This window comes from Ranitomeya variabilis, chromosome 4, assembly GCF_051348905.1.
Source record: "Ranitomeya variabilis isolate aRanVar5 chromosome 4, aRanVar5.hap1, whole genome shotgun sequence".
Lineage (NCBI taxonomy): Eukaryota > Metazoa > Chordata > Amphibia > Anura > Dendrobatidae > Ranitomeya > Ranitomeya variabilis.
Window position 1 is genome coordinate 103,269,248 of NC_135235.1, and position 288,358 is coordinate 103,557,605.

Consider the following 288,358-nt stretch of genomic DNA (forward strand, 5'->3'; position numbering starts at 1 on the left):
GAGTCGGTTCACTCATGCTGCAGAGCCGGCTCCCGGAACGCTGGCAGATAGAAATTTTAGTAAACGGCTGCCCCGTACCGGGTCGTACCGGCTGAATCCCACCCCTGGATACAGGAGATAAAGCAAAGGTTCGTGGCCTCAGCATCTTCACCTTCAGAAGTAACCCGGGGAATAGTGTGAGCTAGGGCGCCCCCTAGCGTTAGGGACAGGGAAGGAGCCCTGGTCCCGGTTCACCCGACAACTGAGTCGTGCCAACAGCGCCAACTTCACTCTCTCCTCCTTTGGGCAAATCAGGCATCAAGAGGAAGTCACAGCTGCTGCTGGGCAATCACTTCATCTTGAGGTCTGATAGGGGAGAGTGAAGCCAGTGTTGATTGGGTGCAGGGATCATGTGACAATGTAACAATCTCAGGGAGAGTCAGTGCAGACACTGCTGGAACACCATCTTATGGGAGTATAAAAGTGTTGTTGTTATTTTGCTGGGTGCAAACAGGCTGATTGAGAAGGGGCCGTGAGTATTGGACAACCCCCTTAGGGTTAAAGGGAACCTGTCACCTCCCTCAGGTGTTTGTAACTAAAAGAGCCACCTTGTGCAGCACAAATGCTGCATTCTGACAAGGTGGCTCTTTTAGTTATGCTCCCTGCACACTCTGAAATAAATGCTTATAAAATGCGCCCCCTCATACCCTGAAATCGCCAGGGAGGCAGGTTTTTCCTTCCTAAGCCAGACGTCACCCTGGGCCTGTGCGCACCGGGCGCTGCCTCCTCTTCCTTCATTATCGTCCCCGGCGCCTGCGTTGTATGTACGAAGGGCAGCGCAACTGCGCATGCCCAAAAAAAAAAAACAATGCGCCGGGGACGATAATGAAGCAAGAGGAGGCGGCACCCGGCGCACACAGGCCCAGGGTGACGTCTGGGAGGCGTCTGGCTTAGGAAGAAAAACCTGCCTCCCTGGCGATTTCAGGGTATGAGGGGGCACATTTTATAAACGTTTATTTCAGCATGTGCAGGGAGCATAACTAAGAGAGCCACCTTGTCAGAATGCAGCATTTGTGCTGCACAAGGTGGCTCTCTGAGGGGGGGGGGGGTGACAGGTTCCCTTTAAGTTCCCATGACCAGTTTTTGATGCTGCATATTTTTTCTGTGCAAAAAACACAGCCTCTTACAATTCCAGTAAAGGGTATGGGACTTAAAAAAAAAAAAAAAAAATCATCAGGTTTTTATTTTTTTTTTACAGTGTAAACTGCGGTGAGTTCCAGAAATTCTCATCAAGTCAGTTTCTCTTGTGGGTATGCAAAGTTTTATGTGCAATTTTTCCCCATAGACTTGCATTAGATGTGAAAAATTTACAGGTTAAAAAAAAACGCATGGAATCCACACATGACTTTATCAAAGTTTTGTCAAAGACAAAAACACCTGCGACTGAAAATCATTGGTATTCATCTGAAGAGACAATTGCAAAACTTTACTTTCCACAAGAAAATGCAGGGCGTGAAAATTCAACCTAAGTCATTCCAAATGGCTAAAGGGGTGCACTAAAATACAAAATTATTTTTCATGCTTAATGCCTATTTAGTGTATATTTACTATTTAAAAGAATGCACAAGAAACAGCAAGTACTATAAAGGGAGTTTAATATTAGAGGGAACAGGACAGTGCAATATCAGTATCATTTCATCAAAAATCAGTCAAGATATAACCACAAACTCAAGATTAGAAGCAAATTCTATCACAAAACAGTCTATGTGTAAAGAAGTTTATTTAATAGAAGTTTCGATCACCTTCAGCAGTATCAAAAAAAGTAGTTTACAACATTAGTAGTCCTACTGCTACTAAAGAACTGAGACCCCACATCTCATGAGAAGAACACACTAGAAATAACAGTACTGCTACTCCGCAGAATTCTGATCGACAGACCCTTCATGACCACAGATCCTTCTCGTCATAGAATTTATTTTTCCTTATGCAGCAGGTCATCATAGCATTTATTGCCGATTCATTGCGTTTCTCATAGGTCTAGATCAGTGTTTCCCAAACTCCAGTCCTCCCGACCCCAACAGACCATGTTTTCAGGATTTCCCTAGTATTGCACAGGTGATGGACTTAGAAAGGCAGCAGATACAAGGGATACTAAGGAACCCAGAAACCATGATCTGTTAGGACTGGAATTTGGGAGACACTGGTCTATATTATTTCAGGCTCCAAAATCTCCAAACAATACTTGAAACTGGCCAAATAAAATGGAGAGCAGAAGGCAAAGTTTCTTCCTCAGGTCATGATCACACTATCTGTATTTGTAAGCCAAAACCAAAAGTGGAACAAGCAGAGGAAAAGTATAATAGAAACATATGCACCACTTCTGCATTTATCATCCACTCCTTGTTTTGGCTTACAAACACTGATGTGAAATACTGACCAAATACTGATAGTGTGACCGTAGCCTTACAGAGATCCTGACATTTATTTGTTCATGTGCAGCAGCCATATTGGTTGTCGCCTTTAAATTAGCTTCACAGAAACTGGAAATTTGCCAGCATGTTCAATAACCAGCCAGGGTTATCGCGAGTTGCCAAGAAGATTCAACAGTGGAAGACTAAAGTCTGTACTTCTCATTTTTTGCAGAAATTACTCTGCAGTAAAACGTACGTCGTCGCTAAGGCCTTAATTTTCTAATTTGCTATTGAGCCTTTAATGTGAATATGGATTCAATCAATTCTATCAAAGGCTCAAGAAGAATTAGTGAAATGTAGATTAAGAATCAGAAGTCACAATGACTTTACAAAACCAATAATTTTTAGGAAAGGGAAAAGTGCTCTCCAACAACTCCAAAGTCTGGCCAGCCTCCATCGGTACAAACAGTAAAAGACAGAAGTAAAGAGATTGTACACTCACGCCAATCAGAAGCAACTGCAGTCTGGGCGGAAGAGTTACACATGCACCCAGCGAGTATCGTGGACATGTCCTCGTCTAGGCAGCAGGACTTCTACACGATACACACTGGGGGACTGCAACATTCCCACCCAAGAGACCGTTCTGTCTTTCATCACCTGATATCAGATTGGTCAAGAAAACAGAACCCCCCGGTCAATAAAACCAATGAAAGGCGGAAAACATTGCAACTCTAAAGACTACTGCATATGAATGGCATCATTAAGAGGGAGACTCCGGTATAGGACAACCTGTTTCCCAGCTAGTTTAACAAAAAGAAAAACCATAGTCTGCTTTACTCCCCGTGTCCATGTCCAGTGCGGAGTCTCTGCCGCTGCTCCTGGTGGCAATTATTGTTTGTAGCGCTGACATCAAGTTGACACTACTGCAGCCAATATGGGAGCTCAGCAGCTATGCCAGAGTTGTGGGCAACGACCACTCAGAGCCGCTGAACCCAGGAATTGACTGTAGCACAACATGATGTTAGCGCTGCAGACAATAACAGAAACCAGGAGCAGCAGCAGAGACTCACGCTGGACCTGGGGAGTTGGAGTAAAGCATAAAACAAACTGCAGCTGGGAGAGAGGAGTTTTCTCTCAGAAAAATCTCAGAAATCAGAAAACTCCTTTAAGATCACCAGTGCAGATAATCTTTGGCACTCAGCAACCAGACATATTCCCAGCACAAGTTAGAGGCTATGCGCAACTCTTGCTTGTTGTCCATACTAGTTTTTAATTAATGAAAACTAATGGAGAAAGGAAGATTGTGACCCATGCCTTCTTTTCCTTTAAAAATCAAAAAGAAATGAAATATAAAATCTGAAACAAGCCCCACGTATGTCAGCAGAAAACCTGCCCTGGATACTTTGTGCTCTTTACAAATTAGGTTCCAGAAGTCTAACTCACAAACTAAATCTCGATCGACCTTTGATCTGACGTAGATTTTGGCAAGGAATTTCACAGTGAAATCTATGTCAAATCCTACTCATGTGAATGCCGCCAAACAGTACAGCACCGTTTCTAAAAATACGGGAAAGGGGAGAAATCTAAATCAGCAAATTGAGTGGTATGCCGCTTTCAGGTTCATATCCTTTGCCCTGAACATTGTATACTACAGACCTCCCCAGACTGCTATTTGTTCTCTGCAAACAGTTGTGCTCAATTACACAATGCAATTGTGATAATATCAAGCTGGGGGATGACAAGTCGGGGAAGGGTGCAGAGACTTTATCCATGCTGTGTGCCTATAGAATTAAGCTGGCCTCGCAAACAGAAATCTTAAAACAATGCTAAGTTTTCTATGTAGGACTGCCGAAATAATAGGACATAATACACCTTTTTGGATAGTTTTCTTACACATTGGTTTAGCGGTGAGTAAACCTGGCTATATGGATTTAAAGGGAATCTGTCAGGAGTTCACTCCTCAATCTATTTATATGTACTTGTAGTTCTTTCAAAGACAAGTCCACCAATAGCATTACATGGCCAGTCCATTCCTCCATTACAGAGAAGTCAGTGTTTGAACTGATATGTAAATGGAGCTGAAGCCTCTGTCACTCCAGCTTTGTTCTCCACCCAGCGCTGCCTTCTTTCTCTGGACTGACAGCCGCTCTGCTGTGTGACTTCAGGCAGGAGGAGGCGATGCTGGGAGGGTAATAGAACTGGAGTGACAGAGGCTTCAGACCTACCATAGCTCTTCAGCCTTATTTACATATCAATTCAAACAACGATTTCCCAATAAATGCGGAACAGAATGGCCACGTAATATTGTTGGACTTGTTTTTGAAAAAGTTACATGCGCATATCAACAGTTTGGGGAATGAAATTCTGCTGCCAGATTCCCTACAAGGCCTCATTCTGAAGTCAGCATTTCACATATGCTTTATTCATATTTTTTTCACAGGCAGAACACATACCCAATTTCAGTTTATGGCGATTTAGTTTGTGCACAGTATGACCACAAATAATAGAAAAAAAAACAACAACACATGTCTGATTTTGATCCAATGGGCAGATGAAAACGACCCTTTGAAATCAGTGGGTCACAAGAGAAGCTTGGAAATGTTCAGAGGGTTTGTTTTTTTTGCACACACACAAAAAAAAAAAAAAAAACTTATCCAACACTGATGGCAAAAAAAAAAAAATTAAACAGACAAAAACAAAAAAATAAATATGAATATTGGATCTAGAACACTTGTGAAAAACAGATACATTTTTCACTTGTACAAAAAAAAAAAAATAATTAACATCTGAATGAAGCATAAGCCAAGAACTTTGCAGAAATAGCACCCGATTGTTATTCTAAGGCGGGGTACAGATGAGCGCACGCCAAAAAAAAAAACAAAAAACATTTTTGCTCCTGAAACAAGACTGATGAATTTTCATCCATACATCTGTCTTTTAAAATCATATAACATCAGAGTTTTACATTAGCAATGTGAGAAGTGATAAAAAAAAAAGCCAAGTATAGTCTCCTATGATAATAATTGCATTAAATCCATAAAATAAAATTAAAAAAATGATAACGTGTATGTGCTCCGCTTCAGGCATAGTCATTGGCTTATAATAGGGGAGACCAATCCAAAATGCAGATAATAGTAGTCCATGTTGTGATTTTTTATTTTTACATGCAGACCATCAGTCCATGTGTGAAAATGTTCACGTGAGCTACCACTTTGATTTGCATCGATTCTTGTCCTGTCACTATGCCATATGTTTTGGCTATGGAAAGAACAGACTGATTATACATTTGTTGGGATGAGCCCCAAGTCCACCAGGTATTATTAACAGGTAATACTTCTCCCAAATATCCTGTTCAGCTATATATCAGGTGCAGCTGATTTTGGCAGCTCTTTTTAGCATCCACCAATTTAAATGTGATTATAACAAGGCTCTTAAAATTTGCGCAGAAGGTCGACATGTTTAATGGACTGTTCTTCGACCATAATGCTTGGACTGGCTTCGGATCTCAAATAACCTTTTATAAAGTGTGTATCTTTAAACACAGAAAATAAAAACCTAATGAAATGTAGGTGCACCTGTACTGTACCTATTAAAATCATATTGCTGTCTCGATCTTGCAGAAAAAAAATAAAATCAGTAATAAATCAGCAGAATTGTTTTCCCACACTGATGGTGATATTAATATTCCTAATTTGAACTATTCAAAAAAACAAAAATATATAAAATATTGATTTAAAACTAAGCAAAGAAAATTGCAGACAAACTCGTATAATGTGTGTGATGGCATTGGTGCCAAATTCATTGTGATGTTACACAGGTATATAAATATTTTCTGCAAAACTAATCAGTCAGCTGGATTTCTCTTTACTGATATTACATTATTATTATTATTATTCTTGGAAGATGCAGCATAAATAGAGTTAGGACATCTTTATAAAATCACTCTAAAAAGATTGTATGTTACAAAACAAAAGTCATCTTATTTACATGTAAAATCCGCAATATCCTAGAAAACGGCTAAACCAACGCAGCGGATGGAAGCTGGCTCAGTTCACTACATGGAGCTATGTACACTGTACACACCACGGTGTTGTAGTAGATCAGACAGTCTTGTTTAAATGCAGGACCTGCCGCATAAACTCATACGTAGTGAACGCTACAGCTTGAGACGGGATACAGCGGATGTAGTTGAGGGATAAGCCTCGGTATAATCCTCTGCTTACTCCATGCTCCTTGTACACGTATTTAAGAGTCTGCAACATGGTTCTGTGAAGGATACATAAAAATAAAGTACTTCTTAGACACAGGGAATAGTTACAGTCTGGGTTACAGGCATATTTCATCCTACTGCCATCAGTGGTGACTATTATTGGGTATCAGACGTGGCGATTCTGTACTAACATTTGTATTTTTATTGATTCCAGATAATATATGGTGCACGTGTATCATGTAACAGTTGTGTAATAAGTCACATACGGTAATTACTTACCGGCATTTTTCAGAGTCTGGGAGAATGGCGGCCAACTGCATCCTACGCCGTGTAACATCCAAAGGATAACTGCAGGAGATGAAGGTGATAAAAATATTAATGCCATGACTTCACCCAAAGACATTGCAACAAAACCTCACAATATTTAGCACAGTGCTGGTCGACCTCACATGTAGCTCAGGATGAAGCAGAGGTGAGGTCTAATTCAGCGAGAGCAAGGAAATCAGATTTCCTGGTACCGGTGAAACGGCTGCAAAGCCACCCACAGTTTTTTTACAACAATACATCCCATAAATATGAGTGACAAGGGCTGGTCTCAGATGACACATCACTAGGAAATGTAGCCAAAAGTCTTCTACCAATTGCTAGAACAGAGTGATGGCGACACTCAGAAGATGTCACATTCTCCAGCTGTGAAGAAGTGGAGCAGACAGGAGGAGGCACAAAGTCATGGTAAGTTCTAAAGGCCACCTTATCAGTGGGATTAACAACAGTAAAGGTACAGTCACACTCAGCGACGCTGCAGTGATATAGACAACGAGCCGATCACTGCAGCGTCGCTGTTTAGGTCGCTGTAGAGACGTCAAACACAGCAGCTCCAGAACGATGCAGGAGCGATCCTGTGACGTAGCGGTGACTCACTTATCGTTCTCACAGGTCGTTAGCTCCATGTTTAACATTGCTGGCATCGTTGCTTTTGCTGTCAAACACGCCGATCTGACGACCAAATAAAGTTCTGAACTTCTAGCTCCAACCAGCGCTATCACAGTGGGATCCAGATCGCTGCTGCGTGTCAAACACAACGAGATCGCTATCCAGGACGCTGCAACGTCACGGATCGTTGTCGTTCTAGTTGGAAAGTTGTTTAGTGTGAAGGTACTTGACCTCCAGAGATCAAACAGGAAGCATATCTTAATGATGTGCCATGTAAGCATAGTCCAGGCTGCGCGCTGAATTACATTACTCCACAGGTAGAAATTATAGACTTACGAAATAGTCTGGGCAATCGCTCCTGCTATCCCACCACATAATAGGCTAGCGGGAGTTTTTAAAACCATGACATCTGGGTTGTCTGAAGATGGTTTTCCCAGAACTTCTGGAAAGTGTCGGAGTCCATTCGTCTTCAGTGTTTCAAAAGTAAAAAATGAAAATCCTGTGAAATAAAAAAGATACTTCTACAGTCAAAATGCAAGCACCAACTTATACTATTTTTTAAAGCCTTTTTTTAATTGATCTCCTTTTGTTTCATGTCCTGCAGAGCAGTGGTTGTTTGGGGCCTGGGACATCCGCCAATTGCGTGAAAAAAAAAAAAAAATTCTGGAGTGCTGAGTTCCTGCATGATACTGTGCACAGCGAGGTTTACAAGCTCAACAACGGCGCCTGATGAGCAGCACCCTGCAGAGCAATAGCTGGGGGTCTCAGGTTCATGAGAAAATTCTAAAGAGGAATTCTAGATTTCTAATAATACTGTTATATGTAATTAAAGCTTCAGAATATCATACCTGCATAAGGCGCCATCCCTACAACTGTTGGAAAAAGTCCTCTGTAATAACCACGAAAGCCCCCTTCCTACAATAAGCAAAAAAAATAAAAAAATAGTGTCATCCAATCACTGCAGTCAAAGTGTGGTAACATTAAAAGGCTCCACAAGTTCTAAAGTTATGTGCTATGGTATGATCACTTTATATCCAGTGAACAGCATGGATCACTAAACCACAACTGCATCACATTCATTGTCAGTATTTGGGTAGGTCCAAGAATTCAGGCCCCATTGATCATAAAGTGATAGAATATCCTAGTAAGATATTAACATTTAAACGGCGAAAAAAAGAAGTATTTATAAATGATGATCTAAATAAAAACATCTGGAAAATAGAATGATGTCGCTGTGAGTGGATATTAAGTCTAAGACCGACCCCATGATAAAAGGTATAAGCCATAGCTGCGTGTCATCCTCTTGAGGAACAGCTGGGCACATTAGCATCTAAGAAAGCTGATCACTGCTCATGGCTATGACTGTTACATTTATAACGTGCAGTTAGAGAGAAAAATTGAGTTTTGGAAAGAAAAAAGGGGGGGGAAAAAAAACAAAAAAACACAAACATACATAAATGGAACTAAAATGCTCACCAATATAAATGGATATGGCTAAGCTAAAACGCATAAAAAAAAAAAAGTAAAAAAATAAAAAATACAAAACATGTCACATACCTTTGTGTAAATCGTTTTGAATGTGTGTATGATGCCATTGTAGCCCAACTCTCCTTTCACTTGAAATGCTAGACGGGCTCGGACCATATCGAGAGGATATGTACAAATGACAGCGGTGATACCTGGAACGTCAATGATGGCGACTTACACAATGTACCAGAACACACTGGACAACTACTAGACAATCCCAGCAACTATTCAGTGTTCTCTACAAATCAACCCTCCTACATGTGAGCTCTGCCATGGGATATGGAGGCCGAGACCTGTACTTGGGTCCCTCTGTAGTTACATATCCTAACGGGACAGTAATGAAAAAGTGTCAGCAATTACATACGGCCATAAGGACGCTGAGGTTCCAGAGTCAGTATTCGTTCCTAACTATGAACAACCTGATACACAGACAGGATACATCAGTGCAACATTTCAAAGAAAACAGTAGGGAAAAAAGCAAACAGGAGAATTGTCCGCTGGGCAGCCCTCCTCAGGCAGCTCCATGCCCAGCCATCCTCCTTGGCTTCACTCTATGCAAAGTCAGGAAAAAAAAAACCTGGGGTGGGTGGGAAGCGCCCAGTGGACACTTGTTTGAGAGTAAAGTACAGGTAACTGTAGTATGGCGGGCTGGTCACCATTTTATGCTGCTTCTGGTTCTAGCACTTTCAAACTGCAGATAGGTTCTGTTTGAAGGGACTCGGTCAGCACAGTCTGACTGTGCTGACCAAGTACAGGCACTTGGTGCACCATGTCATGGCCAAACATTTACATGCACCTTCTCACCTACCGTACTTGTTTTCCATCTTACTCTATCTCTATGAAGCCAGAGCTGTCAAAGAAGACGGACTGTGGAGATAGAGGGAAAACTAGCAGGTGGGAAGGTGTATATAAATGACTGGCAGCCATGATGCACCCAGCGCCTGTACTTGGTTTGAACAGTCATTCTCTGCTGACAGAAACAAATTTAAGCGATCAAAAGGGGTTTTCCCCAGGAACAAAGTTAATTTTAAAGGGAATCTGTCACCTCATTCTGCCGCTATAAACTGCGGCCACTGCCATCAGGGGCTTTATCTACAGCATTCTGTAATACTATAAGCCTCCGATGTAACCTGAAAGATAAGAAAAACAAGTTAGATTATGCTTCTGTTGCGGCTCCTGCGCAGGCGTACTGATTTGCCCGGGTAAAGTACTGCAGTGCGCAGGGCCTCTCTGACCTTTCCCGGCGCACTGCAGTACTTTATGCTGCAGTCAACAGGGCAGAGAATTACGCCTGCGCAGGAGCCATGACAGAAGCAAGGAAGAGGATGTTATCGAATGAAGATGGGAGGCCCCGGACCTGCGACGCCCATCGGATCCGCGATGCCCATCGGACCCAGACCGCACCGGGACCGCCCCTGGGTGAGTATAATCTAACTTGTTTTTCTTATCTTTCAGGTTACATCGGGGGCTTATAGAATGCTGCAGATAAGCCCCTAATGGCGGTGGCCGCAGTCTATAGCGGCAAAACGAGGTGACAGATTCCCTTTAATCAATACATCTTGGAATAATAAATGATTTCCACAATTGGATGTTTTTACAAAAAAAAATAATATCCCTGTGCTGACATAATCTTATAAATGTGCCCCTGCTGTGTACTGTGTAATGGTTGTGTCTGACCGTGCAGGAACATGGTCTGATCATACCACATCTCCTGGGGAGGGGGGAAGCAAAAGAGAATATACAGACAGGACAGCATGGGATCACAGCTGATTCTATCTGTGAGGTTAAACATTTACCTGCTTGGTTTTTTTTTTAAATGTTTAACCTCACAGAAAAAATCAGCTGTGATCCCATGCTGTCCTGTCTGTATATTCTCTTTTGCTTCCCCCCTCTCCAGGAGTTGTGGTATGATCAGACCATGTTTCTGTACGGTCAGACACAGCCATTACACAGTACACAGCAGGGACACATTTATTAGATTATCTCAGCATAGGGACATGGTTTTTTTTAACAAATCCAGCTGTGGAAAATATCATTATTCCAAGATCTCTTGATTAAAATTTACTTTGTTCATGGGAAAACCCCTTTAAGTTATATTGGTCACTTCATTGTCAGGTGTATATTCCTGCCTACACCTCCTGTGGTCAGACTATGCTGTGGACAAATGCTCTCTGCTATTAGATAAACCGGCACAATAGGCCAGTCTCTGGCCCTTACACAGGGCAGCATAGTGTGATGACAGATATGCTCTAAACTAACAACCAAAAATGTCAGGCCTACAGTTTTTACCCTAAATTACCATCATAACTGCACACATTCAGCTCAGCTGAACACGTCTGAAATCCTTATTGGAGATGACGTGGGGTGTCTGATGTGCTCCACCTCAGGTTCAGAATGGCAGACAAGACACAGCACACACACATTTGTTTTTATGCCACAACAAAACACGGTGAGTGGAATTTTACAGCATTTATTAACAGATCTATAGTGCCATCCCAGAGTAAACACGTCTATAGGCAGCAATAACAATGACAAGGTCAGCTTGCCAAAAGCGTTAAACTGGCCATCCTCTTCATGCCATGATTGGCAACACTATAATAAATAATCGTACGTAGTAAATAATCACAAGAATGATGTGACCAGCGACATGCAAGTTTGAACATGGGACGTAATTTAACATTTTACAGAATAAACTTATGCAAAGTACTGACCATCCCATAAATGCAGAATTTCAAGAGACACTGGCATAACATTTTAAATCTATGTCTGTCCAAAGTAATAAAAATCATCTTTTTTCGCAGACTTTGACGGTATGTGCACACGTCAGGATTTCTTCGGGATTTTTTGCGGGTTTTTTTTGCGGATTTCCCCAATAAAAACGCATACATTATGCATCCTATCATTTAGAATGCATTCCGCATTTTTTGTGCAAATGTTGCGTTTTTTTTCCCGCAAAAAAAACGCATTCCGGAAAAAGCAGCAACATGTTCATTATTTTTGCAGATTTCCCATGAAATTGGAGTGTCAGGGAAAAAAACGCATACATTTCGCAAAAAAAACGCATGCGGATTTCTGGCAGAAATGTCCGGATTTTGTCAGGAAAATTTCTGCAAGAAATCCTGACGTGTGCACATACCCTTATACACTGTATATAGCCATTGTGCAAGTGGCAATGTCTCCTGTGGAAGACACATTTCTGACTCCTATGTGCCAAGTACAATATGAGGGTTATTTATGTCACCTTATATGACTATTAGAAGAAATGACTACAGCACCACCAGCGCAGGAGTCGTGTCACCAATATAAGGTTCCTGCACTTAGTCTCATACTTACCAGCAGCCATCTTCACCTGTTATCGGCACTGCTCCGCGTTTCAGGTTGTCACCTGCCAGATCGCTCCAGTGTTTGCACTTCTCAATAGAAGTCTGAGAGCCAGAACAAGGGTCTCATAGACTTACACTGAGAGCCTGTGACCGTTACCTCTGATTTCCGGCCAGTCAGGAGCTGCGGTTACAAGATGGTGGAAGGGACCAGACTGGTGGTGCCAGGAAGAGCTGAGTGCAGAGACCTTAGATTAGAAGCACCACTCCAGCGGTGAAATCAGAAGAAACGCTGCAGTGGTGCTTTAAGGATGCAAGACAGTTGAAATGCCATATACTATGTTTTTTATTGTAGGCGTCCTATACAACAGTGATACTGTACCTGCCATAGATCCAGCCATTAATCTGTGCACGTGTTCTGATTTCCCAAGTTTTACACGCAGTATCTAGAATTAAACATTGGGGAGTTACTTTTGCATTCAAAAACACAATAACATTATGGTTTAAGGAAAATTTGTGAAGTAGGATGTGGTCTAGTCTCAGATCATTCAATCCAGGGTACAGCCACACATGATAATACGAGGAGATAAAGTCATTGTACCATGGTTACATCAGCTGTTGGGGTCCTGCAGTCAGCAAGTAATATGTCATGATGGGCTACAATCTTGCCAAAAACCCACCACTCAATAACAGCTGTGTTATTCACTCTAGATTGCAGGGACCGATTAGGAGGATGAAATGGGCGTCGTAACGCTCACCTGAAGATTAAGTGGCAGGTTTTATAGTGACAAAGTTCAGCGCATATCTTAGGCTTACATTGGAAAACAAGTCAAACATGCAACCTTTAGTCAGCTTCTGTTTTCTTTTTCTATGAATAAAATGCCTTCACTGAGAAGAAATACATTTTCACATAACCTAAAAAGTTTAAACGTCTGTTCCATAGAATCAAAAAAATATTGCAAAAAATCCTCAGAAAAAGTAAAAAAAAAAAAAAAAAAAAAAAAAAGAAAAGAAAAGAAAAGAATCTATACATGCACTCCCCGATCTCCTGCAGGACTCATCCAGGCACTCACCTCGTCGGCCTCCCCTGTTGGTCTCTGCTTCTGGTCTTGACTCAAAAAAATGCCCATTCACCCAGTAATTGACTGAGGGGGACCATTGTGGCCAGCAACTGGCTGAGTGGAAATTTATGGTGTGTGGAGGTCGAAAACCGGGTGAAGGCCAGAACAGAACTCACAGGCATCAGGGAGGGTGAAGAGTCATTTTTTTTAACCAGTACGAGAATATCAAGTATTGAAGTTTTGATTGAACAAGCACATATATACCGTAACTCTTTGTTTTTACTAGTACATTTTTTTCTTTAGTTAAAATTGTAAAAGGGTAAAAATGACTTTTGACAAGGAACATAAATAGCATGTTTGTAGTAAAGCTATGGCTAACCCATCGCTCCTGATTTATTAAGTTTCTGGTCACTATCCCCATACCAGGGAGATCAGCGGGAATATAGTCATCTGCAGGCTTGATCTTCTAGTGGTCATACATCTTAGGTGCTTGGTTGTTTGGCTGACAGCCATTACTCCAAAACAAACCCTAACCCGCCCACCATTACACATACCACGCTCAATTTGGCAACATGGAGCAAGCCACTGTCGAACCCCTCCGACGGTGGCTAATCTACCTTCAGGAGAAAAGATCGGTCATGTTGAAATTCAAGACACCAATCCTTCCCCAACTGGCCATCTATCCCCAGGGAAGAATCGGTATGTCACCATATACATTACATGGTAGGACACTCATGATGTTAATCTATTGTGTATGGGCACCATTATTATACAGAGGGGCAAACAGCATCAGGATGTAAAAAAAAAAAAAACATGCAACAGATTAAGTCAGAACTCCATACATACCCAATGTAACCTGCATTATAGTAGGCGAAGGTGAGATTCTTACACAGTTTGTATCACCTTTCTGGCCTTCACTGTGCTAAACGGACACAGTTGCCTTGTAAAACGTCACCACAAAAACGAGTTAATACCTTTTTATATTTGTCAAATGCCATAAACTGTATGGCACCATAAGGAAAGATCCGAACCATCATGGCCCCATTTCCTTTGTACAACCCCAAGAAACCTTCGTTCTTTTTGACAGCGAATACAGTGGACAGAACTCCTACGGAAAAAGGAAAATTGGGAGATGCAGAACCTTAAGTATAGCATTTCTCTGTGATAAACCAGCCATACATTCTGTAAATTATTATTTTTCCTTTAAAATCACCAATTAAAAAAAAAAAAAAAGTGAAAACCACTGAATCCATTATGAAGTTTTTCTTACCCAAGTGCCTGTAATGGACATTTTGTGCCTGCAATAAAATCTTGATCCTGTCCAGAGGTGCAATGGTCGTTTTTGCACAGCAGCTTGCAACGCCTATGTAAAAATGATCACAGGGTACATTACCATTATTTTATACAACATTTATAGACCAAACGTTTACTAAAATGCTGCAAAGGGCAACAATATGGACGACACATTAGCGCCACCAGCAGTAATTATCTGCTGGGGTCACAACAATGATAACAGGGTATGTTAGAACCTGTATTAGGGTAGATTAAAATTGTCCATAAACAATGCATATCCCACAAAAGTGCATGTGCAAAACATCTTATAGTCTAAAGTGCATGTGCAAATGTAGTGATAACACTGAAAAACACCAATAAGGCTAAGTTCACACTAGCGTTGTGCGCCGCTGCGTCGGCGACGCAACGCACAACGCACGCAAAAACGCGGCAAAACGCACGCAAAAACGCTGCGTTTTGCGACGCATGCGTCGGTTTTTGCCGAAAATCGGACGCAAGAAAAATGCAACTTGTTGCGTTTTCTTGGTCCGACGCTTGCGGCAAAAAAGACGCATGTGTGGCACAACGCAACAAAAAAAAACGCATGCGTCCCCCATGTTAAGTATAGGGGGCGCATGACGCATGCGTCGCCGCTGCGTCGCCGACGCAAACCCGACGCACATTAGCTTAACGCTAATGTGAACGTAGCCTAAGTGCATGATGAATTGAATGATGAATTGAAGAGTACAATAATTAGTAGGGGACTATTCTCTTCCTAATATGTTGTCAGATAAGCACCACTGTACATAGGGGTTTCATGACATTCCTTGATAGCATGCTTAGAAGGAGTGATCCAGATCACATATGGTCCATTCCTCAAGATAGATGTTTTATACATAGACTTATAAGCTAACAGATCCAGGAAAAGGTCAAAGGGATTAATCTCATCCTATTATCCCCTAGGATGACCCTTCCTGACAGCTGGGGTTGGCACTCTAAAATAGTAAGGGTATGTTTCCACGTTCAGGAAACGCTGCGTTTTTGACGCTGCGTTTTTCCGCAGCGTCAAAAACACAGCATCCAGATGTTACAGCATAGTGGAGGGGATTTCATGAAATCCCAACTCCACTATGCGTTAAAAAACGCATGCGTTTTTGCCGCGAAAACGCATGTGCGGTGCGTTTTTTCAAAACGCAGCATGTTGCTACAATGAGCAAAACACGCAGGAACACCGCAGGTGACCTGCCAGTGACCTCAGGTGCAGTTTTGGTCAGGATTTTACCTGCATAAAATCCTGACCAAAGCCTGAAGCAAACCTGAACGTGGACACATACCCTAAAACAGCGGCGCCCCCACTTCCAAGTTGTCTGTCCCTATAATTCACATTTCTAAAAATAAAGGTATTTATTTTTACGATAAGAGACAGCGGTTTACCTCCTGCCACAAAAGACCGAAGCCAATAGAAATCTTTGTATCCGGGGTTCTGCAGTCGGCCTTTAGATGGCGTGATAGCTGCCTCAGAAGTCATTATGATCAATAATGCATGTTTTCTATATAGAAAATATATAGAAGAATACTGGGAGGAAGGGGAGAAAAGAATTGTAAGATATTTACATTGCAAAATTAAAACTTTTCATATTCAATAATCAGATTTAAAAAAAATTTTTTTTACTTGTTTTATTCCTTGTATGCAAAAATTACAAAGTTCTGAAAGAATGAACATATTAACTCTTACAAATTATCGCCACATGTTCAATACAAACTCCTGAATAATAAGGAACCACATTAGGCTACGTTCAGACGATGCATTTATGGTCTGTGTGGAGGCAGCACAGGAGACCAATGCTAACCTACGGGCTAGTGTATTCAGCTGATTTTCCTCAGACTCTCAGGTCCGCACGGAGCCACTCATTTCTGCATTTTGTGGATGTAATGGGTCCGATCCATTCAGTGGCTCATGTGAACGTAACCTAACACAGCCATAAACAACAACATATACACTTTTCAGCCAGAACATTAAAACTACTGACAGATGAAGTGAATGACATTGATTGTTATGTTACGATGGATATATTGAGAGGGAACAGTCAGTTCTTGACATTTGTGTGTTGGAAGCAGAAAACATGGACAAGCGTGAGGATCTGAGTGACTTTTTCTAGGACTAAATTGTAATGACTAGGTCAAAGTGTCTCAAAAATGGTATGCAAATTGCCTCTTCAGAGAAAAAGAGGACTTAAACTCTATAGCGCCACCTGTTGGAAGTAGCGATTCTACAAGTCACAATCAACCCTTTAACGAGTCGTGCAATATGACTTAGGATAAAAGCAAAATCAGTATCTCAACTTGCAGACACGGTGTTTCAGGCTGTTGGCCCTCGTCAGTGCGAAGCATGAGAACTAAGGGTACGTGTCCACGATCAGGATGGCCGGTGGTATCGTCGGAGCGGCAAAGCCCCGCCCCCTTCTGGGACGCGATGATGCCGGATGTGTTCATTGTACACATCCGGGATCATCGCACCCCTCGCATAGGGCCCTGTGTTATTCCTTGTGGCAGCGCAGCGTCGCCGCAAGGAACACGGACATGCTGCGATCTGAAAAGACGCGCAGCATGTCCGGAGTCGCAGGGCCGCCGCGTGCGTGTTTCCACGCATAGTGGACACGGGATTTCAAAAAATCCCCTCCACTATGCTGGAACATCTGGACGCTGCATGTTTGACGCTGCGGCCCCACGCGTTTCCTGACCGTGGACACGTACCCTAATTTGGCTAGGTGAGAGGCTCTGGACTGGGGTCTAAGGCGTTTTGGGGTGTTCCTGGTATGCACTGGATAGTATCTACCAAAAGTGGTCCAAGGAAGGAAAATGGTAAGCTGAGGGCAGAGTCATGGGTGTCAAAAACACATGGATGAGCATGAGAAGCAAGGCTAGCTCCTATGCTCAGGTCCTACAGATCACCTACTATTACAAATTGTTCCTTCGGATAGGCGATAGCTTGTTGATCGGTGGGTGTCTGACGGCTGGGACCTGCAACGATCAGCAGAACGGGGCACTTTTATACCTGTAGAAGATGAAGAAACCGCATCTTGGTGTCCGCCTCAGTAGGTATATACACCCGAAAATGATGCACAACAGAGCGCACATTCAAACCAGCAGCAACATTATAGTCTATGGTCCCGTCGGCGCATATGTCCAAATCCCATTTTGTGGGGGATTTGGACGCAAGACCGTACGGGGCCACTGAACGGGTGTGAAAATGTAACGTGAAAGGTCCCTTAGAACGGAGTGTAAGTAAGATGGCCGCTCCATTCATTCCCTGTGGGGCTGCTGGATACAGCAGAGTGCAGCGCTCGGCAGTCCCACAGGGAATGAATGGAGCAGTTGTTGCACATGACCACTGCCACACCATTCTAACGGGGATAATAGTGCTGTGTTATGCTCATCAGTGCAGGTCACAAAAGACATACCGTATATCCCCAAAGTCATATTTAATGCTGGCCCTGATACACAGCATTACAGATGAAGGTGCCCATGCTATCTCAGGTCACCTCTGCAAACGCCTGCACCGGGCAAGAGATCTGTCATCAGTTTAGGATTAGTCAGGGATAAGGGACCTTCTCCAGCACTCCGTCTCTCTCAGTACACATCACAAAACTTTGCAAACAAAGCAAAGAGAGAATGAAGCAGAGTTGTCTGATCACAGAAATGGTAATGCCCTGTACATAACAAGGTTAGTCAGGCAAAGTCACGAGAAAACCAGTGCCACCATCCACAGCAGAACCCACAGTTATAGAAGCCAGTATGCAGGAACGAGACGCACAAATCGAAGCAACAAGCAGACGGAAATACAGCAAGATAACGGCGAGTGAGCCCGACATGTGAACAAATGCCAACATTTAGGCCATGTGCACACGTTTCGGATTCCACTGCGGATTTTGCAGCACGGATTGGTAAAACTCCACTGTGGATTTAGTGCAGTTTTTGTGCGGATTTCACCTGCGCTTGTAGGGTATGTGCACACATTGTGGATTCTCTGCGAATCCGCAGCGGTTTTTGCAGTGCAGAAACGCTGCAGATCCGCAATTGATTTACAGTACAATGTAAGTCAATGAGAAAAAAGAAATGCTGTGAACACTTTGCGGAAACGCTGTGGTTTAAAAGAAGTAGCATGTCACTTCTTTTTTTTGTAGCCATTCAATTATAGAAAACCGCAGGGGTAAAAAACACAGCAAATCCGCAAGAAAACCGCAGCAAAAACGCACAAAAAAACCACAGGTGCGTTTTCTGCCAGGAGAGACAGAATCCGCACCAGAAATTCCTAAGCCTAATCCGCAACGTGTGCACATAGCCTTATACTTGCAGATTCCTATTAAGGAATAGGTGTAAAACGCTGCGGAATCCGCACAAAGAACTGACATACTGCGGAAAATAAACTGCAGCGTTTCTGTGCTGAATTTTCTGCAGCATGTGCACTGCGGATTTGGTTTTCCATAGGTTTACATGGTACTGTACACCGCATGGAAAACTGCTGCAGATCCGCAGGACCAAATCCACAACGTGTGCACATACCCTTAAGGGTATGTTCCCACGGTGAGGAAATGCTGCGGGTTGGAAGCTGTATACAGATGTTACAGTAGTGGACGGGATTTCAAGAAATCCCATCTTCACTATGCATGTGGGACATCTTTCCAGACTGCAGCATGCCTATTCATCTTGAGGAGATGCTCAGTCTCCGCAAGATAAATATCACGGTACAATGTATTGCGCACGGTTCAATGAACACTGAGGAATCACCTGTGGTCAATAGCCGGCAGCGCTTTGGATGGAGCGGACGTGATGCCGATTACTGACCGTGGGGACGTAGCCTAAGGCTGGGTTCACATTGCACTAATGGCAATGCGCTGACGGCATCCGTTACATAGCGGCACTAACGCTATGTAACGGATGTGTTAGCGCACCCATTAACTGCCATTATGTAGCGCATCGCTAATGCATGTCATAATCGGCATGCGTTCGCAATGTGCCGCCATTCTGTGACGGACCCTCTGACGCGGTCTGCAGCGTTTTCGGGTCCGTCACCGCTAGCACAGATGGAGCATCTGCGCTAGCGCGATCGCATAACGCGATCTTTAACCCCTTAATGACCGCCAATACGTCTTTTAAGGCTAGTTTCACACTTGCGTTTTGATCTGCAGCGTTTTTTTAAAAAACGCATGTGGTGAAAAAACGCATGTAAACGCGGCAAAACGCCGCGTTTTTTAGACACATGCGTTTTTGCATGCAGAAAAAATACGCTGCGTTTTGCCGCGTTTACATGCGTTTTTTTCCTGCGTTTGCGTTTTTTAAACGCATGCTGAGAAGTGTGTGACAGCTGCAAATCATCAAAATCAACTAGAAAACCCACTATAAACAGAAATAGATAGGGTTAGGGATAGGGTTAGGATCCCTAGGGTTAGGGGTTTTTATTAGAAGAATGTCCTGGTCACCAGGTCACTGATAAGCCACCCCCCACCATCAAGGTGATAAAGGGATCCAAACCCTAACCCTAACCCTAACCCTACCCCTAACCCTGACAAGCCACCCACCCACCATCAAGGTGATAAAGGGATCCAAACCCTAATCCTAACCCTAACCCTGACAAGCCACCCCCCACCATCAAGATGATAAAGGGATCCTAACCCTACCGCTAACCCTAACCCTACCCCTAACCCTAGGGATCCTAGGGATCTATAGGAATTGGCTATTATGTTGACCTGGTGACCAGGACATTCTTCTAATAAAAAGCTTTGTTCAATGTGGACACCCCAAGATATACGGTATTGCTATAGAGCAGTGATTTTCAACCTTTTTTGAGCCGCGGCACACTTTTTATACTTAAAAAATCCAGGGGCACACCACCAACCAAAATGGCACAAAATGACACTAAAACAGTACATATTCTACATATAGTTAATAATATAGATTCTAAATGTATTTATACTCACTCAGTGTGAAACCTGGGCCTGTTTCGATAAACACAAAAGGGATATCCTGGCAGGAATGGTGGAAAGACACACATGAAGCTCTTCCTCAGCAGTTCTCAGTCTCTCCTTGTTTTTAGTTTTTTTTTGTGCACATGCCCTACCCCTAACCCTAGTTCTAACCCTAACCCTAGTGGAAAAAGAAAAAAAAATATTTTCTTTTTTTTTTTTATTATTGTCCCTACCTATGGGGGTGATAAGGGGGGGGGTCATTTACTATTTTTTTTATTTTGATCACTGTGATAGGTTATATCTCAGTGATCAAAATATACCTGGAACGAATCTGCCAGCAGGCGCCCATGGAGAAGACGGACGGACACCGGGAGGCCCGGTAAGTATGAGGGGGGGGGGGGGATCTAAGCATGGGGGGTGGATCGGAGGACGGGGGGGTGGCATCAGAGCACGGGGGGAGCGGGCAGGAGGACGGGGGAGCGGACAGGACGACGGAGCGGAGCACCGGACGGAGGACCGGAGAGGAGATCGGTGGTGGTGGTGGGGGGGTACATAAGTGTTTCCAGCCATGGCCGATGATATTGCAGCATCGGCCATGGCTGGATTGTAATATTTCACCAGTTTTTTAGGTGAAATATTACAAATCGCTCTGATTGGTAGTTTCACTTTCAACAGCCAATCAGAGCGATCGTAGCCACGAGGGGGTGAAGCCACCCCCCCTTGGGTGAAGTACCACTCCCCCTGTCCCTGCAGATCGGGAGAAATTGGAGTTAACCCTTTCACCCGATCTGCAGGGACGCGATCATTCCATGACGCCACATAGGCGTCATGGGTCAGATTGGCACCGACTTTCATGACGCCTACGTGGCGTCAAAGGTCGGGAAGGGGTTAATGAGCTGTTGCTGACTTAATGATTATACACAGCATTATTGGCGGGCATTTCCTTGGCGGCGGGCAAATGCGAGAGTCTCTCCGCTCTCAGGATGACGCGCCGGCCTCGGTGACGTCATTAAGTCGCGCGAGCGTTCAAAGCTCGCGCATGTGTTATTCCGTCGTTGCGCATTGCCGGGGAACAAAACAAAGGGGGCACCATAGTTTGGGGAACTTTCCCCGTGGCACACCCGACCATGTGGAACACTGGTTGAAAATCACTGCTATAGAGTACTAAAAATATAAACTCGTAGAGTATTGACTGTCATTTAGGGTTAGGGGTAGGGTTAGGGTTTGAATCCCTTTATCACCTTGATGGTGGGGGTGGCTTGTCAGGGTTAGGGTTAGGGTTTTCTTGTTTTTTCTATAAAAACACATGCGTTTTTAACACAAGCAAACGCATGTGCTTAAAAACGCATGCGTTTACATAGACAGCAATACATTTTTTTGCCGCGAATAAACGCATGCGTTTTTTTTGTGGCAAAAAAACGCCGCTAGAAATTAGTACAGGTTCCATTTCTGCAACTAAACGCACGCGTCAAAAAACGCATGCGTTGCCGAAAACGCATGCGTTTTTAATGTTAAGTATAGAAAAAACACGCATGCGTTTTTTAGCGCAAAAACGCAGCGGACAAAAACGCAAGTGTGAAACCAGCCTAACTGACCTGAGATATAAGAGAATAGCCAGCCTCCCCATACAGGTGACAATCCAGCAGCTTTCGGCTGTACACTATAGGTGACAACTTGCTTCATCAGCCACGATCAGTGTTTGCACCATCCAAATCTGTTTAACCCCTTAGATGCTGCTGCTAATAGTGACTACTTCATATAAATGGTTAACAGAGTGTGGGGGCTTCCTCTTTGTCCCAATTGCTGCCCTCAGATCATGATTGTGTGGTCCTGATGTTTGCGATGGCAATTCATGGCCAAATAGTGGCCCTAGAGTCTGACGGCTGTAGTAATCTGTTCAGAAGTTAGAGGCATTTAGGTGGTAAAAATACACATTTTCATTTCTGTCATGTCACTTTGCAATAATTCCTGAAAATCACCTGAAGGGTTTATAAACGACCTGACTGCAGTTTTCAATATGTCAGGGGGTGCTGTTTTTAAAATGGTATAACTTTGGGGGGTTTTCCAATATATGGGACCCCTAAAGGCACTTTAAACATGGATAGGTCCCTAAAAAATAAAATGTTGTAAATTTCCTTGAAAAAATGAAAAATTGCTGCTACATTTTTAAGCCTCCTAAAATGCTAACAAAATAAAAGAACATTTTACAAATGATGCTGATGTAAAGCCGACATGTGGGAAATGTTATTTATTAAGTGTTTTTCTGTGGAATGACTATCTGGATTAAAGGGATAATCATTCAAAGTTAGAAAATTGCTAATTTTTTAACATTTTTCTCAAATTTCAAATATTTTTTATAAATAAACACAAAATATATCGACCTAAATTTACCATTATCGTAAAGTATAATGTGTCACGAAAAAACACATTCTCAAAATCACTGGGATATGTTGAAGTGTTCCAGAATTATTACCACATAAAGCGATACTGGTCAGATTTTAAAAATGTGGCTCCGTCACTAAGGGGTTAAAAGGCACTTGCGTTGCGCAGTCCGTTTAACGCATGCGATGAACGGACTGCACTAACGCAATGTGAACCTAGCCTAATTCTACCAAATAATGAAGGTCACAGGTAACACAACAGCCCCACAGAGGGGTCACACAGGGGCGTGTGCGGGGTACTGCTATAAGGGATGTCAGACCCCAGGACAGGGGCGCTATTAGCTGGTCCTGCACATTGCACCAGGTGTGGGCACAATAACACGCACACAGTGACTACCCCTCCCAGACACAGGCAGCACTGCACACGGGTCTTACCAGCAAGTGAGGGCTCAGGAAGTGACCTCACACCTCGGGCACCGCACAGGCGCTATATTGGGCAAGATCCGCTCCCGCTGCCCCATGCTGCGCTCCATTACCTCGGCTGGCAGCTCCCAGCTGTGTGACTGTCCTCTGACCAATGCGTTAGCCACAACGTGTGCGCAGCCGCAGTGCACTGGCGGAGTTCAGGAATAACTATTTACTCCAGCAGACATCTTGTTGGAGCCTGAATATTGCGGCTTATAATGAAAGCGAGCGCAGCCAATATGGCGCCGGAGCGCGGACACAGCGCCAGACTGCAGTCTGCTCCCTCACATCCGAGGACGGAAGACGCGTGACGGGATGTAAACACGGAAGTAGCGCTGCTCCCCGGCCGCCAGTAGGTGAGAGTGATGTGTGAGTACTGACCGTGTGTACTGCGCCCTGTAACCGTGAGCTGGGCACGCGGTGCTGGCCGGAGATATATGCTTATGAGCCCGGGTGGCGACCAGTTCTATTGGTACCTGGCTGTGTCTCTCCCCTCCGGTGAGGCTGCTGCTCCAGCGACGTCCTGGAGATAATGACGCCGTAGTGCGGACAGAAGTGACCTGCGTCCTCCATCAGGGTGTGTGCAGACGGTCAGTAACCCCTGCGGGTTGGACGCTGCGTATATCTGCAGCGTCCACATGTTGCAGCATACTGGATGGGATTTCTAGAAACCTCATGGCCAGAGATGCCGGCGGCTCACCTGTGGAGACTGACATGCTGCTCGTCTCTCCAGACTGCAGCATGTCTATTTATCTCGTGGAGACGCTCAGTCTTCACAAGATAAATGTCACCTGTACAATGTATGGGACAGGGTGATTCCACACGGTTCAGTGATCACAAGCCGGCAGCGGACATGTGCTGCATCCAAAGCGCTGCCTATTACTGACCGTCTGCACATACCCTTAAAGTTGAGCTCATACATGCGGAAATGGCAAATCCAACTTCGGGCAGTAATTCATAAAAATAGAACATTTATTTGAACATAAATGAATACATGAAATTCCCAGCATTTTGCTTGGAGCAGGAAACAACATGGTGACGCGTTTCGAACACTGACTTGGTTCTTCCTCAATGCCTGGGCCTTGGGGAACAATGCAGACAGCATTCGAAACACGTTGTCATGTTGTTTCCTGCTCCAAGCAAAATGCTGTGACTTTAATGTATGTTCTGTTTTTATTCATTACTGCCAGAAGCTGGATTTTCCTTTGCTTCTCCACGTTTGGTCAGAGCGTTACTCCATACATACTGTATATGGTGCGCTGACAAACTCCCTTTCTGTGCTCATACATGACATTGCCAGGTGCACAGATCCTGTAGAGAGACCTACTATGGCTCCACTACCCACAGATGTAACGTTCACACCAAGTCTACACGGCGCCATCAAAGCTCGCGGCCACGTTGCTCCATAATGAAAGTGAACTGGTTCTGTTGCGACTGACAAACCTCTACTATTGCAGCACGCGGGCCTGGAGTCCAGCAGCTTAGATCTCTGGTGGGTCCAGGCATCTGCAGGTTGCTGCTCGGCCACATCCACTTTTATTATAGAGCATTGTGCTGTGAGGTCTCTCCCTGATGAGTGAAGGGCTCGTCTCAGGATAGACATCGATGGCACATTGTAAGGAAAAGCAATCATTTCTTATAGGGGTTTTCCCACAAACAAAGTATATTTTAATCAATAGATCTTGGAATAATAATTTTCCCTTCCCCATGACAGCACCTACACATGAGATGGCTCCCACCCCTAGGAACAGGAAACCTGCAGCGGAGATAAAAGATGGGGGCGGCACCTCTCTCCTCAGTTTGGTTTCCTGTTCCTGCGACGCTGAATCTGGCAGCGCTGGTCCGGAGACCAAGGTCCGCGGCAGGAGCAGCTGGTCGGCGCGTGCGCATTACTTACGAACCGTGGCTGTGTGGTGGCGTCCTTCCCGCTGCAGGCTCCCTGGCGTCCGCTCCTGGCTGGAGTAGGAGCATGCCCATCACTAGGCTGGCGCTGAGGTGAATGGGACGACTTCCGGTTTAAACCGGAGGTGATTTCGCACGTCGGGGGGAGCTGTGTGCTGACACTCCCGGGAGGGAGAAAGTTCAGGTGCGCTCTCGCCCTACACTATTTAAAGAGGCAGATCACAAATAACGGTGGCATTAGCCTCTCTGACAAAGGCGGACCCAACTGCGGAATCGCCGGCTCCGGTGGACATCCCACAGACTTCCGTGGTACTGAGGTTCTGGTGGGTGAGTGCCTTTGTAAGGCAAAAACACATCAGTAACAGTATCTTTCTGTATCGTATTATGCAAGGAAAGAAAGCTACGGCCAAACAGAAAAATAAAGTGTGTGCACTCTGTGATAAAGCTCTCCCTAGAACTTATGAGAAGCGGATTTGCCGGTTATGTATAGCTAAAACTGTGGCCGAGGAGTCCTCATCATTACTCCAAAACATAAAGGCTATCGTTAGGGATGAAGTCAAAATCACAGTAAAAGAGCAGATGAAGCAGCATGGGTTGCATAGCTCTGAAAATCCACCTCCTAGACCTACCCAAACCTCTGACGTGGAATCAGAAGGTGAATCGGGGGAATTACCACCCGGTGATGACTCAGACTTAGGCTATGTTCACACTTTGCGGTTTTTGCTGCGGATCCGCAGCGGATTTGCCGCTGCGGATCCGCAGCAGTTTTCCATGCAGGGTACAGTACAATGTTACCCTATGGAAAACAAAAACCGCTGTGCCCACATTGCGGAAAATCCCTTTAAAAACCGCACGGTTTTCAACATGCACCAATAGGAAAGTGCTGTTGAAAACCCGCAGAGGAATCCGCAGATGAAAACGCAGGAAAATCCGCAGTGAAAACCGCAGCGGTTTTTGCACTGCGGTTTTTCCAAATCCGCTGCGGAAAAATCCGCAGCAAAATCTGCAAAGTGTGAACAAGCCCTTAGACTCTTCAGATGAAGACTGTGATTGGCCGTGTGTATTATCTGAAGATGTGGGGAAACTACTTAAGTTAGTCAGATCTACTTTGGGGGTCGAAACACCAAAAGAAAATAAATCAACCCAGGATGCTATATTGAGCAACAAAGAGGGGAAAAAACGGAGGGTTTTTCCTTTCCACGATAATGTATTAAATTTAATTAAAAGAGAGTGGAAAAAAACAAATAAAAAAAAAATCTCAGGCCCTTAAGCGTAAATATCCGTTTGATGAAGAAATCTGTGACAAATGGGGAAAGAGCACCTAAACTAGACTCTGTAATTGCGAGTACCTCCAGGGGCATAGCACTTCCCTTCGAGGACATGGGAGCTTTAAAAGATCCTCTTGACAAAAAGGCGGATGCCTTCTTAAAATCGGCATGGGAAGCATCGACATGGCCATTTAAGCCCGGGGTGGCCGCCACTTGTACGGCTCAGGCCATGGTAAAATGGTTAGAAGAACTGAGCGAGCAAATAAGAGACAAATGTCCAAGAGAGAGACTCTTAGAAGTAATACCCTCTTTACAAAATGCGGCAGGTTTCCTGGCGGATGCTGCCATTGACTACGGTTTTCTGCCCGTGCATGTGCTCTCTCCAACTCTGGTAGAAGAGCATTGTGGTTAAAAAATTGGACTGCTGACTTTCAATCAAAAGTCAAACTATGTGCAGTCCCTTGTGAAGGGCAATATTTGTTAGAAAAAGCGGCTGATAAGAAAAAACTTCCCGCCTCCCCCCTTCTCAAGACGCCGTTGGAATGATACTCGACGATCCTTTCGGGGTTCAGGGAAAGCAGGCCGGGGTCGGCCAGGGGACAGATCCATTCGAGGGAAGCCCTGGAATGAGAGGAGAGAAAGAGGATACCTCTTTAATAAGCCCCCTCAAAAACCAGACCCCAAACAACAATGACGCTGACCTCCCGGTGGGGGGAAGGTTTCGGTTCTTTGTCAACCAGTGGGAAAAGTTACAAACCTCACAATGGATAATCATCCTATTATCCGAAGGCCTACGGTTGAACATCACCTCCCTCCCTCCTCATCGAGTAAAAATTACGCATGTGGCCAAAAGAAACCAGGTGATATTAGAAAGGGAAGTTCATCTCCTCATGGCAAAACAAGTCCTCATGAAAGTACCTGCACAACAGATAGGGAAGGGGTTTTACAGTACCCTGTTCCTCACACCAAAACCGGATGGTTCACTAAGAACTATTTTCTACTTAAAATCCCTGAACCAATATGTCCTGGTAGAAAAATCCAAAATGGAGACCTTAAAAACCACAATTAAACTGATATATCCAGGCTGTTACATGGCAGTGATAGACCTCACAGATGCCTACTATCATGTTCCAATTTGCGTAGAACATCAACAATTTTTAAGGCTGGTAGTAGAAATAAATCAAACCCCCACTCGTTTATAGTACCATTGTCTCCCCTTTAGGGTATCGGTGGCCCCCCGAATTTTTACAAAAATAGCATCGTTTGTGAGGAAGGAAAACATCTTATTAGTACCCTATCTAGACGATTTTCTCCTTATCCTTATAGCAGACAACCAGGAAGACTGCATAGAGGCAGTCACAAAAGTACGGAACCTGCTGTCCAAACTAGGATGGTTAATAAACTTAAAAAAAAAAAAAATGCTTCCAGTCCAGATACAAGAATTCCTGGGAATTCAGCTGGACTCGATCAAACAAGTTTATGTCCTTCCGGACAGGAAAATCGAAGCCATAAAACAAAATATAAAACAAACACAATCGGGCCGGTCCATCTCAGTAAGAGAAGCCATGTCCCTTCTAGGGATGTTAACAGCCACAATTCCGGCAGTTCAATGGGCACAAATACATTCGAGGGAGTTACAGTGGCAGATCCTGACTGAACAGGCAAAAAATCCCTACAATTTAAATCGGAAAATCACCCTATGGCCACAAGTTCGTGACTCTTTAAATTGGTGGCTAAAATTAGAAAATTTAAAAAAGGGGGTGTCATGGTCGGTCCAGAATCCACTGGTACTAACCACGGATGCGAGCCCTCTAGGCTGGGGGGCCCACCTAAAAGATCAGATTCTGCAAGGCAGATGGGATCCTCAAATGGAATTAGCATCCTCCAACATAAAGGAACTAACAGCAGTAAGGCAAGGAGTTCTACAAATAGAAGGAAATATAAAAGGAAGACACCTAGTGGTATTGTCCGACAACAGTACAGCAGTCTGTTAAATAAATCGACAAGGGGGGAACAAGATCGAGACCTCTGTTAGAGGAAGCCAAAAGACTGTTTTCTTGGGCAGAAAACCACCTCTTATCCTTGACAAGCACACACCTAAAAGGGACAGACAACCTTGTTGCAGACTTCTTAAGCAGGCACGTGCTGCACCAAAACGAATGGTCCCTAAATCAGGAAATATTTGGGGAAATCTGCGCCATTTGGGGTATTCCACAGGTGGATCTCTTTGCCACAAACCAAAACCGGAAGGTAGAAAGATTCTATTCCCTAAACCCAGGGGAGAACCCAGAAGGAGTGGATGCGCTGTTGCGCCAATGGAAGTTCCAACTTGCCTATGCATTTCCCCTGATTCTGCTAATCCCAACAGTTTTGAAAAAAATCCGAGAAGAGGGGACACGAATAATACTGCTCGCACCCTTCTGGCCGAAAAGAGCATGGTTCACCTGGCTCAGGCGTATGTCCATATCGGACTTATGGATCCTTCTGGACGTGCCAAATCTACTACACCAGGGTCCAGTATCCCATCCTCAAGTACACAGCCTACATCTCACTGCCTGGAACTTGAGAGGGGGCTTCTGCTAGCAAAGGGATTCTCAGCTCCGATAATTGCTACTCTGCTATCCAGCAGGAAAAAAATTACAACCGATAAATATCAGAAAATATGGGAAAAATTTCTAGAGTTTTCAGGACGACGCCTGTCAAATACCACCCAAAAAGTCCCAATAAGTGAGGTCCGGCAGTTCCTCCAAAAAGGGTTGGAACGGGGTCTATCTACCCGCACCCTAAAGGTGCAAGTTTCGGCGCTTTATTTGATCAAAAATTGGCTGATCACCCCTGGGTGTATAGGTTCATCCGAGCCTCCTTCACAGCCAGACCATTTAAACCTCGGCCAAAGGTAGCTCCCTGGGATCTAAATTTAGTGCTACAGGCCTTAACCTCTCCTCTTTTTGAGCCTCTTAACTCCATCTCTGTGAAAGCACTAACCTTAAAAACAGTTCTCCTTGTTGCCCTCACGTCAGCCCGACGAATTAGTGAAATCCAAGCTATCTCTGTAGATCCCCCATACACTACCTTTTTGGAGGACAGAGTAATAATTAGAACCGACCCGGCCTTCTTACCAAAGGTCAATTCAAAATTCCACAGGGACCAGGATATAATTTTACCCTCATATTGTGCCAACCCAAAATCCCAGGGAGAACAAACATTTCATTGCCTTGATGTTAGACGTTGCCTAATTCAATACCTAGAAGTGTCAAAACCATGGCAACAGTCTTCAGCCCTTTTTGTCTCCTTCCAGGGAGCAAACGGGTAAAAAGGCCACAAAATCTACTATCGCACCGTGGCTCCGCATGGACATTGCACTCTCCTATTCCTCTTCAGGGCAATGCCCTCCACTAGGTGTAACGGCACACTCCACAAGAGCTATCGCCACATCCTGGGCAGAAAGGGCAAATGCGCCGATAGGGCAAATTTGCAATGCGGCAGTATGGTCTTCACCCTCTATCTTCTTTCGCCACTATAGACTGAATCTGGGGCTTTCAAGTCTTGCCTTGATGGGCACCCCCCATCTTTTATCTCTGCTGCAGGTTTCCTGTTCCTGGGGGCGTGAGCCATCTCTCATATATAGGTGCTGTCATGGATCTGGAAAATCAAATTACCGGTAAGTAATTATAATTTTTCCACAATTAGATGTGTTTAAATAAAATGTTCCTGTGCTGAGATAATCTTATAAATGTGCCCCTGCTGTGTACTGTGTAATGGCTGTGTCTGACCGTACAGGGACATGGTCTGATCATGCCACAGCTCCTGGGGAGGAAGGAAAAGAGTATACGGACATTACAGCATGGGATCACAGCTTCACATTTATCTCAGCACAGGAACATTTTATATAAACACATCCAATTGTGGAAATTATTTATTATTATTCCAAGAAGTATTGATTAAAATATTGATTGAAATTAACTATGTTTGTAGGAAAACACCTTTATGGGACGTTCAACTGAACCCAGGGCTACAAGATATTAAAATGGTTACTTTTCTTTGGTAAGTCTAATGGGGTCCTCTGTGCTGGATCCTCATCTCTTGGCCAGAATGGAGAGACGTTACAGAATGTCACTCACCCTGGAAGACGTGTCCTGTATCATGCAGACGACTTTTTAATGTGTCATTTTTACTTTGTGGTATTACCTGAATGAACATCGAACATTGGCAACCAATGGCTGCACAGTTGTTAAACAGAGTCCTGGCAATTGGTCATCGCTGAGGTGGACATTCAGCCACACGTGCTCTCATTGTTAGGCCATGTTCACATTTTCTTGGTCAGTTTTTTACCTCCGTATATGTAAGTCAAAACCAGGAGCGGAACAATCAGAGAAAAAGTATAATAAAAATATGTCACCATTTCTGCATTTTTGAGCCTCTCCTGGTTTTGGCTTACAAATACTGAGGTAAAATATTGACCAAATACTGAGTACAGTGGGGAAAAGAGGTATTTAGTCAGCCACCAATTGTGCAAGTGCTCCCAGTTAAAAAGATGAGAGGCCTGTAATTGACATAGGTAGACCACAACTATGTCAAATTGAGAAAACAAATCCAGAAAATCACCTTGTCTGTTTTGGCAAGATTTATTTTGCAAATTATGGTGGTAAATAAGTATTTGGTCACCTAAAAACATGTAAGATTTCTGACTCTCACAAACCTGTAACTTCTTCTTTAAGAGGCTTCTCTGTCCTCCACTCATTACCTGTAGTAATGGCACCTGTTTAAACTTGTTATCAGTATAAACAACACCTGTCCACAACCTCAGTCACACTCCATACTCCACTATGGGGAAGACCAAAGAGCTGTCGAAGGACACCAGAAACAAAATTGTAGCCCTGCACGAGGCTGGGAAGACTGAATCTGCAATAGGCAAGGAGCTTAGTGTGAAGAAATCAACTGTGGGAGCAATAATAAGAAAATGGAAGACCTACAAGACCACTGACAATCTCCCTCGATCTGGGGCTCCACATAAGATCTCACCCCGTGGGGTCAAAATGATCACAAGAACGGTGAGCAACAATTCCAGAAACACACGGGGGGGCCTTGACATGCTGCGGTCTGGAGAAACGTGACACATGTCTGTCTCCACAGGTGATCTGCAGGCCTCTGTGGACGCATAGTGGTTATGAGATTTCTTGAAATCCCACTATTCTTTATCATCTGGCACTGCAGGATGGACACTGCACAAGTATGCAGCGTCCAACCCGCACCGTTTACTGATAGTGTGCTCATATCCTTAGTTGTTTCTGGTCAACGCTTTAAAGAGTATGTCCAGGACTTTTAAAAATAAAAAGTAACGTGTGTAAGCACTAACAATAACACCACCTGATGGAAACATTGGGCATAGTTTACCAAATTAGCTCTAAACTTACTATAAGCTATTGTAGTCCTGCCAAATAATGGACGCGTAACAGACCAGTCATTAAATTCAAATTGACAAGAAGGAGAAAACCAAAACTATCACCTATTCTAAGTAAAATATAAATTTTTATTGAATATCAAAAATAGATAAAATACAAGTGGATACAGAAAAGGGAAGGGTAGGGGCCACAGTACAGGCAATATAACACAAGGCGCACAGGAAGCAGTGGATCAATAGTGGTGGTTAGATATCATAGCAAAATCCACAAAACTGTATAACAAACACAGTGCCATCATTGACCTGATCAGTATCAACCTACAGTAGGTCCTAGTGTCTAGACAATGTGGTCAAAAAATGTGCATAACACAAGGAAAGCAAAACTGCTGACAATGCAGCAAAAAAAGGTAGTTGTTTCTGGTCAACGCTTTAAGGACTTTGATCAATAAAAAGTAATGTGCCTAAGCACTAACAAGCAGGTAGTTGCTGCCTGTTGTACCCAATGTCGTTTGTTGCCAACACAGAGCGCTCACAGACATCACCTGCCGGCGATTCTAATGCTTTTACAGCTTTTCCATCCTCTGTTGACATGGTGAGACTGCCGATGTAATGCTGATTGAAAGCCAGATTTCCGCTGCCTAACCAGGGGAGCCAGCTGTCAATCAGAATGATGTCAAAGAACAGCGTCTGCACAACAGGCAGGTAGGTAGCAACTACCTGCCTGTTAGTACTTAGGCACTTTATTTTTAATACAAAGTCCCGGATTACCCCTTTTAAGCATAACTCTAGCAATTTTTTTTTTACATTTTACTTCTGGAGTGGTGCCACTAATTTAAGTTCCGTGCCCCAAGTAATGTACTCAGCAGCCGCCATCTTTATCTGTTAACAGAGCCGCTCCGGTCATTTTCTGCAGGTTATGACCTGCCAGATGGCTCCAGTGTTTGCTGGACGATCCAGAAGTCACTTTTCAATGTAAGTCTGAGAGCCAGAATTAGGCTCTTAAAGACTTACATTGAGAGCTTGTGCCTTTACCCCTGACTTTCCGTCAGCCAGAAATTGCGATCACAAGATGGCGGATTGGGACCGGAGCAGCGCCAGGAAGAGCTGAAGACGGCGGCTAGTGCGTATAATACTAGGATCAGGCAACTTGCAGTAGTAGCACCACTCCAGCGCTGAAATAAAAAAACATTGGAGTGGTGCTTTTATTGAAATAATTATCAAAATTTAAGTAAAGTGCACGAAGCAATCCACCGCTACGGTATTTACCACAACTCTATTTTTTGTGTGTCAAGGGAAATATATGTTCATACATGTCCATTGTAAGCAGAGAAAATAAATACAAATGATTTTTTCTTATGCAAACCAAGAGCAGATGGTAGTGCTAGAGCACCAGGAGGTCAGGAAGCTGCGCCATGGAGGTCAGGAAGCTGCGCCATGGAGGTCAGGAAGCTGCGCCATGGAGGTCAGGAAGCTGGGCCATGGAGGTCAGGAAGCTGGGCCATGGAGGTCAGGAAGCTGCGCCATGGAGGTCAGGAAGCTGGGCCATGGAGGTCAGGAAGCTGGGCCATGGAGGTCAGGAAGCTGGGCCATGGAGGTCAGGAAGCTGGGCCATGGAGGTCAGGAAGCTGGGCCATGGAGGTCAGGAAGCTGGGCCATGGAGGTCAGGAAGCTGCGTCATGGAGGTCAGGAAGCTGCGTCATGGAGGTCAGGAAGCTGGGCCATGGAGGTCAGGCAGCTGGGCCATGGAGGTCAGGAAGCTGGGCCATGGAGGTCAGGAAGCTGGGCCATGGAGGTTTGCTCCTTGCTAGTGATCAGGTCTCAACTAGTGCTATTTTTGTGCTGCTTTATTTCCTAGGCGGCATGGGATATATGCAGGGTAGGCGCAAAGCATTTTTAGCTCTGCATCCAGAGTCAGAAATGCTGTACTGTCCCTTTCTGATCATTAGAATTATTTCGATAATTTTTTTTTTTTTGCCAAGAAAGAGAGATTGGTAGGATAGAGGGCTGATAACATCGAAGGGCAAACTAAGGGCCTGATTCACCACCACTTTCACACGAAGAAAGCTTTGAAAATGCGCAACATTTTGGCACAACTCAAAGTTGTGCTGAAATTTTGCAACTGTTGGCATTCTCACACCATTTTAGCCCAGATCTGACAGTGGACAGAGCTACGGCCAGATGGGAGCGTTACAAATTCCCCCACATAGAGTTCTCGATGAGTGGTGACTTCCTTTATGCCACAATCGTACTTCCCGATCTACAGATTTGTGGCGAGACACACACCACTTTTCAGATGCTACTAATTCATTAAGAGGCATACACCTCTCAATGAATCTGTAGCGTCTAACTCCAGCACGTCTCCACTTTAAGACTGACAAAATTTACATTTTTTTTTTTTTTTAGTTTTTGGGGCAGAGTGTGGGAGGAAACGCTCCAAATTTTCCTCAAAGACTCTGCATGCACATACCTTCATATGGCTTTAGTATTTCCGATTTGTTGATCCTTTTTATCTTTGCATATGTAGCTCATTCATATGGCAATGGCCATTGTGTGCCTCCATTTTAAATATTGGCGTTTTGCAGTCTATTGGCCATGTTTGCAGTGCGTATGTGATTTTTAGTATTCTGATGTGTAATATGGCTTTGTGCCTTAATGGGGTTTTCTAGCAAATAACATTTAATAATACAGGTATATACATGTTTTTATAGGGCACTCCTGTGCCATCACATCCAATCCCTCGTGACTTTGCCCTGATGGCACTGCTCATCTACAGATGCAGCTAAGCCCTCCATGAAAGATGTGATTACAGGGTACAGTCACATGAACCCTTAGATGTGATGTGGCCCCAGAAATTTCACTCTTAGTAGAGTTTGTAAATGTAATATTTTTCTAGAAAAAGGCACATTTTGATAAAAGAATCAAAACCTCCAAAAATGTGACCCAACCTTTATTCTGTGCTTTAGAAATGATTTTGCTTTTCTCATATTACTGATCATTACTTTTTTTGGCACAGAAAATTGTTGTTTACCGGGACTCGTCGGGAGCAGTTATCAGTATGGCAGAACAAGAGGGAGCAGAGAAGGTCTCCTCAGATGAGCCATCACTAGCACCTTCTGCATCGCAGCCAACGTCACAAGGTGAAGTACAGGCATTACGTTGTATTCGTTTCTTTAAAGTGTAAACTATTGTGGACCTAGTTTGGATAAGTTGTGAGTGAATCTGCACACATGCCTTTCAGTGCAAAAGTTTTTGGCAGGTGTGAAAAAGAAATGTCTCTCCGTAAGAATGCTTTCAAAAATAGAAGTTTTAATAGTTTATTTTTATCAATTAATAAAATTCAAAGTGAATGAACAAGAGACATCTAAATCAAATTAATATTTTCTGTGATCACCCTTTACCTTAAAAACAGCATCAAAGCTTCACTTCTAGGTAATTGTTCAGTTTTTGAATGAATTCTGCAGGGAGGTTGTGACAAACATCTTGGAGAACTAACCGCAGATCTTCTGTGGATGTCGCTTGTTCAAATCCTTCTGTCTCTTCATGTAATCCCAGACAGACTCGATTATGTAGAGATCGGGGCTCTGTGGGGTCCCAATCATCACTACCAGGATCTTCTTTACACTTTTGAGTGTTTTTTTATGATAGATATATGCAAAAAACCTATGTCAAATAGTTACCAACATGGCAGACGTTTTAGAGGTGTTCCCATATTGGGGAAGAAAAATAGCATTGTAAGTAGACCACTAATATCCTGTTTTAGGCTTCTTTTACACTTGCCGTGATTTTGTGGCCCCAATAGATTTCTATGGGGCCGCAACAATTTGTCGGAGCGCCATATGCTGTGCAAATGGTGCGGAAAATTCTTCATGGAATTCGCAGCGGATTAAAAAAAAAAAAAAAGGACCACGTCAATTCTTTGTGCGTTTCTGCACCCATTCCATTATAGGAAAACGCAGGGGTAAAAACACATGAAATCTGCACAGAATCTGCAGGAAAAACACACAAAATCCACTTAAAAAAAAGCCCAGATTTTGGCCTGCGTTTTTGCCAAGAGATGCAGAATCCGCACAGAAAATTTCACATTCAAATCCGCAACGTGTGCACATAGCCTAAGAAATAATCTAATATACTAAAGATGGCTAAACCCTAGAAACTATAAATGGCTGCAGAGGTCACTTCAGACTAACTATAGGCACATTACAGGGACACAGCGGACTGTGACACGTCTTCGACCTGCCAAGTTTGATTATTTTTTCCCTGTTGCCACGTAATTGGCATACAGATGTACCCCTAGGGCCAAGCTGAAATAGATGGCATCACAACTTCCATCAGGCTCAGAGGCCAGATCAATATATGCATATTCTGAATGCAGATTTCCTTTGGGTGGGCTACAACTGATTATTAATTCTCCCATCTCTGTTCTAGTTTCTGAAGGGATCCTGTGTTGCACATTTTAAATAATTAAATAAATATATATATATATATATATATATATATATATATATATATATATATATATATATATATATATATATATATATATATATACATACATACATACAGTACAGACCAAAAGTTTGGACACACCTTTTCATTTAATGATTTTTTTTGTGTTTTCATGACTATGAAAATTGTAAATTCACACTGAAGGCATCAAAACTGAATTAACACATGTGGAATTATATACTTAACAAGAAAGTGTGAAACAACTGAAAATATGTCTTACATTCTAGGTTCTTCAAAGTAGCCACCTTTTGCTTTGATGACTGCTTTGCACACTCTTGGCATTCTCTTGATGAGCTTCAAGAGGTAGTCACCGGAAATGGTTTTCACTTCACAGGTGTGCCCTGTCAGGTTTAATAAGTGGGATTTCTTGCCTTATAAATGGGGTTGGGACCATCAGTTGTGTTGAGCAGAAGTCTGGTGGATACACAGCTGATAGTCCTACTGAATAGACTGTTAGCTGCTTTTTTCTTGCCATAATACAAATTCTAAGTTATGAAAAATGAGTGGCCATCATTACTTTAAGAAATGAAGGTCAGTCAGTCCGAAAAATTGGGAAAACTTTGAAAGTGTCCCCAAGTGCAGTTGCAAAAACCATCAAGCGCTACAAAGAAACTGGCTCACATGAGGACTACCCCAGGAAAGGAAGACCAAGAGTCACCTCTGCTTCTGAGGATAAGTTTATCTGAGTCACCAGCCTCAGAAATCACATGTTAACAACAGCTCAGATTAGAGACCAGGTCAATGCCACACAGAGTTCTAGCAGCAGACACATATCTACAACAACTGTTAAGAGGAGACTTTGTGCAGCAGGCCTTCATGGTAAAATAGCTGCAAGGAAACCACTGCTAAGGACAGGCAACAAGCAGAAGAGACTTGTTTGGACTAAAGAACACAAGGAATGGACATTAGACCAGTGGAAATCTGTGCTTTGGTCTGATGAGTCCAAATTTGGTATCTTTGGTTCCAACCACCGTGTTTTTGTGCGACACAGAAAAGGTGAACAGATGGACTCTACATGCCTGGTTCCCACCGTGAAGCATGGAGGAGGAGGTGTGATGGTTTGTGGGTGCTTTGCTGTTGGGGATTTATTTAAAATTGAAGGCATACTTGAACCAGCATGGCTACCACAGCACCTTGCAGCAGCATGCTATTCCATCCGGTTTGCGTTTAGTTGGACCATCATTTATTTGTCAACAGCACAATGACCCCAAACACACCTCCAGGCTGTGTAAGGGCTATTTGACCAAGAAGGAGAGTGATGGGGTGCTACACCAGATGACCTGGCCTCCACAGTCACCAGACCTGAACCCAATCGAGATGGTTTGGGGTGAGCTGGACCGCAGGGTGAAGGCAAAAGGGCTAACAAGTGCTAAGCATCTCTGGGAACTCCTTCAAGATTGTTGGAAGACCATTCCCGGTGACTACCTCCTGAAGCTCATCAAGTGAATGCAAAGAGTGTGCAAAGCAGTCATAAAAGCAAAATGTGGCTACTTTGAAGAACCTAGAATATAAGACATATTTTCAGTTGTTTCACACTTTTTTGTTAAGTATATAATTCCACATGTGTTAATTCATAGTTTTGATGCCTTCAGTGTGAATGTACAATTTTCATAGTCATGAAAATACTGAAAATCATTAAATGAGATGGTGTGTCCAAACTTTTATGTATATATATATATTTATATACATATATATATATATATATATATATATATATATATATATATATATATATATATATATATATATATATATATATATATATATATATATATATATATATATATATATTATAACCAACCAATTTTTTGCACCTTGGTAAAATAAACTCATGTACTGTAGCATATCAATACTTATACGGCTATGTTCACACATTGCTTTTTGCAGCTGAGCTGTTTTTTCTGCATCCAAATCCTGCTCACTGGGCAGTAAAAACAAAGTAAAAAAAGCTGATATTGATGTGTTTTTGGTGCATGGTTGAATTTTTTTCAGCATTTTTGCATTTGCTCGTTGCTTTCTATGGTGGAAAAAAATAAACAGTGAAGGAAGTGACTTGCTCCCGTTTTCAAAAAAGCAACAATTTTACAAATCGGTCCTCAAAAAAAAGCAGTTGTGTGCATGAGATTTCTGAACTCTCTCAGCTTTTGCCGATACTGTAAAAATCAGCTTTAAATTTGTATTAAGAAAAAATGCTGCAAAAACTGTGTTACCATAGCCTTAACCCCTTAATGATGACCTTGCCAATTTTTTTTTTTTTAATCTATGTCACTTTATGTAGTAATAACTCTGGCTTCAACATATCCTATTGATACTGAGAGTTTTTTCTTGACACATTATACTTTATGATAATGGTAAATTTAAGTTGATATGTTTTACATTTTGCTATGAAAATATCAGAAATTTAACAAATTTTTTAAAAATTATCAATTTTCAAAATTTGTATGATTATCCCTTTAATCCAGTCGTATCATACTAAAACATTAATAAATAACATTTCCCTCTTGTATGCTTTTACTTCAGCACCATTTTTTTAAATGTTATTTTATTTTGTTAGCATTTTAGAAGGTTTAATAATGTAGCAGTAATTTTGTCAAGGAAATTTACAAAACTTTATTTTTTTAAGGGACCTGCTCAGTTTTGAAGTGACTCTGTGTGTCCTATATATTGGAAACCCCCAAAAGTGATACCATTTTAAAAACCGCACCACTCAATGTATTCAAAATTGCTTTCAGGTAGTTTATTGACCCTTCCGGTGCTTTTCAGGAATTAATGCCATGTGGCATAACAGGAATTAAAAAGTAGATTTTTTTCCACCTAAATGTTGCTGCTATAGCCGGCAGACTTTATGACCGTTATTTGGCCATGAATGGCCATGGCAAACAGGACCACACAATCAAGATCTCAGGGTGCCAATGAGGTTGAAGAGGAAGCCCTCACACTCTGTTAACTATTTTGATGCTGTAGTCACTATTGACAGCAGCATCAAAGGAGTTAAACGGCCATGGTCGCTGCCAACACTGATTGTGGCTGATGCATCAATACGCCAGCTATAGTGCACAGCTGCTGGATTGTCACCTGTCGGAGGATGCTATTCTCTTATATAACAGGTCTGTAAAAAGACGTGTTGGCGGTCATTGAGGGGTTAATGTGTTTTTTTGTTTTGTTTTTTAACCTTAGATGATTCTACAGTTGAAACAGCAGAAGAGGCAGTGGAGCCGCCAGAAGCCGACATTAATGAGCTTTGCAGGGATATGTTTAGTAAAATGTCATGTTACCTCACTGGTGAGCTGATCGGTAAGTGGCATTCTGTTTTGTTCTCCATTTTTAAAATATAGGCTCCTAAATAAATGATAAAAGAGAGACAAGTACATGAGTGGACACCTCCCCATTATTTTGCAAGCTGGATATAGTATCCATCCTCCTGGGCATGACAGGGCTCCAGGGACCCCCATTTTGAGATGGGTAGGAGTATCAAAGGTCGGATGTGGGCTTTATTTCAATGGGATAGTGGGAGAAGATCTTAGACGCTGTTCCTAGATTGTCACCTTGTGAGGCCCAGAGACACTCTCAGACACACTTGATTCACAGAGTTTACAGGACCCCTAGTGTCTTGTATGCAAGATGTCCTAGATGTGGATTTGTAGAAGCACCCTTGTTACACAGGATATAGGAGGGTACAAAGGAGGGTTCTCTCTCTGGTGGAAAAAGTAGATGGGTAAAGCTCCTAGCAGATCCTGGTATCCACGTCCTGAGGTTACTGGAAGACAGAACAGATCTGGATTCCCCTTATCCTTGGGCATTGGCCGTATTTAATTTCAGGCACAAAAACTCTTGGCATTCCTTTAGCTATATTCACCACCACCAAATATTGGGGAATTAAGACATAGAATAGATAACATTATTTGGTTAGAAAAGGGAGTATACTTAGAAAGTAATTTGATCATTAAATCTGAAAGGATATGGGACCCCTGGCTATATACTCCAGGGTTACCCTGGTCTCGCTTCCTCAGGGGCAGATTCTTTTCAATGTTATCTCCTTAGTACTGTACTATAGCACCGCAGGCCTAAGTATATGGTTTTGTGACAATGGGGGGAGGTTTTCTCTGGTTGGTGTCCTGTATGGAGGTGAGGGGGGGGGGTGTTTAGAGGGGTTACAAGGAGGGAGGAATTGGGTGTGAAGGCCTTAAAGGGAACCTGTCACCAGGATTGGCCGATATGAGTTACGGTCACCCCTTTTCAGGGCTTATCTACAGCATTCTATAATGCTGTAGATAAGCCCCAGATCCGACCTGTAAGAGAAGAAAAATAACATTGCTCTACCCTCATCATGTCAGATAAGTACGCCTGCGCAGGAGCCTGTGTGGATGACTCGGGGATGCGTCATCCACAAGAAGCAAGCAGAAGGGCGGCATCACAAGAAGATGGGAGGTGCTGGACAATGACCTGCGACCCCCCCCCCCCCCCCCCCCCCCATCGGACCAGACCGCTCCCCGGGTGAGTATAATAAGTTATCTTTCTTCTCTTACAGGTCGGATCTGGGGCTTATCTACAGCATTATAGAATGATGTATATGATGTATATAAGCCCTGAAAGGCGGTGGCCGTAACTCGTATCTGCCAAACCTGGTGACAGGTTCCCTTTAGTAATGATTTAATGAGAATATACAATTTATCCTTTATTCTTGTACAGCTTTGTCTGATAACTGTAAATGGAAATGTTTGTTTTTGTTCAATAAAAAAATTATCTGATTTTGCAAAAAAGTAGTATCAAAGGTGGCACTTAAATCTGTCAGACATTTTGGGCAGCACAGTGGCTCAGTGGTTAGCACTGCAGCCTTGCAGCACTGGGGTCCTAGATTCATATCCCACCAAGGTCAGCATCTGCAAGGAGTTTGTATGTCCTCCCCGTGTCTGTGTGGGCCTCCTCCGGTTTCCTCCCACACTCCAAAGACATATTGATAGGGAATCTAGATTGTGAGCCCCAATTTGAACAGCGATGGTGATGTCTGTAAAGCTCTGTGGAATATGATAGCGTTATATAAGCAAAGCATAATATGTAATAATTTTTGGCATACCTTGTGATTATGCCTTTTTGTATCTGTGATCAGAAAAGGGTTGTTTCATATGCGTATCAGGCAACATGGTATTTAATCCAAACTTTTTAGACTTTTTAGTTTGTAGCAGGACGGATCCTCAAGATCTAGTGCAGACAGACGTTTACAGTGGTGTTTTTCACCGCAGACATTTGAATAGTCACCATATAATTTTACATCTTGATATTCATTTGGCCTAATTTAGGGGGTGCAATCATGACAAATTATAATGCTTAAAGGGAACCCGTCACCAGGTTTGGCCGATACAAGTTATGGCCACCCCCTTTCAGGGGTAATATACAGAATTCTATAATGCTGTATATAAGCGCCTGATCCAACCTGTAAGAGAAGAATAATAACTTTTCTTATACTCACCTGCGGGGCGGTCCAGTCCGATTGGCGTTGCTGGTCTTGGTCCGTCGTCTTGCGATCCCCGCCTTCCTGCTTGCTTCATGTGGATGATGCGTCCATGTGTCATCCACACAGGCTCCCCGGAATCGCGCTCCTGCGCAGGCGTACTTCTCTGCACTGCTGAGGGCAAAGCAAAGTCCTGCAGTGCGCAGGCTTCGGGAAAGGTCAGAGAGGCCCAAGGCCTGTGCACTGCAGGACTTTGCTCTGCCCTCAACAGGGCAGATAAGTACACCTGCAAAGGAGCGCGATTCCTGGGAGCCTGTGTGGATGACGCATCATCCACATGAAGCAAGTAGGAGGGCAGGGATCGCAAGAAGATGGGAAGTGTCGGACCAAGACCAGCAACACCCATCGGACCGGACCGCCCCCCAGGTGAGTATAATAAAAGTTATTTTTTCTTCTCTTACAGATCGGATCGGGGGCTTATCTACCGCAATATAGAATGCTTTATATCAGCCCTGAAAGGGGATGGCCGTAACTCGTATCGGCCAAACCTGGTGACAGGTTCACTTTAAAGTCCCCATGTATTGTATTATCCTCTGCAAAGCAAGCATATGATTATAGTAAACGTAACTAGTGGCTTTTGGTACTTATTAGTGTCTTGTTAAATAATTTTTTGGGATAATGGCATCAGCATAAATAGACATGTGTCCATGATTTCATCGGGTTTGAAAATGGTTCTCTGAGATATATGCTCCGTGAAAGATCAGAAACAGGCTTTCCAACCACGGCTGTGGAATCAGTAAGCCAAAACTCCGACTCCTCAATTTCCCTGACTCCAACTCCACAGCACTGGCCACTACTGAGCATGTAAATAAAGTGCAGCACAGATTCATCTCAACTAAAAGCCGAGATCCTCAGATCGGGAATAGAACAGATATTTATAGCACATTTCAAAACTTTCCCAAATTCATATGAAAAAAAATTAACATCACATCCTGCATTGTCCTATGGTACCCAATTTATTATAAATTTTAAGAGTTGGTAGGCGGTATATTTTATACCGACTACACAAAAAAGGAAACCGACTTCAAAGCCCTGTTCCCAAGTTTTCCTTGTCCCTCATCCCCATCCTGGTATACAGGTCCTTCTCAAAAAATTAGCATATAGTGTTAAATTTCATTATTTACCATAATGTAATGATTACAATTAAACTTTCATATATTATAGATTCATTATCCACCAACTGAAATTTGTCAGGTCTTTTATTGTTTTAATACTGATGATTTTGGCATACAACTCCTGATAACCCAAAAAACCTGTCTCAATAAATTAGCATATCAAGAAAAGGTTCTCTAAATGACCTATTACCCTAATCTTCTGAATCAACTAATTAACTCTAAACACATGCAAAAGATACCTGAGGCTTTTAAAAACTCCCTGCCTGGTTCATTACTCAAAACCCCCATCATGGGTAAGACTAGCGACCTGACAGATGTCAAGAAGGCCATCATTGACACCCTCAAGCAAGAGGGTAAGACTCAGAAAGAAATTTCTCAACAAATAGGCTGTTCCCAGAGTGCTGTATCAAGGCACCTCAATGGTAAGTCTGTTGGAAGGAAACAATGTGGCAGAAAACGCTGTACAACGAGAAGAGGTGACCGGACCCTGAGGAAGATTGTGGAGAAGGACCGATTCCAGACCTTGGGGAACCTGAGGAAGCAGTGGACTGAGTCTGGTGTGGAAACATCCAGAGCCACCGTGCACAGGCGTGTGCAGGAAATGGGCTACAGGTGCCGCATTCCCCAGGTAAAGCCACTTTTGAACCATAAACAGCGGCAGAAGCGCCTGACCTGGGCTACAGAGAAGCAGCACTGGACTGTTGCTAAGTGGTCCCAAGTACTTTTTTCTGATGAAAGCAAATTTTGCATGTCATTCGGAAATCAAGGTGCCAGAGTCTGGAGGAAGACTGGGGAGAAGGAAATGGCAAAATGCCTGAAGTCCAGTGTCAAGTACCCACAGTCAGTGATGGTGTGGGGTGCCATGTCAGCTGCTGGTGTTGGTCCACTGTGTTTCATCAAGGGCAGGGTCAATGCAGCTAGCTATCAGGAGATTTTGGAGCACTTCATGCTTCCATCGGCTGAAATGCTTTATGGAGATGAAGATTTCATTTTTCAGCACGACCTGGCACCTGCTCACAGTGCCAAAACCACTGGTAAATGGTTTACTGACCATGGTATTACTGTGCTCAATTGGCCTGCCAACTCTCCTGACCTGAACCCCATAGAGAATCTGTGGGATATTGTGAAGAGAAAGTTGAGAGACGCAAGACCCAACACTCTGGATGAGCTTAAGGCCGCTATTGAAGCATCCTGGGCCTCCATAACATCTCAGCAGTGTCACAGGCTGATTGCCTCCATGCCACGCCGCATTGAAGCAGTCATTTCTGCCAAAGGATTCCCGACCAAGTATTGAGTGCATAACTGAACATTATTACTTGATGGTTTTTTTGTTTGTTATTAAAAAACACTTTTATTTGATTGGACGGGTGAAATATGCTAATTTATTGAGACAGGTTTTTTGGGTTATCAGGAGTTGTATGCCAAAATCATCAGTATTAAAACAATAAAAGACCTGACAAATTTCAGTTGGTGGATAATTAATCTATAATATATGAAAGTTTAATTGTAATCATTACATTATGGTAAATAATGAAATTTAACACTATATGCTAATTTTTTGAGAAGGACCTGTATATGGTCCCTTAGTCCCTATCCTAGTGTGCATGGCCCCATCCTTATCCTGGTATGATTGGCCCCCATGCCAGCAGCTGATTTATGCTTGTAAGCATCGCTTGGCAGGGACATCATGCACTGCTTACAAGCAGAGGAGAGCTGCTGGAATACTCACTGCTCTCCACGCCGGGACTATGTGCATGGAGCGCAGTGAGTATTCATTGCTCTTTAATAGCGAGCACAGTGTTATCCGCAGCCGCCGGCTTCCTGCAGCTGACGGGCATTCACGTGTGCCACTACTAAAGGGAATGAATATTCACTGCATTCCATGCCTCTTTAGCAGCGGGCACAGGAGTTGGCCTCAGCAGCCGTCTCCTGCCTCCTGTGACCCGCTGCTCTGCCACTGCATGTCCCCCACCACAGCCAGAACAGGTATATCCAGACTGTAAGATGCAACCCCCCATTTTCCTCCACATTTTTGGAGGAAAAAAGTGTGTCTTATAGTCCGAAAAATACGGTAGGTAGCAGAATCTGGTGCTTAAAAGTATTTTTCTAGTATACTAAGTTATCCCTTATCCATAAAATAGGGTATAACTTGCTAAACCCTGGGATTCCTAATATTGGGACCCTCATTAATTCGGGTATAAGGGCTCTGGGGCATCCCACCTTGAATGCAGCAAAGGTGCTCATGCTCTGTCTGCTCCTTTCATTGTCTATTTAAGTGCCACAAAAGGCGGAGTACAGGCTGTTTTCTGCAGTCCCATTGACAATGAATGGAGCGGTTGCAGAGTGTGCACACCTTTGCCGCTTTCAAGACTGGGATTGAAAGGGCCCTGTTCTCGGTCAGACCCCCAGCAATTGGCAAGTTATTCCCTATACTATGTACAGGAGATATGTGCGATTTTGGCAAAACCTCTTTAAGTAGTTAAGAACTTATCGAATACTATTATTGAAAGCAATTTATAAACGTTTGCATTAAGCTCCCTCTTTATCAACCTTGTCTATGTAAGTAATTTGAAATAATGTATCAAAAAAATAAGAGCTCTGACCTCTATAAAGATATTCGGGTAGTCTCCGGGTTATGAACTACATAAGTTCTGTAGGTTCGTTTGTAAGGCTGGGTTCACATTACGCTTACAGCAGCCCGTTCAACACATACAGTAACGGGCTGCTGTAAACGCAAGTGCCGGTATGGCAGCACACTAGCGCAGATAGAGCATCTGCTAGCTCTATTTGCGCTAGCAGTGACGGGCCCGGAAACGCTGCAGCCCGCGTCTCAGGGTCCGTCACTCAATGACGGCACATCCCTAGCGCACACCCATTGTGGGCGGGCGCCAGTGATGCGTCCAACATTGGAGTCAATGGCGGCGTTAAACAGACTACGTTACACCGCGTTATGCCGCTGTGTAACGTAGTCCGTCTAACGGACGCCCATAACGTAGTGTGAACCCAGCTTAACACGATTTTATGTCAGTTGCATAAAAAAAACAAATTCTCACCTTATCGCCGACCTCTCCGGCCGCCACGCTGCCTGACAGGTCCTCTTCTTTCTGCTGTAGAACTCCACATCTCCAACCTCATCACTATAGGTCAGGACTTCTGATCGAGCTTAGGCCCCAGCGCTCTCTACATGTTGTAAGGTCCTGATATTAAAACATGCGCTGCGATCTTATGATGCGCAGTGACTTCTGAGGCTTGAAGTCTTGGCTTAATTAAAAAGGCCAGAGATTTGGTACATTATGGCCGAAAGGAGAGGAGCGGACAGCAGGAGAGGTGAGTAATGTTTTGTTTTGTGTTTAAACCTACACTCTCACCTCTCCGGTCACTTCGCCATGCGGTCCTCTTCTTTCCACTCGCAGTAGCAGGCCAGCCAGAGCAGTTATTAGTTGTTGTTTTTTTTTTACCAAACCTCACCTTGTCGGTCACCTCTACGGCTGCCTGGTGTCCAGTTCTCTTCTTTCCACTGTGAAGCACCGCCTCTCCGGCTTCTTGATGAGGTCTGGAATTCTGTTGGGGTCCACACCTGGGAGGTCCCTGTTTGTCATAAGGTCACAACGCACATCTTGATGTTGCGACCTTACAATACACAGTGACTTCTGAGGCCTGGACACGGCAGCAAGTCCTGGCCTATAGTAAAAAGGCTGGAGAAGTGGCGCACGATGGCAGAAATAAGAGGACTGGCCAGCGAGCAATGTGGCGGCCGCATATATGAGCGATTAGGTGAGTATTAAGTTTTTTGTTTTAACATTTTGCGTTCATAGCTATCAGTCATATGTAAGTCGGATGTTTGTATCCCGGTCACTTCTTGTGTTAGAAATAATAAGATTTGCATTAAAAGTTTTCTTTTTATATAAAATTCTGTACTGAATAAAGTAGGAATATGAGGATCGGTGCGGTCCCACTACTGACCCAGTACAATGTGCTTACCGGTGCTTTAATTTTCTCGGCTTCTGCTGCTAATTTTCATTTTTTTTTCTAAATTGCTATTTCAGCCACAAGTGAAGACTACAAACTTCTAGAAAATATGAATAAGCTCACATGTTTGAAATATATGGAGATGAAAGACATTGCCGGAAATATTAGTCGTAATCTCAAGGACCTAAACAAGAAGTGTAAGTACAACATTAAGCATTCATACATAAGCCATTACATTTTCTGGTAGCCACATCCTTCTGGAATTCTCAAGATTTATGACATCTGTCTATTCTAAGCATTTCTCTATAGCTACCGGTTTCTTTGCTTTTCTGTGAGGGAAATCCATGATTGCAAATGCTGGACTTCATTCTCATCCTGATTGTATTGATCCCAAAAATGCTGTCTTCATTCCTTGCACGCTGAAATGAAAAGTTACATATACGATACAGTTGGGCGAGAAGTATTTGGTCATTGACAACAATTTTCATAATTTGTCCTCTGTTCACCAGTACAACACAGACATCAAGATGTCATCAAATTGTAGATTTTCAACTGAAATTTAAGTTTTAGAAAATATTCCATAAATTGTTTAGAAATTACTGAAATTTTTACATAGCCCTTTCATTTTCACAGTTTTCAAAATTGGAAAGTTGATCAATAATCTGTTTAACCCCTTCCCGACCTGTGACACAGCGTATGCGTCATGAAAGTCGGTGCCAATCCGACCTGTGACGCATATGCTGTGTCACAGAATGATCGCGTCCCTGCAGATCGGGTGAAAGGGTTAACTCCCATTTTACCCGATCTGCAGAGACAGGGGGAGTGGTACTTCAGCCCAGGGGGGGTGGCTTCACCCCCCCGTGGCTACGATCGCTCTGATTGGCAGTTTCACTTTCAACAGCCAATCAGAGCGATTTGTAATATTTCACCTATGAAAATGGTGAAATATTACAATCCAGCCATGGCCGATGCTGCAATAGCATCTGCCATGGCTGGAGACCCCGATCTGCCCCCACCCCACCCCACCGATCGCCTCCCCAGTCGTCATTTTTGCCCCGATCTCCGTTCCGCTCCCCTCCTGTCGGCTCCCCCGGTCCTCCTGTCCGCTCCCCAGGTCCTCTGATCCCCCCCCCGTGTTCCGGTCCCACCCCCCCATACTTACCTAGCTCCGATGTCCCTCCCGGTGTCCGGACGTCTTCTTCATGGGCGCCGCCATCTTGGAAAATGGCGGGCGCATGCGCAGTGCGCCCGCCGAATCTGCCAGCCGGCAGATTCGTTCCTGCACATTTTGGTCGCTGTGATAAGTTCTATCACAGCGATCAAAATAAAAAAATAGTAAATAAATCCCCCCCTTTATCACCCCCATAGATAGGGACAATAATAAAATACAGAAAATATAATTATTTTTGTTTTTACATTAGGGTTAGGGGTACGGTTAGGGGTAGGGTTGCACTTAGGGCTAGGGTTGCACTTAGGGTTGCACTTAGGGTTGCACTTAGGGCTAGGGTTGCACTTAGGGTTGCACTTAGGGCTAGGGTTGCACTTAGGGCTAGGGTTGCACTTAGGGCTAGGGTTGCACTTAGGGCTAGGGTTGCACTTAGGGCTAGGGTTGCACTTAGGGCTAGGGTTGCACTTAGGGCTAGGGTTGCACTTAGGGCTAGGGTTGCACTTAGGGCTAGGGTTGCACTTAGGGCTAGGGTTGCACTTAGGGCTAGGGTTGCACTTAGGGCTAGGGTTGCACTTAGGGCTAGGGTTGCACTTAGGGCTAGGGTTGCACTTAGGGCTAGGGTTGCACTTAGGGCTAGGGTTGCACTTAGGGCTAGGGTTGCACTTAGGGCTAGGGTTGCACTTAGGGCTAGGGTTAGAATTAGGGCTAGGGTTGGAATTAGGGTTAGACTTAGGCTATGTGCACACGGTGCGGATTTGGCTGCGGATCCGCAGCGGATTGGTCGCTGCGGATTCGTATCAGTTTTCCATCACGTTTACAGTACCACGTAAACCTATGGAAAACCAAATCCGCTGTGCCCATGGTGCGGAAAATACAGCGCGGAAACGCAGCATGTCAATTCTTTGTGCAATTCCGCAGCGTTTTACACCTGCTCCATAATAGGAATCCGCAAGTGAAATCCACACAAAAAACACTGGAAATGCGCGGTAAATCCGCAGGTAAAGCGCAGTGCGTTTTACCTGCAGATTTTTCAAAAACTGCGGAAAAATCCACACAAATCCGCAACGTGAGCACATAGCCTTAGGGTTAGGGTTGGAATTAGGGGTAAGACTAGGGTTAGGGGTGTGTTGGGGTTAGGGTTGTGGTTAGGGTTGGGATTAGAGTTAGGGGTGTGTTGGGGTTAGTGTTGGAGTTAGAATTGAGGGGTTTCCACTTTTTAGGCACATCAGGGGGTCTCCAAACGCGACACGGCGCCACCATTGATTCCAGCCAATCTTGCGTTGAAAAAGTAAAATGGTGCTCTCTCCCTTCCGAGCCCCGACGTGTGCCCAAACAGTGGTTTACCCCCACATATGGGGTACCAGCGTACTCAGGAGAAACTGATCAACAACTTTTGGGGTCCAATTTCTCCTGTAACCCTTGGGAAAATAAAAAATTGCGGGCTAAAAAATTATTTTTGAGGAAAGAAAAATGATTTTTTTATTTTCACGGCTCTGCGTTATAAACTTCTGTGAAGCACTTGGGGGTTCAAAGTGCTCACCACACATCTAGATAAGTTCCCTTGGGGGTTTAGTTTCCAAAATGGGGTCACTTGTGGGGAGTTTCTACTGTTTAGGCACATCAGGGGCTCTGCAAACGCAACGTGATGCCCGCAGAGCATTCCATCAAAGTCTGCATTTCAAAGCGTCACTACTTCCCTTCCGAACCCCGACGTGTGCCCAAACAGTGGTTTACCCCCACATATGGGGTATCAGCATACTCAGGAGAAACTGGACAACAACTATTGGGGTCAAATTTCCCCTGTTACCCTTGGGAAAATAAAAAATTCAGGGCTAAAAAAAAATTTTTGAGAAAAGAAAAATTATTTTTTATTTTCATGGCTCTGCGTTATAAACTTCTGTGAAGCACTTGGGGGTTCAAAGTGCTCACCACACATCTAGATTAGTTCCTTGGGAGGTCTAGTTTCCAAAATGGGGTCACTTATGGGGAAACTCCAATGTTTAGGCACACAGGGGCTCTCCAAACGCGACATGGTGTCCGCTAATGATTGGAGCTAATTTTCCATTCAAAAAGCCAAATGGCGTGCCTTCCCTTCCAAGCCCTGCCGTGCACCCAAAGTGGTTTACCCCCACATATGGGGTATCATCGTACTCAGGACAAACTGGACAACAACATTTGGGGTCCAATTTCTCCTGTTACCTTTGGGAAAATAAAAAATTCTGGGCTAAAAATCATTTTTGAGGAAAGAAAAATTATTTTTTATTTTCACGGCTCTGCGTTATAAACTTCTGTGAAGCACCTGGGGGTTATAAGTGCTCACTATGCATCTAGATAAGTTCCTTGGGGGGTCTAGTTTCCAAAATGGGATCACTTGTGGGGGAGCTCCAATGTTTAGGCACACAGGGGCTCTCCAAACGCGACATGGTGTCCGCTAAAGATTGGAGCCAATTTTTCATTCAAAAAGTCAAATGGCGCTCCTTCCCTTCCGAGTTCTGCCGTGCGCCCAAACAGTGGTTTACCCCCACATATGAGGTATCAGCGTACTCAGAACAAATTGGACAACAACTTTTGTGGTCCAGTTTCTTCTTTTACCCTTGGGAAAATAAAAAAATTGTTGCTAAAAGATCATTTTTGTGACTAAAAAGTTAAATGTTCATTTTTTCCTTCCATGTTGCTTCTGCTGCTGTGAAACACCTGAAGGGTTAATACACTTCTTGAATGTGATTTTGAGCACCTTGAGGGGTGCAGTTTTAAGAATGGTGTCACTTTTTGGGTATTTTCAGCCATATAGAACCCTCAAATTGACTTCAAATGTGAGGTGGTCCCTAAAAAAAATGGTTTTGTAAATTTTGTTGTAAAAATGAGAAATCACTGGTCAAATTTTAACCCTTATAACTTCCTAGCAAAAAAAAAATGTTGTTTCCAAAATTGTGCTGATGTAAAGTAGACATGTGGGAAATGTTATTTATTAACTATTTTGTGTCACATACAGTTAGGTCCATATATATTTGGACAGAGACGACATTTTTCTAATTTTGGTTAGAGACATTACCACAATGAATTTTAAACAAAACAATTCAGATGCAGTTGAAGTTCAGACTTTCAGCTTTCATTTGAGGGTATCCACATTAAAATTGGATGAAGGGTTTAGGAGTTTCAGCTCCTTAACATGTGCGACCCTGTTTTTAAAGGGACCAAAAGTAATTGGACAATTGACTCCAAGGCTATTTCATGAACAGGTGTGGGCAATCCCTTCGTTATGTCATTCTCAATTAAGCAGATAAAAGGCCTGGAGTTGATTTGAGATGTGGTGCTTGCATTTGGAAGGTTTTGCTGTGAAGTAAACATGCGGTCAAAGGAGCTCTCCATGCAGGTGAAACAAGCCATCCTTAAACTGCGAAAACAGAAAAAAACAAGCCGAGAAATTGCTACAATATTAGGAGTGGCATTATCTACAGTTTGTTACATCCTGAGAAAGAAAGAAAGCACTGGTGAACTCATCAATGCAAAAAGACCTGGGCGTCCACGGAAGACAACAGTGGTGGATGATCGCAGAATAATCTCCATGGTGAAGAGAAACCTCTTCACAACAGCCAACCAAGTGACCAACACTCTCCAGGAGGTAGGCGTATCAATATCCAAATCTACCATAAAGAGAAGACTGCATGAAAGTAAATACAGAGGGTTCACTGCACGGTGCAAGCCACTCATAAGCATCAAGAATAAAAAGGCTAGACTGGACTTTGCTATAAAACATCTAAAAAAGCCAGCACAGTTCTGGAAGAACATTCTTTGGACAGATGAAACCATGATCAACCTCTACCAGAATGATGGAAAGAGAAAAGTATGGCGAAGGCTTGGTACAGCTCATGATCCAAAGCATACTACATCATCTGTAAAACACGGCGGAGGCAGTGTGATGGCTTGGGCATGCATGGCTGCCAGTGGCACTGGGTCACTAGTGTTTATTGATGATGTGACACAGGACAGAAGCAGCAGAATGAATTCTGAGGTATTCAGAGCCGTACTGTGTGCTCAGATCCAGCCAAATGCAGCAAAACTGATTGGTCGTCGTTTCATACTACAGATGGACAATGACCCAAAACATAAAGCCAAAGCAACCCAGGAGTCTATTAAAGCAAAGAAGTGGAATATTCTTGAATGGCCAAGTCAGTCACCTGATCTCAACCAAATTGAGCAGCATTTCACTTGTTAAAGACTAAACTTCAGACAGAAAGGCCCACAAACAAACAGCAACTGAAAACCACCGCAGTGAAGGCCTGGCAGAGCATCAAAAAGGAGGAAACACAGCGTCTGGTGATGTCCATGAGTTCAAGACTTCAGGCAGTCATTGCCAACAAAGGGTTTTCAACCAAGTACTAAAAATTAACATTTTATTTAAAATTATTGAATCTGTCCAATTAGTTTTGGTCCTTTTAAAAACAGGGTGGCACATGTTAAGGAGCTGAAACTCTTAAACCCTTCATCCGATTTTAATGTGGATACCCTCAAATGAAAGCTGAAAGTCTGAACTTCAACTGCATCTGAATTGTTTTGTTTAAAATTCATTGTGGTATTGTCTATAACCAAAACTAGAAAAATGTTGTCTCTGTCCAAATATATATGGACCTAACTGTAACTCTCTGGTTTAACAGAATAAAAATTAAAAATGTGAAAATTGCAAAATTTTCAAAATTTTCGCCAAATTTCCATTTTTTCACAAATATAACGCCGAAATTATCGACCTAAATTTACCACTAACATGAAGCCCAATATGTCACAAAAAAACAATCTCAGAATCGCTACGATCCGTTGAAGCGTTCCTGAGTTATTACCTCATAAAGGGACACTGGTCAGAATTGCAAAAAACGGCAAGGTCATTAAGGCCAAAATAGGCTGGGTCATGAAGGGGTTAATAGCCACGGTGGCCTGTTACCAAATTAATGTGATCAAATGTTAAAGTAATTTTCCCCATCCCCTCGACAGCACCAGATGGGGAGGGAATCCAGCCCCAAGGACAGGAAACCTACACATTCAGGGTATGTGCACATGTTCAGGCTTTTTCCGCGTTTTTTCGTGATAAAAACGCTATAAAAACTCATTAAAAACGCATACATTATGCATCCTATCATTTAGAATGCATTCTGCATGTTTTGTGCACATGGTGCGTTTTTTTCCGCGAAAAAAAAGCATCGCGGTAAAAAAAAGCAGCATGTTTATTAATTTTGTGGATTTTCCGTGTTTTTCCTGCAATTCTATGCATTTGGAAAAAAACGCACAAAATACGCGTCAAAAACGCAAAGAAAACGCATGCGGATTTCTGGCAGAAATGTCCGGGTTTTGTTAGGAAAATTTCTGCAAGAAATCCTGACGTGTGCACATAGCCTCAAAGGCAAGCCTCTCTAAAAGCTTGTTATTTAACCCCTTTGCAGCTATGGGTATAACCGTACTTCTTGCACTGGGGTGATCACATGTGGATAGCACTCAGGAGCTAGACGACATCTGTCTCTACATCAGTGGTCAGGGCTGAGCTCCAATCACTGCTTTTAACCATGTAAATACCGCTATTGATCACAGACAGCGGCATCTGAAGAGTAACTAAAATTTTCTAAAATTTAGACACTTTGCAAATTACTTTATTAGTGAATTTCTTAAAAAAAAAAAAAAAAACTATGCAAGTTTGGCATCGGCATAATCATCACATCAACATCATTGTTCCCTCGTAGTGGTTTAACCCCTTAGTGACAGAGCCAATTTGGTACTTAATGACCGAGCCAATTTTTACAATTCTGACCAGTGTCACTTTATGAGGTTATAACTCTGGAACGCTTTATCGGATCCCGCTGATTCTGAGATTGTTTTTTCGTGACATGTTGTACTTCAAGTTAGTGGTAACATTTCTTCGATATTACTTGCGATTATTTATGAAAAAAATGGAAATATGGCGAAAATTTTTAAAATTTTGCAATTTTCAAACTTTGTATTTTTATGCCCTTAAATCAGAGAGATATGTCACAAAAAATAGTTAATAAATAACATTTCTCACGTGTCTACTTTACATCAGCACAATTTTGGAAACAATTTTTTTTTTGTTAGGGAGTTATAAGGGTTAAAAGTTGACCAGCAATTTCTCATTTTTACAACACCATGTTTTTTTTAGGGACCACATCACCTTTGAAGTGATTTTGAGGGGTCTATATGATAGAAAATAACCAAGTGTGACACCATTCTAAAAACTGCACCCCTCAAGCTGCTCAAAACCACATTCAAGAAGTTTATTAACCCTTTACGTACTTCACAGGAACTAAAACAATGTGGAAGAAAAAAATGAACATTTAACTTTTTTTTGCAAACATTTTACTTCAGAACCATTTTTTTTAATTTTCACAAGTGTAAAAACAGAAATTTAACCACAAATTTTGTTGTGCAATTTTTCCTGAGTACGCCGATACCCCATATGTGGAGGTAAACCACTGTTTGGGCGCACCGCAGAGCTTGGAAGTGAAGGAGCACCGTTTGACTGTTTCAATGCAGAATTGGCTGGAATTGAGATCGGACGCCATGTCGCGTTTGGAGAGCCCCTAATGTGCCTAAACAGTGGAAACCGCCCACAAGTGACACCATTTTGGAAACTAGACCCCCCAAGGAACTTATCTAGATGTGTGGTGAGCACTTTGAACCCCCAAGTGCTTCACAGAAGTTTATAACGTAGAGCCGTGAAAATAAAAAATCGCATTTGTTTTCACAAAAATGATTTTTTCGCCCACAAATTCTTATTTTCACAAGGGTAACAGGAGAAATTAGACCACAAAAGTTGTTGTGCAATTTCTCCTGAGTACGTCGATACCCCATATGTGGAGGTAAACCACTGTTTGGGCGCACCGCAGAGCTTGGAATTGAAGGAGCACCGTTTGACTTTTTCAATGCAGAATTGGCTGGAATTGAGATCGGATGCCATGTCGCGTTTGGAGAGTCCCTGATGTGCCTAAACAGTGGAAACCCCCCACAAGTGATACCATTTTGGAAACTAGACCCCTTAAGGAACTTATCTAGATGTGTGGTGAGCACTTTGAACCCCCAAGTGCTTCACAGAAGTTTATAACGTAGAGCCGTGAAAATAAAAAATCTCATTTTTTCTACAAAAATGATCTTTTTGCCCCCAAATTTTTATTTTCACAAGGGTAACAGGAGAAATTAGACCACAAAAGTTGTTGTGCAATTTCTCCTGAGTACGTCGATACCCCATATATGGGGGTAAACCACTGTTTGGGCGCACCGCAGAGCTTGGAAGAGAAGGAGTGTCGTTTTACTTTTTCAATGTAGAATTGGCTGGAATTGAGATCGGACGCCATGTCACGTTTGGAGAGCCGCTGATGTGCCTAAACAGTAGAGACCCCCCACATATGACACCATTTTGGAAACTAGACCCCTTAAGGAACTTATCTAGATGTGTGGTGAGCACTTTAAACCCCCAGGTGCTTCACAGAAGTTTATAACGTAGAGCCGTGAAAATAAAAAAATCGCATTTTTTCTACAAAAATGATCTTTTTGCCTCCAAATTTTTATTTTACCAAGGGTAACAGGAGAAAATGGACCCCAGAAGCTGTTGTACAATTTGTCTTGAGTACGCCGACACCCTATATGTGGGGGTAAACCACTGTTTGGGCGCATGGCTGAGCTCGGAAGCAAAGGAGCGCCATTTGACTTTTCAATGCAAAATTGACTGGAATTGAGATCGGACGCCATGTCGCGTTTGGAGAGCCCCTGATGTGCCTAAACAGCAGAAACCCCCCAAAAGTGACCCCATTTTGGAAACTAGACCCCCCCATGGAACTTATCTAGATGTGTAGTGAGAACTTTGAATGCCCAAGTGCATCACAGAAGTTTATAATGCAGAGTCGTGAAAATAAAAAATATATATTTTTTAACAATAAAGATTTTTTAGCCCCCAAGTTTTTATTTTCACAAGGGTAACAAGAGAAATTGGACCCCAAAAGTTGTTGTCCAATTTGTCCTGAGTATGCTGGTACCCCATATGTGGGGGTAAACCACTGTTTGGGCGCACGGCAGAGCTCGGAAGGGAAGGAGTGCCATTTTGGAATGCAGACTTTGATAGAATTGTCTGCGGGCGTTATGTTGCGTTTGCAGACCCCTAATGTACCTAAACAGTAGAAACCCCCAACAAGTGACCCCATTTTGGAAAATAGACCCCCCATGGAACTTATCTAGATATGTGGTGAGAACTTTGAATGCCCAAGTGCTTCACAGAAGTTTATAATGCAGAGTAGTGAAAATAAAAAATATTTTTTTTCCCACAAAAAAGATTTTTTTAGCCCCAAAATTTTTATTTTCACAAGGGTAACAAGAGAAATTGGACCCCAAAAGTTGTTGTCCAATTTGTCCTGAGTATGCTGGTACCCCATATGTGGGGGTAAACCACTGTTTGGGCGCACGGCAGAGCTCGGAAGGGAAGGAGTGCCATTTTGGAATGCAGACTTTGATAGAATTGTCTGCGGGCGTTATGTTGCGTTTGCAGACCCCTAATGTACCTAAACAGTAGAAACCCCCAACAAGTGACCCCATTTTGGAAAATAGACCCCCCAAGGAACTTATCTAGATATGTGGTGAGAACTTTGAATGCCCAAGTGCTTCACAGAAGTTTATAATGCAGAGTAGTGAAAATAAAAAATATTTTTTTTCCCACAAAAAAGATTTTTTTAGCCCCCAAATTTTTATTTTCACAAGGGTAACAAGAGAAATTGGACCCCAAAAGTTGTTGTCCAATTTGTCCTGAGTATGCTGGTACCCCATATGTGGGGGTAAACCACTGTTTGGGCGCACGGCAGAGCTCGGAAGGGAAGGAGCGCCATTTTGGAATGCAGACTTTGATAGAATTGTCTGCGGGCGTTATGTTGCGTTTGCAGACCCCTAATGTACCTAAACAGTAGAAACCCCCACAAGTGACCAAATTTTGGAAACTAGACCCCCTAAGGAACTTATCTAGATATGTGGTGAGAACTTTGAAAGCTCAAGTGCTTCACAGAAATTTATAATGCAGAGTAGTGAAAATAAAAAAATATATTTTTTTCCAACAAAAAAGATTTTTAGCCCCCAAGTTTTTATTTTCACAAGGGTAACAGGAGAAATTGGACCCCAAAAGTTGTTGTCCAATTTATCCCGAGTACGCTGATGCCCCATATGTGGGGGTAAACCACTGTTTGGGCGCACGGCAGAGCTCAGAAGGGAGGGAGTACCATTTGACTTTTTTAGCGCAAAATTGGCTGTCGTGTTTGGAGACCCCCTGATGTACCTAAACAGTGGAAACCCCCCAATTCTAACTCCAACCCTAACCCCAACACAGCCCTAACCCTAATCTCAACCCGATCCATAATCCTAATCACAACCCTAACGATAATCACAACCCTAACCCCAAAACAGCCCTAATCTCAACCCTAACCATAACCCTAATCAAAACCCTAAATCCAACACACCCCTAACCCTAATCCCAACCCTAACCCTAATCCCAACCCTAATCCCAAACGTAACACTAATCCCAACCCTAATCCAAACGCTAACCCTAATCCCAACTCTAACCCTAACTTTAGCCCCAACCCTAACTTTAGCCCCAACCCTAACCATAACTTTAGCCCCCGTCGTCACAAAAAAAGTTCAATGTAACCTTTTTTTTTGTACGTCGCGTCCGCCATTTCCGCGGATGCGTGGCCGTAACTCTGCCCCCTCCTCCCCAGGACATAGACTGGGCAGCGGATGCGTTGAAAAACTGCATCCGCTGCCCACGTTGTGCACAATTTTCACAACGTGCGTCGGTACATCGGGCCGACGCATTGCGACCGCCCCGTACCGACGCAAGTGTGAAAGAAGCCTAAGGCTACTTTCACACTAGCGTCGTACTCGGCCCATCGCAGTGTGTCGGGCCGACGTACCGACGCTAGCGTTGTAAGCGCCGCACAACGGGTGCAGCGGATGCTGTTTTTTCAACGCATCCGCTGCCCCATTGTGAGGTGCGGGGAGGCGGGGGCGGAGTTCCGGCCATGCATGCGCGGGCGGAAATGGCGGACACGTCGCACAAAAAAGTTACATGTAGTTTTTTTTGTGTCGACGGTCCGCCGAAGCACGACGCATCCATCGCACGACGGATGCGACATGTGGCAATCCGTCGCAATGCGTCGCTAATGCAAGCCAATGGAGAAAAAACGCATCCTGCAAGCACTTTTGCAGGATGCGTTTTTTCTCCAACGACGCATTGCGACGGAAGCCAAAAAACGCTAGTGTGAAAGTAGCCTAACTCTAACCCTAACCCTAACCCTAACTCTAACCCTAACTCTAACCCTAACTCTAACCCTAACTCTAACCCTAACTCTAACCCTAACTCTAACCCTAACTCTAACCCTAACTCTAACCCTAACTCTAACCCTAACTCTAACCCTAACTCTAACCCTAACTCTAACCCTAACTCTAACCCTAACTCTAACCCTAACTCTAACCCTAACTCTAACCCTAACTCTAACCCTAACTCTAACCCTAACTCTAACCCTAACTCTAACCCTAACTCTAACCCTAACTCTAACCCTAACTCTAACCCTAACTCTAACCCTAACTCTAACCCTAACTCTAACCCTAACTCTAACCCTAACTCTAACCCTAACTCTAACCCTAACTCTAACCCTAACTCTAACCCTAACTCTAACCCTAACTCTAACCCTAACTCTAACCCTAACTCTAACCCTAACTCTAACCCTAACCCTAACTCTAACCCTAACTCTAACCCTAACTCTAACCCTAACTCTAACCCTAACTCTAACCCTAACTCTAACCCTAACTCTAACCCTAACTCTAACCCTAACTCTAACCCTAACTCTAACCCTAACTCTAACCCTAACTCTAACCCTAACTCTAACCCTAACTCTAACCCTAACTCTAACCCTAACTCTAACCCTAACTCTAACCCTAACTCTAACCCTAACTCTAACCCTAACTCTAACCCTAACTCTAACCCTAACTCTAACCCTAACTCTAACCCTAACTCTAACCCTAACTCTAACCCTAACTCTAACCCTAACTCTAACCCTAACTCTAACCCTAACTCTAACCCTAACTCTAACCCTAACTCTAACCCTAACTCTAACCCTAACTCTAACCCTAACTCTAACCCTAACTCTAACCCTAACTCTAACCCTAACTCTAACCCTAACTCTAACCCTAACTCTAACCCTAACTCTAACCCTAACTCTAACCCTAACTCTAACCCTAACTCTAACCCTAACTCTAACCCTAACTCTAACCCTAACTCTAACCCTAACTCTAACCCTAACTCTAACCCTAACTCTAACCCTAACTCTAACCCTAACTCTAACCCTAACTCTAACCCTAACTCTAACCCTAACTCTAACCCTAACTCTAACCCTAACTCTAACCCTAACTCTAACCCTAACTCTAACCCTAACTCTAACCCTAACTCTAACCCTAACTCTAACCCTAACTCTAACCCTAACTCTAACCCTAACTCTAACCCTAACCCTAACTCTAACCCTAACTCTAACCCTAACTCTAACCCTAACTCTAACTCTAACCCTAACTCTAACCCTAACTCTAACCCTAACTCTAACCCTAACTCTAACCCTAACTCTAACCCTAACTCTAACCCTAACTCTAACCCTAACTCTAACCCTAACTCTAACCCTAACTCTAACCCTAACCCTAACCCTAACCCTAACCCTAACTCTAACCCTAACTCTAACCCTAACTCTAACCCTAACTCTAACCCTAACTCTAACCCTAACTCTAACCCTAACTCTAACCCTAACTCTAACCCTAACTCTAACCCTAACTCTAACCCTAACTCTAACCCTAACTCTAACCCTAACTCTAACCCTAACTCTAACCCTAACTCTAACCCTAACTCTAACCCTAACTCTAACCCTAACTCTAACCCTAACTCTAACCCTAACCCTAACCCTAACCCTAACCCTAACTCTAACCCTAACTCTAACCCTAACTCTAACCCTAACCCTAACCCTAACCCTAACCCTAACCCTAACCCTAACTCTAACCCTAACCCTAACTCTAACCCTAACTCTAACCCTAACTCTAACCCTAACTCTAACCCTAACTCTAACCCTAGCCCCAACTTGTCTTCTCCGGCCGGCAGATGGCAGCAGATGGCGGGCGCACTGCGCATGCGCCCGCCATGATGAAAAAGCCGGCTGGCAGGAGAAGACAGAAGAGGACCCAGGGACCCCGGGTGAGTATGATAGGGTCCCCGAATCCCCCTATTTCTCTGTCCTCTGATGTGCGATCACATCAGAGGACAGAGAAATAACTGATCGCTTTTTTTTTTTTTTTTTTTTGCGGTCGCCGGTAAACTGTTAATTACCGGCGATCGCAAAGCAGGGGTCGGTGCAAACCGACCCCGATCATGTTCTTTGGGGTCTCGGCTACCCCCGGCAGCCGAGACCCCAAAGAACATCCGGGTGCCGGGCGGCGGGCGCACTGCGCGTGCGCCCGCCATTTTTTCCCGGAAAAAAGATGGCGGCGCCCATGGGGAGACACGAGGAGCACCGGGGGAGGTAGGTAAGTATTGGGGGGCTATTGGGGGCCATCGGGGACCACATTTCTCTGTCCTCCAATGTGCGATCACATCGGAGGACAGAGAAATTAAACGGCAAATCGCGTTTTTTTTTTTTTTTGTTGCGACCGCCGGTAAACGGTTAATTACCGGCGATCGCAACTCGGGGGTCGGTAAAAACCCCCCGAATCATGTTCTCTGGGGTCTCGGCTACCCTCGGCAACCGAGACCCCAGAGAAAATCCGACTCTGGGGGGCGCTATTCACTTTTTCCACAGCGCCGTTAATTAACGGCGCTGTGGATTAAGTACCCTTAGCGGCCGCCGTTAAAAGGCGTATCGGCGGTCGTTAAGGGGTTAAAGGATATTTTGTTTATACCCTGCCTTAAAGCTTTTTTGGAAGGACTGAGCTATCCTGCAGTAGAGGAAGTGTCCGCCATTCTTGCTTCGCCCTATTTTCTAAATCTAAAAAAATGTGAAAACCAATTACAGAGAGAAAAAACAAGTCTTCCTGGGTGTCCTCCTAGACTCTGGCAGGCAGAAATGTTTTCTTCCAGAGGAAAAATAGTGAGTGTCATCAGCATTGTGGTGGATTTAATCAGAGATGAAATTGTCTCCGTGAGGGGGACAGGTCTGTTTTGGGATCCTGACATCCTGTATTCCGGTGCTCGCATGGCCACTGCACCATTCTAGAGACATTGGGAAGTCTTGTAGATGGGAGAAAAATATTGGTCATCTTGAAAATAAGATTCTACAGTCCAGTTGCGCACTGAAGTCCTGAGATAGGTGGCTTCACAGGAAGAACCTCTCTCAAGGAGTTCCCTGGGAAATGCTTATTCCATCAGTCATTGCTACGGATGCCAACCCCTTCGTTTCAGGAACAGGAAATTCTGAAAATTATGTCGCTGTCCAAATACTTCAGGACCCAACTGTATGTACAGCTAAATAGCTCTTTAATATTTTGTAAAATAATTCAGTTTTAACCCCTTAATGACAGCCAATACGTCTTTTAACTGACCTGAGATATAAGAGAATAGCCTCCCCATACAGGAGACAATCCAGCAGCTGCCGGCTGTACACTATAGCTGACAACTTGCTGTATCAGCCACATCAGTGTTTGCATCGTCCAAATGTTTAACCCCTTAGATGCTGCTGTCAATAGTGACTACATCATTATATATGGTTAACAGAGTGTGGGGCTTCCTCTTTATCCTAATTGGTGCCCTCAGATCATGATTTTGTGGTCCTGATGTTTGCCGTGGCAATTCATGACCAAATAGCGGCCTTAGAGTCTGATGGCTGTAGTAATCTGTTCAGAAGTTTGAGACATTTAGGTGGTAAAAATACACATTTTCATTTCTGTCATGTCACTTTGCATTAATTCCTGTAAAGCACCTGAAGGGTTAATAAACTACCTGACTGCAGTTTTCAATATATCAGGGGGTGCTGTTTTTAAAATGGTATCACTTTGGGGGTTTTCCAATATATGGGACCCATAAAGGCACTTCAAACATGGATAAGTCCTCAAAAAAAAGAAATTTTGTAAATTTCCTTGAAAATATGAAAATCGATGCTACATTTTTAAACCTCATAAAATGCTAACAAAATAAAATAACTTTTCCCACATGTCGGCTTTATATCAGCACCATTTGTAAAATGTTATTTATTAATGGTTTGCTGTGGTATGACCATCTGGATTAAAGAGATAATCATTCAAATATAGAAAAGTGCAAATTTTTTAACATTTTTCTAAAATTTATGATACTTTTTATAAATAAACACAAAACATATTGACCTACATTTACCATTATCATAAAGTATAATGTGTCATGAAAAAACCATCTCAAAATCACTTGGATTTGTTGAAGCGTTGCAGAGTTATCACCACATAAAGTGACACTGGTCAGATTTAAAAAATTTGGCTCCGTCATTAAGGGGTTAATCTGGAAATTAGCACATAAAAAATAGAACTATATTGTATTAAAGAAGCATTAAATGTGTTGATATGTGCATGTAGTGTGTGTATTAATATACTCACCGCCGTTCTGTTTTTCTCGGTGACTTCATCCATCTGCAGTTTCTCTGTCACCCTGCTCCCTGCCTGACCCAGACGTGGCTTTTACAATGTAAGATTATGGAGCGTCAGAGCGTGCCACCCTAGGCTTTCATTGTAAGAGACTCCTGGTTCACACACAGGGCTTAGAGGGAGCAGGATAATCGCAATTGCGGTGACTTCACTCAGAAGAGGAGCAGAATAGTTCTGGATACCAGAGAGAACAGCAGTTGAGTATATTAATACATTCACACTACATTAAATGCACATATACACACATTTAATTAAAAATAAATATGGTTGGGAGTTCTTCTTTAAAGGGAATCTGTCAGCAGGATTTTGCTCAGTAAACTGCAGACAGTGGCAGGTTAGCGCCGTTATACTGACTAGTATGATACCTGATACAGATGAAATCTGTCTTGTGGTTGTTGTTTAATCTTTATTTGTAGTTTTCAGTTAATCAAATTCTCGTGCTCCGGGGCGGCCTGTGGGCGGGGGTCTTTATGTGGGGTTTCTGCTTAATATATGCATGTCTATGGGCTTTTGACAGGTCACAAATCCTTCAGTGACTTGTCTCCTATTTCACATACTGCATAGAATATTGTGGGGTTAGAAAAATAAATTTACATTAAGCAAAATGGGGTTGGTGCATGTGCAGTAGCCCTTTCCGATATATGCTACTGTGCATGTGTAAGAAAGTGGTGCTGTTATGGACAGTAAGAACACACTGTCACTTTAAGAGGCTGCACCCCTTTGCCTGGGGAATGGAATGTTCTGCTTCTCCCCTGCTCGATTCCTTGTTATGAACTGGTCGGGGCTGTGTGCAGGAGTGAAGCTTGAGCAGCGTGTGTGATCTGCAGCTGCTGGAGAGAACTGTGAGTTGTTTTGCTGCAAGAAATGTTACACAGCTTGAGACTGACTGCGTTTGTGAAATAGACTTTTCCAGTTACAGCACAGGTGGCTGTTCTGTGCTAGTTTGTGAAGCCACGAAGATACTGAGAAGGGGACTTACAGTTTCCAGGAGCATCCCTAGTATTCAGAAGCAAGGAGAAGTCCACGCTTCACAGAGCTGACAGGAATCCGTGCGCACCACCGTGTTGGACTTGAAGCGATGGCTGGGGGACCACCACTGTGCAGGAAGACTACTGTACACAAGATGAGGTGCAAACAACAAAGGGTAGATTTATTGGGAGGCAAGGAATGAAGAGAATGAGGAAGATGCAAACAGGGGTTAACAATAGCAAAAGACAATATAAATGAGTAATCTTGTCCGTAAAATAGCACGGTGCTCCAACAATTACAGACTCAGAGTTTGTCTCACAAGCACCTTTAAACAATAAGACAAATAACGATGCTACTCTATGTATAACCTCCCTGGCCTTTACTACGCAGGCCACACGGCTACTGTGTTCTGACTACTGAAGCCTACACTAGGCCCTAACTGGTGCACCATACAGGAACAGACTCACGGTGATGTTGGGGACACAGGTCCAGTCCCAGGGGGCCCCCAGAAGTCCAACACGGTGGTGCGCACGGATTCCTGTCAGCTCTGTGAAGCGTGGTCTCCTCCTTGCTTCCGGATACTAGGGATGCTCCTGGAAACTGTAAGTCCCCTTCTCAGTATCTTCGTGGCTTCACAAACTAGCACAGAACAGCCACCTTTGCTGTAACTGGAAAAGTCTATTTCACAAACGCAGTCAGTCTCAAGCTGTGTAACATTTCTTGCAGCAAAACAGCTCACAGTTCTCTCCAGCAGCTGCAGATCACACACGCTGCTCAAGCTTCACTCCTGCACACTGCACCGACCAGTTCATAACAAGGAATCGAGCAGGGGAGAAGCAGAACATTCCATTCCCCAGGCAAAGGGGTGCAGCCTCTTAAAGTGACAGCGTGTTCTTACTGTCCATAACAGCACCACTCTCTTACACATGCACTGTCATTTTGTTGGAGAAAAAAAACATGCTTGAAGCAAAATGACGCCGTCGCTTGTGCAGTAGCATCTATCGGATCAAATGACACATGCGCCGCCAGCGCCAAATTGGTGCAGCAACTTTTTTTTTTTTTTTTTTACCCAACCACATTATATGAATAATACGATACATAAGCAATACATGTACATTTTTTGTAAGCCCACAATATTATATGCAGTATGTAAAATAATGGGCAGGTCAGTGAGGAATCAGTGACCTGTCATAAGCCCAGAAGGATAAATCTGTAATCAGAGCACCACATGAAGACCCCCAACAGGCCACCACGAGCACGTGCATATCATTAACTCAAAACTGAAAATAAAGATTAACCAACACCCACAGACGGATTTCATCACCCAAGGTATCATTGTAATCAGTATAGCAGAGCCGATTTGACACTATAGGTTACTGTGCACAATCCTGCCGACAGGTTCCCTTTAATTACTTGTATTGCTCATAATTTTTCTTATAGATTCAAGTCTCCAGCCATATCTTGAACAAATAAATCAGATAGAAGAACAAGTGGCATCTTTGGAAAATGCAGCGTATAAACTGGATGCCTATTCAAAGCGATTAGGTAAGATCCAATCACTTGTGGTTGTCCATAGTGGTGTCCAATATGTCATGGTAGTACTGCTACAACTCCACTCCTGCATCTGTATTGAAACAGTAACTACACTTTTTTCATAAATCAGTAGTAAATGCAAAGATTAAAAAAAAAAAAAAAAAAACTGTCTTAGTTAAAAATGGCTATTTTCAGGTTATTAGTCTCTTTATATCTTCCTGCGCTGATCATTCACTCTCAAAAACTGCTTAAATTTGTTTCCAATCTGTCTGCAGTGAGGTGTCAAATTACAATTTCTGCTTATGGAGAGTGGAGGGAGGAGAAGCTGGAAGGAGAAAAAGGCAGAAACACTAAACGTGTGATACTTCTAATGCAAAGGGGGTAAAGCTACTAAAAGTGAAGGGTATAAGTCATATGATGGAATCAAATAGTGGTGTTCCTCATGTACTCACACAGGACAGCTTAGGCTGGGGTTACACATCACGATGGGGGCCAATAATCGCAATGTGTCACTGCGCAATGTAACTGAATGGACTCACATTGTAATCCCAAAGGTGCCACAACCAGCAAGTTGCAAAAAACTGGGCCCATTCAAAGAGCTGTAAGCTGGTAAAGCCAACAAAATCTGCACTTGCATATAAAAAGTGTCAGTCACAGAAGCACCCAGTGTTTAACTGAAACAAAAATAAGCTTAAATACCCCTAGGTGGGCTCACACACCATGTTATCTGCTGCAATGTTACCAAACATGCCCACACCAAAAGCTGGGACCTACACTTTACTGTAACACTACCAGTAGTTGGCATGGCACAGTGTGGGCTTGTTCACATGCTGCATGTTTTCTACTTGTTTTTGCTCTTCAGTTTACAGTATCAGCAAAGTGAATGAGATTTCTGTAATCTCACACGCTGCTCATTTTTTCTGTGCCGATTTCAATCATCAGAGTCTTTTCAAATCTGCAGCATGTTGATTCTTTCAGAGTTTTTGCAGCATTTTTCACCCATTTAAATGAGCAATAAATAAATGCAATTTAAAACGTGAATATTTTACTCAGCGGTTTTCATGCCGACAGCTTTTTTTGCTGCAGAAAAATCTCCTGCAAATACTAAACGTGTGCACAATACGCAAGTTCCAGTGATCCCAGTCTCCTGCTACTCTTCATCATAGAGAAATAAATCTAGACCTCAGCCTGCTAGTGATAAAGTTACCGAACAGCATCGTATTTTACTTCTAAATTATAAACTTATATTTACACATTGAATTACAAAATCTAGCAGGTTATAAAGTGGGTTACTGGAAACCTTCCCGTCATCAATTCTTTGGCCATATTTTATGGTATTTACAATGTAGTGCAGTATCTGCAGAAGATGTTATCGCTTATAAACCTGTTTTGGTGAAAATACTGTATTGGCAGATTTGTGTCTGAAATAAAGTACTCTTGTCGCCAAGATGTGTAATAGGGGAGTTGAACGTCCTTGTCTGGACCAATTACTAGACTCCAGGTGATTGCGCAAACTCCCAGACGCGGTAGATGGGGACACTTATACGGTACCTGTCAGGCTCAGAGTAGGTAACATGGAATTTACTTGTTGATGTAAGTATCGCTTCAGATGACTTTCCAGGACAGTTGTCTGTGTGCTTGAGGAATAATCCTATTTCTATGACTTGTTTTATCCAACATTTTTAGCAGTGTTCTCTGTGTTTATCTCTCTGCCTGTGTCTTTAGCTCTCATTTCCTCCCGTCTAACTTCTCTGTAGACTTCTATGCAATAGCTGTAATCTGATCCCTCAGTGAGCTGAAAGCCAGTCTTGGTAAATTTAGAGAAGAGTTTGAAGTGGGGGGAAAAGAGGCATTTTTCTTTATATTAAAAGTTTATTTTCTTCACGTTTCCTCTTCGTAAAAAAAAAAAAAAAAAATTAAAATCTTAGGCACATCTATGAAACATGGACAGTTCCCACATCAGAAGACAGACCAAGCTGTACTGAAGGATTAGTTAGCTCAGGCCAGAAGAGGTGCTCTAAAACTACGGTTTCAATCTATCAGGGTAGGGGGGAAATGTATGCTGTTAGAGGGAACCTATAATGTGATTCATGCTGTCCAAACCACAGGCAAGAATCGCAGTGCGGCAGCAAGACTGCAACCAGGTATATTCTCTGAAACGCTTCAACATTTCCGATAGTTTATACTTTGATGATCCAGCAGAAGGCCATAGCTGGAGATGAGACTAGTCTAGCCCTGCCCTTGGCCAGACTCTCTCAGCACTGCTGGAAGTGATTGACTTGTCTCTTACTTGCATGTACATAGAAAGAGACCTGTCAATCACCTGCCGCAGCATCGGGAAAAGTATATTTTCTCTGAATTGGCAGAGAATAATATACCTGGCAGCAAGCGTGCAGCCCGGCTACGGTACATGCTGCCCGTGGTGTGTGTATCATGAATTATGAAGATTCCGTTTAATTGGTGGATTCTCGATGCAACTGAAGTGAATTCTTAGCTGTTAAAAGTATTAGTGTATTTTGCAGTTTCAGATGATCATTCTGAACAAACTATAACGTGTGCGTATGAAAAATAACACAATTTATGGCCAATATAAGACTTGTATTCTGCATTTTTAATTAAAGAACATTTTACAAATGGTGCTGATGTAAAGCAGACATGAATAAAATGTTATTTATTAATGCTCTTTTATGGTATGACTATCTGGATTAAAGGGATAATCATTCAAAGTTTGAAAATTGCAATTTTTTTTTACATTTTTCTCAAATTGGATATGTTTTGTGCTTACCGTATATACTCGAGTATAAGCTGAAATTTTCAGCCTATTTTTTTTTAGGCTGAAAGTGCCCCTCACGGCTTATCCTGTCCCAGGGGGTTCGGCGGGAAAAGGGAGTGGTGGCTCTGACATACTCGCCTGCTGGTCTCCGGGCTCTGACAGCTTCTTCCAGCGTTGAGCGGTCACATGGTACCACTCATTACAGTAATGAATATGGACGCGACTCCACTCCCATAGGGGTGGAGCTTCATATTCATTACTGTAATGAGCGGTACCAGTGACCGCTCAACGCTGGAAGAAGCTGTCAGCGCCTGGAGAAGACCATCAGGGAAGCTGCCAGGGAGCGCGCCAGGAGCAGGTGAGTATAATGGGGAGGGTGAGCAGCATTGCGCGATATTCACCTCTCCTCGTTCCACCGCCAGGCTCCGTCTTCCGCATCCACTGCTGTGACACTCAGGTCAGAGGGCGCGAAGACATGGTTAGGGCGCGCCCTCTGCCTGAACGTCGGAGCAGAGGACGCGGAAGACACAGCGGCGCCCGGCGGTGGAACGTGGGCAGGTGAATATTGCAGGTGCCGGGGGCCTGAGCGACGAGAGGTGAGTAGGCCATTTTTTTTTTTTTTTAAATCACAGCAACAGCATATGGGGCAAATATCTCTATGGAGCATCTTATGGGGCCATAATCAGCATTTGTGCAGCATTATATGGGGCATATTTTGATATGGAGCATCTTATGGGGCCCATCATGAACTGTATGGAGCATTATATGGGGCTCCTGATTCAATATGGATATTCAAAAACAACCTACTGATATCTCAATTAATTTTACTTTTATTGGTATCTATTTTTATTTTTGAAATTTACCGGTAGCTGCTGCATTTTCCACCCTAGACTTATATTCGAGTCATTAAGTTTTCCCAGTTTTTTGTGGCAAAGTTAGGGGTCTCGGCTTATACTCAAGTATATACGGAATTTATAAAAAAAATATCATCCTAAATTTACCATTATCATAAAGTTTGGTTTTTTTTTTAACCAAATATTTTTATTGTTAGTATGCATAAGAAAGACAATAAAATCCATTCAAATAACAGGATACATTTGTGTTTTTGATTTAAAAGAAACAACCCCTCCCTCCCCCCCCACCCCTCTGGAAGACAAACTCCCACCATACAATACACCTAAAAAGAAGGGAATAAATATCACATACAAATTCCACTATTAGCATAATTTTACCACAATTTCTCAGTCGTTCCCATCTAGCCATGGCTGCCATAACTTTTGAAAAAAAACCATCTTATTCCTCTTATTATATATGCTTTTTTCAAGATGGACAATATGATTCGCCTGCGCAATAAATTCTCGTCTAGTAGGAGGTTCCTCCCTTATCCAATACCTTGCAATCACCTTTCGTGCAATGAATAATAATCTGGCAATTGCCATTTTAGTAGTTTCATAGGTCATGATTTCCTCCACATACCCAAGTACACAAACCACCGGATCCCGTGGAATCGAGCACCCATATATCACCCCAATCTGGTTCAGCACCACAACCCAGTATGCAAATAGTCTGGGACAAAGCCACAGCTTGTGCAGTATACCTGCCTGAGTCTGTGAGCACCTAGGGCACCCAGAATCACCTCTCAACCCGGCTTTAAACAGCATATCGGGTGTCCTATAAGCCCTATTTACCACAATTATCATAAAGTATAATGTGTCACGAAAAAACATTCTCAAAATCACTGGGATTTGTTGGTGTTCCAGAGTTATTACCACATAAAGTGACACTGGCCAGATTTAAAAAATTTGGGTCCGTCACTAAGGGGTTAAGTTGGCATTCTGTCTAGCTTTGACTAAGGCCTCCTTCACACGTCCTGGTGAATCCTGTACTGTAAAAACCAGTACTGGTGAGATCCATGTCCGTGTGACATTCGTATGTATGTATGTGAGATCCGTGTATCCGTTTGCTGTCTGTGTGTCACATTCATGTGATGTCTGTATTCATGTGTCCATGTGCTGTCAGTGGGACACTTACGGAATGAAATGCAGAATAGAAATTAAAGAGTGGAAGGTATTTAAAAAGTCCTTTAATTGAAATAAACACACCACCCTCATTTTCCCATTTATTACTATAAAAATAATAAACCATATTCTTCACCTTTCCGACAATAATCCATTTGTCCCGTGTCAAAATCCATCTCTGCTTCATCTGAATTTCAAGCTGAATGGTCGCATGATGCGACCGTTCAGCCTGAACTCTAGGTTACACTAAACTGAGCGTCTTAGCGCAACTTCAGTGACCTGCGGTGACGTTATTGAGGTTACCGCAGATCACTGAAGCTACAGTTTCCACAGGCTGCTCATTGTGAGCGGCCCAATAAACTGTGGTGATCTCAACAAGATCATGTCGTGAAGATCACCACAGTTTCTCAGCCAGCTCACACTGAAGTGAGCGTGGGACAGCTGCCAGTGACCGGCGGTATCCTCTGTGACGTTACCGCTCGTCACTGAAGCTACGCTCCAACACGCAGCTTGATTTTGGGTACCTACCATAAAATCTTTCTTGGAGCCTTCATTGGGGACAAAGGAAACCATGAGTGAATTACTGCCACTAGGAGGCTGACACTATATGCAAAAAAAAGTTTGCGTCTCCCAAGCAGTATATCCCCACCAACTGGCACAAAGCTAATCGGTTAGTGAGAAAGCCGTAGGAGAAGCAACATGAAATATCACAACTATAACAGAAACCAACACAACAGTAAACAAGGGCGGGTGTGGTGTCCCCCAATGAAGGCTCCCAAGAAAAAGATTTTACGGTAAGTTTCCAAAATCTTCATTTCTCTATTGCCTTTTTGGGGGACACAGGAAATCATGGAATGTCCAAAATCCGTCCCAAGTGTGGGTAAAAGAGTAGTACCCTCTATAGTTTCGGGCACTGTGGGCTCCTGGGGGTGTAGCATATTATATGGGTTGCAATTCAGGCAAACGGACGAGGTCTGACCACAAGGGAACTTTTCATTACGGGTGGAAAAAGCAAAATGCAGGAGAATGGGAGTAGTAATGCTCCCTGGGTTTATGCATAGATAGAGAGAAAATATGCCAAAATGAGCTATGTTGGGGATAAGAGCTGCCCCCGGTGGCAGCGCTTACTCAGACCTTGGATCCTGACTTTTGTGATGCTGAAGTCTGCTTTGGATCCTGACTCTTGGAGTGCTGAAGTCGGTGGTGATGTGGAGGTGGATGCTGCACTGCAGAGAACTGCTGCTGCGGACCACGAACCAGCAACTGAAAATGGCGCCCGGCAGGAGGGGTGGTGCCAGAAAAAATTCCCAGGATTCCCACGCGCCAAGACAAGAGGAAGAGGCGGTGCCTGGATAGTAGATCTAGTATCTACTATATCTATATCTAGTAGATATAAGCTGGTTATTTATTACATGATTACCCATTTATCTGACATGTAATACCACATGTTGCTGTACCTTGCTTGTAATGACTGCCCCACCCTACAGAAGACATGGTTAGGAGAGCACCGTATCCCACAGTATGTGTAGCTAAATCCGTACCCAATAAATTCATGATCCTGTTTTTGTTTTTTTAAATGTTAATTTTTGCTAGTCATATTCAATTTTTCTAACGAGAAGTATAAATAAGATGGACTACAAAGCCTAGACATTAGTACATGTTAAAGAATAAAAATAAAAAAGAGATTTACCTCCTAATCACCATCAGACATACATACATGGTTCTGCAACAATTGGTTACAGGTTACAGGCAGGGCTGTGGAGTCGGTAAGCCACAGTTGCGACTCCGACTCCTGGATTTTATCAGGTTCCGGCTCCGACTCCTTCATAAATGGCCAATTCGTAACAATAAATTTACTGTTGTAAAATATTAACATCGTGCTTATTCAGTTTCTCACCATCATATAAGTAATCAGACCACTTAGAGCAAAAACTATATTTATTAGAATACAATTAGAATATAGCAAATAACTTTTATAAACTTTTATAAACTCTTGTAAGTAAATATGCAATAAACACTGTTATGCAGTTAATAAGAAGAAATCTATAAATTTGTCCTCAGAAAAAGTATTGCCTCTGTCAGATCCTTCTTCATGGATGCCCTCAAATCTGATCTAATTATTTTGAGAGCAGAGAACAACCTCTCTACACTAACTTGGGTTGGTGGCAAAGCAGTAACCACTCGGGCAACATCTCTGACAATGTCAGGGTACAGAGGAATCGGTTGTTGCACTGTTATTTTTGATGAACGGTCAAATTTCTCAATTTCTTTTAGTGCACATGAAAAATTCTACTGAAATGTACTGGCTGTGTTCTTTGATGGGGATGACTCTTCTTCTATGCGGGAACGCTTTGCACAGTCCTTGTGATCCAAGTATTTTTTGAAATTTAAATTCTTCATCAGTTGATGAGGGTGAAGATGTGGCAGGACGACCAAATTCTTCTTGTTCCTCCTGACTGTTCTGCAACTCTTTCATTCTTACTGCTATTTCAAACAGAGCTTTTTTTCCTTTAGTTAGCTGTTGATCATCTAGAAGAATCCGATGCATTGGGTCTACATAAACAGCTACCAAAAGAATGTTATTTTGTAATAGTAGCTCCTCTCTCCGTTTCATTGATATAGCAATGCCACTTGCAATTAACCCTCCTCTTTGGGACAGGCGAAACATCAGGTTCTTCCACTCCTTTAAGAAAATACCTGGAGTTAAGTCCTCTGCTTGTAATTTTTTAGTCACTGTAAATGGGTGCTCTAGCAATTTTTCCAGCTCAGTCACCTGATTCCACTGACTTTCATTTAGCGTCAGTTGAGGGTTAGCCATGTCTACAAGAAAGGTTTTCAGTTCAACCAAGCGCTGAATCATTAAGTAAGTACTGCCCCATCGTGTGGCTTGATCAATAATTGCCCCTTTTCCAGCACGTCTCTTCAAAATTGAGTCAACTTTAGGGGTTCTGGCAACAGTAGCCAATTTTCTCACCTTGCCAATCAGTGCAGCAGCATGTCCTTCTTGCAGACTGTCTCTTATAGCCAGCTGTAGCGTATGCACAACACAGCGCATGTGATCAATGAAAGAACGTATTGACACAGTTTCAACAAGATCATCTAAAGTATCATGTTGCTGTTCATCTGACTTCAGTTTGCTCCTCAGTTACAATACTGTGTTCCTCTATTTCAAACATTTCTGTGTCTGTGGACCCAGAATGTTCTTCTAGCTGCTGGTCACAATCATTACTCTCATTCATTAGCTTAATAGTACTAGTTATCATATTTGAAGCATTGTCAGTTACGACAGAAAGAACTTGCTCTTTTTTTAAGTTCATAGTCTTGCAGAACCTTTTCCACCAAGACCTGGAGAAACTCACTGGTGTGATGAGCTTTGGTGTCTTTTACTGCCAATGTCTTGGTAACTATTTCATTTTTGTCACAAACAAATCGGACACTGATGGCAAAATAGTTCACTCTGTGATGTGTGCAGGCATCCATTTTAAGAAACAGAAAGCGTCCCTTGAGAGTTTTTTTTAAGTTCTTCCTTTTGTTTAAAAGCTTCTTCGATTACTAATTTTCTAATACTCTCTCTCCAGAGAAACACCAAGCTTGCGGGCCATTTCCCCATTCAGACACATAAAAGCTGGTCGTGAAAATAATGAAATAGGCACACTATCCTTTACAACAAGCTCTATGATCTGTTTTTTAAATGTATCTACTGTCATTGTCACAGTAACTTTGTCACTGACAAAATATCTTGCAACTAATGGCTGCAAAGTTCTCTGCTCCTTTGTTTGGCTGGAAGAGCTGGGCACTGGTTCATTGGTTTGGATGCAGTCTTTCTCATCCACTGCTTTCAGTACTTCTGGATGAAAGCGCTGTAAATGTCTCTTTAGATTAGAAGCTCTGGTAGGAGCATTTTTATCTTTGCCTGAATATGCACTGATCTTGGCTTCACAGCATTTGTTTTTGTCTGGATCATTTGTCATACACTGACAGACATAATGTTTTCTATCTTGAGTGATGGTGAAATGTTCAAATACAGCTGATTTAATGTGACGCTTCTTTGACATTCTCAGGTTTTCAATTCTGCGTTCACAATTCAAATGACAATTGTTTTTCCTAAAAACAATTGTACAAAATTATTGCCAGGTCGTACAACTGATATAGTGGTCAGTAATACTGTTATTCCTCATGTACTCACAGTTAACTGATGCAAAGTTTGTTGAAAGGATAATACTTCTTACAGTCTTCCTCTTCTGAGTAGCAGCTGTGAGATGCTTGGAAGACGCACACCTAGTAAACATCTAGTCTAGAGGAGGAGCTTTACTACTAAGAATTTGCAACACATTTTTACTTTCAGTTTCATACATTGTAAGTAGGGGGGTTGGGGCAGGATGAGTTTAACCAAGTATAAGATTAGATAAGGGCAGTGGAGAACAGTGACACACAAGAAGTAAGAAATGTCTCTATCTCCAGCAGAACTGCTTATCACTGTTGTTCATAGTTTGATAGAACATATATATTTGAGTAACATTTATAAAATTCATATGAAAGTTCAATTATGAAATATTAATACATTTTTACCGACTGACTCCAACCAAAACTAACGCCGACTCCACGACTCCGACTCCACAGCCCTTACAGGTTTAAGAAAAAAAATAAAAATCCCCCATGTCTACCAATGTTATACTTCTTTTATGACTGTGTGTTAAATACATAATGAATATTGAACACAATGTTTGTAGTTTATAATGTTAAGAAGTAGTTTTTATTGTGCAAAAGTAGTAAGATATAGGAAAAAGCATATAAATTTAGTTTGTGAAATAGAGGGAAAAAAAATAAAACCTAAAATGGTGTCATCACAAAAAATACACCTCTTACTCCAAAAATCAAGCCTTCATGTAGCTATATCGACAGAAATAAAAAGTTATCGTTTTCAGAAAAGAAAGTTGGGGGAGAAGATGTCGTCCAAAATTCTTGTGTCTTTAGAAGGGTTATAGTCGTCTAACAGTGAAATATAAGATCATTTACTGAAGGATCCTTGCGCTATTGCCTGTAATGCTGTGATACTGTGCTTGTGTCATATTCCTCAGTAGGTTAATATTTAGTATTTTCTTTTTCTTACAGAAGCAAAGTTCAAGAAACTGGAGAAACGATAGAGACATTTCCACAAAACGATATTGCAAAAGTCCTAATGCCAAAGGAGGATTCTTATGTCACAAAAGCCACCGACAAAGATTTTTACTACAAATCTATTAAAAATAAGCTGAACAAATACTTAGTTTTATTATATGGTTTATATTAAAGTTTGACAAGACAGAGCAGGGTACAACATACCTGGCATGTTCATATACAGTACATATTACTGAACGAAATGCAAATGTGCCTGTAAGAAAACATGGAGCATAACGGGTAAAGCAAGAGCATGAGACGCAGGAGAATAGAGGAAAGGTTTGGATCAACAGTAGGCTAATATCCACGAGGAGTGGCACTTACATAAAGCCAAGGTACATTGGAAGAGAATTATGGCACTTTGTACTTGGGCCAAATGCTAGGAAAGATATTACTAAAAATAATTATATGTAAATCCGAAGAGATTACTTAAAACACGAAAACAGCAATGTAAAGTATATTATAAAGGAAGTCTGCACAAGATAATTCACTGTCACAAAGTGGCTCTGGGTCTAATGATAGGCTTGGCCCTTGGTCACAGGACAGCAGTGTCTGGATCTGTCTCGAGCACCATTGAAGGTTAAAGGGAAAAAAAATAAGGTCAAGCAGATGTTTAAGAACAGCATAGTATGAGGACTTTGCTCACGTATTAGCCCAAAACAAATTAAAGTTTGAGACGCGTATAATCGAAGTAGTTGATTTCACAGTATCCTTGTTGGGAGCTGTACCCTCAGGGAGGTGTACCCTTGAAGATATACCTATGGGGAGCTGTACCCTTGGGAAGATGTACCCTATGGGGAGGTGTACCCTTGTATCGGTCACAAGTGAGTAAAAGGCAGCTGGGTATGTGCATAATATGATAGGGCTGATGTTTGGCTGGGACAGGAGAGGGGGATCTCTCACCTTATGGGTATAGCACACGCAGAACTATAAATTCTATATGCTTTAGTATTATTTGTGCTGGTTGAGCTAAGGAAAGCGAACGTGTCCCAATAATATGCCAGCCAGTGTTATTCTCACTCTTGCGCCACTTTTCTGGATTGAAAAAAGCAAAAATAACGAATACTGATGGAGGATGGTTTACGTTTGGATCTCTTAGACTTGTCCACTCTTCTGTCATCTGTTAATGTAAATACTTAATTCTTCATAGAGTAACACCTCCTAGGCATAAGTTCTTTGAAATTTGAGTTATTCATAATTTAAATCTAGAAATTGACAACTAAGTGTTACCAGTTGGGTTCAACAATTTGTAGGAAATAGTAAGGCTGTGTGCACACTGCGTTTTTGACGCGTTTTTGCGGCGATTGTTCCAAGCGGAAATGGGCTAAAAACGCTATGGAATCCTTATGCAAGCTAATTCAATGACAGTCCTGAAGTGTTGTGCACATGATCAGTAAATTTCCTTTGAGTATTTGCAGTGCGTTTTTTTTTTTTTCTACAGCATGTCGGTTCTTTTTGCGTTTCTGCAGCGTTTTTCACTCATTGACTTCAATTGAGTCAGTCAAATCCGCAGCAAAAACGCAGGTATAAAAATGTTTGCGAATTTGCAGCGTATTTCCTGCGTTTTTGTTTGCGTTTTTACTGGCTTCTTACGGTGTTTCCCAAGCTGTCATCTGTGTGACAGCATGGGAAACACTGGAGCGGAGGTTCTTATTTTCGGTATCACTACCGCCGATAAGATATTCAGTCAGCACTGTAGGGTCATGCTGTCAGTCTGACCCCACAGCTGTGACTGACCTGCGGTAATGCTACCGCCGGTAAGACTGTCGGTCAGAGCTCTGCGGGATCATGCATCTGCTGTCAGATGTCAGCATGACGCCGCGGCTGTGACTGAGACCCGCGCCAGTAACCTGTGATAAAAAGCTTACCACAGATCACCAGGCGTGGGCTGATCTGACTACTGCTTCCATTGGGCTACATCTGCTGTCACTAATGACAGTGACAGTCGATGCTGCTGATGGGAGACGTAGTCTCATCAGCCGGCGTCTGTGCTCACAGTTGAAAAAAAAAACCCTAAAACTAAAATAATTACATAGATATTCAAATAAAAATTTTAAAAAACATTATATTCCCCTAACACCCAATCCCCGATGCCCTCGACTCCTAGAAAAAATGTTAAATAATAAACCACCATATACCCACTTGTCCTCCTTAGTCCGCGTAATCCCGAGTTTCCATGGCGATCTCACGTGTACAACAGTCGCATGGGGAGATGTGACCGCTCTACCCAGCCTCCGGCGATACACTGACAGGAGGTAATTGCTCCCACAGTGTATCACTAATCTGCCGTGCGAGAGGTCACTGGAGTTCATCAGCTGATCAGCTCCACTGCTCTCATGGCACCGCTGCGGGGGAAGTTCTCACGGCAGTTGAGTGATACACTGCGGGAGCGATTACCTCTTGTCAGTGTATCACCGGCTGTCTTTGAGAGCAGTCACATCAGTGACTGCTCTAAAAGCCATCATGATCTTTGTGGGACATTGTGGATTATCTTCTCTGCGGAAAGGAGAAGAATATTGTGGTTTATTTTATTTTTGTTGCAGGAGACGTGTTTTTATACAATATCACTATGGGTTTACTAATGGATAGGTGCCTTATAGATGCCTCTCCATTACTAACCTGTGGGCTTGATGTCATCTGAAAATACAAAAGTGACATCAACCACACAAATATGAACCCATCTTAACACCGCTGCAGGGCAAGTGGAAAGAGCGAGGCTAAGCGCCAGATTTGAGAGCGCTAGATGAGAGCTGATATTTTTAGTCTGGGATGGGGCCAATATCCATGGCCCCTTCCTAGGTTATAAATGGCCCGTATCTGCCTAGCCTTTGCTTGTTAGATTTTATAGGGGGACCCTATGTAAAAAGAAAAAAATTCTGGGGTCCCCCTGTAAACTATCCAGTAAAAGCTAAGCAAACAGCTGTGAGCTGATATTAATAGCCTGTGAACCTTTATGGCTATTATTATTATACATTTTTATAGTGCCATTTACTCCGTGGTGCTTTACATGTGAAAAGGGGGCAAATATAGACAAATACAATAAGCATGAGTAAAAAAAATAAACAAACAAGGCTCTAACAGGTACAGAAGGAGGGAGGACCCCGCCTGCGAGGGCTCACAGTCTGCAGGGGATGGGTGAGGATACACTAGGAAAGGGTGGAGTTGGTCGTGCAGCGGTTCATTTGGTTGAGGATCACTGCAGGTTTTAGGCTTGTCAGAAGAGGTGAGTCTTCAGGTTCTTTTTGAAGGTTTCTATGGTAAGCGAGAGTCTGATGTATTGGGGTAGAGAATTCCAGAGTATGGGGAAAGCACGGGAGAAATCTTGGATGCGGTTGTGGAAATAGATAAGAGGGGAGTAGAGAAGGAGATCTTGTGAGGATCGAAGGTTGCATGTAGGTAAGTACTGGGAGACCATTTCGCAGATGTGTGGAGGAAACTGGTTGTGGATGGCTTTGTATGTCATAATAAGGGTTATGACCGGTAGCCTCTGGATGATAGGAAGCTAGTGAAGGGCTTGACATAGGGGAGAGGCTGGGGAATAGCGGGGAAACAGGTAGATTAGTGGGACAGCAGAGTGTAGGATGGATTGGAGTGGTGCCAGAGTGCTAGAGGGGAGGCGGGAGATAAGGGCACTAGTGTTTTTGTGGTTTTGTTTTCGAGGAAATATCCAGGAAATATTTTTGATTTTGAGACAGCAGGAGGAGGTAAGGGCTTGGATATCTGGCTTGAAAGAGGGCAGAGTCGAGGATCACCCCGAGGCACCGAGCATGCGGGACTGGGGAAAGTGAGCAGCCATTGACATTGATGGATAGGTCTGGTGGAGGGGTAGAGTGATATGGGGGAAAGATGATGAATTCTGTTTTGTCCATGTTCTATTTTAGAAAACGAGCAGAAAAGAAGGCCGAGATAGCAGACTGTGGAATTTTGGTGAGTAAGGTGGTGAGGTCAGGTCCGGATAGGTGGATCTGCGTGTCATCGGCATAGAGATGATACTGCAAACCGTGGGATTCTATGAGCTGTCCCAGGCCAAAGGTGTAGATGGAGAAGAGTAGGGGGTCCCAGAAATGAGCCTTGAGGGACACCGACAGACAAGGGGCGAGGTGAGGAGGTGGTGTGGGAGAGGGAGACACTGAAAGTTTGGTCTGTTAGATATGACGAGATCCAAGATAGGGCCAAGTCTGTGATGCCAAGAGATGATAGAATCTATAGCAGGAGGGAATGGTCCACAGTGTCAAAGGCAGAAGACAGGTCTAGGAGAAGGAGGACAGAGAAGTGTTGCTTGCTCTTGGCGGTTAGTAGATCATTGGTGACTTTAGTTAGGGCAGTTTCAGTTGAGTGATGGGGTCAGAAGCCAGATTGTAACTGGTCAAAGAGGGAGGAGAGGTGGGAGGACAGTTCAAGATGCACATGCTGTTCCAGTAGTTTTGAGACATAAGGGAGAAGAGATATCTGGCGATAGCTAGACACAGAGGATGGATCGAGGGAGGGCTTTTTGAGGATGGGTGTGATCTTGGCATGTTTGAAGGATGAGGGGAAGACACCAGTTGTGAGTGAGGTTGAAGAGGTGTGTTAGGGTTGGGATGAAGACTGTGGTGAGGTTAGGCTATTGGCTCCTTCCCAAAATATTAACATCAGCCGTCGGCTTTCCCTCTGCTGGTTCTGAAAATTACGTAGGAGCCCACCCAATACTTTTTTTTTTTTTTTAAATTAACAGTTGCTGTTTGGTTACAGCCTATGTACTTTCATTCTGTTAAGACTCCTACATAGGCTGGTGATAATGTGTGTGTAGGTTTGTGTTTACTTATTAACTTAGTAATGAGGGTGTCAGGCTGACACCTTTTCATTACTTAACCCTAGGGTTAGGTGTCAATGACAGCTGCTGACACCAAGCCCAAATCCCATTACCCTCATGCCACTGCATCAACATGAAAAATGTGGTGTTGAACCAAGATATTACATCACAAAGCTTTTTTTTTTTTTAAGTATCTTTAGCTCAAAAAAGCCTTCATTGCTGTAAAAAAAAAATTGCATGCAAAAACTGTGGGTTTTTACCACAACTTTGTTCCTGTCAAAATCAGAAATTTCTGCAAACAAATTCTCAACGTGCACACACAGCCTAACTCCAATTTGTCAATTTATTCAAAATTTCTAGTAGGAGCAAAAAATACAATGCATATTTATATAAAAAAAAATATTAATTTGTGGCGCATACAGTAGATACTAAGACTGACCTGTCAGAAGAGCTGAGTAATTTGTACATGTAAAAGAATGGGATATTTGTTGTTTTTTTTACTAAGCAGAATAAGAAAAAAAAAAAGCTGGTGGAAATATTGTGTAGGTTTTCTACTGAGGGGTTCTAATAGCTTCAAAACAAACAAACACTAGTCTAGTGCTGTCTCTGCTAATGCGATCTATATCGGCAGAGCTGAGAAGCTCATTGACTGGCTGCAGCGCTGTCCATGTGAAATCACCAATGCAGCTAAACACAGATCAGGACAGCGGCAGACCCAGAACTAGACTCGGAGAGGGTAAATAAAGCACAATTTTTAATTAATTTTAGGGGTAAGGTTTCTCCTTGTGGAGAGTGACATACCAGCTCTGGCTTGCCAAGGTAAGGAGGCTTATTCGCCGTGCAATGCACCTCTGGGAAATTTAATATGCAAATTGCCTCTTCAGAGAAAAAGAGGACTTGAACTCTATAGCGCCACCTTAATTTTATATATTGTTTTTGAGGTATTGGGGTTTTTAAGTTATTGTTTATTTTTTTCTGGTGCTCAAAAATGTCTATTTTTCAAGCAGAAGATGCTTCACGGAACTCTCCTTTCCTTTTTGAGTTTTCTAATCCTGAAACTTGTTTATTCTGTTTCTTTTGGTCATTTCTTGAAAGCATTTTTTAAGGTTATTTTTTTAACATTTGTTCCATACTTTTTAGGGTGTTTTTTTTTTTACTGAAATTTACCAGGCAATATCTGAAATCCATAAATAAATGCATTTAAAGCTTGAACATCTGAACAGAAAGTCTTTTTTGCTTACAAATCAATAGCAACATTCTGTTGAGCATTTTAACAATTTTTCCAGTTTTTATTATCGGACCCACTTAAAAAAAAAAAAAAAAAAAGTGTTAAAATACCCTAAGATTGTGTGCCATAGTTTTTTTTCTCCTTCGCCTCATTGAAGGACACTGACCGTGGGTGTATGCTGCTGCCATTAGGAGGCTGACACTAATGCTACTTTCACAACGGCGTCGGCACGGGGCCATCGCCATGCGTCGGCCCAACGTGCCGACGGACAGTGTGATTATTGTACACAACGGGGGGCAAGCGGATGCATTATTACAACGCATCCGCTGCCCCATTGTGATGTGCGGGGAGGCGGTGGCGGAGTTCCGGCCGCGCATGCCAGGTCGGAAAAGACGGTATCGACGCTGCAAAAAACGTTACATGCAACGTTTTTTGCTGGCGACGGACCGTCGCACGACGGTTGCGACGTGTGGCAATGCGTCGCACTGCTTCGCTAATGTAAAGTCTATGGAGAAAAAACGCATCCTGCAAGCACTTTAGCAGGATGCGTTTTTTGTCCAAAACGTGTGAAAGTAGCGTTAGTTATAAAAAAAAAAAGTGATCTCCCCTGCAGTATACACCCACCTGCTGGCTCTCAGCTAACCAGTTCTTGCTTAGTGTCCGTAGGAGGCACACGGACGGGTCTGCTATTCAGACCCAAAACTCTTTATTATTTTATTTTTACCTTTTACATTTTTGATTTTCCTTTCTACAACGACGGATCCCTTCAAGGCTCCGATCTCCCCAAATCATCAACAGGCGAGCACGGAGAGTGTCGCCTCTCCGTATCCTCTCCTGCGATGTGCCACGCCTGGGTTGATTCTTAGGGGCGACGGGTCCCTTCAAGGGCACGATCTCCCCGCACCATGAATGGACGAGCACATGGAGTGTCGCCTTCACGTATCCTCTTCCCCAGCCAGGCCTAATGCTGGACAACTAGCCCTGTCCACCCGGGGGCTGAACTCTGTGGATGTACAGAGGCCCCTCTCTATGGCGTCCGAAGAGCCCCCACTGTCCCACCTCTGTTAAAACGGATGGCACAAGGAAGCGGACGGTTCCTCTCCACCTCCCTAACAAAGGGATGGTGGAATGAGGTTTATCCCTCTATCCCTGCACCGTACACGCTGCAATACCTGACCTGCAGCAGAACAGTAGAGTGCGCGTGCCTTCCTCGGCGCTGAATCCCAGTCATCTGCGGCGGCTCAATGCCGGGACGTGCACCGATGGTGAGTGGATCCAGTCAGCGGTGGGCCTCTGCAGCGGGATATTCACATGCTGACAGGCAGCCTCAGCCACTTCCCTGTGGCCCACCTCCCTGCGGTAATTCTCTGGCCGGCTGCAAAAATTTAACCCCCGACTTCGGCCGATGTGTAGGCCGCATCCCGGAAGCTGCGCCTGCACTATGGCGCGCTAAGGCGGCTCCGCCCACCTTTTCTGGCGCTTCTCACCTAGCACGGGAATGCTCGCTTCTCTCGACCAACCACCTCTATTCTACCCCTGGTATTGCTTCCGCCGACTGCAGAAAATTAGGCCCTGGCTTGGGCCTATTCATGGAAGTCACAGGGGTGATGGTTTTGCATTGAAGGGGCACATGCAACTGGATAAGAAAGTACTGCTCCCCCCGCATCTTCCCCCTGTGCTTAAAGGCACATGACCAGTATTTCCTGGTCTTAAAGGAACATGACCAGTATTTCCTGGTCTTAAAGGCACATGACCAGTATTACCTGGTCTTAAAGACACAGAACCAGTATCCCCTGGTCTTAAAGGCTCATGACCAGTCCGAAACCGGTCACCCTAAATGAGCTCAGGAGCCCTCTGCCGCTGACCCCAGCTTATCTCAGAGTACCTAGTTCCCTGAGTGGGCTTTGTCACTGCCACAACCCATGACTTCTCTGACCAAGAGATTGAATCCCTCCGTGAACCCTCTGTGGCTCGGGTGCTCGCAGGACCAATATAGATGGTCCCTCTCCTACATGGGAGCCGTCGGCTAGCAGGGGCCGCAAGTATTCTAGGAACGTACAGGCGTCTAGAAAACAGAGTTTCATTTCCTGATCCCTCACCAATGATTTGCTGAGAACAAGACTCTGAATATGGATTGGATATTGCCTTGGTTCTGGAATCGCCAGAACTTCAGAAAAGGATGGATTTGCCTGTTTATATCATCAACCAATCTCTGTAGACTGACGAGGACTTCGGTTCTACTCTAGATCACGCAGTGTCCCTCATAAGGAGACTAAACTCCCAACAGAGCATTTGCCATTTTCCAGGGCAGGGAGCGTCCGGATAAGCGATTCACTGGACAGAAGCCTCTGCAAGTGCGGTATCCTTTTTCAGCCAATATGCAAACATGTGGGGTGTCACAGCCACGTATACATCCCCTAGGACATGGGATGCCATGCCTGGTCTAATGCTTAGGGGTGACAGGTCCTTTTAAAGGGCACCGATCTCCCCACACCATCAATAGATGAGCACATGGAGTGTCGCCTCCATGTATCCTCTTCTGCAGCCAGGCCTAACACCAGACAACCAGCCCTGTCCACCCGGAGACCTGAACTCTGTGGATATACAGAGGCACCCTTTTTGGTATACAAACATCCCCCTCTTCATCACCACTATTTAGCAGATGATGCAAGATGGCAGACGATCCCTCTCCACTTCCCTGTTAAGAGGATGGTGGCTTGAGGGTTCATCATTTTAACTCCGCACCGTCAAGAGAGCGGTGATTGCAAGAGATGGCTTTTCCTGACCTTCCGGATGCAGCCACGCATTGTGCCACTTGGCAGATTAACCAGGTAGAATCTCATGTGGTATACTTTCCAGTATCCCTGCCCGATGGGTCATCAATTAAAAATACAACGGACTGTCAGATAGCAAATCTGGTTCGTTCCGTCTTGCGGCCTCTGGTTCAGCGCTCTACCCTTCCTTAGCCGCTGCTTGGTTCGCTACAGCAAGGGTCTTTTGGTCAGAGAGCTTAACTTCCTTGATTCACAACAGTAACCTTTTCCCGAAGACAGTACAGCTGGTCAATCAAACTTCTTGAGTGGGAGACTAGCTGCTTCATGCCTCTCGAATGCGGCTACTTGCGCAGCGCTGTCAGCAGCAAATGCCATTACACTCAGAAGGACGTTATAGCTCAAATAATGGAAGCGTACTCTGCTTTCAAAAAGCCTCTGACATCACTCCCATACCAGGGTTTTCGGTTACTCGGTGAGAAGTTGGGAGCATTCCCCACGAAGGAATAAAGGATCGCATGTTTCCTATAGACCCAACCAGCAGTGGATGAGTTGACCAGACTGTCTAGATCTAAGGGATCTTGGTTCCAAAAAGGAGACCGAAAAGTAAGACCGATCCTGGACCTCAAACTTCTACCAAGCTTGACAAGGTCCCCCTTCTTCGGATGGAGTTCCTCCACTCAGCCACTACTTCAATGGAAAAAGGTGGAGTTTCTGGCATCCACTGACATTCGGGATGCTTATCTTCAGATTCCTTTTTTTCCCCCTCTTCAAAAATTCCTTCGCTTTTCCATTCGCGAACTGTATTTTCAAATCACGACCTTGTCCTTCGGCCTTCCTACCGCACCCAGAGTGTTCGCAGGGGTTATGGCGGCTGTCATGTTCCTCTTGCACCCTAGAGGCATGGTTGACCTGCCCTATCTGGTCGACTATTTAGCTGCTCTTCCAGGACTGCGCTGAGTCGTCTATATTTCTTGCGATACTCTTTCTCACCTGGGCTGGCAGCTAATCTTAGACAAGTTTTTCCTCATTTCCAGCCCAGCAGATAGCCTTTTTGAGGATGATCCTGGACACTTCCAGAAGGTTGGTAATTCTCCCTTGAGACAAGGCCGTGGCCCTTCAACAGGGAGCTTGCGCACTTGTTCACTCATCCCTTCATTCCATTCGATTTGCTAGAAGGGTTCCGAGGGGAAAATGGTGACGACAATGGAAGCGGTTTCCTTCGCTCCTCTTGTTTTCTGCAGGTCAAACAGGCTTTCAGAGGGTAGTCTCTGAGCTCCTTCCTCATCCAGGGGAGATCCTTTCTCCCGGTTCAATGGTTATTAGTGACTACCGATGCCAGGCCTCTTCTCCTGATCATTGTTCTGGGGATCCGAACAGTACGGCTAATACTACAGCAGGTCCACTGCCTTCTGGTGGGTCACCCCATCCGAATACAATTGGACAATGCCACGGCTGTGCCATACATCAATCATCTAGCAGGTACCCACGGTCAGGTGTCATGGTCGAGGTACCTCATATTCTCTGATGGGCCGAGATCTATCATTCAGGTGATCTCGGCACTACACATCCTAGGAGTAGAACTCTGGACGGCAGACACCGTCAGGGTCCCGCCTCAAGTGAGTGGGAAATTCACCCGGAAGTCTTCCATCAGATCTGCCTTCTCTGGAGCACTCCAGATGTAGGTCGGATGGCGTTCAGACTGAACACCAATGTACTCTAGTTCATGGTTCGGCATCGAGATCCAAAAGCCATCGCAGTGCATGCTCTGGTTCTTCCATGATACCAGTTTCCATAACCTCTCTTCCACTACTTCCGAGAGCCTTTCGGAAGCAGGAAGGGCCCCAGTGATCCTGGGAGATCCGCACTGACCACGTCAGGTTTTTTCGTTTGCAGAACTAGTATTTTTCTGTCTTATTGCAACAAAACTGCAAGTAGGGACTTCCTCGCAGGGAGTTTTCACATGTGGTTCTTCCTTATCGCATACCGTTAGATCTTTGGGACCTTAATGGTCCTGGGAGTCTTACAGTAGACTCCTTTTGATCTGGACAGACTTTACTATCAGGGAAGGTCGCCCTTTTTTCTCTGCGATCTCGTCATCCTGACGACTCTTCGGAGCTAGCCGCTCTGTTCTTTCAGACTTTTTTCCCCTTATTACCTTCAAGGCAAAGTTGTCCTCAGGCTATCCCCGTCCCTTGTTACCAAGGTGGTATTGTATTCCCACTGTTATGAGGGCATCGTTCTTCCCTCATCTCTTTCAGCACCAGTTCACAAAACGGAATGGGTTCCCCATATTCTGGATGAAGGGAGTGCTCTGAGTAGGTACGTCTCGAGGACGGCGTCCTTCTGAAGGTTGGATGCTTTATTTGGGCTTCCTGACGGTAAGAAGGCTTCCTGACGGTTACAGGAAGGGTTTAGCCGTTTCATCGGCCATGTTAGCCTGGTGAATTCGTTACACCATCCAGGAGGAGTCCTTCCGTTTTAGATGTCAGCCTATCTCCCTGTCTATCGAGGTTTCTTGGGTTCTAGGCACCAGGCGTCGGCAAAGCACGCCTGCAAGCTTGCGGGTTCGTCCAGTCCGCATGCATTATTAAAGCACTAATTCCCAGACTTCCGCAGATGTGAGTCTGGGCAGGCGGACTCTGCAAGCCGCGGTGGCGCACTTGTAAGTAGCGGTTACACAGGGCCTGATCTGATGTTGTCCCCACCCAGGGACTGCTTTGGGACGTCCCACGGTCTGTGTCCCCCAATGAGGCGAAGGAGAAATAGGGATTTTTGAATACTCACCGTAAAATCCTTTCCTCCGAGCCATTCATTGGGGACACAGCTCCCACCCTGTTATTAGCTTGTGCTTGTTTTATAATTTGACATGCTATACCCTCATATATAATGTGACATGCTATACGCTCATATGTTGTTATTGATCTCCTACTGCTTTTGCACCGAACTGGTTAGCTGAGAGCCAGCAGGAGGGTGTATACTGCAGGGGAGGAGCTAACTTTCTTTGTATCACTTAGTGTCAGCCTCCTAGTGGCAATAGCATACAACCACAGTCTGTGTCCCCCAATGAATGGCTCGGAGAAAAGGATTTTACGGTGAGTACACAAAAATCCCTATTTTTGAGGCTGTCAGAAACATGGGCTTTTCAAGCAAATACTGCTTCAGGAAAATCCTGTTTTGGGGAGTTACCCGAGGAGTCTTTTTCTTCCCCCTAAAGCGTTTTGGAAGCGTATCTTTCCTGACGTTATTTTTAACCCCTACACACACACACACACACACACGCCCCCCCAAGTCTGTTTTCAGCTTCATGACCAGGCGAAATGTTATAAATCTGACCAGTGGTAATAACTCTGGAACGCTTCAACAGATCCCAGTGATTCTGAGATTGTTTTCTCATGACATTGTACTTCATGATTGTGGTAACATTTGTTCAATATGACTTGCGTTTGTGAAAAGATCTGAAATTTGGACATTTTTCAAACTTTTATATTTTATGCCCTTAAATGCAAAGAGATATGTCACACAAAATAGTTAATAAGTAACATTTCCCACATGTCTACTTTACATCTGCACAATTTTTTAAACATATATATTTTTTTTGTTAGGAAGTTACATTAAAAGTTGACCAACGATTTCTCATTTTTCCAACAATCATTTTATTTATTTTTTTAGGGACCACATCACGTTTGTGGGCACTATATGACAGAAAATACCAAAAATTGACATCATTCGTAAAACTGCACACTCAAGGTGCTCAAAGCCACATGCAATAAGTTTATTAACCCTTCAGGTGTGTCACAGGAATTTTGCAGTGTGGAAGGAAATAATTAACATTAAACTTTTTGCAAAAAATTTTCTTTAGACCCATTTTTATTTTACTTTCACAAGGATAACAGAAAATGGACAACAAAATTTGTTGTGCAATTTCTCCTGAGCATGCCGATACCCCATACGTGGGGGAAAACTGTCTGGGCACACTACAGGGGGCAGAAGGAAAGGAACACCGTTTGACTTTTAAACTAGACCCCTCAGGGAATTTATCTAGCTGTGTAGTGAGCACCTTGTACCCCTAGGTGCTTCACAGAAATTTATAACAGACGTGAAAATAAAAAAAACACGTTTTTCCCACAAAAATGTTTTTAGCCCCAAATTTTGCATTTTCACAAGGGTAACAAGAGAAATTGCACCATACAATTTGTTGTCCAGTTTTTCCTGAGGGGAAAACTACTGTTTGGGCGCAAGGCAGGGCTCAGAAAGGAACAAGTTACGTTTTGGAACTCAGACTTTGATGGTAAGGTCTGCGGGTGTCATGTCACATTTGGAGAGCCCCTGATGTGCCTAAACAGTGGAAAAAACACAAGTGACACCATTTTGGAAACTAGACCCCTCAAGGAATTTATCTAGATGTGTGATGAGCATCTTGAACCCCGCAGGTGCTTCACAGAATTTTATGTTGATCTGTGAAAATGAAAAAAAAAATTCGAACAAAAAAGTTTTGGCCCCTAATTTTTCATTTTCAAAAGAACAGCAGGAGAATATGGACCCCAAGATTTGTTGTGCAATTTGTTGTACACCGATAGCCCAAATACTTTTGAAGTAGAGTGCAAAGCTCAAAAGGGAAGAAGCGCCATATTGGAGTTCAGATTTTGCTGGAATTGTCTGAGGGTGCCATGTCACATTGGCAGAGCCCCTGTGGTGCCAGAACAGTAGACACCCCATTTTACAAACTACACCTCTCAATGAATTCATCTAGGCCAGCAGTGATCATATATTGACACCACAGGTGTCACAGAACTTTATTCCATTGGGTAGTGAAGAAAAAATATATTTTTACCACCAAAATTTTGCTTTCGCATCAGATTTTGTATTTTCACACTGGGTAGTGGGTATAAATGGCTCCAAAATTTGTCCCACAATTTCTGCTGAACATGGCCATACCCCATATGTAGCTGTACCTTACTACTTAGCCATACCGTGAGACTCGGGAAAGATAGAGCACTATTTGCCTCATTGAGCACAGATTTTCCTAGAAAAGTGCTAGAAGAGCAGAGTCTCACCTCAAGTGGCCCCCCATTTTGGAAATTATACCCCTTTGGCAATTTATCTGCAGGTGTAGTGACCGTTTTGACTCCATGGGTGTTTTCCAGAAACAAGTAGATATTGCTGAGTGAAAATTGCAAACTGCTATTGTAGTGACCAGTACATTATAGTGACCATTACGTGGTAGTGCCCAGGTCATACTTCTGGAGACATGAACCCCTAAATTAGGAGGGCTCTCATTGCTACAGAAATGCCAAACATGTGGATACTAAATGTGGTTTAGGCACACTGGCGCTCAGAAGAGAGGGGGGTTGGATTTGGGAGTGTAGAATTTGTTGGATTTCCTTTGGGAGCAATGAGCCATAGTGCTTTTATAAAGAGTTTGTACTACCGGTAATGTGGAAGCCCCCTATAGGTCCATTAACAGATGACAGATCTGAGTGGAGGCTTTCTTTGTGGGTTGAGTTGAAGATTTTATTGGGAAATTTTTACATAACGTTTGGGATCACATCCATCCCTCTCCACTGAGCATTTACAGGTGCTTCTCACAAAACGAGAATATCATCAAAACGTTAATTTATTTCAGTTCTTCAATACAAAAAGTGAAGCTCATATATAGTCATTACAGTGATCTATTTCAAGTGTATATTTGTTAATGTTGATGATTATGGCTTACAGCCAATGAAAACCCAAAAGTCATTATCTCAGTAAATTAGAATAATTAATTAAAAAAAAAAAACACCTGCAAAGGCTTCCTAAGCGTTTAAAAAGGTCCCTTAGGCCATGTTCACACTTTGCGGGTGACCTCTGCGGGTTCTCCCGCAGCGCATTTGATAAATCTGCAGGGCAAAACCGCTGCGGTTATCCCTGCAGATTTATCGCGGTTTGTTCCGTGGTTTCCGCTGCGGGTTTCCGCCTATACTATTGATGCTGCATATGCAGCAATATGCAGCATCAATAGTAATGTTAAAAATAAAAAAAAAAGTTTATATACTCACCCTCTGACGTCCCGATCTCCTCGGCGCTGCACCCGGCGGTCCGGTTCCAAAGATGATGTGCGAGAAGGACCCTTCGTGACGTCACGGTCATGTGACCGCGACGTCACCGCAGGTCCTGTTCGCACAGCAACTCTGACCGGCCGGCCGCGTGCAGCGCTGAGAGGTGAGTATAACATGATTTTTTATTTTAATTCTTTTTTTTTTTACACACAAATATGGTTCCCAGGGCCTGGAGGAGAGTCTCCTCTCCTCCACCCCGGGTACCACCCGCACATTAGCCGCTTACTTCCTGCAACGTGGGCACAGCCCCATGCGGGGAGTAAGCGGTTCAATGCATTCCTATGGGTGCAGAATCGCAGCGATTCTGCACAAAGAAGTGACATGCTGCGGGTTGTAAACCGCTGCGTTTCTGTGCGGTTTTTCCCGCAGCATGTGCACAGCGGTTTGCGGTTTCCATAGGGTTTACATGTAAATGTAAACGCAATGGAAACTGCTGCGGACCCGCAGCATCAAAATTGCGGCGGTTCTGCGGTAAAAACCGCAAAGTGTGAACATGGCCTTAGTCTGTTTCAGTAGGCTCCATGATCATGGGGAAGATTGCTGACTTGAAATGTTCAGAAGGCAGTCATTGACACTCCACAAGGAGGGAAAGCCACAAAAGGTCATTGCTAAAGAAGCTGGCTGTTCAGAGTGCTGTATTCAAGCATATTAATGGAAGGTTGAGTGGAAGGAAGAAGTGTGCTAGAGAAAGGTGCACAAGCAGCCCAGATAACAGCAGCCTTGAAAGGATTGTTAAGAAAAGGCCATTCAAAAATTTGGGGGCAATTCACAAGGAGTGGACTGCTGCTGGAGTCATTGCTTCAAGAGCCACCACACACACAGGTATCCAGGACATGGGCTACACGTGTCGCATTCCTTGTGTCAAGCCACTCATGACCAATAGACAACGCCAGAAGCGTCTTACCTGGGCCAAGGAGAAAAAGAACGGGATTTATTTTTTCGCTGATGGCGCTGTATAGTGGCTTGTTTTTGTGCAGGACAAGATGACGTTTTCAGCATTAGCATTTTTATCTACAGTCGTCTTTTTCATCGCATTTTTATTCCACATTTTGCTCGACGGTATGATGAAATAGCATTGTTTTTTGTCTTTTTTTTAAGTGTTCACTGAAGGGGTTAACTAGTGGGACAGTATTATGGGGCAGGTCATTCTAAACACGGCTATGCTAAATGTATACTTTTTGGGGAGTTTTCTGTTTGTTTTTACATAAAAATATAAATTTATCAGTACAATTATGTTTTTTTTTATAATTTAAAAAAAAAATAAAAAAACTGATAGCAATTGGACCGAAAATTTTGGACTTGTGCAAGAGCCCTTTCTGTTAAAGAAAGCTTTTGCTGCTTGTTTTTAACCCCTTAACCCCCGGAGTGTTTTTTGGTTTTGCGCTTTCGTTTTTCACTCCCCTTTTTCCCAGAGCCATAACTTTTGTCATTTTTCCGTCAATATGGCCATGTGAGGGCTTGCTTTTTGTGAGACGAGTTGTACTTTTGAACAACACCATTGGTTTTACCATGTCATGTACTAGAAAACAGGAGAAAAAATTCCAGGTGCGATGAAATTGCAAAAAAAAAGTACAATCACACACTGGTTCTTAGTTTGGCTTTTTTTTTTACTAGGTTCACTAAATGATAAAACTGACCTTCCATGATGATTATCCAGATTATTACGAGTTCTTAGAAACCAAACATGTCTAGGTTCTTTTTTATCTAAATGGTAAAAAAAATTCCAAACTTTGTAAAACAAAAAAAAAAAAAAGGGCCATTTTCCGATACCCGTAGCGTCTCTATTTTTTGTGATCTCGGGTTGAATGAGAGCTTATTTTTCTGCGCGCCAAGCTGACATTTTTAATGATACCATTTTGGTGCAGATACGTTCTTTTGATCGCCCGTTATTACATTTTAGTGCAATGTCACAGCGACCGAAAAAACGTAATTTTGGCGTTTTTCCTTTTTTCTCGATACACCGTTTAGCGATCAGGTTAATCTTTTTATTTATTGATAGATCGGGCGATTCTGAACGCAGCGATACCAAATATGTGTAGGTTTGATTTTATTTTTATTGTTTTATTTTGAATGGGGTGAAAGGGGGAGGATTTGAACTTTCATTTTTTTATAGTTTTAAAATTTTGTTGTTTTTTTTTTACTTTTGGCATGCTTCAATAGTTTCCATAGGAGACTAGAAGCTGCCATAGCCCGATTGGCTCTGCTACATAGAGGCGATAGTCAGATAGACCCTAAGTAGTAGAATTGCTGACTTGCTATGAGCGCCAACCACTGTGTGGCGCTCACAGCAATCCGGCACTGACAACACAACACACACCCACCGGTGACCTGCGATCACGTGATGTAGGTCACAGGTGTGCGTATTTCCGGCGCGATTGCCAGAAGTGCAATTTAAATGCCGCTGTCAAGGTTTGACAGTGGCATTTAACTAGTTAATAGCCGCGGGTGGATCGCGATTCCACCCGAGCCTATGCGGGCACATATCAGCTGTTCAAAACAGCTGACATGTCCCGGGAAAGATGTGGGCTCACCGCCGGATCCCACATCAAAGGGAGGGATACCGACATCGGCGTAAGTGTACGCCCGATGTCGGTAAGGGGTTAAACATGTTTACCCCACAGAAAAAATCCTCTGCAATCGACTGCTATAATGTCTGTATACACTTTTGCTCCTCCTTTGCCTAGGAGATGTGGTATGATCAGATCATGTTCCTCTACGGTCAGACACAGCGACACAGTACACAGCAGGGGCACATTTATAAGATTATCACAGCCCAGGAACATTTTTTGAACACATCCAATTGTGGAGGTTATTATTTTTCTAAGATCTATTGATTATAATGTACTTTGTTCATGGGAAAACCCCTTCTAACATCTTCACAACCTTGGGATGTTCCGTTTTTGCATTCTTATTCTTTTTTTTGCTCCCTTTCTTCCAGAAGTGATAACTTTTTATAATTTTACGTCAATTTGGCCCTGTGAGGGCTTGCTTTTTGTGGGACAAGTTGTGCTGTATCTTCTCTCTTTCAGTTTCATTCCATTGCTTCTTGTGTTTCCATGCGCAAATGAGAATAATGATGATCCCTCTACACTGTGACATCCCTTTCAGATATTTGTAGATAGCTATTAAGTCTCCTCTTATCCTTCTTTTTTGCAAGTTAACATTTCCAGATTCTTTAACCGTTCCTTGTAGGACATACTCTGCAGTCCGCTGACCATCCTGGTAGCTCTTCTCTGAACTTTCTTCAATTTTTCAATGTCTTTTTTAAAATGTTTGGCCCAGAACTGGACATAGTATTCCAAATGAGGCCTGACCAAGGAGGAGTAGTGGAGGATAATTACTTCACGTGATCTAGACTCTATGCTTCTCTTAACACATCCTAGAACTGTGTTTGTCTTTTTTGTTGCTGCATCACATTTTTGACTCATGTGCAGTCTGTTATTGATTAGTATACCCAGGTCTTTTTCACACGTGCTGTTGCTTAGTTCTATTCTTTCCATTCTGTAGATGTAATTTTTGTTTTTCGTGCCCAGATGTAGAATCTTGCATTTCTCCCTGCTAAATACTATTCAATTAGTCACTGTCCATTGTTCAAGATTATCTAGATACTTCTGAATCCTTTATCTTCTCTAGTGTTAGCTATCCCTTCTAGCTTTGCATCGTCTGTAAATTTGATCAGTTTGTGTTCAGTTCCCTTATCTAGATCATTTATAAAAAATGTTGAACAACACTGGTGCCAGGACAGAGCCTTATGCCACCCCACTTGAAACACTCAATTTCAATTGGATGTGCAACTATTTATTATCACTCTGAGTACAATCACTGAGCCAGTTATTAACCACCTAACCGTAGGCTTGTCAATCCCATATTTGGTAATTTTTTCAATAAGGATATTTAATCAAATGCTTTGCTGAAGTCGAGATATATTTCTTTACTGCATTTCCCTGACCCATCCTGTCAGTGATTCCATCATAAAAGGAAATTAGATTAGTCTGGCATGACTTGTTTTATACAAACCCATGCTGGCTCTGGTTAATTACTGTATTCTATTCCAAGTACTTACATACATGCTGTTTAATAATTTGTTCAAAGATCTTTCCTGGTATAAAAGTAAGGCTCACTGGCCTGTAATTTCCTGGCTCCATCTTCTTTTCTTTTTTCAAGATTATGATAACATTTGCCCTTCTACAATCTTCTGGGACTTCTCCTGTTCTCCAGGATTTCCTCCAGGAAGTGTTCCCTCACCATCTCTCTGTTTATAGATAAAGTGGATTTTTGTATTCCTTCAATAGCACCATGAAGATCAGTTGATGTTACAATTGCTTTCTTAGAGAACACAGATGCAAAATAGGAATTTAAAAGTTCGGCCTTCTCAACATCATTTTTGACCACTTCACCATTTTCATCCCATAATAATCCTATAGCATCTTTGACTTTTCTTTTGCTTTTGACATACCCCCAAAATCCTTTTTTACTGCTTTTGGTCTCTTCTGCTTACTTCACTTCACTACTGGCTTTAGCGCTTCTAACGCTTGCACTGCATTTCCTGCAAACAGCATTATATTCTTCTTTAGATATGGCCCCTCTTTCCATTTAATATACATTTATTTTTTCCTTTTTAACAAGTAATTAAGCTCTGTGTTCATCTATCCTGATCTCTTTAATTGCTTCCAATTCTCTCTTCTTTCCGGGATTGTTACTCATTGTGCAGTGAGAATTTAATTTAGCAAAATCTCCCATCCTTCTTGGAAATTTCTGTCCTTTAGAACATCCAGTCATTGGACCTTTCCTCCCCTCTTTCTGAGTCCATTAAAATCTGCCTTTCTGAAGTCAAACCTTAAAGTCTGAGTCCTTGCTTGTGGTCTTTTTCCTCTTGTAATCCAAAATTTGAGGATAGCATGATCGCTGCCTCTTAAATTCCCAGCCACCTCTACTTCCTCAACCATTTCCCCACTGTTAGTAAGAATTAAGTGCAAGATTGCAGATCCTCTTGTTCTCTCTTCTACATTTTGAAAGATAAAGTTGTCAGCGAGAGAAGATAAGAATTTTCTGGACCCAGTACTTTTGCCTAAGAGAGATTCCCAACAAATATCTGGATAGCTAAAATCTCCCATTATCACTTTTACTCGCAGAGCTGACATTTTTATCAATAAATTTGGAGTCAAATATGATGTTTTAATCGCCTACTATTGCATTTTATTGCAATGTTGCAGCAACCAAAAAAACGTAATTCTGGCATTTTGATTTTTTTCTCGTTACACCATTTACAGATCTGATAAATTTACTTTATATTTTGATTGGGCGTTTCTGAACACATCGATACCAAATCTATGTCATTTTTAGTGTTCTATTTTGAATGGGGCAAAAGGGTGGTGATTTGAACTTTTTATTTTTTTTATTTTAATTTTTTTAAATCTTTTTTTGTTTTTATCAGATCAGCTGTCATGTGCAGGGAAAGATGTGGGCTCACCTCCGTAGCCCCTCATCAAATACAGAGACACAACCGTGGACGTATCTATACTTCCAAGGTTGTGAATGGGTTAAAAGAAGTAACATGTTGAACCTTCTAGCTGTTTCGGCTAGGAAGATGCTCAAAACTTAAAATACAAGTCAACAGGAAGGTTAAAAATACATTTTTGTAGTATTTTTGTTGGAAGAAAAATGCTAGTGCTTTTTTTTTCATTGCTTAATGTAGTTCAAACAATCTCCAAAAAACACCAGGAAATAAATGCTTAGAAAACTACAAAAAAATGCTAGCAAAACACATTTCAACTTTACAAAACTCTGAGAAAAGGAGAGTTTCTTGAGGCATTGCCTACTTGCAAAACTTACGTTTTGACTGTTGCAAAAAAAAATCAAAACGCCGTGTAAGCATACATTTTCGAACCTGTGGACAAAAATTTTCTGAAAGTGGACAACCCCTTTAATGCTTCTTGGTTATTTATTGAAGCACTCCTCCCTTCCATTGTGTACGGCATAGTGATCTGCTCTTTCCCTTGCTAGGGTCTTTGTAGTGATGTAGAATTTTAGTTCTAATGATGACTCTTGCAGGGAAGAGACTACCTGTTTCTACATAGAGCTTAGAATGATTAGTCTAATTTTAATCACGTGATGTCATAGACCTAATGGAAAAGAGAAGAATTAGCTGGGTAAAAAGGCAAATTGAGCAATTGTAAGTACACAGAGCTACAGTGGGTACGGAAAGTATTCAGACCCCTTTAAATTTTTCACTCTTTGTTTCATTGCAGCCATTTGGCAAATTCAAAAAAGTTATTTTTTTTTCTCAATAATGTACACTCTGCATCCCCTGTCTTGACTGAAAAAAAAAACCCAGAAATGTAGAAATTTTTGCAAATTTATTAAAAAAGAAAAACTGAAAAATGTAAAGGGGGTATGAATACTTTCCATACCCACTGTATATGATATGATGACTGCAATATATTAAGAGGATAAAAATTTTGATGAAAGGGCTTTTTTGATTAAAAAAACAAACAAACTGATCTACATCTTCGACACAGTTGACCACTGCCTCCTACTACAGATCCTCTCCTCCTTTGGCATCAAAGACCTCGCCCTATCCTGGATCTCCTCATACCTCTCCAACCGCACATTCAGCATCTCCCACACTACCTCCTCATCCCACCCTCTCTCTGTTGGAGTCCCCCAAGGCTCTGTTCTAGGACCCTTACTCTTCTCAATCTATACATTTGGCCTGGAACAACTCATAAAGTCCCATGGATTCCAGTGTCACCTTTATGCTGATTATGCAAATTGTCTCTTCAGAGAGGAAGAGAGCTAGAACTCAAGTGCCACCTATTGGAAGATAGCAATCCTACAAGTCAATGTTGACCCTTTGACAAGCCTTGTCACATGACTTAGGATAATAGCCAAACCAGAATCTCAATTTGCAGACACTGTGTTTCTGGGTACTGCCCCTCGTCAGTGCAAAGTGGAAATCTGGTTTGGCTGTGTGAGAGCCGTCAGACCGTTATCCAAAAAGTATTGTTTCTCTTTCCGGAGATCGACATGCTAAGCATGCCGAGATGAGGAGACTTAAAGCCACAATGCTCCTCTGGGTAATATGCTAATTATGCAAATTGTCTCTTCAGAGAGCCAGAACTCTAGTGCCACCTATTGGAAGGTAGCAATCCTACAAGTCAATTTTGACCCTTTGACGAGCCTTGTCACGTGACTTAGGATAATAGCCAAACCAGAATCTCAATTTGCAGACACTGTGTTTCGGGGTTCTGCCCTGTCCTTCAAACCGCACATCCAAGCTCTTTCCACCTCCTGTCACCTCCAGCTCAAAAATATCTCCATCTCCAGAATCCGTCCTTTCCTCAACAGTCAATCATGCCCTCATCATCTCCCGCCTCGACTACTGCAACATTCTTTTCTGTGGCCTCCCTGCTAACACCCTTGCACCTCTCCAGTCCATCCTTAAGGCTGCCGTCACACTAGCAGTATTTGTTCAGTATTTTACATCAGTATTTGTAAGCCAAAACCAGGAGTGGGTGATAAACGCAGAAGTGGTGCATATGTTTCTATTATACTTTTCCTCTATTTGTTCCACTCCTGGTTTTGGCTTACAAATACTGATGTAAAATACTGACCAAATACTGCTAGTGTGACGGCAGCCTAACTCTGCTGCCAGACTAACTCATCTCTCTCCTCGCTACTCCTCTTCTCCCCTCTACAAATCTCTTCTCTGGCTCCCATTCCCTCAGCGTATCCAGTTCAAATTACTAATACTGACCTACAAAGCTATCCATAATCTGTCTCCTCCATATATCTCTGAACTAATCTCCAGATCTCTTCCCTCACGTAATCTCCGGTCTTCCCAAGACCTCCTTCTCTCCTCCACACTTATTCGCTCCTCACCCAACCGCCTCCAAGACTTCTCCCGAATATCCCCCATGTTCTGGAATTCTTTGCCCCAACACGTCCGACTATCAACCACATTCGGATCCTTCAGACGGAACCTGAAAACCCACGTCTTCAGGAAAGCCTACAGCCTGCACTGACCCTGCTGCCTCTTCACCACTACCGGAGCTACCACCTCACCAACATCAGAGCTGCTGCAACCTTCAACCTAATGTCTCCTTCCCCACCATCCTGTAGAATGTAAGCCCGCAAGGGCAGGGTCCTCGTCCCTCTGTATCAGTCTATAATTGTTAGTTTGCTTTCTGTAAGTGACATCTGTAATTTGTATGTAACCCCCTCCTCATGTACAGCACCACAGAATCAATGTTGCTATATAAATAAATAATAGCATTAGAACTGCTTATGCAAATTCTAGCTATACTTTAACAGGCGGTGCTCCAATTGTAAGCAAAATACTGTTTCCTAGAACAAGTTGCTGTCAGATTATACCATACAGTAGTAGGAAAGTGCATAGTTCTAATACCAATAGGCAATTTCAAGTTGAAAGCTCCAGTAAAACCTGTATTTCACTTAAAAAATGGCCTTTCAAAAAGTATCTCAGTGCTGCAGGCATTGTGCAGTCCAGCTAAAGATCATATTTCGCTTGGCCGGTTTTGATAAAACTACGATTTTTGCAGTGGTTACACCACTTGTTATTGGCTCTGTGTGACAGCTCCATTCATTGCTGCGAGTTGTCCACTTCTTGCAGACGCAGTCACGTACTACTTGGAGAGTCTGCTTTGAAATCAGTGGAGGAAATGTTTGTCATAGAGCCTTTGATTGACTTTAGCAAAGTGTTCCTGTGCTCTGAAGTGTCACATAATGGCAAAGAAGGAGCCTACATCCAGGGAAAGTTTCTCCAGAGAAGGTGAAAGACCTGCTCTACAGCAAGGCAAGTACTGTTTGTTTTACATGTGGGTATTATGTGATCTCTACAATGACAGCTTGGTTTTTCTTCTAACTTCCTCCATGAAACTCCCCCAGCATGTCTCCAGTTTCACTGCATGGTTAAGAAGCATGTTCATGTTCCAGCAGAAAGTTGCGTTAAGATCAAATGCGATATAGTACGATATGCCCAGGTCAATGAGAGAACAGCACATTTAGTCCTAACATAGTTAATATGTATCTGGTTTAAGTATAAGGCACAATGTAATCTTCACAATATTGGTGGTGAGGATAGACTTGGATTAATTTATAGAAAATAGTCGATGTGAATAATGTCTACTGGGCAGACTCCCTGGCTACGGTTATTTCCTCTCCTTGAAAAATATAGAGAGTTGTTTGTCGGTGGTTTCTTTAAATGGGTCAGATTAAAGTGCAAGTTTTTTATCTATCCAGATAAATGTTGATAAATTGCTAATCACTGGAGGAGTTGGGGGGGGGGGGGGGGCAGGGACGGAACTCCCACCACTCCTTAGAACAAAGCTCTGCTCTATTGGATCCATGGTCCTGCATGCCCACCACCTTTTCATTCATTATATATGCATATGTGAAGGAGAGCGGACTTTGAGCAGCGATATGATTTACAGCAGCCACATGGTGGCTCACAGAAATCTCTAGTCTGGAGAGGTTCATTGACTCTGGAGCTTACCTTGAGGAAGACACATTAGGTGTCGATGCGCGTGGGTCCTTAAAAATGTCAAATTTTATTGGTCCTGATTTAAAAAATGTTACAGCAGTGAAAAACTCCCTGTACAATGTGAATTCAAGGGGTTAAAGCGACACGTTTCGATGGCAAAAATGGGAAAAACGGATGAGACACTGCTGGTAAAACCAGACACGGATGACAAACTCGAACAATGGACACAAGGATGACACTGATAAAAGCGGACACACGGATGACACACTGGTAAAAATGGACACACTGATGGGAACAATGGACTCACGGATGAAACACTGATGGCAAAAAAAGACATAGATGACACACTGATGATAAAAATGGACACAAGGATGACAAACTGATGGTTAAAACACACAGATGACACACTGATGATAAAAACAGACACATTGATGACACACTGATAGTAAAAACGGACACGATAAAAACGGACACAAGGATGACACACTGATGGTAAAACCGGACACACTGAAACACACTGATAGTAAAAAAGGATACACCAACCATACACTGAAGACACACTGATGGTAAAAATGAACACATTGAAGGCAATCTGATTTGTTTAAAAAGACACGTTGACACACTGATTGCAAAAATGGACACACAATGCAGTATTGATCTATGAAAGGTTGAATTTAATGGACCTAGGTCTTTTTTCAACCTATGTAACTACAAATGCTTCTCACTAAATTAGAATATCATCAAAAAGTTAATTTATTTCAGTTGTTCAATACAAAAAGTGAAACTCATATATAGAGTCATTACAGAGTGAAATATTTCAAGTCTTTATTTCTGTTAACGTTGATGATTATGGCTTACAGCCAATTAAAACCCAAAAGTCATTATCTCAGTAAATTAGAATACTTTATAACACCAGCTTGAAAAATTATTTTAAAATCCGAAATGTTTTCCTACTAAAATGTATGTTCAGTAACTGCTCTCAATACTTAATCGGGGCTCCTTTTGCATCAATTACTGCATTAATGCGGTGTGGCATGGAGGCGATCAGCCTGTGGCACTGCTGAGGTGTTATGGAAGCCCAGGTTGCTTTGATAGCAGCCTTCAGCGTGTCTGCATTGTTGGGTCTGGTGTCTCTCATCTTCCTTTTGACAATACTCCATAGATTCTCTATGCGGTTAAGGTCAGGTGAGTTTTCTGGCCAATCAAGCACAGTGATACTGTTGTTTTTAAACCAGGTATTGGTACTTTGGTCAGTGTAGACAGGTGCCAAGTCCTGCTGGAGAATTAAATTTCCATATCCAAAAAGCTAGTCGGCAGAGGGAAGCATGAAGTGCTCTAAAATTTCCTGGTAGACAGCTGCGTTGACTTTGGTCTTGATAAAAACACAGTGGACCTACACTAGCAGATGACATGGCTCCGCAAACCATCACTGATTGTGGAAACTTCACACTAGACCTCCAGCAGCTTGGATTGTGGCCTCTCCACTCTTCCTCCAGACTCTGGGACCTTGATTTCGAAATTAAAGCTAAATTTACTTGTATCTGAAAACAACACCGTGGACCACAGAGCAACAGTCCAGTTATTTTTCTCCTTGGCCCAGGTAAGATGCTTCTGGAGTTGTCTATTGATCATGAGTGACTTGACAAAAGGAATGCGACACTTGTAGCCCGTGTCCTGGATACGTCTGTGTGTGGTGGCTCTTGAAGCAATGACTCCAGCAGCAGTCCACTCCTTGTGAATCTCCCCCAAAATTTTTAATGGCCTTTTCTTAAAAATCGTTTCAAGGCTACGGTTATCCCGTTTACTTGTGCACCTTTTTCTACCACACTTCCTTCCACTCAACTTTCCATTAATATGCTTGGATACAGCAGTTTGTGAACAGCCAGATTTTTTAGCAATGACCCTTTGTCAAATCTTTTGGAACTCCTAAAGTGAACCCGCAGAACCGTGACAATGAACCTCCCAAGGGCGAGCTGGCCTGGTGGACCACCCCAAATACAGGGAGTGTTAGGGGCAGGCCCGAGGGAGACTATTGCCGCAGAAGCTGATACCCGGGGACAGGAAGTAGGAGCGGAAAAGACGCAGAGCTGGCTATAACGGAGACACAGGACAGACTGGCAATGACTGAGACAAAGAATAGGCAGGATATGGCGGACGCCCAGGACAGACTGGATATGGCGGAAACACAGGACAGGCAGGGTATGGCGGAAACACAGGACAGGCGGGGTATGGTGGAAACACAGGACAGGCAGAGTATGACGGACGCACAGGACAGAGCAAGGTATGGCGGACGCACTGGACAGAGCAAGGTATGGTGGACGCACAGGACAGAGCAAGGTACAGAGGGACCTGGGTCAAATGAGGACAAATGACAATCAGGCATGGAGCAGAGGAAGGATTTACCTAAAATAGACCGAGTGCTGCAGAACTTCTGGGTCAAGATCCTCCAGAATCATAGAGTGGAGGAACGGAGCGTCTGCAGACCAGAGAGAGGAAGTGCGTGTGGGCAGAGAGGCGCGCACACGACGAGAGCCACGGACCGGCGGCGAGTCAGGAGAAGAGACCGGAAGGCGCGCGCACACCGCTGGAGCGCGCCGGGATGGGTAAGTATATACAAAAAGAACCTGGCACTCAACTTAAGTGTAATTCTGTATTTTTATTGTAGTACCAATAAACGTTTCAGTCTAGAATACCTTCCTCAGTTGCGTACTGCAATTTTGTGGAGCGTACCCAGTCATCACTTGGTCTGAGTATAGCGTGAACCACCTACTCTTGGGTGGTTATGGTAAATGTGACGCTCCGTGGGGAGGGGTAAAGTACCGCAAAATGCTTGCTGGCCGTGTGTCCTCGGTCTGACGCGGTGTCCACCGCTTGTCAAAGGAGGGATGTGCATCCTGCTCTGTGCAGTCGCCTGTGAAATAATGCGGTAATGCTGTGATCACTAGACCGGAAGTGATGTTCCAGAAGTGAGTCCTGCGCTCTAATGGGTGGGCGTGCAGCGTGCCAGTGAGGTCACAGGAGGTGGTAAGTATGTCGGCGCCCAGAGAGAGCGGCAGACGCGGCGGCAGGTGGCGCCGTGACACCTTTTGCGGATTACCCTCCTTGTGGAGTGTGTCAATGACTGCCTTCTGGACATATCAAGTCAGCAGTCTTCCCCATGATTGTGGACCTACTGACACAGACTAAGGGACCTTTTTAAACTATTAGGAAGCCTTTGCAGGTGTTTTCTTGTTAATTATTCTAATTTAATGAGCTAATGACTTTTGTGTTTTCATTGGCTGTAAGCCATAATCATCAACATTAACAGAAATAAACACTTGGAGTAGATCAGTCTGCTTGTAATGACTCTATATATGAGTTTCACTTTTTGTATTGAAGAACTGAAATAAATTAACTTTTTGATGATATTCTAAGTTGGTGAGAAGCACTTGTAAGTAATCTGTGACTGTTGCTTGGAGTTTCGGCTGTGCGCAATTGCTTATCCTCTATTTGGTTTGCTGTATTTTTCTCTCCGGTTTTCCTCTCCGATTTTTGTGAGTTCCTATACATTGGATGGGAAATTTATCTTGCGGAGATGGAGCGTCTCCGCAATATAAATTGACATTCTGCGGTCGGGAAAGACGCGCCGCATGTCCGTCTCCGCAGGGAAGCTGGAGGGGTCCCTGCACACATAGTGGAGATGGGACTGCTTCAAATCCCCTCCACTATGCTGTAACATCTGGCCGCTGCAGGTTTGACGCTGCGGATGAACGCAGTGTCAAACCCAGTGTTTATTGACCATGGAAGCATACCCTTAGGGTGACCACAAAAAAGGCCACTCTAAAATGTGCATCTTTATCACACAGCACAATGCCACAGATGTTGCAAGTTTTGAGGGAGCTTTCAATTGTTATACTGACTGCAGGAATGGCCACCAGACCTATTGCCTGTGAACTAAACTTAAAGGGAACCTGTCACCCCCCCCCAGTCGTTTCAAACTAAAAGAGCCACCTTGTGCAGCAGTAATGCTGCATTCTGACAAGGTGGCTCTTTTAGTTCTGGGTGCTGGAATTGCCGAAATAATCAGTTTTGTTATTTGTCAGAAATACCTTGTCTTCCGTCCTGGAGGCCAGCATTTCCCCCCTGCTTCAGACGCTACACAGCCGTCACTCAAATCTTCTTGGCGCCGGGCACCACCTCCTCCTCACCGCTGTTTTGAAAATAGCCGGCGCCTGCGCTCTTTTTTCCTGCCTGGTGCAGGCGCAGTGAGCGCTGCCCGTCTTTCCTCATATGCAGTCTCCGTGACTGCGCCTGTGCGGCCGCCCTGCTTGTGAATCCCCGCCCTGCAGTGACTTATGATTTATTCACATTACGGGGCTGGGATTCCTGGGCATGCACACTGCGTGTCTAAGCCATTCACCCAGGTCCCTCCGCCTTCTACAGCGTGTATCGTCAGCTGATCGCTCCTCCCTGCAATCGCCTGGAACCTTGCCAAATCCTGACAGCAGGTGTGTGTGTGTGTGTGTGTAGCAGGCCGTGGGAGAGGGTGAGGGGCTTAGACACGCAATGCGCATGCCCAGGAATCCCAGCCCCGTAGTATTAGGGTATGTGCACACATTGCGGATTCTGCTGCGGATTTTTCCGCAGCGGATTTGTAAAATCCGCAGTGCAAAACCACTGCGGTGTTCACTGCGGATTTTCTCGCGGTTTCTTCTGCGGATTCCTCTGCGGTTTTTCAACTGCACTTTCCTATTGGTGCAGGTTGAAAACCGCTGCGGAATCCGCACAAAGAATTGACATGCTGCGGAAAATAATCCGCTGCGTTTCCGCGCTGATTTTTCCGCAGCATGTGCACAGCGGTTTTTTTTTCCCATAGGTTTACATGGTACTGTAAACTTTGGGAAAACTGCTGCGGATCCGCAGCGTCAAATCCGCTGCGGATCCGCAGCAAAATCTGCAGCGTGTGCACATACCCTGAATGAATCATAAGACACTGTGGGGCTGGGATTCACAGGCAGGGCGTATGTACGCACAGACTGCCAGCGCTCACTGCGTCTGCCTAAGGCAGGAGAAAAGAGCACAGGCGCCGCATCATTTCAAAACAGCGGTGAGGAGGCAGCGCCCGGCGCCAAGTAGATGTAAGTGACAGCTGTGTGGCGTCTAAAGCAGGGGGGAAAGGCCTGCCTCCTTTTCTGAAGACAAGGTATTTTGGACAAATTATAAAACTGATTATTTCGGCAGTTACAGCACACAGAACTAAAAGAGCCACCTTGTCAGAATGCAGCATTACTGCTGCACAAGGTGGCTCTTTTGGTTAAAAACCCGGGGGGTGACAGGTCCCCTTTAAGGGGGTAGTCCGGTCCAAATCGTTAAGTCTGCACTCTGTGTGACTGCAGACTTATGAATCCTCCCCAGTGCACGCACTGGGCAGGGACACACTGGTTTCTGAACTGGGAACAGCAATATGTGTGGTATGCATACTCCCAGACAGAACCTGACTAGTTGGCACAGCCTAGCTCCATATACTTGCACTGAATGAGGTGGTGTCATTAGACGCCCAGCAGTATGTATAAAGCATATATACCCTCTGGTCCCAGCTCAGAATCCGACGAATTTAAGCAGCGCACATTGGTTGCACTGAGGGTATTCATAAGGGTAGGTGCGTCTCTCCAGACCACAGCTTGCCAATTTCTCTTCTGGAGATTATTATTTATAGCGCCATTTATTCCATGGCGCTTTACATGTGAGGAGGGGTATACATAATAAAAACAAGTACAATAATCTTGAACAATACAAGTCACAACTGGTACAGGAGGAGAGAGGACGCTGCCCGCGAGGGCTCACAATCTACAAGGGATGGGTGAGGATACACTAGGTGAGATGCGGAGATGCTAGTCTCCGCAAGAGACATTTCACCAACAGGATATATTGGACGCGGTGCATCCCCACGGTTAGGCGAACGCATGCGGATTCACCTGCATTCAATAGATGGCAGCGCTTTAGACGCAGCAAACATGCGCTTCGTTCAAAGTGCTGCCACTTCTGTAGCGTGTGCACCCGGCCGAAGTCTGCAGTCACCCATAGTGATCGCAGCTTTATCAATTTACACAGGACAACCCCTTTAAGGTCTGCTTATGAGGACCGCCCAGCGACACGGTGCAACCGCTCATCGGGAAACGCTTACCACCGGCTGTCGTGTAAATTCCTGTTTACACAGGCAGACCGGAGTAAGCAATGTCCACCGAGTGATTTATACCGGATTGCTCTGTGTAGTCAGCCAGAGTGCGTTAAACAGGACAGTGCACTGCCGAGAACAATAATGTTACACAGCAAGATAACAGTGAGACGACCAACATTCACTTTGTGATTATCTCGCTGCAGTGTGAATGTGGTGACTAGTGGCTGCAGCATCTTCATGGTTAGATGCCGGTGCTCACACCCAGGGACCCTGGTCTGCCAGCCTCCCCCTGTCCTAGGCCTCTAGTCAGGGTCAGTGTGATTATTGCCTGTACAGTTGGTGCAAATAGATTTATAGGCGAGTCTGGGGAGCTGCGGCCGGTCCGGGCATATAACAGGCGATGTGTGACCCGGGCCTAAGAGGCGGCGGCTGACCGTGCCCGGCCAAAAAAATACGCACCAACTCAATCAGTGACATTATGTCATAAAAACAAAACCAATTGTCCTAACCCTGAGGCCGCGCTGCTCTCCCCGCACCACTATTTCCCTTCCCGCCCTATTCCCTTTGTGTGTGGCGATGTCAGACATGGCTCCGGAGCACGAGGCCGGAAAAAGCTCCTGGTCACGTGACCACAGACCGACGTGCACGCTGCGTCATTTCCTGCCTTGCCTTCCCGCTCTCGACTAGAGACGGTTTTGACGTCACCACGCAGCGCGTCTCGCCCCACGAGTGGTGTGTGTGTATGAAAGGAACGCCCGGCACTCCGCCATTCTCTTTTCCAGCTTTCTGCCCGTCCGCTCACACGCCAGGTAAGTGGCTCCACACCGTGAGGTGAGCGTTTAGGTGGGAACAGTCAGCGGCGCCATCGCGCCTGTATGCTGGGCGATTGCGTAGCGGTTTATCATCCAATCTCCGTTACTGCGGCTTCAGCCAAGTGGTCGGTCACTGCCGTGTTCTCGGTTACGCTGAGCAGTATCGCGGCCCGTGCCCCGTGTGCAGCGCTCAGTGCCGGCCCGCCGCCATTTTGTGCTTCTTTGTAATACAATAGTAATGTAAAAAAATAGGCGCGGAGGAGGGTGCGGGCGGCGTGTGCGGCTTCTGGCGGTGCCGGGCTGCGGGTGGTGCGCTCCTCTCCGGCCGCGGGTGGTGCGCTCCTCTCCGGCCGCGGGTGGTGCGCTCCTCTCCGGCCGCGGGTGGTGCGCTCCTCTCCGGCCGCGGGTGGTGCGCTCCTCTCCGGCCGCGGGTGGTGCGCTCCTCTCCGGCCGCGGGTGGTGCGCTCCTCTCCGGCCGCGGGTGGTGCGCTCCTCTCCGGCCGCGGGTGGTGCGCTCCTCTCCGGCCGCGGGTGGTGCGCTTCTCTCCGGCCGCGGGTGGTGCGCTTCTCTCCGGCCGCGGGTGGTGCGCTTCTCTCCGGCCGCGGGTGGTGCGCTCCTCTCCGGCCGCGGGTGGTGCGCTCCTCTCCGGCCGCTGGTGGTGCGCTCCTCTCCGGCCGCGGGTGGTGCGCTCCTCTCCGGCCGCGCACTGCGAGTACACGCGCTGTGCTCTGTATGGGGCTGCCGGAGCACTGACTGCGGGGTGTGGGAATAGGGCCGCACACCAATAGTCGTTTATCTAATAGCCCATAGCAACGGGTCAAAGTGCCACACACTATAGATAGTCGTGTGTGTAGATAGATGGATATCTCTCTCGCTATATATCTCTATCTATCTCTCTCTATATTATATATATATATATATATATATATATATATATATATATATATATATATATATATATATAATCTATTCTTGCTGCAGGCTCCCGGTAGAGGGATATACCTGTATACTGTGGTTTTCCTGTAGGCTTCCGGTACAGGGATCTCCCTGTATACAGTCGCCTTGCTGCAGGCTTCCGGTACCGGGACCTACCTGTATACTGTAATTTTCCTGTAGGCTCCCGGTACAGGGATATACCTGTATAGTCACCTCCCGGCAGGCTGTTACTGGAGCTATTTATCTGTACACAGTATCCTTTCCACTTCCACGTTTAGAGCTCCGCTCTATTAGCCAGAGAATCTGCTGCGCAGAGAGGGGCACTGATCCGCTTATTGATAAAGATTTCTGTTAACAAAAAATGGTCAAAGGCAACTAACCCTTTTGGGATATTGTAATCTCAGCGGTCCCCTATATTATCAGTGACGATAAGACGTAACATCCTGCACTGTCCTGTTAATATTGTCTTTATTCCACTTTAGAGTTATAACCATGTCAGACGAATGCATCGTGCGAGTGCGAGGATTGCCATGGTCCTGCACACGAGAGGAGGTGCTGGAGTTTTTCTCAGGTAATGCACACAATGCTGCTGTTTGTTTAGTGAGGAATTGTTATGACATTTGGATTGAACTATAAACTGGTATGCAGTATGTAGAGATTATATTCTTCTCACAAAGACGGCACGGAAATGTCTTACACAAACCCAGCATTAAACTAGCCCTAGTTATGCAAAATGGTGACCACAAGGGAGAAATTGTAATCTAAAGTACACGTTGGGGCTAGAGGGTGCAGCTATAGCTGGATGTGTTTTTAGCCCTTAAGACTGGCCTTTTATACTTGTAGAATGCGGTATTGCTGACGGAGTGGGTGGCATTCACTTCACAATGTCCAAGGAAGGTCGTCCTAGTGGGGAAGCCTTCATTGTACTGGAAACAGAAGACGATCTCAAAAAAGCAGTGGAGAAAGACCGTAAATATATGGGCCACAGGTACATTGAAGGTAAGGACTTCTGCCATCCTAATGTTCTGTAGATCATCACAGCATGTCATCGGGCCATGCATTTAGTGAACTATCCTATTAATCCTATTTTTGCTGTTCTAGTTTTCAAGTCGAACAATACAGAAATGGAATGGGTTTTAAAACACAATTCCTCCGAGACGGAGTCTGACACGGACGGGACAGTCAGACTCCGTGGGCTTCCATTTGGCTGCAGCAAGGAAGAAGTTGTGCAGTTTTTCTCAGGTACCTCTAGTTCCGTAATGCTGTGATTCTTCTTTAGTGGAGTCTTGCAGCAGATTCCTAATGCTCTTCATTAATCAGAAGCCGCTGTACTGTAACATGCTAAGCTAGAAGTATGCTAAATGGTTGGCTCATTTACACTGGCGTGTTACTTGTCCATGTTCTCTTCTGTAAAAACAGGGTTTTATTCTAGCAGTAGGAAAAACCTTTCATTCAGGAAGTTTTTCTCCTTCTGGAATAGTTTGGTTTGTGTTTTTTATATTACAATTTTTTTCCCCCCAAATACCATTTGACAATGAAGTGTGTAGTGTGAATGAGCCCTAAGTATCATGTTGTAGATATGTTAACATTGCGGGGTGGCGGGAGCTAAACATAAATGTGAGCTGATGTTAGGCTATTGGGATTATTATAAAGTTGTCGGTATTGTTAAGATGGGTTTGTTGCAGCCTTTAACACTGTTCCCCTTGATGGGGTTATTTGTCCTTGGGTTAAAGGGTTGAGAATCCTGCCAAATGGGATAACATTGACGATGGACTACCAGGGGAGAAGCACAGGGGAGGCCTTCGTGCAGTTTGCTACAAAGGAGATAGCAGAAAATGCTCTGGGGAAACACAAGGAAAGAATAGGGCACAGGTGGGGATGGACAGAACGGGATGGTTATATTTCTGTTTTGTTTCATGTTTTCTCTATTATTTTGGGCTCCGTGGTGGGAGGGGAGGTTTTTATTTTACATTTTTATTTAATTTATTTTTTTGTTAAATCGTAAATAAAATCTCTTTGCAGTCAATAAAACAGTGGTATCTACCAATATTCTCTTCCAATGCTTTCTTTGAGAATCGGCTTTCCATTTTCTGAGCTTTTTACTGGGTTGTACAGAAGCCTATAGTACCGCTTATACATTCCGTGGAGCCACTATAGATATTATTTTTGAAGCTAGGCATTTTCTGTTTAATCCTTACTTACATTATTTCTCTTAAACAACTCTGGCATAGATACATTGAGATATTTAAAAGCAGCAGAAGTGAAATTAGATCATCATACGATCCGCCTAGGAGGATGATGGGGCAGCGCCCTGGCCCATATGACCGACCAATGGGAGGAGGTCGAGGTGCTTTTTACGGAGCTGGCCGTGGTGGTAACATGTATGACCGCATGCGTGGCAGTGGAGGTTATGGGGGTGGTAAGTAATAAGTTACACATGCACTACTGCTTTGTAAATCTTCGCTTTATGTTAATTTTTGATGGCCTTTTACTTGCACTGAAAATATTTGTACGCATATAAATTTTTCATAGCAAAATCCGCACGTGCAATAAATCTGCAGTCTTTGTTTTAGTAAAAACCCTTATCCACTTGTTGCAGATTTTTCTACTTATGTTGTGTATTGCATTTACAACTTGTGAACATGAAAATGCATTTGGTCAAACTTAACCCCTTCACCCCATCTATTTTTTTTTTTCCTCACTTCCAAGAGCCATAACCTTTTTCTTTCTTTTCTCCCCCCCCTGCTATATGCTGTATATAGATGTATGTTGTGTTTTTTTTGTAGGACTAGTTGCACTTTTGCATGACACCATTCATTCTGCAATATTGTACTGGAAAATGGGGAAAGAATTCTAAGTGCAGTGAAATAACAAAAAAGTGCAATTCCATAATGGTTTTTTATGCACTATTTTCAATATACAGTAAAACTGGCCTAGCAATATGATTCCAAAGGCTTTTGATAGCTGTTTTAATCAGCCATCAAGTGTGGGGAAAGATGAGGGCTCAGTCCGTATCAAAGGCTGATGTACATTGATTGAGATGGGGTTAATATGTCTTTAGTGGATATGATAAAAAGTTAATATTCGGCTGTAATATGCTTTCATTTGTTTGAAATTTTGCGCTATTTCCCTTGTCTGTTCTAGGTTATGGTGGATTTGATGAGTACAGTGGATACAACAACTATGGATATGGGGCAGATGGTTTTGATGATCGACTGAGAGAAGGTAGAGGTATGTCCCTGGGGACATTCTTTTGACATTATAAATATATTGAAATAGTCTTTTAGTTGGAGCTTAAAATGGTAATCCACAGTACTCGGGTCCATGTAGAGCCATTTCAAGGCAAATCTAGCTCCCAGACTTTTGACAAAATTAATCTGGCAGATCTTGTTCCCTTTTCCATCTCAAACTGTTGAAAATCAGTAGAGACTACATTTTCCTTTTCAAGGATGTCCTACTGAAAACAAAGTATGGCTTGTGATAGATTTTTACATTTATCACTCTGGATGTTGACCACACCTGCTGATTCTGCAGCAATCCATTCAGTGTGCATGTGGCAGATGTCATAAAATGATCAGGCTATGGTATTTTTACACGCCTGATGCTTTATAAAGGGAGATGAGCAATCCCCAAAGGTCTGTCAATAACTGGCTCCTTTTTCAGTACACACATAAGGACAAGCCCAGTGTACATTAATATGGGAGGGGGGTTAGCAGGAAAACCTGGGGGCCTAACTAGTGTTTGGCAGCCATATTGGGTGACTGATGAGCCATGAAGCCTCCTGAGAGGTAGTAATGCTAATATGATCTTTGATGTTCTAATGTGTTTTTAGGGAGAACTTTGTGGGTTAAAGGGAATCCGTCACCTAATTTTGGCCCTGTAAGCTTTGGCCACCGCCATCAGGGGCTTATCTACAGCATTCTGTAATGCTGTAGATAAGCCCCTGATGTAACCTGAAAGATGAGAAAAACAAGTTGGACTATACTCACCTGGGGGGGCGGTCCCGGTTCAGTGCGGTCCGATGGGCGTCGCAGGTTCGGGTCCCCCCCATCTTCATACGATGTCATCATCCTCCTTGCTTCTGTTGCAGCTCCTGCGCAGGCGTACTGATTTGCCCTATTGATGGCAGCGTAAAGTACTGCAGTGTGCAGGTGCTGGGCCTCTGACCTTTCCTTGCGCACTGCTGTACTTTGCTCTGCCCTCAACAGGGCAAATCAATACGCCTGTGCAGGAGCTGCAACAGAAGCAAGGAAGAGGACGACATTGTATGAAGATGGGAGGACCTGCACCTGTGACACCCATCGGTGAGTATAATCTAACTTATCTTTCAGGTTACATGGGGGAGCTGTTTATCTACAGCATTACAGAATGCTGTAGATAAGCCTCTGATGGCGGTAGCCGAAGCTTATAGGGCCAAAATTAGGTGACAGGTTCCCTTTAACATCTGCTGGTTCAATCATATTATAAAGATGTGGTTTTTTTTTGGTTCTTTCTGTAACAGAAATTAAAGTGTATATATTATAATTTTTGTTTTTATTCTTAGCTATGTCGCAGGGTTATACTGGAGCTGGGGATGCAGGCTCCGGCTTTCACAGCGGGCACTTTGTTCATATGCGAGGCTTGCCTTTCCGTGCCACTGAAAGCGATATTGCCAATGTAAGTAGCTGGGTATTTCTGGTGTGACTTTGCAATAGTATAAATGGAGCTGAACATGGAGTTTGTGACTTGCGCAGTTGTAATGACTTGTTCAGTCGCAGTAGCATGTAAAAGATTTCACTCTTTAACCTTGAAATTTACCAGAAATGAGACCTCCATGTAAAGACTATTCTGCAATCATAATAATGGACCTTTCTTTACTAAATAAAACTCTTGGTGTAGTGAGAATATGCTTGGGTGGGATGTGGGCTGATGAGGAATAACTATATATCATGAATGTTTGACCACTACAAGGTGAATGAGCGTCTAAATATCTGCCCTTTTGTGTTCAGTTCTTTTCACCACTGACACCAATCAGAGTTCATATTGACATTGGAACGGATGGAAGGGCCACTGGTGAAGCTGATGTTGAATTCGCAACCCATGAGGATGCTGTAGCAGCCATGTCTAAAGATAAAAACAATATGCGTATGTAAACGCTCTGTTACTCATTTCTCGAGTTGAGTAGCTATATGGGAACTTGTATAGTTAAAGTTTGTGGTTTTTTTTTTTTCTTACAGAGCATCGGTATATTGAGTTGTTCCTGAATTCCACTGCTGGTGGTGGTGCTGGAATGGGTGCTGGCATGGGAGCAGGAATGGGTGCAGGCATGGGTGCAGGCATGGGCGCAGGCATGGGCACAGGATTGGGATGTTATGGTAGAGATGCACTAGGTGAGTCATGTTCAAAACCATTATACTCTGGTTTGCCCCAGTGTCATGCATTGTAGTCACTTTCCCCCCCTCCAATGTTTTCCCTACAGATGGCTCAGGGTATGGTGCAGTAGGGAGAATGGGTATGACTGGAAACTACAGTGGATGTTATGCAAATCCTGATGGTCTTGGTGGATATGGTAATGTATGAAATTGCATTCTTAATTTTTTTTTATTTTGTATGCTTCTACCTGTGATGGGTTTATGTAATTCATTGTGGCTATTACTAACCTTTGAAAATGATCTGTAAGGCAGCGTAGGCCAATTCAAAGTCCTCATAGATTATTTTTTTCCATCGGCTATTAATGTGGTGAGGCTCACTGAAATACCCTCTTAAAACTACATACGGTCTGACATCTATGATATGGCTAGTGTCTATACTATAAATGACACTGGCCAGCTTTTCTTTTTAGCTTGCCAACTCCGGCTTGTTTCCCAAACTCTCATGAATGTGAATAGAGCCATACATGCAGTGGACCTTTTCCCAGTCACAGCAGCAGAAGACTCATTCCTGAGGCGCAAATACTTGCATCTATAGGTCAGTTATGGCATATCCAATGTAATTGCCATAAATATTTGCGATTGGAATGCCCCTTTAAAGCAAATGCTGCAATTTCCATTATGCCGATAGTCCATTGTGTAGGTAAAGGAGCTCTGCCAGTCTGCTTCTTGACAAACGAGGCAGTAGTTGCTATTGTGACAATGTGCCGAGTGTTCACCCATCATTTACTGTATTTGGTAACAAGCAGGTTATCCAGACCTTGCTCTTTAATACAGAGGCCAAATAACAAGCATGGTTTTTAACCATAATGCTGCCGGTCTTGGAATAATTATAGAATAATCATTAGATTTTTCCTGTTACTTACACTGCAACAGTTATCTTTGTATCTGGACACAGGCTGCTGATAAATACTTGGGGCTCCCACATGATCATCTTCTGTATGTTTTAGACTTCAGACTATCTGTGCACCAATAATCTGCTCTAATTTACACCACAGTACCTGTATGTACATACTTTTCAAACCTCACAGCACGTAGCAGAAAAATCCCAATTGGGTATGTGTATTCCCCCAATGTCAACTTTATAATGAGAAGTTCCATTTCATCTTTGGCACTACAAAAGGTGAAGCTCATGATAAATGAATCCACGTGTAATATAGTTTGTTGCAGAAATTCTGTCTTGATCTGATTATCTGATCGTGTGATCAAACATTGGCCACAAACACTACTCTGCAGGCTTAGTATTTACACTGAAGCAAATGATATAACAGATCTGTCATGTACACAAATTACTGGAAAATTGCAAAGAGTTACCAAGGGAAAATGTCGTACAGTAATTACACCCAAAAAGTTTAAGGCTTTGCTATAGTTATTGTTGAGCATCTGTATCTGACATGGTTAAATAAAGATGGAATTCCCATTTTATGGTTAAATACAGGTGGAATCACGTTTGGTGCTGGAGTAGATAATTTGTGTGAGTCTTGTTTTTTGTTTGTTTCTAGTACTGTATTTTTTTTTTTTCACAATTATAATATTTGTGAGAACGGATTATGACTTAATTTAAACTTTTTTTTTTTTTTTCCCACAGGAAGGGGGAATTCTGGAAACAGTGGGGGCTACTTTGGACAACATGAGGGGATGAATACAGCTGGCTGGCGTGGATTATATTAAATGCTTTGTTGCATTACATTTGTGGAAGAAGCAGTTTGTTAGTTACGTTCTTTGTGTTTTGGTCTTGTGCAGAATTTGTACAAGAACATTGATCTTAACATTTTAGTGAGCCAAGTACAGTGGATTGTTGCTGTAGAATTTCATTTGTTTGAATGCAAACATTGACTTTGAATAAATTTTTTTTTTATAATCACTGTGTGTTGTTTTATGCTTTAAATGACTCGGACTGGAGAATCTGTTATATCAAACTCGTACAAAGGTGTAGTAGGGTCATCAGCATATAGCATACCGCAACTATAAGGATCTGATTACTTGGACCTACCAGCAGCACTAAACGACTGGTGATCTGTAAAATTTTACTGACCGGCTGTCATTTAATCCCGTTCCTGACTTGGCCAAATTTTAAAACTGACTAGTGTAAGGGTACAGTCTCAGTGGCACTTTTCTATTCGCCACGACAGCACCCACTGAGAGAGGGGATCCGCCCCTAAAAACAGGAAACCTACAGAGAGATAAAAGGGGCGGCCCCCCCTCGCTCCTCAGTTGGTTTCCTGTTCCTAAAGGGGAACCTACAGAGAAGACTCTCTGAAACTAATTGCAAGAGGAAAACTTGCCTGGATGCCGCCTGTGCGTCTCTGCTGAGCAACAGGGGCTCCAGAGTGAGTAAACAGTCGGGCGTTCCTGTTGGTTCCCCCCTCATCTGTTACAGTCGGTGGACAACGATCTCCCTGCTGGGACATCGTTGTAAGGGATGGCCGGTGATGCGGTGTGCCTGGGCTGATCGACTTACCTGAAGCAAGCAGGTTTCCGGACCCAGGTGGCGATACCCTCCGAAGTGTGTGGAGTGGTCATCAGCTGTTTCCCAGTCCCTCAGGTATGGCGGTGACGTGGGAGAGGTAGCGCTTTGAAAGCCGGCCGGCTGAGACGCCGGCGCATGCGCAGTAGAGCCGCATCCCGGAAGTGGATCCCTGCCCCCAGGAGGTCAGCAGTCTATTTCCGGGGGAACCGCCATATTGGTTTCCTCTGGCGGTTTCTCCATGCCCCCTGACGCTGCACCAAGGTATCAGGTAAAAAAAAAAAAAAAAAGGGGGAGGAAGTGTGTGTGTGTGTGAAAAGCCTACACTATAAAAGGCACATGAGCAGGGACAGACGGCGCGCTGTCATGTCGTCCCAAGAGGAAGTCTCTGTGCGCCCTATGGAGGACCTACTGATTCCCAGTAGTGATGCCAGAACTAAAGATGGTGGACACTCTAAGAGGAGTGATTCCACTGTGAAATCAGGAGGGAGATCGTCCCGTTCCACACCCCAGGCCAGGCAAACCCAGCAACCGGTAGATACATGTGCTTCTGGGTGAATGTTATATAGCTTCAAGAGAGCTTATAAGTATTTCCTCTGCTTATGTTTTTAGGCAAAGAGGACGGGGAAAACAAAGCATAAACAGTGTGCTATATGTACTGAGCCCCTGCCTGACTCCTATCTTAAAAAGCTGTGTCAAGCCTGTATAAATAATACCTTGCAGCAGGAGGAGTCGGTTAAAATGAATGACATACGGCTTATAATTCGTGAGGAGCTGCAGTCATTAGGAGGGGGCCCCTCTGTTAATGTGGAAAAAAGGAGTAGGAGAAAGTCCTCACCTAAAGCTGACACGTCAGCAGAGAGTGGGGAGGTGGATTCGGATGTGTCTCAATCGTCTGAATCATCAGGGGAACAGAACTATGTCTGTTTTCCTACTGACGGTGTCAACAGTTTAATAAAGTCAGTAAGAAGTACGATGGGGTTGGCTGAGTCAAAAGAACCCCAAACGCCACAGGAACTTATGTTCGCTGGTCTTTCTCAGAGGAAAGGCCAGGTATTTCCTGTAAATCAGGCCATAAAAGACCTCGTTAAAAAAGAATGGGGTAAAGGGCAAAAGGGGTTTGTGCCAATACCCTGCAAGAGACGCTACCCCTTTGATGACGAGGATATGGATTCCTGGGCTAAAGTACCGAAAGTCGATGCGGCAGTAGCATCTACATCTCGCCGTTCCACCTTACCCGTAGAGGACGCAGGTTCCTTGTCCGATCCCATGGACAGAAAATCGGATGCACTCCTTAAAAAATCATGGGAGGCCTGTGTTACTGCCTTCAAGCCAGCAATCTCAGCCACATGTACCAGTAGGTCTATGCTGGTTTGGTTGGAGCAGCTGGACCAAAATATCAGAAACGGGGTTTCTAGAGAGAAGTTACGGGCGTCAATTCCCTTGATAAAAGGTGCTGCAGCATTTATATCCGATGCCTCCGTGGACTCTCTCCGCCTGGCGGCCAGAACAGCTAGCCTCTCCAATACTGCTCGCCGAGCTTTATGGCTAAAAAACTGGAAGGGTGATGCCCAGTCTAGATCCAAATTATGTGCCATACCCTGTCAGGGTGAGTACCTCTTTGGAAGTGTGTTGGATGAAATTCTCACTAAAGCGGGTGAGCGGAAGAAGGGCTTCCCTAATCCATTTGTTCCTTCTTACAGAAGGGCATTCAGGAAGCCATCATTTGGCAGAAAGGGAGGCTTTAAAGAATGGAGGAACAAAGAGTTCAGGCAAAAGGGCAATTTGTTTAATAAACGTCCCTTCAAACCAGCTGAGAAATTCCGGGAACCCTATTCCACCAGTGGGCGGTAGACTTCTAGGATTTATAAATCAATGGAATGAAATAACTGTTAATCCATGGGCCTTAAAATTAATATCCTCAGGCCTCACCCTAGACTTTATTCGAAAACCTCCGGATTCCTTCTTGCTCACCTCCCTAAAGTCCAGACTACAACAAGAAGCTCTGGAGATAGAAATTAAGTCCCTTCTTGTCAAACGGGTTTTGATAGACGTTCCGTCATCTCAAACAGGGATGGGGTTCTACTCCCCCTTGTTTCTGATTACTAAACCTGACGGATCCTATAGAACTATATTTAATCTGAGAAAACTGAACACGTTCATAAAACCCACAACATTTAAAATGGAATCTGTTCGGTCAGCCATTAAAAATCTGTTCCCAAACTGTTACATGGTAGTACTGGATCTTAAAGATGCGTATTACCATCTTCCTATACACCAGTCACACCAGCAGTTCCTTCGGGTAGCAGTAATTATAGACGGGCAAATTCGCCATTTACAATATAGAGCAATGCCCTTTGGCCTATCCATGGGCCCTAGGGTCTTTACCAAATTGCTATTGGAGGTAATGTCTTTTCTACGTTTAAAAGACACTCTGGTCATTCCATATCTGGATGACCTACTAATTGTGGGAAAAAACTCCTTACAGTGTAAACAAAGGTTGGAGGAGGTGGCGTTTTCCTTACAAACGCTAGGCTGGATTGTCAACTGGGAAAAATCCAGACTCCAACCTGTCACTTGTCAGAGATTCCTAGGACTCCTTCTGGATTCAGTGGACCAAATTTGTCGGTTACCTGATGATAAGAAGTCTTCTATTGTTGGCAAAGTAAGCCTGGCAATCAAAAGACGTAGCATGTCTCTTAGAAATGCCATGTCATTACTAGGTTCATTGTCATCTTGTATCCCTGCGGTTAAATGGGCGCAATTCCATACCAGGCAGCTCCAGAAATTTATATTGCAGGAGGACATTAAAAAAGGACATTTGGACCGAACAATTTATTTATCATCAGAGGTAGTACACTCCCTTACATGGTGGTTAGATTGGGGAAATCTATCAGAGGGGGTACCTTGGGTCATCACCCCTACTACCATAGTAACCACGGATGCTAGTCCGGAAGGCTGGGGAGCACATTTTAAAGATCAGGTGGTTCAGGGCCTTTGGTCCAGATCAGAACTGACTAATTCCTCTAATGTAAAAGAATTAAGAGCCATATATTACTCCCTACTCCGCTTTCTTCCCCAGCTACGAGGCTCTCACACAAGGGTCCTCTCGGACAACACCTCGGCAGTAGCCTATTTGAACCATCAAGGAGGTACACGGTCAGAGAATCTTATGAAAATCTCATCGGACATCATGACCTTAGCGGAAAGTCATCTGTTGTCCTTATCAGCGGTGCACATCAGAGGCATAGACAATGTTCGGGCAGATTTCCTCAGTCGCCATACCCTTCATCAAGGGGAATGGATGCTCAGCAGAAAGATTTTCAAATTAATAACAGACCGATGGGGAGTACCTCAAATAGACCTGTTCGCAACAAGGTCCAACCGTCAGGTCAAAACTTTTGCCTCCCTTTGCAGACTGGACAAACCCGACATATTCGATGCCCTTCAGGTGCCATGGACATTCGACCTGGCCTATGCATTCCCTCCATGGAACCTATTACCTATAGTAATCAGAAAAATAAGGGAGGAGGGAGCAAGAGTCCTGTTGGTGGCCCCATTCTGGCCCAAAAGGCCATGGTTCTCATGGCTCAGGGCGATGTCAACTACAGACCCTTGGATCCTGCCTCAGTCCAAGGACCTGTTGTCTCAGGGACCATTTTTCCATCCTCGGGTAAAAGGCATGAATCTGACTGTATGGAATTTGAGAGGCACTTACTAACTTTAAGGGGTTTTTCCACTGGGCTTATAGATACTCTTATGAAGAGTAGGAAGCCGTCTACTACCCAAATCTATATCAGGGTTTGGAGAAAATTCCTTCAATTTCATACTACACAACTTTCCGCTGAGGTACCCATAATTTCAATATTGGAGTTCTTACAAAAAGGGCTTGAATTGGGACTGTCTGTAAATACCCTAAGAGTCCAGGTCTCAGCTCTGGGAGCACTCTTTAGTTATGATGTGGCAGGAGATAGATGGGTTTCGCGTTTTATATCAGCATGTGAACGATCAAAACCTATTCATATACCACAGGTGCCTCAGTGGGATCTATCTCTAGTCCTAGATGCCTTGACACAAAGCCCGTTTGAGCCTCTAGACGCGGCCTCAATAAAGAACATCTCGCTAAAAACGATACTGTTAGTAGCCCTGGTATCCGCTAGAAGAGTGAGTGACCTCCATGCCTTATCAATTGACCCTCCTTATCTATCCGTGACATCCGATAGAATAATTCTGAAAACGGACCCTTGTTATCTTCCTAAGGTAGCCACTAGCTTTCATAGATCCCAGGAGATCTTGTTACCTACCTTCTATAAAGACCACTCAACTCCAGAAGAAGCCAGGCTTCATACCCTAGATGTTAAGAGAGCTGTTCTAGCCTATTTAGAGAAGACTAGGGACTGGAGGAAGAGTAGGGCTCTCTTTGTATCTTTTCAGGGAAAAACCAAGGGTTCCAGAGTTACAAAGAACACGCTGTCACGCTGGATAAGAGATGCCATAGTCCTGGCGTATAAAGCTGGAGGAAGAGATCCTCCAATGCATGTGGGAGCACACTCCACAAGAGCCGTATCGACCTCCTGGGCAGAAAGGGCGAACGTGCCGATAGATCTTATATGTAAGGCTGCAACTTGGTCTTCACCAAACACCTTCTATAGACATTATAGATTAGATCTATCTGCTGCTTCTGACCTAACCTTTGGGGTTTCGGTTCTTGATTCAGTTAACCCACCCAGTATATAGTCTCTGAAAATCTCTCAGTGGGTGCTGTCGTGGCGAATAGAAAATATCGGATTACGTACCGGTAATGCTCTTTTATAGAGCCCACGACAGCACCCATTCAAATCCCTCCCTTTTTTCTTTATTTAGTTGCACGTGGTGCCTTAATAGGGAGATGTATATAATAGAGTAATATGATATGAACTGGTAAATATGTATATATGCCTGAACCTGTTAACTAAAAAACCTGGCGGCGGTTCCTCCTTATTCTCTGTAAAACAACTGAGGAGCGAGGGGGGGCCGCCCCTTTTATCTCTCTGTAGGTTTCCTGTTCCTAGGGGCGGATCCCCTCTCTCAGTGGGTGCTGTCGTGGGCTCTATAAAAGAGCATTACCGGTACGTAATCCGATATTTTGTCGCTACGACGGTACGATCCGTGACGTTCCAGCGATATCCATACGATATCGCTGTGTCTGACACGCAGCAGCGATCAGGGACCCTGCTGAGAATCGTACGTCGTAGCAGATCGTTTGGAACTTTCTTTTCCCTTCCCCATGACAGCACCGGTACATGAGAGATGGTCCCGCCCCCAAGAACAGGAAACCTGCATAGGAGATAAAAGATGGGGGTGGCACCTCTCTCCTCAGTTTGGTTTCCTGTTCTTGCGGGGAACCTGCGGTGCTGCATGGGGAGAGGTCTCCCTTGCTAAGGTCGGTCTCTGACCGAGGTCCGCGGTGGGAGCAGCGGCGTGCGCGCGTCGCCTCCATACCTGGCTGCATGTGCGTTCTCCCCACTGCGGACTCCCCGGCGTCCGCTCCTGGCCGGAGGAGAAGGTGAAAGCGTGTCCATCACGACCCTGGCGCCGAGTGAATGGAGGTACTTCCGGGTGAGAACCGGAAGTGACGCTGTAAGCTGAAGGAACGGTGTGCTGACACTCCCCGGGGGGGAGTAAGTTCAGGGGCGCACACACCGCTTCCTGGCCGGCCATATTTAAACTGCAAGGCGGCAAGCAGGCACCGGTAACTGTCTCCTGCAAGATGGCAGATCCGATGGAATCAGCGATCCCAGCAGAGAACCCACAGCCTGTCGTGGTACTAAGGGTCCGGTGGGTGAGTGCCTGTGTAAGGCAAAAAAAAAAAAAAACATGTTAGTAACTCTGTTTTCCGTATGTGTGTGTGTGTGTATATATGTGTGTGTATGTATATGTATGAATATGTATGTGTGTGTGTATGTGTGTATATATATATATAAAATTTACCTCTAAACAAAAGCATAAAGTGTGTGCACTCTGTGTTAGAAGCCTTCCCAAAGCATATGAGAAGCGTATGTGCCGCTCATGCATAGAAAAAACTGTATCTGAAGAGTCATCATCATTGCTTCAGAATATAAAGGATATTGTGAGAAAGGAAGTGCACAGCACTGTAAAGGAGCAGTTAAAGCATCATGGATTGCAGAGCTCCGTAAACCCGCCCTCTACGCCTGCCCAAATATCTGACGTAGAATCCGAGGGTGAACTGGGGGAACTTCCGCCCGAGGAGGTTTCGGACCTGGACTCTTCAGATGAAGAGTGTGGCCGGCCATATATGTTATCAGAGGACATGGGGAAGTTGCTAAAACTGGTCAGGTCCACCCTGGGGGTTGAGACGCCAAAAGAAAAACAAACTATTCAGGACTCCAAGTTCAGTAATTTAGAAGATAAAAAACGGAAAGTTTTCCCTTTTCACGATAACATATTAAATCTTATCAAAAAAGAATGGAAAAAAACGAATAAAAGGATTTCAGTGCCCCAGGCCTTAAGACGTAAATATTCCTTTGATGAGGAAATTTGCGAGAAATGGGGAAAAAGCGCCTAGGTTGGACGCGGCTATCGCAAGTACCTCCAGGGGCATAGCACTTCCCTTCGAGGATATGGGGGCCCTAAAAGACCCCCTAGATAAAAAGGCGGATGCCTTTCTAAAATCAGCCTGGGAAGCCTCAACTTGGGTGTTCAAGCCTGGAGTAGCGGCTACCTGCACTGCCCGTGCCATGGTTAAATGGCTAGAGGAACTAAGCGACCAAATAAACAAGTGTCCAAGGGACAGACTTCTAGAAGTCATCCCTCCACTTCAAAAATGCAGCGGGATTCCTGGCGGACGCTGCCATTGATTCGGTACGGTTTGCTGCCCGGGCTTAGTGCCCTCTCTAATTCAGGAAGAAGAGCGTTATGGTTAAAAACTGGAATGCTGATTTTCAATCAAAAGTGAAGCTCTGTGCTGTACCCTGTGAGGGGCAATATTTATTCGGCAGGGCTTTAGATGAAATTTTAGAAAAAGCGGCGGACAAGAAGAAACACTTTCCTCCACCTCCCTTCTTTAAACGACGTTGGTATGACAATCGTCGGTCCTTTCGAGGATCAGGTAGAGGCCGGGGCCGCCCAACGGATAGAACCACACGGGGGAAACCCTGGGGTGAAAAAAGAGAGAGGTTTTCTTTTCAATAAACCTCCAAAACCAGATCCCAAACAATGACGCCATATTCCAGGTGGGGGGAAGGTTACGGTTTTTTGTCCATCAGTGGGTAACCTTACAGCCGTCTCAATGGATAATCAACTTGTTATCAGACGGCCTACGATTAAACTTCATCTCCCTGCCTCCTCACCGAATAAAAGTTACTCGGGTGGCCAAAAAGAATCAGTTCTCGAAAAAGAAGTTCGTCTTCTTTTAGACAAAGTCCTGGTAAGAGTACCTCCACAGGAAATGGGGAGCGGGTTTTACAGCACCCTTTTCCTCACTCCAAAACCGGATGGGTCATTAAGAACAATTTTCAACTTAAAAGAATTAAACATTCATCCGAGTGGAAAAATTCAAAATGGAGACTCTAAGAACGGCGGTAAAACTGCTGTATCCAGGATGTTACATGGCAGTGATAGACCTTACCGATGCCTATTATCATGTGCCAATCAGCAGAGAGCATCAACAATTCCTGAGGTTGGTTGTGCAGCTGGGGCAGGTCTACACCCATCTACAATACCAATGTCTCCCCTTTGGGGTATCGGTGGCTCCTCGTATCTTTACAAAAATAATTTCGGAAGTAGCATCCTTCGTAAGGAGAGAAAACATTCTACTAGTGCCCTATTTAGACGATTTCCTCCTTATAGCCGACAATCAAGAAGATTGCATAAAAGCAGTTACGACAGTACGAGAGCTGCTAACCAAACTAGGGTGGATAATAAACTTAAAAAAATCAAGATTGATTCCGGTCCAGATACAGGAGTTCCTGGGGATTCAATTAAATTCAATCAGACAAGTCTGTAGCCTTCCAGACAGAAAAGTCGAGGCCATAAAACAACGAGAAAGACAAATACAGGCGGCCCAATATGTCTCGATGAGGGAAGCCATGTCCCTCCTAGGTATGCTAACTGCAACAATTCCGGCAGTCCAATGGGCACAACTTCATTCGAGGGACCTACAGTGGCAGATACTGTCAGAACAAACAAAAATGCCTTACAACCTCAATCGAAAAATCGTATTGTCACAACATGTTCGGGACTCTCTAAGCTGGTGGCTAGATTCCGGAAATCTAAAAGGGGTCCCATGGTCAATCCAGAATCCGGTAGTACTGACCACGGATGCGAGCCCGTTAGGTTGGGGAGCACACCTATCAGGTCGGATCCTACAGGGTCTTTGGGATCCACAGATGCAATTAGCCTCCTCAAACCTGAAAGAATTAACAGCAGTAAGGCATGCGATTCTTCAAACAGAAGAGGATCTCAAAGGAAAACATCTGGTAGTATTGTCCGACAACAGCACAACGGTATCATATATAAATCGACTGGGAGGAACCAGATCAAGTCCCCTAATGGAAGAAGCACTAAGACTATTTCTTTGGGCCGAAAACCACCTTATATCTCTTACAAGTACACACTTAAAGGGGGCGGACAACTTTGTCGCAGATTTTCTGAGTCGTCACGTCCTGCACCAAGGCGAGTGGTCGCTAAATCAAAAAATATTTGAAGAAATCTGTGCCATCTGGGGGCTTCTTCAAGTGGATCTTTTTTCCACAAGGCAGAATCGAAAAGTAGAAAGATTCTACACTCTAAACCCGAAAGAGAACCCGGAAGGAGTAGATGCGTTACTGCACCAATGGAGATTCCAACTAGCCTATGCGTTTCCCCCAATCCCATTAATCCCTACAGTCCTGAAGAAGATCCGAGAAGAGAAATCGCGCATAATCTTAATCGCACCCTTCTGGCCAAAGAGAGCTTGGTTCACTTGGCTCAGACGTATGTCCATCTCGGACCCGTGGATACTTCCAGAGGTTCCAAACCTTCTGCACCAGGGTCCAGTGACACATCCTCAGGTTCACAGCCTACACCTCACTGCTTGGAACTTGAGAGGGGACTTCTGCTAGCAAAGGGGTTCTCGGATCCGTTAGTTACTACTCTACTGTCCAGTAGAAAGAAAGTCACAGCTGATAAATACCAAAAGGTATGGGGAAAATTTTTAGAATTCTCAGGCCGAGGGATAACTGATACCGTTCAGAAAGTCCCTATATCAGAAATCCTGGAATTTCTCCAAAAGGGGCTGGAGAGGGGATTATCTACCAGCACTCTAAAAGTGCAAGTCTCGGCGCTTAGCGCCTTGTTTGACCAAAAATTGGCTGATCACCCCTGGGTGTGTAGGTTCATTCGGGCCTCCTTTACATCTAGTCCATTCAAACCTCGTCCAAAAGTCGCTCCCTGGGATTTAACCCCTTTCTGACATCTGACGTACTATCCCGTCGAGGTGGGGTGGGCCCGTATGACCACCGACGGGATAGTTCGTCGTCACCGATCAGCGGCGCTCACGGGGGGAGCGCGGCCGGGTGTCGGCTGCATATTGTAGCTGACATCCGGCACTATGTGCTAGGAGCGGTCACGGACCGCCCCCGGCACATTAACCCCCGGCACACCGCGATCAAACATGATCGCGGTGTACCGGCGGTATAGGGAAGCCTCGCGCAGGGAGGGGGCTCCCTGCGGGCTTCCCTGAGACCCCTGAGATGTGATCGCGTTGCTCCGAGGGTCTCCTACCTCCCTCCTCGCCGCAGGTCCCGGATCCAAGATGGCCGCGGCATCCGGGTCCTGCAGGGAGGGAGGTGGCTTACCGAGTGCCTGCTCAGAGCAGGCGCTGGTAAGCCTGCAGCCCTGCACAGCAGATCGTCGATCTGACAGAGTGCTGTGCACACTGTCAGATCAATGATCTGTAATGTCCCCCCCCTGGGACAAAGTAAAAAAGTTTTAAAAAAATTCCCCACGTGTGTAAAAAAAAAAAAATATCCTAAATAAAGAAAAAAAAAATATTATTCCCATAAATACATTTCTTTAGCTAAATAAAATAAAAAAAACAATAAAAGTACACATTTAGTATCGCCGCGTCCGTAACGACCCAACCTATAAAACTGCCCCACTAGTTAACCCCTTCAGTAAACACCGTAAGAAAAAAAACGAGTAAAAAAAAAACGCTTTATCATACCACCGAACAAAAAGTGGAATAACGCGATCAAAAAGACTGATATAAATAACCATGGTACCGCTGAAAACGTCATCTTGTCCCGCAAAAAACGAGCCGCCATACAGCATCATCAGCAAAAAAATAAAGTTATAGTCCTGAGAATAAAGCGATACCAAAATAATTATTTTTTCTATAAAATAGTTTTTATCGTATAAAAGCGCCAAAACATAAAAAAATGATATAAATGAGATCGCTGTAATCGTACTGACCCGAAGAATAAAACTGCTTTATCAATTTTACCAAACGCAGAACGGTATAAACGCCTCCCCCAAAAGAAATTCATGAATAGCTGGTTTTTGATCACTCTGCCTCACAAAAATCGGAATAAAAAGCGATCAAAAAATGTCACGTGCCCGAAAATGTTACCAATAAAAACCGTCAACTCGTCCCGCAAAAAACAAGATCTCACATGACTCTGTGGACTCAAATATGGAAAAATTACAGCTCTCAAAATGTGGTAACGCAAAAAAATATTTTTTGCAATGAAAAGCGTCTTTCAGTGTGTGACGGCTGCCAATCATAAAAATCCGCTAAATAACCCGCTATAAAAGTAAATCAAACCCCCCTTCATCACCCCCTTAGTTAGGGAAAAATAAAAAAAAAGGTATTTATTTCCATTTTCCCATTAGGGTTAGAGTTAGGACTAGAGCTAGGGTTGGGGCTAGGGTTAGGGTTGGGGCTACAGTTAGGGTTGGGGCTAAAGATAGGGTTAGGGTTTGGATTACATTTACGGTTGGGAATAGGGTTGGGTGTGTCTGGGTTAGAGGAGTGGTTAGGGTTACTGTTGGGATTAGGGTAAGGGGTGTGTTTGGATTAGGGTTTCAGTTATAATTGGGGGGTTTCCATTGTTTAGGCACATCAGGGGCTCTCCAAACTGGACATGGCATCCGATCTGAATTCCAGCCAATTCTGCGTTGAAAAAGGAAAACAGTGCTCCTTCCCTTCAGAGCTCTCCCGTGTGCCCAAACAGGGGTTTACCCCAACATATGGGGTATCAGCGTACTCAGGACAAATTGGACATCATCTGTTGGGGTCCAATTTCTCCTGCTACCCTTGGGAAAATACAAAACTGGGGGCCAAAAAATAAGTTTTGTGGGAAAAAAAAGATTTTTTTATTTTCACGGCTCTGCGTTGTAAACTGTAGTGAGACACTTGGGGGTTCAAAGTTCTCACAACACATCTAGATAAGTTCCTTGGGGGGTCTAGTTTCCGATATGGGGTCACTTGTGGGGGGTTTGTACTGTTTGGGTACATCAGGGGCTCTGCAAATGCAACGTGACGCCTGCAGACCAATCCATTTAAGTCTGCATTCCAAATGGCGCTCCTTCCCTTCCGAGCTCTGTCATGCGCCCAAACAGTGGTTCCCCCCCCACATATGGGGTATCAGCGTACTCAGGACAAATTGGACAACAACTTTTGGGGTCCAATTTATCCTGATACCCTTGTGAAAATACAAAACTGGGGGCTAAAAAATCATTTTTGTGAAAAAAAAAATAATTATTATTTTCACGGCTCTGCGTTATGAACTGTAGTGAAACACTTGGGGGTTCAAAGCTCTCAAAACACATCTAGATAAGTTCCTTAGGGGGTCTACTTTCCAAAATGGTGTCACTTGTGGGGGTTTTTAATGTTTAGGCACATCAGGGGCTCTCCAAACGCAACATGGCATCCCATCTTAATTCCAGTCAATTTTGCATTGAAAAGTAAAATAGCGCTCCTTCCCTTCCGAGCTCTGCCCTGCGCCCAAACAATGGTTTACACCCACATATGGGGTATCAGCGTACTCAGGACAAATTGCACAACAATTTTAGGGGTCCAATTTCTTCTCTTACCCTTGGGAAAATAAAAAATTGGGGGCGAAAAGATCATTTTTGTGAAAAAATATTATTTTTTATTTTTACGGCTCTGCATTATAAACTTCTGTGAAGCACTTGTTAGGTCAAAGTGCTCACCACACATCTAGATAAGTTCCTTAGGGGGTCTACTTTCCAAAATGGTGTCACTTGTGGGGGGTTTCAATGTTTAGGCACATCAGGGGCTCTCCAAATGCAACATGGCGTCCCATCTCAATTCCAGTCAATTTTGCATTGAAAAGTCAAATGGCGCTCCTTTCCTTCCGAGCTCTGCCATGCGCCCAAACAGTGGTTTGACCCCACATATGGGGTATCGGTGTACTCAGGACAAATTGTACAACAAATTTTGCGGTCTATTTTCTCCTGTTACCCTTGGTAAAATAAAACAAATTGGAACTGAAATAAATTTTGTGTGAAAAAAGTTAAATGTTCATTTTTATTTAAACATTCCAAAAATTCCTGTGAAATACCTGAAGGGTTAATAAACTTCTTGAAAGTGGTTTTGAGTACCTTGAGGGGTGCAGTTTTTAGAAAGAAAATACCCAAGTGTGACACCAATCATATAGACCCCTCAAAATGACTTCAAATGAGATCTGGTCCCTAAAAAAAAAATGGTGTTGTAAAAATGAGAAATTGCTGGTCAACTTTTAACCCTTATAACTCCGTCACAAAAAAATGTTGGTTCCAAAATTGTGCTGATGTAAAGTAGACATGTGGGAAATGTTACTTATTAAGTATTTTGCGTGACATATGTCTGTGATTTAAGGCCATAAAAATTCAAAGTTGGAAAATTGCGAAATTTTCAAAATTTTCGCCAAATATTCGTTTTTTTTCACAAATAAACGCAAGTTATATCGAAGAAATTTTACCACTATCATGAAGTACAACATGTCACGAGAAAACAATGTCAGAATCGCCAAGATCCGTTGAAGCGTTCCAGAGTTATAACCTCATAAAGAGACAGTAGTCAGAATTACAAAAATTGGCCCGGTCATTAACGTGCAAACCACCCTTGGGGGTGAAGGGGTTAAATTTAGTTTTAAATGCCTTGACCTCCTCTCCCTTTGAGCCTCTTTCCTCCATATCGGAAAAAGCGCTAACTTTAAAAACGGTTCTCCTCATTGCCCTTACCTCAGCCAGACGCATTAGTGAGCTTCAGGCTATATCTATAGACCCTCCTTACACTACATTCCTAGAGGACAGGGTAATTATAAAATCTGATCCGGCCTACTTACCTAAGGTCAACTCAAAATTCCACAGGGATCAGGAGATAGTCTTGCCCTCATTTTGTGCCAATCCAAAATCCCAGGGAGAAGAAACCTTCCATTGCTTGGACGTCAGCTACTTCAATATATAGAAGTGACAAAACCATGGCGACAGTCTTCAGCCCTTTTTGTCTCCTTTCAGGGGGCAAACGGGAAAAAAGGCCACAAAATCAACCATTGCACGATGGCTCCGTATGGCTATATCACTTTCCTATTCCTCTTCGGGGCAGGTCCCTCCACCTGGTGTTACGGCCCACTCTACGAGGGCTATTTCCACATCTTGGGCAGAGAGGGCAAATGCATCGATAGAGCAAATCTGTAATGCAGCAGTATGGTCTTCACCCTCTACTTTCTTCCGCCATTATAGATTAAATCTGGGGCTATCAGATCTTGCCTTTGGTAGAAAAGTACTATCTGCCGTTGTCCCACCCTAGAGGTTCTTTCTATTTCTTCCTCTCATGTACCGGTGCTGTCATGGGGAAGGGAAAAAATGATAATTACTTACGGGTAATTTGATTTTCCAGATCCATGACAGCACCGCTCTAGTTCCCGCCCTATCTTGGTGATGGTGTGTGATTCACAAAAAAAAAAAAAAAATCTTAAAAAAAAAAACCACAAACAAAAGATGGGGTAATAACCACTTAACATAAACAATAGATAAATAGTCTTAGAGTTTAAAATAATGTATATATGCCTAAAACTAACATAGCGGTTACCTTACATTCTCTGTAAACAAACTGAGGAGAGAGGTGCCGCCCCCATCTTTTATCTCCTATGCAGGTTTCCTGTTCTTGGGGGCGGGACCATTTCTCATGTACCGGTGCTGTCATGGATCTGGAAAATCAAATTACCCGTAAGTAATTATCATTTTTCGTCGCTGGATCTCCCGCTGTCATCGTTGGATCGGTGTGTGTGTGTGACACACTTAGTAACCCGATGTTTACCCTGGTTACCCGGGGACCTCGGCATTGTTGGTCGCTGGAGAGCTGTCTGTGTGACAGCTCCCCAGCGATCACACAACGACTTACCAACGATCACGGCCAGGTCGTATCGCTGGTCGTGATCGTTGGTAAATCGTTTTGTGAGACGGTACCCTTACTTTAAGGTAATAACTCTGAAACACTTCAATGTATCCAAGTTATTCTGAGATTTTTTTTTTTATCGTGACACATTGAACTTTTCGTGGTAAATTTAGGTAGAATTTTTTTGTTTATTTGTGACTGAATTTGTAACCTTCAAACTCTAAATTTTTACGTTAATACTTCGGTCATGCTATAGAAACTATTTATAAATAACTTCCCCCTATGTCTACTTTATATCTGCATCATTTTTCAGTTTAGAATTTATTTTTTGTTAGGACATTTAAGTCTCAGCAATTTTTATTTATTTTTTTTTAACAAAATTTACAAAACTGTTTCTTAGGGACCACATTTGAAGTGACTTTCAGGGGCCTACATTACAGAAAATACCCAAAAGTGAGACCATTTAAAAAATTGCACCTCTCAAAGTGCTTACACATTCAAGAAGTTTATTAACCTTATAGGTGCTATAGGAATTAAAGCGATGTGGAAGAAAAATGTAGCTTTAGCCCCAAATTTTACATTTTTTACTGGAGTAACAGGCGAAAATGAACTGTATAATTTGTTATAAAATTTCTCCCTAGTACACAAATACTCTATGTTGGGTGGTGGGATAACTACGGTTTGCGTGCACAGCAGGGCTCAGAACGGGAAGAGTGCCATTTGACCTTTGGAGTGCAAAATTGGCTTGAATAGATAGCGGGTGCCATGCAGTTTTTGCAGAGCCCCTGATGGGCCTAAATGGTATAAACTCACCACAAGTGATCCCATTTTGGAAACTACACCGCTTGAAGAATTCATCTAGTGGAGTAGTGAGCATTTTTCACCCTCTAGTAATTCACAGATTTGTAAAACATTAGGCGGAGTCAATGATAAATTACAACTTTTTTTTTTCTTTACGAAAATGCTGCTTTGGCCCTAAGTTTTCAATTTTCCAAAGGAATAATAGGAGAAATTGCGTAACTTTGTGGTCCATTTTCTCCTGAGTACACCAATATCTCGTGTTAGAAAACTACTTTTGAGTCACAATGTAAAGCTTGGAAGGGAAGAAGCACCATATTGTAGTGCACATTTTGCTGGAATGGTTTGAGGGTGCCATGTCACATTGGCAGAGCCCCTGATGTCACAAAAATAGTGACCTACGGTAATTTTACAAACTAGATCTCTGTATTCATCAAGGGGTGCAGTGATCATATTGACATCATGGGTGTGGCACAGAATTTTATACGATTGGGCAGTGAAGAAATTATTACATTTTTACCCCTCACCACGACAGCACCCACTAGAGAGAGGTGATCCTCCCATTGGAACAGGAAACTTACAGAAATAAAAGGGGGACCTCTCCTCAGTTGTTTTTCTGTTCTTATAGGAACCGAAGGATGAACACCTATGGAAAAGATAATACCTGGGCCAATGCACACCGCCTGTGCGGTATCTGTGAAAACGGCAGGTGCTGCAGTCCAGAAGCAGAGTCGGGGGAGCTCTGTCTCGGCTTCCCTCCTCGGCTCGCAGCTATCCGTGACTACCAGGTCCAGGGAGGGCCGGTCTGTATCACATTGACAGGCGGCAGGTGGTCGGGGTCCAGGTGAGGCCTCTCCGATACACGACATCGCAGGGAGTATCCGATGGGGGTCCGAACTTCAGCCGCTCCGCTTCTGTATGGAAGCTGGTATCAGCGGGGCGGCCGAGGGATGATGCAAGGCCGCTCTGTATGCCGGGAAACGCTCCTACCCGAGAAGTGAAGGAGTACTTCCGGGAAGAGGCGGTGCAGCCAGCGGAAACCGCATCAAATTTAAAAAGGCAGAAAGATTAGAGCACCGGTGTGCTAAGATGTCATCCCCACATGATGTGCACCCACCAGAGGTGGACTCTCAGGCGCAGTGTGCTGGATCCAGATGCTCCAGCAGAGGTTCTGCGGACAGGAGTTTGAAGGGTGAGGCGGCAGAGGCACCCAGGACTCGGACTGTACCTTGTCCTCCAGAAACAGTATTGTATAGCTTCACTGGGTGAGTGTATGGGACTCTTAGGCTATATGGACACATATTTTTGAGGTCTGCAGATTTTTCCGCAGCAGATTTGAGAAATCCGCAGGTAAAAGGCACTGTGATTTACCACAGATTTTGTGCGGATTCCACCTGCGGTTTTACACCTGCGGATTCCTATTATGGAGCAGGTGTAAACCGCTGCGGAATCTGCACAAAGAATTAACATGCTGCGGAATGTAAACCGCTGCGTTTCCGCAGCATGGACACAGCGGTTTCTGTTTTCCATAGGTTTACATGGTACTGCAAACTCATGGAAAACTGCTGTGGACCTGCAGCAAATCCGAAACATGCACATAGCCTTACCTATTAGGCTGACTTCTCTTGCTATATACCTCTTCTTTCAGACCAAGAGGAGACAGAAATCAAAACAAGAATGTTGCCCGATGTACCCCTCCCTGACTCCTACCCTAAGAGATTGTCAGGATTGCATTAATAAAACAATGCGGGAGGAGGCTGCGGTGTCATCAGTAGACATCCGCACAATAAGGGAACAGCTGCAGGCCCTGAGCCAGACCAGTATACCCCAAGGGCACAGCGGTAAGAGGAAGGAAAGGTCCCCCATCCTAAGTTCGGAATCTGACAGTGACATTAAAGATTCCTCGCCGTTATCTTCATCACCTCTTTCATCAGACATAGGACGCTCGTGTTTCCCTATAGATAGTATTGACACCCTAGTTAGATCGGTTAGGAACACTATAGGATGCACAGATACTAAGGAGGCTCAAACACAAGAAATAATGTTTGCAGGACTGGCAGAAAGGAAAAGGAGGGCCTTCCCTGTAATCCCAGCCATAAAAGCCCTAATCAAAAGGGAATGAGATAAACAAAATCAGCCGGGCTTCCTTCCCTCAGACTCTAAAAGGAAGTATCCGTTTAGTGACGAGGAACTACTGAAATGGTCTAAAGTAGACACAGCCGTAGCCTCCACTTCCAGAAAGTCACCTCTACCCATGGAAGATGTGGGCATGTTTTCGGACCCACTTGATCGCAAAGCGGAATCTTCACTAAAAAGGTTGTGGGAAGCCGCTACAGGAATTTTTAAATCCGCCATAGCCAGTACATGTACGGCTAGGTCCATGCTGGTATGGATCGATCGGCTGGAGCAGCAAGTTCAGCAGAAGGTGTCCAGAGACAAGTTGCTATCTGCCATTCCTTTAATCAGAGGGGCAGTAGCATTTATGGCGGATGCTTCGGCTGACTCTTTACGCCTGGCAGCTAGGTCAGCTGGCCTGATTAATAACGCAAAACATGCCCTATGGCTTAAAAGCTGGAAAGGGGACAAGCAGTCCAAGTCAAAACTCTGCGCTATCCGGTGTCAGGGTAAGTTCCTCATTGGAAGTGTTCTAGATGAGATTCTCACCAAAGCAAAGGAAAGTAAAAAGGTTTTCCCTAATCCATCTCTCCCATTCTATAGGAGAACATTTAGGAGATGACCATTTAATAAAAGAGGGTCATCGGAAAGACAGGGCCGTTGGTTTACAAGGGAATGATTGCAAACACAAATTCTTTGGTGGTATTATCTTCATTTAATTTGTCTTAAATGAAAAACCACAAAAGAGAATGAAGCAAAACATTGATCATTTCACACAAAACTCCAAAAATGGGCCAGACAAAAGTATTGGCACCCTCAGCCTAATACTTGGTTGCACAACCTTTAGTCAAAATAACTGTGACCAACCGCTTCCGGTAACCATCAATGAGTTTCTTACAATGCTCTGCTGGAATTTTAGAGCATTCTTCTTTGGCAAACTGCTCCAGGTCCCTGATATTTGAAGGGTGCCTTCTCTAAACTGCCATTTTTAGATCTCTCACAGGTGTTCTATGGGATTCAGGTCTGGATTCATTGCTGGCCACCTTAGAAGTCTCCAGTGCTTTCTCTCAAACCATTTTCTAGTGCTTTTTGAAGTGTGTTTTGGGTCATTGTCCTGCTGGAAGACCCATGACCTCTGAGGGAGACCCAGCTTTCTCACACTGGGCCCTACATTATGCTGCAAAATTTGTTGGTAGTCTTCAGACTTCATAATGCCAGGCACACGGTCAAGCAGTCCAGTGCCAGAGGCAGCAAAGCAACCCCAAAACATCAGGGAACCTCCACCATGTTAGACTGTAGGGACGGTGTTCTTTTCTTTGAATGCCTCTTTTTTTCTCCTGTAAACTCTATGTTGATGCCTTTGCCCAAAAAGCTCTACTTTTGTCTCATCTGACCAGAGAACATTCTTCCAAAACATTTTAGGCTTTTTCAGATAAGTTTTGGCAAACTCCAGCCTGGCTTTTTTATGTCTCGGGGTAAGAAGTGAGGTCTTCCTGGGTCTCCTACCATACAGTCCCTTTTCATTCAGACGCCGACAGATAGTACGGGTTGACACTGTTGTACCCTCGGACTGCAGGGCAGCTTGAACTTGTTTGGATGTTAGTCAAGGTTCTTTATCCAACATCCGCACAATCTTGCGTTGAAATCTCATGCCAATTTTTCTTTTCCGTCCACATCTAGGGAGGTTAGCCACAGTGCCATGGGCTTTAAACTTCTTGACACTGCGCACGGTAGACACAGGAACATTCAGGTGTTTGTAGATGGACTTGTAGCCTTGAGATTGCTCATGCTTCCTCACAATTTGGTTTCTCAAGTCCTAAGACAGTTCTTTGGTCTTCTTTCTTTTCTCCATGCTCACTGTGGTACACACAAGGACACAGGACAGAGGTTGAGTCAATTTTAATCCGTGTTAACTGGCTGCAAGTGTGATTTAATTATTGCCAACACCTGTTAGGTGCCACAGGTAAGTTACAGGTGCTGTTACTTACACAAATTAGAGAAGCATCACATGATTTATCGAACAGTGCCAATACTTTTGTCCACCCCCTTTTTTATGTTTGGTGTGGAATTATATCCAATTTGGCTTTAGAACAAATTCTTTTTGTGTTTTTTCATTTAAGACAAATTAAATGAAGATAATAATACCAAAGAATTTGTGTTTGCAATCATTTTCAGGAAGAAACTGAGTATTATCTGACAGAATTGCAGGGGTGTGAATACTTTTGGCCATGACTGTATGGGCGGGGTTTTCGGGTGTTTGATTCACCCTTTCCTTACCCGCTGGCTGCATGCTGGCTGCAATATTGGATTGAAGTTCATTCTCTGTCCTCCATAGTACATGCCTGCACAAGGCAATCTTGCCTTACGCAGGCGTGTACTATGGAGGACAGAGAATGAACTTCAATCCAATATTGCAGCCAGAATGCAGCCAGCGGGTAAGGAAAGGGTGAATCAAACACCCGAAAACCCCGCCCATATGACTGAAAATTGTTCCCTCCAAATTCAGGTGACAGAGTCCCTTTAAAGGATCCTCCTTCCAGAAGGGTGGCGGATACCGATAACCCTGATCCTCCAGTAGGAGGCAGACTGAAATTTTTTTTGCAAGAATGGGAGGCAGTAACAGCAAGTGCCTGGATTTAGAGAATAGTTAAAACGAGAGAGATGCCTACTTCCAGAGGTAAAAATATTACTCATAAAAGAAAAAATTAAAGCGCCAATGGACAGACCACGGATGTCTCTAAGGGAGACTATGTCTCTGCTAGCTTCCCCTTTCCTCCTGTATCCCGGTGATCCAATAGGCCCAATATCATACCCGGAAGCTGGAGAAATGTTTGCGGGGTTATCTTGGAGGAATAATAACTATCCGCAGAAGTCTTATCTTCTCTGGTTTGGTGGTTAGACAAAACCCATCTATCTAGAGGTGTTCCTTGGGTGGTGAAACCTTCCTGTATAATCACTACTGACGCTAGCCCTACGGGATGGGGTGCCCATATGAAAAATAATGTCACACAGGGTCAGTGGAATATAAGAGAATTACAAGTCATCAAACTTAAAGGAGTGAAATGCGGTTAGTTATGCACTGTACCACTTTCTCATACAGCTTCAAGGAAAACACATAAGAGTCATGTGGGACAACACCACCGGAGTCGCCTATGTGAACAGACAAGGCGGAACCAGATCAGAAAGTCTAATGTCTTCCTCAGAAAGAATTTTCGATTTAGCCGAAAGTCATTTGCTATCCCTTTCTGCTTTTCATATCAAGGGCAAGGACAATTTAAAAGCCGATTTCCTAAACCGCCATACGTTGAGGCAAGGAGAATGGTGTCTGAACCACCAAATATTCAGGAAGATCGTGGACATGTGGGATCTTCCTCAAATAGACCTCTTCGCCAGGAGAAACAACAAGCAGGTACAGAGATTCGCCTCCTTGAATGTAACAGATCATCCAAAAATAGTGGTGCCCTTCAAGCTCCATGGCATTTCAAACTAGCGTATGCCTTCCCGCCAATAATACTGTTGCCACTGGTCATCAGGAAAATCAGGGAAGAGAGGATGAGAATAATCCTAATCGCACCATTCTGACCCAAAAGGCCATGGCCCTCCTGGCTGCAGCCATGTCAATATCAGACCCATGGGTCCTCCCTTAAGTTCCCAATCTGTTCTCTCAAGGCCCATTTTTCCATCCATCAAGAGTCTCCACTTGACGGCTTGGAACTTGAGAGGCAGTTATTAAGATCAAGAGGTTTCTCGGAAGGACTAGTTAATACGCTCCTACAGAGTAGGAGAAAAGAGGGAGACACAAAAGCGCAAATAGGGTCTTATCAAATGTTACACAAAGTTGCCCACCAAGAGAACTACTCACCTGGTGAGATTGAAGGAAGGACATATATTAATGGCGGCTGCTGCAGATCCACAGGTCAGTGCAGGACCTGATTGAAATACACACTTAGGTAGGAGAAAAAAGGATCATCCCCGCGCTGCCGCAAGAAGAATTCCAAAAATTGTAGAGGTTTCAACGTGGTTTATTCTACGCGTTTCAGGGTTCAGGTGACCCCTTCATCAGGACATACCACAAATATTGTCGACAATATTTGTGGTATGTCCTGATGAAGGGGTCACCTGAACCCTGAAACGCATAGAATAAACCACGTTGAAACCTCTACAATTTTTGGAATTCTTCTTGCGGCAGCGCGGGGATGATCCTTTTTTCTCCTACCTAAGTGTGTCCTACAGAGTAGGAAACATTCCACAACAAAAATTTACACTAAGATATGGCGAAAATTCTTAGATTTCTATACGGACACCTGCTCTAGGTATATTTCGATAACACCTATTTTAGAATTCCTGCAAAGAGGTAAAGATTTTGAACTGTCTATTAATACATTAAAAGTCCAGGTATCTGCTCTAGGGGTTCTTTACAGTATAACTGTTCATCAAGGTTCATCAAGGCATGTGAACGCATGAATCCAGTCCATATATCTCGTGTTCCTTCCTGGGACTTGAACCTATTCCTGGATGCCCTAACAGGGCCCCCTTTTGAACCATTAGACTCTGTTCCACTAAAATATTTATCTTTAAAGACAACCCTTTTAGTGGCACTGACATCGGCCAGAAGGGTTAGTGATATCCAGGTGCTATCCATAAACCCACCTTTTTTTATTAACATTCCAGGATAGTTTAACACTAAAACCAGATCCCTGGTATCTCCCTAAGGTTGCAACAAAATTTCATAGATCTCAAGAGATCTTTCTTCCCTCCTTTTGTGATCCCGCCACTCCAGAAGAAGAAAAATGTCATACCCTAGACGTGAAAAGAGCAGTCAAGAAGTACATAGATAGATCTAGGGATTGGAGACGGTGCAGGGCTCTGTTTATATCCTTTCAGGGCCGCAAAAAAGGGTACGGAGTCACGAGGGGCACCTTATCTTGTTGGATCAGGGATGCGATTTACCTGGCATACTCCGCAAAAAAATGAAAATCCTCCGGAGGGTATAAGAGCGCATTCAGCTCGAGCCATGGCATCTTCCTGGGCTGAGAGCAGACATTCCAATTGAATCTATATGTAAGGCTGCTACATGGTCGACTCCGTCTACTTTCTATAATCACTACAGACTCGATCTTTCATCTTCTTCTGACTTAGCCTTTGGCAGAGCCGTACTCAGCACGGTGGTCCTTCCCAGGTGATGGATCTCTAGAAGTCTCTAGTGGGTACTGTCGTGGCGAGGGGTAAAAAGCTGGATTACTTACCGGTAATGCTCTTTTAATGAGTCCACGACAGCACCCACTCACTTCCCTCCCTAAGTTAGTTGTAAATAGTACACGTAAAAAATTATGGATAATTAAATAGTAAATTAGGATTCCTGAATGTATAACTTTATATTGCATGTGCCTAATACTGGGGCGGTTCCTCTGGTACTCTGAAATCCAACTGAGGAGGAGAGGTGGGCCGCCCCCTTTTATTTCTGTAGGTTTACCTGTTCCTATGAGTGGATTCCCTCTCTCTAGTGGGTACTGTCATGGACTCATTAAAAAAGCATTACCGGTAAGTAATTCGGCTTTTTACAACAATTGTTTTGGCTCCAAATTTTATTTTTACATGTGTAAAAATGGCACTAAAATTTGTCTCACGTTCTGCTGAATGTGGCAATACCCCCATTTGTCGCTGTACAGTACGGCTTCCACACACAGCAAGACTCTGGAGGAACAGAGTGCTATTTGACACTTGGACAAGAAATCAGTGTACAATAGTTTGCAGATTTCATATACTGAGCCCCTAAGTGCAAAAAGAGCAGAACCAACTCCACCCATCCCCAAATGACCCCAGTTTAGACATTTATCTACAGGTGCAGTGACTATTTTGACTCCATGGGTGCTTTCAAGAAACAAGCAGCCGTGGATGTTGCTGAGTGAAAAGGAGACCTGGGCCCCATAAATTTAGTGGTCTCTCATAGCTACAGAAATGCCAAAAGTGGATGCTAACTGCGATTCAGGCTCAGAAGAGAGGGGCATTTGGGAGCACTGGATTTCTTCAGGGGGGGATTGGGCACAGAAGAATTTAACTTTTCAAAAGCCCGCCGGCCGGCTTCAGCTCACAGAGAGGCATTTTTTGAGTTCCACGCTGGAACGCATGGCTAGATTTCAACGTGGTTGGTGTCGGAGGCTCCCCCACACACACCTGGACAGAGGAGAGAGGAGGTCCTCTAATCAGAGGACAGGTGCTACTGTCCGGTCGCCTACATAAGGGCCCTGGAGAGGAAGACATCCAAGGTAGGACCACTGTGTGGTAAAGCAACATGGAAATTTCCGCTTCTGCTCGCTCTACATCTGCAGACCCCAGCACCACCCCAGTCCCAGTAAGTACTCTGGTACTGTGTGTCTATTCCCTGATGCAGGATAGAATCTCATGATTCCTTCTCCCCTTTATTTAGGGGGACAAGGAACCTGCATCAGGAAGCAAGTCCAAGACTTCACGAAGATGTGCAGTCTGTGCAAAGAAATTGGCCTCCTCGTATAAGAAAACATTATGCAAGGAGTGCACAGAAATAGTCATCAGGGAAGAGCAACCATCTTTGATGGAAGAAATTAAGGGCCTAATTCAACAAGAGATTAAAACCTCCCTGGCCGCTTTTTCCCAGCCCACACCCTCTCCTAGTGCCTCTCCAGAAGCGAAAAGGAGGAAGCCTGATATAGAAGAAGAAGGGAACGATGACTCTCAGGAGGAAGCGTCAATACCAATCGAATCTCTGGAGGAGGGTGAATTATTCCTAGACCCAGAGGTCTCCCAACACGAGAGATATTACTTCTCGGGGGGATATAGAGGAACTCCTCACGGCAGTAAGGAGAACCATCGAGGTCGAGGAGGAGAAGACAGCCCAGGCGGTACAGAAGGAAATGTTCGGGGGACTCCATTCTAAAAAGAAGCAGGTGTTTCCCATTCATAAAAATATCCGGGACCTTTTCCTCCTCCAGAAGGCGACAGGTTTTCTAGCAGATGCCTCTGCAGAATCGGTGAGAGTGGCAGGAGGATCGTCAGGATTATCAAATTCAGTGAGGCGTGCACTCTGGCTGAGATCCTGGACTGGGGATATGACCTCAAAAATGAAGTTGTACTCTATCCCCTTCAAATGGAAGTACATGTTTGGTCCCGCCCTTGACGAGCTGATAGAGAAGGTTTCGGACAAAAAGAAGACCTTACCAGTACCTAGAAATCCTAGGAAAAGACCCTTCCGCTCCCAACAGGAACAGACTCCTCAGTAGAGAGGGAAGGGCAATTAAGGGCACTGGAGCTACCCAAAAGGGGGGAAAGACAGAAATCTTTTTCTTCCCTATTCACAGAGATAAAAGAAGCAATAACGACATCAAGATGGGAGGTCGCATCTCAGGCTTCCTTCCGCAGTGGCAGAAAATCTGCTCAGACCAATGGACTCTAAGATCAGTCAAAGAGGGAATAAAGTTAGAGTTTGTCTCATATCCTCAAAAGATATTAAAAACAACACGTCTCTCCTCTCCAGAACTACAGTCCACCCTGATTCTGGGAGTAGAAGACCTATTAGCCGCAGGTGTAGTCTCTGTAGTCACGGAAAGTGAAAGGAACAGGGGACATTACTCAAACCTGTTCCTCATAAAAAAGAAAAAACGGATCTCATTGCGTCATAATCAATCTGAAACCCCTGAATCGCTACATAACCTACAGATGATTCAAGATGGAATCCATCAGGTCAACTGTACCTCTGATTGGACAGGATTTCGTCATGGCGACGATAGACCTTCAGCATGCGTATTACCACATCCCAATCCATCCAACCTATTGGAGATTCCTGAGGTTTGCAATCGCCAGGGGAAAGCACATAGAACATTACCAGTTCAACATCCTCCCGTTTGGGCTGTCCTCAGCCCCACGGATCTTCACAAAGATCTTGTCAGAGGTCATGGCTTACATCAGAGGTCAGCACATATACATAATCCAATGCTTCGACGACCTCTTGTTAGTGGTTCGTTCGATACCCATGGTACAGGAACATATACAGATGACAACCCAGATTCTATCATCCCTAGGCAGGATAGGGGAACCACAAGAAATCAGATATGGTTCCGGCAACAACAAATGAGTTTTTAGCAGTCCTGCTGGACTCTCACATCCAAATGTCTTTTTTACCCAAATACAAACAGGTCTTGCTAAGGGTGAAGATAAGAATGCTGCGGAGCAAGGAGATAGTATCATTTAGATGGGGCATGTCAGTTCTCGGATCATTGACATCCTGCATCCAGATGGTAGCATGGGCACAAGCTCACTCCAGAACACTACAGACTCACATCCTTTCAAACTGGGACGGATCCCCAGGATCCTTAGACAGGAAGATCCGAATACCACTGCGGATAAAGTCTTCATTAACATGGTGGCTACAAGAGGAGAACTTAAGCAAAGGGGTTTCTTGGACACAAGACCCAGAAGTCACTATAAAGGTAGATGCCAGTGGGAAAGGATGGGGAGCCATGGTGACCGAACACATACTACAAGGATGCTGGTCAGACAACATAAGCCAGAGGTCTTCAAACTTCAGGGAACTAAAGGCGGTAGAAGAGGTCCTAAGGGCAGCAGTATCCCTTGTCCAGAATGCACACTCGACAACATGACAACAGTTGCCCACGTTCGTCATCAATGGAATACATCCAGAAGTGGACCTATTCGCAAGTGGTCAGAATGCAAAGGTGGATCAATATTATTCACTAAATCCAACTGATCCCTGCTTAGGTGTAGACGCGTTAGCCCAGCCATGGACATTCAGACTGGCTTATGCCTTCCCTCCCTTGCCAATTCTACCGAGAGTTCTGCAAAAGATAAGGCAAAGGGTCAGAACAATCTTGATAGCACCATTCTGGCCCAAGAGAAGCTGGTTCGGGACTCTTGCCAGCCTAAGAGTAGAAGGATCGGTAGCACTTCCTCAGGTCAAAAATCTTCTCTACCAGGGTCCCATATTTCATCCGGATCCCGAGAGGTTACACCTGAAGGCCTGGCTTCTGAATTCTCGATCTTGAAGACCAGAGGATTATCAGAGAAGGTCATTAGGACACTACAAGAAAGTCAAAATAAAGTGACCAACTCCATTTACCAAAAGATATGGAAAATCTTTATCACATGGAGTGCACCCGAAAGACCTAACTCACACCGACCAAACGTAGCCCGGATCCTAGATTTTCTACAAGAAGGGCTCGAGAAGAGTCTCAGAACTAGCACCCTCAAGGTCCAAGTGGCGGCGCTAAGCTCATATTTTGACCAGTCACTAGCCGACCACCGATCAGAAGATTTATGACAGCGGCATCTCGCATATGTCCTAGAATTACGAGTCTGGTTCCATCCTGGGACCTCAACGTGGTCCTAAGAGGGCTCACGATTCCACCTTTTAAGCCCTTGTCGTCAATAGACGTAGACAGACCCGCCTGGAAAACCACCTTCCTGGAAGCAATAACTACAGCCAAGAGAGTGGGCAAACTGCAGGCTCTCTCGATCAACGAACCCTACATGAAGATCTTACAGGACCGACTTATTTTATGATTGGATCCATCATTTCTTCCCAAGGTGGTCTCAGAGTTTCACAGATCTCAGGAGGTGATTCTCCCCTCCTATTAAGAGCTGAGAAACAAAGAGGAAGAACAGTTCCACACTCTGGACGTTCGGAGAATGGTGCTCCATTATCTCCAAGTGACCGAGAGAATCAGGAAGGATCATACCTAGTGATGAGCGAGTGTACTCGTTGCTCGGGTTTTCCCGAGCATGCTCGGGTGACCTCCGTGTATTTATGACTGCTCGGAGATTTAGTTTTCTTCGCGGCAGCTGAATGATTTACAGCTACTAGCCAGGCTGAGTACATGTGGGGGTTGCCTGGTTGCTAGGGAATCCCCACGTGTAATCAAGCAGGCTAGTAGCTGTAAATCATTCATGCCGGTGATGAAAACTTAATCTCCGAGCAGTCATAAATACTCGGAGGTCACCGAGCGTGCTCTGGAAAACCCGAGCAATGAGAACACTTGCTCATCACTAGTCATAACCTGTTTATTCACCTTCGAAGCCAGAATAAGGGAAAGAAAATTTCCAGTTCTACAATCGCCAACTGGATCAAGAGAGCAATCTTGGAGGCATACCAGGTTCAGGACCTTCCGCCGCCAGAAAGATTTATGGTCCACTCTACCAGAGAAACATCTGTCTCCTGGGCCGAGAAATCCAGTGCTTCCATTGAGCTGATATGCAGAGCTGCTAACTGGTCCTCGGTCCATACATTCTCCAAACATTACTGGCTGGACCTAATGTCAAAAGAAGACTTGGCCTTCGAAAGAAAAGTCCTTACGGCTATAGTCCCTCTCTAATTATTACTCTTGGGTACCTCTCCAGGTGTGCTGTTGTGGGGGGTTACTAGAGAAAATAAAATTAGACTTATCGGTAATTCGGATTCTAGTAACCCACCACGACAGTAGGAGTAATCCCTCCCTTTGCTTAATTTACGTTCTGGAAAGAAGAAATATAATTTGATGCATTCCTTCTCCTGTGGTCCTTTATAATAACACTGAAGGAGGAGGATGTGGGAGGGGTATTTAAAATTTGTGTCATTTCCTGTCCCCATTAGGAAAGGGGTAACATCCTCCAGGTATGCTATCGTGGTGGATTACTAGAAACAGAGTTACCGGTAAGTCTAATTCTATTTTTTTTTCTTTGGTTGACTACAAGCCTTTATTGGGAGCGATTTACATAACGTTTTTGGATCACATTTATCCTGCGCTCTATGCTGAGAACTTACATTGGGGTTTCCATCTAAATCTCCAAATGATGTGATTCAGATGAAACCCCAGAGGGATCCATTCACTATTAGGTTACTATGGACTCTGTCTGGCCTCTCTTCAGCAGTGTCCTTCCTTTCAGAAGTGCACAAAACTAAGGGTACCGTCACACATTGAAATTTCCATCGCTACGACGGTACGATTCGTGACGTTCTAGCGATATCGTTACGATATCGCTGTGTCTGACACGCTACTGCGATCAGACACCCTGCTGAGAATCGTACGTCGTAGCACATCGTTTGGAACTTTCTTTTGTCGCTTGATCACCCGCTGACATCGCTGGATCGTTGTGTGTGACAGCGATCCAGCGATGTCTTCGCTTGTAACCAGGGTAAACATCGGGTAACTAAGCGCAGGGCCGCGCTTAGTAACCCGATGTTTACCCTGGTTACCAGCGTAAACGTTAAAAAAACAAACCGTACATACTCACCCGTCGGTGTCCTTCAGGTCCCTTGCCGTCTGCTTCCTGCTCTGAGTGCCGGCCGGAAAGTGAGAGCAGATCACAGCGGTGCTGCGCTCTGCTCTCACTGTACGGCTGCACTCAGAGCAGGAAGCAGACGGCAAGGGACCTGAAGGACACCGACGGGTGAGTATGTACGGTTTGTTTTTTTACGTTTACGCTGGTAACCAGGGTAAACATCGGGTTACTAAGCGCGGCCCTGCGCTTAGTTACCCGATGTTTACCCTGGTTACCGGGGACTTCGGCATCGCTCCAGCGCCGTGATTGCAACGTGTGACCGCAGTCTACGACGCTGGAGCGATATTCATACGATCGCTGCGACGTCACGGATCGTGCCGTCGTAGCGATCAAAATGGTACTGTGTGACGGTACCCTAACAGACTGCGCTTTTATGCGGACACTGCTGGATCATGGGCCAGACTGTCCACAGTGCCTCCATCTGCCTCCTAGAGAATCTTCCGTCTGGGGTTTCGTCTGAATAATGTATTTCAGAGATTTACATGGAACCCCCAGTGTGAGCGCAGGGTAAATGTGAGCTGAGCCTTAGGCCGGTGTCACACTAGAGAGGAATACGGACAAGCGAGAGGCGCAAAAACAACGCATTGCACACGGACCAATGTTTATGGGGCAGCTCCCATCAGCCGTATATTTCTAGGCCGTATTTTACGGGCTGAGAAAATCGCAGCATGCTGCGTTTGTCAGCGTATTGCGCAAAAAAATCCACCAATGTAAGTCTATGGGAGCGAGAAAAATATGGATTACACACGGACCATGCGTGTGACTTGCGAGAAATACGCACCGGTGTTCTATAGAAAAGCCGGTAATTCAGTGCGGTGTACAGTAAAATCACACTGACAGGTTAGAATAGAATAGCTAAAATAAATGTCTACACAGAGAATAGGTAGATATATATATATGTCATTGACACACACACACATATATATATTTATATTTAATACAGAGATAGCTTAAAAGCCGGTAACTCAATTGCGGGCTTTTGCTATCTCCTTATCAAACCCAACAGGATATGAGACATGGTGTACATACAGTAAACCATGTCATATCCCTTATATTTTTACATATTCCTCACTAATAATGTTAGAAGTGTCTGTGTGTAAAATTTGGGAGCTCTAGGAGTTAAAGTAAAGGGTTAAATCACGGAAAAAACTGGCATGGGCTCCCGCGCAATTTTCTCCGCCCGAGTGGGAAAGCCAGTGACTGAGGGCAGATATTTATAGCCTAGAGAGGGACCATGATTATAGCCCCCCTTGCTAAAAACATTTGCCCCCAGCCACCCCAGAAAAGGCACATCTGTAAGATGCGCCTATTCTGGCACTCAGCCACTCTCTTCCCACTCCCGAGAAGATGAGGAAACTTCAAAATGTTGATCTGAAATACCTACAGTGTTCAAAATAATAGCAGTCCAATATGACTAATCAGATTAAAGAGAACCTATCAACCCCCCCAGGTGTTTGTACACAAAAAGAGCCACTTTGTGCAGCACTAATGCTGCATTCTGTCAAGGTGGCTCTTTTATTTGGGGTCCCTTCCACCGCTGAAAGAATCATTTTTATAATTTGCCCTCCATACCTGTAGTTTGTCAGGGGGGCATGTCTTTCCTCCCAGGACACAAACGCCTCCCAGCCATCAGTCATTTCCTCCTTTCCCCTGGGCGCTGCCTCCTCAGCGTTCAGTTATGTTTCCGGCGCCTGCGCTGTAATTTTTTTTCTCGGACATGTGCAGTGTGCTCGTGGCCCGAGATCCTGCCCCACAGTCTCTTCTGATTTATTCACACTGTGGGGCTGGGAATATTGGGCCGCGTGTACACGCAGGTGCGAGAATGAAGACATCATGTGATGTCAGTGAAAGGGCATCGCTAACTGCGCATGCCCGAGAAAACTGAAAGCGCCGGGGACATAACTGAACTCTGAGGAGGCGGCGCCCAGGGGAAAGGAGGAAATGACTGATGGCTGGGAGGCGTTTGTGTCCTGGGAGGAAAGACATGGTGCAGTAGATTTTAAGAAAACCAACAGACTCAGCATTCATGATCTGCATTAGAGATGGGTGAACACCTGGATGTTCGGGTTTGGCTGATCAGTTAAAAAAAGTTCAGGTACCAGAACAGTACCCGGACCCCATTTACTTGAATGGGGAGTCCAAACATCCAGTGTTTGCCACACTGTCGTGTTCATGACAGCGCGGCAAACACCGCTTCTGATCGGCGGTAAAATCATTACCACCGGTCAGACAGCCGCGATTGCCACACTGTCTAAAGACAGCGTGCACCCGCAGGTGCGATCGGAGGTATAAAGTTTACTTCCGGTCACTGGTGTCAGCTGATGGAACTACTACTAATAGAGAGCAGGATCGGCTGATGAAAGTATTCATCAGACGACTCCTGCTCTGTAAATAAATAACTTAAAAAAAAAAACTCGTGTGGGTTCCTCTGTATTTTTGATAACCAGCCTGGCAAAACTCATGGTTGGGGGCTGTAACCCTCAGCTGTCAGCTTCAGAAAGGCTGGTTATCAAGAATAGAGGGGTCCCCATGCCATAATTTTTAATTATTTAAATAAATATTAAAACAGGCATGGGGTCCCCCTATTTTTGACAACCAGCCAAGCTAAAGCAGACAGGTGGGTGCTGGTATTCTCAGGCTGGTAAGAGGCCATGGATATTGCCCCCCCAAGCCTAAAATTAGCAGCTACCCAGAAAAGGAACATCTATCAGATGCGCCAATTCTGGCGCTTTGCCTGGCTCTTCTTGTTAGAATCTGTTTTGTTTTTGAGCATCCGCCATCTTGTGGTTTTCTGGCTGCTGGTCTTTTTCCCCTGGTGCTGGGTTGTCTTATGTCAGGTGATTGTATCACCCTTTATTACCCAGCACCTGCCTCCCAGTCCTTGCTGGACAACAGTGTTAATCCGCTAGAGTTCTGGCTAGGTGCTTTGATAGATTTCTGTGTTTGATATTGTGCTGTTCTGGGATCTCTGGTTCTGCTATCCTTAGTTTCTGTTTTCAGTTGGTTTCTGCAGCCGTCTGTGTTTTCTATTAGGAGGCGACCTGTTTTTATACCCCGTCTTTAGATCTTTCAGGGACCTCCTTCTCCCTATCTATAGGTCTTCACTGGGATTAGCCTAGGATCGTCGGTGGGTCTATTCACAAGGAATGGGTCGCCCGCTCCATCGTAGGGTATCAGCCTAGTCTCAGTCCAGCATCAGTTTTTCCCCTTCTATCCTAGTTCTGTGTTGCAGTTCCGTAACACTGCCCACTTGCCGTGTAGCGGTGGCAAGTGGGGTTCATATTTGTGGGGTTGATGTCACTTTGTATTGCAAGGTGACATCAAGCCCACGGCGTGGTAATGGAGAGGCTTTTATAAGTCACCTATCCATTACTAATGCTATAATTATATTGTAAATAAACACACAGCAAGTATAAAGTCTTTTATTTGAAAGAATACCAGCCCCCAGCTGTCTGCTTTAGCAAGGCTGGTTGTCAAAAATGGGGGGCACCCCACGCCATTTTTTAAAATTATTTGTTTAAATAAAAAAAAAAACAGTGTGGGGACCCCTCTGTTCTTGATAACAAGCCTTGCTAACGCTAACAGCTGAGGGTTGAAGCCCCCAGCTATCAGTTTTGCCTAGTTGGTCATCAAAAGACAGGGGAACCCACACAGTTTTTTTTCATTATTTATTTACAGCGCAGGGGGCAGCTGATAAATACCCCCAACAGCTGCTCCTGCTATCACTGTTATTAGAAGGAGCAGGCGTCGGCGGATGGGAGCAGTAGTCCCATCAGCCAAAATCAGTGACCGGATGTAAACTTTATACCTCCGATCACAGCTGTGGGCTCACGCTGTTATTTGATAGCATGGGAACTGCGACAGTCTGACCGGCGGTGATTTTTTTGCCGGTCAAAAGCGGTGTTTGCTGCGCTGTTTGGGAGGCCAAACTCAAACAGTAACACAGACTTCCTGGTGAAGTTCGTGTTTGGTGTCCATGCCCGAACAGTAGGTGTTCGATACGGACACCGAACTTTACTATTCGGGTTCAGCCATCTCTAATTTGCATGTTTCTGAGTCTGTGTATTAGAATAATTTATTGAAAGGGCGTGTGTTTAAAATAATAGCAGTGTGGAGTTCAATTAGTGAGGTCAACCATTCTGTGAAGAAACAGATGTGAATCAGGTGGCCCTTATTTAAGGGTGAAGCCAGGACATGTTGTATATGCATTTCTCCTTGAAAGACTGAGAAATATGGGTCATTTGAGACATTGTTCAGTAGAACAGCGTACTTTGATTAAAAAGTTGATTGGAGAGGGTAAAACTTTTAAAGAAGTGCAGTAAGAAAATGCCTAATTTGATTTCCTTGGCTTATCTTTAGGAGGCATCACACCTACCACCCCCTGAACAAATGTCCTTCTGTAGTATTTCTTAAATGTTGTGCTTTTTTCTTATTAATCTATTTGTAATCTGCCTGAAGAAGGAGCTACTGTGCTCTGAAAGCTTGCAAACATATTATTTTCTGGTTAGCCAATAAAAGTATCACTCCTAGAATACTTCTGTCATCATTGGGCAGAAAAGTATTCACATCAAAGAAGTGCAGACAATGATAGGCTGTTCAGCTAAAATGATCTCCAATGCTTTCAAATAGAAAGCCAAACCAGATGTGGAAGAAAACGGAAGACTACCATTGAATGGAAGACTAGCCAGAATGGCAAAGGCTCACAAAGTAAAATTGTTCTTTTTGAGTCCAAGGGCAGGTGACAGTTTGTCAGACGACCCCCAAACTCTGCATTCAAGCCACAGTACACTCTGAAGACAGTGAAACATGGTGGTGCAAGCATCATGATATGGGCATGTTTCTCTTACTATGGTGCCGAACCTATTTACCACATACCAGGGATCATGGACCTGTTTGCATATATTAAACTACTTGAAGAGGTCATGTTGCCTTACGCTGAAGAGGATATGCCCTTGAAATAGGTGTTTCAACAAGACAATGACCCTAATCACACCAGTAAACAAGCAAAATCTTGGTTCCAGTCCACCAAAATTAAGGTTATGGAGTGGCTAGCCCAATCCCCAAACCTTTTAGCAAAATAGAACACTTGAGTGGTGACATTAAAAATGCTGTTTCTGAGGCAGTCGGTGACTCGTTTTGTTCAAGATAATTGTACTTGCTTTTTGGTTAGGTACACCCCTCTTTACTTGCAAAGCGCCATGGAATAAATGGTGCTAAAATAATAACAACCAATACATCGTATAGAGGAGTTCAAGATGGAGCCCATTAACTCGATGGTCCCCTGAAAGGACAGGACTTCGTCCTCATCTATCCAACCAATTGAAAATTTTCAAGGTTCGCGGATACCCAAGGAAGAAAAGTTTTGCATTACCAATTCAATGTCTTCCCATTCGGAATATCACTGGCTCGCCAAATCTTCACAAAGATCATGGCAGAAGTCATAGCTTCCATTAGGACAGAAAATATTTGTATAATCCTACACTCGACAATTTCCTTCTTGTGGATCTCTCTGTACATTTACTCTGAGAACGTCTGCAAAGTACAATCCAGATTCTAACATCCCTGGGATGGCTGGTGGAACATCAGAAATCAGACATGGTTCCCTCTACAACAAAGACATTCCTAGGTGTTCTACTAGAATCTCACAAACAAACATCCTTCTTACCAAAAAGAAAAACAGATCGAATTAAAATCCAGGATATCAATCCTGAGAAGCCAAAAATTAGTAACAGTAAAATTTGCAATGTCAGTCTATGGCTCCATGATGTCATGCATCCAGGCGGTAACCTGGGCCCAAGCACATACCAGAGTTTTGCAAACCTATATCCTTGCAAACTGGGACAGATCCTCAAATTCACTGAACATAAAAATTCTAGTACCTTAGTACTTACTTGGGTAAACACCTCTAACCCGGTGGCTCAGTCCAGGGAACCTAAAGAGAGGACTCCTCTGGATCCAGAACCCTCTAATAACTATAACAGTGGATGCCAGCAAAAGAGAATTGGGGGTTATGGTCTCCAAAACTTTCTTCTAGGAACTCTGGACAAGAGAAATCAGCCAGCAATCCTCCTATTTCAGGGAGTTGAAGGGGTTAGAAGAAGTTCTCAAATCAGTAACATCAATGATTCCTGGCACCCACATAAGAGTCTACTAGGACATCATGACTATGATCGCTCACCTCTGCCATCAGGGAAGCACGAAGACCTGAAAACAATCTCAGCAAGAATATTCTTTTGGGCAGAAGAACACCTGTAATAATTATAGGGGATAACTCAGGAGACTCTTTGCGTGGAACAAGACAACTACAGGACACAGTTTTATAAGTGGTAAAGTCTATATTATCACACGGTGATTCAAACAGGTGCAGAGAGAAACTCAAAGTCCACAACACTTGGTGCAAATAATAAACGCAGCTTAGCAGTCTATAGGAAACTTCAGAGCAAAATGCAATCAAGCAGAAAGTCTATGAAGCACAGTTATTCTTGAGGATACTTGACACGAATAAATCCTTGTCTTAGTCCAGACACAGATAGATACAGTGGGGCAAAAAAGTATTTAGTCATTCAGCAATAGTGCAAGTTCCACCACTTAAAAAGATGAGAGGCGTCTGTAATTTACATCATAGGTAGACCTCAACTATGGGAGACAAGCTGAGAAAATAAAAAAACAGAAAATCACATTGTCTGTTTTTTTATCATTTTATTTGCATATTATGGTGGAAAATAAGTATTTGGTCAGAAACAAAATTTCATCTCAATACTTTGTAATATATCCTTTGTTGGCAATGACAGAGGTCAAACGTTTTCTGTAAGTCTTCACAAGGTTGCCACACACTGTTGTTGGTATGTTGGCCCATTCCTCCATGCAGATCTCCTCTAGAGCAGTGATGTTTTTGGCTTTTCGCTTGGCAACACGGACTTTCAACTCCCCCCAAAGGTTTTCTATAGGGTTGAGATCTGGAGACTGGCTAGGCCACTCCAGGACCTTGAAATGCTTCTTACGAAGCCACTCCTTCGTTGCCCTGGTGGTGTGCTTTGGATCATTGTCATGTTGAAAGACCCAGCCACGTTTCATCTTCAATGCCCTTGCTGATGGAAGGAGGTTTGCACTCAAAATCTCACGATACATGGCACCATTCATTCTTTCATGTACCCGGATCAGTCGTCCTGGTCCCTTTGCAGAGAAACAGCCACAAAGCATGATGTTTCCACCACCATGCTTTACAGTAGGTATGGTGTTTGATGGATGCAACTCAGTATTCTTTTTCCTCCAAACACGACAAGTTGTGTTTCTACCAAACAGTTCCAGTTTGGTTTCATCAGACCATAGGACATTCTCCCAAAACTCCTCTGGATCATCCAAATGCTCTCTAGCAAACTTCAGACGGGCCCGGACATGTACTGGCTTAAGCAGTGGGACACGTCTGGCACTGCAGGATCTGAGTCCATGGTGGCGTAGTGTGTTACTTATGGTAGGCCTTGTTACATTGGTCCCAGCTCTCTGCAGTTCATTCACTAGGTCCCCCCGCGTGGTTCTGGGATTTTTGCTCACCGTTCTTGTGATCATTCTGACCCCACGGGGTAGGATTTTGCGTGGAGCCCCAGTTCGAGGGAGATTATCAGTGGTCTTGAATGTCTTCCATTTTCTAATTATTGCTCCCACTGTTGATTTCTTCACTCCAAGCTGGTTGGCTATTGCAGATTCAGTCTTCCCAGCCTGGTGCAGGGCTACAATTTTGTTTCTGGTGTCCTTTGACAGCTCTTTGGTCTTCACCATAGTGGAGTTTGGAGTCAGACTGTTTGAGGGTGTGCACAGGTGTCTTTTTATACTGATAACAAGTTTAAACAGGTGCCATTACTACAGGTAATGAATGGAGGAAAGAGGAGACTCTTAAAGAAGAAGTTACAGGTATGTGAGAGCCAGAAATCTTGATTGTTTGTTTCTGACCAAATACTTATTTTCCACCATAATATGCAAATAAAATGATAAAAAACAGACAATGTGATTTTCTGGATTTTTTTTTCTCAGTTTGTCTCCCATAGTTGAGGTCTACCTATGATGTAAATTACAGACGCCTCTCATCTTTTTAAGTGGTGGAACTTGCACTATTGCTGAATGACTAAATACTTTTTTGCCCCACTGTATGCTTATAGGCAGTTCAAATCATATCTTAGCTCAACCAGGGAGGCCTGGTTAATAGTCTCAGGTTAATGTAAAGCAGCAGCAGCTTACATGTCCAGCAAATGCAGGTGGAAGTAAACACGAGCAGCAGATGAAGGAGGATTACTGGAAACTTGTGTATGCAGCAGGAACTTAGAGCAGAGTAGCAGGATCACCACACAGGTTCACAGGAGCAGGTGTATAGCCAGGGAGTAATCAGAGATCAGGAGCTGGATGCAAGGCAGAATACTCTAGCACAGACTGAAGGCTGGGGTGGAGTTTTATAGCAGGAAGACACAGTGCACATGAGACCAAAGACGCCATCTTGGAAAAGGGCAGTAATGCACAAAAGGTAAAAAATGTTCAGAGTCCTGACATTACTCCCTCCTTAGAAGCGGCCTCAGGACGATCCTGGACCTGGTTTCTCAGGGAATCTCTGATGAAAACGAGAAATCTTCTGTTGGGCATTGATGTTTTCCACAGGTTCCCAAGAGTCTTCCTCAGGGAGATATCCCTGCCATCTTATAAGATATTGGAGCCGATTCCTGTGAATCCTGGAATCAATAATTTCCTCCACCACAAATTGTTCTTGCCCATCAATCACCACAGGCTGCGGAGGTGGCACAACACGTCCCTGGAAGGTATTAGGAGATACAGGCTTTAGTAAAGATACATGAAAAACTGGGTGTACCTTCATTGTCCTAGGCAGCTTCAGCCGGCAGGCCACAGAGCTCACAATACCATTGATCTTGAAAGGGCCAATGAATTTCTGTCCAAGTATTTGTGAAGGAACGTTTAACTTCAGATTCTTAGTTGCTAACCACACGGAATCTCCTACCTTGAATATGGGTGCAGGTTTATGGAATCTATCAGCCGATCTCTTATAACGTTCTTGAGCCGTGGTCAGGGATTCCTTCAGAACCTCCAGATTTTGTCTCATCGCAGTCAGCCTTTCCTCCACTGCCGGAACCGGAGAATTAATTGGAGACCTAGGTAAAATACACGGATGATAACCCAGATTGGCAAAGAAAGGTGTAAATTTAGTGGAGGTGCTCTGAGAATTATTATATGAAAATTCGGCTAACGGCAACAACTCCAACCAATCATCCTGGAGATGGCTGACATAGCATCTTAGTTATTGTTCCAGCGTCTGGTTGGTACGCTCAGTCTGACCATTTGTCTGGGGATGGTAAGCAGAAGAGAGACAGACATTAATATTGGGTGCAGAGCAAAACCCCTTCCAGAATCTTGAAGTGAACTGTACTCCACGGTCAGAGATGATCTCATCCGGAACCCCGTGCAACCGAAAGACATTCTGTATAACCAAGTTCACTGTATCTTTAGCTGAGGGGAGGCCGGTGCACGGAACAAAATGAGCCGCTTTAGTCAGGCGATCAACTACCAGTATGATTGTATTCATGCCCCCCGATGTAGGCAGCTCCACAATAAAGTCCATTGATATAGACCCCCAAGGGCGGGATGGAACAGGTAATGGTTGTAGAAGACCCGTAGGTGCCACATGGAGTCTTGTAACGGGCACATACCTCGCAAGAGAGAACATAGTCCTTGGTATCCTTCAGGCAAGTTGGCCACCAGAAGAATCAAATCGGCTCAGGAACTCTTGTGTCTTCTGTACCCCCCTGTGACCAGCCAACTTGGAGTCATGTACCAACTTGAGGATCTGTAGACGGACGACCTCCGGGACGTAGATACGTCGATCTCTGAACCACATGCCACCCTTAAAGACAAGATTAATATCCACAGGTGGGTTGGCCAGAAATACATCACCTTCATAGGCCTCCCTGCACTCCTTCCACAAGTCCTGATCGTGGATAACTCCGATGAAATTGGCATCAGATAGAATGGTCTTGGACAGGGCTCCAGGTACGGAATCCGCAGCATGGATTCGGGATAAAGCATCAGCCTTCCCATTACGAGAACCTGGACGGTACGAGAAAACAAAGTTAAATTGATTTAAAAATAAGTTCCAACGAGCCTGACGAGGAGAAAGACATCTAGCGGATCTAAGGAACTCTAGATTGCGATGGTCAGTTAGCACTATGATCTGTTGTGCAGCTCCTTGCAAATTATGCCTCCATTCCTTGAAAGCCGCAATAATAGCCAGCAATTCCTTGTCTCCCACGTCGTAATTCTTCTCTGCTGAGGTTAGTCTACGGGAAAAGAAAGCACAAGGATATAGCAGACCCTTCTCTCCAGTTCTTTGGGAGAGAATAGTGTTGTGAATTCTGCTCTTGGGCTCACTCCGGTGGTTGTAAGTGGTAGCGCTGCTGTCTCTGAATCGCAGCATTTATCAGGTGTGTTCACTTTTTGCAATTTTGACTGGGCTATTTAGTCTTGCTTCACCCTTTAGTCAGTGCCAGTTGTCCATTGTTCCTGGAGGATTCACATCCCTGCCTGGTCTCTTCTGCTTTGCAGTTCATTTCAACAAGATAAGTTCTGGCCTTGATTTTTGCTGTCCACATGCTGTGGCCTTATTGTTCAGTTTTTTTCCATGTTTTTGTCTTGTCCAGCTTGGTCTGTATAAGGATTTGTTTAGCCAAGCTGGTATCTCTGGAGATGCAGATATACCCTCCATATCTTTAGTTAGCTGTGGAGATTTTGTATTTTCTGTGGTGGATATTTTCTAGAGTTTTAATACTGACCGCATAGTACTCTGTCCTATCCTTTCTATTTAGCTAGAAGTGGCCTCCTTTGCTAAATTCTCATTTCAGTCTGTGTATGTTTTTTCCCTCTCCTCTCACAGTCAATATTTGTGGGGGGCTGTCTATCCTTCGGGGATTTTCTCTGAGGCAAGATAGTTTTCCCTTTTCTATCTCTAGGGGTAATTAGTCCTCCGGCTGTGTCGAGATGTCTAGGGAGCGCTAGGTACATTCCACGGCTACTTCTAGTTGCGGTGTTAAGTTCAGGGTCTGCGGTCAGTACAGGTACCACCTTCTCCAGAGTACGTCTCATGCTGCTCTTAGGCCACCAGATCATAACAGAATAGCCCCCAAAGCATTATCAGAAGCGTCCACCTCCACAATGAAAGGAAGTGTTGGATCTGGGTGTATCAACAACGGTGCTGATGTGAAACAGATCTTAAGCCGATCAAAAGCTTCTTGAGCCTGTGATGACCACTTAAAGGGCTTTTCCTTCTTTGTCAAGGAAGTAATGGGACGGACAATATCTGAAAAATTTCGAATGAAGCGTCTGTAGAAATTTGCAAAACCAATAAAACGTTGGACCTCCTTAACGTTCTTGGGTACCGGCCAGTCAAGGATAGCCTGAAACTTACCAGATTCCATGTTCAGCCCCTGGGGAGAGATGATATAACCTAAGAACTGTATCTCAGAACGATGGAACTCGCATTTCTCCAGCTTAATATACAGATGGTTCTCTTTCAGACGTCTTAAAACAGTTTTGACATGTTCTTCATGTTCCTGTAGAGAGTCAGAAAAGATTAGTATATCGTCCAAATAGATCACCACAATCTGGTCCAACAAATCTCTGAAAATGTCATTAGCAAGGTGTTGAAATGTTGCAGGGGCGTTACAAAGCCCAAAGGGCATCACAAGAGATTCAAAGTGTCCATACCGGCATCTGAATGCTGTCTTCCACTCATCCCCTGGACGAATACGCACCAAATTATAAGCCCCACGAAGATCCAGTTTAGAGAACACCTTAGCATGGCGGACTCTTTCCAGTAATTCGGGAATCAGAGGCAAAGGGTAACGGTTTCGTACGGTTACCTTATTGAGTTCTCGATAGTCAACACAGGGTCTCAGGGTCCCATCCTTCTTCTTTACAAAAAAAGATAGGTGCCCCTGCTGGTGAGGAAGAAGGACGTATGAAGCCTTTGGCCAGATTTTCATCAATGTACTCTTTTAAGGCTTGAAGCTCAGGTGCCGCCAAAGGGTATACGTTACCAAAAGGAATGGCTGCCCCGGGAAGCAGCTCAATGGGACAGTCATAATGCCTGTGTGGAGGAAGCTGATCTGCATTCTTCTTGTCACAGATGTCAGAGAACTCTTTATAAGCTGGAGGTAAAGAAAATACCTGTACATGTGGTTCCGTAGTTGTGGACTCAGGGACAGCTTCTATTAACGCTGAGTTGCTCCTTGTTGGGAAGATAATCTCCTTGGTCTCCCAGTTGATAATTGGGTTCTGAGAACGCAACCAAGGAATGCCTAAAATCACAGGAAAATGAGGAGAAGAAATTGGCAAGAAAGAAAGTTGCTCCTGATGATTAGGCTCCAACAAAATTTCAAGGGGTAAGGTCTCCTGATCCACAGGCCCAGAGATTAAAGGGGTGACCCATCCACTGTTTCCATGGTAATTGTAGAGGCTCTTTGCTGAATTTTAATACCATGTTCCTTGGCAAACGCAATATCCATGAAATTGCCACCTGCACCAGAGTCAATCATAGCTGAACTGGAAATCCACTGTCCTGAACACAGGATCTTAATAGGGAGAGAACAGTGAGAGTTCTTTTCCTTCAGCTCCTTGGGGGGTGAAGTCATAGAAAGTGAATGGAATTCAGAGATGTCAGATTCATCATCACAGTTTTCATACTCCCCTATTGCTGCTAGCACCTTGTTAGGCCGTCTAGGACACTTAGGACAATTGATCAAGAAGTGGTCAGACTGCCCGCAGTAGAAACATAGACTTTCACGAAGGCGATGCTCCCGGCGCTCATTGATCTCGCGCCTCTGAACGGAATCAATTTGCATGGGCACCTCCTCCACCTCCCGAGAGGTTTTACCTGCAGGCTCTTTGGAAGGAAGGGAAAAGTTAGACACACGGTTATATGCAGCAAATTTCTCCTGCCTACGCTCAGTAAGGCGAATGTCTATGCGCACACAATGCTGTATAAATGTCTCTAGCTCTTGTGGTGACTCAGCGGGCTAGTTCATCTTTTACAATACTAGACAGACCCCTTTTAAAAATAGGCAATTGCGCATAACTGTCCCAATTGGTATCTACCGCCAATCTCCTGAATTCAGTGGCATACTCAATAACAGAACGTTTAGCCTGGCGTAAAGACAACAAAGCAGATTCAGCGGTTACACGGCGATTAGGGTCATCAAGCGGCCAAGAAATCATCCAAGTCATTTAACCGTGGGTCACGAGACTCAATCATCGGATTCGCCCAGGCGAGCGCTCGTGAGGTCAGTAGCATTATTACACACAATACTTTGGATCTATCAGTAGGAAAACGGTCAGCATGCACATCAAAATATAGCATACATTGATTCACAAAGCCACGAAATTTGTCGCGATCACCATTAAATCTGAATGGGGGCAACTTAGGTGGGCTAGCTGGTGGCGGTTGCCCAGAGGGTAAAGTCACTTGTGCAGCTATTTGCGTGCTTATGTCCTGAAAAGCCAGTCCATACTGGGACTCTATGCCAGCAAGTTTGTTTTCCTGGGCTGCCATGCGGTTGCTCAAGTCCTGCAAAGTCTGTCCAAACACTTGTTGATTGAGTTCAAAGCTTCCAAACTTCTTTTGCAGACCTTCCACATCTTTCTGCAGTGATCTAATTATGGAAAACACCTGCTCTAATCTGCTTTCTGCAGTCATTGTTCCAGCAGTCTCCTTTTTTTTTTTTTTAGGCTAGAGTATCCTGTAATAATTATAGGGGATAACTCAGGAGACTCTTTGCGTGGAACAAGACAACTACAGGACACAGTTTTATAAGTGGTAAAGTCTATATTATCACACGGTGATTCCAAAAGGTGCAGAGAGAAACTCAAGTCCACAACACTTAGTGCAAATAATAAACGCAGCTTAGCAGTCTATAGGAAACTTCAGAGCAAAATGCAATCAAGCAGAAATTCTATGAAGCACAGTTATTCTTGAGGATACTTGACACGAATAAATCCTAGTCTTAGTCCAAACACAGATAGATTTTTTTTTTTTGTATATATTCATGCTGTTATCTTTATAATCTTTATAATGTGGAAGTGAGTGTGTTCAATATACTATTGGAAACATATTTGTGCTCTATTACATGAAGGGGTTTGACTATGCCCTGGTATTCCTTATGGGTATGGCAATAGGTTCCATTTGCTCTCTATTCCTTCCTCCTGACTGTTGCTTTGGGAGATGATACTTTTGTCTTTTTAACACATGTCCAATGCACTAGAGTTGGATTACCGGAGTGCATCTTTTGTAGTTTATAAACAAGACCAATTCGCATATTATAAACAAATATAAGCACTGTTACCCTTTTATGTATGTTACTGTCGAAATGTCATTTGGTAAGCATCTGCTTATTAGTTACCACCATTGACATTTGCGCTGTATGATATCGGCTTTTTTATTATGGTCGCTAGCTCTGTATGTAGCATCCGGGATCATAAGGCTGCTGTGGCCTGATTCCTTTATTCCTGCAACAGCGCATGCGTTAAGTTGGTTCAAGGGTGTTACTATGACAACTGGGTCAGATTATATGCTTTATGTACGAATAAGTATTTTAACTACAACAGGCAGGGTTAGTTTTGTGCGCCGCCAGCTTTCAGATATAGTGTTTATACAATTTGACTTTTAAGTATTTCGTCGTTTGCGCTATTTGCATCTGCGCATGCGCTTAGTTGGTTCATGGTTGTTGCCATGACAACCTGGTGAGGGTAGGCGCCGCAGCGGCAAATTAGGAATAGAACTGCAATAGACAGAGGAGGACCTATGCGCCATTAGTCTATAGGTATGATTATCGCAAAATTCTGATCCCTAAACGTCTTTGGGTGAATATCACCGTGTGCGCAGGCGTCATATTTGATTGGGTTCCTTTCGGACACTACATGGTTTCGCGCATGCGCATTGGATATCTTTACACGCTGGATAGTTATCTAGGAGTCGCCATTGCTGCTCACACCTGGCAGGTGAATTAACAATTTTTCAGCTTATTTAAACACTGGGAACACACCAGTATGGTATCTTCTTGACCCTAAGGAAGACGTTTTTTGCGTCGATACGCGTGGGTCTGGTACACTGACCTCAGCCGGCCAAAGTGACTATTTTCCTTAGTATACCGATATGTGAGGGGTTATTTTCGAGTTGGGCTGGGTAAGATCGCATATATTGAAGGTGAAACTTTGTTGGCAGCCAACTCCTTAACCGCTTGTGTACCCTTGACAGCCCCTGTTGGGTGATTTTCTATGTGTTTTTTGGTGGGCATGTACACCTTTGTGAAAAATGCTATGGGTATACCATTATAAAATAACAGCATGTCTATATCTGGCAAGGGAAATCGGGATGTGTTTATATGGTGCATCATAGTTGGCATGTTTGTTAATTAATTTTTTGATGATTCGCCTACAAATTTTGACTTCAAGTACCGCTTGGGTCGAACAGACCAACTGTGTCAGGTATATTAAATGAATAAGGTCATATTACTCTGTCATGATTTTGTTTTTCATGGACATCTATACCATTGTGTTGTATTTTGGTTATATCCTGTGAATTAACAACCTGTACATACCTGGTTGGAGGGTAATTGATATGTGATCACATTATAAATTATGGTCGGTTTGTCAGTGTACTTTTTTCTGATATTTAATCAACTATTGTAGACCCGTGACCTCTACCCATGTTGTAGGGGCCTTTTTTTATTGTTTTTTTAAAAAAAAATGTGTGTGGTGTTCTCAATAAAAGCTATTCTTATATATTGATATTATTGTGGTGTTCCCATTTGTTCTTTTGCATACGCTTTTCTCTTTTCATGGTTGTACTTTAATTATGTATGCAATTGGTGATCCCCTTAGTGATTAGTGGATGGTGCCCGCTCAGAATTAAGTTTTGGTCGAGGGTGAGTATGATGGGGGAGCCATGCATACAAGGATGGGACCGGGGGAGCCATGCATACAAGGATGGGACCGGGGGAGCCATGCATACAAGGATGGGACAGGGGAACTATGCATACAAGGATGGGACGAGGGGAGTAGAGCCATGCATACAAGATGGGATGGGGAGAGCCATGCATACAACAGGGGGAGCCACACCGAGCAGGACGGGGGGAACCACGCGTACCGGGATAGGGATGAGGGGACAATACATACCCGGCTTATACTCGAGTCAATAAGCTTACCCAGTTTTCCGTGGCAAAATTAGATGCCTCGGCTTATACTCGGGTTGGCTTATACTCGAGTATATACGGTATGTAGCATCTTGTTTGTGTACTTATATGAATACCTTGTTTTTCTAGTAGATGCCATTGTTCTATTTTTTGGTGACCGGGAACTTGATTTGTTTCCTTTTAAATAAGCTACTAATAAAATTCAGACTTTTTAACCGGATGAGATAAGCCAATTTAGGTATAAGTAACACCTCACACTGAGTGTATATTCTAACTGGATAACATTAATAATACTTTATAATTCCGCTATCTGGCCATCACTTTGTGTTGCTGTTGCCCTAGCAAGGCACTAACAATGATTGGTATGAGTGACACCTCACACTGAGAATATTCTAACTGGATAGCATTATGGGACTATTCTAATCCCCTATATATCGTCTATCTGGCTATCACTTGTATACTTTTTGCACTAACTAGGCTACTGAATCTGAATGCTCATACCAAGGATTAGTAATCCGACCTAAGCCTCTCATTGCTTTAGTATTCAACCACGGACAGACTAATGCTCATTAAAATTCTTAACCATTTGTCGCCTCCCCAACATGTTTCACCATTACTGGCGCCTTCAGGAGTAATGACGCTACAGTGTCTCGGCACTGTGATCCTAAACTTCATCCTCCCTTATCCTTTTGCAAATGCCCAGAAGGGGAGGAGATATCACACATGTGAGCAGATCCAGCCCACATTTACTGCAGTTGTAATGTGAGCTAGCGGTACACAGGATTTTCATGGCAAATTTCAGTAACAGATCCCCTTAAAGATCAAAAGTAGAAAATCGCAAAATGTTTTACATTCTTTTTCATATTTTATACCATTACATAGTTACATAGTTAATAAGGTTGAAGGAAGACTTTAAGTCCATCTAGTTCAACCCATAGCCAAACCTAACATGCCCTAACATGTTGATCCAGAGGAAGGCAAAAAACAACCATGTGGCAAATAGTAAGCTCCACTTCCCGACTCCACATACGGCAGTCAGACTAGTTCCCTGGATCAACGCCCTATCAAGGAATCTAGTATATATACCCTGTAACATTATACTTTTCCAGAAAGGTATCCAGTCCCCTCTTAAATTTAAGTAATGAATCACTCATTACAACATCATACGGCAGAGAGTTCCATAGTCTCACTGCTCTTACAGTAAAGAATCTGCGTCTGTTATTATGCTTAAACCTTCTTTCCTCCAGACGTAGAGGATGCCCCCTTGTCCCTGTCTCAGGTCTATGATTAAAAAGATCATCAGAAAGGTCTTTGTACTGTCCCCTCATATATTTATACATTAAAATAAGATCACCCCTTAGTCTTCGTTTTTCCAAACTAAACAGCCCCAAGTGTAATAACCTATCTTGGTATTGCAGACCCCCCAGTCCTCTAATAACCTTGGTCGCTCTTCTCTGAACCCGCTCTAGTTCAGCTATGTCTTTCTTATACACCGGAGACCAGAACTGTGCACAGTATTCTAAGTGTGGTCGAACTAATGACTTGTATAGAGGTAAAATTATGTTCTCCTCATGTGCATCTATGCCTCTTTTAATGCATCCCATTATTTTATTTGCCTTTGTAGCAGCTGCCTGACACTGGCCACTGAATATGAGTTTGTCATCCACCCATACACCCAGGTCTTTTTCATTGACGGTTTTGCCCAGAGTTTTAGAATTAAGCACATAGTTATTCATCTTATTACTTCTACCCAAGTGCATGACCTTACATTTATCCCCATTAAAGCTAATTTGCCATTTATCAGCCCAAGCTTCTAGTTTACATAAATCATCCTGTAATATAAAATTGTCCTCCTCTGTATTGATTACCCTGCAGAGTTTAGTGTCATCTGCAAATATTGAAATTCTGCTCTGAATGCCCCCTACAAGGTCATTAATAAATATGTTAAAAAGAAGAGGGCCCAATACTGACCCCTGTGGTACCCCACTGCTAACCGCGACCCAGTCCGAGTGTGCTCCATTAATAACCACCCTTTGTTTCCTATCCCTGAGCCAGCTCTTAACTCACTTACACATATTTTCCCCTATACCCATTATTCTCATTTTATGTATCAACCTTTTGTGTGGCACCGTATCAAAAGCTTTGGAAAAGTCCATATACACTACGTCCACTGGGTTCCCTTGGTCCAATCCGGAACTTACCTCTTCATAGAAGCTGATCAGATTAGTCTGACATGAACAGTCCCTAGTAAACCCGTGCTGATACTGGGTCATGAGGTTATTCGTCTTCAGATATCCACAGTAGAGGTTAAGCTTACTGGCCTATAATTACCGAGTTCAGTTTTTGTCCCCTTTTTGAATATTGGCACCGCATTTGCTATACGCCAGTCCTGTGGTACAGACCCTGTTATTATGGAGTCTTTAAAGATTAAAAATAATGGTCTATCAATGACTGTACTTAGTTCCTGCAGTACTCGGGGGTGTATCCCATCCGGGCCCGGAGATTTGTCAATTTTAGTGATTTTTAGATGCTGCTGTACTTCTTGCTGGGTTAAGCAGGTGACATTTAATTTTTGTTATCACTGATCATATTGTCTGCCATGGGATTTTCTTGTGTAAATACTGATGAAAAGAAGTCATTTAGCATATTGGCTTTTTCCTCATCCTCATCCACCATTTCACCAAGACTATTTTTAAGGGAGCCAACACTGTCATTTTTTAGTTTCTTACTATTTACGTAGTTAAAGAATATTTTGGGATTATTTTTACTCTCTCTGGCAACGAGTCTCTCTGTCTCAATTTTTGCTGCCTTGATTTGCTTTTTACAGAATTTATTTAATTTTCTGTATTTATTTAATGCCTCATCACTGCCTACTTCCTTTAATTCTCTAAATGCTTTCTTCTTGTCACTTATTGCGCCCCTTACAGCTCTATTTAGCCATATTGGTTTCCTCCTATTTCTAGTATGTTTGTTCCCATACGGTATATACTGTGCACAGGTCTTATCCAGGATGCTAATAAACGTCTCCCATTTTCTTTGTGTATTTTTATGTCTTTTTTCAAAAAAACTAAAACATTATTACTTTACAAACTGTTAAAAAATTGTTAATGACACATTCCCTTTAAAGTATAATGAATTCATATTCATATTCAAACAGTCCCTCACTACTTTCACGACTGCACTCGCCACAGCTAAACAAACCTACTTCTCATCTCTCATATCCTCCCTGTCTCACAACCCTAAACAGTTATTCAACACCTTCAATTCTCTCCTCCGTCCCCCAGCACCTCCTCCCTCCCCACTTATCTCTGCTGAAGACTTTGCCTCATTCTTCAAGCAGAAGATTGATAACATCAGAGACAGTTTTGGTCAACAAGCCCCAGAGCCACCCACCTCTTCCGACAAGCCTACAACCTGCAGTAACCACCGATCGACCAAACCGCTGCACGATCAGCTCTGCCCTCACCTACTGTATTCTCACCCATCCCTTGTAGATTGTGAGCCTTCGCGGGCAGGATCCTCTCTCCTACTGTACCAGTTATGACTTGTATTGTTCAAGATTATTGTACTTGTTTTTATTATGTATACCCCTCCTCACTTGTAAAGCGCCATGGAATAAATGGCGCTATAACAATAAATAATAATAATAATATAAGAGCTGCGGACAGTAAGAACAATGCTGTCCTATGCTATATCAGTGAGACCGAACCTTTGTACACAATAATTACATCTAAGCAATAAATCTTTTATTCCTTCATTAAATGCACACTTTATACAGTTTTTCAAAATGAGATCTGTGTTCAATATGGCTACACCACCTGGGCAATGTGTCTTTCTCACAGACTCCCAAATGGCAAATTTTCTTCAGGATGCAGTCATACATTGACCCAGCCCTATTTAATTTAATAACTGATCAGATTTGCCATTCCTGAGTCTGGAAAAGTTGAGTACTAGGCTAGCACTCCTGCAGAGTTTATGCACCTAATTATTCTGTGTAATATACTTACAACTGCACGTTCAAAGTACCACAATTTGGTAAATTGTGTCTGATGACTAGCATTTGCAGTGCACATCCTCTTCCTTTTATTCTAAAAAAAAAAAACTAAAAAAAAACTTGGGCAACCAATATACAAAAAGAAAGACAGTCTCCAACAGTATAAAAAATACTCTTTACTAGTGTTATTTGGGAATTAGTATACCATTAATACATAATTGCTGGGTGCGTACATATACAAATCTCTATAACATTCATGTGTAACAGGTATTTTAATGTATTACAAATGTAAATAAATTCTACTTTTTACTGTGCTATATAGTAAAGAATATGTTTCTTTTTTAGCATTTCTTATTGATGTTACTATATGCAGTGCTAGAATGATATATCTTTAATAAGTTTATATTGCGGAGCAGATTCTACTCCCGAGTCTTTCATGTAAGCTATCTCAATGTGTCTAGGTTTGGTTAAAACATTTTTATCTCTATTTGGATTTAATAGTATAGTATGTGACAAATAATAGTTTAAAAAATAAATAAAAGAGGAGAAAGAACAAAAGAACAATTACTGTAATGCAGATGTGTGTTAGCATTGTCGGCATTGCTGTTTGTATAATACATTATACACCATTTATATATCCACACTAAAGTACTATACTTCTTTCCTGGTTCTACTGGAATAGAGGCCCTAATAGTTGTTGGCGGAAGTGCACATCATTTGGAAAGAATAAAGAACTAAAATACCAGATTATGTTAATCTTTTATTTCATTTGCCCTCTGTGTTATTCCTAAAAATGTTATATTTCTGGGATAAGAAGGTGACAATATGGGTTACGTATATATGAATACAGTTCCTACAGTAATGTCTGCTCTGTTACTAAAGAGAATGTCACCTCATGTGACCTATCTAAACTATTATTATGGGCATACAGTCTATAGACTGCTGATAAGTCCTCTCCGTGTGTCTCATATCACTTGTGTTGTTGCTGAGAAATCATCTTTTATCACTATATATATAAATGACCTATTCAGGGCTCTGGGGAGGATGGTGCCTGAAGATAACTGTGCCCCCAGAGCTTATTTTACATATAAGGTGTCATGATCAGTTCCAGGGTTTAATCCTGTCTGCCTTTTTTCCAGGCAGATCATGTCAAGGGTGTGATATTTAGCTCCGATGCATCCTGCTGGCGGTGTCAGCTATAGTTCTGCCTTCGGTGTGTGAACCTGGCTCTGGTAGCTCTTGATCTGTCCTGCTGTGATCCCTGACTTGCCTCGTGTCTGTTGACTCCCTCTGTCTGCCCTTTTCCCAGTGTTTCCCTGTTTGTTGGCTTGATTCTCTAGTTTTTGACTTGGCTCGTATTCGAACTCGCTTCTGCCTTCTTTCTTTGTCTTATCCGCTTCTGACCGTTGCTGAACCCCCTGGCTTGTTCCTGACCACATATACTGCTGCTACTATTGGTACTTCAGCTTCTAACGATTTTTTGACTCGGCTTCTCTGACCACTCTCTCGCTACTTGGTGGCGTCTGTGCTGCTGCTCTGTGTTTGCAGTCTTACATTCCTCTCAAGCACCTCCTGGTGGAGGTTGCGCTATACTGCACTGCAGCAGCATGACATTATAGCTGACCAATACATTTAAAGGGATTTCTGCATTTTTTTTCTCTGCTCTCTTTGATATGGATCCGCTCCATACCTTGGCTGATCAAATGGACAGTTTGACAGTGTTGATACAAGACCTGTTTGTGGAACAGAGGGCCCTGGCCTCGTCTCATAACCACCTGTAAAGGGAGCTTTCTGACACAGTAAATTTGTTGCAGACTGACTGTAAGCACTCTAACACTGTTGATGTCTCATTCCACTCTCCTGAACCTACAGTCAAGCTCCCAGATACCTTCTCCAGGGAGAGGGAGAGATTCCATACTTTTAAGGAGAGTTGCAAGCTACTTTTTTCCCTTAGACCCCAACCTTCTGGAGATGAGTCAGCGGGTGGGGATAGTCATTTCCTTACTGCGAGAGGGACCTCAGTCGTGGGCTTTCTCTTTACCTGCTTCTGCCCCGCAACGTGTCTGTGGACAAATTCTTTGAGGCTTTGGGACTGATTTATGACAAACCAGACCAGGTCAGGGTAGCAGAGGACATGATCATGGGTCTCTTCCAGAATGAACTCACTGATGAAACAGTATTGTTTTGAGTTTAGGCGGTGGTCTGTTGAGGTGTCTTGGGGTGACTCTGCTCTGAGATGCCTGTTTGAGAGAGGACTTTCTGATCATCTCAAGGAAGCGCTGGCCCTTTATACGCCACCCATGACCCAGGCCATGCGTATGGAGCAGAGGTTACGGGAGAGAGGAATTATCCAGTGTGAGATTCCTGTATTACCTGCCAAATATGAGGTGATGTCATTCAAGGAGACTATATGGAAGTTAGTGTCACCAACTTTAAGGAGAAAGAGAAGAAACGACGACGTGATTGGAAATTATGTTTTTATTGTGGAGATCCGGGACATTGGAAGAAGGACTGCCCTTCTTGTCCATCGAGTAACAAGCTGCCGAGTCTGGGTGACAGTCTAGGAGGTCATCCAGACTCTCAGGTACCATTTTCATCATTTCAAAAAGTTTTGTTACAGGTGGAACTGTATTATGGAGGTGGTTTTGCATCCACTTCAGTGTTTGTGGACTGTGGATCTTCCATGAACTTCATTGACTCTAGTCTGGTGTCCAAGTTAAAGTTAGGGACAGTTAGGCTAGAGACTCCCATCCATATCGTTGCCATTGACAAGACACCGTTGGCTCAAAATGTCCTTAAGTTTGTCTCTGAGGAGTTCCTCCTCAGGGTGGGTTCCTTGCACCAGGAACGAATTTCATGTTATGTTATGAATAATCTTCCTGCAGCATAATCCTGTTATAGACTGGGGATCTCGTGATATTGTTAAATGGGGTCCTAATTGTTTTAATGGTTGTCTTTCTGCTGTTTTTGTGTCTGCCATTTGTCTGGAGGGTATTCCGGAGTACCTAAAGGACTTTGGGGACGTGTTCTCCGAAAAAGAGGCTGAGGTCTTACACCCCATCGTCCTTATGATTCTACCATTAATCTTATTCCGGTTTCTAAATTGCCCAAAGCCCGTTTGTACAATGTTTCTGGCCCGGAACGTACTGCTATGAAAAATTATATCTCTTGATAGTCTACGCAAAGGTCACATCCGTCCCTCTGTCTTACCTGTGGCCGCGGGATTCTTTTTTGTCAAGAAAAAAGATGGTGGTTTACGCCCGTGCCTCGATTTCCAGGAACTAAATAAAATTAAGGTGGAAATACCTACCCTCTCCTGTTATGATCCGGTGACCTTGGAGCCGCATGAAACTTTCTCTGGAGTCGGTGGAACCTGTACTGACCGCAAATCCTGAACTAACACCGCAACTAGAAGTAGCCGTGGGGTGTGCCTAACAACCCTAGACCCCTCGACACAGCCGGAGGACTAAATACCCCTATAGATGAAAATAGGAATGCTATCTTGCCTCAGAGCAGACCCCCAAAGGATAGGCAGCCCCCCACGAATAATGTCTGTGAAAAGGAGAAGATTAGACACACGCAGGTAGAAAACAGGATTTAGCAAAAGAGGCCACTCTAGCTAAATAGGAAAGGATAGGACAGATTACTAGGCGGTCAGTATTAAAACCCTTCCAAAAATATCCACAGCAGATAATACAAAAAGTTCCACAATCTAACTAAAGACATGGAATGTATATCTGCCACTCCAGAGAATCCAGCAAGACTGAGAAAATACTGACACAATCTAAGCTGGACAAGAAAATACAAGGAATAGCACTGAATTGTGAAACACACAGCATGTGTGTCACAGGAAAAAAAAAACAGACACTTATCTTTGCTGATTTGGCAGGAAGGCAGGAGGAACCAGGCAGAGGTCAGACACCTCCCAGCAACAATTGACAACTGGAAAGGACTAATGAATCCTGCACACCTAAATACCCCAGTCAGAACTGCAATCAGCAGATACACCTGACCAGGACTGCAACTCAGGGACAACTGCATTACCACCTACAACCAAAGGAGGGAGCCCAAAAGCAGAATTCACAACACTCTCCCACTCATTCCTGATCTCTATAACCAATTGTCTGGGGCTAAGTGGTTTTCCAAACTTGATCTCAGGGGAGCATATAACCTTATCCGCGTTCAAAAAGGGGATGAGTGGAAAACGGCATTTCTCACCTCTGAGGGTCTGTTTGAAAATTTGGTCATGCCCTTCGGTCTCACGAACGCGCCCGCAGTGTTTGAGAACTTCATGAATGATGTTTTTTCTGATTTTATCGGGCACTTTATGGTTGTATACCTGGATGATATCCTTGTTTTCTCGCCTGATAAGGCATCCCACATTGGTCATTTACGTGCTGTTCTTCACAGGTTACAGGAAAATTCTCTGTTCGCTAAACCCGAGAAATGTTTGTTTTGTGTCCAGGAGCTTTCCTTTCTGGGGATCATCCTTTCTGCCAATGGGTTTCGGATGCATCCCGGAAAGGTACAGGCCATTGTTGATTGGGTTACAGCGTTTTCTGGGTTTCGCCAATTATTGAAAATTCATCAAGGGGTTTTCTCAGGTGGTCAAGCTACTCACCGATCTCACTCGCACGGGGGCTGATCTCAAAGTTTGGTCACCCTTGGCAGTTGAAGCATTTGTTACTTTAAAGAAGTGTTTTATGTCAGCTCCTGTATTGGTTCAACCCGATCCATCTGAACTGTTCATTGTAGAGGTGGACGCATCAGAGGTGGGAGTAGGGGCGGTGTTGTCTCAGAGACCCGTTACTTTGACCAATTTAAGACCATGTGCCTTTTTCTCCCGAGAGTTGGTAACCGGGAGTTATTGGCTATAAAATTGGCTTTTGAAGAATGGAGGCATTTTTTGGAGGGGGCGGTTCATCGGATCACGGTGATTGCGGACCACAAGAACTTGTCTTATATTGAATCTGCCAAACCGTTAACTCCTAGACAGGCTCGGTGGTCGCTTTTTTTTTTTCTCGTTTTCATTTTTCTATCACTTTTCGGCCTGGTTCCAAGAATGTCAAGGCGAATGCCTTATCTCGCAATTTTGATCCGATATCACCCCCGAACCTCGTTCCTCCATTCTTCAGCACGGGGTGGTTGTTGCAGGGGTATCCTCTGAATTGGAGCAGGAGATTTGGAAGGCTCAGTCTCTTGCTCCTCCCTCTTTGCCTGACAATAAGCTCCTTGTCCCGGTTCAGTAGCGGTTGAGGGTTCTCTGGGAGTTCCACGATTCTGCTCTCAGTTGACACCCAGGGATATCAGCCACCTGAAAAACCATTGCTAGGCTGTTTTGGTGGCCCTCCATGACCTCTGATATCTCCGTGTTTGTGTCTGCTTGTGATACCTGTGCCCGTGCTAAGAGCTCCTATGATCGTCCAGCCGGTGAATTGGTGCCATTGCAAATTCCGGATAGACCTTGGACTCATTTGTCCATGGATCTTATCACTGATCTCCCTCCTTCTAATGGAAAAACTGTAATCTGGGTAGTGGTTAACAGATTCAGTAAACATCGCATTTTGTACCTCTGGCAGGATTGCCTAATGCTGAAACACTATCAAAGCTGTTTGTTGAGCACGTTGTACGGCTGCATGGTGTGCCTTTGAATGTGGTTTCTGATAGAGGGGTACAGTTTGTGTCCAAATTTTGGAGGGCATTTTGTAAAAGATTAGGTATTTGCTTGACCTTCTCCTCTGCTTACCATCCTGAGACCAACGGTCAGATGGAGAGGACCAAACAGTCTCTTGAACAGATTTTGAGGTGTCTTGCTACGTCTCAGCAGGATGATTGGTGTTCTTTGTTGCCCGTGGCTGAGTTTACATTTAACAATCGGATTAACCAGTCCACGGGCACTTCTCCATTCTTCTGTAACTATGGTTTTCACCCCCATTTTGACGAATTTTCTAGGCTAATTCAGGATGTCCAGGGGCTGATACGGCAGTGCAATGATTGGGGGAGGTGTGGAGGGAGGTCCAGAAGAACATTGGGGAGGCTCAGGCCAAACAAACTTTTTGCGGATGAGCGATGGTCTGTAGGACCTATATTCCTGGTAGGAGATAAAGTGTAGTTGCCTACCAAGAACATTCGTCTTAAGGTTCCTTCTGTTAAGCTAGGTCCCAGGTTTATTGGTCCTTACGAGATCACTGAGGTGGGCAATCCAGTTGCCTATTGCTTACGGCGTCCTCCATCACTTCGGATCCCCAATGTGTTCCATAAGTCCCTTCTTAAGTCATTTGTACCATCCTCTGCTGGGCCTCCATCCCCTCCGCCTCCTGTCTCTGTGGATGGTCAGACTGAGTATGAAGTGGAACGGATTGTGGATTCTTGCATGGTCCGTAGTTCACTTCAGTATTTGGTCCATTGGATCGGTTACGGTCCTGAGGATCGATCTTGGGTCAAGACGCAATCTGTCCATGCTGATCGACTGGTTAGGGCATTTCACGCACGTTATCCTGGGAAACCTGGGGGTCCGGTGCCCCCCCTTGAGAGGAGGGTACTGTCATGATCCATGCCAGGGTTTAATCCTGTCTGCCCTTTTTCCGGGTGGATTATGTCAAGGGTTAACTTTGCTCTGCCTCATTCTGGGTTCAGGTGTGCTATTTAGCTCAGATGCATCCTGCTGGCGGTGTCAGCTATAGTTCTGCCTTCAGCATGTGAACCAGACTCTAGTAGCTCTTGATCTGTCCTGCTGTGATCCCTGACTTGCCTCGTGTCTGTTGACTCCCTCTGTGTGCCTTTTTCCCAGTGTTTCCCTGTTTGTTGGTTTGATTCTCTGGTTTTTGACTTGGTTCGTATTCGGACTCGCTTCTGCCTTCTGTCTTTGTTTTATCCGCTTCTGACCATTGCTGAAACCCCTGGCTTGTTCCTGACCAAGTACACTGCTGCTACTATTGGAACTTCTGCTTCTGTTTTTTGACTCGGCTTATCTGACCACTCTCTCGCCACTTGGTGGAGTCTGTGCTGCTGCTCTGTGTGTTCAGTCTTACTTCCCTCTCAAGCTCCTCCTGGTGGAGATTGCGCTATACTGCAGCATGACTTAAGGGGGAATTGCCAGTGTGATGTGTAATGGTTACCAGTGTGATGCCACTCTCTGCTTGCCTGATCTCACTGCAGAGCAGTGTGTGATTATACCTGACACATCTGCAGATTTCTCTCAGCTTCCAGCTCACATGCAGACAGAGTTGCAATATTGTTGCAATACAGCAGAGCTGAGGGAGAAGCAAAAAGTGTTCTTGCAAGAAGACAAGGTTCATTTCTCCTGTTCTGTGTTAGTTACTTGTCACGGGATAACGGTGCTGGAGTACCTCTTTAGTACCACCCCGTGTTTCAAGAGGTCCACTCTGCTTTGGCTGGAGTCTGAATGAAGGACGCTGGCTGGAATTGCTTGGTTACATGGGCGCATATAAAAGATCACTGCTTCTCCATGTAGTTCCAGTCTGACAACACTTTACTCACAGGACACAGAATATATGACACAGATACAGAGGGCAGGCCAATAGAAAAGCGGCATGTCAGACATACATTACAATAGCCGCAGGTGGCTGGAGCCTGCCGATATTTACTGTGGGAATTACAAAGGTGGGGGGAGGACAGAAGGGGGATATCTTGTCCCCTCTGCCCAGGGGCGCAGCCTGTGGGCTGATGCATTAGGGACATGCATTTCACATAGAACCTATTATACATACATATAACTGCACAACATATTCTGGGTGCTGAGGGGTTCCGTAACCTTCCAGAGGCTGGCTGACCGGCTTCTGGATGGTCTCCAGGACTATGCTTGTGCCTACCTGGACGACATCGCCATCTACAGCGCGACATGGGAAGAGCATCTAAATCACCTAGAGACAGTAATGGACAGGATCCACAAGGCCGGAATCACCTGAACCCAAACAAGTGTCACGTGGGCAAAGCAGAGGTTCAGTATTTAGGGCAAGTATTTGGGTGGGAAGTGGGAAACAGCGACCAGAACCAGCCAAGATTGAGGCCATAGCCAAATGGCCCACCCCACGCACTAAAACCCAGGTCATGGCGTTTCTAGGGACAGCGGGGTATTACAGGAAATTTGTTCCCAATTACAGCAGTGTAGCCAAGCCCCTCACTGATCTGACCCGTAAGAACCAACCCCGCCAGGTAACCTGGACCCCAGAGTGTGAGAAAGCCTTCCGCCAGCTAAAGGACGCCCTCACTAATGCCCCTTGTTCACACAGACGCTTCTTATGTTTGGATTGGGGGCAGTACTGAGCCAAGTCGGGCCGGACAGCCAAGAACACCCGGTAGCTTACCTGAGTCGGAAACTACTGCCCCGTGAAGTAAGCTATGCGGCCATCAAGAAGGAGTGCCTGGTGGTAGTATGGGCACTCAAAAAGTTGCAACCATATTTGTATGGACGACAGTTTTCCCTCCTAACGGACCATAATCCCCTAGTCTGGCTTAATCGGGTCTCCGGAGACAACGACAGATTGCTGCGGTGGAGTTTAGCCCTACAACCTCTGGACTTCACCATCCATTACAGACCCGGCAAACAAAACGGTAACGCCGATGGACTAAGTCGACAAACGGAACTTGTACCAACCCCATAAACTTCGGTCATCCCAAACCGATCCGTTAAGGATCAGACTGTGTATGCCGATCGCGTCGCTGAAAAGGGGAGCCATGTTACGTGTTATGGAACCCCTCAGCACCCAGAATATGTTGTGCAGTTATATGTATGTATAATAGGTTCCATGTGAAATGCATGTCCCTAATGCATCAGCCCACAGGCTGCGCCCCTGGGCAGAGGGGACAAGATATCCCCCTTCTGACCTCCCCCCACCTTTGTCATTCCCACAGTAAATATCAGCAGGCTCCGGCCACCTGCGGCTATTGTAATTTATGTCTGGCCTGCCGCTTTTCTATTGGCCTGCCCTCTGTATCTGTGTGATATATATTCTGTGTCCTGTGAGTAAAGTGTTGTGAGACTGGAAATACGTGGAGAAGCAGTGATCTTTTATATGCGCCCATGTAACCAAGCAATTCCAGCCAGCGTCCTTCATTCAGACTCCAGCCAAAGCAGAGTGGACCTCCTGAAACAAGGGGTGGTACTGAAAGAGGTACTCCAGCACCGTAGACCCCGTTACACTTGTCTCACTGGTAACTCAACCTTCATGCAAAATAAGCTCTAGGGCCAGAGTTATCTCCAGGCATCATCCATCCCGAAGCCTGGAAGAGGTCACTTAAATAAAGTGATAAAATATGACTTCTCAACAACAAGACATCTGATGAGGGGTGCACAGGTAGGTCTTTTTCAGCATTCTATAACCTGTATGCCCATATTAATAATTTAGATAGGTCAAATGCCCAGACAGATTCCCTTTAAGGAATACGGGCCTGTAGGGAATGATTGCCATTCATCAGTCTGAGGAAGCTTTATGTGCACTGTTATTACAACCATATTAGTTACTAGATGGCAGCCCGATTCTAAAGAATCGGGAGTCTAGAATCCATATATACTTTATTTATTCAAATGTAAGAATAATACAATTAATAAATAATAGTAAGAAAGAACAAAAAATGGCTGCACTCACCAGCTCTTGACAATTCTTGACAGTACGGCACATTTCTGATTGGTCGCTCGCGGCAGGCGGCAACCAATCAGAAAAGTGCCGCGCACCACGAAGGCATATATCTTTGTCCACCCTGAGCGGGTGTAGGACGCTGGTGACGTCACTTATCTCCGGACATTATCTCCGGACAAAGCCACGGAAGTTGGCACAAATTGCCGGAAGTAGTATTCTAGGCAATTATATATTAGATTTTAATGTTATCAGTGTTTACCTTTGAACGTTTATATTGTATTGTCCTGTCACCAGCCATGTGTACGATTATCGGCCGAAAGCCTTTCTGGAACCAATAATCACCCCATGTAAAGGTATCTTTATAAGTTAAAGATTCAGAATACTATGACTTTTATCATATCCTGAACAGTCAAGTTTTTTATGAACCGTTAAGGTTTTCTGGTTGAAGTAAAAAAAACTCTGAGTGTTTACAGTTTGAAACCATAAAATGTTGAAAAATTATGTCGTTCTTGAGTATATCACTCAATGGTGCTCATAAACGTGTCAAATTTGATCTATAATATACTTTAATATACGTTACTTTAATCTTTAATATACTTAAGAACAGTGCCCCAGACATCACACAGGGGATCTGAAACACCGCACAGTGGTCCAAAATATCGCTGTGCTCTGCCTGGGGCCCCATATGCTGCCTGGGGCCCCTGTGCTCTGCCTGGGGCCCCTGTGCTCTGCCTGGGGCCCCATGTTCTGCCTGGGGCCCCTGTGCTCTGCCTGGGGCCACTGTGCTCTGCCTGGGGCCCCATATGCTGCCTGGGGCCCCTGTGCTCTGCCTGGGGCCCCATATGCTGCCTGGGGCCCCTGTGCTCTGCCTGGGGCCCCATAGGCTGCCTGGGGCCCCTGTGCTCTACCTGGGACCACTGTGCTCTGCCTGGGGCCCCATATGCTGCCTGGGGCCCCTGTGCTCTGCCTGGGGCCCTTGTGCTCTGCCTGGGGCCCCATGTTCTGCCTGGGGCCACTGTGCTCTGCCTGGGGCCCCATAGGCTGCCTGGGGCCCCTGTGCTCTGCCTGGGACCACTGTGCTCTGCCTGGGGCCCCATATGCTGCCTGGGGCCCCTGTGCTCTGCCTGGGGCCACTGTGCTCTGCCTGGGGCCCCATATGCTGCCTGGGGCCCCTGTGCTCTGCCTGGGGCCCCATATGCTGCCTGGGGCCCCTGTGCTCTGCCTGGGGCCCCTGTGCTCTGCCTGGGGCCCCATGTTCTGCCTGGGGCCACTGTGCTCTGCCTGGGGCCCCATGTTCTGCCTGGGGCCACTGTGCTCTGCCTGGGGCCCCATAAGCTGCCTGGGGCCCCTGTGCTCTGCCTGGGACCACTGTGCTCTGCCTGGGGCCCCATATGCTGCCTGGGGCCCCTGTGCTCTGCCTGGGGCCACTGTGCTCTGCCTGGGGCCCAATATGCTGCCTGGGGCCACTGTGCTCTGCCTGGGGCCCCATATGCTGCCTGGGGCCCCTGTGCTCTGCCTGGGGCCCCATATGCTGCCTGGGGCCCCTGTGCTCTGCCTGGGGCCCTGTGCTCTGCCTGGGGCCCCATGTTCTGCCTGGGGCCCCTGTGCTCTGCCTGGGGCCATTGTGCTCTGCCTGGGTGTAGGACACTGGTGACGTCACTTATCTCCGGACATTAGCTCCGGACATTAGCTACGGACATTAGCTCTGGACAATAGCTCCGGACAATAGCTCCGGACAAAGCCACGGAAGTTGGCACAAATTGCAGGAAGTAGTATTCTAGGCAATTATATATTAGATGTATGAGAAACAAAATTCAGAATTTTTAAGAACCAAAAGAACAATGCAAAGACCCAGTTTTATTTAGCACTAGCTGAAGACCCCGGCGTTGCCCGGGCATAGTAACTAACTGTGGTTAGTTATAACAAATGATAATGATTATATTGCACTTAAAAACTCTTTGTTGAAGCAAAAGGGTTTTTTAACACAATATTAACCCCTTAACGACTGCCGATACGACTTTTAACGGTGGCAGTTAAGGCCTTATTCCTCCTGCACTTCATGCTCCTTCTTTTTACACAGCCTCCTCCTGCACCTCACGCTCTTCCTTTATACACAGCATTTTTCTTCAGCACAGCTTTTCTCCTTTATAGTCGCCTCCTCCGGCAGTACCTCACACTCCTCTTCCATATACAATTGGAAACACTTCATCCCGAGAGAAATTGCACTAATTGCAATAAAGCATATCGTATACACAGCCTACTTCTTCTGCAGCACCACTTTTCTCCTTTAGACCTCGTTCACACGTTATTTGGTCAGTATTTTTACCTCAGTATTTGCAAGCTAAAACTTGGGAGTAAAACAATCAGAGGAAAAGTATACTAGAAACACGTCACCACTTCTGTATTTTTCTACCACTCGTGGTTTTGGCTTATAGATACTGAGGTAAAATACTGACCAAATACTGAACGTGTGAATGTGGCCTTATACACAGTCTCTACCTGCAGCGCCTCACTCTTCTCTATACACAGCCTCATATTGCAGCAGCACCTTACTTCTCTCATTTTCCCATCACACCTATAATTTCCCCCCTCACATCTCTCATTTTCCCCCTCATATATCTCATTTTCCCCTCACTCCTCTCATTTTCCCCCTCACACCTCTCATTTTCCCCCTCACTGCTCTCATTTTCCCCCCTCACACCTGTCATTTTGACCTCACACCTGTCATTTTCCGATCACTCCACTATTTTACCCTCACTCCTCTCATTTTCCACTCACATCTCTTCATTTTCACCTCACACCTTTCATTTTCACCTCACACCTTTCATTTTCCCCTCACTCCTCTTATTTTCCCCTCACTCCACTATTTTCCCGACTCCTCTCTTCCCCTCACACGTGCACAGCAACTTCCTGTTATGAGCACAGCGGTGTAATCCTTGAGGCTCCTCCCTTTCCCTTGACATCATGCCTCACAGGAGCAACTCCATTCTGGACACGACGGAGCTAGATGTGGCCTGTGCCTGCCACACACTGATATTCTGAAGGCGGCGGCCCTGATTGTATCTCGCAGCGGCTGCGACATGGCTTTTGAGGTGAATGTGTCTCCGCCCATGTGTGCTAACAACGTGGGCCGTGTGGACGGGGCTTTGCGTGTGGAGTGAGTGTGGCTATGCGGAGTGGGCGTGGCTTGATACATACACACACATACCTACACTCAGCTTTATATATATATATATATATATATATATATATATATATATATATATATATACAGATTTTCTCTTCGCCACAACAGCACCCACTGAGAGAGGGGATCCGCCCCTAGGAACAGGAAACCCTACGGAGAGATAAAAGGGGCGGTCCCCCTCGCTCCCACAGTTTGGTTTCCTGTTCCTATGGGAAATCCACGGAGAAGAGGATGCCTAGCCTGGATGCCGCTTGCGCAGTTTACCTGAGAGGACGGCAAGGGCTCCAGAGCTGGATGCAGCGTCGGGGGTTCTCTTCTCAGCTTCTCCCCTCTGCTGGCAGGCGCCGTGAGGCCAGAACTGTTGGAGTTGCTGGCTCATGGAAGTCCACCTGGAGACGTCTGCGGGACCAAGCGCGAGGTATGATGCCGCTTTACCTAGGTAAGCGCTCAGACAGCGTGGAGGTCCACTGTTTCCCCGGGAGGATAGCGGTAACCTCCGGGGTGAGGGAGGAGACAGACGGCACCTACGCTGATTCCGGTGGCAGCGCAGGCGCATAAGGCATGGCCGCGACCCGGAAGTGGTTAGCACTTCCGGGTTCAACCGGAAGAAGATGGCGGCCCCCATATGAAAAGGACGCCGGCGCTATTGCTCCGGCGTCCACAATGGATTCAGCGCAGAACCCTGCGATGCTTTCTGTAGAAGACACCGCAGCTACCCCACGTACACGTGGCAGCAGCAGTCGCTCTAAACAGAGCGGATCCTCTAGGAAAAAGTCGGACCAAGTCGGTTCTCCGCCCCAGTCTCCTCCTCGTCAATCGGTACCGTAAAAGCTTCACTGGGGTGAGTGTGCATCTACCCCAATAAGCTGACTATTGTTCCCTCTCCTTCTATGCACCCTAGGGAAAGAAAACTGAAAAAACGAAGCACAAACAGTGTGCGTTATGTCTCAAGCCCCTCCCGGATAGTTACAAAAAGAGGCTTTGTAAATCATGTATTGATTCTACCTTGCGGGAGGAAGCCTCAGTTAAATCAGAGGACATCAGACTCATGATTAGACAAGAATTACAGGCCTTACATAGTTCTGATAAAGAACCGCGTATCAAGGGTAAAAGAGGATACGAATCCCCTATATCTGATCCATCTTCTGATATGGAGAAGGCAGACTCTGATACTTCCCACGAATATGTTTCCTCAGATGAGGACCAGGATACATGCTTTCCCACTGACAGTATTGATAACCTTGTCAGGTCCGTTTGTAACACCATGGGCATCGAGGATTCTAAAGTCCCCAGAACACAGCAGGATATTATGTTTGCCGGTTTATCGGAAAAGAAGAGGCCCTCTTTTCCGGTGATAGCAGCAATAAAAACTTTAGTCAAAAAAGAGTGGGAAAGCCAGGGGCAAAGGGGATTACCTCCATCCTCAAAAAGACGTTATCCCTTCAATGATGAAGAGTTTTCAACATGGACAAAAGCGCCAAAGGTAGACGCTGCAGTAGCATCCACATCCAAAAAATCTTTGCTACCTGTAGAGGATTCAGGCTCATTACAGGACCCGTTAGACCGTAAAGCCGACTCTCTGTTAAAAAGAGCCTGGGAGTCGTGTACGGGAGCCTTCAGGCCGGCTATCTCAGCTACATGCACTGCTAGGTCCATGTTAGTCTGGCTGAGTGACTTAGAGGAAGGACTTAAAAGCGGTCTTTCTAGAGACAAACTGAGGTCCTCTATACCCTTAATTAGAGGGGCTACAGCCTTCCTGGCGGATTCATCTGCCGACTCTATACGCTTGGCAGCCAAGTCGGCAGGTCTCACGAATGCAGCACGTAGAGCCCTGTGGCTTAAGGGCTGGAAGGGTGATCCCCAGACGAAATCCAAATTATGTGGCCTCCCATGTCAGGGTGAGTAACTGTTTGGTACCAAACTGGACGAAATCCTCACTAAAGCGGGAGAGAGAAAGAAGGGCTTCCCTAATAATAATTACCTTCCGTCCTATAGGAGAGCGTTCCGGAAGCCCGTGTTTAATAAAAGAAAAGAGTTTAAGAACCAAGACCGCTGGACCCCTAGAGATACCAAACAAAGGGGTGCATTCTTTGGGAAGCGCCCTTTCAAAACTGAAGACAAACCCCGTTAGAGCAGATCTACCTGTGGGAGGTAGATTGTCCTCCTTCTCAAACCAATGGAGGAAAATAACATCAAACGTGTGGGCAAATAGTCTCATCACCTCTGGTTTAAAGTTAAAATTTGCCCGAGTCCCTCCGGACTCATTTCTATTGACTTCTTTAAAATCGCCGTCTCAACAGGAGGCATTAGAACAAGAAGTAATGAATCTTCTGTCAAAAGGAGTTTTGGTGGAGGTTCCATTTCTTCAGGAGGGGAAAGGGTTCTATTCCCCTTTATTTTTAATTCCAAAACCTGATGGATCGTTCAGAACCATTATAAATCTTAAAAAGCTGAACACCTTCTTAGAAAATCAAACCTTTAAAATGGAATCTATCCGGTCCACCATAAAACTCCTGTTTCCCCATTGCTTTATGGCGGTTCTTGACTTGAAAGATGCGTATTACCATCTACCAATCTTTAAGGAACATCAACAATATCTCCGCGTGGCGATTGTACTAAATGGGTGTATACGACATTTTCAGTATACAGCGATGCCCTTTGGACTATCAATAGCTCCAAGGGTGTTCACTAAACTGATGTCAGAGGTAATGTCATATCTAAGATCAAAAGACACCCTCATAATCCCATACCTGGACGACCTCTTGGTAGTGGGAAAATCCCCTTCACAATGTCAGCAACGATTGTGTGATATAATTTCATCTTTGCAGAAATTAGGGTGGTTAATAAATTGAGAAAAATCTAGGCTAGTCCCGACAACTCGGCAAACATTTTTGGGGATTATATTAGACTCTATAAAACAGAAATGTTTCCTCCCAGAAAACAAAAATATAACAGTTAGAAATAAAGTTCAGTCTGTATTAGATAAACCTATAATATCCCTGCGGGAAGGCATGTCCCTACTTGGCTCCTTCACGTCATGTATACCGGCTGTTCCATGGGCTCAGTTCCATTCAAGGTGTTTACAGTATGCAATTTTACATGAGGAGATAAAATTACAAGGACGATTAGACAGTAAAATTTCCCTTTCCGGTGACATAATCCAATCCCTAACCTGGTGGCTAGAACCGGATCATCTAACTAGTTTCCCTGGGTGGTTAAACCCTCAAACATAATATTTACAGATGCCAGTCCTAATGGTTGGGGAGCACATTTAAGGGACCAGATAGTCCAAGGGCTATGGTCGGTTACGGAGTCAGATGACTGCTCTAGTAAAAAAGAACTAAAAGCTATCTATCATGCCCTATGTGAATTCCTTCCGCAGCTACACGGAACACATACCAGAGTTCTCTCAGACAACATGACATCAGTGGCTTACATCAATCATCAAGGGGGAACAAGATCAGGCACTCTCATGTCTATAGCCGAAGACATCCTAACCCTAGCCGAGAATCATCTTCTGTCCTTGTCAGCTCTTCATGTCAGAGGAGTAGACAACTCAAAAGCGGACTTTCTCAGTCGTCATACCCTCCACCAAGGGGAGTGGGTGTTAAATCATCAGATATTCAAGATGATAACCATGAAATGGGGTATACCCCACATAGATCTCTTCGCTACAAGAGACAACAGGCAGGTAAAAACATTCGCCTCAATGTTCCGAACCGACAACCCCGATGTTCTCGATGCCCTCCAGGTTCCATGGACATTTCAGAAGGCATATGCCTTTCCTCCGTTGATTCTTCTTCCAACAGTAATCAGGAAGATAAGGGAGGACAGAGCGAACATAATATTGATTGCCCCGTTTTGGCCAAAGAGACCATGGTTTTCCCTGCTCACAGCCATGTCCATCTCGGATCCATGGATTCTCCCAGAGGATCAGGATCTTCTCTTCCAGGGGCCCTTCAACCACCCTCATGTGAAGGGACTACGGTTGACAGCCTGGAATTTGAGAGGCAGCTGTTAAAACTAAGAGGCTTCTCTGATAAAGTAATTGATACTTATTGCTAAGTAGAAAAAGATCCACTACATCTATCTATGTAAGAGTGTGGAAAAAATTCTTAAGCCTCTATCCATCAGCCCTGTCAAATGAAATTCCGGTCTCTATTATTCTCGAATTTCTCCAGAGAGGACGTGATTTAGGCCTTGCAGTTAGTACCTTAAAAGTACAAGTTTCTGCACTAGGAGCCTTGTATAGTCACAACATTGCGGGTGATAGGTGGATAGCCAGATTTATTTCAGCCTGCCAGAGATCAGAACCAGTTCAAATTCCCCACTTACCTCCTTGGGATGTTAATCTAGTCCTTGAAGCCTTGACAGATCACCCGTTTGAGCCTCTACACTCAGCTCATATTAAACACGTCTCCCTCAAGACTGCTCTTCTTGTCGCTCTAGTATCGGCAAGAAGGGTAAGTGACATACAGGCACTATCAGTAGATCCTCCCTTTATGTCAATATTGCCAGATAGAATTGTCCTGAAAACAGACCCTTCCTACCTACCTAAAATGTGTACTAAATTTCATAGATCTCAAGAAATCCTTCTTCCTTCCATGATAACCCTACAAATCAGGAAGAGGAGAAGTACCATACTTTAGATGTGAGAAGGGCTGTAATAACTTATCTAGACAGGACTAGCGCCTGGAGGAAGAGCAGGGCTCTTTTTGTTTCCTTCCAGGGTCAAAGGAAAGGAGCTGGTATTACAAAAGGCACCTTATCCCGATGGATTCGGGAGGCGATATACCTGGCCTATTTGTCTAAAGGGGAAGATCCACCTGAGACTGTAAAGGCACATTCCACCCGGGCGATAGCATCATCCTGGGCAGAGCGAGCAGAGGTTCCAATCGATCTCATATGTAAGGCCGCAACCTGGTCTTCTCCTACTACCTTCTATAGTCACTATAGACTAGATCTATCTGCCTCATCTAACTTGTCTTTCGGTAGATCAGTTCTTAACACAATAATCCCCCCCAAATAACTATCTCTGAAAGTCTCTCAGTGGGTGCTGTCGTGGCGAAGAGAAAACACCGGATTACGTACCGGTAATGCTCTTTTATAGAGCCACGACAGCACCCCTTCACTTCCCTCCCTTATATATTAGTTTGCATATGAGCACTATTAAGGGTGATTGGTTCTTGTAAATATACGTAATTAAGATAAAATGATAATATAGAATTGCCTACTAAAACTGTTGGGCGGTTCCTCGCAATCTCTGTAACCCAAACTGTGGGAGCGAGGGGGGCCGCCCCTTTTATCTCTCCGTAGGGTTTCCTGTTCCTAGGGGCGGATCCCCTCTCTCAGTGGGTGCTGTCGTGGCTCTATAAAAGAGCATTACCGGTACGTAATCCGGTGTTTTACTTCACTTTTTCACTCTGATTTTAGAATCCTAGCAGTGAACATTGTCTCATTACAAGCATTTACAGCAGCACTTGTCCTCTCATAATGCTGTCACCTCAGATGCAGAACTGTACCTGATCATAACGACTACAGTACAGCACAGTTGAACCTTGTCTGATTACAAACACAAGAAGCAGATTTGCAGTTGGCTACTTGCAGTGCTACCAGCTTTGCTGTACTGCTATTACCCCACACTGGCTCCCTGTGAGATGGAAGCTAAAGCACTGAAAGGACTGCAGCTGAAAATGTGCTTGTAATGAAATAAACGTCACTTTTTTTGTACTGTGTTAGCTTTGCTGTTCTATGTAAGCTCTGCTTTACTGTGTTAGGCCCACTTCACATATCAATGTCTCCAGTACGTGAGGTGACAGTTTTCACACCTACTGGAGGCACTTAAATATGTAGACCCATTCAAATCTATGAGTCTGCGCACACATCAGTGTGTTACCAGGGACCATGTGTCAGTGTGCAAAAAACATAGATGTCTGTTTTTCTTCCATAATACATCCCACACACACACACACTGATGATACACAAGTGACATCCATGTGTCATCAGTGCGACACGTATCGGCGTCTGGGAAAAGCTTTACAGTTATCGCTGTTCCCGGGCACCAGATGTTGAATCCTACTCTCATCATTGCCGCCTAGTTAGGCAACGGTGTTGACAGTTGTAGTCGGCACCCGCCATCTGTATATCGCCCGTAATAAATAAATGTTTTTGTGGGTTTTTTTAAATGGTGTGGGGTCCCCCTTAATTTTCCTAACCAGCTGAGGGAAAGCAAACAGCTGGGGGCTGTTGTTATTATTCTAGGAAGGGGCCAATAGCCATAAAGGTTACCAGCCTGTTAATAACAGCTCACAGCTCTCTGCGTAGCCTTTATTGGTTAGTCAAATGGGAGACCCAAAAAAATAAGGATATGGGGTCTTCCCCTATTTTTACTAACCAGCAAAGGTTAAACAGACAGCTGGGGGCTGATATTAGTAGGCTAGAAAGAGGCCATGGATATTGGCCCCCTCCCAGACGAAGAACACCAACCCTCATCACCTCCAGAAAAGGCGCATCCATCAGATGCACCAATTCTGGCGCTTAGCCTCACCTCTTCCCACTTGCCCTGGCGCGTTGGCAAGTGAGATAACAGTTTTAGGGTTGATATCAAATGTTTTATACCCACTGACATCAAGCCCAGGGGTTACTAATGGTGAGGCGTCTATCAGACACGCCCATTACTAACCTGGTGGTCAAAATTAATAAAGACAACACAGAAAAAGTCCTTTAATTGTACAAATTACTGGGCTCTTCCCTCATGAGAATGCGGCTACAGTGATGAGCGGTGACATAATTAAAGGGGTTGTCTGAGCTTTCTGTATAATTTGTGTGTACCTAGGATGCAGAATGCTGACAGTATGTAATATGCTCCCTGTCAGCATTCTGCATGGTGTCCCAGGTATCGCCGCGGTGTCCTGATTCTTCAGGAACTGCTCACTCCCAGACTAGAGTTTTCCTGTCTGGCAGAGCCCATTAGTAACTAACTAGCTAACTAACTGTCACTATATCATTGGTCGTAACCATTGATACCTAAGGTCCTGCAATGCCTGCAAATGAGGAAAGATACATAACGAATCAGAAAACTTATACTACATTTTCTAATTGGAGGTATTTGCTAATATTATTATTATACCTACTACCTATTAAGATAGGATCTTGTAGATGGGAATACTCCTATAAGTCAGTCCTACAGTGACATTTTCCTTAGTATATTTCTGTTGGCACTACCATGGAAAAGAAAAATATTCTCCTCTCTCCTATGGTGCTTCCATGAGTCGTGAGATTCAAATTAACAGTAATTATCATTTTGGTGTAAGCTGGTACAAAAAAACGTAATCAGGTTGTGCAAAAAAATCCCAGTAAAATGTATAAATGTTCTCTTCACTCATCAAATTTGAAAATAAAAGTGGATAAACAGCTACTGTTTGGGCTTCTTTAGATATCGCAGCCATATATTGTCAGAGCAATAAGGGCGAATTCAGACATTCATGAAACATAATCCAAGTACAGACCATGATGCATGGACTGCTTGCTGTTATGGAGCCTTGTTGAGTTTGGGCCTGAATTTGCCCTTATTCCCATTATATTTGGGAGTCAGGTCACCCTGAAGGAACCCAGTTCCATTTAGTTTTTATAGTCCTTTGTGGGACAATCGTACTTTCCTGATTATCAGATGCCAGATTAAAGACTGTTACTGCACTTCTTAATTTCAATGTTAAATAATCAAAAAACTGTTCAGGTTAAACTAATAAAATATTAAAATGTCCAACGTATTGACATTTAGGCCATGTGCACACGTTCAGTATTTTTTGCGTTTTTTCACATTTTTTCGCTATAAAGACGTGATAAAAACGCGAAAAAAACGCTAACATATGCCTCCTATTATTTACAGGGTATTCCGCATTTTTTGTGCAAATGTTGCATTTTTTTTCCGCGAAAAAAATCGCATCGCGGAAAAAAAAGCAACATGTTCATTAAAAATGCGGAATTGCGGGGATTCCGCACACCTAGGAGTGCATTGATCTGCTTACTTCCCGCATGGGGCTGTGCACACCATGCGGGAAGTAAGCAGATTATGTGCGGTTGGTACCCAGGGTGGAGGAGAGGAGACTCTCCTCCAGGCCCTGGGCACCATATAATTGGTCAAAAAAAAAGAATTAAAATAAAAAATAGTGATATACTCACCTTCGATGGCCTCCGGAGTCTTCCCGCCTCTCCGGTGCATGCTGCCGCTTCGGTTCCTATAGCTGGTGTGCGGTGAAGGACCTGCGATGACGTCGCGGTCTTGTGATTGGTCGCGAGACCGGTCATGTGACCGCTCACGTGACCGCGACGTCATGGAAGGTCCTGCACACACACAGCATCTATAGGAACGGACGCCGCTGAGGAGATCCGCTGTCTGCAGGTGAGTATAAGCATTTTTTTTATTGTTTTTTATTATTTTTAAACATTCTATCTTTTACTATAGATGCTGCATAGGCAGCATCTATAGTAAAAAGTTGGTCACACTTGTCAAACACTATGTTTGACAAGTGTGACCAACCTGTCAGTTTTCCAAGCGATGCTACAGATCGCTTGGAAAACTTTAGCATTCTGCAAGCTAATTTCGCTTGCAAAATGCTAAAAAAACGCGAAAAAAACGGGAAAAAAACCGCAAAAAAAAATGCGGATTTCTTGCAGAAAATTTCCGGTTTTCTTCAGGAAATTTCTGCAAGAAATCCGGACGTGTGCACATACCCTTACAGTAGGTTTCATTATAATTTCAGAATTTTCTTCCAATTCCACCAGTCACCAGTGTCGTTTATTGCTACATATTGTTTAGCCGTCACTCACCTCGGTTCTGGCGGTTTCATGGCAGCAGCAGTCTGACTGGTCTTGCCGTCTTGTCTGTTTTTCACATCACTCTCTTTGCCGTCCTCTTCTGAATTCTGTAGAAGTATTTTGAGAAAGTGGAAATAAACATTACACTTTATCACTTCTCAGGAATATGGAGGTGTTCAGACCATACAAAAGCAAACGGCACTTTATAACCTTCCTCTTTATCTCCATTCACTCCGAGATACTAGAGTAAATCCCCAGCGCTGGCCTACAAGACACATTTAGGCTATGTTCACACTTTGCGGGTTTTGCCGCGGATCTGCAGCGGATTTGACACTGCAGATCCGCAGCAGTTTTCCATGCAGGGTACAGTACAATGTTACCCTATGGAAAACAAAACCCGCTGTGCACATGCTGTGGATTTCCGCGCAAAAAGCCGCGCGGCTTTTCTGCGGAAAAAAAGAAGGAGCATGTCACTTCTTGGTGCAGAATCGCAGCGATTCTGCACCCATAGAAATGCATTGATCCGCTAACTTCCCGCATGGGGCTGTGCCCACGTTGCGGGAAGTTAAGCGGATAATGTGCCGATGGTACCCGGGGTGGAGGAGAGGAGACTCTCCTCCAGGCCCTGGGAACCATATTTTGGTGTAAAAAAAAGAATAAAAATAAAAAATAATCCTATACTCACCTCTCTGCGCTGCCCGCGGCGTCCGGTCTCAGTTGCTGTGCCGAACAGGACCTGTGGTGACGTCGCGGTCACATGACCGTGATGACGCCGCGGTCACATGACCGTGACGTGACGAAGGTCCTTGTCAGCACAGCCGCTTGCAGCGCCGAGGAGATCGCGACGTCAGAGGGTGAGTATAAGGAGATTTTTGTGTACTCACCGTAAAATCTCTTTCTCTTAGCCTCTAATTGGGGGACACAGGACCATGGGTGTTATGCTGCTGTCCACTAGGAGGCGACACTATGCATAATCTGAAAAAGATTAACTGTGGCTCCTCCTGTGCAGTATACACCCCTGGACGGCATCAGCCTTCTCCAGTTTTGTGCAAAAGCAGTAGGAGGAACGTAACATGAATAACATAATTATGCCTGTAAGAAGGCAACTATGTACGAGCTCAAGAAACAATATGAGAACTCAACAGTTACAACAGCCCGGAAAGGGCAACAGGGTGGGAGCTGTGTCCCCCAATTAGAGGCTAAGAGAAAGAGATTTTACGGTGAGTACACAAAAATCTCCTTTACTCTGTCGCCTCATTGGGGGACACAGGACCATGGGACGTCCTAAAGCAGTCCCTGGGTGGGAAGCAATGGACGAATATTGTGCAGACAGGCCCGTACACTTAGGGCACCGCCGCCTGCAGGACACGTCTACCCAGGCTCGCGTCCGCTGAGGACTGGGTATGAACCCTGTAGTGTTTAGTAAACGTGTGTAAGCTAGTCCAAGTGGCCGCCTTACACACTTGTTGTGCCGAAGCCTGGTGCCGAATGGCCCAGGAGGCCCCTACCGCCCGTGTAGAGTGTGCCATAATACCGGCTGGAAGAGGAGAATTCTTAAGGCGGTACGCCTCTTGTATGGTGGATTTGATCCACCTGGCAAGAGTAGCTTTGGAAGCTGGCATACCCTTGTGGCCGCCTTCCGGAAGGAGGAAAAGGGAATCAGACCTCCGGAAGGACGCAGTCCTAGACACGTATATACGCAAAGCCCTGACAAGGTCAAGCGTATGCAGAGCCTTCTCCACTCTATGAACCGGAACCGGACAAAGGGATGGTAGTGAAATTTCCTCATTGAGGTGGAAGTCGGACACAACCTTCGGAAGGAAGGATGGGACCGTACGAAGAACTACCTTGTCCTGGTGAAATGCCAGGAAAGGCCGTCTGCAGGAGAGTGCTGTCAGTTCAGACACCCTGCGTAGCGAGGTGATTGCCACCAGGAAAACCACCTTCTGGGAAAGAAGGCGGAGCGGGACCTCCTTAAGGGGTTCGAAGGGTGGTTCCTGCAATGCTGTCAGGACCAGGTTGAGGTCCCACGTTTCCAGTGGTCGTCTGTAGGGGGGAACCAATCGGGAAACCCCCTGAAGGAAAGTTCTTACTTGCGGCTTGGTAGCAATGCGCTTTTGGAAAAGCACTGAGAGGGCTGACACCTGGCTCTTAAGTGAGCCCAATGACAGCCTGGCCTCCAGACCCGATTGGAGAAAACCAAGTACTTTGGGTAGGGAATAAGGGAGTGGGATCTGGCCACGAGATTCGCACCAGGTAAAGAAAGCTTTCCAGGTACGGTAATAAATCTTGGTAGAGGCTGGTTTCCGTGCTCTGATCATGGTTCCAATGACATCTGCTGAGAGCCCTGCCTGGGTTAGAACCCAGGTCTCAAGGGCCACGCCGTCAAATTGAGAGCCCCTGAGTTCTGGTGGTAGAACGGCCCTTGTGATAGAAGATCGTGGCGGTCGGGGAGACGCCAGGGGGCGTCTGCTGTGAGCTGTACGATGTCGGCGTACCATGTGCGTCTGGGCCAGTCCGGTGCAATGAGGATGGTTGGAACTCCCTCTTGTTTGATCTTCCTCACCACTCTGGATATCAGGGGGAGAGGTGGAAAAATATACAGAAGCTGGAACTGGGTCCAGTCCTGAACCAGAGCGTCTGCTCCGAGCGACCGCGGATCGTGTGTTCTGGCAATGAAGTTGGAGACCTTGGCATTAAAATAGGATGCCATTAGGTCCACATCCGGGGTCCCCCAGCGGAGACAGATCTGTTGAAAAATTTCGGGATGGAGAGACCACTCTCCCGAGTCTATTCCTTGTCGGCTGAGGAAGTCTGCTTCCCAGTTGTCCACACCCGGAATGTGGACCGCCGAAAGAACCGACCCTGTGTCCTCCGCCCAGCGGAGGATATGTGATACTTCCCGCATCGCCTGGGTACTGCGGGTCCCCCCTTGATGATTCACATATGCCACAGCCGTGGCATTATCCGACTGTATCCTGATGTGAGAGGCTGCCAGTAAGTGATGGAAGGCCCTCAATGCCAGAAGGATGGCACGAATTTCCAGGATGTTGATGAGCATGGTCGCTTCCGCTGGGGACCACTTGCCCTGTGCCCTGTGGTGTAGGTGCACCGCACCCCAACCCGTCAGACTCGCGTCGGTGGTCAGAACCTTCCATTGACCTGAGAGAAAGGATTTCCCCTTTGCTAGCGAGGTTGGCTTGAGCCACCAGTGCAGGGACCTCCTGGTTGACGACGTTAGCTGGAACTCCCTGTCGAGAGAGAAGGGATTCCTGTCCCAGGACTTGAGAATGGCTAGTTGGAGAGGTCTGAGGTGAAACTGGGCAAATGGGACGGCTTCTATTGCTGCTGCCATCTTGCCGAGGACTCTCATGGCAAACCGGAGAGATCGAGGGGGTTTGCGGAGGAGGGTGCGAACTGCTAGTCGGAGGGCCAGTGCCTTGTCCTTGGGAAGGAGCACTAGACCCCTGGAGGTGTTGAATAACATTCCCAGGAAGGTCAGAGACTGACTCGGGGTTGGTGATGACTTTTGTAGGTTGATTAACCAGCCCATGCGACTGAGAGTATCGGTTGTGATTGAGACGCTGAACTCGCAGTCCTTGAAGGTGGGAGCCTTGATGAGTAGATCGTCCAGGTATGGAACGACTACTATGCCTCTGGAATGCAGGACGTCCATGGTTGCTGCCATGACCTTGGTGAACACTCTGGGAGCCGTGGCGAGTCCAAAGGGGAGAGCCACGAATTGGTAGTGGTCCTGGCCTATTGCAAACCTGAGAAACCTCTGATGGGCAGGTGCAATGGGTATATGCAGGTATGCGTCTTGTATGTCTATGGAGGCGAGATATTCTCCCTTCTCCATGGACGCAATGATGGACCGAAGGGACTCCATGCGGAAGTGACGGACCCGTACATATTTGTTGAGCTGTTTTAGGTCTAGTATGGGCCGTACGCTGCCTCCTTTCTTGGGAACTACGAACAGATTGGAGTAGAACCCTCGGAAGCGGTCGGTCGTGGGTACCAGTACTATGATTCCTGCTTGAAAAAGCAAGGAGACCGCTTGGTGGTAGGCACGAGCCTTGGCTGGCGGTTTTGGGGGGACAGAGAGGAAGAATCCGTCCGGTGGGTTGGAGGTGAAGTCTATTTTGTATCCGGAAGACACTAGTTCCATGACCCACCTGTCTTCTGTAATAGGCAGCCAGACTTGATGAAAGAGCAAAAGTCGGCCGCCTACTGGTGTGGTGTCTTCCGGAGTTCGTGAGTCATGAGGAGGAGAAAGTCTGAGATTTTCCTCCTCTGGGCTTAGACTGGCCTGCTTTTGACTGCCAGGTGTTGTCCGGCCTTTGCGTCGATCGTGAGTTGTCCCTGCGTGTGGAACAGTTACGATTTTGTACTGGACGTGAGACGAACCAGCCGGAGGCATTCCGAAAGGATCGGAATCGAGTTTGGTTACGCTTCTAGTAAGTGCGTTTAGGTTTCAGTTGGGGAAGAGAAGTACTCTTACCCCCTGTGGCGTTGGATATCATAGTGTCCAACTGTTCACCGAAAAGTCTCCCACTGAGGTAGGGGAGGTGCGTGAGGGACTTCTTTGAGGCTGCGTCTGCTTTCCATTCCCGCAGCCAGAGGATACGCCGAATCGTGATGGCGTTTGATGCTATCCCCGCGACTCCCCTTGCTGAATCCAGAGCTGCATGGAGCATGTAATCTGCTACAACAGCAATTTGAACCGCTTGGTCCGACAGTTCAGGAGCGGATGCTTGGAAGGCCTGTAAATTCTTTGCCCAGGCCAGGATGGCCTTGGCAGCCCAAACTGAGGCGAACGCGGGAGCCAGGGATGCCCCTGCTGCCTCGAAAATTGAACGAGCCATGCGTTCTACCTGCCGGTCTGCTGCGTCCCTGAGGGTTGAGCTATCTGGCAGTGAAAGGAGGGTCTGTGCTGCTAGCCTGGAGACTGGGGGATCCACTTCAGGTGCATCTGTCCATTCCTTGGTGTCCTTCTGTGGGAAGGGGTACCTCGCCTCCAGATATTTGCGATTAGCGAATTTTTTCTCAGGCTGTGAGAGCTGTTTTTTAAGGATCGCCTTAAACTCTGGGTGGTTAGAGAAAACCTTAGGCGGCTGCAGAGGTCCTTCAAAGGAAATCTTATGTTCTGGGGCCTCTGGTGGCGGATCAGAAATGTCCAGCACCCGATGGATGGACGATATTATGTCCTCAACTAGCGCTGTATTGCTAGGAGGGATTGGGATCAGGGACCCCTCCGTTTCTCTGTCCGAGTCAGAGTCGCAGATGCCTTCCGAATCCTGTGTATTACTGGTGGGCTGGGGAGGAGGCCTTCTCTGGTTGGGGATTGCGGAGATCTGCATTGTCTGTCCCTGGAATGGGACGGTCTAGATGACCTGGAGCTACGGTGTCTCTCCCTAGAGGGGGATGACCGTGTGCTATGGGATGACGCAGATGGACTTGATCTATGGATCCGCTTGCGTCCTGACCTAGACGTGGATGTGCCAGGGTCATCTTGTTCCTGAGTCAAGCTCTCCCTTTGCTGGGTAACGGTCATAGCCGGGGCATGACCCTGCAGAGCCTGAAGCAATGTGGAGGTTAGGTTATCTATAGATTGCGTCATAGATTGCGATATCTGAGTAGCCCATTCCGGCGTGGCATTAGACACCGAGGCATTGGCAGGGGCTTCTTGAGGCTGTGACACAGTAGTTTGTATACAGTTCTGACAATGCGGGTACGTGCTACTACTGGGGAGAGCGGTCCCGCAGGCTGTGCAGAATGCATAATAGCAGTTCTGCCTGGTTCTCTTGGACCGTGAGCCCTGCATAGTGCACAAAGTGCAGAGGTGCTGCCAGCAGATGGACCTTACAGGGGTAGAGAACCCACAGGGGAGCCTTATAGGTAATATGGATTCATAGCTGAGTAAAAAGAACCCAGCTGTGATCTTACCCCACCAGTGTGCCCGTAGGTCCAGCGCCGAAGATCCACAGTCCTGTGCCCCCCGGAGACTGGCTGCCTGGTCCTGGTCCTGCAGACCGGGAGATGCAGTAATCTGCAGCCGAAAATGGCTGCAGAGACAGAGAAGAGAGGAGGAGAAGGGGGCGGAGAGATGTAAAAAGGCGGCAAGGCTGTGTAAAAACACGCCCTTTCTGTCTCGATCCGCCCCTTGTATGACACGGTAGAGTGTCATATTTGTCATCCGGGGGCGGGCCGGGGGGTGGAGAGGAGGCTGTGGCTTCAGCTAGGCCGAAGCCGGGGCCTAAAGTAGATGCCTGAGGCCCAGAAGGGCTCCAGGCCGGCGCGAAAGTCCGGGAGGGGGTCGGATCTGAACCGGACCCCTCCGGATTTAAAGGCAGGATAGCGGTGGGGCTGTAAGCGAGAGGGGGGCCCTGTGAGGGGTCCCCCTGAGGCAGTATAGAGCTGGTGCTGCCGCAGAGACAGGGACGCAGGGAGCCCTGTGTCTGTATGTGCCATGCCTGCCTGCACTCCTCCCGGCCCCAACAGGAGCCCGCAGCTGGGCTGGGGTCCCTGGATGCAGGCGCAGTGTGCTGGCCCATTGCTGGGAGCTGTAGGATGCTGCCTGTACAGGCCCTACCTGAGGTGTCTCAACCTAATACCCCCAGAGGGGGATAGGGAGGGTGCTTGTCACCTTCAGGGGCCTTTATCCTCGCCTCGACCTCAACCCAGAAACCAAAAGGAATTGGGGAAGGAGGGGGGTCTCGACTTCGAACCAACACCCGAGGGGCTGGGGAAGGAGCAGCATGGGGAATAGCCATCTCAACTTCAACTGGGCACCCCATAATAGGGGGCCGAGGAAGGAGCCATGCCGGGAGTCTCACAGGAGACCCTCTTTTCTTCATCTGTAATCCCGTCGGAAAACTGAGTAAAAATCTTTAGGTGTGCCTCCTTTGCGACACTAAGCAAAAACTGGAGAAGGCTGATGCCGTCCAGGGGTGTATACTGCACAGGAGGAGCCACAGTTAATCTTTTTCAGATTATGCATAGTGTCGCCTCCTAGTGGACAGCAGCATAACACCCATGGTCCTGTGTCCCCCAATGAGGCGACAGAGTAAGCCAATTTTTATTATTTTTTACATTACTATTGATGCTGCATATTGCTGCATATGCAGCATCAATAGTACAGGAGTAATCCCGCAGCGGAAACCGCGGAACAAACCACGATAAATCTGCAGGGATAACCGCAGCGGTTTTGCCCTGCAGATTTATCAATTCCGCTGCGGGATTAACCCGCAGAGGAACCCGCAAAGTGTGAACGTGGCCTTACATTCTGAGTACCCGCCGGGTTTCTATGTTACAGTTTTTATCCAAGTCCACCTCAGTGTTGTGTTACTGTAAAAAGTCTAAGGATATCATCACAAAATGTTTGAAGTGGATTTATTTTTTCTCTGAAATACCACAGCTATCTCCTATCCAAATAATAGTACCCAGCAATGGCAGTAAACAGTGTGATGGCGCTGCGGTGTTCTGCTCCGTACAATGTTTACATCTGGCCGTTGTTGCTGGGCTGGTAACAGCTGATCGGTGCAGAATACCCTTTAATGTAGCAGATTTGCCATCCAAATGTTAGTAAATGCGTCCTTTACGCATGGATTGCACAAGACACAACCCATAGAGAAGAGTGGATTTGTTTTTATTTTTCTCTAACATTGTCGATGTAGTAAAATGTTCTTAAAGGGGTAGTCCACTACTAGGACAACCCCTTCTGAATCTGAATGTTTGACCCCATTAAAATAAAAACACTTATACTCACCTCCCGTGCAGGCGCCATTCCAGTGGTGTCAGCACTCATGTTCCCGGAGCTCACATGAGGTGTCACGTGAGCCCTGAACCCAATCCGCGCTGGCATCCCTGTCCCCCCTTTCGGGCACTTACTGGCTAACCTATCACTTTCTCTTCATTACTTGTATGTCCGAAGGCGGGGGCAGGTATGCCAGCACTGATTGGGTGCAGGGCTCACATGACAAAACCTCACATAAGCCCCGGGAACATTCCAGCATGGGAGGTGAGTGTAAGTGTTTTTATTTTAATGGGGGCAAGCATTCAGATTCAGAAGGGACCTCCTTAGTCATAATTTTTTTTTTTCTCTCTGAAAAAAACGCTTTAAAGAGAATCTGTCAGCAGGTTTTTGCTACCTCATCTGAGAGAAGCATGATGTAGGCAAAGAGAAGCTGAATCCAACGATGTATCACTTAGATTACTTGGTGAAGCCGTTCTCACACAGATTTAGCAATGAAGCAGGGCTGAGAAAGCTATCCCCGCCCCCATCAGGCTGTGTATATACAATGTACATATACAGTGAGCTGCCTATCACAGGAGCGGCTGTGTCGGAACAGCGTGCACATGCTGCTGTGTCTGAGCAATAATAAGTGTCTGGTGCTAAAACAATCATTGCAAGCAAATGATAGCACATAGCTTGATAAGAGACACATCACTGAAATCTGTGTTTTAACTCCTACCTCCTGCTGTCTTCAGATTACATAGCAAAATCCTGCTGACAGATTCCCTTTAAACTTCAGAAGCAGGTTGCAGAACAGGACTCTAGATGTTTCTTATATGTTACATACCTGCTTTTTCTGATACATCTCATAATTGATTGCCTGGACTTCTTTCAGCTGTTCTTTGAGACCAATGAGAGTATCTTGCTTGTCATGAATATCTTTCTCCAAAAGGCTTACGGCAAACTCAATTTCACGTTGTACCCGTACTGGCACAGGATCGGAATCGGATTCCTGCAATGGGGATCAACATGATGACTGAATTATCCTCTGATTAACAAAATGCTCTTGTGGCAGATTTATCAAGCTAAATGGCATAGGTTACACAAAAACAAAAATGTCTTTCATGTCTTGCACCATATGTAGACACTTTATGAGCATTGGCTGAGAAGAGGCAGGGTCTAACATGCCCCAAAACATACTGTAGAGCAGAATCGTAAGTCAACTAAAAAGTAGAGAAAACTTAGACTAGGCAGTCGTAAAATACAACCACTATGATAAATGTCGTGCATTTTAAAACTCTAGTCATAGGGGCCGATTCATCCAAAGCTGTACCACCAGAAAACTGGTGTAAAACCTTTTAAAAGTTGCAAATTGTTTGTGCAACTCATGAGTGTGCAGAAATGTTGCGACTTTTGGCATTTTCCAGTTTGAATCGGCTCTGCTGAAATGGGACAAGCTGGGATGGGCAATGGCCATGCACACTCGTCCTGTTAATTAAAACGTTGCGTTTTGTATGCCAGAAATGCTACTCCAATCTCTGCCAGGAAACATTTATGGCACAGCTCACGTAGGGGCACGTCACTCAGAGGATGCGCCAGTATTGTTAAGTGGCGTGAAGGAATTTGACGCCTTGTACTTTAGCAAGACTCTCGTAGCGCAAATGTGTCTTAATGAATTGGCCCCTAGGCGACGAGATATCGTTGCCGAGATCTGAATCTGAGCATGTGCCACTCCCGGCGGCCATTTTCCCAGAGGCCACCGCATCGCAGCAATGGAGCTGCGGGGGCCTCCGGGCTTTGACGAAATGCCGGCGGAGACCACACACGCAGCACAGTGCCCCGCCGACGCTGGCGCACCACAAAGCACCGCCACCGCCGCTCCAACCTGGGAAGGGAGGCTGCATCAGGACTGCCACCACAGGATTTGTAAGTATATTCCGACCATAAGACGAACCCCCATTTTCCCCAAAAAAAGTTTTGGGAAAAAAGTGCGCCTTATGGTCCGAAAAATACGGTACATTCCTGTTAGGTGTCAAGTACCCACTGCTGGGTATCTGGAACCATGTCCGCTGCGGCCTCCCATTCTCCTTCAGCCGCAGTGGAGCCTGCTCAGCAGAGACATCGGTCCCAGCGTCCGGCTCAAGAAGATACTGTGCATTTGGTTACAGCTGCCATCCCAGGTTCAGCCTTTGTAACCAGCATTGATCAGCGGCGAGCAGACGTTCCAGGGACTAAGTCCTGATTTTCTTCTACTGAGCATGCCCACGGGACGACCTCTCATTGGTGGTCGGGGGTCACATGCTCAGGTCCTGTAGCAGCTCCGATTGGAGTACTAGGAAGGTCCTGGAAGGCTATAGATATAAAAGGTTCGCAAGGCCGCTCGGCCATGTGCTAGTATAAATCAGAAATCGTGTGTGTGTGGATGTGTGACTGAATCTGGTGAAAGCTCCTTAATCATACCCATCCCTAGTGCTGTTGAATGTACTTGGGTGATTGGAGCTACCTAGTGCCAGACTGTGCCATCCAGCACTAGGCACGAGTACACAGCGTCAATTAGCAGAGACCGCCAGTGCGGCGCCTTGCGCAACTGGTGTGCTTTCCTGGCCCTAGTTAGGGTGGTTAGTGGCATCCGCAAGAGCGGCGCTTTACGCACTCAGTGCAGTAAATCATTATTTAGGCAGTTTCAGCGCCGAGCGCTAGTGGTCTAGAGGGACTCTAACCCCGTGTCCTTGTGCAGAGTCCTGTGACCAAACACTAGCGTTCACTCTGCGGTATTGCGGCCCTGTGACGCAACAGGGTTTGCCTCCTTACATACCAGGTGAAGCTAACCCGTGTGTGTTCACATTATACCGCTATATACTGTCCGCCATTACCGAGCAGCAGGTGTCATGTCTGCACGGTGGACCCCGGGCTGAGAACGCACCTTATACCATCCTTCTAATTATTTGGTGCGTTCTGCCAGCCTTAACACATTCCTATGTAAAAGCAACCTTCTCCCTGAGATTAAAGATGTAGTGTGCACATAACCATTAACAGAAAGCCTACTTGTTTTAGATATTGTGGGATCCAAGTGGTAAGACCCCACAATCAGACATTAACCGCACATGATATGGTGAGAAAGCCCCTGAGGACGTGTTATCACTTCATCCCATATTGCCTTCAGCGTACCTGAGCCAGCTGTGATTCGTCATGGTGAGTACATATGTCAGTAAAGATTTCACTCATTCCATGTCCCGGATGTTGTCTGTACATCTGCTCGGCTTCAATTTCAGCTTTGGCCGCCTGTATGTAAAATGATTTACCGTACTTTAAAACGATATCCAATGATCTGTGGTTAAGATATGGCATCTATATGGGAATCAGGTAACATTCATGCTTCCACTGTGGCAGGATTAAAGTGCAATCTTTTGCTGAAATAACTTGGCTTACTCCTCTTTACCTCAAGATGTTGCGCTCTCATGAAAATCATGGCGTTTTCATTCCTTAACTGGTGATTTTCTTCCTGAAGTTTGATAATATTATTCTGCGCTATCGCCAACTGAAAGACAAACACAGTTTGGATGTTGGAGAACAAAGTAACCACAGACAGAGAACTATATACAGTGCCTTGCGAAAATATTCGGCCCCCTGGAACTTTTCAACCTTTTCCCACATATCATGCTTCAAACATAAAGATACCAAATGTAAATTTTGGAACACAATTGTGAAGTTGAACGAAATTTATTGGTTATTTTAAATTTTTGTGCAAATTCAAAAACTGGAAAGTGGGGCGTGCAATATTATTCGGCCCCTTTAACTTAATACTTTGTTGCGCCACCAATTTTGCTGCGATTACGGCTGCAAGTCACTTGGGGTATGTCTCTATCAGTTTTGTACATCGAGAGGTGGAAATTCTTGCCCATTCTTCTTTGGCAAGCTCGAGCTCAGTGAGGTTTGATGGAGATCGTTTGTGAACAGCAGTTTTCAGCTCTTTCCACAGATTTTCGATTGGATTGAGGTCTGGACTTTGACTTGGCCATTCTAACACCTGGAAACGTTCATTTGTGAACCATTCCATTGTAGATTTTGCTTTATGTTTGGGATCATTGTCTTGTTGGAAGACAAATCTACGTCCCAGTCTCAGGTCTTTTGCAGACTCCAACAGGTTTTCTTCAAGAATGGTCCTGTATTTGGCTCCATCCATCTTCCCATCAATTTTAACCATCTTCCCTGTCCCTGCTGAAGAAAAGCAGGCCCAAACCATGATGCTTCCACCACCATGTTTGACAGTGGGGATGGTGTGTTCAGGGTGATGAGCTGTGTTGCCTTTACGCCAAACATATCGTTTGGCATTGTTGCCAAAAAGTTCGATTTTGGTTTCATCTAACCAGAGCACCTTCTTCCACATGTTTGGTGTGTCTCCCAGGTGGTTTGCTGCAAACTTTAAACAACACTTTTTATGGATATCTTTGAGAAATGGCTTTCTTCTTGCCACTCTTCTATAAAGGCCAGATTTGTGCAGTATACAACTGATTGTTGTCCTATGGACAGACTGGTCCACCTCAGCTGTAGATCTTTGCAGTTCATCCAGAGTGATCAAGGGCCTCTTGGCTGCATCACTGATCAGTCTTCTCCTTGTCTGAGATGAAAGTTTAGAGGGACGGCCGGGTCTTGGTAGATTTGCAGTGGTATGATACTCCTTCCATTTCAATATGATCGCTTGCACAGTGCTCCTTGGGACGTTTAAAGTTTTGGAAATCATTTTGTATTCAAATCCGGCTTTAAACTTCTCCACAATAGTATCACGGACCTGCCTGTTTTGTTCCTTGGTCTTCATGATGCTCTCTGTGCTTCAAACAGAACCCAGAGACTATCACAGAGCAGGTGCATTTATACAGAGACTTGATTACACACAGGTGGGTTATATTTATCATCATTAGGCATTTAGGACAACAATGGATCATTCAGAGATCAACAATGAACTTTTGGAGTGACTTTGCTGCACTGAAAGTAAAGGGACCGAATAATATTGCACGCCCCACTTTTCAGTTTTTGATTTTCAACAAAAATTTTAAATAACCAATAAATTTCGTTCAATTTCACAATTGTGTTCCACTTGTTGTTGATTATTCACCAAAAATTTACATTTGGTATCTTTGTTTGAAGCATGATATGTGAAAAAAGGTTGAAAAGTTCCAGGGAGCCGAATACTTTCGCAAGGCACTGTATATTCATATGCTGATCTCTCCGTATATGGGCCTTATATAAAGATGTTATATATACCTTCAGGTCCGGGTGGACTTTAATTCTCTAAATAGAACAGCACCATAGACGCCAATGAAACATTAATCTGTTGGTTTCATATGTGTATATTGCAATTATAGGGACATTTTGGAACCATAAGCCTTCATCGTGTACAAGAGATACCGAATCTTGTGCTCATCTCTTGCCTGGACTGTCAGCAGCACATTAAGTCAAGTACCACCTCTATGTGCTGCTGACTGTCCAGGACATATGCATGATACGCAGAAAAATCAGTATATTGTACAGCAGGATAATGTACTATAATTGTAATATATTTTGATGGAAACAATAAACTAATGTTCCCTGGTGCTGGTCTATATGTGGTTACCTGCAGCTGACTTTTAAAGTCTGACTCACTGCACACTTTGTTCAATATTTCATTTTTCACTCATTACACTATATGGGCAAAACTACGCTAACACCTGGTAATCATCCAGTCATATGGAGCTAAGACCTCTAAAATAGAAATAGATGCATCGGTTGTAATGTCTGTCTGATCAGATCAAAAAGGCAATATTGAATAGACTTGGCGCTAGTTGCTCCCTCTGTATCAAGTCACATAGAAACCTGAGTGTTCACCTTTTAACCCCTATACAAGGACCTGGACAAACAACGGGGCCTCTTAGGTTGCATCCACTGAGTAGCTGCTGGCAAGAAGAGTAAGGCCATGTGCACATGTTCAGGATTTTTCGCGTTTTTTTCGCGTTTTTTCGCTATAAAAACGCGAAAAAAACGCTAACATATGCCTCCTATTATTTACAGGGTATTCCGCATTTTTTGTGCAAATGTTGCATTTTTTTCCGCGAAAAAATCACATTGCGGAAAAAAAAGCAACATGTTCATTAAAAATGCGGAATTGCGGGGATTCCGCACACCTAGGAGTGCATTGATCTGCTTACTTCCCGCACGGGGCTGTGCACACCATGCGGGAAGTATGAGATCGGCTGTCTGCAGAGGGTGAGTATAACCATTTTTTTATTTTTTTTATTATTTTTAAACATTCTATCTTTTACTATAGATGCTGCATAAGCAGCATCTATAGTAAAAAGTTGGTCACACTTGTCAAACAGTACTTGTACTTGTCACACAGCCAGGAACTGGATCAGAAGACAAACCATAGTCAGGAAAATATTGGGGGTCAGGTACCTGATGGACAGGTAAAAATGTCAAAAAGGCTGTGACAGAGTCAAGAGGCTGTGACAGAGTCACTGGTAATGTAATAGAGGGGAGATATGTTTCACTACTCCTAATGGCGTCAGTGATATAAAATCCAGAGTTTTATTTCCTCCAGCACAGTAAGTGTTGCGAGGGTTAAGTTATGTTATGGGCTCATTTTTAGGGGGACATTCATAGAGCAGGTGGAAGAGTGTCCCCTCATATCTGCCCCTACAGATCTGGCACCGCTGTGTGCTGAAAGGACCTTGGTGATGTCAAAGGCATGTGATCAGTCACGTAGTTGAGGAGTCACATGGTCTGGGCTTAAATGGCTGAAGGAAAGAACTTTCAGGGTTCAGTGGGTGCTCCTGGACAAGGAGCACTCCAGGGCTGTGTTGCATGGTCGTGTGAAGCTGAACACTATGTGTTCTGCCAGCCGTGAGCGGGAGGAATCCCGCTCACAGAAGGACTGTGTTGGTTCTGCCACCATTTTGTTTTGTTTCCCTGTTTTGCCCAGAGGGCTGTATTTTTCTTTATCACACCTTGGCTTATGCTGCCTACAATAAACCCAAGGAAGTTCTTAAAGCCGCAGTGTACCTGTGTCTACCTCTGTGTGCAGTCGAGTGAGCAGCTCTACCACAAGGAATACGAATATGAGCTCAGGAAATCAGCCAAGGGAGGGTCTGGAACACAACAGCATAGGAGAACACTAGCAGTATACGGAAACCAAATAAAATAACTGGTTACTCCCAGGGGACTGGTGAGAGTTTAAATAGGATGTGGTACTGTCACATAGGCCAAAGCAGGACGCTAATTACCCCTGTTGAGTAGTTGGGGAGAACACCAAATTCTCCCTAACTGGAACGAAAAGTCACAGCCACACCAGAATTCCTAGCTGGAAGCACCTGTGGTGCCCAGTGATTTCTGCAATGCTGCGCTCTCTAGCACCACCCATCAGTTTTCCAACACTCATAGGAAAATCCTTCTCACTATTATGACAACTGTTCTGGTAAAAGAGTGTTAATCGTATTACAGTGAAAATCTAGGAAAAAAATACTTGTATCGAGTGTCAAATAAAATGTAGACTCAAGGCCTCCATAATTTAGCCAAACCGACCATTATCCGTGGTATCAGCTGACAGTCCAATGTGCGTGGGGTCTCCAGACTTCCCCAACAGAGATGATGTCGGGAAGGACAAGGCTGAGACTTATTAGATTTCCACGGTCGAATCTTTTGTCGGACTGTGGATCTCTCAAGGAATGGGGGCTTAAGGCCTACTGTGCAGAGGTCCATGCAAGAGCATGCAAAGCCACTATTCTGTGCTATGGTGCGTTAGCGTTAGTGTGAGCTGCAGATGGTGCTGCACTTCAAAGTTATTCTCCAGTAGCTTACCAATAATATCCCCATAATGTTATGACTTATGGAGCGTGCCAACATTTTTGCACCTGTCAGATTCATGCACAAACTGCCCACAGCCTAATCTGATTAGTACACATTTTCCAATCTCTTGCATTACCTCTTCAATAAGTTTTGCATTAGATTTCTCCAGTGTATCAATTCTTGAATGAAGACTGCTCACAGTGCCGCTGCAAGCAAGAGACAACACAACATGTTACATTACTGTATTATTAAACAAGTGTTCAGTTTATTTAATATAAACAGATGAGATATAGCAAAAAACCAAGAATGATGAAATGAAGACATCAAGACACACAGAATGGCTGTAAGTGTATGTGCACATGACAACTTTTACACATGAGAACCCAGCAAGTTTTCGCCGACATCTTTTGTTCTAAAGCATCTTTTTGGTAGTTTTTTGTTTGTGATGTTGTATTGAATAAGTTAGATTAGCAGCTATGAAGTGGAAGACACCTGAAGAATGCTCAGGACAATTCTTTTAACCGCTTGGTGTTTATGGAAACCTGAAGAAGTTTAAAGAAGCTCAAAATATAACATATGAACAGCAAGTCGTATTTACATATAAATGCATATGTTCATTCTGTTTAATGTTTATGTTGCTCTTTTTCAGGCAGGTTACGGAGCGTAGTCACCTGAAAAGAACATCTTGTGCAGATACTCTAATTATCAAGATTCATGATTGGTTCCATTAACAAAGTTTTGTGATTCACTATGCAAAATCAGAATTCACATCCTATGCACAAATTATATTTCTTGGGTTATGCATTGATTTCACATGTTGACATTTAAAGGGACTGAGTCATTGGAAAATTACCTATTGTTTAAATCAGATTTTGTGATGTGTGTATTATAAAAAAGTCATTTTTTCATATCACAATCTTTATTAAAAAAAAACCCACAAGCGCAAAAACCCATTTTTAAGCAATTAATTCTAATACAATTTACTATCAATTTCTGAAAATGATTGGCATTTATGTTCAGACTGCATCGAAACAAAACATTATGCCAGGCTTGCTCTCCAAGGAATATGTCAGGGGTTGCAAGCTAATGCAAGCTAATGAATAACTCACTCACTTACTTCAGTTGTCTGTTTAGTTCTTCGACATAGTTCTTCTGGTCCAGTATTGCAGAAATGTGCACATTCCTTACAATGAAAGAGAAGAGTTTTTTGGTAATTTCATTAATATAAATCTGAAAAAATAATCAGAAACTTTAGAGACTGTCAAAATCACAAATCATATCTACATAAATAAATAAATACAGATGAAGTGGTTCTCCAAAGTTCCCACTGCTGAGACCCTCTACTTGTATCACTTAGAGAACAATTGTGTAAGAAGCCATTACACAGTGAATGTCCTCCAAACCAGCCCGGACACAGCCTATATCATTCCATTATTAGACAGGAGAACTTGTAACAAATATTACCTCCCCTCTCTGTTATGATCGTCTTCTTCTGATTTTAGATATATGGAGAAATCAATCACTCCAACCTACGACAGAGAATTTACAAAGAAAACATGATGTCAGAGAACTGCTGTAATGCAAGGTTATCATCAGAGCCACACAGGTTAACAGATGTTTTGCAAAACTGGATCATTCAGGAATAATTTACTGCATCCTGGTCACTTGTTAGGGATAGATAGCCAAAAGCCCCAATGAAAGAGACCCAAGTACTCTATTTATCAAAGCTTTTATCCCAGAAAACTGATGTAAAAGTTTTAAAAAGTTACAAAAGCTGGGGAAGAGCCGGAACGGGGCATAGCTATGCCCACCCATCAACTTCAGCAAAAGTGCCAGCGTTTCGTATCCCAGAAATATAACTCCAGTCCCTGACTGCAGTAGCATTTCTGGAAAGGTGTGCGCAACGCCAGTCTTAATAAATTGGCTCTGTGAGTTTCCTGAGATACACTGTGGCCACACTAATTGTTAAAAGTGCTTCTCCAAACAGGTGCTGACAAATAAAAATTACCATCAGTCTTTCTATAAACGCAAGGGGAATTTCCACCTCCCTATTGGACTCTCTTAGGTAATCAGATACCCATTTTATCCACAGAAGTAAGTTGCAGCAATTGGATTATCCCTTTTCAGAAAACTTTAGACCATGAGCTGCAATAATTATTAGTAATGAGCGAGTGTACTCGTTGCTGGGGTGTCCTCCGAGTATTTGTTAGTGTTCTGAGATTTAGTTTTCATCCCTGCAGCTGAATGATTTACAGCTACTAGCCAGCCTAAGTACATGTGGGGGTTGCCTGGTTGCTAGGGAATCCCCACATGTATTGAAGCTGTCTAGTAGCTGTAAATCATTCAGCTGGGGCAATGAAAACTAAATCTCCAAACACTAACAAATACTCTAAGGTCACCCGAGCAACGAGTATACTCGCTCATCACTAATAGTTATAACAAAACAAACTGAGGATTCCTCTCCACTGGGCTCTGGTCTCTGTTGTTTGTCTGCAGCGCTGAGATCATGTCGACAGGTCTCCAGCCAAGTATTGAGCTCAGTGGATCTGCCCTCAATGCAGAAGTAGTAATCACAATCAAATGAATGAAGACCCATGTAATACAGTGTGCAGGAGTGAGAGAAATTGACTCTTTTTTTCTGGCTAGCATACTGACGGAGCCCCTCTATAATTATAACCTGTCATGTCCCCAAACTCTATTGACCTGCAGATATGGGGTTAATCTGCAGATTGATAGCATTGTAAAGCCGTTCGGCCACCGGACTAAAAGCCCAGCTGATGGGAGGAAATTAACTTTATTTCTCCAAGTAGCCTTCAACTTTCAGTCATAGGGGTGTGTAGTGAGCGGCTGCTGTAACCAAACCCCTGCACTGACTGACAGTCGACTCTGCAGTTTATCAGTGTTAAGCCGGCTGTCAGTCAGTGCCGAGGCGTGGTTACAGCCGCCGCTCACTATGTACTGAGCAGTGACTGAAGCTGCGCCTTTATGACTGAAAGCCAGGGGCTGCAGGAAGGAATATTTTGGAACGCTATTAACCTGCAGATTAACCCCATATCTGCCGGTTAATAGCTTTTTGGGATATGACAGGTTCCCTATAACATCCATATGTCTTAAAAGGGCATATGGACAAATTCTAGATGCTACACATATTCTACCAATCGTCCTCTTCAAAAGTGGAGATTAAAAGATTCTAACTAAAGATATAATTTATTCTTTACAACACAGGGAGAAAAATATGATTTGAATGCTATAATTAATAAATAATGATAGAAGAGATTGATGAAGTACATGAATACATTTCTATATTTATTATTCATACTTGTGAGTCCAGGTCTTCCCCTTTGACACAAAGATTGGCATCAATAACATTCAATCCAACCAGGAGCCCAACAATAACCGTTCCTTCTTCTTCCATCATTACAGCATGATTTTCATAAAACTCACTGGAAAAAAGACAACTGTAAGTAATAGTTGTGTAACACAAACTTCAGGATTAAATATTTCTGCATTAAAAGCTAGTTTTACGTTTCTCCTAACAGAAAACTATGAGATATCAATTACATTCATGGCTAAAAATGTTGGCACCCTTGAAATTGTTCCAGAAAATGAAGTATTTCTCCCAGAAAATTATTGAAATGACATGTTTTGTTATACACATGTTTATTTCCTTTGTGTGTTTTTGAACAACAAGCAAAACAAACTGAAAAGAGGCAAATTGGACATAATTTCACACAAAACCCCCAAAATAGGCTGGACAAAATTGTTGGAACCTTTCCAAAATTGTGTGTAAACAACTTCAAGCATGTGATGCTCGTTCAAACTCACCAAAGGCAAGTAACGGGTGTGGGCAATATGAAAATCACACGCGGAACCAGATAAAAAGGGGATAAGCTCACCATATTGGGTTTATCTGCAAGTAAATAGTATTAAAATCTTGTATGGCTGCTTTATTGGAGCAGCAGCTACAAGGCAGAAAATTAACTAATATCCTTCCTGCGGCAACTCGCTTCCAGTCATTGGGGCGGTGCACGAACAGTTACAGTTATCACTATATTATGAGGGTGCAGTAATATCTCTCCGACACATTGATTGGCAGTCTGTTATGCACACGCTGAAGAGCACGCTATCAATCAAAGTACCAGAGAGTAATAACAGCACACCCATCGTCTAAGAAGCGGTGATTTTAAAGCTATTTACCTGCAAATTAACCTAAAATATATGAAGATAAATAACGATTTTGGACATTGTTGCTCAATGTTGTTAGACGTTGTAGTCAGATGTCTGTATGGACACTGAAGTACAATTATAAGTATCAGTGCTTAAACCTTTATTGACAAATACATCAGTTTATGCAAAGACTCAATATTTAGTGTTGTCTCTTATTTTTCAAGACTTCTGCAATTCTCCCTGGCAGCTGGATATCAGCTTCTAGGCCAAATCCTGACTGATGACTACCCCCATTCTTCTCTAATAAATGCTTGGCGTGGATCACAATTTCTGTGTTTTTGTTTGTCCTCCCACTTTTTGAGGATTGACCACAGGTTCTCAGTGGAATTGAGATCTGGGGTGTTTCCTGGACATGGACCCAAAATTTCAATATTTTGTTCATCCAGCAATTATCACTTTTGCCTTGTAACATAGTAACATAGTTATTAAGGTTGAAGGAAGACTTTAAGTCCATCTAGTTCAACCCATAGCCTAACCTAACATGCCCTGACATGTTGATCCAGAGGAAGGCAAAAAAAAACCCATGTGGCAAAGAGTAAGCTCATGGTCTCCATCATGCTGGAAAAAGGATTGTTCATCACCAAATTGCCCTTGGATAGTTGGGAGAAGTTGCTCTTGGTTGATGACAGTGCTCTTAGGTAAAATTGTTAGTGTGCCCAGTCTCTTGTATGAAGAGCAAACTAACACATGAACAGTCTCAGGACACTTTACTGTCAGCATAACACAGGACTCAAGGTGGTGCCCACCTTTTCTTCTCCAATCATTCTTACGGATTTCCCAAACTATCTGAAGATGAAGAGGGTTTTGTCACCAGTGTGCCAGTCTGTCCTTGATGTTTTTTCTTCATGCCCTTCTGACACCAGGTCAGTCTCCAAAAGTTCGCCTCACTGTGCATGCAGAAGCACCAACACCTGCCTGCTGCCGTTTCTGGGCAAACTTTGCACTGGTGCAGAGCCAATTACATAGATGAATCCTCTTTAGCTCACAGTCCTGACACTTGCTGGACGTTCTTGGATGCACTGAAGCCTTCTTCACACCAAATTAACCTCTCTCTTTTAAGTTCTTCATGATCTAATAAATGGATGATTTCATGGCAATATGACAAGCAGCAATGTCCTTGCCTGTAAAGCCATTTTGGCGCAAAGAAATAATAAGTATGCATGTTTCCTTAGGGCATCCATGTTTAACAGAAGATTTCAAACACCAGCCCTCTTTTAACGCAACCAATGTGCTCTTATAATTCAATCAGAATGACCGAGCAGTATCGGCTGCCTTGTCTTGTTAGAACCTTTTCCTGATGTAACGAGAAGCTCACTGAAATTATATTAGGTGATTTTGTGAAAGGGCTAAAAATCTATGTAAATGGGGGTTTTGTGAGTTAGTTAATTTTCATGGCATGAAAAAATGACTTTGCAATATTTTGCAATTCACCTGATCACTGTTGATAACAAACTAGAGTTAATGCAAATAGCTACCATAAAAACTAAAGCAGCTGAGTTTGTTCAAAAAAACAAAAATTGTGTCAGTCTCAAAACTTCTGGCCACAACTCAAGGTCTTTGTCTAACACACTTGGATGCTGTCTATCTTTTTTACTTTTGTTGATTTTTTCCAAGTTGTATCCCATATTTTATGGAAGTTGTGTCCTCCTTGCGGAAGAGTTCTACAGTTGCCATATATTTATTTTATTGTTTCCTACACTCGACGAGGCTGCTGTAAAGCCTATTTCTAAATACTGTTAACAGAAGCTCAGGCACAATTGTCGCTCCCATAATTTTGAACTGAAAAAAAACGCACTAGTGAAAATAAAAAACAGATTAGAAATAAAGATTGTAAATAAGTATCAGGTTTTATCTGGTAATAAACATTTTCTTTAATGTTATTCTTACATAATCTAGCCAAAAATCCTTTGCAGAATTCCTTCTTATTTTTTTGTATCTAAGGCTGGAGTCACACATAACGTATAAAGAATCGGTCCGTTTTTCACAGCCGAGATTCGCAGAAATGTTCCCGAACAGTGATCCATATGCACAATACGAGGATGCGATTTTTTCTCTTCAAAGTATCCGTATGACATCCGTATGGCATCTGTATGGCGAGATTTTCTCGCTGTCTTGCAAAATGGACATATAATGGATCCATGGGCTCAAATATTCGTGAAAACATACAGTCTACAGTATATATATGTGTATATATATATATATATATATATATATATATATATATATATATATATATATATGTCAGTGAGACACATATATATATCTTTATATTTCATAGAGAGTTAGATAGCAGAATAGCCGATAATTCATTTGTCGGCTTTTGCTAAATCATTGCAGAAGCCGACAGGATATGACACATGGTTTACAAACAGTACAACCGTTGCATATCCATTAGATTTTTATATGTCCCTGACTAATAATGTTAGTAGTGTGTGTGTGTGTGTGTGTAAAATTTTGGAGCTGTGTTAAATTAAAGGATTAATTTTCGGAAAAAACTGGCGTGGGCTCCCGCGCAATTTTCGCCATCAGAGAGGGAAAGCCAGTGACTGAGGGCAGATATTAATAGCCTAGAGAGGGACCATGGTTATTGTCCCCCCACTGCCTAAAAAAATCTGCAGCCAGCCACCCCAGTAAGATGCGCCTATTCCGGCACTTAGCCTCTCTCTTCCCATTGCCCTGTAGCAGTGGCATATGGGGTAATAAGGGGTTAATGTCACCTTGCTAGTGTAAGGTGACATTAAGCCTGGTTAATAATGGAGGTATTATATATTTATTATATATAATAAGTATATACCTATACTATGTGTACAGTAGACATTTATTTTATCTATTCTATTTTAACCTGTCAGTGTGATTTTACATTACACCGCACTGAATTGCCGGCTTTTCTAAAGGACACCGGTGCGTATTTCTCGCAAGTCACACTGATGGTCTGTGTGGTGTGCGAGTTTTTGTCGCACCCATAGACTTTCATTGGTGAGTCTCGGCTGTAATACAGTGCAAATAGCAGCATGCTGCGATTTCTCTCACACGTATAATACGGCGAAGAACACAACGGATGATGGGAGCTGCCCCATAGATTATCATTGGTCCGAGTGCTATGCGATTTTTTATCGCATAGCACTCGTCCGTATTACGCTCTAGTGTGACTCCGGCCTAAAAGTCAGAAACGATTTAAGGTAGAGGAGGGACTGACCTTAAAATGTCTCGGCGCATGATCAGGCAGCGCAGGTAATCTGCTAGTTTTTTCTGCATCATCGATAACCGTAGCCAGGCTCTAGCTCGGCCAAGGGGGGTCCTAAGAGGAAGACGGGCAACCAAAATTGATGATACTGGATTAATATGGGACATAAATGAAATACATAAAAGAACAGGTTTCTACAGAACATGTACTGCACACCTGAGTCCTGGTAAATCCCTCACACTGGCTGCGACTTCTTCTGCTTCTGGACATATTTTCTCCACCATCTCCAAAGGACACCAAATTGTTCTATTAAAGCTAAGGAAGGATTTTCTCACTTCCAAGAAGAACATATTTAAATTATTTACAGTCATTCCTGACATTACAAGCGCAGTGTATACAGTGTTTTTTTTTATTATTCTTTTTGCAAGTCTGATTATCATTTATGATGCACTGGGAGCCTGATTAATGCAATATAACTGCAGATTTCTTTTAGATTTTACTTCTGTGTTAAGTAACCATGAATTTACGTTACACCAAGGGCTAATGCTTAGTACTGCACCAATGTCAGGTTCTTATTACATCCAATTCGCTTCTTAAAGGGCTTAGCCAGGGAAAATAAAAGGTATTCATATCGACATCTGGCTTGGCCAGGGGGCACAGACTGCAGTACAAGCAAGACAAGCCACACTTGCTGATCTGTGACTGTATGGGGGAGTTGTTATCAGGGGGCTGGCTTGTATTAGACACCCCAGGAGCAATTCACATCCCTGATCATAGCGTCCCAGAAGGCTGGGGGAGCATTCAGCACCTGCATCGCTGTCACAGTGAATAGTTTTGAATAGCAGATCAAAAGCACTAGTATTGATGTAAGCCTTTATAGTTCATGACGTTACACAGGCTCGGACTGGCCCACCGGAGAACCGGAGGATCCTCCGGTGGGCCCAGGCACTGACAACTGCTGGCATACTGGCCAGCAGCTGCCTAGGGCCCCCACTGCTCCAGGGGCCCCTTGCCAGTGGCTATAGGGCCCCAGAGTCAAGGGGGCCCGCTCTGTGCCAGTAGCAGCAGCTGGAGACAGGATCCTGTCCCCGCTGCTAAAACCAAATGAATATTCACTCTTCCCCATGCCCCTATGGGCGTGGAGAGGCGTGAATATCATTTCTCTTTAATAGCGGGCAGCGTTAGCAGCAGGGTGCAGCTAACACTGCCCGCATGTAAAGCCGCACCACAAACACACACACTCACAAAGTACCGCACACCCACACACACACACACACACACACACACACAGCACCGCACACATACACACAAAGACACACAGACTCACAGAGCAGCTCACTTCCCGTTGTCTTGCTTCCTGTCTGAGACAGCCCAGCTGGATGATGTCATCATCCAGCGTGCTGCTGTCTCAGTCAGAAAGCTTCCAGGAATCCAGCAAGGAAGAGGTTGCTGGAATGAGCTGCTGCTGCGGGGAGGTGAGCTGTGCTGTGAGCGTGAGAGTGTGTGTGTGTGTGTTTGTGAGAGTGTGTGTGTGTGTGTGTGTGTGTGTGTGTGTGTGTGTGTGTGTGTGTGTGTGTGTGATGAGCTGCTGCTGCAGTGAGCTGTGTGTGTGTGGTGAAGGACAATGATATTGGTGGGGTCAGACAATGATGGAGGTGATGGTCAATCATGGTGGTGGGGGGAGACAATGATGGAGGTGATGGGCAATGATGGTGGGAGGGAAGACAATGATGGAGCTGATGGGCAATGATGGTGGTGGTGGGGAGGCAATGATGGAAGTGAGGGGAGGCAATGATGGAAGTGATGGGCAATGATGGTGGGGGAGACAATGATGGAGACGATGGGCAATCATGATGAGGGAGGAAATGATGGAGGTTATGAGCAATGAGGGTGAGGGGAGGCAATGATGGTGGGGGAGGCAATGATGGAGGTGATAGGTAATGATGGTATGGGAGGCAATGATGGAGGTGATAGGCAATGATGGTGGGGAGGCAATGATGGAGGTGATGGGCAATGATGGTGGTGGGGGGAGGCAATGATGGAAGTGATGGGCAATGATGGTGGTGGGAGAGGCAATGATGGAGGTGATGGACAATGATGGTGGGGGAGGAGGCAATGATGCAGGTGGTGGAATGGGCAGTGATGGAGGTGGTGGGGGAGAATGATAGGGGTGGTGGGGGAGAAGGCAATGATGGAGGTGGTGATGAGGACAATGATGGGGGTGGAGAGGGGCTGCATTATACTTTATGAGGGGGCTACATTATATTCTGTGGGGGTACTGCATTATTCTCAGGGGACTGCATTATATTATGGGGGGCTACATCATACTATGTGAGGGGGCTACAGTATACTCTATGGGGGGCTGCATTATATTCTGTGATGGGGCTGCATTCTCACAGTTGACTACATTATGTTCTGTGGTGGCTGCATTATACTATATGAGGGTGCTGCATTATACCCTATGAGGGTGCTGCATTATATTCTATGGTGGGGACAGCGTTATACCTGAGGGGGTTGCATTATATTTTGTGGGGTGCTGCATTATATTCTATGAGAGGGGACTGCATTATATTTTATGAGGGGGCTAAATTATATTCTGTGAGGGGGCTAAATTATATTCTGTGAGGGGGCTACCCCAACCCTTGCTACATAATTAAGACGTGAACTACCTTATATTATACCCTGATATTAGCGCTTTTTATCGCACAATTGGTGGTCTTGTATCTATTTCTATGTAGCTACATAGTGGGCCCCAAGAAAGATTTTCTCTGGTGGGCCCAAGGTGCTCCAGTCCGACGCTGACGTTACGTATATGAATTATTCCCCCAAAGTACCCATTTAAGGGCTTGCTCACACTAGCGTATAACACGGACAAGTGCTATGCAATGTTTTATCAGATAGCACTCAGACAAATGTTATACTATGGGGAAGAGCAGGTCCATCCGAGTGAAGCCTAAATTACCGTGGACACAGACAATGGAAAAGATGGAGAAATTAAGCTCTCCATCTTCTCCATACCTGTGCTGCGAATCTCTCATCCTAGAGAATCAGATCACACTAAGGTGATACTAGGATCATGTATCTTTAGCATAATGGGCCTGATACTCTCGCATGAGAGAATCGACAGCTGTGTGAGCGAGCCCTACGGCCTTTTTACACGGGATGATAATCGGCAGGACTAGTGTTCAGAACATTGCCCATTCCTGACCAATGACCTTTTTAAACATGACAGCGATTAGATGACGAACGATTAAATACTTAATTGCCAGCTGACTTCATACTACGGCAGCAAGTCTCACTGTGGACACGGGATGTGCTGCAGGCTATATAAAAATGTATGGGGATCCAAAGATCAGGGCTGAGTTTTTACTTTTTCTGGACAGCTTATCAAACAATCACGGACAAATAATATTTTTTACTGACAGATTGGAAAACCATAATAAATCATTATAAGTTATCCATATCTATAATTCTGATATGAAGACATCAGCTGCATTCACTATAAACTGTAAAATGATGAGAATTAGAGACTAAATAATCTGCACAAGTTTCTTCAGCTACCAAAAAATCAGGGACACCTTACATTTTTTTACGGACAGGGCAAAGAAAGTGTCCTATTTTACAGACTGCCCCGGAATATTGGCATCGTTTACATCCCAGCCAACAATCTATTGATAATCATTCATTCTCATACAGTTTAGATACAGTCCATACCATTTGGGCCTTTAAACGAGCACTGATGGTCAATCAAGGTTCGTTATGAGCAGAAACACCTTTATTTAGTTTAGGTAAAGTGTTACTAGATCCGGTGAGGGATGAAATCACCAGCCATGGACACAGGCACATATGTATGGACACTGCAGTAGTGACGGCATGTACTGTACCTTTAAGCCCATGCTTGAGGCAATGTTCCATCACAACAAAGAATTGCTGAAGAGGAGGGTAATCTGAATCCAGGGTTCGGCCGTAACTCAGAGACGATTCAATGAGTCCTTTTATACTGAGCTTTGCCATATTCAGCAAATTTGTCCGCTCTACAACAGCTGGATCTCTTGCTGCTAGTACACAGGATAATAATACAATTATAAAGCCATCGTATTACTAAGTATGAATTATGCATACATCCGAAACACAGCTAGAAATCAATGCCAAATGTAGTTATTGGTCTAAATGGAATCTACTTTCTGATCTGCAATGGATGAAACTGCTTATATAGATGTGTATATAGGCCTAGAATCAGGATGGAGAATGTGAGCGGTATACAGGTGGTGTTCATAACTGCAATCTATCAAATCTGGATTAATTATATAGTCATGGTTTAAAACTGTGACTACTTTGCCCAGACAGAAAACCTTCTTCCTACTGAACATGACCCCAGGTTCTGAGACGGTGGGATCACAAACCGCACTAACCGCTGTCCGTGTCGCCCCGCTCTTCAGAGTCTAATACAATGTAAGGCGCCCAATGAATCACAGAAGTATCGCCATCAGGGAAGTCATGGAGGAAATATTCTAATTCTGTATGATGACTCAGTCATGTATCCATTCAATGATTTTCACACAAACGTATATATTAAGGAATTATCGACATTAGATAGTCAGTGTTTTGGTGTTTTCTATAGACGCATTCAAGTCTTTGAAATGTAAATCAATGGAAACCTTTATATCGTCTATCTCTTACTGCATTCCAGGGAAATCAGTGTTTTTATATGCAAATAAAGAGTTAAATGCTCAGTGCCTGACAGGGCATATACAGGTCCTTCTCAAAAAATTAGCATATAGTGTTAAATTTCATTATTTACCATAATGTAATGATTACAATTAAACTTTCATATATTATAGATTCATTATCCACCAACTGAAATTTGTCAGGTCTTTTATTGTTTTAATACTGATGATTTTGGCATACAACTCCTGATAACCCAAAAAACCTGTCTCAATAAATTAGCATATCAAGAAAAGGTTCTCTAAATGACCTATTACCCTAATCTTCTGAATCAACTAATTAACTCTAAACACATGCAAAAGATACCCGAGGCTTTTAAAAACTCCCTGCCTGGTTCATTACTCAAAACCCCCATCATGGGTAAGACTAGCGACCTGACAGATGTCAAGAAGGCCATCATTGACACCCTCAAGCAAGAGGGTAAGACCCAGAAAGAAATTTCTCAACAAATAGGCTGTTCCCAGAGTGCTGTATCAAGGCACCTCAATGGTAAGTCTGTTGGAAGGAAACAATGTGGCAGAAAACGCTGTGCAACGAGAAGAGGTGACCGGACCCTGAGGAAGATTGTGAAGAAGGACCGATTCCAGACCTTGGGGAACCTGAGGAAGCAGTGGACTGAGTCTGGTGTGAAAACATCCAGAGCCACCGTGCACAGGCGTGTGCAGGAAATGGGCTACAGGTGCCGCATTCCCCAGGTAAAGCCACTTTTGAACCATAAACAGCGGCAGAAGCGCCTGACCTGGGCTACAGAGAAGCAGCACTGGACTGTTGCTAAGTGGTCCCAAGTACTTTTTTCTGATGAAAGCAAATTTTGCATGTCATTCGGAAATCAAGGTGCCAGAGTCTGGAGGAAGACTGGGGAGAAGGAAATGCCAAAATGCCTGAAGTCCAGTGTCAAGTACCCACAGTCAGTGATGGTGTGGGGTGCCATGTCAGCTGCTGGTGTTGGTCCACTGTGTTTCATCAAGGGCAGGGTCAATGCAGCTAGCTATCAGGAGATTTTGGAGCACTTCATGCTTCCATCGGCTGAAATGCTTTATGGAGATGAAGATTTCATTTTTCAGCACGACCTGGCACCTGCTCACAGTGCCAAAACCACTGGTAAATGGTTTACTGACCATGGTATTACTGTGCTCAATTGGCCTGCCAACTCTCCTGACCTGAACCCCATAGAGAATCTGTGGGATATTGTGAAGAGAAAGTTGAGAGACGCAAGACCCAACACTCTGGATGAGCTTAAGGCCGCTATTGAAGCATCCTGGGCCTCCATAACATCTCAGCAGTGTCACAGGCTGATTGCCTCCATGCCACGCCGCATTGAAGCAGTCATTTCTGCCAAAGGATTCCCGACCAAGTATTGAGTGCATAACTGAACATTATTATTTGATGGGTTTTTTGTTTGGTATTAAAAAACACTTTTATTTGATTGGTCGGGTGAAATATGCTAATTTATTGAGACAGGTTTTTTGGGTTATCAGGAGTTGTATGCCAAAATCATCAGTATTAAAACAATAAAAGACCTGACAAATTTCAGTTGGTGGATAATGAATCTATAATATATGAAAGTTTAATTGTAATCATTACATTATGGTAAATAATGAAATTTAACACTATATGCTAATTTTTTGAGAAGGACCTGTATGTTGTTTGGCTGGGACGGGGTTGATCTTATTGACAAATTCCCTTATTACAGGGAAGGATTTCACCCCAAAACTATTTATATGCACATGTAGCTGAAATCCAGCAATACCTTTACATGGCCAGCCTATTCTCGAAAAATAAATTAGTGTGTGAATTGATATGTACCATATATATTCATGTATAAGCCAAGATTTTCAACACATTTTTTTGTGCTGAAAACGCCCCCCTCGGCTTATACACAAGCCATTGTCCAAAAAGCCAGCGAGGGAGTGGCGGAGCAGCAGCAGGAGTCGGCTAACAGAAGACATCATACTCACCCTCTTCGCGCCGTCGCTCCATCTCCATCCCGGCAGCTCTTCTTTTTGCTGAGCGGTCACGTGGTACCCCTCATTATGGTAATGAATATGAACGCGTCACTACTCCCATAGGCGTGGAGCGCATATTCATTACCTTAATGAGCGGTACCAGCTGCAGCGCCAGGACAACGAAGATGAAGTGACGGCGCGAGGAGGGTGACTAGGATGGGGGGGGGGGGTGAGCCATGCATACAATGATGGAATGGGCGGTGAGCAATGCGGGAGCGGGGGAGCCATGCATACAACAGAGGAAGCCACACATACCAAGACAGAACGGGGGGAGCCACACATAGCAGGACAGGACGGGGGAGCCACATGTACCAGGACAATACGGGGGAGGGGAGCCACATACCAGGACAGCGACGGGGGGGAGCCGTGCATAGCAGGACAGAGATGAGTGGACAATGCATACCCGGCTTATACTCGAGTCGATAAGCTTACCCAGTTTTCCATGGCAAAATTAGGTGCCTTGGCTTATACTCGAGTCGGCTTATACTCGAGTATATATGGTAAATGAGGTTGCAGTTCTGAAGCCTATGTCGCTCCAGCTCTATTCCCCGCCCAACATCGCCTCCTGCCATGTGACGTCAAACAAAGGAGCCATCAGTCAAAGTAAGAGACGGCGCTGGGTGGGAAAAGAGCTGGAGTGACAGAGGCTTTAGATCTTCAAATAGTTCTTCAGCCTGATTTGTATATCAATGCAAACACTGGTTATTTCTCAGTAACTTGTCTTTGAAATACAAAAAACGGAGGCAGCACACCATTAGTAGTGAAAAAAGCAGGAGCTACTTTTATTAGCCCATCTCAGCAGTGTTTCGGTTCTGGTAGATGTGAACCTTTTTCAAGCCTGGGGGGCTCTGCACCCGACTCTATTTTTCTATTTTCACTTTTGTGTTTTTTTGTGCTGCTCTAATACTTTTTCTATATATTGTCTTTGAAATAGCTACATGTGCATATGAATAGTTAGGGGGTAGTGATCTTACTGGTATTCCATTTAATATACATAGACAGGTTTATAAATACAAACACTAGGAAACAGCAGTCTACAGACATTACATGCATATTTCAAGCCCATTTGCCAACGACAAGGCGACCTTTGTTAGATAGGACCCTATAGTAAAGATTTACCTAAATCAGTGCCTAGACCTCAAGTGAAGAGGGAAAGCTTAGGATCCAGTTAATTAAATAATTAAAAACAGTCTTTGAAATATGGGTGGATAATATGGTGCACGGCTCAAGGGGCAATGCACAATGTACATTATATGAAATATGCCTACAATACCTACAATACTTTGTGACTGGATAGATAGATAGATAGATAGATAGATAGATAGATAGATAGATAGATAGATAGATAGATAGATAGATAGATAGATAATAGATAGATGATAGATAATAGATTGAAGATAGATGATTGAAAGATAATAGATGATAGATAATAGATAGATAGATGATAGATAGATATATAGATAGATAATAGATATATTATTATCATAGATAGATAGAGAAAGAAAGAAAGAAAGAAAGAAAGAAAGAAAGAAAGAAAGAAAGAAAGAAAGAAAGAAAGAAAGAAATGGAGGCAGTATGCCAGTTGAAAAGTTTAGAAAAAATAGATAGATAGATAGATAGATAGATAGATAGATAGATAGATAGATAAAAAAAAAAACCAACCAGCACTCCTAATGTGAACACGTGCACGCTGCAAACTGCATAATATAGATAAATGTGTGGTTGATGGGCACACATGAATTGGCCAATTTATGCGCTAAGAATCTTCAATTCATCTATTACTGTAAGTTTTATGAAAAAAAAATTTTTTGAAAAAAATTGTGAAAAAATATTTTTGAGAAGTAGGATTCACATGGCCTAGATTCATGTACATGTGCTGCTGTGTTTTTTTTTATCTAGATAGATAGATAGATAGATAGAATCTCTTGCTCGATAAAAAGTGAAATTTTTACATGCATAAAAGAAAAATAATCCTCACATCTTTTCTGTAGTCAAAGTCTTTTGTAGTCAAAAGACTACAACATTTCGCAAATGCGCTTCAGGGGCAACTTCAGACGTTTTTCCCCCGATTCTTGGCCGACACTGGCTAAAAGGGCCTCTTTTTGCATATATATATTGGAGAGCAGAATATATGTAGTGTGATATGATGTGTGTAATTCCAAATTAAAGGTAGTGACTTCACTTATCGGGATATACAAGTATCTGGGACAAAACCCTTAGGAAATTATAAACAGTTGCTTTCTGTAAAGTTTAGCCCGATACATTCACGGTCAGTGGCCATTAGTAGGGAGTGCCTTCATTCCTGCACAAATGTTATGGCAACTTAACCAAAAGTGGAAATACAACATTCCTGCTTCCCTGACCCTGTCATTAAACAAGCAAGTAAAATGCCGGAGGTCTGTTGTTGAGGGGAGGTAAACAGAAAAGTTTTTATGCATTGTGAAATGTCAGCCCTTTGTGAGCACCTGGACGTGCACAGTGTGACTAGGAAAACGTTCAAGTAGAATGTTCTAATACCAAGTTAATATTATATGTGTTTGCAAAAGAAAACCCAGTCTGCTTAAAAAAAATTCTGAACAATAAAAAGGAATTCCAGGAGTTCCATATATATCACTTATAGATAAAGGATGCTTTTTTAATATTATTTATATACTTTTAAATATTGTTGGTGCCCACTGTGACACTGAGTCACTTCTCAAGGACAAGTCTAAGTCAGGGAAGTCAAGGAGTCCGAGGTCAAGAGCCAGGAGGGAACGTCATTAAACGGGATCTGGATGTTTCGCCCCCAGCAGTTCGCCCCCGGGTACATTTCGCCCCCAGCAGTTCATCCCCGTTTGTCCTTGTGGTTCATGATTTCCCGTCCATCATCAATCCACATGTCACAAAAGTACTGTACAGAGTGCTGAACTTTTGTGACATGTTAAATCAACTGTTCCCATATGACGTCACGGGGAACCGCTAGACTGCACTCCGCGACCCAAGGAGCTGCAGCTGCGACAGGTAAGTATCATCCTGGGGGACAAATACTGGGGACGAAATGTGCGGGGGCAAAATATACCCAGGGGCAAACTGCTGGGGGCGAACTGCTGGGGGCGAAACATCCTATAACGTCATAAACAGAGGGAAGAGACAAAAGCGTAGTCAGGTCACAGTCCGGGGTCAGAATTCCAAGGTCAGAGTGCATCAAGGCAAAAGGGTAATAAAAACTTGTATTCAAAAGGCAAATCCAAGATCCAGCAACAAAGATCAGAATATCAGAGTTCAGAGCACAAAGCAAAACACCCCTGAGCTGAAAGCTACAACTAGAAATAGTCCCAGCATAGCCAGCCAGCTAAATGGCCATGTAATCACCATGAAAGGGCGATATCTGGAGGATTTCCAGCAGGCCTGGCCAAACTGGGCTGGAAAGAAATCCCATACACAAAACTGACAAACCAGCACGCTTCTGCATACTAAAGGATGACCGAGCTGTCACTCACAAGGCTGACAGCCCGACACGTCCCTGTAATCCATAGGACGGTTGACCTGTCCCTAGGATACAGTGAGAGATGGGGATTGTGACACCCACCTTATTAAAATGCATATCAGTACTCCTATTACAGTGTGACCTCTGTTCATGCTGGGCAGCCTAGTTCATGAGCAGAATACAAGGGCAAAAGAGCTCACATAACTAATGCTTTACCTACAAAGAGTAAGGCAGAAAGATTGGAGGATTTACACAGATTTATGTATCATTCGGTGTCTGGGAAGACCTGACTGATTACATAGGGAATTACAATGCAGCCATTGGAGGCTATACATTTTTAAAGGCATCCCCTTTTACAATATTGCACTTACAATCTGCTGATTACAGAGTAAAATCAAAATCTAGAAAACCAACAAGATGAAATAAAAAAAGAGCAATGTATAACTTAAATTAATATAACAAACCTGGCTGTGACACCACAGCTGCGGTGATGTGGGAGACCCAATTTACAGGGTTCCTTGGTACTCCGAACTGGGTCATGATGGGAAAAAAGAAATCACTCCTCTTATAGTGATCTGTCTAAAAAACAAACAACAAAACACAACGTCATTTATTGCAAACATCCTCACCTATCTGAATATTAAAAGGGTTGTCCTTAGGGATCAAGTCTGCAGTCATTCTATGTGCACTGTGAAGACTACCCGATGCTGGCGCCGGGAGTGGCAGGGGCATGACCGAAAATATGCAATTTGCATATGTGAGGTCACATGCCGACTTGACGTGCGCAACTTCACTAAATGCAAGTGAATTGAGCAAGGCAGGACACGTCTAGTCGGGATGTGGCTGGAAGTATGCAAATCGCATACTTGTGGTCACATCACCGCCTTCTCCCGGAGCCGGAATCGGGAAATCGTCAGAGCACACAGTGCACGCTATGTGAGGATTCACAAATCTGCTGTCACATTGAGTGACTGCAGACTTGTAGCCTAAGGCAAACATGCTGCCATTGTAGTGACAGTAATGATGATGATGACAACAATAGTGATATTGATGATAAAAGTTTCAGATAAACTGAACCATTTTTTAACATTCCTATTTCAGCAAATACATATCCTTAAAAAAAAAACACAAGAAATAGATAGAGATAATACATTAGAAAATTGTGTAGCGTTTTACTATACAAAGAATAACCTCCATTGGTAACTGAATACAAATTCAGGTGAAGGCCTTAATCACAAGTCCTGGTGATTTTGGTACTAGAAAAACCAGTACTGGTGAGATCCGGGTTACGTGTCTATGTGCCATCCGTGTGTACATACAGTGCCTACAAGTAGTATTCAACCCCCTGCAGATTTCGCAGGTTTACACATTTGGAATTAACTTGGCATTGTGACATTTGGACTGTAGATCAGCCTGGAAGTGTGAAATGCACTGCAGCAAAAAAGAATGTTATTTCTTTGTTTATTTATTTTTTTTTAATTGTGAAAAGTTTTTTCAGAGGGTCATTTATTATTCAACCCCTCAACCCACCAGAATTCTGTTTGGTTCCCCTAAAGTATCAAGAAGTAGTTCAGGCACAAAGAACAATGAGCTTCACATGTTTGGATTAATTATCTCTTTTTCCAGCCTTTTCTGACTATTTAAGACCCTCCCCAAACTTGTGAACAGCACTCATTCATGGTCAACATGGGAAAGACAAAGGATCATTCCAAGGCCATCAGAGACAAGATCGTGGAGGGTCACAAGGCTGGCAAGGGGTACAAAACCCTTTCCAAGGAATTGGGCCTACCTGTCTCCACTGTTGGGAGCATCATCCGGAAGTGGAAGGCTTATGGAACTACTGTTAGCCTTCCACGGCCTGGACAGCCTTTGAAAGTTTCCTCCCGTGCCGAGGCCAGGCTTGTCCGAAGAGTCAAGGCTAACCCAAGGACAACAAGGAAGGAGCTCCGGGAAGATCTCATGGCAGTGGGGACATTGGTTTCAGTCAATACCATAAGTAACGTACTCCACCGCAATGGTCTCCGTTCCAGACGAGCCCGTAAGGTACCTTTACTTTCAAAGCGTCATGTCAAGGCTCGTCTACAGTTTGCTCATGATCACTTGGAGGACTCTGAGACTGACTGGTTCAAGGTTCTCTGGTCTGATGAGACCAAGATCTAGATCTTTGGTGCCAACCACACACGTGACGTTTGGAGACTGGATGGCACTGCATACGACCCCAAGAATACCATCCCTACAGTCAAGCATGGTGGTGGCAGCATCATGCTGTGGGGCTGTTTCTCAGCCAAGGGGCCTGGCCATCTGGTCCGCATCCATGGGAAGATGGATAGCACGGCCTACCTGGAGATTTTGGCCAAGAACCTCCGCTCCTCCATCAAGGATCTTAAGATGGGTCGTCATTTCATCTTCCAACAAGACAACGACCCAAAGCACACAGCCAAGAAAACCAGGGCCTGGTTCAAGAGGCAAAAAATCAAGGTGTTGCAGTGGCCTAGTCAGTCTCCTGACCTTAACCCAATTGAAAACTTGTGGAAGGAGCCCAAGATTAAAGTCCACATGAGACACCCAAAGAACCTAGATAACTTGGAGAAGATCTGCATGGAGGAGTGGGCCAAGATAACTCCAGAGACCTGTGCAGGCCTGATCAGGTCTTATAAAAGACGATTATTAGCTGTAATTGCAAACAAAGGTTATTCCACAAAATATTAAACCTAGGGGTTGAATAATAATTGACCCACACTTTTATGTTTAAAATTTATAAAAATGTAACTGAGCAACAAAACTTTTTGGTTTGTAAGATTTATGCATCTGTTAATAAATCCTGCTCTTGTTTGAAGTTTGAAGGCTCTAACTTATTTGCATCTTATTAAACCTGCTAAATCTGCAGGGGGTTGAATACTACTTGTAGGCACTGTACATGACATCCGTGTGTACATACATGACATCCGTGTGTCCGTAAGCTGTCAGTGTGACATGTATGGAATGAAATGCAGCATGGAAATTAAAAAGAGAGTGTGACAGGGTCACTGGCACGGTATGTGAGGGGAAATATATGTCATGGAGACTGCATCCCTCCGTGATCTAGAAACCCATAAGTTTCTTTTCAGCATGCTATGTGCTGAAGGAATTAAGCGGCCATGTTATGGGCGGGATTTTAGGTGAGTAGGTAAGAGATGGGCGGGACGCCTACTCACCACATCTCTACCTCAAAGATGTGGCTGGGGAAATAAATGTCCAGCCGCTTTTTTCCCTCTGTGTTGTGTGGAGGGAAGGAAGTCTCTATACTGAAGCTCCTGCTGTCATATGCATTGTCCCAGAAGTACTGCGCAGGACTGTGCATGAACTGTTTATTTTCTTTTGAGCCAGACAGGCTGTTTTTATTACCATTTTGTGGTTTTGGTTTATGATACAATAAACCACCCAGAGACTTTACCCCCATGTGTGCCTGTGTCTACCTCAAGGAGCAGCTAAGTGAGCCGACCTTCCACAAAAGATAGATAGATAAAAATATGTCAGTGTGCTATATAATCAGTGCTTTTTTTCTGTACTTGTTATTTTTAAATAAATTAAATAATTTAAAAAAATGGATTGGGCTCCTGCATAATTTTCATAACCAGCAGAGGGAAAAACAACCGCTATCATCTGATATTAATAATCTGGGAAAGGGGCCATTAGCCCTAAATGTTCCCATGGTATTAATAACAGCTCACAGGTGTTTGCTTAGCCTTTACTGTTTAGTTTACAGGGGGACCCCAGGAAAAAAAATGACGTAGGAAGAGGGTAAGTGGGAAGAGCGAGGCTAAGTGCCAGATTTGGCGTATCTTATGGATGCTCCATTTCTGGGGCGACTGACTGCTGATATTGGTAGCCTGGGAGGGAAGCCAATATCCATGGCCCCTTTCCTGGCTATTAATATCAACCCACAGCTAGTCTTTGCTAATTAGAATTTATTGGGGGACCCTACGTCTTTTTATTTCTGGGGTCCCCTGTAAACTAACCAGTAAAGGCTAAGCAAACAGCTGTGAGCTGTTATTAATAATCTTTTAGGATTTTGTCCCCTTTCCCAGATTAGTAACACCAGTCCCCAGCCATGGGCTTTACCTTTGTTGGTTATCAAAATTAGTTGGGAGCACACGCCAACTTATTTAATTCTTAATTTTACACACAATGTACACAGCAGGTACGGAATACAATTCCTATCATCATTGTTGCCTGGCCGCGCTGAGCGAAGGGAGAGCAAGCGACAATGATGAGAGCTATCTTCAGCACCCAGCGCCTGGGAGCAGTGTGAACTGTACTGCTTTTTTCCAAGGCGCCAGTACGTGTCACCCTGATGACACATCGATATAGCCATCTGTCATCAGTGTGCGGGACGTTTTGCAGCCCGATTGAAAAACCTGACATGTGTGCACCACCACTGAATACAATGGGTGTGCTTGTGTCCGTATTTGCAGTCTTTAAAAAACGGACCACATACGGACATAAAAAGTTTGAAGGGGGGCCTAAAGGGAATCTATCATCAGATAATGACCTATTGTTAAATTAAGTCTTTGTGTTAAATGCATTTTTTTTTTATTTTGCCAATGCATCTCGTGTCATTATTATCCTGCTTTTGGTGATAGGGAGCCAGCTGAAAACTGTTCCTGAACTTAAAAAAAACTGTGGGCAATGTGAAAATTGCTAAATTACTATCACTATTATTTTTTTTAACTATAATTAAAAAAAATGCCAATTTTTTAAGAAATACATGTAACACAAAAGTTTCAAAAAGGTTGTACTTTGAAACTTCACCACATTAATATACGATACTTAAATTTATCTAACGACTGAGGAAGTCCATCTTTGCTTCTGGTAATACTTCCTATCAGGCCAAAATTGCAATTTATTATTTGTGCTTTCCTGCTTTACCCATTTAATATAGATTTTTTTTCTTCTGCGCCTGGAGAGCAGCTCTTGGGAATTTGATATTGCTGCTAATAACCCATTACTAAAAGCTCTAATCTCCAGTTAGTGTGTAGACCGGAAGAAGCACCTGTCATACATGATAAAGGTGTCTATAAGGTCTACTAGTCTGACGGAGTCCCAAAGGTTGACCTTTCTGCCTCCATGAGACCGGTATACGTTGGCATGCTGCAAAACAATGGAAATAATTCTGCTGTACACTATTCTATTCCATACCAACATATTCAGTAACAAAAACAATATAATACATTTTATAGTGAGACTTTATGGACCAGTGTATGACATGCACTGGAGGCATCCATTTAAAGCACCACTACAGCGTTTTTTTAATTTCAGCGCTGGAGTGATGCCACTAATCTAAGTTCCCTGCCCCTAGTACTATACTTACCAGCTGCCGTCTTCAGCAGTTCCTGGCGCTGCTCCGGTTCCACGGCACCCTCTTGCTAAAGCAAATTCTAACTGACTGGAAGTCAGAGGTGCAACTTCTGGCATGCCCAGCAAACACTAGAGCAATCCGGCGGTGCTGATAAAAGATGAAGATGATGGCTGGTAGGTGTGAGACTAAGTGCAGGGAACTTAGATTAGTGACACCACTCCAGCGCTGCATTAAAAAAAAAAACTGCTGGAGTGGTGCTTTAATGGATACGTTGGAAGATTTTCTTGGCATATATGTTTAAGAACATCACATACATAATGTGAACACAGGCTTACTGGATCCCAACAATCATTTTCAAACAGTTTTGGTTAAAAATGTGCTACCGTTTTGTGTCTACAGCTCCTATGCATATCTATGTTTATAGAGTGAAAGCAAACCTGTATGTATCCTGCTCCTTCACTCTTTGTATTACTCCTTTCCTTTGCATTACTGTTTCTTCCTAACTTTCTGATAGAAAATAGAACAAATGGAAACGAGAAACTCATGGCAGAAGCAATAACATAGGGAACATACAGGAGGTACAGAAGGAGCACATATGGGCCTGGGTGCAGGAGGGAGTCTAATGGGCCTACATAAGCATCATAACTGGCATATAAGCAGGGGGCAAGTTGTGTTAGGGATTTTGCAATGCATCCCAGGAGCTTCCAGTAAAAAGTGATATAACACCATTAATAACTAGTACTATGAGACCAGATAAGCACTGGAACAGCTGTGTCAGGCAATGGCGGGGACAGGCAGAAGAAGGCCCCGTTACATTAATGATATGTTGGTGGAGGGTATCAGAGCCCACCACCTTAAAAGTAATCTGTCACCGGTATTTTTTTGTTACAAACCCTGCCCCCATCACCTTTAAGATCATGTGAATGGGGTTTCTACAACCCGTTTATAGCCTCATAGGTGTCCCTGAATACCTCCGAAAATGTGTATTATTCATGTCCCGGACCACGCAACTTACTTGCAGAGGGTCCAAAGGCTAGCACTGCCGCAGCGGACCGTACCACGCAACTTACATGCAGAGGGCCCAAAGGCTAGCACTGCCGCAGCGGACCGGACCGCGCAACTTATATGCAGAGGGCCCAAAGGCTAGCACTGCCGCAGCGGACCGGACCGCGCAACTTACATCCAGAGGGCCCAAAGGCTAGCACAGCCGCAGCGGACCGGACCACGCAACTTACATGCAGAGGGCCCAAAGGCTAGCAGTGCCGCAGCGGACCGGACCACGCAACTTACATGCAGAGGGCCCAAAGGCTAGCACTGCCGCAGCGGACCGGACCGCACAACTTACATGCAGAGGGCTCAAAGGCTAGCGCTGCCGTAGAAAACTGGACCGCACAACTTAAGTGCAGAGGGGCCCGTAGGCTAGCACTGCCGCAGATGACCGGACCACAAAACTTACATGCAGAGGGCCCAAAGGTTAGCGCTGCCGCAGAAGACCGGACCGCACAACTTACATGCAGCGGGTCCAAAGGCTAGTGCTGCCGCAGCAGACCGCACTGCGCAACTTACATGCAGAGGGCCTGAAGGCTAGCGCTGCCGCAGAAGACAGCACAGCGCAACTTACATGCAGAGGGCCCGAAGGCTAGCACTGCCGCAGATGACCGGACCACGCAACTTACATGCAGAGGGTCCAAAGGCTAGTGCTGCCGCAGCAGACCGCACTGCACAGCTTACATGCAGAGGGCCCAAAGGCTAGCGCTGCCGCAGCAGACCGGACCACGCAGCTTACATGCAGAGGGCCTGAAGGCTAGCACTGCCACAGCAGACGGGACGACGCAACTTACATGCAGAGGGCCCGAAGGCTAGCACTGCCACAGCAGACGGGACCACGCAACTTACATGCAGAGGGCCCGAAGGCTAGCACTGCCACAGCAGACGAGACCACGCAACTTACATGCAGAGGGCCCGTAGGCTAGCACTGCCGCAGCAGACCAGACCACGCAACTTACATGCAGAGGACCCGTAGGCTAGCACTGCCCAAGCAGACTGGACCATGCAACTTACATGCAGAGGGCCCAAAGGCTAGCACTGCCGCAGCAGTCCGGACCACGCAACTTACATGCAAAGGGCCCGTAGGCTAGTGCTGCCGCAGCAGACCGGACCGCACAACTTACATGCAGAGGGCCCAAAGGCTAGCACTGCTGCAGAAGACCGGACCGTGCAACTTACATGCAGAGGGCCCAAAGGCTAGCACTGCCGCAGAAGCCCAGACCGTGCAACTTACATGCAGAAGGCCCGAAGGCTAGCACTGCCGCAGAAGCCCAGACCGTGCAACTTACATGCAGAAGGCCCGAAGGCTAGCACTGCCGCAGTGGACCAGACAATGCAACTTACATGCAGAGGGCCCGAAGGCTAGCGCTGCCACAGCACACCGGACCGCGCAACTTACATGCAGAGGGCTTGAAGGCTAGCACTGCCGCAGACCGGACTGTGAATTTACATGCAGAGGGCCCGAAGGCTAGCGCTGCCGCAGAAGACCGCACCGCGCAACTTACATGCAGAGGACCCGAAGGCTAGCACTGCCACAGCAGACCGGACCATGCAACTTACATGCAGAGGGCCCGAAGGCTAGCACTGCCGCAGAAGCCCAGACCGTGCAACTTACATGCAGAGGGGGACATGTATAAAACACATTTTCGGAGATATGCAGGGGCCTCTCTGAGGATATAAAGGGGTTGCAGAAACCCCATTCACATGAGGTGATGGGCAGGGTTTATGAGAGAAAAACAGGTGACAGGTTCACTTTAAATTTATCAGCAGATACAGGATGTTTTACAACAGTCAGAAATGCTATTAAAACTATAAACATACATTATTTTTATGTTTTGTGTGTGTGAAAACATATATTGTCTACATGACTGATGTTATGTTACCAAATGTAATAATAACTAATATTTAGAAAATGATATTTTCTTAGAAGACAATCGTAATGCAGCAGATGTTGTTTATCTCTATAAATGCCTCATATGCAGAATATAGAAATGGTGAGGGATTGACCAAATGGCCAACAGATGAACATTTCCTGCATGCTGTATGGCCGGCACGGTGCACCCAGAGCCCGCTATGTAGAGCTGCTGCTCACCTTCGCAGGATGCCAGACGTCCGCCACCTTCCTCCTCCTGGTTACTGGGAGTCCGCCCAGAGACTGGGACATGTGCGCATGCGCACATTATCCTTCCTTACCCTCTCGTCACTGTGGGGATTGATGCGCAGCTTCGTGAATAGCACACTTGCGTACTAAAAGAAGAGACGCAGCGTTTGGGGAGAACCCTGGCTGCGCAGACTGAGCAAGTGATTGGGCTGCGGCCCAGAGTACTGAGCATGAGACTAGAGATGGGTCACGTGGTATCTAGGGCATGTACTGCTGACTAGTAATCATCCTGTGTTAGGTTTCTGTTCTCTGGCTGAAGCAACTCTTATTGTTTGTCTGTTTTAGATGGAGCTTAAAGAGCTGATCATGTGTAATGCACCCATAATAGATAAATGATTCTTTTATAATATGGTCCCTGAACTTCTTCATGGGGCATCTAATGCAATGGCCCAGCTATAGTGCCCGCACACAGGTTTGTAAGGGAACATAGGAGACGTTCCCCTACCAGGACCGGAGCGTAATATGTGCTATTTATTATATATTACATATGCACTATGTATTATATATTATAAATATGTGTGCTATGTATTTTATATATACAGTTGTGCTCAAAAGTTTACATACCCCGGCAGAATTTTTGCTTTCCTGGCCTTTTTTCATAGAATATGAATGATAACACCAAAACTTTTTCTCCACTCATGGTTAGTGGTTGGGTGAAGCCATTTATTGTCAAACTACTGTGTTTTCTCTTTATAAATCATAATGACAACCCAAAACATCCAAATTATCCTGATCAAAAGTTCACATACCCCATTTCTTAACCCCTTTCTGCCATTAGACGTACTATTCCGTCCATGTGACCCGGGCCCTACTTCCCATGGACAGAATAGTATGTCATAGGCGATCGGCCGCGCTCACGGGGGGGAGCGAGGCCGATCGCCGCCAGGTGTCAGCTGATTATTACAGCGCTCCTGGCACATTAACCCCCGGAACACTGCAATCAAACATGATCGCAGCATTCCGGCAGCATAGGGAAGCATCGTGCAGGGAGGGGGCTCCCTACGTGCTTCCCTGAGACCCTCGGAACAACGCGATGTGATCGCGTTGTTCAGAGGGTCTCCTACCTCCTCCTCCCTGCAGGCCTCGTATCCAAATTGGCCACGGGGCTCCTTCCGGGTCCTGCAGGGAGATGGCTTACCAGCGCCTGCTCAGAGCAGGCGTCGGCAAGCCTGGAGCACTGCCTGTCAGATTGCTGATCTGACACAGTGCTGTGCAAAGTGTCAGATCAGCGATCTGACACTATAGCATGATGTCCCACCCTGGGACAAAGTAAAAAAGTAAAAAAATACATATATTTACATGTGTAAAAAAAAAAAAAAAAATTCCTAAATAATGAAAAAAATATATATATTGTTCCAATAAATACATTTCTTTGTCTAAGTAAAAAAAAGTACACATATTTATCGCCACGTCCGTAACGACCCGACCTATAAAACTGTCTCACTAAATAACCCCTTCAGTAATCACTGTAAAAAAAAAAACCGAGGCAAAAAACAACGCTTTATTATCATACCGCCAAACAAAAAGTGGAATAACACGCGATCAAAAAGACGGATATAAATAAACACAGTACCGCTGAAAACGTCATCTTGTCCCGCAAAAAACTAACTGCGATACAGCATCATGAGGAAAAAAAAAAAGTTATAGTCCTCAGAATAAAGCGATGCAAAAATAATTATTTTTTATATAAAATAGATTTTATCGTATAAAAGCGCCAAAACATAAAAAAATATAAGGGTTAGGGTGGGGGCTAAAGTTAGGGTTAGGGTTGGGGTTAAAATTAGGGTTAGGGCTACAGTTAGGGTTGGGGCTACAGTTAGGGTTGGGGTTGGGGCTACATTTAGGGTTAGGGTTGGGGCTACAGTTAGGGTTGGGGCTAAAGTTAGGGTTAGGGTTGGGGCTAAAGTTAGGGTTGGGGCTAAAGTTAGGGTTAGGGCTACAGTTAGGGTTAGGGTTGGGGCTAAAGTTAGGGTTGGGGCTAAAGTTTGGGTTAGGGTTTGGATTACATTTACGGTAAGAATTAGGGTTGGGATTCGGGTTAGGGGTGTGTCAGGGTTAGGGGTGTGGTTAGGGTTATGGTTGGGATTAGGGTTAGGGGTGTGTTGGAGTCACATGTGGAGATGCAAAAACTATTTTTTGCAATAAAAAGCGTCTTTTAGTGTGTGACAGCTGCCAATCATAAAAATCCGCTAAAAAGCCCGCTATAAGGGGCGCATGCGCAGACCTCGGCGGTGACAGTCATGTCTTGCTGAGCTCCGCTACCCGACCTGCCTAATTAGGCCCTAATTAACACCCGAAATAAGCCAAACGCGCCGCAATTGGACCCACCGCACCCTCAGGTGGCCCTCTTCCCGGTGATGCCTAAGAAAGGAGGCATGGCACAACCACCAGGCCGTACCATCGCGGAGCTTCTTCAGAACGGCGGCGCTCCCAAGATGGCCGCCGCGACATCTTTCCCCTCGGCCTCTGCAGGGAGCGCGGGAGATAATACAGATCAGGAAGAGACCGGTCCTCACACGGAGACAGCGATCTCCACGGCAGCTCTTACCAGGTCCTTGCAGGAGACTTTCCGGTCGGAGCTTGCCTCGGCCATGCAGAAGATCTCCTCCCAGCTACAGGATATTATGCAGCGTACGGTTGCTCTGGAACAAAAGATGGACGCCACTGCAGACACCTTAGAGGAAGATCGTGAAACCCTCAAACTGCATGCAGAGCGCGTTGCAGAACTAGAGCTCCGATGCGAGGACTACGAGAACAGATCGCGCAGAGGTAACCTGCGGATCAGGGGGCTCCCCGAAAATATTGTAGCACTTACAGACACAGCTACCGCTCTTTTCACTGCGCTACTTCCTGACACAGACCCGTCCATGCTGCACATCACCAGAATCCATAGAGCCCTGGGTAGGCCGCGCAACAATGATGTGCCCAGAGATGTGATACTAAAACTACATTATGAGGAGGCACGAGATCTAATCCTGACTGCTGCAATGGATAACCCTGATCTACCGGGACTGCCATCTTCAGTACATATTTATGCGGACATCGCGACAGCCACACTTGCCAGAAGCCAGTAACAACAGCACTTCAGATGGCACAGATTAAATACAGATGGAGCTTCCCCTTCGCCCTCATCTTCACACACAACTCCCAACTATACACCTGCCGTACATTAGAAGAAGGGAAACAGACCATGATTAAAGCTGGGATCCCAGTTTCCATAGAGACCTCAGCCATGCCACAGCGAAAGCCACGACCATCAAGAGAATGGCAGAACACCCCTAGAACGAGGAGTCAAAACGCACGGATCATTTGATGTGACTCACTTATAAGACCATCTGCTTTACTTCTTGAGGGGCGATATGGGACACTATTGGCCATCCTGATTGCTCCTGGTGTTGAGAAGAGAGAGATGATGGTTCCTCGTTGCCTCTTCTTGCAATCCTCCAGACCTCGTAATTATATACTGACCGCTTACATAGATAACCTACTCTGGCTTTATTACAAGAGGTCCACCAGACCCCTGTACCTACAATTAACCCTGCTTCTTTCCCACCCTACCCCTCCCCTATTTTCCCCCACTCTCCCTTATCGGGGGGATAAACCTCATTCCGCAGTATCCCTAACAACCTCCCCCCCTCCTTTTTTTTTTTTCTCCCTACCTCCTCTCTCCTCTCTCCCCCCCTTTTCCTCTTTGCACTTACAGTGCCTACAAGTAGTATTCAACCCCCTGCAGATTTAGCAGGTTTAATAAGATGCAAATAAGTTAGAGCCTTCAAACTTCAAACAAGAGCAGGATTTATTAACAGATGCATAAATCTTACAAACCAAAAAGTTTTGTTGCTCAGTTAAATTTTTATAAATTTTAAACATAAAAGTGTGGGTCAATTATTATTCAACCCCTAGGTTTAATATTTTGTGGAATAACCTTTGTTTGCAATTACAGCTAATAATCGTCTTTTATAAGACCTGATCAGGCCGACACAGGTCTCTGGAGTTATCTTGGCCCACTCCTCCATGCAGATCTTCTCCAAGTTATCTAGGTTCTTTGGGTGTCTCATGTGGACTTTAATCTTGAGCTCCTTCCACAAGTTTTCAATTAGGTTAAGGTCAGGAGACTGACTAGGCCACTGCAACACCTTGATTTTTTGCCTCTTGAACCAGGCCTTGGTTTTCTTGGCTGTGTGCTTTGGGTCATTGTCTTGTTGGAAGATGAAATGACGACCCATCTTAAGATCCTTGATGGAGGAGCAGAGGTTCTTGGCCAAAATCTCCAGGTAGGCTGTGCTATCCATCTTCCCATGGATGCGGACCAGATGGCCAGGCCCCTTGGCTGAGAAACAGCCCCACAGCATGATGCTGCCACCACCATGCTTGACTGTAGGGATGGTATTCTTGGGGTCGTATGCAGTGCCATCCAGTCTCCAAACGTCACGTGTGTGGTTGGCACCAAAGATCTCGATCTTGGTCTCATCAGACCAGAGAACCTTGAACCAGTCAGTCTCAGAGTCCTCCAAGTGATCATGAGCAAACTGTAGACGAGCCTTGACATGACGCTTTGAAAGTAAAGGTACCTTACGGGCTCGTCTGGAATGGAGACCATTGCGGTGGAGTACGTTACTTATGGTATTGACTGAAACCAATGTCCCCACTGCCATGAGATCTTCCCGGAGCTCCTTCCTTGTTGTCCTTGGGTTAGCCTTGACTCTTCGGACAAGCCTGGCCTCTGCACGGGAGGAAACTTTCAAAGACAGTAGTTCCATAAGCCTTCCACTTCCGGATGATGCTCCCAACAGTGGAGACAGGTAGGCCCAACTCCTTGGAAAGGGTTTTGTACCCCTTGCCAGCCTTGTGACCCTCCACGATCTTGTCTCTGATGGCCTTGGAATGCTCCTTTGTCTTTCCCATGTTGACCATGTATGAGTGCTGTTCACAAGTTTGGGGAGGGTCTTAAATAGTCAGAAAAGGCTGGAAAAAGAGATAATTAATCCAAACATGTGAAGCTCATTGTTCTTTGTGCCTGAACTACTTCTTAATACTTTAGGGGAACCAAACAGAATTCTGGGGGGTTGAGGGGTTGAATAATAAATGACCCTCTGAAAAAACTTTTCACAATTTAAAAAAAAAATAAACAAAGAAATAACATTCTTTTTTGCTGCAGTGCATTTCACACTTCCAGGCTGATCTACAGTCCAAATGTCACAATGCCAAGTTAATTCCAAATGTGTAAACCTGCTAAATCTGCAGGGGGTTGAATACTACTTGTAGGCACTGTATCTCCCTATCAAGGGCCTAGATGTCGGGTCAACATCTGCCGCCCAAACCTGGCGACACCTGGTACTCCACCTAATATGGTAAACCAGATCGCCATACTTTCCGAATTTGCTATCCATCTGTTAGGGTATGTGCACACGTTGCGGATTTCTTGCAGAAATTTCCTGAAGAAAACCGGAAATTTTCTGCAAGAAATCCGCTTTTTTTTTTTGCGTTTTTTTTCCGTTTTTTTCGCGTTTTTTTAGCATTCTGCAAGCGTAATTAGCTTGCAGAATGCTAAAGTTTTCCAAGCGATCTGTAGCATCGCTTGGAAAACTGACTGACAGGTTGGTCACACTTGTCAAACATACTGTTTGACAAGTGTGACCAACTTTTTACTATAGATGCAGCTTATGCAGCATCTATAGTAAAAGATAGAATGTTTAAAAATAATAAAAAAAATAAAAAAAAAGGTTATACTCACCCAGACATCTCCTCACCGGCGTCCGTTCCTCTTCCTATAGCTGGTCTGTGCGCGCAGGACCTTCCGTGACGTCACGGTCACGTGAGCGGTCACATGACCGCTCACGACCAATCACAGGACAGTGACGTCATCGTCAAGGTCCTTCACCGCACATCAGCTACAGGAACCGAAGCGACAGCATGCAGTGGAGGCGGGAAGACATCGAGGGTGAGTATAGGACTATTTTTTATTTTAATTCTTATTTTTTGACCACTTATATGGTGCCCAGTCCGTGGAGGAGAGTCTCCTCTCCTCCACCCTGTGTACCAACCGCACATAATCTGCTTACTTCCCGCATCGTGGGCACAGCCCCGTGCGGGAAGTAAGCAGATCAATGGACTCCTAGGTGTGCGGAATCCCCTGCAATTCCGCATTTTAATGAACAATGAATTAAGCATCCTATGTAATAGAATGCATTCCGCATTTTTTGTGCACATGCTGCATTTTTTTCCTGAGCGGAATCGCATTCCAGAAAAAAACGCAGCATGTTCATTAAAATTGCGGAATCGCGGCGATTCTGCACCCATAGGAGTGCATTGATTTGCTTACTTCCCGCACGGGGCTGTGCACACCATGCAGGAAGCAAGCAGATCATGTGCGGTTGGTACCCAGGGTGGAGGAGAGGAGACTCTCCTCCACGGACTGGGCACCATATAATTGGTAAAAAATAAAAGAATTAAAATAAAAAATAGCGATATACTCAGCCTCGATGTCCCCCGCAGTCTTCCGGCCTCTCCGCTGCACGCTGCCGCTTCGGTTCCTATGGCTGCTGGGCGGTGAAGGACCTGTGATGATGTCAGTGTCTTGTGATTGGTCGCGAGACCGCATGTGACCGCTCACGCGACCAATGACGTCATCTCAGGCCCTTCACCGCACAACAGCTATAGGAACGGACGCTGCTGAGGTCTGCAGGTGAGTATAACCATGTTTTTTATTATTTTTAAACATTCTATCTTTTACTATAGATGCTGCATAGGCTGCATCTATAGTAAAAAGTTGGTCACACTTGTCAAACACTATGACAAGTGTGACCAACCTGTCAGTCAGTTTTCCAAGCGATGCTACAGATCGCTTGGAAAACTCTAGCATTCTGCAAGCTAACTATGCTTGCAAAACGCTAGTTTTCTGCGGGTATATGCATGCAAATTCTGCAACTGAAATTTCCACCGGCAATTCTGCAACGTGTGAACTTAGCCTTACTCTTGGAACATCGCAAAACCAGACAATTTGCATCGTTAATAGCTATTTACCCACAGCATCCCAGACGCTGGTCTTCCAGCTAATTATATCAAAACTAGCCACTCTCACATATGATTACCTCATCTGGTGCGGTGACTTTAACTTTACCATCAATCCTAAATTAGATAGCAGCGCTCAGAAGCGTTCGGATGTGACAAATGCTGACAAAAAGAAAATCCTACATCTAATGAAAAACAATTGTTTGGTCGATGTGTGGAGGGAATTAAATGGTCCTGTAAAGGGCTATACATACTTCTCACCTGCACACCAGTCCTATTCACGGATAGACCTACACCTAACTATAGCATATAACATCCTACTGAGGCACGTAGCCGGTGGCCGGAAAAGCCGAGGAAGTATTGAGCTCCAGGCCTTACTTCAAACCTACGGCAGGAGAGTCAGTTCTAGGCGGGCTGTCTCACCCAAAATCACCTAAGCAGACACAGGGGGCAACATTTGGAGAGGGGCGACTCTAGGGTCCCGGAAGACCTCCGAGCCTACCCGACATACGGGTGCGTCCTAGCCATATCATCTGGGGGGGACGAAGAAGAACATCATAATCGAGTTGTGAGGGAACTTCAGAAACAGACACAACAGTTGTGAGGACTATCCCGTAAGCACAGCAGGGAAGGACTACAACACACAAGCGCTAGAAGGTAGGCACAGATTTCCACCTGCAAAGGGAACTCTGGAGGTGCCATCGGACCGGCCGGACTCAGGTAGCCCGGTTAACCGTATTCCGGACTGAGGATCCTGAAGCCTTCAGTAAAGAGGTAAAGAGACTGCAACCTGGTGTCCTCGTTATTCACCGCGACCTACACCACATCACAACATCCTCACATTCTCAACTTTCACTGGACGCCCCTCAGCAGGGTCACGGACCGGGCCTAGCCACCGTGACAACCCCAGACCTGAGACACAGAGGCCCGGTACCGGGTGCCCCTCGGCCCTGCGACAGTGGGGGCGCTCCATATACATTCAGCAAACTATTATAAACAACCCCTGCTACTATTAGCTTTAGACATAGAGAAATCTTTTGACTCGGTCTCATGGTCCTACCTATTCGAAGTCCTATCCAGATTTGGTATCCCTCACACCCTTATTTCATGCCTCCAACTACTATATGACAGACCTACAGCTTACTTGAAACTCCCGTCCACCAGACCTACCCCTATCATCATACAAAGAGGGACGAGGCAGGGCTGCCCACTCTCGCCAGCCCTGTTTGCCATGGCCATGGAACCACTAGCTGAGGCAATAAGACTTAACCCGAACATACTCGGACCTGTGGGGCTTGGCACGCAATATAAGGCAAGCTTATTTGTGGATGACTTGTTGCTGACTTTGTCCAGCCCACTCACCACTCTTCCAAATTTGTTTTCAGTCCTCCGTAGATTTGAGTCGATCTCGGGACTCAAAATTAATGTCGACAAATCCGAAGCTTTGTTCCTTAACACCTCTAAGGACACGCAAACAAATATAATCTCTCAGTTCAAATTTGCAAAAAACTAACATTATATAACTTATCTTGGAGTCAACCTCACCTCCCATAGATTGACTTTATTTAAGTGGAACTGTTGTGAATTCCGTTCTCGGACTCCCTCCTGTGGTCATGAATGGTACTTTGGTTGGTTCTGCTCTTGGACTCCCTCTGGTGGCTTCGAGCGGAACTGCTGGTCACTGAGGTTGGTTTTATCAGCTGCTCTCGTTTATTGCTGTGCTGGCTTCCCTATTTAACTCCACTCAGATCGTTACTTCATGCCAGCTGTCAATGTTTCAGTATTGGTTCAGATCTCTCTTGGACTTCTCTGAGGACCTGTCTACTCCAGCAGAAGCTAAGTCTTTGCTAGTTCATTTGTGGTTACTGCTTTCTGAATATATTTCTTAGTACTGCTAATTTCTAGTCCAGCTTGCTATCATGATATTCCCTTGCTAGCTGGAAGTTCTGGGGGTGCAGAGTGGCACCTCCACACCGTGAGTCGGTGTGGGGAGTCTTTTTGCTTACTCTGCGTGGTTTTTTGTAGTCTTTTGTGCTGACCGCATAGTTCCCTGTTCTATCCTCTGACTATTTAGTGAAGTCTGGCCTCCTTTGCTAAAACCTGTTTCATTCCTGTGTTTGTGACTTTCCTCTTAACTCACAGTCAATATACGTGGGGGTCTGCCTTTACCTTTGGGGAATTTCTCTGAGGCAAGGTAGGGCTACTATTTCAATCTTTAGGTGTAGTTAGCTCTTAGGCTGTGAAGAGGCGTCTAGGAAGAGTTAGGTACGCTCCACGGCTATTTCTAGTGTGTGTGACAGGAGTAGGGTTTGCGGTCAGCAGAGTTCCCACTACCCCAGAGCTAGTCCCGATTTTGAGTTTACTCATCAGGTCATTCCGGGTGCTCCTAACCACCAGGTCCATAACAGTACAGCTGGCCAAAAAGTGTTAATGCATCTCAAAAGAGGGATAAGAGAAGTTCTGAACCCATTTTTTTTCTTTGCAGCGTGTTTTGTCTCTCTTTTCCCCTTAACCTGTGGGTGGTTGAGGACTCAGGTGTATATATGGATATTCAAGGTCTGTCCTCTTGTGTGGATCATCTCACTGCAAGGGTACAAAGCATTCAAGATTATGTAGTTCAGAATCCGATGTTAGAGCCTAGAATTCCAATTCCTGATTTGTTTTCTGGGGATAGATCTAAGTTTCTGAATTTCAAAAATAATTGTAAACTGTTTCTTGCTTTGAAACCCCGCTCCTCTGGTGACCCCATTCAGCAAGTAAAAATTATTATTTCTTTGTTGCGTGGCGACCCTCAAGACTGGGCATTCTCCCTTGCGCCAGGAGATCCTGCATTGCTTAATGTAGATGCGTTTTTTCTGGCGCTTGGATTGCTTTATGACGAACCGAATTCAGTGGATCAGGCAGAGAAAATCTTGCTAGCTTTGTGTCAGGGTCAGGATGAAGCGGAGATATATTGTCAGAAGTTTAGAAAATGGTCTGTGCTTACTCAATGGAATGAGTGTGCCCTGGCAGCAATTTTTAGAAAGGGTCTTTCTGAAGCCCTTAAGGATGTTATGGTGGGATTCCCTACGCCTGCTGGTCTGAATGAATCAATGTCCTTGGCCATCCAAATTGATCGGCGTTTGCGCGAGCGCAAAATTGTGCGCCATTTGGCGGTGTCCTCTGAGCAGAGGCCTGAGCTTATGCAATGTGATAGAACTTTGACCAGAACTGAACGGCAAGAACACAGACATCACAATAGGCTGTGTTTTTACTGTGGTGACCCCACTCATGCTATCTCTGATTGTCCTAAGCGCACTAAGCGGTTCGCTAGGTCTGTCACCATTGGTACTGTACAGCCTAAATTTCTTTTGTCTGTTACTCTGATTTGCTCTCTGTCGTCCTACTCGGTTATGGCATTTGTGGATTCAGGCGCTGCCCTGAATTTGATGGACTTGGAGTTTGCCAGGCGCTGTGGTTTTTTCTTGGAGCCTTTGCAGTATCCTATTCCATTAAGGGGAATTGATGCCACGCCGTTGGCCAAGAATAAACCTCAGTACTGGACTCAGCTGACCATGTGCATGGCTCCTGCACATCAGAAAGATATTCGCTTTTGGGTGTTGCATAATTTGCATGATGTGGTCGTGTTGGGTTTGCCATGGCTACAGGTTCATAATCCAGTATTGGATTGGAAATCAATGTCTTTGTCTAGTTGGGGTTGTCAAGGGGTACATGGCGATGTTCCATTGGTGTCAATTTCTGCTTCCACTCCTTCTGAAGTCCCTGAGTTTCTGTCGGATTACCAGGATGTATTTGATGAGCCCAAGTCCAGTGTCCTACCCCCTCATAGGGATTGTGATTGTGCTATAAATTTGATTCCTGGTAGTAAGTTTCCTAAGGGCCAACTTTTCAATTTATCCGTGCCAGAGCACGCCGCTATGCGGAGTTATATAAAGGAGTCCTTGGAGAAAGGGCATATTCACCCGTCTTCATCACCGTTGGGAGCAGGGTTCTTTTTTGTGGCCAAGAAGGATGGTTCTCTGAGACCCTGTATAGATTACCGCCTTCTCAATAAAATCACGGTCAAATTTCAGTACCCTTTGCCTCTGCTGTCTAATTTGTTTGCTCGGATTAAGGGGGCTAGTTGGTTCACCAAGATAGATCTTCGAGGGGCGTATAACCTCGTGGGTATTAAACAGGGCGATGAATGGAAAACAGCATTTAATACGCCCGAGGGCCATTTTGAGTACCTGGTAATGCCATTCGGGCTTTCAAATGCTCCATCTGTGTTTCAGTCCTTTATGCATGACATCTTCCGAAAGTATCTGGATAGATTCATGATTGTATATTTGGATGATATTTTGGTCTTTTCGGATGATTGGGAGTCTCATGTGAAACAGGTCAGAATGGTATTCCAGGTCCTTCGTGCTAATTCCTTGTTTGTGAAGGGGTCTAAATGTCTCTTCGGAGTTCAGAAGGTTTCCTTTTTGGGCTTCATTTTTTCCCCTTCTACTATCGAGATGGATCCTGTTAAAGTTCAGGCCATTTATGATTGGACTCAACCTACATCTGTGAAGAGCCTCCAGAAATTCCTGGGCTTTGCTAATTTTTACCATCGCTTCATCGCTAATTTTTCTAGTGTGGTTAAACCTTTGACTGATTTCACAAAGAAAGGTGCTGATGTGGTGAATTGGTCCTCTGCGGCCGTTGAGGCTTTTCAGGAGCTGAAACGTCGTTTTTCTTCGGCCCCTGTGTTGCGTCAGCCAGATGTTTCGCTCCCTTTTCAGGTTGAGGTTGATGCTTCTGAGATTGGAGCAGGGGCTGTTTTGTCTCAAAGAAGTTCTGATGGCTCTGTGATGAAGCCATGTGCCTTCTTTTCTAGAAAGTTTTCGCCTGCTGAGCGTAATTATGATGTTGGCAATCAGGAGCTGCTAGCTATGAAGTGGGCATTCGAGGAGTGGCGACATTGGCTTGAGGGAGCCAAGCACCGTATTGTGGTCTTGACAGATCACAAGAATCTGACTTACCTCGAGTCCGCCAAGCGGTTGAATCCTAGACAGGCTCGATGGTCGCTGTTTTTCTCCCGTTTCGATTTTGTGGTCTCATACCTTCCAGGTTCTAAGAATGTGAAGGCGGATGCCCTTTCTAGGAGTTTTGTGCCTGATTCTCCGGGAGTCCCTGAGCCGGCTGGTATTCTCAAAGAGGGGGTAATTCTGTCTGCCATCTCCCCTGATTTGCGGCGGGTGCTGCAGGAGTTTCAGGCTGATAGACCTGACCGTTGTCCAGCGGAGAAACTGTTTGTCCCTGATAGATGGACTAGCAGAGTTATTTCTGAGGTTCATTGCTCGGTGTTGGCTGGTCATCCTGGGATTTCTGGTACCAGAGATTTGGTGGCTAGGTCCTTTTGGTGTCCTTCCTTGTCACGGGATGTGCGTTCTTTTGTGCAGTCCTGTGGGACTTGTGCTCGGGCTAAGCCCTGCTGTTCTCGTGCCAGTGGGTTGCTTTTGACCTTGCCAGTCCCGAAAAGGCCTTGGACGCATGTTTCCATGGATTTTATTTCAGATCTTCCTGTCTCTCAAAGGATGTCTGTCATCTGGGTGGTTTGTGATCACTTTTCTAAGATGGTCAATTTGGTACCCTTGCCTAAATTACCTTCCTCCTCTGATTTGGTGCCATTATTTTTTCAACATGTGGTTCGTTTACATGGCATTCCGGAGAACATTGTGTCGGACAGAGGTTCCCAGTTTGTCTCTAGGTTTTGGCGGTCCTTTTGTGCTAAGATGGGCATTGATTTGTCTGTTTCTTCGGCTTTCCATCCTCAAACAAATGGCCAAACCGAATGAACCAACCAGACTTTGGAAACCTATCTGAGATGCTTTGTTTCTGCTGATCCGGATGATTGGGTGACCTTCTTGCCATTGGCTGAGTTCGCCCTTAATAATCGGGCTAGTTCGGCTACTTTGGTTTCGCCTTTTTTTTGCAATTCTGGTTTTCATCCTCTTTTTTCCTCGGGGCAGGTTGAGCCTTCTGACTGTCCTGGTGTGGATTCTGTGGTGGACAGGTTGCAGCAAATTTGGACTCACGTAGTGGACAATCTGACGTTGTCCCAGGAGAAGGCTCAACGTTTCGCTAACCGCCGTCGTTGTGTTGGTCCCCGACTTTGTGTTGGGGATTTGGTTTGGTTGTCTTCTCGTTATGTTCCTATGAAGGTTTCTTCTCCTACGTTTAAGCCTCGTTTCATTGGTCCTTATAAGATTTCTGAAATTCTCAACCCTGTGTCATTTCGTTTGGTCCTTCCAGCTTCTTTTGCCATCCATAATGTGTTCCATAGGTCGTTGTTGCGGAGGTACGTGGCGCCTATGGTTCCCTCCGTTGATCCTCCTGCTCCGGTGTTGGTTGAGGGGGAGTTGTAGTATGTGGTGGAAAAAATTTTGGATTCTCGTATTTCGAGACGGAAGCTTCAGTACCTGGTTAAGTTGAAGGGCTATGGTCAGGAGGATAATTCCTAGGTTGTTGCCTCCGATGTCCATGCTGCCGATTTAGTTCGAGCCTTTCATTTGGCTCGTCCTGATCAGCCTGGGGGCCCTGGTGAGGGTTCGGTGACCACTCCTCAAGGGGGGGGTACTGTTGTGAATTCCGTTCTCGGACTCCCTCCTGTGGTCATGAATGGTACTTTGGTTGGTTCTGCTCTTGGACTCCCTCTGGTGGCTTCGAGCGGAACTGCTGGTCACTGAGGTTGGCTTTATCAGCTGCTCTCGTTTATTGCTGTGCTGGCTTCCCTATTTAACTCCACTCAGATCGTTACTTCATGCCAGCTGTCAATGTTTCAGTATTGGTTCAGATCTCTCTTGGACTTCTCTGAGGACCTGTCTACTCCAGCAGAAGCTAAGTCTTTGCTAGATCATTTGTGGTTACTGCTTTCTGAATATATTTCTTAGTACTGCTAATTTCTAGTCCAGCTTGCTATCATGATATTCCCTTGCTAGCTGGAAGTTGTGGGGGTGCAGAGTGGCACCTCCACACCGTGAGTCGGTGTGGGGAGTCTTTTTGCTTACTCTGCGTGTTTTTTTGTAGTCTTTTGTGCTGACCGCATAGTTCCCTGTTCTATCCTCTGACTATTTAGTGAAGTCTGGCCTCCTTTGCTAAAACCTGTTTCATTCCTGTGTTTGTGACTTTCCTCTTAACTCACAGTCAATATATGTGGGGGTCTGCCTTTACCTTTGGGGAATTTCTCTGAGGCAAGGTAAGACTACTATTTCAATCTTTAGGTGTAGTTAGCTCTTAGGCTTTGAAGAGGCGTCTAGGGAGAGTTAGGTACGTGTTATGATCCTAGTGGCTTAGGATCACAAATCTAACCAGCTAAGTAGAAGATAATAGGATGAGCTCTGGGGATGTGGTAACTGGACTAACCGCAAACCTGATCCTAACCGCACACACTATAGGCAGCCGTGGAACGTTTCCTGAAATCCTAGACGTCTCTTCACGGCCTGAGAAACTGACTACCCCTAAAGAGAAAGTAAAGACCTCACTTGCCTCAGAGAAATAACCCCAGAGATATAGAAGCCCCCCAAAAATAATAACGGTGAGTTAAGAGGAAAAGACAAACACAGAAATGAAACAGGTTAAGCAAATGAGGCCCGCTAACGCTAGATAGCCGAAAATAGCAAGGGATCTGTGCGGTCAGTAAAAAACCCTATGCAAAAATATCCACGCAGAGAATGCGAGAACCCCCACACCAACTAACGATGTGGGGGGAGCAACTCAGCACCCCAGAGCACCAGCAAGCAGGGAAATCACATATTAGCAAGCTGGACAAAACTCATCATATACTAGGACACATCTTGAACACAGATGAGCAAAAATAAGCAAACCAAACTTAGCTTCTCTTGGAGAGACTGATAACGGATGTAGACAGGAGCAATCAGAATAGCACTGAATACAACGACAACAGGCAAGGAATGAAGGACCAGGTGGATTAAATAGGAAACCTAACTAGCAGATGACGAGACAGCTGATCCTGCCAGAAACCTGCAAAATAACAAAAAGAGCCACCAGGGGGAGCCCAAAGAGAGAACTCACACAGTACCACTCACGACCACAGGAGGGAACCCGGAAACAGAGTTCACAACAGTACCCCCCCCTTGAGGAGGGGTCACCGAACCCTCACCAGAACCCCCAGGGCGATCAGGGTGAGCCACATGGAAGGCACGAACCAAATCGGCCGCATGAACATCAGAGGCGACAACCCAGGAATTATCCTCCTGACCATAGCCCTTCCACTTAACCAAATACTGAAGCCTCCGTCTTGAAATACGAGAATCCAAGATCTTCTCCACCACGTATTTCAATTCTCCCTCAACCAGCACCGGAGCAGGAGGCTCAACAGAAGGAACCACAGGCACCACATACCTCCGCAACAAAGACCTATGGAACACATTATGGATGGTAAACGATGCCGGGAGGTCCAAACGAAATGACACAGGGTTGAGGATTTCCAAAATTTTATAAGGACCGATAAAACGAGGTTTAAACTTAGGAGAAGAAACCTTCATAGGAACATAACGAGAAGACAACCACACCAAATCCCCCACACGAAGTCGGGGACCCACACAGCGACGACGGTTAGCAAAGAGCTGAGCCTTCTCTTGTGACAACATCAAATTGTCCACCACATGGTTCCAAATCTGCTGCAACCTATCCACCACAGAATCCACCCAAGGACAGTCAGAAGACTCAACCTGACCCGAGGAAAAACGAGGATGAAAACCAGAATTACAAAAAAAAGGCGAAACCAAAGTAGCCGAACTAGCCCGATTATTAAGGGCAAACTCGGCCAATGGCAAAAAAGTCACCCAATCATCCTGGTCAGCAGAAACAAAACATCTCAAATAAGTTTCCAAGGTCTGGTTAGTTCGCTTGGTTTGGCCATTCGTCTGAGGATGGAAGGCCGACGAAAAAGACAAATCAATGCCCATCTTAGCACAAAAGGACCGCCAAAACCTAGAGGCAAACTGGGAACCTCTGTCCGACACAATGTTCTCCGGAATGCCATGCAAACGAACCACATGTTGAAAAAATAATGGCACCAAATCAGAGGAGGAAGGTAATTTAGGCAAGGGTACCAAATGGACCATTTTAGAAAAACGATCACAAACCACCCAGATGACAGACATTCTCTGAGAGACCGGAAGATCCGAAATAAAATCCATGGAAATATGCGTCCAAGGCCTCTTAGGAACCGGCAAAGGCAAAAGCAAACCACTGGCACGAGAAAATCAAGGCTTAGCCCGAGCACAAATCCCACAGGACTGCACAAAGGAACGCACATCCCGCGACAAGGTAGGCCACCAGAAGGATCTAGCCACCAAATCTCTGGTACCAAAAATCCCAGGATGACCCGCCAACACTGAAGAATGGACCTCGGAAATAACTCTGCTGGTCCATCTATCTGGGACAAACAGTCTCTCTGATGGACAACGGTCAGGTCTATCCGCCTGAAATTCCTGTAACACCCGTCGCAAATCTGGGGAAATGGCAGACAAAATTACCCCCTCTTTGAGGATACCAACCGGCTCAGAAACTCCAGGGGAGTCAGGCACAAAACTCCTAGAAAGAGCATCAGCTCTTCGAACCAGGAAGGTACGAGACCACAAAATCGAAACAACGACTAACGAGCCTGTCTAGGATTCAACCGCTTGGCCGACTCAAGATAAATCAAATTTTTATGATCAGTCAAGACCACCAACAACACGATGCTTAGCTCCCTCTAGCCAGTGTCGCCACTCCTCAAATGCCCACTTCATTGCCAACAACTCCCGATTACCAACATCATAATTTCGTTCAGCCGGCGAAAATTTTCTTGAAAAGAAGGCACATGGCTTCATCACAGAGCAATCAGAGCTTCTCTGTGACAAAACAGCCCCTGCTCCAATTTCAGAAGCATCAACCTCGACCTGGAAGGGAAGAGAGACATCTGGCTGACATAAAACTGGAGTCGAAGAAAACCGGCGCTTCAGCTCCTGAAAGGCCTCAACGGCCGCAGGAGACCAGTTAGTCACATCAGAACCCTTCTTGGTCAAATCCGTCAAAGGTTTAACCACACCAGAAAAATTAGCAATGAAGCGACGGTAAAAATTAGCAAAACCCAAGAACTTCTGAAGACTCTTAACCGATGTAGGTTGAGTCCAATCATGAATAGCCTGGACCTTGACTGGGTCCATCTCAATAGAAGAAGGAGAAAAAATAAAGCCCAAAAAGGAAACTTTCTGGACTCCGAAGAGACATTTGGAACCCTTCACAAACAAGGCATTGGCACGCAGGACCTGAAATACCATCCTGACCTGCTTCACATGGGATTCCCAATCATCTGAAAAGACCAAAATATCATCCAGATACACAATCATAAATTTATCCAGATATTCTCGGAAGATATCGTGCATGAAGGACTGAAACACAGAAGGGGCATTAGAAAGTCCAAAAGGCATCACCAAGTACTCAAAATGGCCTTCGGGCGTATTAAATGCTGTTTTCCATTCATCGCCCTGTTTTATACGCACAAGATTATACGCACCGCGAAGATCTATCTTGGTGAACCAACTAGACCCCCTAATCCGAGCAAACAGATCAGACAACAATGGCAAGGGATACTGGAATTTGACCGTGATTTTATTTAGAAGGCGATAATCTATACAGGGTCTCAACGAACCATCCTTCTTGGCCACAAAAAAGAATCCCGCACCAAGAGGGGACAAGGAGGGGCGAATATGTCCCTTCTCCAAAGACTCCTTTACATAGCTCCGCATAGCGGCATGCTCTGGTACAGACAAATTAAACAGTCGTCCCTTAGGGAACTTACTACCAGGAATCAAATTTATAGCACAATCACAATCCCTATGAGGAGGTAGGGCACTGGATTTGGGCTCATCAAATACATACTGGTAGTCTGACAGAAACTCAGGGACTTCAGAAGGAGTAGAGGAAGCAATTGATACCAAGGGAGCATCGCCATGAATTCCCTGGCAACCCCAACTCAACACAGACATAGCTTTCCAATCCAGGACTGGATTATGAGCCTGCAACCATGGCAGACCCAACACGACAACGTCATGCAAATTATATAACACAAGAAAGCGAATCACCTCCTGATGTGCAGGAGTCATACACATGGTCACTTGAGTCCAGTATTGAGGTTTATTCTTGGCCAATAGTGTAGCATCAATTCCCTTCAATGGAATAGGGAACTGTATTGGCTCAAGGATAAAACCACAGCGCTTGGCAAATGACAAATCCATCAGATTCAGGGCGGCACCTGAATCTACAAAAGCCATAACTGAGTAGAGTAGGATGACAGAGAGCAAATCAAAGTAACAGACAAAATGAATTTAGGCTGTACAGTACCAATGGTGACAGATCTAGCAAAGTTTTTTGTGCGCTTAGAGCATGCTGAGATAACATGAGCTGAATCACCACAGTAAAAACACAACCCATTCTGACGTCTATGATTTTGCCGTTCAATTCTGGTCAGAATCCTATCACATTGCATAGACTCAGGTTTCTGTTCAGAAAACACCGCCAGATGGTGCGCAGGTTTGCGCTCCCGCAAACGCCGATCAATCTGAATGGCCAAAGCCATTGACTCATTCAGACTCGCAGGCGTGGGGAACCCCACCATAACATTCTTAATGGCTTCAGAAAGACCTTCTCTGAAATTTGCAGCCAGGGCACACTCATTCCATTGAGTAAGCACCGACCATTTCCGAAATTTTTGACAATACACCTCAGCTTCATCCTGACCCTGAGAGAGAGCCAGCAAGGCCTTTTCTGCCTGGTTCTCCAGATTAGGTTCCTCATAAAGCAATCCAAGCGCCAGAAAAAACGCATCCACATTCAGCAATGCAGGATCTCCTGGCGCCAGGGAGAAGGCCCAATCTTGAGGGTCGCCACTTAACAGAGAGATAACAATTCTAACTTGCTGAGCGGAATCACCAGAGGAACGAGGTCTCAAAGAAAGAAATAATTTACAATTATTCTTAAAATTCAGAAACTTAGATCTATCTCCAGAAAAAAACTCAGGAATAGGTACTTTTGGCTCAGACATAGGACTGTGAACAACAAAATCCTGAATGCTTTGCACTCTTGCAGCAAGATGATCCACACTAGAAGTCAGACTCTGAATATCCATGTCTGCAGCAGAACTCAAAGCCACCCAGAGATTAAGGGGAGGAGAGAAGCAGGACACACTGCAGAGCAGAAAAAAAAATTGAACTCAGGATTTCTCTTATCCCACTTTTGCAATGCATTTAACACTTTTGTGGCCTGTTGTACTGTTATGATCCTAGTGGCTTAGGATCACAAATCTAACCAGCTAAGTAGAAGATAATAGGACGAGCTCTGGGGATGTGGTAACTGGACTAACCGCAAACCTGATCCTAACCGCACACACTATAGGCAGCCGTGGAACGTTTCCTGAAATCCTAGACGTCTCTTCATGGCCTGAGAAACTGACTACCCCTAAAGAGAAAGTAAAGACCTCACTTGCCTCAGAGAAATAACCCCAGAGATATAGAAGCCCCCACAAATAATAACGGTGAGTTAAGAGGAAAAGACAAACACAGAAATGAAACAGGTTAAGCAAATGAGGCCCGCTAACGCTAGATAGCAGAAAATAGCAAGGGATCTGTGCGGTCAGTAAAAAACCCTATGCAAAAATATCCACGCAGAGAATGCGAGAACCCCCACACCAACTAACGATGTGGGGGAGCAACTCAGCACCCCAGAGCACCAGCAAGCAGGGAAATCACATATTAGCAAGCTGGACAAAACTCATCATATACTAGGACACATCTTGAACACAGATGAGCAAAAATAAGCAAACCAAACTTAGCTTCTCTTGGAGAGACTGATAATGGATGTAGACAGGAGCAATCAGAATAGCACTGAATACAACGACAACAGGCAAGGAATGAAGGACCAGGTGGATTAAATAGGAAACCTAACTAGCAGATGATGAGACAGCTGATCCTGCCAGAAACCTGCAAAATAACAAAAAGAGCCACCATGGGGAGCCCAAAGAGAGAACTCACACAGTACCACTCACGACCACAGGAGGGAGCCCGGAAACAGAGTTCACAACAGGTACGCTCCACGGCTATTTCTAGTGTGTGTGACAGGAGTAGGGTTTGCGGTCAGCAGAGTTCCCACTACCCCAGAGCTAGTCCCGATTTTGAGTTTACTCATCAGGTCATTCCGGGTGCTCCTAACCACCAGGTCCATAACATGGAACTATCTCCCGTTAATAAAAAACCTCCGAGCTGACTTAACCAGATGGTCTGCCATGAAGTTGACTTGGTTGGGCAGATTGCATGCAATTAAAATGGTCTCCCTGCCCAGATTTCTGTACCTGTTCCGCTCCCTCCCCATTCCGTTGCCCCATAAGATTTTCCACGAGATTCACTCTATGATTTCAAAATTTATTTGGCAAGGAAAAAAACCCAGAATCCGACAAAAAACTATGTTCATACACAGAAAATTAGGGGGACTTTCCATGCCCAATTTTACACTATATTACAAGTCGGCTCAATTGGCCCAATTGACTAATGCCTGTGCTGCCAATCACGCTCCGAGATGGGTTCACCTGGAATCATCCCTTTTACATCCATTTTCCTTACCCGGCCTTATGTTGTCCATAAAAAAACTTCCGAAAGGCTTGCACATTACAGCACCATTCACGGCACATTCCCTGATCCTCTGGAGGAAAGAGAGGTTTAAGTTTGACCTCCAATCTAAATCCTCCCCACTAACCCCCCTCTTCTGTAACCCCATGTTCGCACCCGGACTTGACCCACGCTCATATGCCTGGTGGAAATTTAATGGAATAACCACTCTAAAACACCTCTGCTGGCCCTTTAATATAATTTTAACCAGACAAGAATTCCTCCATAAATACAATCCACCCATTAAGGAAACCTTATGTGTTTATCAGGTTTTCCATTTTGCGGAACAGTTTCTACAGCATAAAATCCCTTTTCATGCGACTAACTTCGAGCAGAGATGTTTGGACAACCCACTGGGGAGGGGAACTATCTCTCTGCTGTACAAATCTTTAAATACTGCACACGGAGTCGATAAATTACATTCATTTAACTTTAGAAAATTGGAGGCAATGTTGTGACACAGTTTCCAGGGGTAGTCATCAAACCTCCCTGGCAGAGACATCCATTAAAGTCCTACATAGAACGTACCAAGTCCCAAGTAAACTCCACACTATATACCCCAACGTCACAGATAAATGTTTTAGAGGATGTGGCGCAGTGGGAGATATGAAGCATATTTGGTGGGAGTGTCCGGTTGCCTCGGCTCTGTGGCGGGAGGTAGGGTTAACAATTGAAAAAATGTATGGCAAAGCAATACAACTTGACCCGACTACATTTCTTTTGGGAGCCAGGGCTTTTCTAACAGATTTTACATGTTGATAGGCCAGCTGTTTATGGCCGCTAAGCTACATATAGCTACCAACTGGAAGTCGCCTTTTCTTTCGATGCAATCGGTTAGAGATAAGATGAATACAATTCTCTTATATGAACGTATACATGCGACTAGGGATGATCTGTGGGAGGCCTTCTACCAAGTTTGGAGGCCGTGGATGGACCTTAAAATGAATTTGAATCTTGAACAAACCTTCACTTTATCTATTTGAGACTTCAATAACCTGTGAGAGACCCTGATGGCAAAGGGGTTGAACTTGTGCTGGTTGGGGTGCGAGGAGGGGAAGGCGGAACTCATAAAACAGAACAAAGTATTGCCTCGTCCTGTAAATATATTGCAGTTTACCATAAAGTGTAACGTAGAATCTCATTTCCCACCCCATTTTCCCTCTTTTATGTTTCCCCATGTACTTGTCTTGTCATATCTGGACTTCTGAATTTGAGTTAATATATGTATGTTTTTTCTTCTCTGTTTAGATTTAAGCTTATTGAACTCCCTTTTAAGGGAATCAGTTGTTAAATTGCTATGTTAATGAAAATAAAATTTATTGAAACTAAAAACCCCGCTATAAAAGTAAATCAAATCTCCCTTCATCACCCCCTTAGTTAGGGAAATATAATAAAATTTAAAAAATGTATTTCCATTTTCCCATTAGGTTTAGGGTTAGGGTGGGGGCTAAAGATAGGGTTAAGGTTGGGGCTAAAGTTAGGGTTAGGGTCACTTGTGGGGGGGTTTCTACTGTTTAGGTACATCAGGGGCTCTACAAATGCAACGTGACGCCTGCAGACCAATCCATCTAAATCTGCATTCCAAACGGCGCTCCTTCCTTCCGAGCTCTGCCATGCACCCAAACAGTGGTTTACCCCCACATATGGGGTATCAGCGTACTCAGGACAAATTGCACAACAACTTTTGGGGTCCAATTTCTTCTGTTACCCTTGGTAAAATAAAAAATTGGGGTCAAAAAACATTTTTGTGAAAAAATATGATTTTTTATTTTTACAGCTCTACATTATAAACTTCTGTGAAGCACTTGGTAGGTCAAAATGCTCACCACACATCTAGATAAGTTCCTTAGGGGGTCTACTTTCCAAAATGGTGTCACTTGTGGGGGGTTTCAATGTTTAGGCACCTCAGGGGCTCTCCAAACGCGACATGGCATCCAACCTCAATTCCAGTCAATTTTGTATTGAAAAGTCAAATGGTGCTCCTTCCCTTCTGAGCTCTGCCATGCGCCCAAACAGTGGTTTACCCCCACATGTGGGTTATCAGCATACTCAGAACAAATTGTACAACTTTTGGAGTCCAATTTCTCCTGTTACTCTTGGTAAAATAAAACAAATTGGAGCTAAAGTACATTTTTTGTGAAAAAAAGTTGAATGTTAATTTTTTTTTAAACATTCCAAAAATTCCTATGAAATACCTGAAGGGTTAATAAACTTCTTGAATGTGGTTTTCAGCACCTTGAGGGGTGCAGTTTTTAGGTTTTAGAATGGTGTCACACTTGGGTATTTTTCTCTCATATAGACCCCTCAAAGTGACTTCAAATGTGATGTAGTGCCTAAAAAAAAAGGGTGTTGTAAAAATGAGAAATTGCTGGTCAACTTTGAACCCTTATAAGTCCCTAACACAAAAAAAAATTTGGTTCCAAAATGTGCTGATGTAAAGTAGACATGTGGGAAATGTTACTTATTAAGTATTTTGTGTGACATAACTCTGTGATTTAAGGGCATAAAAATTCAAAGTTGGAAAATGGCAACATTTTTAAAATTTTTGCCAAATTTCTGGGTTTTTTTTTCACAAATAAACGCAGGTAATATCAAAGAAATATTACCACTAACATGAAGTACAATATGTCACGAGAAAATGATGTCAGAATCACTGGGATCTGTTGAAGCTTTCCAAAGTTATAACCTCATAAAGGGACAGTGGTCAGAATTGTAAAAATTGGCCCAGTCATTAATGTGCAAACCACCCTTAGGGGTAAAGGGGTTAATACCATGTATTGCCCCCTCTAGCATCAATGACAGCTTGAAGTCTTTTGTGGTAGTTGTGGATGAGGTTCTTAATTTTCTCAGATGGTAAAACTGCTCCCTCTTCCTGGCAAAAAGCCTTCAGTTCCTGTAAATTTCTGTCTAGCATGAACTGTGTGCTTGAGATCTTCCCAGAGTGGCTCAATGATACTGAGGTCAGGAGACTGAGATGGCCTCTCCAGAACCTTCACTTTGTTCTGCTATAGCCAATGACAGGTCGATTTGGCCTTGTGGTTTGGATTGTTGTTATGTTGGAACGTCCAAGAACGTCCCATGCACAGCTTCCAGGCTGATGAGTGCAAATTTGCCTCCAGTATTTTATGATAACCTGCTGCATTACAGTAGGAATGGTGTTCCTTCCATCACAGGCCTTGTTGACCTCTCTCCAAATGTAACGTTTACGGTTGTGGCCAAAAAGTTCAATTTTGGTCTCATCACTACAAATTACCTTGTTCCAGAAGTTTTGCGTAGTGTAGGTGAGATACTTTGTGGCATTTGTGCAGTAATGGCTTTTTTTTCTGGCAACTTGACCATGCAGCTTATTTTTGTTCAAGTGCCTCCTTATTGTACATCTTGGAACACCACACCACTAGTTTTCAGAGAGTCCAGTATTTCAGCTGATGTTATTTGTGGGTTTTTCTTTGCATCACAAACAATTTTCCTATCAGTTGTGGACAACATTTTTGTTGGTCTATCTGACCGTGGTTTTGTTTTTACAGAGCCCCCGATTTTCCATTTGTTAATCACAGTTTGTACGCTGCTGACTGGCATTATCAATTCCTTGGATATCTTTTTGTATCCCTTTCCTGATTTATACAGTTCAACTACCTTTTCCCGTGGATCCGATGACAATTCTTTTGCTTTCCACATGACTCACAATCCAGAAACGTCAGTGGCTGTATGAAAGATGCAAGAGTCTGTCTGGATCCCAGAAACTCACTCAGCTTTTATGCACACACACTGATTACAAGCAAACAGGTCACAGGTGAGGATGTTTCCTTAGTAGCCATTCAAACCCATTTGTGTCACCTTCTGTGCATATTATCAGGCCAAAATCACCAGGGCATGTGAACTTTTAATCAGGTCATTTGGATGTTTTGTGTTGTCATTATGATTTAAAAAGAGAAAACACAGTAGTTTGACAAGAAATGGCTTCACCCAACCACTAACCATGAGTGGAGAAAAAGTTTTGGTGTTACCATTTATATTCTCTGAAAAAAGGCCAAGAAAGCAAAAATTCTGTAAACTTTTGAGCACAACTGTATATGTGCCATGTATTACATATTATATATGTATGATATGTATTATATATACAGTACAGACCAAAAGATTTAAAGATTTTTCTGTATTTTCATGACTATGAAAATTGTAAATTCACACTGAAGGCATCAAAACTATGAATTAACACATGTGGAATTATTTACTTAACAAAAAAAGTGTGAAACAACTGAAAATATGTCTTATATTCTTGGCTCTTCAAAGTAGCCACCTTTTGCTTTGATGACTGCTTTGCACACCCTTGGCATTCTCTTGATGAGCTTCAAGAGGTAGTCACCGGAAATGGTCTTCCAACAATCTTGAAGGAGTTCCCAGAGATGTTTAGCACTTGTTGGCCCTTTTGCCTTCACTCTGCGGTCCAGCTCACCCCAAACCATCTCGATTGGGTTCAGGTCTGGTGACTTTAGAGGCCAGGTCATCTGTCGTAGCACCCCATCACTCTCCTTCTTGGTCAAATAGCCCTTACACAGCCTGGAGGTGTCTTTGGGGTCATTGTCCTGTTGAAAAATAAATGATGGTACAACTAAACACAAACCGAATGGAATAGCATGCTGCTGCAAGATGCTGTGGTAGCCATGCTGGTTCAGTATGCCTTCAATTTTGAATAAATCCCCAACAGTGTCACCAGCAAAGCACCCTCACACCATCACACCTCCTCCTCCATGCTTCACGGTGGGAACCAGGTATGTATAGTCCATCCGTTCACCTTTTCTGTGTCGCACAAAGACACGGTGGTTGGAACCAAAGATCTCAAATTTGGACTCATTAGACCAAAGCACAGATTTCCACTGGTCTAATGTCCATTCCTTGTGTTCTTTAGCCCAAACAAGTCTCTTCTGCTTGTTACCTGTCCTTAGCAGTGGTTTCCTAGCAGCTATTTTACCATGAAGGCCTGCTGCACAAAGTCTCCTCTTAACAGTTGTTGTAAAGATGTGTCTGCTGCTAGAACTCTGTGTGGCATTGACCTGGTCTCTAATCTGAGCTGCTGTTACCCTGCGATTTCTGAGGCTGGTGACTCCAATAAACTTATCCTCAGAAGCAGAGGTGACTCTTGGTCTTCCTTTCCTGGGACGGTCCTCATATGAGCCAGTTTCTTTGTAGCACTTGATGGTTTTTGCCACTGCACTTGAGGACACTTTCAAAGTTTTCCCAATTTTTCGGACAGACTGACCTTCATTTCTTAAAGTAATGATGGCCACTCGTTTTTCTTTACTTAGCTGCTTTTTTCTTGCCATAATACAAATTCTAACAGTCTATTCAGTAGGACTATCAGCTGAGTATCCACCAGACTTCTGCTCAACACAACTGATGGTCCCAACCCCATTTATAAGGCAAGAAATCCAACTTATTAAACCTGACCGGGCACACCTGTGAAGTGAAAACCATTTCCGGTGACTACCTCTTGAAGCTCATCAAGAGTGCAAAGCAGTCATCAAAGCAAAAGGTGGCTACTTTGAAGAACCTAGAATATAAGACATATTTTCAGTTGTTTCACACTTTTTTGTTAAGTATAACTTAACACTACGGACATCTCCCGAAAGGAAACCCATAATCTCAGAAGGTCATGCTTGATGTCTCGAATCAGCTCCCGACAAGGGCGAACTCCCAAGTCGTTTTCCCCAACATGTAACACCAAGATATCAGGGGGCCTGTCCAAACGAACTCCATTATGCACCTCTTGCATGACTCTGTTCCAGCCCAAGCCCCGGAAACCCAACCACCTGATAACGGCCACGTCCCTGGAAAAACCCAGCTGTCTTCCATCCTGTCAGACGTCCGCCCGCTTCGCGCCCCAATACACGTAGGAGTGGCCGACAATCCAAACCAACAGCGAGGTTGAACCTGGAAAACACAAACAACTTAAAAAACGTGCAGGCAAAACACACAAGACAATCGATCAACCAACCTCTCAAGGCCTAACATAACTCTGATAACGGCCAGACTCCCACCGACCTATCCTCTGTACCACTGAAGGAGCCAAACCACCCAGCGCTGCCTCTGTAGCAGCTCCAATACGAAAAGAATGAGAGGCGAATCTAGAAGAGTCCACCCCAATGGCCATTAATGCCTGCCGAAAAACAGCCACGAATTGATATCTGGAAAGAAACGTCCAGTCCTCGTGACTCAACAAAGGCCCATCTCTGTTCGGTTGAAAACAATCAAAGACCCGCCAACAACGAATAGGACACAAATCCGAACCCGGAACCACGCCCAGTACCACCTTCTTTCCTCTCCCCGCCTGATCCGTCTTAGACTTCCGAATCCAAAATTGCAAAGACCCCCCCGGAAACGAAGACGTCCCCGGCCCAAAGCCCCCCTTGCCAAACAGTAGTAGGAGAAACGAGCTCCCCCACTCTCAAAGCCCCGAAAAATGCAAGGGAAAAGGCAAGCCGAAATAAGGGGGCCTCGAAACGGGAATCACAGATATCATCCAGCCGCGCACCTAACTGTTCCAACATCTCAAACGACACCGGGTGTCTGCGATCACCTCGGGTGCCTGCGATCACCTCGGGTGCCTGCTCTTCTCATCCCCTTCACTGCTTGCTTCACCAAAAAAGACTTCGTCAAATCCTGAAGACCCCATAGCCGAAAACCAAAAGCCAACCCTGCCAATATCCGGTCGACCTTAGCTGCCGACCATCCGTGATCCACCCCATGTCTCAACCATAGCAGCAAGGCCCCAACTTGATCCTGTCCCGTATCAGCAACACCACACGACGACAACCAAATCTCCCAAGAACTCCATACCGACCGATAAGCCGACCACGTACTAGGAGCCAAGGATGCCTGAATTAAAGGTTCTGCAGCCCGGACACCACGCTCCAAAGTTCCGCCGGGCATTCCAACCCCGTCTCCTCGGCGTCCGGAGCCAGCGACCGAAAACGCTCCCACTGAAAACGAGACAAAGAGTCGGCAATACAATTTTGAACACCGGGCACGTGAGATGCCGTAAAATAGGCATTCAAGGACAAACAAGACAATACCAACTGACGCAGGACTCTGATCACCGAAGGTGAGGATGTCGTCAAACTGTTGATGGCACATACCACTGCCATATTATCACAATTAAAACAAACCCTTTTATTACGGAAGTCATTGCCCCATAGCTGCACTGCCACCAAAATCGGGAAAATTTCCAGCAAGGTAATGTTTCTTACCAACCCTTTCGAAAACCATTCTTCCGGCCATCTAGCGGCGCTCCAACGGCCCCCAAAAAAGACCCCGAAGCCAAAACCGCCTGACGCGTCAGTAAAGAGATCCAGGTCAGCATTAACCACCACGTCATCCATTAATAATGAACGCCCATTGTAACAAGCCAAAAACCGGTCCCAAACCTCCAAATCGGCCTTGTGCTCGGCTGACAAACGAACAAAATGATGAGGGGCACTCACCCCAGCCATGTCACTAGCCAGCCTGCGGGAAAAAACTCTCCCCATTGGGATAATCCTGCATGCAAAATTCAGTTTCCCGAGGAGAGACTGCACTTCACGCAATGGCAACTTCTTCAAGCGTCTAGCCCGCGCCACCTCATTTCTCAAACCAAGCACTTTGTCGACAGGCAACCTAAACTCCCATTTCACCGAGTCAATAACACTGCCTAAAAATGACAAACTCGTACACGGACCCTCAGTCTTTTCGGGCGCAAGTGGGACCCCGAACCGCTCAGCTATCCAAACAACAGTCCTCAACAGGACCTCGCAACATGGAGACCAATCAGGGCCTATGCACAAGAAGTCGTCCAGGTAATGAATTACCGAATCCAAACCGGACACGTCCCGAACTGCCCATTCAAGAAAGGAACTAAAGGCCTCAAAATAAGCACACGACAACGAACAACCCATCGGCAGGCATCTGTCAACATAAAACCCGCCGTCCCAATAACAACCTAACAACCTCACGCTGTCGGGGTAAACCGGCAATAAATGAAAAGCCGACTCAATGTCGGTCTTAGCCAACAACGCCCCCTTGCCACAACTACGCAACCACTTGGCTGCCTCATGAAACGACGTATAAACTACAGAACAAAGCTCTGGATCGATCCCATCATTCACAAACCTCCCTTTCGGATAAGATAAATGTTGAATGAGCCTAAACTTGTTAGGCTCCTTCTTGGGAACCACACCCAACGGTGACACGACCAGGTCGTCAAAAGGAGGAATGTGAAAAGGTCCAGACATCCTACCTAGCGCCACCTCCTTACTCAGTTTTTCAGACACAACCGATGCGTGCAATTCAGCTGATCTAAGGTTCTTCAAACTCTGTGGCACATCAAAAGCAGGGGCGGGAATGCAAAACCCGCTAAAACCTGCTCGCAGCAACTCCGCCCTCTCCCTGTCAGGGAACCTATTTAGAAAGGGGACCATCGCGTCCAACCTCTCCAGCGTCGCCCCCTTTGGAATTACTGTTAGGCTTCCCTTTTTTCTTAAAACATCTGGACGCTCCATGGGAAGAACCATTGCAGTGCGAGCACAAGTGCTTGAACTTGCAAGTTGCTCCAAACTTACACTGGCCCTCGTTGAACTGCCAGCACACTCCGTATTTTTGACTGCCAGATTGTCCTGACTGACCCCCGGTTCCTGAGGAGCTATGTTGTGAATTAGACTTTTTGGCTCCCTCTTGTGGTTACTAGTGATATTACTCTGGGAGTTTCTTCCCTCAGTTTGCACCCACCTGGGCCGTTAGTCCAGGGGTGTTGCTATATAAACTTCCTGGATCCTTAGTCCAGTGCCTGGCATCGTTGTAATCAGATCCTTTCTGTTTGCTCCTATCTGCTGGTCCCGGTTCGTGCTAAATTAAGCTAAGTCCTGCTTCTTTGTTTTTTGGGTTATTTGCTTGCTCTCATTTTTGTCCAGCTTGTACTAAATGTGATTCCTGACCTTGCTGGAAGCTCTAGGGGGCTGGTGTTCTCCCCCCGGGCCGTTAGACGGTTCGGGGGTTCTTGAATTTCCAGCGTGGATATTTTTGATAGGGTTTTTGCTGACCATATAAGTTATCTTACTATATTCTGCTATTAGCTAGTGGGCCTCTCTTTGCTAAATACCTAGCTCATTCTTATGTTTGTCTTTTCCTCTTACCTCACCGTTATTATTTGTTGGGGGCTTGTATCCAACTTTTGGGGTCTTTTCTCTGGAGGCAAGAAAGGTCTTTCTTTTCCCTTCTAGGGTTAGTTAGTTCTCCGGCTGGCGCGAGACGTCTAGAATCAACGTAGGCACGTTCCCCGGCTGCTGATATTTGTGGTGCTAGGATTAGATATATGGTCAGCCCAGTTACCACTGCCCTATGAGCTGGTTTTTGTGTTTGCAGACTTAGTAAATATTTCTGAGACCCTCTGCCATTGGGGTCATAACAGAGCTACCTTGCAAAGCGGCTTGGCCGGAAGCTCTGGCCCCGCTCTGAAAGGAATGACCAAACTTCGTAGGCGCCATAACACGCAACCACAACCCAATATCTTTCTGGTCCCACCGAATCGCAGGACGAACCGCCTTCCGTTGTCTGAACTGCTCGTCGTACCGCAACCATGCTTGGCCCCCATAAGCCATATGCGCCTCACCTATAGAGTCCATGTAACAAAACAAAGCGGAGCAATTCTCGGGGCCTTCTCACCAATAACACTCGCCAAGATCGCGAACGCCTGAAGCCAATTCACAAACGTCTTAGGAATGAGGCGCCATCGCTGTTTTTCCTCATCCTCCTTCTTACTATCCTCCTTCTTGCTCTTATCCAAATTAAATTTCTCTAACGGCAAAAGCGAAAAAATCTCCACGTATTCGTCTTTCCAAATCTTTTCCCACACTTCCTTCTTCAAATGAGCCCCTAACGGCCCCTCAAAACAAACATATACCTCGCCACACGCCTTATCGTCTAAGCAGATGCCCCCCTCCTTTTCTTTCTCAGTCTGTACGGAAACAGATACCGGCTCGGCTAACCTGTCCCGCCCCATAGACCCGCTGCCTGACAACACAGGCACTACATCAGAAGAACTCACCCAGGCTGACAAAGGGGATGTCCCAGACCTAACGCCGCCCAATCATGACAACAGCTCTCGAACACCCGACAAAAGCTCCCCCACTCCCTCACAATGCACAGCCGCCTGCCCACTAACTCCCTCACCCCGGTCTACGGACTCCCCAACCCGATCCCCTATAACTGATGAAGGCGTCGAAAACGCCGGGGACAAACATGACACAGACTGATTCTCATCAGGCTGCAGAGGAGCTGTGATCCCCCCCAGCCGCAGATGATGAGGTCGTCCAGCCGTCTCTTGGCCCTGATGCCGTCCTCAGGCCCTCCTGGCTGCGAAGTTCGCCTCGTGACGCAGGTCCCGCCATCCCGGCCCCTGTAGAAGGCTCTGCATGGAGCCGTCCATCACTGTTGTAGACTGGTGCAAAGGAGTCCCGAACGCAGGCCGGCTATCTGCTCCGCCGCCGTCTGACCCCGCCGAACGATAAGGTGCCGACCCGTTCGCAGGTAGGATAAGGGAACCGGGATCCCTGCTAGAGTCAAGCTGCCCCGCCGAGTCTGGGGCGCTGCCTGCCGCTGCCTCTGGGGGACTCCCACGCCATCTCACGTTGTTAGAAGCAGCAGGCTGCCCAGCCTGCGCCACACTGCAGCGGCCTGCCGTGACATTGCTTCGAACCACCGCAGCTCTGGCGTGCGCAGGCCCCGCACCCCGGAGTGAGGAGGGAGAAGGCCTGACTGCCGCCGCAGACCCCAGCGTGGCTGTCAGATTCCTCCCAGACCGCGGCCTGCTTGGGCGTTTGCGGGCAGGCATGCGGTCCGGAGGGTCCCTGGAGGGGCTCCTGCGCCGCCGCTGGGGTGCCTGAGGCAAGTCGAGGGATAGGAGCTCGGGAGGCCTTACCCGCCGGGACCGCCGTTCGCCGGAGCCGCCCGCCGTGGGGCCGCTGCTACTACCGCCCAGGATGCCAACCACCTGAGCCTCTAGCCAGCCGGGGGGCTGGGATACAGCAGCCGCCCGCAGCTGGGACAGCACGTGGTCCACGGAGCTCATCTCTGGTGAGTGTCTGCGTCCTGCTCAATTGTCTCCTGAGCGGGAAGTGACCGGCTCCACCCCCCGCCAGAACTATATTACCCTAACTTCCCACTAATTCCCTCCCCCTCCTTGCATTAACCCCCAACCTCCCTTGTGCCTAGCTCCAAACCCCGTCATGATGGCTTCCGCGTACGCCGCCTGTGGGAGGGGGTTGGGCGGCTCGCTCCAGCCTGCTCTTTAAATGAGAAGGTGTGTCCAAACTTTTGGTCTGTACTGTACAGTATGTATATGTGCTATGTATTATATATTTGCTGTCTGTTATATATTATATATATGTATAATGTGCTACTATATATTATATATTATATATATGGGCTATCTGTTATATATTCTATATATGTGCTATATATTATATGTTATATATATGTGTGCTGTGTATTATATTATATATATGGAGCGCCCCCACACCGCCGCAGGGCCGAGGGGTACCCGGAGCCGGGCCTCTAGTTCTCAGTCTCGGGGTTGTCACGGTGGCTAGACCCGGTCCGTGGCCCTGTCCGTCAGTGGGGACGTCCGGTGCAATAGGTGGTAGTAATGGTAGCGATGTAGCGGTGCAGTTGTGGGGTGTAAGTCGCGGTAAATAACGAGGACACCAGGTTGCAGTCTCTTTACCTCTTTACTGGAGATCTCTGAGTCCTCAGTCCAGAACACGGTTCACCAGGCTGCGCAAGTCCGGCCGGTCCAATGGCACCTCCAGAGTTCTCCTCTCAGGTGGAAATCTGTGCCTTCCTTCTAGCGCTATGTGTTGTAGTCCTTCCCTGCTGTGCTCACGGAAAGTGACCCCACAACGGTTGTGTCTGTTTCTTAAGTTCCCTCACAACTCGATTTGATGTTCCTCTGTAATCCACCCCTTCCCTGTATTCAGGTTGGAATGGCACCCGTTTGTCAGGTAGGCCTGGAGTTCTTCCGGGACCCTAGAGTCGCCCCTCTCCCGCAATTGCCCCCCAAGACTTCATAGGCGATATGTGGTAGACAGCCCGCCTGAGACCGACTGTCCTGCCGCTGTTTGGAGTATGGCTTGAAGCTATATTCTAATCCACTCCCTCGGCGTTCCGGCCACCGGTATTGCGCCTCAGCAAGGTGCTGCCTCTTTCAACAAAACCCCTGCTGGTATTCTCCTTCTGCTTGATTTCGTTTCTCACTCAGCACAATCTATCTCGCTTCTAGTCCTTTCTTGAGTCCCGCCGCTTCCAGGAGCTTGCGCGGACCCGTTACGTTCTTTCAATGCCAAGCCTCTGCCAGGATCCCACCCCTGGCAGAGACCCTACAGTCTCTCCCTTCACAACACCCCCTGCCACAGGGTGTTGCTCCGTTCAATCCCGTCAGCGTTCTCACTAACTTCCTGCCTGACCCCCAGTTTACCCACTATGGTGGGGAGTGGCCTAATGAATAGCACCCTTAGCTCCCCCCGGAGGCCCAGCTGTGAAACATATTGGTGTCTGTGATACCTGATTGGAGGAACTCCTTCAGTGCCATCGAACGTACCATGGCTCCCCTTAGCGGCGAAGCCACAGTACTGCAATGACCAGGACTCTGGGGCGCTGCACTCCCCCCTGGTTAAACACAGTACTCCGGGACTGGGAAGAAAAACAACAATACAGATTAGCAAAAAGACATACAATTTTGTTGAGTGCAAAACAATAAGTATACTTGAACAGGCTTCCCTTTATGGGAGGTGAGGACACTTCTAACGTTACAAACATAGTCAACATTATAAATTACAGGCTATACATAACTCCTGTTACCCAACCGGGTATTCTACTTAGTGCAAATTCTGGAACAATAAATTAACATTGCCTTTAAGAAACATACACTCTTAGTTTACCAAAGGCCTTCCTATAATCACATTACAGGGTAAGGTAACTTCACATTCTCCTACTTTGAACCTGCAGGACCGCCTGTCCCTATGGCACCAGACCTACTGCCTCTCCTTTCTTTTACAGGACCGCCCCGTTCAGCCAGGGCCTACTGCCTTTCGCTACTATACATAGTATAGACATAACATTCCTTTCGTTTAAAGAACTCTGAGCCCGCTCTACTCGGCTCCTTTAAGGACTCACTCTCTAACCCCTACGGGTTCGCTTTCTGTCCTTAGTAACAAAGTAACTTTCTATGGGGACGCAGGGTTGACCTTCTATCCTCACCTTCATCATTACTTCCTTACTTTCAGCTATGCAGATCTCTATCTCTACCCCTACGGGCTCTCTGCATCTTTTCTTTCTGCAAAACATTATTTTCAGATTTCACATTTCAACAAATTGAACACATTTAACTTTTTCATGTGAAACAGTTACATTTCTTTTTCAAGCTTCATTATCACATTACTGTTCTGCAACAGTATCTTCCTCAAGTTCAATTTCACACATCCCCTTTAAGAGGGGACCAAGTCTTTCTGAGGTAGCTCGTCTTCTCAGCCTACCAGCCCACGCAAAGGTTCCGGTATGGTATCTTCGCAAAGTGTCTTTAACTAGAACCAGTAGGAGGCACCCTTAAGAAGGTGCAACTATTTACAAGGAAGTTCGAATCATGCACAGTCCATGATTTCTGCAGTTCTTTAAACTTGTGCAAAATTTTAGGAAAACTCAGAACAAACACAGGGATCCCGGGTCAACAAAGGGATCCATTAACCCTGGACGGGTTTTAGCAGCAAACAGGAACAGTTAAAGGAAAACTATTTACATTTTTCAGGTTTCCGAGGTTTACTCTTTTTCAGGCGGCTCGGGCTCCTGCCCCCCAGCCACCGTGGTGCCAGCGTCCGCGGTTCGAACGTGAAGATGAACTCGACTGGCCAACTCGGTGGCCGCAACCAGGCGCACCGTTGCAATGGTGACAAGATCGGGTGCTCCTGGGACCAGGTCCGAGGCGGTAAGGGTCGCGGCTCCAGACATACACCGCCGAACATTCCGTGCATACCACCCGAGCGGGTTCTGGTGGCGGCTGTAGGTCACCGAATCCCCCTTTTGCAATGGTTCTCCACTTCGGCCACAGCAGGGAGCCCTCACGTTACAGTGCGCAACAAAAACGTCAGTATCCAATCCTGGCTCGTGTATGAGGCCCCAACCTCTTCTTGCATGGTAGGCCAACACAGTGCCCCGCCTTGTCACGTCTCTGTCATCCCATGCCGGAGGGAATTGTTGTATTCTCGATGGACCCATCGGCTCGGCCTCTTTCCGGCCTTTCCACTGTAGAATCAAGCACTGTCTATATTGTTCCCACGTAAGCACCGCAAGAGTGGTCCCGTTCTCCTGGGATCCATCTGTCCCAACCCAGGGGCTGTCCCACCGAAGAACTACTCCATCTAGACTCACATCCACGGGCTCTCCCACTCTAGTCGACAGCGGTGGCACCATCCTCCCCAGGTCACCAGGGGATAACACCATTAACCCTGCCGAGAAGGGTCGCCCTTTACTGAGATGGAGGTGGGTCGTGGAAGCGGACTCGTGAGGGGGAGCAGGGGCGTCTTCCGTACCTACGCCTGATGTGGTTCCACCGATGTCGATCCGGTCCGCTGACAAGAACGCTGGAGTCGGCTGCTGCTCGGACCGCGGCTCTTCCGATGCGGCCCCCGAACGCTGCTCCGCTCGCTGTGGTTCCTCCTCCTCTAACTCCGAGGTCGGGATTGGTGGACGTAGCTCCGCTGTCAGGTCCGCAGGCTCCTGGTCCGTCTCTGGTGAAGGAGAGCAGGCCGGGATCGCTCCTTCCTTGCTCAGGCACTCGCTGCTCATCATCGCTGCCTGATAGTCGGTGGCAGTGCATGCACCTGACTCCGCCATTTCTCCGAGGTCGGGCTTCTCCGTCACCAGCCTCTCGCCGTTGCACATCAAGGGGTGTTTCTCTTCTGCTTTGGGGCAGGTCATTCCTCTGCAGCCAGAAGTGCAGGGGGCGGTAGCCATTTCTCGCGCCACACTGGGAGTCTCCGCCCATAACACGCCCTCCTTCCCCTTGGGTGTAGCAATGGCGGCGCCTTTTGGCGGGAACTTTTGGCGGCTAATGGCGCAGCACAGTCTTACAATAAAGTACAGTCCAAGCACAGTAAATCACAGTCTCTAGGCACACATGACCTGATTCTTCAGGCTTAAGTAGATCCTGTTCGTGACGCCAAGTTTGGAGCGCCCCCACACCGCCGCAGGGCCGAGGGGTACCCGGAGCCGGGCCTCTAGTTCTCAGTCTCGGGGTTGTCACGGTGGCTAGACCCGGTCCGTGGCCCTGTCCGTCAGTGGGGGACGTCCGGTGCAATAGGTGGTAGTAATGGTAGCGATGTAGCGGTGCAGTTGTGGGGTGTAAGTCGCGGTAAATAACGAGGACACCAGGTTGCAGTCTCTTTACCTCTTTACTGGAGATCTCTGAGTCCTCAGTCCAGAACACGGTTCACCAGGCTGCGCAAGTCCGGCCGGTCCAATGGCACCTCCAGAGTTCTCCTCTCAGGTGGAAATCTGTGCCTTCCTTCTAGCGCTATGTGTTGTAGTCCTTCCCTGCTGTGCTCACGGAAAGTGACCCCACAACGGTTGTGTCTGTTTCTTAAGTTCCCTCACAACTCGATTTGATGTTCCTCTGTAATCCACCCCTTCCCTGTATTCAGGTTGGAATGGCACCCGTTTGTCAGGTAGGCCTGGAGTTCTTCCGGGACCCTAGAGTCGCCCCTCTCCCGCAATTGCCCCCCAAGACTTCATAGGCGATATGTGGTAGACAGCCCGCCTGAGACCGACTGTCCTGCCGCTGTTTGGAGTATGGCTTGAAGCTATACTCTAATCCACTCCCTCGGCGTTCCGGCCACCGGTATTGCGCCTCAGCAAGGTGCTGCCTCTTTCAACAAAACCCCTGCTGGTATTCTCCTTCTGCTTGATTTCGTTTCTCACTCAGCACAATCTATCTCGCTTCTAGTCCTTTCTTGAGTCCCGCCGCTTCCAGGAGCTTGCGCGGACCCGTTACGTTCTTTCAATGCCAAGCCTCTGCCAGGATCCCACCCCTGGCAGAGACCCTACAGTCTCTCCCTTCACAACACCCCCTGCCACAGGGTGTTGCTCCGTTCAATCCCGTCAGCGTTCTCACTAACTTCCTGCCTGACCCCCAGTTTACCCACTATGGTGGGGAGTGGCCTAATGAATAGCACCCTTAGCTCCCCCCGGAGGCCCAGCTGTGAAACATATTGGTGTCTGTGATACCTGATTGGAGGAACTCCTTCAGTGCCATCGAACGTACCATGGCTCCCCTTAGCGGCGAAGCCACAGTACTGCAACGACCAGGACTCTGGGGCGCTGCATATACATGTGTTATGCATTATGTATTATATAAATATATATGTGATGTGTATTTTTATATATGCATATGTGCTATGTGTTATATATTATGTATATATGTGCTATGTATTTGTAAAAATGTACAGATCCAGTGTCTGGGGTGCGGTCACTGCTCCTCACTTCTCCTCTACCACATACTTGTGTTCTTCATGATATAACACTTCTGCAGAACCTTTCCTACATTTGCCTTGTGCGGATCCTTTGTATAGTAAAATTAATTAATAACGGGGTGTGACCATCGACTTTGTCAAAGTGATGTGTCTCTACATGGTACTGCTCACATTGACACACCCAAACCTTGTAACATCCAGTTGTCAATTTACTTTTTAATTTCTAGGAGGAATAACAGAGGAACAACACAATGCAGAGTGCTAGCTAGGAAAACATACTCCGGCCTTGCTATTTCATGAAGAATAAAGTATTTACTAAAATGGAAAAGTCAAGAGAGTTGACAGATCTTCTGGTGATAGTTAAATTGAAGTGACAATGTAACAATAGAACAACACGGCACTCGTAGTAGTGTATAGAGTAGGTGCTCAAGTAGGGTATCTAGCCCAACAAATCCAAATCCGAAAAACTTGGCACTCTAGATGAATAGTTATCATATGCAAAAGGTTTATTGATGTGCATCCATAAAGGCAAGGCGAACGTTTTCGGTCCACCTCCGGACCTTCATCAGAACAAATATACGAGATCTAGTGCAGGGAGAAACGCTAATCCTGTCTCTATAAATTCCAATACTGGTAGGGTAGCCTGGATGCAGCAAGAAGTCCAGTCCACGTAGGCGCACGTGCAATGCGACCGGAGTCCCTGGGTAAATGGCGCTCAGTGGTTGTCTGGCGCCTGCATGCAGAATCAAAGCTTTTTTGTAGTATTAAAAAAGCAGATTTGGAGTGCCCCCAAAGGCTAGGGGTACTCGGTACCGGGTCCTTCGGTTCTCAAGAGGGATGTCACGGTGGCTGACCCAGTCCGTTGCCCTTGGGAGGTCCGTGTAAAAGGCAAAGGTCTTTAAAGGGGAAATGTTCGTGACGCCACCTGTGGTTTCGGTCAGGGTGACCGACCCTGCTTTAAGGGGTCCTCTGGGGTGATGTTATGGCAGCTAGATCCACATGGAGAAAAAAGAAGAACCGGAGGATAAAAGCCGCGCAGACCACAATGAAGATAACAGAGTTACACACACACTCTGTTTATTAGCCTATGCGTTTCGTGGCAGACAAGCCACTTCATCAGGGCATCAAGATTCATCAATAAAACCAGGTATATATACCCACAAGTACAATCAAAAAAACACCAACATGTATAAGCCCCACCCTCTTACGACATCACTTCTGGTGGGAACGCCCACTTTAGGTCAAACATTTGTAAATATACCCATAATATTGGTTACAAAACATTAAAATACATTGAAACCCAATGATCGATCTTTAAAACCATATATATTCATCAATAAATAATTAAAACAAATATAAACATTTCTGGTATCCAGATAAACCAGGATTAGAACTCACACTGGGAGAAACCTAAAAACTATCCTCCAGAGATCAAACCTCCGTCTTATACCACTAAACCACCTGGTGGTCTTAGGTGAGGGTAACTATTTATCTTGGAGCCACCAGTTAAACCCATTCGAAACACTTAAAATATCATATATTGACCCATAGTAACGAACCAAGGGCTCATATGGGGTAACTAACACTACATTGTAGTATACTTCAATATCAATAGGATTATTTGGACAAAAATTACATGAAATAAGAGAAGTAAAGGGGAGGGTGAATTCCCATGTGCTCAATTTCAACGGTTCATTCGGGAATTGAACCCATTTGGTCCAGAGGTCTACAAACACTGCAATGAAATAAGCAGCATCTCAGACCAGTCGGCCACCTAGATTAATGGAAGGTAGGGGCCACTGAAGTCAATAATCTCTCGCCACATCGTCACACGGAGGCACTCCAAACACCCAAAAAAAAATTTTTCACAGAAGAATGTCAGTGTGATGAAAATTCATGATATCAGTTATTGGTTTCTAGAAGAGGTCACTTACCTCATTTAATCCACCAGGGCTTAAAGTGCCCAACTTGAATATCCAATATGTTTCTTTTTTACCCAGGACCTCCAATCTCCTAGGTGTATTCACAGGCACATGATCAATGGGGGTCACAGATAATTTAACATTACCATGATGAACTATAGTACAATGTCGCGACAATCCATGTTTAGAAAAACCTCTAAGAATATTAAACCTATGGGAGTTAACCCGTTTGTGAAGAGGTTGAGAAGTTCTTCCCACGTACTGTTTGCCACAGTTACACTGAATTAAATAGATTACGTAATCTGTCTGACACGTCATTCTAAAATTGATATTAAAAACCTTTCCTTTCTTTACAAACGACATGAAACTGTCAACATTGTTACTAATAGATCTACAGCATTTGCACCCACGTCCATTACATCGGTAAGAACCGTTGCGGCCGATCCATTCATTACCTACTAAAGTGCATCCAGAGGTGGAAACCTTAACTACACTGGGTGCCAAGACATTTTTGATGGTGGGGGCCCTTTTAAATGTTACTGTTGGTTTCCTAGGAACCACCTTATTAAGGATCGGATCATTTAAGATCACACTCCAATGTTTTTCTAATATATTCCGTATTTGAACATTTTGTGCCGAAAAAGTAGTGATAAAATTAGTTTCAAAAAGGTTTTTCTTAGCACCCTTATTTTTGTCGAGATGTATAAGCTCATTTTGGGAACAACCCTTAACGGAGTTATAAGCCTTTTTGACAAGCTTCACAGGATATTCTTTTTCTTGAAATCTCTCCCTCAGAATTTTGCTTTGTTCCCTGAATGCTGTATCAGAAGTGCAATTTTTTCTAATCCTATAATACTGGTTCCTTGGGATGTTCCTAAGCCATGGTCTGTGATGGTTACTTTCAAAATGAACATACCCATTGGCATCCACATTTTTAAAATGGTTTTTGGTCATGATCTCTCCGGCCTCATCAATATAGATGTTCAGGTCTAGAAAGGTAACATTTTTACTTTCCACACAGGGAGTGAGCTCTATACCCCAACGATTATCCCTTATAGCATCAAGGAATTCAAAAACCGTATTATCTGCATTATCATAGATGATAAATATATCATCTATAAAACGTTTGTATAGGACCAGATTCTGTTTATGTTTGCAATGGAGGACATACCAGGACTCAAAGGCAGCCATGAATAAATTAGCATACGTGGGCGCTGCCTTCGAGCCCATGGCGGTCCCCCGTATCTGGTGATAAATGGTCTCCCCGAATGTGAAAAAGTTGTTCTCTAGAATAAAAGTCATGCTATTCATCAGAAACTCTCTTTGGGCCATGGTCACATTAGATAGTCTATCAATGTAAAGTTTAAAACATTGAAGGCCAATGGTGTGATCAATATTAGAATATAAACCAGTCACGTCAATAGATATAAATAAAAAATCACCACCCCATGTAATTCTCTGCAATTCCTGTATTAAATGGGTGGAATCCCTGAGATAAGAACCCAAATTTCTGACAGACTCATTCATAAAAGAGTCCACAAATGCTGCTAGATTTGATGTTAAAGAATTAATCCCCGCTATGATGGGTCGTCCAGGTGGGTTAAACTCATCCTTATGAACCTTTGGAAGATGGTAATATACTGCCATCTTTGGGTTTTTTACCCCAAGGAATTCTTTCTCGCTCTTATTCAGAATCCCCAATTCATCCGCTGTTTTAATTAACTCTTTATATTTTGTTACCGCATTCTCGTATTTAGCCCTATTGGAAATATTATAAGTCCCCTCATCTGACAAAATCCTATTCGCCTCTAAGATATAAGCATCTAAATCTTGTAATACCACCCCTCCACCCTTATCGGCGGATTTTATTACCAAATTTGCATCATTTTTGAGAGTCTTAATGCCCTCAATTTCAATTGTTGTCAGATTATTAATCGACCCTCGCTTAAAATTCAAGGACTCGAAGTCATTCAAAACCAAGTCTATGTAGGTTTTTAGATGGTGGCCCTGACTATGGATGGGATAAAATTTAGATTTATCCTTTAGTTGACAATGTTTGATGTTATCACCATCCATCTCGACCGTCTCATTTCTATCATCTTTTATGCAGAAATGTCTTTTTAAAGTTAATTTACGGATGAAATGTTGAAGGTCCATGAAAAGCTCCACATCTTTAGATTTATTATTTGGGCAAAAAGACAGGCCCCTATTTAAAACTTTGGTTTCACCCAAGGTCAGTTTGTGTTTAGAAAGATTAAAAATATTACCTCTTCTTTCCAGCTTACATCCATTCTCATTCACAAAAACCTGCACTTGTTGCTCCATAGTGTTTAGATTGGTCTCAGTGTTGGGTACTTTTTTGTTCTTTTTCTTTCCTCGGTGTTGGGTACTTTTTTGTTCTTTTTCTTTCCTCGGGTTCCTCTTCTAAGTTTTTTCTTTTTTGTGATATCGGAAGAAAGTATTTCGTTATACTGTTGTTGTTTTCTACAACCTTTGGTAAAAAACAAACAGAGGAAGATCCAGACCTGGAATTATCCACAAATAATCTCTTCTTTGTCTTGTTTACTAGTGTCTCGTTCTCCTGAATATCTATTAAGTTGAAATTATTCCCTACTCTAGGTGTTAATATTTGGGGAGGTCCCCCATGGTTGGTTTCCTCATGTAGCAGGCAGTCAAGTATGTTGGCCTCACCTCCATTAGCCTCATTGGCAAGCGAGACCAACACACCCAACGGACTTATTTGACCCATGGAGTTCAAATCCAATAAATTATCCTTCCTTATCCTTTCCATTTGGAGCTTAACCTGCTCCAGATTAACGGAGATATCTTTATCATTTCCATCAAATGTACCCTTTACTATGTCTCCACTCACTTGATCCTCACTGGGATCCTGTGGGTGTGACATTTTTTTCCTTCTTTTAATCTTATTCTTTTTAGTCTTTTTTTCTTTATTTAGTGTGCCACTCTCAAAATCCCCTCTAAGTGCTTCCACAACCAAGTCGGTCATAGAACTCACACCATCCGGAGTAACAGCCTGTGCAAGACTGGAAGCATCAACGAAATCCATGGTGCCACCATTTGAAATCATTCCATGGTTGGGCTCGTTTTCAAAGACTCTTACATCGCCCTCCACACTCAAACTTGCCTCCGATGTGGCAGTGAGGGCTATTCCCACATCATGAGGTAGTTGATTTTGTGGATCGGAGGAATTTTTGATTAGCTTTTTCAATTTTTTATAATCCTCTCTGTCTCGTTGCAATTTTTTCGATTTTCTGCCTATAATATCTTGTTATAATCTCAATATTCTAGTTGTAATGTCAGAATTTATCCTGCTAAATTCAGGGTGAGTACTGAACTCTAGTAGCTCCTTGGAGGTAGCATTAATCCTTTCTACAAATTTCTCAACCAGAGTAATCCTTTTATGGAACAGACATCCTAGTAAATTAAACATGCATTCTCTAAGAATAGTGTCCCACTCATCAGTAAAAGCTACATCATGAGGAAAGGGGGAACTTCTTTCCACCCTCAGGCCCCTCGGACATATTTTCTCATCCATATAAATAGATAAAAAGCGAGCATCCAATTGATAATGTAATTCATCTTTCAACAAATTCTCAAGCTTATTAAAGTTCTTTTTCATCCCCGCAGTCTCTTCTTTAGAAAACAATGATTCAACCTCAATGTCTCTGTCCTCATATAGACCCCCCAGTCGCACAGACTGGATAATGAGTCTCTCCCTTGAGGCAAGTCTATGTAGAAAATAGTCCATTTCAAGTTACTCAGTGCTGCTCCCAGAAAGAAGGGCTTGGAAAACCTTCAGAGAGATCTCTAAAAACAAGAAAAAGAAGCGCACATAGAGTAATACCTTCAGGTATCGCAATCACGTGGACCCCCACAAAACAGACTCACCTGGTCTGGTTGTGACAGGTCACAACTCCCTTGGATAAGCACGTATGGTCGCAGCAGGCTCCCGGCAAACAGTATGGATCCACATGGAGAAAAAAGAAGAACCGGAGGATAAAAGCCGCGCAGACCACAATGAAGATAACAGAGTTACACACACACTCTGTTTATTAGCCTACGCGTTTCGTGGCAGACAAGCCACTTCATCAGGGCATCAAGATTCATCAATAAAACCAGGTATATATACCCACAAGTACAATCAAAAAAACACCAACATGTATAAGCCCCACCCTCTTACGACATCACTTCTGGTGGGAACGCCCACTTTAGGTCAAACATTTGTAAATATACCCATAATATTGGTTACAAAACATTAAAATACATTGAAACCCAATGATCGATCTTTAAAACCATATATATTCATCAATAAATAATTAAAACAAATATAAACATTTCTGGTATCCAGATAAACCAGGATTAGAACTCACACTGGGAGAAACCTAAAAACTATCCTCCAGAGATCAAACCTCCGTCTTATACCACTAAACCACCTGGTGGTCTTAGGTGAGGGTAACTATTTATCTTGGAGCCACCAGTTAAACCCATTCGAAACACTTAAAATATCATATATTGACCCATAGTAACGAACCAAGGGCTCATATGGGGTAACTAACACTACATTGTAGTATACTTCAATATCAATAGGATTATTTGGACAAAAATTACATGAAATAAGAGAAGTAAAGGGGTAAAAAACCCAAAGATGGCAGTATATTACCATCTTCCAAAGGTTCATAAGGATGAGTTTAACCCACCTGGACGACCCATCATAGCGGGGATTAATTCTTTAACATCAAATCTAGCAGCATTTGTGGACTCTTTTATGAATGAGTCTGTCAGAAATTTGGGTTCTTATCTCAGGGATTCCACCCATTTAATACAGGAATTGCAGAGAATTACATGGGGTGGTGATTTTTTATTTATATCTATTGACGTGACTGGTTTATATTCTAATATTGATCACACCATTGGCCTTCAATGTTTTAAACTTTACATTGATAGACTATCTAATGTGACCATGGCCCAAAGAGAGTTTCTGATGAATAGCATGACTTTTATTCTAGAGAACAACTTTTTCACATTCGGGGAGACCATTTATCACCAGATACGGGGGACCGCCATGGGCTCGAAGGCAGCGCCCACGTATGCTAATTTATTCATGGCTGCCTTTGAGTCCTGGTATGTCCTCCATTGCAAACATAAACAGAATCTGGTCCTATACAAACGTTTTATAGATGATATATTTATCATCTATGATAATGCAGATAATACGGTTTTTGAATTCCTTGATGCTATAAGGGATAATCGTTGGGGTATAGAGCTCACTCCCTGTGTGGAAAGTAAAAATGTTACCTTTCTAGACCTGAACATCTATATTGATGAGGCCGGAGAGATCATGACCAAAAACCATTTTAAAAATGTGGATGCCAATGGGTATGTTCATTTTGAAAGTAACCATCACAGACCATGGCTTAGGAACATCCCAAGGAACCAGTATTATAGGATTAGAAAAAATTGCACTTCTGATACAGCATTCAGGGAACAAAGCAAAATTCTGAGGGAGAGATTTCAAGAAAAAGAATATCCTGTGAAGCTTGTCAAAAAGGCTTATAACTCCGTTAAGGGTTGTTCCCAAAATGAGCTTATACATCTCGACAAAAATAAGGGTGCTAAGAAAAACCTTTTTGAAACTAATTTTATCACTACTTTTTCGGCACAAAATGTTCAAATACGGAATATATTAGAAAAACATTGGAGTGTGATCTTAAATGATCCGATCCTTAATAAGGTGGTTCCTAGGAAACCAACAGTAACATTTAAAAGGGCCCCCACCATCAAAAATGTCTTGGCACCCAGTGTAGTTAAGGTTTCCACCTCTGGATGCACTTTAGTAGGTAATGAATGGATCGGCCGCAACGGTTCTTACCGATGTAATGGACGTGGGTGCAAATGCTGTAGATCTATTAGTAACAATGTTGACAGTTTCATGTCGTTTGTAAAGAAAGGAAAGGTTTTTAATATCAATTTTAGAATGACGTGTCAGACAGATTACGTAATCTATTTAATTCAGTGTAACTGTGGCAAACAGTACGTGGGAAGAACTTCTCAACCTCTTCACAAACGGGTTAACTCCCATAGGTTTAATATTCTTAGAGGTTTTTCTAAACATGGATTGTCGCGACATTGTACTATAGTTCATCATGGTAATGTTAAATTATCTGTGACCCCCATTGATCATGTGCCTGTGAATACACCTAGGAGATTGGAGGTCCTGGGTAAAAAAGAAACATATTGGATATTCAAGTTGGGCACTTTAAGCCCTGGTGGATTAAATGAGGTAAGTGACCTCTTCTAGAAACCAATAACTGATATCATGAATTTTCATCACACTGACATTCTTCTGTGAAAAAATTTTTTTTGGGTGTTTGGAGTGCCTCCGTGTGACGATGTGGCGAGAGATTATTGACTTCAGTGGCCCCTACCTTCCATTAATCTAGGTGGCCGACTGGTCTGAGATGCTGCTTATTTCATTGCAGTGTTTGTAGACCTCTGGACCAAATGGGTTCAATTCCCGAATGAACCGTTGAAATTGAGCACATGGGAATTCACCCTCCCCTTTACTTCTCTTATTTCATGTAATTTTTGTCCAAATAATCCTATTGATATTGAAGTATACTACAATGTAGTGTTAGTTACCCCATATGAGCCCTTGGTTCGTTACTATGGGTCAATATATGATATTTTAAGTGTTTCGAATGGGTTTAACTGGTGGCTCCAAGATAAATAGTTACCCTCACCTAAGACCACCAGGTGGTTTAGTGGTATAAGACGGAGGTTTGATCTCTGGAGGATAGTTTTTAGGTTTCTCCCAGTGTGAGTTCTAATCCTGGTTTATCTGGATACCAGAAATGTTTATATTTGTTTTAATTATTTATTGATGAATATATATGGTTTTAAAGATCGATCATTGGGTTTCAATGTATTTTAATGTTTTGTAACCAATATTATGGGTATATTTACAAATGTTTGACCTAAAGTGGGCGTTCCCACCAGAAGTGATGTCGTAAGAGGGTGGGGCTTATACATGTTGGTGTTTTTTTGATTGTACTTGTGGGTATATATACCTGGTTTTATTGATGAATCTTGATGCCCTGATGAAGTGGCTTGTCTGCCACGAAACGCGTAGGCTAATAAACAGAGTGTGTGTGTAACTCTGTTATCTTCATTGTGGTCTGCGCGGCTTTTATCCTCCGGTTCTTCTTTTTTCTCCATGTGGATCCATACTGTTTGCCGGGAGCCTGCTGCGACCATACGTGCTTATCCAAGGGAGTTGTGACCTGTCACAACCAGACCAGGTGAGTCTGTTTTGTGGGGGTCCACGTGATTGCGACACCTGAAGGTATTACTCTATGTGCGCTTCTTTTTCTTGTTTTTAGAGATGGCAGCTAGATGGTATACCTTCCCACAGGTGAAGTGTATCCCCAGGGCTTCCCAGTGTGTAGATTGTGGATGGTGAGAGGCGCAGTGAAGAATGAGGACACAAGGTTGCAATCTCTTTACCTTTTACTGTAGACTTCAGCATCCAGAGTCCAGAGCACCAGATCAAAGGGTAGGCAGAGTCCGGCCGGTTTGGAGGCAAATCCAGAGTCCCCTTATCCAGGTAGAGATCAGTAGCCTTCCTCTAGCGCCGCAGTGTTGTAGTCCCTTACTGCTAAGCTTCTCATAAGGTCCTCACAACTGTTGTAGATGTTATCTCTCTCTCTCTGTCCCCCAGATGGATAGGACAAACCCGTATGACTGGTTGCTTGAGGCTGTTTGTAGGGACTCTAGCACGCCCCGGCCTCTGAGGGGTGCCACCGTGCCTCCTGGGTGTAGGGGCGGACAGGTAACCTGCAATTAGCTGTTCTGCCGGTCTCTGAAGTAGAGCATAAAGGTCCTTACTCCCTCGGTGTGCCGGCTACCGGATTTCTGCGCCTCAGAAGGAAGCAGCCTGCTCCTGGCTGGTCTTCCTCTGATATCGTCTCCTTTGCTTTGACTTTCCTTCACGCTTGCTGCAATATATTCTGCTTTCTATCCGTCTGTTTCCTAGGAACTGCAGCACTTCAGGCCACAGGACTCCTATGCTTTCTCTCCCTCTCTCCTCCTGACAGGAACTGAACCCTTTCTCTCCAGATCAGGATGTTCTTATAGGGGAGTTCACCTTAAACAGGCTTAGAGCTCCCCCTTCTGGTCTGGAGTGTGAACATGTTGCACCCTTCACTGCCTCCAAACGTAACATCACTCCCCCTAGAGGAAAATGACATTACTGCAACGACCAGGACCCTGGGGCGCTGCACCCCCCCCCCCCCCCCCCCCCCCCGTTAAATCCAGTACTCCGGGACTGGGAAAAGAAAACAACAATTTACAAGTTAAATAAATGCAAACATTTTGAAAAACATTTTGGAAAAATATTTGAACAATTTTAAAACTTTGGCTTCCCTTTATGGGAGGTGAGGATGCCTGAACGTTGCAAACAAGTTTGTAAAAGTACATCTGTTATTGTCTTTGGCCAGATGAAGCAAGGAAAGGCTCTACCCACGCCGGCAAAGTGGGCAGAACCAGGGTGCACCTTGGAGGTGCCAAACTATTTACAAAGAAAGTTTTTGGGTAAGCATTGTCCATTAATGCAATGTCCATTTTTAAACCTGTAACAAAGATAAGTAAGCAATTCAAACATATAACAGCAATTGTTAACACTTTTAATCCCTGTAACGAGCTGGGATTTGACTCTTGGTGCTACGTGTAGAGCTGCGTAGTTCCTGATCTACTGTGTCTGTTGTAGCGTACCCACTAGTGCATGTACTATGTGTAGGTATACTAGGTAGTCGTCTGCGTGGTCTCAGATCCACCATGGGTCTAACAGTTTCACCAATAGCAGAGGGTGGATTGTCTGCTTCCACTCTGCTGGGGTGACAATTGCTGCTTGAACGCTTTGGTGCAGAGTCTCTTCAGGTTCTGGATGGTTCTGAGTCACATTTTGTTCTGGTATTTCCAGCTGAGGAAACGTTAAGACAGGTATCACGATGGCCTGATTTACTTGAGTCCAAGACTGGGGAAAATCTCCAAGAACAGTGTGTATCATCTTCTCTTCCATAGGTGGAGATGTTCTTGGATCTGTTTCTCTGTTCCTCAATTTATCAGGGCATTTCTTGAGATGGTCTCTGGATACTGCCGTCGAAGCTTCTCCTCCATCTTTGCTGATAAGACAGACTTTAGTATTGTCAAAGTTGGACGGTAAGATGGTATATGCTTCTGCTTTCCACTGATCATCAAGTTTGTTCATTCTCCTTTTACGCTTTAACACTTGTTCACCTGGTGACAAGGGAATTGCGGGAGCACGTTGGTTGTAGTCTCTCTCTTGCTTTTGTCTGGCTTGAGATAGACTTCTTTCTACACATTCTTGTGCTTGACGGTACTTTTGCTGTCTCTCAGTATCCCAATCTGCATCAGATGAGGTATTTTCTGGGGTTAGGACTCCCATATCTAGATCAACAGGTAGTTTACTGGATCTTCCTCTCATCAGGTATGCTGGAGTACAGTTGGTGGAATTCACTGGAATGTGGTTGTACAAATCTACCAAGTCTGGCAACTTTTCTGGCCATAAGTTCCTTTCCTGTATAGGTAAGGTTTTTAGTAGGTCAATCACTACTTGGTTCATCTTCTCACACATTCCGTTGGTTTGTGGGTGATACAGAGTTGTTTTGATCTTTTTGCATCCATACAGATGGCAGAACTCCTGAAACACTTCCGCTTCAAAGGCTGGACCTTGATCAGTAAGGACCTTCTCTGGGTATCCGTGTGGTCTACAGAAATACCGTTGGAAGGCCTTGACTGCTGTTCTTGCTGTCAGATCCTTGACAGGTACAACTACCAGGAATCTGGAGTAGTGATCCACGATGGTCAGGGCGTAGACATAGCCTGACCGGCTGGGTGTTAGCTTCACATGGTCTAAGGCTACCAGTTCAAGTGGCTGTTTGGTGACTATGGGCTGTAGGGGAGCCCTCTGGCTGTCACGGTCCTTTCTGCGCAGGCTACATGGGCCACACTCTCGGCACCACTTTTCGATGGCTTTTCTCATGCCAACCCAGTAGAACCTACCATGAAGTAGACTCTCCAACTTTTTCCATCCGAAGTGTCCTGTTCCGTCGTGGTATGCTTCCAGAACCATTGGCGCATCTTGTCTTGGGACCACTATCTGCCACACCAACTCATGAGTGCGTGGGTCGATGCTTCTCTGGCACAGCATACCATCGTAGATAAATAGTTTGCCTTTCTCCTTCCACAGTTGTTGCGTCTCTTGTGGATCATCTGGGCCAGGGTGTGAGCCTGCCTGTGTCAGGAGTTCTTTCACCAGACGGACCGTGGGGTCACTGTCCTGGGTCTCTGCCCATCCATGGTGGGGCAGGGGATTCAGCGTGGCTTCTAGCTTGTTTCTTTGCCGGTTCCTCACATGATGAGAATACTGAGTTGCCTTGGGGCGATGGAAAGCTGGCAATTCTATTTCTTCGAGTGTTTCCGAATCTTCTCGCATCTCTGGCAAGTTGGGCATTCTGGACAAGGCATCGGCATTTGTATTCTTGTGCCCTGCCCGGTACTTGATAGTGAAATCATAATTGGACAACCGGGCCATCCACTGTTGCTCCAGGGCACCAAGTTTTGCTGTGTCCAAGTGTGTCAGTGGATTGTTATCCGTGAAGACGGTGAATCTTGCCGAGGCCAAGTAGTGCTTGAATCTCTCCGTCACTGCCCAGATGATGGCGAGGAACTCCAGCTTAAAGGAACTGTGGTTTTCAGGGTTCTTTTCAGTGGGAGGAAGTTTCCTGCTGGCGTAGGCGATTACCCTTTCTTTGCCTCTCTGGACCTGGGACAACACGGCTCCTAGTCCCATGTTGCTGGCGTCCGTGTACAGCACAAACGGTTGGTCATATTCAGGGTAAGCCAGCACCTCATCTCCCATCAGAGCCAACTTCAAATGAGTGAAGGATCTCTCCAGTCCGTCGTCCCAGTCACATGGGGTATTCTTACCCTTGGTTTTCTTGGATTGGCCCACTAACAGGTCTTGCAGTGGCGCGGCTTTCTTGGTGAAGTCTTTGATAAATCTCCTGTAGTAGCCTACCAACCCGAGGAACTGCCGGACTTCATGGAGGTTGCTGGGCTTCGGCCAGTCTCTGATCACAGTGACCTTGTCAGGGTCTGGGGCCACTCCTTCGGTGCTCACCACATGGCCCGGGTACTGTGCATTGGGCTTTAACACATGGCATTTGGATGGTTTTTACCTTTAGGCCAAAGTTGGACAGGGCTTCGAACACCTCTGCCAGGTGCTTCAGGTGGTCCTCATAAGTCTTGGAGAAGACAATGACATCGTCCAGATACAGCAAGACGGTTTTGAAATTCTTGTGTCCCAGACAGCACTCCATCATCCTCTGAAACGTTCCTGGGGCATTGCACTGTCCGAAGGGCATGTAGTTAAATTCACAGAGACCCATCGGTGTGGTGAAGGCCGTCTTTTCCTTATCCGCCTCTGCTACGGGAATCTGCCAGTACCCACTGGTGAGATCCAAGGTAGAGAAGTAGTTAGCAGATTTTAAAGCAGCTAATGACTCTTCGATTCTGGGTATGCATCCTTGTGTGTAATGCGGTTTATCTGCCTATAATCTACACAAATCCTCATCATGCCGTCTTTCTTTCTGACGAGAACTAATGGAGCTGCCCAGGGGCTACATCTGTTTCTAACTACCCCAGCCTCCTTCATCTCTCGCAACATGCCCTTGGCACACTGATAATGAGCTGGAGGTACAGGACGGTATCTCTCTTTAATGGGCGGATGATCTCCCGTGGGAATATGATGTTGAATCCCTTTTACCTGTCCAAAATCTAGTTTGTGTTTGCCGAATACCCGCTCATACTCACAGACCACCCTGTAAGCCCCTTGTTTTTGGTGTGATGGTGTAGAGTCAGTGCCCACGTGTAATTTCTGACACCAATCTTCCATTTGTCCAGCAGAGCCATTGTCCTCCGCCTGGCTGGATGGGACCAAGGGTTCTGTTGCTTGTATCACATTATTATCAACAGTAAACAGTTTGGCAAGTGTGGCATATTTGGTTAGGAGGACCTCTTTCTCTCCACAGTTAAGGACACGTACTGGTACCCTCCCCTTGCGGACTTCAACCACCCCTCGGGCTGTCAGGATTGTGGGCCTACTATCTGAATACACAGGTTCTACCAGGGCCTGGTAGTCTTACCTCTGAGGCCTATTGCTGCCCGACACCATATTAACATTTCACTCATGGGGGGTATTGCGATGGGGATTGAATCACTCACTGTGGCATGGCCAATTTCTCCAAAAGATAGTTCTACCTGCTGCCTCTGTACCAGAGCTCTGATTTCTTTCTGCAAAACACGTTGCTCACTGGAACCAGCAGTTTCGGCCACCTGTTGTAATATGACAATTACCTTGGACAGACAATTTTCAATAACATTAGTGCCAATGGTCATCATGGGGTTACATTCACGTCGATCAATATCAACAATCACGATCCCTTGGGATTTTAACTCTACCCGCCCCACTTTAATGGTGACCTTTTTGTATCCCACTTGTGGTAATGCCTGACCGTTACTGGTGTCGGGACCACACTCAGTCGGAGCAGCCTTTGGAAGTGGGGAATCACCAGAAATAATACACAAGACACGTCTCGTATAGTATATCACTGGGAAGCCTTTGAAGCACGCCTGCCTTCAAGGTGCTATCCCCTCTTTATATAGTTGGACAGGTAGTTTCAGTGGTTATACAAGTTTTGCTTGTTTAAACAAAGAGAGAAAAGAGAAGACAAAAGAAAACAGTTTCGGCTATGTGATAGTTTCACAACAAACAAAACAGTACAGTTTCGCCTAAGTGGCAGTTTCACAAACAAAAAATAGGATTTCACACTATGGCTAAAATGTCCTTGAATGGACAGGTCAATATTGATCACAAATTCTTTTTGGTTCATTGAGGTAACCATTTTTGTTCCGCTCTTCACAATCCCCCCTTTGACATATTCCATTCAAAACCTTGTCATATAGACGATTTTAGTCATTCTTTTTGTGATAAAAAAAAAACAAAACTTTATATTCTCGCATCCATTACACAAAATTTATTTGTGCATACCGAGATACCCTTGAATACAACCTTGAATAATACATATATAATTACAATAACTATAACTGTATGTATTAGGCTTTGCATAATCCCGGTAACCCACCCACCGATCCCCCTGAACCAGTTGGCCGGGTTAAGAAAAGAAAAGGTATCTGACCACCAGCTATCCTTATTTTGGTCATTGTCTTTGTCATACTGATCCCTGAGTCGTTGTACGTCTTCTAATTTAAATCTCATACTCATAGTACTATTCGGGTCTATATAATGACAGCAGGTGGGTCCGATGATTTGACACATACCCCCTTGTGAGGCAGTTAGGTAATCCAATACCAGGGTATGTTGGTTAGTGACTATTATAAGCTGATTCTGTACAGCTATACTAGTATTTAATATGTCCAATATATCCCAGATCTGGTCATCTAGATAATCCGTGGCTCTAACTAATTTATCCCACATCTGTGTTAACATTATTAACATCAATATCATGATGAGTCTTATACTGCTTTTTTGCAATGGCTTGCATGTATCCATGATGCCTTTCCTTCAAGCTTGACTGCTGTTGGAGTTGTTAACAGGACTTGGAAAGGTCCGTCAAATCTCGGTTCCAGAGTCTTTCTGGTGTGTCTTTTCACGTAGATTTGATCACCAGGTTCCAACTTGTGGCCTCCTTCGAGATTTTCTGGATCTGGAAGGGAAGCAAAAACTTGCGAATGCACTTTAGTTAAACGTTTTTGTAATTCTTGTACATAAGCAGTTAAAGTCTCAGTATTCAACATCAGTTGTTGTGGAAAATAACAACCCAAATTTGCTGCTCTACCAAAAAGAATCTCATGTGGTGACAGCTTAGCCTTCCCCCTTGGGGCGTTTCGGATGGAATACAGGGCAAGTGGTAGACACTCGGTCCAAGGCTTTCCTGTTTCTGCCATGGCCTTCTGGATTTTTAATTTTATTGTTCCATTTAATCTTTCCACTTTACCTGAACTCTGTGGGTGATACGGAGTGTGAAACTGGTTTTCTACTCCCAACATTTTCATAACATTCTGGAATATTTCTCCAGTAAAATGGGTACCCCTATCTGACTCGATCACCTCAGGCATGCCGTAACGGGGTATCAGTTCATGTGCTATTTTAATGGCAGTAGTTTTTGCTGAGGCTTTACGAACTGGATAAGCCTCTGGCCACCCTGAGAACATGTCCACACACACAAGCACATATTCGTATCCATTGTACCTAGGAAGCTGGATGTAGTCGATCTGGAGTCTTTGAAAGGGATACAGTGGTCTTACATGATGCTTGGTTGGGGTTTTAATGGTCTGACCTGGATTGTGTGCCAGGCATATAGCGCATGCAGCACACATGTTCCGAGCGAAATTACCAAAGCCTGGAGCCAACCACCTTTCTTTTACCTTGAGCGTCATACCGTTTGCCGATACATGCGTAGGTAGGTGGAGGTCACTCGCCACTGCGGGGTACCAGGCTCTGGGTAAACACAACAAAGTTCCTTTTTTCCATAATCCTTGCTGATCTTCTGCCCCTTTTTTCTGCCACTGCCCTCTTTCTTCGTCGTCTACCTGTTTCTGAGCTTCCTTCAATCTCTCCTCATCATCTTCAGAGCTATCTAGTGTGTGGGCATGATGTAAGGGTTTACGTGCTGCCTGTTTTGCTGCTTTGTCGGCTTTATCGTTACCCCTGGCTTCCTCGGTGTCGAGTCTCACATGTGCAGCTACCTTTATCACCGCTATTTCTTTAGTTTCTTGTGCTGCCTCCAGAATCTGTCTAATGAGGGAGGCATGTTTAACAGGTTGGCCTGAAGCAGTCATATAACCTCTGGCTCTCCATATTACGCCAAAATCGAAAATAATGCCATGTGCATATCTAGAATCAGTGTATATGTTTGCTGTCTGATCTTTGGCTATTTTTAGAGCTTCAACTAATGCCGTAAGTTCTGCTTCTTGTGTAGACTGATTAGCAGGGAGAGGTTCTGCTTTCAGCACTTCATGCTGAGTTACTACCGCATAACCTGTATGAAATTGTCCATTCATATCTGCATATCTACTGCCATCTATGAAAAGTTCAAATGTAGCATTACAGAGTGGCTTGTCACGTACATTACGTAAGCCCTGAGTCTCTTGTTCCATTAATTGTACACAATCATGCATTGACTCTGATGGGTCAAAGGAGTTGGAGAGTGCAGTTTCCTCAGGTATGGTACCCCCCTCAGACTCTAAAGGGAGCAAAGACGCGAGATTAAGAGTCTGAACCCTGGCAAAGGAAATGTTGGGCGGCAGTAGTAGGGAACATTGGAGACGGAGGTGTCTGGCCATTGAAATATGTTTAGGTTGGACCTGGTTAAGAATGCCATGTACATCATGAGTGGTCTGAACTAGAAGTGGGTGATCAAGAACAATCTCAGAAGCTTTATCTAATAACAGTGAAATTGCGGCTACTACTCTTAGGGCCCCTTCACACTGTGCAATCAAAGTCTGAACGAGCGTTCGATTTGTGACGTTTATCCGTCCTCGTTCCGAGGTCGCAAAGTGTGACATGGCGTTACGATTTGCGACGCAGCCCAGCATCGTACGATGTGAAAGAAAGAGCAGAACTTTCTTTCGTCGTAAATGTCCCGCTGTGGTGGTCGAAATCGTAGTATGTGACGGCGGTCATACGAGCTCGTAATGCGACAACGTGGGTTGGGCTTCCGCATACCTGTCTCCTGATTGGGCGTGACGTTTTAGCACGTAAGAGCGCTGGAATCTCCGCCCCGAGTGGCGCGAAAGGCGCTGGTTTAAAAAGCCCGGCCGGAGCTGGGGTTTTCTCACTCTTTTGTTTTTCTCTCCTCTGAGCAGGTGCAGACGAAGGTGAACCCGCTCCGCGATTCATCCCGCTTGGACCGCCTCCACGGACGCTTGAACCCGCTCTCGGACCCTCGACGCCGCGCTACAGTGCTCATCCTCAACGGTGAGTTCATGTGCGCTTGTGTTCTGTTCTCTACGTGCGCTGTGTTTTGGAACGCTAGTGAGTTCGCTCTTGTGGTCGGCTCCCGAGCGCTCTGCATTGTAGAACATTAGCGTTGTGTTTTACATCGAGCTGTGTATTTGTAGCTGTAGTAGGCTTGTGGATGAGGCGCTGGGTTTTGTAACAATATTGCCGGAGGACATGGCGGTGCACGCTCACTCTCGCGTGGGCATCCATTTTGTTTTTAGCGCCGCGTGCTGGAGTTCTGAGCGGGTTACATTTTCGCTCTTTTGTGCCCCTTCCCGAGCGCTCTGCATTGTAGAACATTAGCGTCGTGTTTTACGTCTAGCTATGTATTTGTAGCTGTGTTCCGGTTGTGGATGGGGCGTTGTGTTTTGGAACGCTATTGCGGCGGGGAGGAGCGGGAATTCACACATGGGTGAAACCATTTCGCTGCCGCTGTTTTTTCTAGGTGTGGTAGGGATGTGGATGAGTTGCTGTGCTACAGCACGCTACTGCTGGAGGATTTGTTGGTGCGCTCTCACGTGGGCAGGTGCTTCAAGCGCTGTGTGCTGGAGTCCTTAGCGTGCGCGGCGCCGCAGCATGTTGGAACTCTGCAATTTCTGCCTTCATTGCTGACATTTTTTTTCCTTTCCTCTGCAGTTGGATACAAAGATCTACCCGCTTCGTCTTTCAGCCAACTTGGACTCTCAACGGACGTCCGGACACCCTTCAACGGAAGCGGCGACCCACACAACGCTAATGGACACCGCAGAGCAGCTTTCATCAGTGGCGGTGAGTTTGGCTCTCGTGCTCTCCGTAGTCGACCCTTTGTGTGACATGTTGCTATGTACTTTCTACCATGTGTGGCCATTTTTAACGAGTTTTCATGCAGATTAGCGCTGTTATAATGTGCAACACAGATAAGTATTTTCAGTTGCTATGCTGTAGTAATAGCCTAACCTTTCCCTAAACTATACGATAACCAGCAATCTATTCTACTTCAGCAGGTTTTAACCTTTATATTTGGGCAAAATGAAACCTATAAGATAAGTATAGTTGTTCTAAGTATCTATTTGACCTGGTAATATAAATAGTCATAGTCATTGATCCTCTTCCATATAGGTGTTTGTAGTGTATGTCGCAAATGCAAGATCTTTACCCTTTTTTTCTCTATTTTTGCAGGTGCTGACTGGATCGACAGAGACAGAAGACAGTGACCGCACTGAAATACAGATTGAGGATGCAGCGCCTCCTGCCCCGCTTCGCTCAAGGCTACCGTCGAGGAAGCGCAAAGCCACCAGCTCCAGCAACGACGCGGCCAAAATGTTTTCCATGGCTAAAAGGCTAATGAGTCGGGAAATTTCAAGCGGCACCTCAGGCTTTGCAAACTATGTTGCGGAAAAGTTATCCAAACTGGACGAGTCGCAGAAGGATCATGCAGAGCGACTGATTTTTGAAGCCTTGAGCAAAGCGGCAGCCAAAGAACTGAATGCATCGGCAAAGGTGGTGGTAGAAAGGGTGGAGCAACGTCACACGGACCTGCGCATGCAAAGCTACCAGAACTTGTGGCCGCAACCCCCGGAGCCTCACTTCAGTACCCCTGTTCGCAGAAATGGACCTAGCTACAGCTTTGCCCCACAAAGCCAACCGACATACAACTATGTTCCTCCTGACTTGGCTTCACCATCCCGACACCGGAACTACAATCAAGATGGACGCTTTCTGGACTTGTAATGTGAGAACTTCAATCAAGATGTACAGTGTCATGACCAATAATGAGTACTTATAATGTTATTTACTATGTAGATACAGTGTCAGGACTTATAATGTTTGTAATTTACTATGTAGATGCGGTGTCATGACCAATAATGAGTACTTATAATGTTTGTGATTTACTATGTAGATGCACAGTGTCAGGACTTATGTTTGTATCCTTATATTTTGTAACTATTCTGTTCCTTTTGATAAAGCAAATAATTTTTACTTTATACGGTTGTGTTGTTGTGGCGCTATGTGTGCCTCTCTGTACGCTCATGTCTTGTTGGTGTACATACCCCTGCCTGGTTAGATGCGGAACAAAGACAAACCGAACACAAGGGGTAAATAGAAAAAATTTTTACTTACAACTAAAAAAATTTAGAAAACATTAAATATAAAACATAAAAGCAATATAAAACACTATTTACAAACATATTTACACGGGTTTCCCGGCTACAATGTCCTCCAGCAGGCTCTGATGGCGGTTTATTGCCTCCAGCTGCTGCCTGGCTGCCTGTTGCAGCTGCCGGCCAGAGGCCACAAGCAGCAGCAGCGTTCTGTTATCTACGGATTCAGAGGAAAAAAAATTTAGTCGCTTATACAACTGTTTCTTGCACACCAAAAACATTTTTATCTATAGGCAAGCTATCGATAGAGATATCTATAACTATTGGCAGGCTATCGCTATACGTATCTATCTATAGGCAGGCTAGCGATAGCCTGCCTATAGATATCTCTATCTAGCTATCTATAAGCTGGCTATCTATATCGATAGCCAGCCTATATATATATATATCTCTATCAATAGCCTGCCTATAGATAGAGATATCTATAGGCAGGCTATCGATAGCCAGACTATATATCTCTCTATCGATATACATATCTATAGCGAGGCTATCCTTGCAGATATCTATATCGATAGAGATATCTCTATCGATAGACTGCGTATCTATTGGCAGGCTATGGCTATACATATCTATATGTATAGGCAGGCTATTGATAGCCTGCCTATAGATATCGCTATCTATAAGCTGGCTATCGATAGCCAGCCTATAGATATCTATAGGCTGGCTATCGATATAGATAGCTATTGGCAGGCTTTCTATATCTGTCTACAGGCAGGCTGTCTCTATATATACACAAGACTATATGAACACTAAACTGCTTACCTATTGCTGGAGGCAATAATTCCTGAGCCTGCTGGACAGATCTTCCTGAGGACTGCAGCCGGGCTGTAAAAAAAATATACGTGCATTAGACATTAGATATGTTCACTTTAGACCCTATGTATTAACTACTTACCACTGGCCGACGCCAACATATCCTCCTCCGCCTCTCCGGTCGGCTGTTCCTCTTCCCCGGTCCGCTGTTCCTCTGCCTGCAGTTCCGCTGAAAAACAAAAGGTTTTTTTTAGATGACAGGGAGTGATAGTGAAGCTGGTGGTAGAAAGGAGCGGCAGGTAGGGAGAGAGAGAAAGGTAGAGAGGACAGCAGAAGAGCGCCAACCTACTTGGTGTCACAAAAACCCGAGGGGGTGACATGGCCGGGGGCAACACGGCCAGTGGTGACGAGGCCGGGGAAGAGGAGGCCGGGGCGGACAGGTCCGGGGGTGATGGCGCCATTAGGGCTGTAAGCAATGGGAAAATTAATGCAGCCATTCCATTGGATCATCACTAATTACACAAAACCGTGTTGTTCCTTACATCTCTCGTCCCTGGATGCACTTGGGGAAGCCGTGGTGCTGCTGCGGCTCATGGACGCTCTCCGCGAAGCTTTAAAGAAAGAATAACGCGCATGTACGTTTAAAGGGGGCAAGAGTGCACCATGGAAGCTGAATTCGGCGAATACCTACCTGATGAGCTGACCTCCGGGTTTGAGGCGCTGGCGCTTGCACGTCGCCGGCGACCTACAATCAAAAACTCTGGTCAGGGGCTGCAGGCTACAGAGACGTTTGAGCGAGTGCGGGCCGGCTACAGAGACGTTCGAGCGAGTGCGGGCAGGCTACAGAGACGTTCGAGCGAGTGCGGGCAGGCTACAGAGACGTTCGGGCGAGTGCGGGTACGCTACATAGACGTTCAGGCGAGTGTCCGTACGCTACATAGACGTCTGGGCGAGTGCGGGTACGCTACATAGACGTCTGGGCGAGTGCGGGTACGCTACATAGCCGTTTGGGCGAGTGCGCGCATGCTACATAGACGTCTGGGCGAGTGCGGGCGCTCAGTATACTCACTGTGCCTGATGTCATCCCGAATGTCCGCCAGGCGCCCCGGGCACTTGTACTTTAGGTCAGCCCACTTCTTTTGCAGCTGCTCGTGGGACCGAAACACCCCAAAGCGCCTGCGCAGCCCCCGACGCACCTTGCGCAGCACATCGCGCTTGTGGAGCGTCGGGTGCAGGGTGTTCCGGTCCCCCTCATAGCGGAGAGCGTCCATGGTTTTCACCATGTACCGCAGCTCACGGCTCCCCAGGGCAGGCGTCCTGTTTCTGTCCGCCATTTTCCCGAAAGACCGACGTAACGTACGTGACGCACTGTTGACCCCCGCCCCGGCGGCGCACAAATGATGCAATCGCGTCACACGCGCAGCGCCGCGTGTTTTGCCGGTACCAAAACACATGCAAAAGAGAATCATCCCGCAACTTGTAAGAAATCACTACGCAGGATGTTCTATAGTGTTTAATTTTACAGCGCGGGATACGCCGGAGCGAGGTCACTGTGCCCATGGGGTGTGGTTTAACTAAACGTCATCATCGAGCGCGGCGCCGGTTACGTTACAGGTTCGCCGCGCCCGAAGCCCACTTATAGGAATACGGCGTTGCAAAATATGACGCAACAACGTTCCAAACGGAGGCGCTGCTGATGGCGTCGTGAAATGCCACGCAATGAAACATTTTAGTGCACGAACACTTGCAGGGGCCAGAATCAAACCACAGAATCAGGCAGAGAAGGAAGGTTGCAAAGAAAAAAAGTTTATTGCACACACAAAAACATTTCCTTGTCATTAAAGTTACGTCCTCTGCTGCCGCGAACATAGCGTGTTGAATCTACCGCCAGCTTGGTGACATCACCGCGCTGGGGGCAGAATCAACCCGCCACAGCCACGCCAGCAGAGGAGGGGGTAAAAAGCGAAAAACTTTATTACACACACAAAAACATTTCCTAAGCATGCGACACGATTTCATGCTGCCAGGGCACGGCTCCCGGACCATTGAAGTATTGGCAGTACTTCTCTCGACAGTCCCGTGCATCATCTGCGTGCCTGCCGGATCCCAAAGGTAGTAGACCTGCTATTCCTTGTTCTTCAGCCCGCCACTCCCCAGGCACAAGATCTCCACTGGTTGGGTCCACAAAATCCGTAAATTCCGGTGGACTGTACGTAATGGCATCCCGGCGCCGAAGGAAATTATGGAGCACACAGCAGGCCAAAACCACGTTGTCAATCGACGAAAGCTTCAAGTTGATTGCAGTGTGAAAAACTCTGAACCGATTAGCCATTATGCCAAATGCATTCTCAACAACACGACGTGCTCTGGACAAGCGGT

At 44.6% G+C, this 288,358-nt stretch overlaps 5 protein-coding genes across 19 annotated transcripts; 3 read left to right on the forward strand and 2 right to left on the reverse strand.

Moving 5' to 3' along the window:
* Window positions 1–1,617: 1,617 nt before the first annotated feature.
* Window positions 1,618–23,662, reverse strand: SLC25A16 (solute carrier family 25 member 16). Of its 2 annotated transcripts, XM_077259021.1 has the most exons (11): window positions 23,496–23,662; window positions 17,670–17,768; window positions 16,148–16,289; window positions 14,712–14,804; window positions 14,416–14,549; window positions 12,763–12,826; window positions 9,091–9,212; window positions 8,382–8,448; window positions 7,870–8,032; window positions 6,880–6,948; window positions 1,618–6,656 (listed from the first exon to the last, which is right to left on the reverse strand). In XM_077259021.1, the coding sequence occupies exons 3-11, from the start codon at window positions 16,239–16,241 to the stop codon at window positions 6,491–6,493; spliced, it is 972 nt and encodes a 323-aa protein (XP_077115136.1). In that variant the 5' UTR covers window positions 16,242–16,289; window positions 17,670–17,768; window positions 23,496–23,662; the 3' UTR covers window positions 1,618–6,490. The 2 variants fall into 2 exon arrangements, with proteins under 2 accessions (XP_077115136.1, XP_077115137.1); XM_077259022.1 differs by lacking the exon at window positions 17,670–17,768.
* An 88-nt stretch (window positions 23,663–23,750) lies between these two features.
* BLOC1S2 (biogenesis of lysosomal organelles complex 1 subunit 2) lies at window positions 23,751–75,588 on the forward strand. Of its 4 annotated transcripts, XM_077259023.1 has the most exons (7): window positions 23,832–23,881; window positions 31,475–31,746; window positions 35,110–35,233; window positions 39,780–39,896; window positions 47,273–47,392; window positions 65,443–65,547; window positions 75,439–75,588. In XM_077259023.1, the coding sequence occupies exons 2-7, from the start codon at window positions 31,522–31,524 to the stop codon at window positions 75,468–75,470; spliced, it is 723 nt and encodes a 240-aa protein (XP_077115138.1). In that variant the 5' UTR covers window positions 23,832–23,881; window positions 31,475–31,521; the 3' UTR covers window positions 75,471–75,588. The 4 variants fall into 4 exon arrangements, with proteins under 4 accessions (XP_077115139.1, XP_077115140.1, XP_077115138.1 ...); XM_077259024.1 differs by lacking the exon at window positions 31,475–31,746 and having other exon boundaries at window positions 23,751–23,881; XM_077259025.1 differs by lacking the exon at window positions 31,475–31,746 and having other exon boundaries at window positions 23,796–23,894.
* Window positions 75,589–99,056: 23,468 nt separating this feature from the next.
* On the forward strand, window positions 99,057–115,044 carry HNRNPH3 (heterogeneous nuclear ribonucleoprotein H3). Of its 7 annotated transcripts, none has more exons than XM_077258999.1 (13): window positions 106,602–106,840; window positions 108,263–108,351; window positions 108,624–108,779; window positions 108,882–109,022; window positions 109,514–109,652; window positions 110,012–110,199; window positions 110,925–111,011; window positions 112,324–112,436; window positions 112,769–112,904; window positions 112,997–113,149; window positions 113,239–113,328; window positions 114,627–114,662; window positions 114,777–115,044. In XM_077258999.1, coding segments are annotated over exons 2-13 (1,320 nt in total). In that variant the 5' UTR covers window positions 106,602–106,840; window positions 108,263–108,272; the 3' UTR covers window positions 114,779–115,044. The 7 variants fall into 7 exon arrangements, with proteins under 7 accessions (XP_077115111.1, XP_077115110.1, XP_077115114.1 ...); XM_077259000.1 differs by having other exon boundaries at window positions 106,705–106,840; window positions 113,239–113,333; window positions 114,777–115,017; XM_077258996.1 differs by lacking the exons at window positions 106,602–106,840; window positions 114,627–114,662 and adding an exon at window positions 99,057–99,187.
* A 6,194-nt stretch (window positions 115,045–121,238) lies between these two features.
* On the reverse strand, window positions 121,239–227,839 carry RUFY2 (RUN and FYVE domain containing 2). 5 transcript variants are annotated; one of them, XM_077259015.1, is made up of 14 exons: window positions 227,729–227,839; window positions 219,716–219,826; window positions 212,939–213,112; window positions 209,271–209,388; window positions 209,067–209,168; window positions 204,963–205,086; window positions 203,108–203,172; window positions 202,761–202,826; window positions 201,780–201,849; window positions 197,265–197,363; window positions 196,994–197,107; window positions 194,673–194,837; window positions 186,103–186,197; window positions 121,239–121,484 (listed from the first exon to the last, which is right to left on the reverse strand). In XM_077259015.1, exons 1-14 carry the CDS (start codon window positions 227,814–227,816, stop codon window positions 121,358–121,360), a joined length of 1,518 nt encoding a protein of 505 aa, XP_077115130.1. In that variant the 5' UTR covers window positions 227,817–227,839; the 3' UTR covers window positions 121,239–121,357. The 5 variants fall into 5 exon arrangements, with proteins under 5 accessions (XP_077115130.1, XP_077115133.1, XP_077115132.1 ...); XM_077259018.1 differs by lacking the exon at window positions 121,239–121,484 and adding an exon at window positions 134,712–134,808; XM_077259017.1 differs by lacking the exon at window positions 121,239–121,484 and adding an exon at window positions 164,644–164,971 and having other exon boundaries at window positions 212,939–213,109; window positions 227,729–227,838.
* A 54,641-nt stretch (window positions 227,840–282,480) lies between these two features.
* Window positions 282,481–285,047, forward strand: LOC143769946 (uncharacterized). Its single transcript, XM_077259028.1, has 3 exons — window positions 282,481–283,061; window positions 283,722–283,853; window positions 284,244–285,047. Exons 2-3 carry the CDS (start codon window positions 283,821–283,823, stop codon window positions 284,793–284,795), a joined length of 585 nt encoding a protein of 194 aa, XP_077115143.1. The 5' UTR covers window positions 282,481–283,061; window positions 283,722–283,820; the 3' UTR covers window positions 284,796–285,047.
* The last annotated feature ends 3,311 nt before the right edge of the window (window positions 285,048–288,358 follow it).

What these genes read in the sequence shown, in the direction of transcription:
- BLOC1S2 (XM_077259023.1), top strand. Translation starts at nt 31,522, where the DNA reads ATGGGGAAGACCAAAGAGCTGTCGAAGGACACCAGAAACAAAATTGTA. An exon ending in TCAAAATGATCACAAGAACG is followed by an intron (nt 31,747 to 35,109) that starts GTGAGCAACAAT and finishes TTTTTGGCACAG; the next exon opens with AAAATTGTTGTTTACCGGGA. An exon ending in TGCCTATTCAAAGCGATTAG is followed by an intron (nt 65,548 to 75,438) that starts GTAAGATCCAAT and finishes TTTTTCTTACAG; the next exon opens with AAGCAAAGTTCAAGAAACTG.
- LOC143769946 (XM_077259028.1), top strand. Translation starts at nt 283,821, where the DNA reads ATGGACACCGCAGAGCAGCTTTCATCAGTGGCG. An exon ending in AGCAGCTTTCATCAGTGGCG is followed by an intron (nt 283,854 to 284,243) that starts GTGAGTTTGGCT and finishes CTATTTTTGCAG; the next exon opens with GTGCTGACTGGATCGACAGA.
- HNRNPH3 (XM_077258996.1), top strand. Translation starts at nt 108,273, where the DNA reads ATGTCAGACGAATGCATCGTGCGAGTGCGAGGATTGCCATGGTCCTGC. An exon ending in CAGTGGAGGTTATGGGGGTG is followed by an intron (nt 110,200 to 110,924) that starts GTAAGTAATAAG and finishes TGTCTGTTCTAG; the next exon opens with GTTATGGTGGATTTGATGAG. An exon ending in TAAAGATAAAAACAATATGC is followed by an intron (nt 112,905 to 112,996) that starts GTATGTAAACGC and finishes TTTTTCTTACAG; the next exon opens with AGCATCGGTATATTGAGTTG.
- RUFY2 (XM_077259015.1), bottom strand. Translation starts at nt 227,816, where the DNA reads ATGTGCGCATGCGCACATGTCCCAGTCTCTGGGCGGACTCCCAGTAAC. An exon ending in AGCTGTGGTGTCACAGCCAG is followed by an intron (nt 213,113 to 219,715) that starts GTTTGTTATATT and finishes CCTGTGTACTAG; the next exon opens with CAGCAAGAGATCCAGCTGTT. An exon ending in ATGCGCCGAGACATTTTAAG is followed by an intron (nt 205,087 to 209,066) that starts GTCAGTCCCTCC and finishes TCTTTTTTCCAG; the next exon opens with TGAGTTTTATGAAAATCATG.
- SLC25A16 (XM_077259022.1), bottom strand. Translation starts at nt 16,241, where the DNA reads ATGACTTCTGAGGCAGCTATCACGCCATCTAAAGGCCGACTGCAGAAC. An exon ending in CATTTGACAAATATAAAAAG is followed by an intron (nt 12,827 to 14,415) that starts GTATTAACTCGT and finishes GTTTAATTCTAG; the next exon opens with ATACTGCGTGTAAAACTTGG. An exon ending in AGGGATGGCGCCTTATGCAG is followed by an intron (nt 8,033 to 8,381) that starts GTATGATATTCT and finishes TTTATTTCACAG; the next exon opens with GATTTTCATTTTTTACTTTT.